The sequence below is a fragment of the Homo sapiens genome, chromosome 5 (genome assembly GCF_000001405.40).
Source record: "Homo sapiens chromosome 5, GRCh38.p14 Primary Assembly".
NCBI lineage: Eukaryota > Metazoa > Chordata > Mammalia > Primates > Hominidae > Homo > Homo sapiens.
Window position 1 is genome coordinate 105207010 of NC_000005.10, and position 288358 is coordinate 105495367.

The window sequence follows — 288358 nt, forward strand, 5'->3', positions numbered from 1 at the left end:
AAGTAAAGTGATACTTTAATGTTAGATATAGAAGAAATTGTATGATGAATAATACAATTCCATCAAGAAATGATGGGAAGAGTGTAAAAACAAAGCAAAAGGAAAAAATACGCACTCCATTTGTAAGCAGAAGGGACTTCCACTAAGCTAGTAGAGATTTAGCTCCAAGATTCCTCATTTGCACAGGCTTCTTCCCAGGTCTCATAGCTTCTTTTGTTATTTGTCACTTGGCAGTCTGGAGCATGCCAGATTGGAAAACTTTCGGTCTGATGAGCAAACTTAGATATATCCATCCTGGGTGTTAGTGTGCATGTTTGTTTATATGCTGAGAAAAAGACAGGAAGATAGAGAGACAAACAGATGGTTAGAGATGGGAAGGGAGGCTGAGACAGAAGCCAGGGCAGAGGACTCATTATCCCAATTGTAGATATTGCAGCCTTGTTGCTAGTTTTTGTTTCTGTTGTTGTTGTTGTTGTTGTTGTGTATTTTTCTTTCTTAATTTTTAAAACTAAAACTACCATATGATCCAGTCTTGCTGTTTGTCTTTCTCCTTTTCAACCTAGATTGTTCTTAGCCATTTTATTTCCATTCTAGCACTTACTGTAGCAAATTAGGCAAGTAAAATATTGGGATAGGAAATAATTTTTTTAATTTATAAATCTGCAAAAATTGATCAGTTTAAATTTTTTGAATATCTCAAAGGATGAGTGAAAGAAATAGTGTACAGCTAACTATTCATTTATACAGGTTATATATGAGCTACTTGTGCATTTGCCAAAGACTGCTTAAGTTGACGTTAATGAGATTTAAGAGTTACCTCTGTGCTCTTGTGTTAATTAGCTTGATGGTTTCTCCTATTACCTGGCCATTTTGACCAGTCTCTTAGGGCACAGCCTTACTCTCTGTTCCTAAAACAGAAGAACTTGCATGTCACATCACTGCTTAGAAATGGCTTTCTTAAATAACAAGTCACCAAAACTTGGCTAATGGTATATAGAAAAGTGTGGTATTGACACATACAGATATATAGGAGCATGTTTTGCTGGCTTTTGAAAATAATGTATAAAAATGCTATTCCATAATAATTACTTTAAGTTTGCACATATGCAGCTATACCAAATGCAACTAGGCTACACATAAAATGAACTATTCAATAAATTTGAAATAAAGAAAATAATGTTATGCTTGATTACATTGTTTTGAGATGTAAGTTTTTGAAGTGGCATCTCTTTTTTCATTACAAATGAATCGTCTGGACTAAAGTTACTGATGTCTATGAATCCAGAAGTCACAAGCAAAACAGTTAAGTCTGTTTTCCTTCTGGTTTTTAATAAGTGTGTGTGGCATTTTGTCTTTATTTGCCAACATCTAAACATAGGCAGGGTTTAATTCAAGAAAAAGGATAAATATTAATGCAGTCTACTGAAGGAAATGTATTCTTTCACTTAATCACTCCAGGTGAAAATGACTATCTACAAATATTGATATATTTATTCTTCTTTCACGCTAAATAGTGAATGATCTTTTGGTAGCTCACAAAAGCATTAAAAAACCTGACCACCTGCAGCATTTCATCCCATAATTCTGTCTTGTGCCAGAAGACATATATTCCATGTCACGTTGCGATATTTAGCACTTTCCAAACACATCTTACACATTCTCTAATCTAGGCATTTCTGTGAGCTTTTACCTCAGCTTAAAATGCCTTTTTACACAGCATTGACCTATTGAAGATCTGCCTTTCTTCTTTGGTCAGCTAATATATTACATAATTTGAAGATTATTTCCACAAGCCTGTGGTTGGCAGAATTCTGCGCAAAAAAAAAAAAAAAAAAAAAGTCCCCAATTCAACACCCGAATCCAAGAAATCTATATGATGAGATAGCACTCTCTGATAACATTATATTTTATGGCACAGTTGACTTTAAGAAAGGGAGTTTATTCTAGTGGGACTGATCTAATCCCATTAGCTCCTTAAAAAGCTGTACATTTTCTCCAGTTAATGCAGTGAAGAGGAAATCAGAAGTATTTAAAGCAAAAGAAAGATTACATCTAGTTTCTAAGTTTCAGATGGAGCAAGCCACATGCCACTGAATGTGGCCACACATTGGGAATGCCAGGTAGGAGCTGAGAGAGGCCCCAGCTAAAAGCCAGCAGGGAACTGAGGACCCCACTTCTACAACTGCAAAGAAAACATTATATCAACAATCTGAATGAGCTTGGAAGTAAATTCATCCCAAGGGCTTCAAATAAGAGCCCCTTTAAGCCAGCATTTTGATTTTGACCTTTGGTGACCCTAAGCAGAGAATCCTACCAAATTTCACCCAGACTTCAGTCTTACAGAATCATGACATAATAAATGGATATTATTTCAAGCTGCTAAATTTGTGACAAGTCATTATGTAGCAGTAGAAAAACAATACTGCTGCTTCCAAAAACAATTAAGCTCTTCAAACCTTCCTTTCAATGGAATTTGAGTGTGCTTCACTCAATGTATCCCTCATTTTATTTACTCTTTCATGCATTTCTTTCTCACTTGAAAGTCTTAAAGTATAGGAGATAAACCTTTATTTATATTCCATGTAGGAGACATTACCTAAAAGTACATATTTTAACAAATCTCCTCTCCCCTCCCCTCCACTCTCCTCTCTCCTCCCTCCCTCCCTTCCTTCCTTCCTTCCTTCCTTGGCTGTTTAACTTTGTCGCCCAAGCTGGAGTGCGTGGCGTGATCTTGGCTCACTGCAGTCTCCGTCTCCCAGGTTCAAGCAATTCTCCTGCCTCAGCCTCCCAGGTAGCTAGGATTACAGACACATGCCACATGCCACCATGCTTCAGCTGTGTTTTTTTGTTTGTTTGTTTTTTGTTTTTATCATTAGTAGAGACAGGGCTTCACCATGTTGGCGAGGCTGGTCTTGAACTCCTGACCTCAAGTGATACACCTGCCTCCGCCTCCAAAGTGCTGGGATTACAGGTGTGAGCCACCATGCCTTGCCCTGAATTTATTTCTATTAACTTCTTCCATATTCAACATTGCCTCTAAAAGAAAAACCTTCAGGATAGTCCCAAATGGCCAAATGGGTAGAGTTCAAATATGGCCAAATAGGCTTCTTCCATCTAATAAACCCAATTTTGTACAGGATCCACATGTGGGATTGAACCAAACATAGATTTAAAAAACTCAAAAGTAACAATACAACAATAAAAAATACAACCAATTAAAAAACAATACAGTATATAGCAATTATTTATACAGCACTGACATTTTATTAGGTATGATAAGTAATCTAGAGATAATTTAAAGTATATGGGGGGTTGTATGTTACATGAAAATATTATGCCATTTTATATAAAGGACGTGAGCAGCCACAGATTTTGTTATCTGCCTCTGGTCATCCTAAAACCAATCCCCTGCTGACAATAAAGGAAACATGTGAATCATAAATACCTATTTCATAAATGTTACTTCACAATGCATATATATATATACACACACACACACGCACACACATATATATACACACACACACACATCATATATATATATTATATATATATATAATATATATATATACCCTTAACGTACAGGAGTATCTCATATACGTATGTACTCTTAACGTACAGGAGTACCTCAGAAATATTGAGAGTTCAGTTCCAGATCACCAAAATAAAGCAAATATGGAAGTGGGTCACACAAAGTTTTAGGTTTCTCAGTGCATATAATGTTACGTTTATATCATATTGTAGTCTGTTAAATATGCAATAGCATCATATCTAAAAAATATACTAACTTAATTGAAAAATACTTTATTGCTAAAAAAACAATAAAATAAGACAACAATGAAGTTTGTGGCATTGATTGACTCTTCCATTAGGGAAAGATTTCTCTATTTGATAGCATTTTGCCTACAGTGAACTTCTTTCAAAATTAAAGTCAATCCCCTCAAACCCTGCTGCTGCTTTATGAACTGAGTTGATGTAATATTCTCAATCCTTTGTTGTCATTTCAAGAATGTTCACAGCATCTTCACCAGCAGTAGATTCCATCTCAAGAAGCCACTTTCTTTGCACATCCATAAGAAGCAACTCTTCATCCATTCAAGTTTTATCATAAGACTGAAGAAATTCAGTCACATTTTCAGGCTCCACTTCTAATTCTAGTTCTCTTGCTATTTCCACCACATCTGCAGTTACTTTCTCCAGTGTAGTCTTGAACTCTTCAAAATCCTCTGTGAGGGTTGAAATCAACTAACCCTAACTCTCATAAACTTCTGTTAATGTTGGTATTTTGACCTCCATTCATGTATCACGAATACTCTTAGTGGCATCTAGAATGCCGAATTCTTTCCAAAAGGTTTTCCATTTATTTGGTCAGATCCATTAGAGGAATTATTATCTATGGCAGCAATAGCCTTCCAAATGTATTTCTTCAATAATAAAAATGGAGCCCATAAAGATGGAAAGTCAAAATTACTCCTTGATCCCAAGGTTGCAGAATAGATATTGTATTAGCAGCCATGAAAACATTAATCTTTTTGAACATCTCCATCAGATTTCTGAGAAGACTGACAGTAATTACTCAAAATGAAAATCTTTTTACCTGTTACACAATGTAATGGATATAATGAATTTATGGTTATCAACTTTAAAGACCACATTGCTCATTCCTCTTCTAGCTTCATAAAAGTACCTATGTTATTAACAACAGTCAGAACTTTAATGATTCTCTACATATTTCTGAATTATTGTCCAAGATTAAAATAATATTAAACGATTTCAAAATATTTATAAAGAACATAAACTTACAGGATGAAATATCAGAAAATAAAGCTTTTGAATTGCCAATATATATAATAATAAATATAGTCTGAGAACATAGGAGTCTATAGGCTCCATTTTAATTTCCCCAAATTTAGATATTTCTACAGGACAAATTGCCTTTTACAGTCTTCCACATTCTACACTTTCTCTCTCTTGTTTTCTTTCTTCCAAAGTCCTACAAATGTTTTCTTCCAAAATGTACTCCTTACTGTATTCATCTATTTGCAAAATGAAGAATTAGAACAATTCTCCAGTAACTGTTTACAAAGAAGAGTGGTATAGCTTCACAAGCAAGAACACAGGCTCTAACTTTGGACTACTTAGGTATCAATACCCATTATGCTTGGTCCTACCTATGTAGATTTGGTCAAGTCACCAAATACCTTTATGTATCAGGTTTGGCAAATTTTAAATGAGAACAGTAATATCAATTATTATGAGGTTAAATAAAGATTAAATAAGGATTAATATCTCTAAAACTTTGAGCGTATTACCTGACATATAGTAAGAACTGTGTAAGTGAGCTCTTATGATCTGTATTATAGAATGCTATAAAGTGTCCTTGGAGAGTATCTGATACAACCTCTTTGTCTTACAGTAGAAAAAACACACATCACGGGCCGCATGGCTTACTGAAGTATGTAGTTTCGGATCTCACACTCTTTGCTTTGATTCAGGGATCAGCCATTTTCTTAAGGTAAATTATTTAACTTGCCTACGTTTCAATTTCTTCATTTTTAAAATAATATTTAGAGTGTTGTTAAAGTTGGATGATATAACCTATCAGTATCACTGTAATATAGAAGATTTTCAGCAAATTTAACCCCTCCCCCACATTTTTTCTTCTACTCATTCTTCACACATATTACGATTTCCAGAGAATCCAATTTATTTTTAAATTCTCATTGATACTCTTTCTGGGAAACATAATGAATTCTAATATAATTTATCCTACTAAGCAGGTGACACCCACACTTGACTACTTGTTTCACATCCAGAATACCTACCTGGCAAATATTCACCCATGGTCATTTTCAGACTGACAGAAACCAAAACAATTTATTGTCTGGCTGCAAGACACATTACTGCCTAGACCCTTGTAGTTTTTCATTTCAAATACTGCCTTAAAGTAATTATTGAATCTTTCTTTTCATTTCAATTTACACATTGTAATAATTCTTTAGGATTTTGCTTCAAAAGTAAGTTAAATATCAGACTCCTTACTTCACCTGAGTATTAGTTCTGACTAGGTTTTTTGCAAATGGTCTCCATCTGACCTGTCTGTCTCATATATCTTATCTATGAAATGAAAATAAAATTAGAACCTACTTAACAGGATAAGACACAGCATACTTACTGGCACAACTTAATCCCAAAGTATATTTATTTTTATTTATAATTGTTGTATTAGAATTGCTGGTGTTGACATTACCAAGGACCTACTGACTGAGAGGAACTTTGCTAAGCTCTGTAGACATAGAAATAACATATAATTCACCTCAATGTGTTAGAAGAAAAGTCTAAATAAATAAATAAAAGTACAACATGGTGAAAGCTATAATTTACTTAGATAAAAGAGGTCATAAAAAGAACATTTTCAAAGTGTGGTAGAATTTTGAAATGAATCTTGAAGAGTGAATGTGAGTTCAGAGGCCAGCAAATATGTCAGGCAACAGCATGGTATGTGAAAAGGCTGTACATTTACAAAAGTCTATTGAGGAATTTTTTTTAATAGTCAAAATTAGATAGCAAAAGTAGAATTCTACTTGGATGTTGAGTGAGGTTCACTTTATGCAGGAAGTCTCCTCTTACTGCCAGACCTGTTTAGGCCCCCAGTTACTACCTTGTTTTTACCCTACTTTCGAACCATTTGTAAAATACAGCAATTACTAATGAACAAGAGCAGGAACTGTGTTACTTTCAGTGCTATATTGTCAAAACCTTGCACATATTAGGTGATCAATAAATATTTCAGTTGATAGCAAACCACCATAATTAAATTAATTATATAATTAACATTTTATACTTCTGTATTAATATATTTACTACCAACTTAATATTTATTGGTTACATATGTACACATTTATTAATTTATTATATGATTTGATTAGTTATATTATATATAATTAATTATGTAATTTGTTTTGCCATATTAGTTTTAGCAAACTATGGCCTGCAGGCCAAATCAGGCCATTCCACATGTTTTTTTTTTTTAATGGAACAATGAATAACAGTGGTTTTTCCAGATGAACATCTTATAGATAAACATTTCTATTCGATTCAATAACACAAAATACCAAATATAAAATCCAATTGGGCAATGTTATCTCCACTAATAAAAACTAATCCCACTCTATTGTTAATAGAACTTCATGATAAAAACATACCACATTGATATTATATTGTATTACTGTCCCAAAATGGAAGATTTTATTTATATACAATAATTTTTATAATATGCTTAATTTTTACTCTTGGCTTGCAAAGTTTAAAATATTTACTATCTGCCTTTTACAGGAAAAGTTCACTAAAATGTGCTCTACCGAGTAATTGACAATATTAAATTAAAGGATTATTAACAAAGTTAGGGTCAAGATGAATGGAACTAGGGAAGATAAAGCACTCAGTCATTAGGAAACAAAAGAAGTCATTATCATCTCATGGATCTACAGGTCAGGGAGGAAGACACTGTCAGCACACAGTTGGACTTGCAGCAGTCCCAGGAGTGAGGGTGCCTCAAAGGAACTATAAACTTAATCAACTCAGCTACTGGCAAACCTTTTCACAGCAGGTAAGAATAAACATTCTGACATCTCTGCAGACATAGATATGATGATCTCTCTCTCCTATATTCCTCAGTCTCTCACAATGCTTCCATTGGTCATCGGTAGTCTGGGAGCAAGGGAGCCCGAAGTTACTGAGTCCATAGAATTCAGTCTCTCAACTCACAGAATATGTTCAAACAGAGAACTGCCAGCACAAAATGCAAAGCACTAATGGGCATTTGTACATAAGCATATGGAATGCAGAACAGAAAACCGAACAGAACAGAGATTTTAGATTCTGTAGGCACTTGGGTGGTTGTTGACTTTATTGATCAATATGAGGTTTCCAGAGAATATTATTTCCAGCTAGTAAAGGATGTGGGCTGAAAAGCAAACCCTTAGAAACCCAGGCATTTAATGAATAAAGAATAATAGGTTGGAAAGAAGTAATAAAGGGGAAAACATACTGCAAGCTAAAAAGGGTACTTCCTAAAATTATTTTAGTAATAAATATTCATGAGTTAATTGATTGCTAAACAAAACAGCTAAAAAGGAAATGTATACATTCAAACAACTTCAGCTCAAAATGTGTATGTATATTAATGTAGAATCTAACTTCAAAGTAGTTTGCAAATTCTGACATTCTTTACCACCATTATGGTTACCATCTTACAGTAATCACATGCAATGCTGAACTAAGCTGCTGTCATTGTCTCCCACAGTGAATCTGAATTTCCACATATCCTCCTAAATTCTATTTACTCATCACCCAACAGCCTGAATAGACTTGTAATATGCATCACTTCATACTTCTGCTCAAAATCATTTGAGACTCTCATCATCCTTAATGTAACAATCCAAACTTATTATTATGGCTCTTTCTCAAAGAAGAATCCTTCCCTGAATTTCTAGATATGATGCCCACGTTCTACTGCAAAAGTACTTCAAGTAAGGAAATTCATGATCCCCAGAGGAAATAACCTATACCCATCAAATGGCTGACTTTGAGAAACCAGAATAAAATATTAGAGTCATTGATAGTGCATTTCTCGAAGTCTAGATTTTTACTTCTTAAATACTATTATTTAAATCAATTACATCTTAAATGATATCTGACCTAATGCATAGTTATAAAAAGCATTTCTCTAATTCTTCAAGGGCACAGAATGGCTAAACACAAACTTAATATAAGCTTCTCAACAAAACACATCAATATCTCTCAGTCTTTAGCCTCTGAATCCAGATTTATAGCGACATCTCACTTTTCTCCAGGAATGATGAGCAAGCACTGACTTTAAATTAGTCTTAAACAAAATACCCACCATAGTCATTTTTTCCCAAACCCAGGAATTCTCTTCCACAAGTAATTTATTGTCTTCCTCCAGTTGCTGACATCCTCCACAATTCACAAATGCCAATTTCCTCAATTTGGACATACAAAGAAGTTAATAAATCAATATATTTCTCACCAGCCACCCAGTTATACATATATCATATAGAATCACTTTCTCCTGCTTACCAATCTTGTAAGCCCTCCTTTGCCTACTGAATATAATCGAAAGTCCTTGTTTTACAACGCACTTATAACATTCCTGCAACAGACCTTTCCATTTATATCTCCTGCTACCATATTATCATTCTGTTCCTTATTCTCTTAATCTTCAGAAAAAAAAATCACCCACTCATATATTTAATTAACAAACGTTTTTTGAAGCTCAGAGTAAGAAGCATGGCATCATATCTGGGGGCTGGGGATCCAGTAAATGTAAACACCCTTCCTGCCCTGAAAGAGCTTAAGGTCTAATGACTAAGTCAGACCCTAAAGATGAAAATATGATGAGTGTTTAAAAGAGCAAGGAAAAGATGCTTTCAAAAATTTTCACATGGGGATATAAATTAGACACTGAGGAAAGCCTCACTGTAGAAATTTTCTTATCTTGTGTCTTAAAGAATGAGTAAAATTTGGTCATGTTTAGTGCTTAGGGAATAGGAGGAAACAATACGAGAGAGTAAATTTTGTGCTGTGATTTTACTGGCCTTCCCACTTGTCTATGTACTTACTTCTTATTTAAATGTCTTTGTGACCCATTTCAGAATGTAACCCTCATGTTACCTTCCCAAAATCTCAGAATAAATTTATCATCCTAATCACCTTGTACTTCCATTTATATAATCATTAATCACATACTCTATGTTTTCTCCTAGATAGTAATTTCTTGAGGGAAGAATCTTGTACAATACTTTAATCTCTCCAACATTCCTCCAGCTACTGGTAGAATCTAGTAGGTTATAGCAATGTAAGTTGAATCCTGAGATAATTTAGGCCTAAAAAGATTGCCTTACCAGCCTAGATCAAACAGTAAGTTAATGCAAAGGCAAGATGAAACATGAGTCTTCTAGTTTTGAATTCTGTTTTTCATCAAGATTTCATAAAGTTATTAGTTTTGATATTACTGCCTTAATTTGCTGAGCTTCTGAATTTAACTATGGATAAAAATTTTTGAAGAATTGGAAATGGAACAAACAGCCCCAGTCATTCAGGTACGTTCTTGGGGAGTCACCTTGAGGTCAGAAAACACTACAATGAAATGATCACTTGTCTCCAAGTCTTCCTCTATATTGCAGACAGTAAAGCTTTCTGCATACAGTTAGTAGGTCATGGTGAAAGATATTTGGATTATTTCTCTCACCTTCATTCCACTCTCATTCTATTCAAAGACAATAGAGTTAGAAATAAAAACCCCAGATTAATTTGTAGCTATGATACAAAATGTAAATTAGAATTTGCTAATTAGACACACTTGTGTGAAAATTAGACAATAGAATGGCTGATAGCGTCTTTCAGATGCTGCAGGAAGACAGATAATCTGTGGAAGAAGTGAGTACTGCCCAGTCACCAGTGTCATGACTGTGGCATATGCAACCTGGACATTTTATTGACCTTGGGTAGTAGCAGTGGTGGTGGTGAGGCCTAAAAGCCAAAGGTCTAGTGGCAGTGTCCTAATTTGCACTCCTCTGTCCCTTCTGAGTCCCTGAGTTCAATCATTTTTTTGTTAGAAGTGTTTTGGCCAGTTTCCGTTTTCTGCAGTCCTGACTGATGGAGTGTTCAATAATATTTGCCAGCAGATTCACCTTTAGAAAACCTTAAGTACTTTTTGTGTCTTTGTTTACTGCCTTGTATATTGTCCAAAGCTGCATGCTTTATGTTCAAATAGATAAGATAACAAGGAGATTAATTGGATATTCCCCAGGGGCTAACGCCAGGCAGGAAACTAAATCTGAACGTATTTGATGATTAAGAGGAATTTCTGTGGATTTAAGAGTAATCTTCAAATGCATAAATAATTGGTTAATCAAAGTCAGTTTCATAATTTCCCAAACTGTTTCTAATTTATTAAGCTCTTCAGATACTTTAGTATTTTAGAATCTTAGCAATGCTTCAGAATTATTATGCACTTTTTTGATCTCTAAATATAATACTTAAATGACATTGAACATCATTAGAAAATAGTCTCCTACTGCTTCTTAAATGCTGAGTCAAAGGCAGGGAAGTTATGAAAAATAAATGAAGTAAAGCCACGATGTTTACTCTCAAAGCAGGAGGCACTAATCTTGTGACAATGCTCTGTTCCACTGGCATTGTTATTGCTGCCACATGGAGTGATTGATGGGGATTTAATCATTTTATCTAATGCCTCCTGGTATTGGGGAATGATATATGCTACAGCACAGCTTTTAGAACATTCCAAAATTTTCTTAATGTAAGAAATTGGGTGCAGATCTGCAAATGTTGCTTTTTTTTCTTACCTCCATAAACAGAAACAATTTGGGGATCCTTTGATACTGATTACACAGAACATGAGATTACATACCTTTAGTATAGATGACAAAAATTGTAATTGATTATTCCTACTGATGTACTATAATATTCCTAATCACAATATTGGATTATTTCTAATGACATATAATATTAACAACTCTTAACTATATGTTTTAAGTGGTGTTTAAATTAAAAAAGATAATTGCACCTATCTGACATTACATGTTTTAATACAAAGCTCTTGGAGCATAGGAAATATTTAAATTACATCGGGCCAGGCATGGTGGCTCACGCCTGTAATCCCAGCACTTTGGGAGGCTAAGACAGGCAGATCACTTGAGGCCAGGAGTTTGAGACCAGCCTGGCAACATAGTTAAACCTCGTCTCTTCCCAGAATACAAAAATTAACTGGGCGTGGTGATGTGTGCCTGTAGTCCCAGCTACTTGGAGGCTGATGCAGGAGAATCACTTGAACCCTAGAGGTGTAGCTTGCAGTGAGCCGAGACCGTGCCACTGCACTCCAGCCTGGGCAACAGAGCAAGACTGTGTCTCAAGAAGAAAAAAAAAAAATTACATTGGCTACATTCCTTTTTAATATACTTTAAAGCATAATTTATTATTATAGGTATTCTTTAGAGCAACTGGATAATTTGTTAACTTGCACTTGATATACTTGATAACAAATAAGTAAATGCTAGCATACCTAATTATTATGCTAATATCGGTGTCAATATATTTGTCCAATGCAATTGGTGAGAGGAATTGAACTCAACAACACTGAGTTCTGGGGTGAGCTAATGAAAAGACTTTGGGAGAGGTTCGTCAATGTGCTAAAGCAATCAGGTTTGCTAATTGGCACTTAGTGAATTAGGGTCTTCCAGTCTCACAGAGTCTGGGAGATAGAGCCCTTATGTTTGTTTTGTTTTGTTTTTCTCTGAATCTGAGCACAGAAGAGTAGATAGAGCTCTTAGGTTTCTTGATGGTATCCTTTCAAAGGGATGGGTGCCAGGTCTTTGGAAGAAACATTATTTAAATTTTAAAACTGCCAAAGGGCTGGGAGGAGGCTTCTATCCCGAAGCGGCAGAGAAAGACTTCACAATTTCAAGCTTTATGAAGTAAAAGTACTAAGAAAAGAGAAATCAGGGGCTAATACTAAGGAAGAATCCTGACTGAAGTTTAGTTCAGCTGAAGAGAACACTATGACTGTCTTGATCACTAACCATTGGGAAATAAACTGATAATTAACTCGAAAAATTGTATTTGCTTAACAAGCTACAAAAATGCCTATTAAATTAAGTTTCAAACTTATGCTTTAGCCAGTCTACTGACATTTCCCTCCTGGAAATGTATTTGTGATATTTTAAGCAATTTATGATTTATTTATTAAGTATCCTACGTTATGCTGACCTATTAAGAATTTAAGGTATATAGTGGTTTTGTATTTCTTTGAACATTTTGCAGACCTCCAATTTAATTTTTATTCACATAAAATTCAAATTTGACATTTGAATACTGAGAATACATGTTCTATATATTTATTTTCTATTAAGCTTATTTTATTGATTCTGAAATAGTGCTTCTGCTTTAATACATTCACATTTTCTCTGGGATTCAGTTAATTCTTGATTAATGACTCTTTGCCTTATCAGTACACCTTAATCTATATACTCGCTTAGTTTTTAATCTTTTCTTACTGAATGGTCTTAATCTTCCGAGACTCTGTCTTTTGAAACTGTAACCACAGGTATATATTTATCACTTTTACTTCTTTTGTGTAACTTCTCCAGCTGTGTTTCTTCTTCCTTAAAATACTGTAGTGAAAGTTCCAGTCTAATAAATCTCTTGGACAAGGGTCAGATAACGTTTATTTTCACTTTTTAAAATTATATTTCCTGTTAGTACCCTCTGTAATACTCAAGCTTGCAGTTCTACATTTTGAGGCATTTTTAAAATGAGTTTGCCATGTAAACTTTCTCATCTCTAGAATCAAGGTAAATAATAATATCATTTTATTAATTTGACCTTGACAAAATGTACTGCTTACATTTGACTCATCAATGAAAGTACTTGTTTTATCTTTAAGTTATTTCAGGAAAATTTTAATACTGTTGAGAAAAATATGAACATATTTTTCAGCATCCATACTTTTGAGTGCTGTGGTAAGCCATTTACATACCTCACCTTCCTTGGATCACGGAATCAAATCATTATATTACTAGCTTATAGCATTGTGATAGTATTCTCATTTATGATTAGAGTGTATGCTAGTGATTCTTATATTTCAGATTGCAAAAAAATCATGTTTCATTATTTTTGAAGCACAGGGTTTCTGAACCTCACAAAAGTGATTTAATTCAATATCTGGAATTTAGATATATGCTTTTTGCTTGACCCTAGGTGATTCCGAAGCAGGTGATCTTCCAAACAGACGATGAAAAAAACAGTTCTATAGGAAATAATTTGGGGAAAGATATAGTTCATGAGCTCTCTATAGAATTGAGATAAAGTATAAAGAACAGCATAGCTGTAATGTCATAATCTTATGACAAATAGTTTCTTAATATTCTCTTTAGTATTTATACTTTTCAAAACTACCAATAATACTTTAATAAAAATTATTTTTAAATTACTTTCAAATTAAGAAGCCATATGTACATATGCCTTATTCTCTACTAAGATTTTGTGTTTTTAAGATTATTTAGCATGAAACATAGTTGCAATTTAAAATTTTACCTTTCTTCAGTCAAAATCAAGATATTTTTGTTTATATTAATTCACTTTTTAATTTCTTTATATACATCTTGGACAAATGTCTTCAGATTAATTTTGTATTCTTTGAGATTGTCATGTGTTCACCTTAGGTAATTTGAAAATGGTATAGTGATGTGTGTCTGTGAGTATGCCTGTCTGTATATATTTGCATGTGTACATATAAGAATAAAGTCATCATTTGAACAATAAAAATCAGTTTCAGTTTTTCAATTTAATTTTTTCCATATCTCTTTCAAGTAGACTTAGCTGACATTATTGAACCTCTTCAAAGATTCATATTTCCTGCTTACACTTTACTTATTTCTCAGTGAGAAAGAAATATTTAAGCAAGAGGTTTGCAAACCATTCTTTTCTATTACCAGAGAGTTGCCCTCTAGGAAAAAAAAAAAAGATCACATAGCATGGCACAAGACAGGGATGGCCTCTCTCACCACTCCTATTCGGGAGCTCTGGCCAGGGCAATCAGGCAGGACAAAGAAATAAAGGGTATTCAATTAGGAAAAGAGGAAGTCAAATTGTCCCTGTTTGCAGATGACATGATTGTATATTTAGAAAACCCCATCGTCTCAGCCCAAAATCTCCTTAAGCTGATAAGCAACTTCAGCAAAGTCTCAGGATACAAAATCAATGTGCAAAAATCACAAGCATTCTTATACACCAATAACAAAAAAACAGCCAAATCATGAGTGAACTCCCATTCACAATTGCTTCAAAGAGAATAAAATACCTAGGAATCCAACTTACAAGGGATGTGAAGGACCTCTTCAAGGAGAACTACAAACCACTGCTCAATGAAATTAAAGAGGATACAAACAAATGGAAGAACATTCCATGCTCATGGGTAGGAAGAATCAATATCGTGAAAATGGCCATACTGCCCAAGGTAATTTATAGATTCAATGTCGTCCCCATCAAGCTACCAATGACTTTTTCACAGAATTGGAATTGGAAAAAGCTACTTTAAAGTTCATATGGAACCAAAAAAGAGACCGCATTGCCAAGTCAATCCTAAGCCAAAAGAATAAAGCTGGAGGCATCACGCTACCTGACTTCAAACTATACTACAAGGCTACAGTAACCAAAACAGCATGGCACTGGTACCAAAACAGAGATATAGACCAATAGAACAGAACAGAGCCCTCAGAAATAATACCACACATCTACAACCATCCGATCTTTGACAAACCTGACAAAAACAAGCAATGGGGAAAGGATTCCCTATTTAATAAATGGTTCTGGGAAAACTGGCTAGCTATATGGAGAAAGCTGAAGCTGGATGCCTTCCTTACACCTTATACTAAGATTAATTCAAGATGGATTAAAGATTTAAATGTTAGACCTAAAACCATAAAAACCCCAGAAGAAAACCTAGGCAATACCATTCAGGATATAGGCATGGGCAAGGACTTCATGTCTAAAACACCAAAAGCAATGGCAACAAAAGACAAAATTGACAAATGGGATCTAATTAAACTAAAGTGCTTCTGCACAGCAAAGGAAATTACCATCAGAGTGAACAGGTAACCTACAAAATGGGAGAAAATTTTTGCAACCTACTCATCTGACAAAGGACTAATATCCAGAATCTACAATGAACTCAAACAAATTTACGAGAAAAAAACAAACAATCCCATCAAAAATTGGGCAAAGGATATGAACAGACACTTCTCAAAAGAAGACATTTATGCAGCCAAAAGACACATGAAAAAATGCTCATCATCACTGGCCATCAGAGAAATGCAAATCAAAACCACAATGAGATATCATCTCATACCAGTTAGAATGGCAATCATTAAAAAGTCAGGAAACAACAGGTGCTGGAGAGGATGTGAAGAAATAGGAACACTTTTACACTGTTGGTGGGACCGTAAACTAGTTCAACCGTTGTGGAAGTCAGTGTGGCGATTCCTCAGGGATCTAGAACTAGAAATACCATTTGACCCAGCCATCCCATTACTGGGTATGTACCCAAAGGATTATAAACCATGCTGCTATAAAGACACATGTACACGTATGTTTATTGTGGCACTATTCACAATAGCAAAGACTTGGAACCAACCCAAATGTCCTATCAATGATAGACTGGATTAAGAAAATGTGGTACATCTACACCATGGGATACTATGCAGCCATAAAAAATGATGAGTTCATGTCCTTTGTAGGGACATGGATGAAGCTGGAAACCATCATTCTCAGCAAACTATCACAAGGACAAAAAACCAAACACCGCATGTTCTCACTCATAGGTGGGAATTGAACAATGAGAACTCATGGACACAGGAAGGGGAACATCACACACTGGGGCCTGTTGTGGGGTGGGGGGAGGGGGGAGGCATAGCATTAGGAGATATACCTAAAGTTAAATGACGAGTTAATGGGTGCAGCACATCGACATGGTACATGTATATATATGTAACAAACCTGCACGTTGTGCACATGTACCCTAAAACTTAAAGTATAATAAATAATTAAAAATAAATAAATAAATTTTTTTTAAAAAAATCACATAGCATGTTTACATATCTGTACCAGATGACAGATCTACTGGAAAATGCACTAGTGGTATTTCCTAGTAGGAGATTTCTATGGAATGCTTTTAATACTTTGGACCTAGTCTAATGTTGCTTATGGTAACCTGGAATGTATACATTTATACACTCAGGAAAATGTCATAAATGCTATGTAACTATATGTTTATAAAACACAAGTGTTTCATGACCAAAATGCTTATTTTCTGTTTTGAAATGTAGACGCATATATATATTTGGGAATTAACACATTTATTTGGGCAGAGTATATTTGGATACAGTAAAGAAGGACCTGTGGAGCTATGTTAGTGGTTGTTCCTTTCTTTCTGCTTCTCTAGTGCCTTGTAATTACTTCTATCAGTGAGGCATAATGACAGCACTGATTTGTGTGAGTTTGATTTGAAAATTTAATTCTTTGTGTTTTATCATCCATCGTACATGATTTCTAAACAAAAGAAGTGTACTTTTACCTCCCAATTGATCTTGATATGCATTGCTAATCTGAATGGTATCTTATACTAGAGAACTATATCAGGCTAAATATCTATACTTATTCATATTTATCTATACATGTATCTATCCATCCCTCTATATCTATATATAAATCTTTGCCTTTGTCTATATTACATTCAGATATACATAAGTATATACATTTATGTATTTATAATATCTACACTTATATTTTATATTATGGATACATAAGTGCTCTATTAATAAAAGTGAAATATACCAAGTAGCTATTAGAAGCAGGCTTTGTTTGATAATGCAGACACTGGTGACTTAAGAAAAAATTTGAAGCCTTAAAAATTTGCAACCCCAGAATGCAATATGTATGGCCGGGCCATTTTTGGAGACTAATACCGTTACTAACCTCCTCCTCTTGCTAATGGAATGTATTTAAACAAAACCACCTGCAAGGAGGTAATTCGGCAAAAAGTGCTTCACTTTCCAAAGGGATTGGGGCAAAGTTTTATGAGAATTTGGTTAGAGATTAAGAAATAAGATTCCCTTGGAATGGGAATTGTAAATAAAAGAAGTGTGATTATCTTGCATAATAAACAGCGTTTATTTGTGCTTCACGTGTCTCTCAACCTCTTTGAGGTCCCTGCAACCAGCATTCACAAAATATGTGCCCATGAGTCCTCATTTCATTCTTACCATATCCTGCTTGTTGTCATGCTTATATGAAAGGGAACCTGAACTTGATAAAGTTAGAGTCCATACTTTTGATGCCCATTCTTTTGATTTTTAAAAAATATTGGCACAAGTTATTAGTAATTTTAGTAGATGACTTTCTTAATTCTCCTCTTTCCTCCTTGCTGAAGAGGGCTGATAAGATTAATGTCACAACTTTTTGGGGGGGAGTTATGTGAGGGACAGTATTTTTTGTTTCTTTTCAATTTTTACAGAGCAAAAGGCATTAATAAACTCAGGAAAACTTAGACATATCTAGAGAGATAGTAGCATCACTTGAGAGAAATACTGTTATCAATTCAACCTAGATTTGATAAATAAACATGTTAAAAACTTTAAATATCCACACACACAGAGGTAAAAACCTCCATTAATTTTGTTGAGGCATTGCAAGATCCTAAGAATCTTTCCGTAATCATCAGAGGAGTAGTACTTTAAAATTTGTGATTCCACTAAAGTTTATATAAATCTTTTAACAGGTGTTACTTCCTAGAACAGTGCTACACAAAATGTCATTTGTGGATCCTCTCTGGTGACTACTAACTGTTTATTCATTTTCCATGATGACTTAAGAGCAGAAATTGAAAGTAGGAGTTTGGAAACGTTTATAGCAACTTGACATCGGTGCAATAGGCCAGAATGGTATCAGTGGGCTTGTCTCAATGAATGAAATATAGACCAGTCAGGATGCTGTCAAAGTCAAAAGTGGTGGGAGCTATGTACCAGAATCAATTTACAATGTGTAATGCTTTAAAGTTACTTTGCTAAATGCAAAAATAAGTACAAAATAGATACAATGACAAAATTATTTGGTTGAAAGATATTTAAACTGAACTATAATTTTAGTGACTGAGGAAAGACTGAAAATGAACGTGTAACATCACTGAATTCTTATCGAATTAAAAGAGAAATTCAATAAAGTGACTATTCTGAAGGTTCTTAAGTTGCTTTAAAAATTTCCTTTTAATTTTCATCAATGTGCCTCTGAAAGAATAGTTTTTCTACTATAAATATTAGTACAATAAAACAGAAACAAATCAGATATACATTTCCCCTGAGAGTAGCAGATTTTTTCAATCCAGCCTAAATTAAACATTAACAACCTAGAAAATTTTAAACCTTCATATACACATCATTCATTCAACATGTGCATAGGTGTTTAGTAAGTAATCATTTTTCATCTTTTATCTATTAATCACTTTTTCACATACTTTGATTGAATAACATCAGTAGTTTTTATAATTCTTTATATATGTTATATTCTGATTTTCATCATTTTTAATGTAATTTTGAATCTAAAATTTTAAAATGGATTTTTTGTGAATGTTTTTATCTTTTTTTCTTTTCTAGTAATTCATTTTTATTGTATATATTAAAATATCAGATCCCAATGGATTGAGAAGCTCTTTCCTGCAGCATAGTTTGAGGCTACCTTGAATCAAGGCATCAAATGTTCCCTAGAGGTAAGCTTAGATACATTTTACAAGAAAGCACTGGGACATTTTTTAGTCTAGAAAAACAAGGGTCGGGCTGAATGACATAATGGGTGAAACAACGATCAGATCAAAGAGATGACTCCTCTCTAGTACAGGTATGATGTGTATTGTTTCATTGTTGAATATTTTCATGAATAAATCGCCTATCACTAATCTGAATCAATTATTTTACTTACTATGGAAAGAAATAACACTGAAAATGTCTAGTACAATTAATGGTTGTGTGTTCTAACTGGAAATAGATACTACTAATTCTAAGAATTGACATTTTCTGTAGTAAAGCATTTAGATACTGATTTTAGAGAATGTTCCAACAAATGAAATGAGAAATTTATTTTATGTAGTATTTGGGGAAAATATTTGTCCAAGAAAAAAATTGTTCCTAATTGTCAAAATATAAAAAATAAGTGAAAAATATTACTATGAAGTCTTTCTAATAACAATGAACCCAACTTAACCAGTAGCTGTAGACATGATGGGTATATTAATATTACTGACTTATTTTTTGGTATGGTGTTAATAAAAATACAAGGGTAATTGAGGACTGTGCTCATAAAAATTATTTTCTATTTGTGTCAATTTCTGATTATTTTTTCCAGAGACGTACCATATTACTAATATAGCTGCTTAAAGCATAGGAACAGCATTTATAAATTGGTAGACAATCTTAAGATAAATAATCCATCATATTGTGATAGATAACTTAAACTTTAATTACTCAGATAAAACCACTTTCATTATAAAACATGCTATATATTATACAACCAAATCCCTTCATTAAATTCTATTAACACAATTAATAAACAATTCACCCAGTGCATTGCTCTCTTTATCACTGGTTTACTTTGAGTTATTAAACAAACTTCAGAGAAGATGGCCCCACATGAATTTCAAATACCAACTATTTATTTAACCAATAAATACTGCACATAATGCCCTTTTTGTGCATGTGAAAATAAAATTCTGTACTTGTTTGTCTTTCAAGGACAATAGAATTTCCTAGATTTAAATTCAAATAGTAAAATGTGCTAAGGAATTGGAGAGAGAAAATAAATTCAGATAACAACTTAGTGGTGACCTTTTCCTTCTCTAGAGACTCTAAGCATCCTGGAGAAAGAGATACTGAAGCTGTATTTTTCTGTTACAGCATTGCTATTTAGTAAGTATCTCAGAATCAAGATCTGCACAAATTACCTTTACTCTTTGCTCTGTGTAGTTTGGTATTTTTTAAAGATAAGAGAAAAAGAATTGGACTGTTTTCAACTTTAGATCAAATCCAACCTCACACCTCTAAGAGTCTCTAATATTTCTCGACCCATTCATTGATGTTTTCTTCCTTAAAATGTCAGTATTCCTTATATAGACCTAATCAGCTACAAAGGCACCGTTTTTACAGAAATGGTGTTTTGAGTCCAGGGTAGTCAGAATTTTTTCATCAGTAATTTGTTTACCAATCTGGACATCGAAATTTAGACAAAACCAAACGTTTATTGCTTTTCAACCAAATAATGTATTAAAATAACTGGAGCAGCAAGATAAATTATAATTTCCATATTGACTTCACTCTTCACTTTCAGAAGAAGGAAAAGTAATTTTCTAACAACTTTAGTGTATTGCTTTGGACAACCTTTGCCCCATCCTGAACCTTTTTTCAGGATTAATTAGATTTTAACAGGATGTTTTATTTAATGACAGAGTTTTAGGTTGAATAACAAATCATTAAGATCAAATCAAAGAATTAGAAAGTGTAGTTTAATTTAAAAAAAAACTCACTTGCTATCAATTCCATACTTAAAATTAAACTCAAGTTTAACCCTCAATTTATATTTGTGTACACTCATCTGTACCACATGAACATTTAAAGAAAAATATATGTAGGTTATACGACTTAGATGTCTCAATGTCAAAACAACAAAATGCATTCTAAAATGTTTAATATTGAGGTTAATATAAAATTGTGATAAATGCAAATAAAATAGACCTCAAAATATATACACTTGTAGAATTTTAAAAAATGGTTTTTGAACTGTAGGGAAAGGGAAGCAAAGAGATATCATTAGAATTTGGCCCTGAGGCCCCTATATCCTTCCGATAAAGACCAATTTTACCAGTTGGCTTCCCCAGTTGTTGCAACCTAAACTCCATTATGTCTTTTTAGGAGGTTTAGATGTTCAGGCCCAAAGAGCAAAGTGAAATAATGAAATTATGCTAGAACAAATTTTCATCTCCTAATTTTTCCATAAATCATATTTAAGAAGGAGGACTTGAAATTCTGGAAGGATTTTTAGATGGTCAAGTTTATAAAAATACAAAAAGTGGAGAATCTTTGAAATATATTTTATGAATTTATCCTTACTTATTTTTATAGTACTCTAACCAACAAGAGATACTGTGATTAGACATTATAGTTTTTTATTTAAATGATATAAAATCTTCTTTTATAGTTTTAAAGCCTTTGAAAAAATAAAGGAGAAAAGCCAAGGAATATTATACCTATTTTCTTGATGAGACATGAGGTAAGGTTATTCTTCTTGTTAAATTTACGAAGTTGATTCTGTTCCTGATAAGTTACAACATTTATGTGAATATGTACATTTTATAAGTTATTGCATATAATGTATACTGTGTATATGTATGTATGTGTATTTTCATGTAAATAAGTTGATTTAAACATTTAGTGCCAGAAAAAAACTCTTAAATTAAATTTTATTTAAATAAAGTAAATATGAACTAAGAGATTTCCCTCTTTGCCACACATATCAAGAAAGCCAAAATTAAATATAGTACTGAAAGAGGAACCTAGATCATATATAAACACACCTGTATCATATGAAATATTTTTTAAAGCGTATCATTATATAATGTGTTTATCCCTTAAAGGTAACAATTAAATTTAAAACAAAGGTTTTATATTACAACTCTAACTTTTCAAAAATTTTTAAATTATTGTTGTTTATATAAGTTCTGAATTATTTTCTATGTGTTTTAAGAGTGAGACACTTTTCATGTATTGAAAATAAGTGGATTTTGAAGTAAATTCTTGTTTTTAATATGAGTCCACCTATATTCTTTATTCTTAAATATTCTACTATTCTAGTCTTTTCCTTCTTTGTCTATCTCAATAATGAAGTTACTGCTTTCCAACTGTACTAATCTCTATCATAGTTCTCTGTCAAGGACACTTCAATTTTGTTCCCAAAATTTCTTTCATAATTCAATTTATTTAGTAGCTTATGTAAAAACATCTTCGCAAAATTCCATTTTGAACAAGAGTCTATACTAATAACTATAGCATTTTATGTTTTATACCTATTCTATCTATGAAAATACAATGTCATGGAAGTCATGTAATTTTTAAAGGGTCTGGGCCAAAATATAAACTTTGCTTCTTCATTATGCAAGTGTTCTGGGGTTCTTTTCTGATATGTGATTGACACTGGACTTGCTACCAAAATAGTTCATCTAATAGGAATTTATCAGTCAATGGTTTTCTTCTCATGAACACTACAAAGTTGTTGTGAGAAGCAAATCAGAATGCTAGCCACGCTGTATAAAACGGGTTGTAAGGAAATACACATTAAGGACCAGAACACAAGCTTTTGGGGGATTTTTGAAACATTCTACAATATCAATGTGTACAGAGTTCATTATATTTTACCAAAGAGGAATATATATTCTTGCTTAAATAGCTGTAATTATTATTACTTTCATAATACAATTAGGTTATCAGTAAAGCATTAAAGATTTATCCTTCCAGACAATAAAGTAAGTGGTGTAAGATTCATTTCCTTATTGGAAACAACCAAAAATTGAAGACCAAAAGGGAAAGTGATCACTGAGAGGTGGGAGAAAAATTAAGTGAGTACTGCGATTACCCTAGTTTAGTGCCTTGAGAAAATGTCCAGTGTCAGGAACAGGAAACTGAAGTGAAGCTTGAAAGACTCCCTGAGATGAAGAGATGGGGCTGAGATTCTGTGGAGTCAAGGCAATGAGGGTTCACAGAACAAAGTACAGGAGATTAAAGAGCATACAGTGTCAACAACAACAACAAAAATCACAGAAAAAAAAAACTAAATATGTTGAATGTATTCAGGAATGAGAAATGAGGATTATAACCTGAGATGCACAGCTCTGCCAAAACACATGTGCAACTGAAGAGGAGATGGTAAAAGGAAGCTTCTATTGGCAAAAGGAGAAGTTTACATAAGCTGCTTGGAAATAGATTTCACTGGTTTCAGAGACACAAAGCCACAGTTGGCGTCAGTTCACTGCTGGAGATGGTTACTGGGCAAACATTCTCTTGACAGCACCTTATCTGAATGATTGTAGTCCTAAGAAAGCATTTTTTTTTGTGAGATTATTTTAGAAAGTTATCAAGATAGTCTTTATCTCAGACAGGCAAGCATAAGCCTTTCCCCTTCATGTTCTCTTAGCTCTAGTCTGTTTGGATCTGACAAAAAGTGATTTCATCCTGGTATCTTTTACATTCGCAATAGGTACAGAACTCCAGACAAAGCTGAAGGGTATCCCTGGAGTATTTGGCAGAATACTACTGTTGCATACATGAGAAGTAAACACTCAAGGCCGGGTAAATAAATGTCTCAGATTAGATATAAAAGTGTCTAGTGCTTACTTAGACAGAGCTGAGAATTTGGCCTGTTCCCTTTAGAAAGATGAGAAAACCTCATAATTCGTGGGGCATTGGATGGAGTACAGAAAAGAATCTTGTCTCAATGATGAAGAACTATTAGCAGTAAGTTAACTACAGCTCTGCTATTTCCCAACAAATATTAAAAGAAAGAATAAAAAATATGAAATAATTTCAGGTAATTTAACTGCATCCTAAAACAAAGCCCATGAAGATCTGTAGAAATGAAAAAAATTCATAAAATTTTATAAAAGATAAATTTTACAAAGTATGACATTCAATAAAAGATTACAAGTAAAGCAAAGAGGTAGAAAAATATAACCCATAATGAGTAAGAAATTTCACCAAGAAAAACTTGCCAAGAACAAAACCAGATGTTAAATGAGCAGAAAAGGACACTAATATAGTTATTGACAGTGTATTTCATATATTAAAAAATATATGAAGATGTGGAAAAATATTTTAAAAGATCCAAGTTAAACATGTACAGGTTAAAACCAGAATATCTTTAATAAAAAATATACTAGATGTTACTAATGGCAGATTAGATATTCTAAAAGACAAGATTAGTGAGCTTGGATGTATAACACCAGAAATTTTGAAAACTAAGACTGAGAAGAAAAAAATAATTTCAAAATACTATTAATGGATTGTGGGAAAACATTGAGCAGCATAGATGCTTAATATATGTTTAATTGGAGATCCCAAAAGAGAGAGAGAGAATTACAGGAAAAAATATTTGAAAAATAAATGGGCCAAAATTGTTTCCATTTTGATGAAAACTATAAACCCATAGATTCAAGAAACTTAGCAATGTTCAAGTACAAGCAATATAAATAGAATGATATCAGTGTAAATTATAATCAAATCACTCAAAAATAGGATAGTACTATAAAAGCATCCAGAAAATAAAGACATGGTGTACCCAGAAGTTCAAAGGGATGGATATCAGCTGGATCCTTCCTGAAACAATGCAGGCAAGAAGACAGTAGTGCAACATCTTTAACGAACCAAACAACAACAACAACAACAAAAAGCAGAAAAGAAAAATTGAGCTTGAATTCTATGTTCAATGAAATCTTTCAAAAATAAAGACAAAATAAAAACTTTTTCAGACATACAAAGCTAAAATGGTTATTACTACCAGACCCATACTTCAAAAAGTATTAAAGAAAATCTTTTGCCAGAAAGAAAATGATGGCAGATGAAAATATGGAGCAACATAAAAACCAAAGGGGACCAGAAACAGTAAATGAGTGGGTAAATATGGAATTTTTAAATTATTTAAATATCTTTAAAAAGTAGCTTTCTGTAAAAGAATAATTATTGTGGAGTTTATAACATATGAATAAGTAAAATCTATGAAAACGTTATTATAAATATTGGACACTAGAAATTAGCATATTGTAAAATGCATATACTATAGGTGAAATGGGATAATGCAAGTTGAAAATAGACTGTGAAAAGTTAAAGAGGTATACTGTAAACCCTACCTAGATTAGCCTCTAATATAACAAAACAAAAGGTTATATGTAATAAGTCAAAAAAGGTAAATACAATTGAACTCCATAACCACAAAAGATAGCAGAAAAAAATGGCAAAGAACACATGGATTTTTTTTTTTTTTTTTTTTAGACTGAGTCTCACTCTGTCACCCCAGGCTGGAGTGCAGTGGCGTGATCTCTGCTCACTGCAACCTCCGCCTCCCAGGTTCAAGTGATTCTCCTGCCTCAGTGAGTAGCTGGGAATATAGGCACCCGCCACCACACCCAGCTAATTTTTATATTTTTAGGAGAGATGGGTTTTCACTATGTTGGCCAGGCTGCTCTCGAACTCCTGACCTCAGGTGATCTGCCTGTCACGGCCTCCCAAAGTGCTAAGATTACAGGTATGAGCCACCATGCCCGGCCAGAAAATTTTTTTTTTTTTTAAATGTAAGATTCTCAGCTTAAGCCTGATCATATCAATGATCACATGACTTGTAAATGGGCCAAACAATTCAATCAAAAGTTGAATACTTTCAGTTTGGGTTAAAAATAATTCATCATATGAAACACTAAAATATGAAAGCCATATGGTTATCTCAATAAAGACATGGAAATGACAATTGAGAAAACCCAATATCCATTTTAAACAAAAACAAAAATGAAATACAACAACAACAAAAACAAAAACCTCTCATAAACTAGGAATAGAAGGGAAATTCCTTAACCAGAAAAATGTACATTTAAAAAAACTACAGCTGATGTTCTACTTAAGGAGAAAGACTGAATGCTTTAGTCCTAAGATCAGGAACAATACCATCAAAACAAAATGGATATATACACTCACCACTTCTATTAAGCATTGTATGGGAGGTTTCAGCAAGTGCAGTGAGTTTTCTAAGTAAATAAATAATAAAGATATCACATTGGAAAGAAAAAAATTAAAACTGATTTTATTCACATATGCAATGACATGTTTGTAGAATATCCAATGGAATCTACAATAAAGCTACTACCAATAAATGTGTTTAACACATTTGCAAGATACTGTATTATCAATTGTGATTCTAGATAGTAGCAATGGACAATTGAAAATTGAAATAAAAAATAAAACATAACTTTCAAAGCATGAAACAATTAGGAACACATTGTCAAAAGATATGCAAGAATGATATACTGAAAACCACACAATGCTGCTGAGATAAATTAAAAGTGATATAAATAAATCTAGGTTTTAGATCTTCTTTATGTAAGTCATATATTGTTAAGAGATTGGAAGGCTCATTAATATTAAGAGGGTAACTGATTTATACATTTATTACAAAACCAATGAAAATCTAGCCAACTGTTTTTAGAGAAATTGCCAAGCTGACCCTACAATTAACATAGAAATGCAAAGAAAACAGAATATCTATAACAACTTTGGTGAAGAACAAAGTTGAAGAGCTAACATTACCTGACTAAAAATTATATTATAAAACATTACTCAAGATAGTGTTATGTGCATCAAGATAGATATGACAGGCAAAGAGATCAATGGAACACAATAAAATCAAGAACTAGGCTCACATATATCTGGACAATTGATTTTTGACAAAGATGCAAAGGCAAATCTATGGAGAAAAGATAGTCTCTTTAACAAATGGTGCTAGACATTTGAATATCCATATAAAAATAAACTTTGATACATATCTCGCATACTATATGAAAGTTAACTCAAAGTGTGCCGTAGCTCTAAAACTAAAGTATGAAATGTTGAGAAAAAAACACAGGGAATATATTTATAACCCTGGATTAGGGAAAATCTTTAGGTATGACACCAAAAGCACAATCCATTTTTTAAAAATATGAATTTAAATTCACAAAAATTAAAAACTTCTGCTATTTGGAACACAGAGAATGAAAAGACGTATCATATAGCAGGAGAAAATATGTACAATGCATATATCTCATAAAGAAATTATATCTAGAATATATAAATGCTCAAAGTTCAATAATAAGATCTCACTTTACTGCTTGGACTGAAAAATAAAAATTGAATAATAAGAAAACAAACAACCTAATTAAAATGGGCAAGGGTTTGAATGAACACTTTGCCAAAATAGATATATGGATAGCTTATAAGCATAGGAAAAAAATGCTCAACTTCATAAGTATTTAGGGATATGTAAATTAAAACCACGATGAGACACCATTACATAATAATAAGAATGGCTAAAATTAAAAATCTGAACATATCCCTGCTACTGGGAATGTAAATAGTACAAGTGGGAAAGTTGGAAAATGTCTGTGTCTCAAAAACTTAAACATACACTCACTATATGATCAGCCATTCCACTTTTAGGTATTTACCAGAGGAAAGGAAAGCACACATCAAAAAACACACACCAAACTATGTATAATAGTTTTATTGATCGTAACCTTAAACTGGAAACAATTCAAATATTAACAAGTGAAAAAATAAGCAAATTGTGGTATTTTCATATGGTAGAAAACTACTAGGTAATAATAATAATAATACACATAACAACATGGATGATCCCACTAGGTGAAGAAAACCAAACCTCCCACCTCCTTCAAAGTATGACTCTCTTTTACGGTATATTGCATCGTTCTATTTATACAAAATGGTACAAAATACAAACTAATCTATAGGATAGAAAGGAAATCAGCAGTTCCCTGGGAACATGTAGGGCTGGAGTTGGAGGAGCAGGCAGTGGGAGGAAGGAGGTATTATCAACGGCATGAGAAAACTTTTGGTGATTATAAATATATTCATTATCTTGATTGTGAAGATGGTCTCAGATGTGCACATATGCAAAAACTTATAAAATTGTACACTTTAAATATATGCAGTTTACTGTATGTCAATTATACCTGAAAAGAACCGCTAAAAAATAATGATGCATTGAAAAATTACTATCTACAATGGAAGCAACGAGCTGGATAATGCCAAATAAAACTTGTCACAGGAGACTATGTTTCATTACTGTGAATTTGATTTGATTTTCTAAGCAACTACCTAAAAGTAGCTACTAAAGATTAGGCCTGGATCAATGCACCTGGGGAGAAATTCCTTCATGGTCCGATTTACACTTATGACATAAACCTATAATAATGTGTTCACTGAAGGACATTTCCTATCCTAGTACTGGGATTCCATTTGAGTGTAACCTACAAGACTATACTGCAAATAACGGTAGAAAGCCAAATCATTCAGATGTTAGAATCAGAAAGCACCAAGGCATTTTGTGCTTTTTTTAAAATGTAGCATTTTCAGACAGGGCACAGTAACTCATATCTGTAATCCCAGTACTTTGGGAGACCAAAGAGGGAGGATCACTTGAGGCCATGAGTTCAAGACCAGCTTGGGCAATATAGCGAGACTCATGCACTACAAAAAGAAAGAAAGAAAGAAAAAGAAAGGTAGCATTTTTAGATGAGAAGCTGCAATTGGTAAATTTACTAGCAGTCTTCCTAGTCAACTGAAAAAAACTAAGTTTTTTAAACAGTATACCTAACTTTATTTAGGAAAATATCAGTAGGTGGAAACCAGTTGAGTGTGATGATTTAAAAAATTTGAAGTGAGCATATCTGGATCAAGATACTCACCTAAATGGGTAAATTTAAACAAATTAATCAACTGCTTTGAGCCTCAGTTCTCATGACTATAAAATGGTTTATAAATATAACATGTTATGAGAAATAAGTGATATATATCAATAAAACACTGAATACATAGCTTGTCATCTAGTTAACATTTAATAAAATAATGCTATAATTATTGTGAATTTTAATATTACTGCCATTATTGTCATTATCATCATTCCTTATAGTGTTCATTTTAAAATCCGTAGAATCTCCAAAATGCCATATTTTACTATAATTGTAAAAAGACTGTGCTACTTTAAATATTTTTATAAGAATGTTAAAAATAAAACTAGTTTCCATAATTTTTAAATAATCATTTAAAATTATTTAAAATCACTCTTAATCATTTAAAAACAATACAATACAAAACAATACAAAAAATCCTCTTGTATTGTTATTCCCTCTGAAAACTCAAGAATTCACAATACAATACAAAACAATACAAAAATCCTCTTATATTTTTATTCCCTCTGAAAACTCAAGAATTCAGTCAATTGAAGATTAACAGGATTTCAGAGTGGATAGTCTTATAAATTATATGTATTCTTTTCAACTAATGCCCTAATCATCAAAATATGTATTATGTTTCAACATAAAAAGTGTTTAACACTACAATTTTAAAGATAACAACAGCTCAATGTAAAGTAAATCAAGTTTAAAAAAAAAACTCTCAGAGTATAATAGTTTGCAAGTTGCATACTTTCTTAATAATAAAATGTATTATTGTTCCATTCTCAATTGTGTCATTTACTCAGGTAGAGAGGAGATCCAGCATCTTAAAATTGAAGGCCCTTTTATAGGTTAATGCAAATGAAAATTTCTCATAATATGAACTCTTCTATAATGTCGTATCACTAATAATTGTCCTTGGCTCCACTGGGAAATAATTCATGCTCTTCTTCCCTGGATTTGAACATGAGTTTTATGTTGCTCACCTGACTAGCTTCACTCAAAACTTTCATATGCAAAATTTATTGAATATATTGTTCAATATATTGTTCATTGATTGGCATTAAATACCATAATATTATTTAGTAAAAATCGCATAATATTTCTACAAATTAGTAATGGAAAATTCTTTAACTTTTTATGTGACTTCATTTTGCAGTCATAAATATGTAAGTATTTTTTACTTTGAGTAGGTCAATTGTTAGCATTGATTTTCAACCTGATTTCCCAGGAAACCAGTATTAGAATTAAGTAGGATTAAAAATGTTCATTCTTGGGCCCTCATACCAAACTACCACAATCTCTAGGATTGAGATATGAGAATGTATATTACTTTACAGTATATATACTTATGTTTAATATCTCTTTTAATGAGAAATTGTTTGTACACAGATATGGCATTATTTTTCTTTGCTATTACACATATTAGGTTTATCTGAACATTCATAGCCATTTGGATCCAGTTGTGGAGAAATACATATTGATTATTATGTATGGGTAATATTAGGGAACTTATATTTATTTAGTACATACTGTTTCCTAAGAACTTTCTTAGTAATTTAAGAAGTTTATCTTATTTAATCTTTGCAACAATCCTAGAGAAAATTCTATAATCTCTATTCAACACATGAGGTAACCTACTTTTGGAAATTAAGTACAGCTGCCTGAGCCAAGGTGCTTGTCTTCTGTGCAACCAGAACTCAAATCCAGAGCTATCATCAGGTGTTAGTGTTCCTGCTCTTTTATACTAATGTCTATCAGTTTCCTATGGCAATGTTAACTACCCTGGAAATTTCTTTTAAGAAACTGAGATAAAACATGGACGCATTTTGTATCTTGAAATGGATCTTTTTCAGTATTCTTGGAGGGTGGGAAAGGCTAGGAACATTTTGATTTTCTTCAGGCAGAATTTATTTCATTAATTACTTTTTTATTATAGTACTAAAGTGTATCTTGTTTCTCAATAGAGTAAATCATCAATTGACTGAAGCCTATTGAATTGTAAAATTAGCTAAAGTCTGCATTCATAAAGAAGTAACAAATCACACATACACACCCACAGACATTATACACACACATTACTGACCACTTTGTTAAAAATGAAACTTCTATTATATACAAATAAATCAATTCCTTACATCATCTAGGTATTACACAAAGGTTTGTAACCCTGATTATGGTATCAGTCAAACCAGAGACCATAAATATTCAGACAACACTATATTAATTTGATATTCTGTACTTCCATCCAAGGCAGAAAAGTAAACTAGCACATTTTGGAAAGCTTTTCAACAACAAGAATTGAAAAAAAAATAAAATGTTAAATGTATATTGCAAGAGTATTGAGGCTGTTTATAAACACAGCATTGAATAGTTCACAGCTGACAAGTTTATTGAATTAATGGTATAGCTAATACAAAGACATATATGGCTACAAGTCATTAGATTTTTTAACTATTAGACTAAGGAAAAATACCATGGCTCATATAAGATCAAGTTATTTGATTGTTTTTGAAAAATACCAATGAGATTTTTTATAGGTATTATCCAAGAACCTCAAAATAAGACCGTGTTTCTACTTTCAAAATGTGAGCACATTTCCTAGAAAACCAGTCATTTTTATCGCTGTGTCAGCATGTGTCTGAGTCACATCTTAAGCTGGGATTTAAACTTGTGAACTGAAGCACCAAAGAAAAACGTGCAACCATGTAAGTAAGCTTAAATATTTATTGGACACTTAGAAATAAAATATTAAGTGATGGGGTCATTTGTTTAGGTTGGTAAGATAAAGTAACTCATATTTTTAAAATATTGATAGGAAGACAGGAAATGCTGTTTCTTACAGTAAATAGTCAGTTGATCCTGGGGCATGAAAGAACTACAATAAATCTTAAAATGTTGCTTTTTCATATCTAATAAAAGCATATACTTAGGCTAAAATGTTAATAACTGAATGCTGATAAAAATTTAATGAAAATCCTTATATGTTAATGTTAGTATATGCTTATGATAAACAATATTATTCATATAAACTTATATGTAATAGAGTACCTAATTATCAATAAATATCAATTGTGTTTGCAGTCTGCAACATTATAAAAAGGAAAAGAAACCATATGATTTTCACACTAAGTTTCAAAGTGTTTAGTGATGATAGAATGACTGTTAATGAAAAGATCTTCTCCATAACAGGGAGATCCCCTACAGTAAAAAAGGTCTTACTGTAATTTAGAATTTGGATGCTTAATCATGACAGGGTTATGTGGGGGCAGTGTGTGCTATATTCATTGCTTCATGAAAGACTGAAAAATGAGAGTGAACACAGCTCTCTTTTCAAGGATATGCTTATTCTTTCAGAGCTTTTTATAAAAATTTTAATACATATTTTAATGGATAGGGATTTACTTAATATCATGATTAAGTATGCCATTTTTAATGTCTTCTTCTAATACCTGTTACAATTTTTTGAACAATTTTTTAAAGTCCAGTATTCAAACTGTTATCTAATAGTTTCTTACAACTATTGTTACTAAAATAAATTAAGATTTTATTGTTTAATGTCAATAGAAAACAAAACTATATGTGTATTAAATGTAGTAATTCTACGCTAATTATTAAAATATTATGAAATAGAGACATTCTTTGAGTCATCATTTCTAACTTAAACTTTTTATCTTTGAGGAAATATAGCTTTTCAAATTGCTAATATAAACATTTTACGATCAATTTTTTTCCTTCAGCTACTAAACAATGGAAAACTATTTCTTTGAAGTTCTTGTTTTGCTTACTAAAGTACATTTTATGCCTACTATATATGTCAAATAATGCTTACTTTGGTTATTCATCCAAAAACATATACTTTAGGCTTAATATGCATCATATACTATTAAGTAGAAACCCACAGCCCTGCTCTATTCCACTCAATTGCCCACATAACACACATACACTAAGAGTGGTGGAGAACAAGCAGTGAAAACAAGTGGAGAACAGCAGTGAAAACCAAGATTAAGATTAGCTGAGACTTGGAAAGTCACTTGTTAAGGTGACTCCCTATAGTCAGGTATTTGGCAATAGAGGTGAAAGTATTACAATAAATAAAATTGGGTAGGCAGGCAGAAGTAAACAGTGACACTCTACCAATCTCTTCCTTCAAAGGCCACATGTGATTGTATAAAGAATGAAACTGATGAAAGTAAAAAATGGAGCAATCAGGTTACCCAGAGAATTTGGAAGTGAGACTCCAAAATTGCATTCTGTAAATGAAGCTTTCATTGGTTGATTATAGTACATTGGGAGTCAGGAGAACCATATTTGAAAGATATACCTGCCAATCAGAAAAATCAAGTCCTCATAAAAAGGAATAATGAAGATGTCAGAGAAAGAAAGAGATAAAATATGAGAGAGAGATTACATTATATATATACAAATATTTATACCTTATATTTATATATGTATACTTATGCTTGAGTGCTTTGAAAATCTTGCTATTGTATTACTTAATCTTATTTATCTTTGAAATTAAGAAATACTTGCTAAAAAATGAGTAAGGGGGAAGTGGAAGAACAGAGAAATCAATTAAGTAAGGGAGAGACAAAATGAGACACAAAAATAAACATGGTGAAGAAGAGATGAAAAGAATGTCTCAGTATATAGGTAATTCAAGCATGCATTTCACTCTTCCAATCAAGTATGCTGTGAGCCAAAGAGAATTGCCGTCTGATTTAAAAACACTGATGAAGTTAACAATTTTAAAGTAAACTTTAAAAATAATATAATTAATGAATTATTAGGCACCCAAATTGTTTTAAACTTTATTTTTTAAATTTTGCTAATGATTAACTTTGATAGCTAGAATCCTCCAACAGATATGTATAAACTCGTACCTATAATCAACACAACTCCCTTTACATGCACATCTTCTCTACTGTCTGATAGATTACTAAAATACCAGGGTACACATATCGAATTTAATTATAGCTATCTATATCAATTTAGTCAACTTTTAAAACGACCCTGAGTCTGCATTGCTTCATTTGTGAAACAGTGATATAAATACTAACCTAAAAGTGGTATTATTAAGAATCAAATGGATAACACATAGCTGTCTGTATATTAGAACACAACTGGTATCATTTTCCTTCTCTTATTCATATTTTGCCCACTGGCAACACTGCATTAATATAATTTCTAAGTTAATACAAGCATTAATCTTTCATTTAAGTGGAAATATTTCAAAACATTTCCTGGGATTGATTTTTAAATAGTCTGAGGCAAACTTATACAAATTATTTGCAACTGAAAGAAGACAGGTTCCTTGGAGATCTGTAAAAATATAATTTATTTCTCACATCTATTTTCTTAGAAACAATCTACAGCAGATTTTGCTATACAACGATTCACTGAAGCTGAAGATAGAAGGTTTGTCTCCAATATATTTGGCTAACATTGTGCAAATCTTGCCAAGGACTTTTTGAGATGAAGTTCATATTTGCTACATCTTTACCTGTGAGTCTGATATTTAAGTGGAAATGTAATATTGTTATTTTTATTATTGAATTTTTAATACGTGCACCTATTTAGTGCAAATAAAATTCACAAAATAGTAAAGACCATATTGATTTTTAGAGAATATATATCAATATTTTGGACTGTCTGCTTTTTATTGCATTGGAGTAAATATCTACTATATAGTAGAAAACCCAGAAAAATAAAAATTGATCTCACTATACAGCTGGGATTTTCTAAGCCTTCTGTTCACATCAGCTGAGAATTGAATGTGGTACAAATAATTACCCAAAATAGACATTTTTCTAAGCACAGTTTCTGTAATGGAGGGTTTTCATTTTATGCATTATGTACTGGGAGTTAAAATGAGGATCCAAGGGGGGAAATTCCCTATTTCATATAAAAAAAATTTTTAAGAGAAAACTTGTCAAATTTAAAAAAGAATAATTAATGAACAGTGAAGCTTTATGTTTAAAAATTTATTTTTGAAAGCAAACTTTTTTAAAAAGTCAACATTTCTCTTGAGAAAAAAGTGATCTTTTTTAAAACTAACAATATTAGATTGGGTGCAGATAGACAGCGGACACATGCTGATTTTTTCTTCTTACATTGGAAGAGTCGACTGATGCTATATGATTTTTACTTTGATAATTAGAAAAATAGCTACTATCATAATGAAAAATAGTCTGTATGTCTTCTAATTTAATAAAGTACTAAAAGAAGCACAGTTAAATAAAAATAAATGAAAAACAAACAGTAAGCATAAAGTGTAAGAATACAAAATAGTGTGCAAAAAAAAGACTTAAAATGCTTGTTTTGAAAAACACGATAGTATGATTGTTTGGAGGATAAGCTATGGAGCCTGATAGCTGAGATATGACATTTATCTTGGTCTCTTCCTAAATGTATAATCTTAAATATGTTATTTAACCTCGCCATACTTGAATTTCCTCATATGTAAAATTAAAGTAATAATAAAATAATCTTCTGTTTTCTTTTGTGATTATTAAATGTGTTTTGGGTAGATTGGGCCTTAGAATAATGCCCACTTTTTATTACCAGCACTTATTCTTGCACACAGCTAACAATTAAATCCATTAGAAGAAAAATTACCTTTAAACTCAAAATACAACTAAAAAAGGATTCTTTAAAGGTTACATATTTTACAAAATGAGGGAATAAGTAATGAAAGCAGAATATAAATGTTTCAGAAAACAGGAAACGAACCCAAGAGAAACATGAAGAAAATTCAAAAGGTAACAGGAAGTCCAGAGACTTAATCGAAGGCCTATGGAATTACTAATCCACGATTTTAAAAGCTAAGGGAAGAATCCAAGACAAATGTTCTTTTAAAAATCCTATTAATTATCTGTCAGTTTTGACCTAATTAAACAACTAAAACAAGGTGACTGCAAACTACATACTTGAATCTCAAAGAACAGTGAATTTACCATGAAGCTAATGAATCTTTAATTTTCAAAACCCCTACCTTGTATAAGGCTGTGGAAGAGGCCCAGGGAATTTCACATCAAACTATTCTACTGTTTTCCACACTGTTATCCCTTCAAATGGAAGCTACACCTCTCCCCCCGTATCTAGAGCTATCCTTAATCTCAATAAACTCAACCTAAATATATTTCAAATCATGTTTACCTTAACAATTAAAAAATAATGTCCATGGTCATTGCAGAGTCACTAAAAATGAAATGAAATGTGACCTATGAGAGAGAATAAGGTAAAATGTAAATGAGTTTATCTAATTACATTTAAATTAAATGTTAATTGCTTACTTATGCAATTTTTATGAAAATACTATGGGCAAGTAAACATATTCATAGAGTCTCAGTTTTTGAAAGTGGAGTTGGGCACCTTAATGGCTCAAGTTTCGTTGATTTAGTGGTAAGTCTGTCCCTGTTGAAAAAGTTTTAACTTTATCTAGAAAACAGAATATGTTACACATAGAAAACAATGAAAAGATTTTTAACAGAGAGAGGGGCAATAGTTCTGTGAACTTTTCTATTTTAGCTTTAGCTATCAACTTCAATAGCATATAATAATTTTTAATGCCCAAGCATGGAACCTAGAAGTCATATAAGAAACATTTGTTGAAGTTGGCAGTAATTTTGAATCTATGCAACTAAAGTTTACTACAATAAAAAATTGTATAACTCCAGCAAAGTAAGAAAGAGTTGATAAACTAATTCATATAACTCAAATCCTGTTTTTAAATTATAGCTATTTTCCTGCAGATACATCAAATTAAAATTTATAGGCATAGTTTCACCATGCTTTCTCTAAAGTGTAATTCTCATTGAACTATGCCACCTTGAATTATAAAAAAGGTCATATAACATTTATAATCTTTTTTAAAGAACCATAGGAATTGTTTTTCTTTTCAAATATATATAGGTTATAATGATGGAGAATACTTAAAAGGACAAGAATTTCCCTCTACGATAATATCAAGAACGCTTTTATTAAATTTTTTTGAAGCAGCATACCATGGTAAAAACAACAACACTGATCCTGAGATTTGAAGGCAAAGGTTAAGGTCTCAATTCTGAACCTTGGCAACTCTGCAACTGTGGACAATCACCTGTCTTTTATGCCTCAGTTTAATATGTCAGATCATGTCTGTAATAATAAAGATCTGTTATTAATATTACTCAACTGAAGATATAGATTTCTGTAGCTAAACATCATAAGAGACTTATTTGTCTAATAAATATCATAATATGAAATGTATAGATATAAAAACCCTTTCTATGTTTCAGATATTGTACTGCAAGATTTGCATATATTATTACATTTAATTCTCAAACTTATGATGAAAATGCTGATACTATAATTTTTATTTTACAGATAAAAAATTGATGAAAAATAAATACTTGCCCAAGGCCATCATCATTTAAGTGGTGTAGGTAGGGTTTTAACAGGACATTCAGCTTCTCTAGTCTCCATGTAAAAATAGGTACATACTGATCCATATTTTTGCCTCCAATGAACTCAAAATTGAATTTTAAAATCTTGTTTAAAGTAGCATTAATATATATTTATTTAATTGAAAACTCTATATTTAAAAATAGAAGCTTTTAAAAGTGTAAAGCATGGTAGTTCCATAAAATTAATATGTTAGTTCAATATTTATGAGTTTACATGTGACACTGATCAAAACTGAAATGATGTTCAAAAATATAATTAAAGAATGGATTAATGCTTTGTTTCCAAAATATAATATTTTGGTGTAGAGCCAAGTATGACTATATTATGTGTGATTTATAATTTGTAATTTCAAATAGTTTCCAAAACATTGGATGTTTCTTATCTGAATACTCAAGAAAAGTGTGTGTTTACTCAAATAATAGTTTAAGCAAATGTCTGGCCTTTTTTCCCCTTTTCTCATATCGTATCAAACCAAATCTCATACATATCATATCGTAAAATATCTCATATGGTATCATATCACATATATCATATCATATCATATCGTATCATTTCTATCATATCGTAACATATCATATCATGTCTCATATCATATCAAAAGCCCTAAGATTATTCCTCTCCCTTCACCATTAATTTAGAAAAAGTAGAGGAAAAAAATTAAAGGTTAAAGTGAGAGCCTACAAATCCTTGTCTTTGCATTGGCTTATTTTTCCCACGGAAGATTTTTCTTTCATTTAATTTGTTTAACAAACATTTATAATTCCTACCATGTACCAGATACGAGACACAGGATTAAATAATTAAGGCCTCCCCATCATACTCTGGTTAGGGAAAGCTAAAAAAGAACGTATATGTCGATATATTAGAACAAATGGAAGATGGTTTACAAAGACAAAGCGTAAGTATTTAACTTGAATCCGGAATGATCAGTAACATTTGCTAATATTTTGTATTGATAAGAAGCATTTGTTAAGTTTTTGTTTTGTTTTGTTTTTACATTTGCAAAGAACAACTGGAAGGGTGTAGCATAAAAAGAGTAAAAAAGGCAGAAACAATAGCATCTATGGATTCCTTGAAGCAAGAAAAAACAGGGCATGCTTGAAGAGATTAACTATAATCCAACTATTTAGAGTTATTTACATGGAAAGGGAAAAGTAAACAGGGGAGTGGATGCTGAAGGATCAGATTGTGAAGAAAGACATGGAGGAATTTTTTTAATTTAGCACAAATAATAGAAAATGATTAAAGATTTTTAGGATGATAAACACCAAATATTGGTATGCATTTAAGGAAATTTTTAAAAGAATAAGGCAGGGGTCAGGGATACTCAGTTAATGTTTGTTTTAGTTATTCAGAGAAAAGATTATAATGGCCAGGTCTAGAGTGGTGGCAGTGGGATTGGAGAAAAAGGGAATCATTGAGTAGAATCAAGAAAAGTTAAATCGCAGAACTTGTTTGTATGTGTCAGTTGAGGGAAATGGAAAAGGGAAGAATGGTGAATGAAGTTCTGAATTAAGCAAACTGGGTAGGCAAATGATACTTTGAGAAGGTTAAACCTTGTTAACAAGAATAGAGGATTTCTGATTCAGGTTTGAAACTATATATACGAGTCCCAGACAGACAGATAGGTAGTGTACTAGTTCATTTTCAAACTGCTATAAAGAAATACCCAAGACCAGGTAATTTATGAAAGAAAGAGGCTTAGTTTACTCACAGTTCCACATGGCTGGGAAGGTCTCAGAAAGTTTACATTCACGCCAGTAGGTGAAGCAGGCACATCTTACCTGGTGGCAGGTGAGAAAGAGCAAGTAGGGAAAAATGTTTTATAAAACCATCAGATCTCATGAGAACTCACTCACTATCACAAGAACAGCATGGGGGAAAACACCTGCATGATCCAGTCAGCTCCCATCTAGTCCCTCCCTTGACATGCAATAAGTATGGGGAATACAATTCCAGATGAGATTTGGGTGGGGACACGGAGCCAAACCATATCAGGTAGATAGGTAAATAGGTAGGTAGGTAGATAGACTAGATATAGATAGATAGATAGATAGATAGATAGATAGATAGATAGATAGATGATACATACATACATACATGCATCATACATACATATTAGATAGATTTGTCCAATAGAGAATTGAGGAAAAGAAAATTTATGCTTCAGGGAAAGTGTAAACTGTAGATTTTAGTTGGGAAATTAAAGCTATACTGATCAGTCATTTTCATGAAAAAAGATGTGTGCAAATATTTGAAGCATATTTGGAAACTATAAAGGCCCACATGGCTTCCTTTTCTGATTAGTGTGTAGAAAGTAAAAAGAAACTATCATTCTCACTCTAACAAACTCATCAAGATGGTAAAACTAAAAATCAGAATATTGTAGTTTTTTCAACCCAACATAGAGCTATGGCCACAGAAAACATAAATAACTAAATTCAGAGAAGAGCAAGACATTCACAGAAGAGATTAGAAGAAGAACAACTCCTCTCATTAGCTGGCAGAGGGACCAGATGAAGAGGAAACTATGGAGCGAGACACAAGCAGCAGAATACTTAAATAGTTTTCAATAATTTTAGTAATTGTCAGCTACTGAAAGATGGGGCAGGAAGGGGAACTGAAATATATTTATCTTAATACTCTTAGCTTCAGCCTAAAGGAGATTTGAGCCATTTGAGCCAAGTCAAGATATCAGAGAGAAACTCCTCTGAGGCATTTTAGGCTTTCAGCTACCATAACCCAGGAGTGCGGCAGGAGAGCTGAGACAAAATCCTTTAAGCCATTCTGGGCTCTTACAAAGTGTCAGGCAGTAGGCAGAGAACCAAGCAAGGAGAAATTGCTCTAGAAACAGAGAAACATGGTAGCAGAAAGCAGAGTGAACCTACCAACAACCCACAAAATTGGTAGCTAGGAACTAAAGTAGACAGAGATCTCTTCCAGTACGGAAAGTTGACGGCTTGTTTGTAAAGGATAATGAAATCCCTCATACCATGACAGTTCAAAGACAAGTCCTGTTAAGGAAAATGTCCAAAACCATCACCCAGACATTTCTAACCACTGGTAAACTGAATCAAGCTAAAACTCTTAACAAAGCCCAGGCAAGCTCAACTGATAATCAGATTGATTCAGTCCCTCACTGCAGCATCCTAATAGAAAAGGTAATATGCTATTTTCTAAGGGTATATATTATTTATTCTGGTCTCTAGTAGTCTTTTATATAAAATAAATTGCATAAAATTAATTAAACTTGCATAAAATAACTTGAATATATTTTCAGGAAGAAGCAATTAAATGTGTCTCATTACCAGGAAAGAGAATAGTCAGTACAAATAAACCCAGAGATGTAACAGACATTTGTCAGATAGCATTTTAAAATAACTATAATAAAAATGCTAAAGAATTGGGAAATTTCATCAGAGAGGTAGAACTATAAAGGTCCAAATGAAAATGTTAGACATTAAAAATACAATAGCAGAAAGGAAGAATTTATCTAACGGGCTCAAGAGCAGATTGGACACAGCAAAGTAAAGAACAAATTGGAATATGCATGTATAAAAATTATGTAAATATTTTTAAAAGGAAACAATTTTATAACAGAGAAAAAATAAAAGCAGTGTGTCCAAGAAAGGTGAAAATATTAACTGATCTAAAGGATGAGCAATTTAAGTTTAAGAAAAATAAGGGAGAATGAATTAGGAAACACATTTGAAGATTACTGACCACAAACTTCCCAAATTTAATGATAGATACAGACACACAAGATTCAAGACATCAAATGCAATACAAGCATAATTATCATTTTAAAAAATTACCTCTATCTTATGAATACACATTCTACTCAACAGTATGTGGAACATTCCATATGATAGGTCACAAAATGAGCATTAACAAATTTACAAAAGATCAAAATCATATCACTTTTTTAAATCACAATAGAATAAAGCTAGAAATCAATAATAGAAAGAATGTTGCAAACTCTACTGTGGAAATCAACATGCTCCCAACAATGAATGGGTCAATGAAGAAATTAAACAGGAAATTTAGAAATGCCTTGAGACAAATGAAAATGGAAACACCACATACCAAAACTTTTGGGATACAGCCCTAAAATGTATACCAATAAGTGCCTACACCAAAACAGTAAAAAGACTTCAAATAAACAATCTACAATGCACCATAAGGAACTAGAAAAACATACACAAAGTAGATCCAAAATAAGTAGAAGAGAAGAAATATAAAGATCAGAGCAGAAATAAAAGAAATAGAGATTAAAAAATGTTTAAAGATCCACCAAAGGGTAGGTGTTTTAAAAAGATGAACAAAATTGGCAATCCTTTAGCTAGATGAAATAAGGAAAAAAAAAGACTCAAATAAATCAAATCAGAAACGAATAAAAGATATTATAAGTGACATTACATAAATATAAAGGATCATAACAGACTCTTATGAAAAACTAATAAATTGAAAAACTCAGAAGAAATTGATAAATTCCTGGACACATACAAGCTACCGAGATTAAATCCTAAAGAAGTAGAAAATGTGAACATACCAATAATGAATAATGAAATTGAGGCAGTAATAAAGACTCTCCATAACAGAAAAGCCCTCACATCTGATGGCTTCACTACTGAATTCTACCAAACATCTGAAGAAGAACTAATATTAATTCTCAAACTCTTCCAAAAAATTCAAGAGGAGGAAATGATTCAAAACTTGTCCTATGAGTCCAGCATTACCCTGATACTAAAAACAATGACACAATAATAGTATCATCAAAAACTACAGGATAATATCCCTGACAAACACAGATGACATATCCTCAACAAAATACTAGTGAACTGAATTTAACAGTACTTTAAAAATATCATTCACCATGATCAAATGGCATTTATCCTAGGAAATGCAAAGATGGTATGACATATGCAAATAAATAAGAGATACATCACTTTAAGAGAATCAAGGTTAAAAAAATATTTCAATAAAGCAATAAAAAAATTCAATAAAATTCAACAGTCATTCATAATAAAACTTCCCAAAAATTATGTACATAAGGACTATCCTCAAGACAATATAAGGCATATATGACAAATCCACAGCTAACTTCACACTGAATGGGGAAAAATTGAAAGTTTTTTTCTAAAATCTTTAACAATACAAGAATACCCACTTTTATAACTTTTATTCAATATAGTACTGAAAGTCTTAGCCTGAGCAATTAGGTAAGAGAAATAAATAAAGGATATACAAATTGGAAAGGAGAAAGTCAAGTTGTCAATTTGTCCATGTTGGCAGAGAATATAATAATGTATAGAAAATCTTAAAGACTCTTCCAAAAACTATTAGAACTAATAAATGAATCTGGTAAAGTGGCTGTACATCAAATCAACATGCAAAAAATCAGTAGCATTTCTATACACCAATAGGAAACCACATGAAAAACAAATCAAGGCAGCAATTCCATTTATAATAGCTACCAAAAAATTCAAATACATAGGAATAAATTTAACCAGGGTGATTAAAGGTCTCTACAGTAAAAAACTATAAAACATTAATGAAAGAAAATGAAGAAGACACCAATAAAGAGAAAGATATCCTATATTCATGAATTAGAAGAATTCATATCATTAAAATGTTCATATGACCCAAAGTGATCTGTAGATACAATGCAATCTCCATCAAAATACCCATGGCTTTCTTCACAGAAATAGAGGGAAAAAAAATAAAAAACCTTAAAATTCACATGTAAGTGCAAAAGATCCCAGAGAGCCAAAGGGATCTTGAGCAAAAAGAACAAACCTGGAGGCATCACACAATCTGACTTCAAAATACACTACAGTGCTATAGTAATCCAAATAGCATGACACTGGCATAAAAACTAACACATAGGTCAATGGAAGAAAATAGAGAACCTAGAAATCAATTTACAGCCAACTGAATTTTGGCACTTGCCAAGAACATGCAGAGGTTGGGGGTAAAGGGGATGGGACAGGTTTGTCAATGAGTACAAAGTTACAGTTAGTAAAGAAGAATATTTTCTGGTGTTTTATTATGTAGTAGGGTGACCATATCTAATAACATGTATTGTGCATTTCAATATAGTTAGAAAAGAAAACCTGGAATCCTCTTTATCATCTTCCTTATCACCACAAAGAGGTGCTAATTACCCTGGTTGATCATTATGCAATAGATACATATATTAAAACATCAAAGTATACTCCCATAAACATGTACAATTATTATGTGTCCAACATAAAAAAGTAAAAGATCACATCTAAGTATGTTATAGATGAATTGCTAATAACATCAAAATATCAAGTGCATAAGGAGAAAAAACTAACATACTATATAAAATGAACAGTGAAACATAAAGAGCAATTTTTATTTATTTTTCTTTTCATTTCTACTTTTTTTAGAGATGTGGGTCTATGTTGCTCAGGCTAGATTCAAAGTCCTAGATTCCTACAGTAACCAAAATAGTATATACCCAAAGGAATATAAGTTGTACCACAAAGATATGCATGCATATGTTCACTGCAGCACTATTCACAATATCAAAGACATGAAATCAACATAATTTGCCTATCAATGGTAGACTAGATAATGTAGTATGTATATACCATGGAATACTACACAGCCATATAAAAGAATAAAATCATATTTTTGCAGCAACATGGATGGCGCTGAAAGCCATTATCCTAAGCTAAGTAATATAGAAACAGAAAACAAAATACTGCATGTTCTCATTTATAAGTGGGAGTTAAACATTGAGTATACATGTGTACTTGAGGGCCAAGGGTGGGAGGAGAAAGAGGACAGAAAAACTACCTATCATATACTATTCCTATTACCTGGGTGGCGAAAGAGTCTGTACACCAAACCCTCATAAAATGCAATTTACCTATATAACAAACCTGCACAGGTACACATGAAGCTTAAAAAAAACAGAATGATTATCATATGGAAAAAGCAAACAAATTCCTGTGTTCAAATTATCCTCCTGCCTCAGCCTCCTGTGTAGCTGGGTTTGTACGCATGTACCACTGAGCTTGGCTAGGCCAATTTGTAATCAGAAATAGAAGATAAAAAACAGTATAATAATGTTTTTAACATTCTGGAAGAAGAAAACTGCAATTTCAAGTTCTATATCCAACAATTTTTTTAACAAAGTGAAATAAAGGAAATTTCAGACAAATTGAGATAATGTGTCATCAGGAACACTGAATCAAAAGAGAAGCTAAAAGAAATCACTCACACTACTTTTAAAATGACAGCACATGAGCCACAAAATTGCAAAAAAGAATAAAAAGCATCAGAAAGGTGAAATATTTGTGTAAATGTTACAAAATGTTTTAAGCCTCTTTAAAAAATAAATAATAAACATTTATCTTCAGTTTGTAGAAGAAAAATTTAAGACAAATAAATCACAAATGCAGAAGTTGGAAGAGATGGAATTATATGCTGGTAAAGTTTTTATACCATAAAATATATTTATTTGATGGAAGATAGTAAAAAAAATTAAAAGGCATATTTTAGTGGCCATCAAAAATGCTAGATATATATTAAATACATAAGACAAAATAAAATTTAAAAATACTTATAATCAAAAATAAGACATAAAAATATAAACATATTTTAAAAGAACAAATGACAGAAATAGTAAAAGAAATAGCAAATAGAAGACTAAACCCCAACTTCATTAAAAACTACAGAAACTCTAAGTGAACTAAACAAATCATTTGAAAGTCAGAGACTGTTAGCTAGATGGAAAAAAATTAAAACAAAACTACATGGTGTTTATAAGAAACCTGCTTTAAGTATAAAGAATCATTGTAGTTGAAATAAAAAGAAAGAAACAATAATTTTATAAGCACTAATGAGAAGAAGCTGACATAGTTATCATCACAGAAAAGTAAAGTTTGTCTGATTCAATTCAAGAAACATGATTTCTGGGGAAGTAGAAAAGCATTTCCTATGATAATATGGCGAGTTAATCAGGAAAAGATAAAAATCCTCTGTGTATACCTAATAAGAGCATGTCCAAACACATATATTAAATATTGACATAGCTTAAAAACTTACCTATATAACAACCCTGGACATGTACATATGAAGCTTAAAAACAAGACTGATTATCATATGGAAAAATCAAACACAGCTTAAAAAAGAGTTAGAGCACTTCACAATAATAGGAGTTTTTATTTAATGTTTAAGCTAGGTATGAATATTAAATGTCTGAGTGGAGGTGAAATGGTTTGGCTGAGTCCCCACCCAAATCTCATCTTGAACTGTGGTTCCCATAATTCCCATGTGTTGCGGGAGGTACCCAGTGGGAGATAATTGAATCATGGGGGGGTTTCTGCCATACTTTTCTCATGGTAGTGAGTAAGTCTCACGGGATCTGCTGGTTTTATAAGAGGAAACCAAATCCCTTTCTCTTGGCTCTCATTCTCTCATCTGCTGCCACGTAAGACATGCCTTTCACCTCCCGCCATGATTGTGAGGCCTCCCCAGCCACAGGGAACTGTGTCTATTAAAACTCCTTTTTTCCTTGATAAATTACCCAGTCTCAGGTATGTCTTTATCAGCAATGTGAAATCAGACTAATATAGGAGGGAAATAAATTTAATAAATATAAGAAATTAGTGCATGGATATGTAGTTCAAGGTAGTAAATAAAATTAAAGAATTAAATTATGAAATCTGATGACCATTGATAGAAAATACAAAATGAGGAAGTGAAGTCCTAATGAGAAAGGAAAATGAGCATGGCTTTCAATCAGTTGGCCTGAGGGAATAAGAAAAACGTGATTTATATTAATTAAAATTAACTTTTAACAGTTTGTTTAAATCTTTATCTTTACCTCTTTGAGATGACTGCTTAGAAAGATTATAGTTGCATATGGGGGGATAAAAAGTAAATGGATTTCTACCTGTGTGAAAAATGTTTACATTTACAATCCCCAGGACTGTTTATCTCAAATATTTGACATTTATGGAACCACACAGGCCACCAATTCTAAATGACTTAAAAGTTACATATATTTTTTAACTAATGTAAATATTTAATTGATAATAAAAGTAACAGTTTATGTAAGTTAGAGGGAAAGTAATGTTTTGTCTTTAAGACACTTGCATCTTGATAATGTATAGATTGAAGCATGTGCTAGAATTTGTGTTTTGGCTACTTAGCAAGTTTATTTTCTTATTTTTATATATACTCCATATGTATAACTCAATACTGATGTCATCAAGAATAGTTGATGGCATTTGATGGCTATGTCAAATATCTCAGTATATGTGCACAGAACAAACACTTAGAAACGAAGGCAAGCTTTCTTACTAAAAACTACTTTAAGCTCACTGTCAGATACAAAGCTGACAGGACATAACATTCAAAAGATGGAAGATTGAGTGTTTCAGCTTAAAATAGAGGCAAATCAATTTTAAATCTGCTCTTTGATCAGGTTCTGGTATGGAAACTCTTTCCTCAGAGTCAGTGTTTGTAGTTGAATGTGGTTTTAAAGTGTGACCATTAGTTATTTTCTATAATGAAGAAAAAGGTATGGTAAAATGTCAGGCTCTAAATAGTGGAATCATTTCGCACACAGTTTGTTCTTTAAAATGCTAAGATCATATCCTGGCATTAAATATTGTGAAGATTCTGCAGCAATGATAAGTTCATGCTATACAATATACAAAATACATCACTTGAGCAAGTCCCTTGAAATCTTAGAAAACAATGCTTACTTTTCAGAATTTCCTCCAATTTCAAAAATGTGAGCATCTTTTTTCTTTTACAGCTAGTACACATTGGTATAAAGAAGTCTTGCATTTATTACACTTACTCTAGCACTGCACACTGAAAACTGGAGATTGATTTTGTGATTTGTTCATGGTTGGTCACATCTTTCAGTATTTCTTACCCTAGAATCCTCAAATCAGAAGGTGTTTTTTAAAGCCAGCAGTTTCTCTTGGATGGAGTGTATAAAAATTCAAAATCATATGACAACTCCTTAGTTGTTTTTCATAATTTCTAATCCTATACTAGTTTTTATCATTATTAACAGATAAATCATCTTAATCATTAATAATAATCATTAATCAAGGAAACAACTATTTCGTGTAGTTTTGAGCAATGATCTCAACAAAAAAGTCATTGATCAGTTTTTTTTCACATATGAATGAAGCTTATCTATGCCAAAAATGTATTAATATTTTTTCAAAAGAATGTCTTCATCCTGTTAAAAAGGAAAATGTCATGGCAAAACGTGGTGGCTCATGCCTGCAATCCAAGTACCTGTGGGAGCCAAGGAAAGAGGATTGCTTGAGACTAGGAGGTTGAGGCTATAGTGAGTGAGCTACAATCACGTCACTGTACTCCACCCTGGGAGACAGAGTGTGACCCTATCAAGAGAAAAAAAGAAAGAGAGAAACAGAGGATGGAAGGAAGGGAGGAAGGAGGGAAGGAAGGAAGGAAGGAAGGGAGAGGGGAAAGGAGGGAGGGAGGGAGGAATGGAGGGAAAGAAAGAGAACAAAAGAAAGGAAGAAAGAGAAAGAAAGAGAGACAGAGGAAAGAAAGAGAAAGAAAAGCAAGAGAAAGAGAAATAAAGAAAGAAAAAGAGAGACTGAAAGAAAGAGAAAGAGATAGAAAGAGATTGAAAGAAAGAAAGAAGGCCGGGCGCGGTGGCTCACGCCTGTAATCCCAGCACTTTGGGAGGCCGAGACGGGCGGATCACGAGGTCAGGAGATCGAGACCATCTTGGCTAACACGGTGAAACCCCGTTTCTACTAAAAATACAAAAAATTAGCCGGGCGTGTTGGCGGGCGCCTGTAGTCCCAGCTACTTGGGAGGCTGAGGCAGGAGAATGGCGTGAACCCGGGAGGCGGAGCTTGCAGTGAGCCGAGATTGCGCCACCGCACTCCAACCTGGGAGACACAGCGAGACTCCGTCTCAAAAAAAAAAAAAAAAAAAAAAAAAAAAAAGAAAGAAAGAAATATTGAGAGAAAGAAAAAGAAAGAAAGAAAGAAAGAAAGAAAGCAGAAAGCCAGCCAAGCAAGCAAGGTAGGTATGATAGTGTTTACCAAGTCCATATTTTATACTTACTGTTATGTAGAATTTAAGAGTGTCATTTGATAAACTAATTTTATTGTAATATTTAAATTGTTGTGTAACAACTATTCATCTATACCAATAAACACTTCTTATCTGTTTAGCTATTGACCGATTTTGCCAATTAGATAACACATGAAACGTGTGAAACAACACAAAATTTAACAAATAACTTTTCTGTAGACACAAACTATGTTAAATAAAATAAACCGCTTATAATGAAAAAGAAAAAAAGACCCAAGTACTCATTATATCTCAGGAAATGTTTCAGAACTTATTAATTAATAAGCATACATTTTTTACCAAAATAATCTTTCATTTCAAATTTCAAAAGTATATGGGCAAAATTATTTTTATCGTTCCCTTAAAATACCAGCAGACTATCTGGTAACACTGGAAAGTCTATCACTGATAAATTATATTGCATATATTATTTTGATATTCCTTTTAGCATATAAGACCAAATACATTTTGATTTGTTTGTCAAAGCATGTAATATTTTGGGAATAGGCCTTAAGTTAACTTCTTTTTTGTTGGCTTTCTCTACTACCATGGAAAAAAAAAAAAAATCCAGTTGCTCTGTAATTGTTTACATGTTGTGTTCAATGGAATAACTGGAGTTACAAATGGACAATGTGAGACCCTAACAGGTAGGATCCAAGTCCAGGATCTCCTGTAAGTAGATACTCCATTCAATTCAACTAGTTTTCAATAGCTTATTTGACCAGTGCTTCTCTAAGTTTAATGAGCTACAAATGACTTTTCAAAATGCAGATTCTTTGTATTAGATCTGGGATGGGGCCTGAGATTTGTACTTTTAAATAGCCTTCACATACTGAAGTTATCAAGAGAGACTTATAGAATTCAGTTTACTTCATATTTCTCTGTGTTGATCACTGGTGGGGTATGTACTTTTTCTTCTCATATTCTCCAGATCCTTCCCTGATATTCTCATTAGTTATCATTTATCACTGATTTTCCCAAACAAAGGGTTTTTCTATTTTTCCCTCACATCCCTGATGCTGATACAATTCTTGGTATATAAGCCTGATTGAGCAAAAATAATGTTACATATTATTTCAAATATTTCTGAATTTCCTTTCTCTTTTTTTTTCCTGTGTGTTGTTATTTCTGGTAGGCTTCACAGCTTTTTCTTTTTTGTTTTGTTTTAGAATTAAATAACTTGTAAAATTCTGAAGATTGAGTACATGAAAGAAACTTATACAGGCACAATAAATATTATCATTGTCTATAATAATTCCTGTAATGACACAATTTCATAAATAGTTCTATTGATTTTTAGAATAATGGTAGCATTTTAAAAATATTACTCTAAATAGAAATTATAAAACTTTAACAACTTCTAAGAAAAATACTGCAAACAATTAATTTGAGTTCAAAGATCTTAACTACTATTAAATAGCACATTCATCAAATAAAGAGGACGTTTAACAGCTGTTTATAAAATTAATGTATTATAGATGTGAATTTTTGTTCAACATTTGTATTAGAATGTTTAATTCAGAGCTCTTAGTCAAATCCATTATCTTTTTATGTGCTAAAACCTCAGTTTGCTTCTATAACATCTCACTTAATCTCACCATCACTTACTCACAAGTGCAAACCTCAAAAAGAGTGGTAAAAATTGTTTTTTACTTCTTCCTGGAATTGTAAGAACAAATAGAAGCAGTAAAACAAATGTTAAAGTGCCATCACATTTATTTTAAAATGCCATAAACTTTCTTTGAATCATCATAAAAAGTATCTAAACAGACACTGCTTTTGCCTATTCCATGCATTTTTGGTAATGTTATTTTTCCATTTTATACACGTCTTCATATCTATCTGTTTATATCTATCTATTGATCTATCTACCTACCTACACTGGTGCAAAATGAATCCATCACTAATACAGTTACCATTCGATATTCATGTTTATCACTGTAGCATCCAGAGACACTAGCAAAGGTAAAAAGCCTTTAATTCATTAGCATGAATGCTATTGTGCACTAAATACTTTGTGTAACAAATGGGATCAGAGGTACCAACAAGTCCACGAAATATTGCATAATTTACCTACACATTGCATTCAATCATTCACTTAATTATGTTTTAGTTTATATAATTTTCCAGCACACCACCCACAAAAAGTAGGAAAATTTAAAGCCTTTGTGCAATCTACATCTTTGTTATTTATGAAGATAATAGACAAATAAAAAATATGTAAACCTTTTTAAAAGTAGAAAGGGCCATGAAGCCAAATAAGTCAAGGCTTGTATAAATAACGCTTGTATAATGTGAATGCTATATTTCAGATAAATTAAAGAAAGACGTGATATTTGAGCAGCATGTTAGATCATTCTGCATTGCTGTAAAGGAATACCTGAGACTGGCTCACATTTCTGCAGGCTGTACAAGAAGCATAGTGCCAGCATCTGCTTCTGATGAGGGCCTCAAGAAGCTTACAATCATGGCAGAAATTGAAGGAGGATCAGGCATGATCCTTCTCTTGGATGGTGCTAGAGAGAGCAAGCGAGAGTAAGACGTGCTAGGCTCTTTTAACAACCAGCCCTCAAATTAACTAATAGATTGAGAACTCACTCTTTACTGCAGGCAGGGCACGAAACCATTCATGAGGGATCCACTCTCCATGGCCCAAACACCTCCCACTAGGTCCCATCTCCAACACTGGGAATCACCTTTCAACAAGAGATTTGGACAGGACAAATATCCAAACCATATCAAGCAGACAGAGTTGAATTAAAGGAGGAGGCGAGTCATCTTGTATCTGTGGTAGATCATGGCCCTGAAATTATACTTCAAAAGAGATGAGGAGCAATTGGAAGAATTTGGTGAAGTGAGCAATAAACTATGGCTTAGCTCTCAAAGAGTTTATTTAGGACTGTTATATATTTTAAAAAAAAAACAGAAGCAGAAAGATCAATAACCAAGCTTTCATAATACCTGTGAGGAGAAATGACAGTGGCTTAAGCCAATGTGGTAGCTGTGAAAGTGCGGGAAGTTTTTAAGTGAACAGATTTTCTGTCACATTGGATGTGTAATGTAAGACAAAGAGAGGCAGCAAGAATTTTTTTGCTTAAAAAACTGAGTTCATGGAATATCAATTTATTGCAATGAGGAAAACTAGAGAAGAAACTAGTTTAAGATGGTGTTTTCATTAAAGGTCAGTCACAAAAGCTGAAAATATTCTAGGATTTGTGGGGATTTTTTCTCTTTTTTTCCAATTTTTTAGCAGAGGGATTTGAATGCTGGTAATTGTTTACAACAGTTTTAGAAGCACAAGAAGTTCTTATGGCGGAAGATAATTACACCGTGGAGAAAGATATGGCCAACTGACTTCCTTGGGCCAATGAGATGTAAAATAAGCTCTAGGAGCCAGTACATCACCTTCAATCTTTGCTCTACTAAGACAGCTAGTAATCTTCTACATGATTGATGCTCCATAATTTTGCACCTCTGAGTTAGGTTGACATAGAAGAGAATCCCCAGATTACCAGTGGTTAACATGTAGTCTTAGTAATAAACATGCCAGTGAGATTTTGGAGTTATTTGTTACTGCAGTTTCAACTATTCCTTCTTGCCTAATAAGTTATAACTACTCTAAGGTTAATTACTTCAACAAGTTCAAGAAATAGCTCTTTAAAAATTCCTGCATTCAAATCTTTTGCCTATCTCTTCCATTGAAATAATGCAATCGGCAAGCCATCTGGCAAAAAGATCAATAAATATAATCTGTTAGTCTTCTATCTTGAAGTTAGAAAGGAGGAAGAGAGGGGTGGATGTGGAGCTGACAGATAATACACTACTTGGCACTGGCTACTACTTTGACTACTTAGCAAAAGAGAATAGCCATGTTTCTTCCCAATAGACTGAAACTATCCCTTGTCCAAAGGAAAACTTGCTTGCTTTTATGAAAAAGGGAGACCAAAGTCATCAGTCACTGCTTTTATCTCCTCATGACATCAATATCTCTTCTAGTTTATTTTCTATTGATAAAACGTCATTGCTTTCTTCAAGCCCAATTATCTCAGATAACTAACTCCAAAAGATATGTTTCCTTGGATTCCTTCTGGGTTGTTACTTTATCAGTCAGTGTTTAATCATGTAAACAGACTAGGAATTTGAATGGAGGTAGTTTAGGATTCTTTTTTTTTCAAAAGTGCAATTGAAGGAATGTGGAAACATAAAGGGATGGGTGAGATTCCCAAATGCTGAATACATGTAGGAATTCACTATTACTTTTAGGGCTGGAGGAGGATGAGAAATAGTGTTACTCCAAGTCCGAGGTTGCTTTGTCACCTGAGGCGTCTACTGCTGTGCTTGTACTGGCCGAGCAGAAAGCCAGAGTCTCATCTCTACTCTACACTACTCACTCTTTGTGCTGCTGCTCCTACCACCATAACTGATGCTGCTCCTGTCACGGTGCTCTTTCCACTGTTACTCCTGCTCTCTAAGTTTTCTAAATACTGCCTTTTCTACTGGCACTGCTTGGGTAACCATTGCCAGAGACATTCTCAGAAGCCATAAAAATATTTTATAACTCCTACCACCTTCCAATCTCCTGCCAGTATCTCACATCAGCAGAAACTGACAGGAAGCTATCTGAAAAGAGAGTCTAGGAAATGTATTTTATATCACTCCAGGCCAGAAAGGGACAAGTTTGATTTCTATTTTGGATTGTAGGAATGGATTCCTACAATGCTAACTGATTATCAGACACTCCCACAAAGGAGGACAGTCAATGGAACAGCTTAAGGCATGCTACATTGGAGATCCAAGTGGAGACCTTGAGTTGATATCAAGATAAATGTCTGAATTCAGTGGAAGATGTAGGATGGAGATAAAATCCTAGAGTTAGGTGGTATATAATCTGTACATGGTCTCCTGGATAATGACTAAACATAGAGAAGAAAATTTGTGCTAGGATAAAATCCTGAAATACTCTTTATAATTTGTTCATCAGCAAGAAGAGAAAGATCATGAAAGGAGGTTAAGAGGGACTAAGAAAATGACAAGGAGTTCTTGCTATTGCAAAATTTAATGAAAGCAGTGTTTCAAAAATAAGAAAACAATTTTGTCAAATGGCACTGATCAGTCAAATAAAATGAGGGCTGAGAACTAACCAATTCCTTTGAGAAGTTGGAGGTCATTAGTGATCTTAGTGGTAGCTGCTTCAGTGGAATTCTGGGGACAATTAGAGGAGATTCAGGAGTAACAGAAGAATATTAAATGATGACTGAATATATACTGTATAAAGTAATTTTGTTGGAAATGAGAGGAGGTTTTAGAAGCTGAAATAGGATAAAACATTGAAGAAAAATGTTTAATCTTTCTAAGATGGGAAATAATACAGAATATTTTGTGCTGATGCAGATGGAACAGTACACAGAAAAAGTAATGTAGAAGAGAGAGAAGAAAATTGCAGAAGGTAAGTACTTGATTTAGTGATATAGACTGGAATCCAATACACAGGGAAAAGAGTTTGTCTATATAGAAATAGTGGCAGTTGATCTATGTATCAAAACTGGCTGATAGTATATGGATTCCAGTGTTTCATAGGTATATTTGGTACTGGGGAGATATAAAAGTTACCTTCTGATTAATACTTTGTTCTTAGTTAAAGGAGAAGTGTGAAAGACAAAATAATTCTCTGAGATTGAGAAGCAGCAGAGGAACAGCTAGTTCTCAGTGTTGTTAGGAGCAGTCCTGGCATTCACAGCTAGGACTTTATGTTCCCTTACTGAACATAAAGAATCTCAAAAAAAAAAAAAAAAAAAAAAAATCACCCTGGGACTGTGATGAAGTGAGACTAAGACATACAAACAAACAAAATATCACATCATGATCTTCTATAAGCACAGACTATATTTAGATCACCGTGCAAACCACAAAAATACCACTTATCCCTAGTGATTTCTGGCTAAAAGGCGTTGACATAGGAAGGTTATCACTTGAGAAGAAGTTGAGTTTTTGAAGTTTGTGGAGCTAAGAAACAATTTGTGAAATAGTCACCTAGGCGAATGAAATTATTAATTAACTTAGATCTAGAAATAGTACGTTTTAAATACCACAGATAGTACTCTAAGGGTAAGGTGTTTGAAACTGAAATTGAGATTTGGGGTGTGCTGCATTTATTAAAATTTTTAGGCTATTGTCTTAGTAGTATAAGGTGGAGGAAAAATCAATAAAATTAAGAAACTGAGTGTCCAGTATTCTGGATGGATCACTCCAATAAATAATGTAATTTTGAAGAATGATGGCCAGGACAGTCATAGAGTGAACATCAGTAAGCCAGATATTAAAATCATCCCTGAATGAGAAAGAGTGATTAGGAAGACTGCACAAGGAATGGCAGTAAAGTTACAGTCTGATAACATGAACTTTGATGGGGCTGGTTGGGGAGGGGTGGATGTGGAGCCGACAGACAATACACTATTGGGCATTGTCCTATTGGTTAGATTTATGGTCATCCAAATTTATCAATTAAGAGTAAAAAAGAATCATCTATTCTAAATGGAAATAAGAAGCCATCTACAAGGACTGTAATGAAAGCAGCTACCTCAGAAGACAGCCAAGATCAAAAGAGAGGCAGAAGCTGAATATTTTTTCTGAGAAAAGTTTGAGGATGTCGAGTGTGATATATCATGATGACAGTTATGAGTTCCAAGGACACAATGAAAAGATTTGTGGATTAGGAATGAGATGTGATATGAGTCAGATTTGGTGATACACAAAATCAGGTGAAGATTAGAATACAATTGTTGGGGAGTGACAGGACCAAATTAGATTTCTGCTGATGCCAGAAATATTAGCCATGATGAAATGAGTCTTGCTGACCACTAAAAAAAAGGAGATGACAGGTTCTAATGGAAACTTCTTGGAACCATTGTCCTCAGAATTTTGGGATAGTGTTGAAAAAAATGTTGGGGAAAGGAGTGCAAAGTTTCGACTTGATAAGAAACATGCTTCAAATCCTTTTGGGAAGTTAACTGAGTGTAAAACAAACAATTCTGTTTATTAGGAAAAAAAAAAAAAAAACACTGGGAAACCTTTTCCAGCAACAGGAAATTACTAAAGCAATGGAGAGCTGAAAAGACTCATAGCATGGCTACTATGGTATATATTTCAAACCAAGAAAGGTTACAGTTTGCTATGAATAAATTTCCCCTTTTTAGAAATATGCATTAGGACTAAGAAGTAATACAATACAAATATAACATCAGGAAGTGAAAATGTGAAAAAGTAATATTGCATAAGAAATTTTTAAACAAGTGTTCTATACATAGTTTATCCTCAAACCATTAAAACTGGTTTTGTGTGTGTCGCCATGGGATCATCTATGAAATCATTATGGCACATTTGAAGTAGTGAGTATAATTATGTCATCTCAGCACTTGACTTTCCCAAATTCATGTTAACATTTTCTTTCCTTTTAAAAAATAAGTTGCCAACAAATGTTAAAATAGTGCTATTACCTAAAGTGTTTAGAAGAGACCAATATTAGATAGCTGGAAATAATTCAGACAACTGTCATTATTCAGAGCAGAACATATAGTGGAGCAGTCAGTTTTTCTCCAACTATTAAAAACCAATTCATTTTTTTGAGTCGATATGTGGGTATGGACACACATCTGGGTATATGAAAGTGTGGTGTGTGTGATAATGTTTACTAAAGGCTTCAGACATGATTTCTAGGTTTCAGGCTCACAATTCCTATTTCTTTGATATTGTATCTAAGATGCATTTCTTAGAAGATAGGCACTTCATAGAAATGGATATACCTTAATAACATTGATACAAAGAAGGGAGGTTACACTGAGGCAGAAATAAATGACACCCTTTATAATATTTGAAATGATCACTGTTGCCCAGTACGGTGAGCTTTTATTTTTTTTTCCTCTCCTGCAGTAATTTCCCTTTATCTCTTGTATAATAGTGTACCATAAAGTGACTTCCAGGAACATGTCACAGATTCAATCAATTTGGAATGACACAGCACTATCATTCCCATAAGTGTTCAGGCACTTCCAGGAATGATTAAAAAGCATGGCATTGCCCACCAACTGCTGGGGTGACATGTACATTTTGAAGAAGACAGCCTTATTGAGTAGTTGTCAATTGTAAAAGTGTTTGAAAATGGTGACTTTTCTATTTCTGGGGATATTTCAAAAACTTGACTGCTGTATCTGATATGTTTCTGTCATAGGCCTGTAATTTCCTCTATACCACAAATGAAAAAAGATATGAAATAGAGTCAGATAAAGTCGGTATATATGCTATCTGATGTTGCCTAATGATTTTTAATTAAAATATATTTAGATTTGAGGAAATTAGTTTTATACTGTTAGCAATACCAAATATCAGATGAGAAAAGCTGGACAAATCATTAGGTACATTATTGAGACTATTTTTAACCCATTTTAGTTATCATTTTTATGAACTTTTATCTTGATGTAAGCCTATATATAAAGACATACCTGAGTTGTTCTTCATTGGGGAAAGCTAATATTGTTACATTTATTTTAAAATATGTTGGGAATGTACTCAGAATATAACTATAAGGTTGCTATATAGGTAAAACCTTTTTAATCAGTTTATTTTAATTTGAAAACAAAAACAAAAACCTGCAATAAACGTTCATAATAAAATTTCATTTAGCTTTAATTCTTGCTATTTGTGTAACTTTATGAGGACAATTTCTTTATTAAAAAAGGAAATTTTGCTTAAATGGGACATGTGGCTTGCATTCATTCCATGAGTAGAATTAAGAGCACTTGGTATACATTTCAATTTTATAATTGTGAATATGCAGCAACACTCCAAAAGTGGATTATTCACTATTCAGAAATGCTCTAAATTTTATTTTCCTTTGGAACTATTTGATTAAATCCTAAAGATGACACAAAGACAGATTCAAGGGGAAGAGGACAGTGTGTGATAACATTTTATTCAGCTAGTAGGAAATTAAAATACATACAGAAAATATAACTGGATGGCTAATCTTGAAGTTCAAGACTTTTATTCTTTCATATGTTACATTTTATATGAAAATAATCTTACTTTCCAGTAAACAATAAGATAGTATGCCAGGGGATAAATAAACACCCATTAAAAACCATTGTATGTTTAGAGAAAGAGTATAAAAATAATATCATTTTTGGCCGGGTGCAGTGGCTCACGCCTATAATCCCAGCACTTTGGGAGGCCAAGGCGAGCAGATCACGAGGTCAGGAGATCGAGACTATCCTGGCTAACATGGTGAAACCCCGTCTCTACTAAAAATACAAAAAAAATTAGCCAGGCTTGGTGGCGGGCGCCTGTAGTCCCCGCTACTCGGGAGGCTGAGGCAGGAGAATGGCGTGAACCTGGGAAGCGGAGCTTGCAGTGAGCTGAGATTATGCCACTGCACTCTAGCCTGGGCAACAGAGCGAGACTCTGTCTCAAAAAAAAAAAAAAAAAAAAAAAAAAAAAAAAATATATATATATATACACATACATGTATATAAAATCATCCAGAGGCACTTAGCAAACTTCTCTAGGCTCACCAGCAGAACTCTATTTCATGCCCATCCTTGAACTGGTATATGGTGCTGGGGATGTCCTATACTTACTGACTATGCCTAAATTCCTGCAAGAATCAATGTCAAGAAAGACAGAATTACCATTACACCAATCAGGTCCACAGCTTCAGTTAGGGGTATTCAATCTTCCATTGGTATTTGGGCTACAATTGAAAAGAGGGGTACCATATCTTCTATTCCATAACCCTCATTAATTAAACACACACACACACACACACACACACACACACACACAGACAACCTTGAAAGTTTAGTGGCTTTGCCAAGGTCATGCAAACTTGTCTTGTGAATCTGAAGTGAATTAAGTCATGTAAAATAGCTTGGCAATCTAAAGAGCATCACACACCTTCCTCATCTTAGTATCATTGCTCCTAAAGTCCACTGAAATCAGACCCCTCATGTAAGTATGACTCAATATTTCCCGAATCCTATACTTGGCAAAGTATTTCTAAAAATGTTATACTGAAATATCTTAAGTTCTTAAAAATTTAATTTTAAACAAGTTATTAGAATAATATAAATTTATATAAAATTAATAACATATTGACATACATCAAAGGCTTAAATCTATCAGTAAGGTACATGTTGAGGGCAAAGAAAGTCTGACTGGTTTATATTGGATTTTCTTTGTTTCTTGACAGTACTCATGTCCTCCCTCCTCTTCCAGCCTCATAGATTAGATTCTGTGATCTCAGTACCATAAAGTCTTGCCATATTTTTTCAGTCATAGTTATTAGCAGATTAAACTAACTTAAATAAAATTCAAACGATTGAATAAAATATCCATAAATTAGCCTCATAATACATACAACTAAAGAAATATGGAATAGAAGATCTTTTATAATCTAACTACACATAAATAAAAGCTGTCAGATAAGATCTAAGCATCTGAGACTATATTTGGCAAAGTCACAAAATTTGTAACATAAAAGAAGCAGAGTAGGAGAGCATTTTAAAGTCTTCAGCATATGGAGTTAGTTCAAAGCGGGAAATGGCATAGAATTATTATGAATTATTTTTGGATGTGATTCAAAATTTAAGCTAGTAATAGGCATACATTAGTCTACCTGGCTTGAAAAATAACTGAGCTATGAAATAAAATGAAGACATGAATAGGACATTTTAATTAGTGATATTATTATGTGTACTTAGGATAAACTATTTGGAAAGGGCACTTGCTAAGTTATCCACTGGAGGATCAAGCAGTGAATGATAAAACTATATGTTATCATTGCCAGGAACAAAATACGCGTATTTGCCAAATTCAGCATTTTCTGTGATATTTTAGAGCCTAACCTACATTTTAGATTTTAGTCATACCCTTTCCTTTTCAAGTGATCCTAACTATTCAAAAGCTTCAGGAATAGAGATTCTAGGAAATTAAAAATTATAACAAAAATTATCACCAGTTTCCCAAACCAAAAGTATTTAGTTACTCTCATTTTCTACATTTATTCAGAGTATACACCAAATCCTAAACTGCATTCTGTACCGTCATGATCGTGTTCTTTAAAAATTGGTCTTTATACTTCTTTTTCAAATAGTACAATAAAACTCATTTTAATGTAATACCATTTTAACAGGAATGCTGCTTTTGTAAAATTAAAATGACTGCCTGGTAAGAAAGATTTTAATGATGCTTATGAGCCTTTTATGTCAATTATCACTAGGGTTTTGGCATTCATAGACACTAATAAATGGGAGAAGAAGAAAGTCCTATTTTATCACCTATCATTACCCTAATAAAATAGGATATTTTTTCAATAAGAGTATTAAGAGAAATTGCCTATTTCCATTTTTCCAGAAAATCCATTTCTACAAAGTAACCTTAGCTTTGACCCATTCTGAAAGAAACAAACACTGCTGTAGGTTTTATGCCCATCTTCCTTATATATATTTTCTTCATTCAGCTCCAGCAGCAGTCATAAGCTTGGGCAGAATTCCATTCCTCATCTGTCCAATATTCTGGAAGTAGGATCTACTATTGTTTGAATGCACTACCATCCATTATCTTTCCAAAGTACCTATTTGCCAACAAAATCCTCATTGAATTTTATAATGTTCTATCTTATGTGAATAAATTAAACTAATATATATTTGCAATCTACCTGGTAGTAGGCACTGTGATAGGCAGACATCTCAAAGATTTTTATTCCCTCTGAAAACATTTTGTTGTTTTTTGTTTCTGTTTTTGTTTTGTTTTGTTTTAGAGATGAGGACTTACTCTGTTGCCCAGGTTGGAGTGTGGAGTACAAAGTGTGATCATAGTTCACTGAAGCCTGGGACTCCTGGGCTCAAGAGATCCTTCTGCCTCACTCTCCTGAGTAGCTGGGACTATAGGCACATGCCACCACGCCTGACTAATTATTTTGTTTTTCCTTTTTTGATTTTTGTTAGAGAGGGCTGACTCACTAGTTGGAAAGGTTGATGTCAAACTCCTGGCTTCAAGCAATCCTCCTGCCTTGGCCTCCCAAAACACTAGGATTATAGGCATGAGCTACCATGCCTGGTCTGAACACATTGTCTTAATTTCTATCTCTACAGCTTTATTTTTTTCCTCTGCACTTACTTAGCTCTATCTCTAAAATCACACCTTTGTATCTGTACCTTACCAAGTTCTCTCATGGTACTGTCCATTATGTTTTCTTATCTGAATTTGTTTGCTCTATTGGTATTCTTGGACATTAATAGTTCTCACTGACACCAACTTACATGAAAACAATATTTTCCTTATGCAATTCTAAGGACCTCGAAATGACAAAGATTCTCTGCTGGACCAAAATTGACTTAGTGTTCTAAAACTTCTCCAACGTTCATCTGTGCACTTCCTTGTAAAATCCATTTTCAGCAAAAACCCTAAGTAAGTATAATAAAAATCCTGTATGCTTGATATCTCACCACCCTTAATATCTGATCAGGTTCCTTATGCTCTACCATCCTCGACTGGATGTCTGATCAGCCTGTCCTGTCTTCGGCAAGAATCCTGTTAGGTAGGTTTATTCAGAATTCAACTTACCCCTTATGTTTCCTCTTAGTGATTTTTCATTCATTGAACCCCACCCTGTTCCTCAACCATAAATTTGTACTTGCCATCACCGTATTCAGAGTTGAGCCCAATTTCCCTCTCCCACTGCAAAATCTCATTGCAGTGGTTCCATACCTATCTTGATGGTCCTGAATAAAGTCTTCCTCACCAGACTTTAACAAGTATCATTGAATAATTGGTATTAATGTACTTCTACTCTAATAGTGCCCCTGGAAGCAAATGTGCACCAAAAATATATTTTACTTTAGCAATTCTAAAGACTCTAACCCATGGTGATTTAAAAATTTTCACGTTTTACAGATATATTTACTTAAACTAGTAAACCTTGCAGTATGCATCTATTATTCTATCATCTATTTCCTTTGAATTTTCTTTTGGGAAACAATTATTCCTAATCTCAGTCTTTGAAATTGTGGATGGGAGAATGTACTTCCTGGCTGTTCCTGGCCACAGTGAATGATTTAATGTCGATTACGAGATAGATGCCAAACCAGATGAACTCAATCCAGACACTTGGGTCAAAATTACAGGATATTAAGCACTCTTTTTCAGGTAGGTTTGCCAAACCAATAGAATCAAATCACCCTTTCTTTGCCAGGAGCAGAGAGACATAAAAGCAATACAGAGGAAACCAGAACTGAGTGACAAATAGATTTCTGATGTAATCTTCAATCACATAAAATCATTCATGCTTGGAAACAGCTCTACTAATGAAATGTTCTGTTATTTGAGCAAGAGATTGCTTGCTTGCATTTTTTCTTTATTTAATTTGAGTTTACATTACCTGTAAGCGAGAGTCCTAAGGTACATTCTTAACTGTAGTCATCCATCCATTCTTATAAATCTTCATCTTTTTCCCTACATAAACCTGCAACAATCCAGGTATAATGCAAACATTCACAGGCCATCACCAATGGTTAGATTCTCTTCACCATTTCTTTTCCAACCCAAGGTTCAGTGTTCCCTATAATTGTCTCGCATATCTCTTCTTTATAGAGCCTCTAATTTCTTCCTAAATTACTCTTAGCTTAGATGAGTATTTTTTGCCTCAATGACACACTAATGGTATTTGCCCTAGTGGACATCTACCATTCCCTTCACATGACTATTTGTTTACACATTTTTTCTTTTATATCTTTTTCTGCTCTCAGTGCTGTTTCTGCCCCATACTGTGTATTTCCATCTTTCCCTCCCAACCAATGACCTCAATATTATTCACTGCATCTCCACGTGGAAGTTTGGCCTCAAGTCTGAGAAAAAATTAACCTTGGTTCTTTGTATTTGCCTCTTAGTCTGTATGTTAAATTCTGATTTGTACTAACTGCCTGCTTGTAATAACTACCAATTCTCATGTAAGTTTGACTAGATGTAGAAACTTAGGCAAACTATCTCGCCTCTCTGGACTCCAATTTCTCACCTGAACACGAGAGATACACATTAAAACCTCTTCTGGTGTTACTTTAAAAAATATCTTATACCTCATATATATAATGTTACATGATGCCTTAGAACATTTTTAACTACTTTAATTTTCTAATCTGTTCAGTTTCATTATGCCTTAAAATGTACTATCTCTATGAAATAAATTCATATCTGAAAATTATCAGAGTATACTTTTTTGTTTAAAAATAATATATTTAGTATTATATCAAGTGTGCTTATAATTTTATATATGTACAATACGTCCATTTGTATAGGTAGATGTAGTATATTTTTAAAAATTAATTTATGTATCCACATACTTCTTTTAATAAGTATTTTACTGTGCATCTACTATGTGACAGGCAATGTTATAGTTGCTGAAGGTAGAAGAATAAAAATGGCAACAATGGCAAAGTACTTCTCTCATGGAGTTTGCATTCAATATGTAGGGAATAAAAGAAGATAATACACAAACATTCAGAAAAAATGAAAGATTGATAAGCCAATATATTTCATACATATTAATGTTTAAATCAATTTTACCTATATTTCCTCTTATAATTGGCTTTCAGAAACTTTAGAAAATTTTTGCTAGAAAAAACTCACTCTTAATCAAATATCCATAGCACCCTTGGTATGAAACTGGTTTTCTTTTCCAAATGTGGAAAACTGAAGCAGCTTAGTAAGAACACTTCTAAAGCATATCTGAGCAATGGGCCAACTGTCAAAGACAGAGATAAGATGTTTAATGGCTGAAAGGGAAAAGCTTGGGATCTTTTGAATATGATGATGATGAAGTTAATAATTCAAAGACCATAAGCAGTACACAATTCGACAGCATTTTAAAAAACCAAATACCTTCTGATCTTTAGTTTTATAACTAATAGACTATAATTGTGAGATGGCTTACTAAAAGTAGTCATACAATCTGAACTGAGGAATGAAATCCTCCATCAATACTTCGTAGATGAAATTGGACAAAGAAGCTATCTAGTTTAGCAGTTTCTATGATGCCAATTTTTAAAAGGCATTAAACACCTTACTGGAATAAATCAGAAATATAATGCCATTTAAACTCTATGGGATCTATGTGCTTACACAACAGACAAAAAAAATTCCAAATTTTCTCACTTCCACCTTTGACAGTACCTCTAAATCGAAACAAGCAAGCAATCTATGAAAGTGCCAGTACTGTTCCTACTAAATAAATATTTAAAGAGTATCGCTTTGAAAGTGTGGGAAATTACTAGTCTCCTAGCAGGCATCAGTCAAGATATGCTTATAGATACCAAATTTAATGCCCTGATTTATTGTTCGCAAGTTTCTAAAAGAAAATAGGGTTTAACTTCACAATGTGACTTCTTGGGAACCCTCTTAGGCTGAACAAAAAGTCATAAAAACAGATGTTGAACTTCATAATATTTGTGAAATAAAACCTTACTTTGGATCTATCAAGGAGCTTTACATAAAACAAGGAGTATAAGAGATGCTTATTGGTTTAATGTCTATAAAATTATCTAAGGTGTACATAATATTTATTGATGAACTTGCTTAAGATTAGGAAGTTCTATTAAAGCCAAATTGTTCTTTGTTCATATGTATGCCAATTATTTATTCAGCATCACCTTTGTCACCAAATAGATAGACAATATTAAGATCTTTAGCATTTTAAATATACCCCCCCATGAAACCAAACAGCCTCACTAAACAACTACATCAACAGCTTTTGAGTCTGGCTAACAGACACTCATTCCCTAATTATGCTTCCAAACATGTCTTCACTTCAGAAGCTGTAAAAGGAAAATATTTTCAAATTCCCTTGGATGAGGTTTAGGCTTCTATGAAAATTTTGCTTTTTCTCATGAAAGTAACTGAAATAATTTATACTCTTTCTTTTGCCTTCTTCTCGTGATTGTTAATGAAATACCTGGATCTTCATCAGTCATCTAGCCATGGTGGAAAAGTAAAGGAAATCAATGAGATATTTGATGGACATCATTGAACCACTAAAGCAATATTATCTGCCATCAAAATGTGGCCCTTAAACATACAACGATTTGAGAATATACTTATTTATTTAGGTCATTCTAGCCCAAGAATATGTTAATTATAACAAAAGTTGCTCACCAATATATATATTTTCTAAGCCATGATTATGAAAATACATTTATGTGCTTAAACTAATTTCCAAACAACACAGTGTTTTTTTAGACAGACCATGAGGCAGTGGTCATCATATTGATAACATAAACCCACAAACTTTGCCCTAATTAATCCCTGTGCATTAAAAAAATTGAGTGATTTTTAAAATATATTTTATCCCGTTGCTGTTTTTATAGTCTGAATTAAGCAATTTGGTTGACAGAGGTTGGAAACTAAGGAAGAAAATAATGATAAAGTTGTTTTAAAAAGATGTAAAGATGAATAAAAGGAAAAACTATGTGTACACACAAAAAATATGTGAGGCAGTTAAGGTATGAACTTTTAGTTAGGGGAAACAAAGTGTCAGATGCTAGACTGTAGGAAAACTCACCAAATCTGAATAACTAGTCTAGATCTATAAATATAACTATCTACACAACATTTTACAGAAGCAGTGTTACAACATAAAATAACAGACTTTTAAATCTATAAAACCTAGATAGGGTAGTTTTACCTTTTATTTTATCTTTATAATCTGCTGGTTTATGCTGGGCAATTTTCTTAACTTTTCTCATTAGAATTCTCATTTCTAAACTTGTAAAAATAATACCATATTGGGATTAAAATTAGAAAATATAACAAATGATTTTTCACATCATATTCATTATATCAATTTTATTTAGTTCTCTTTTACAGCATCCTTCTAAGCTGATTTACCATACTCTCATCAACTCTCATCTTCAGTTCTAAAATCACTTTCTAGTGAGTCTCCCTGACTATACTATTCTAACATAGAATCTTCTTTAATGCTTTTGTAAATACAATTGGAAAAAAAATAAAAAAATCTTAGCATATAATATTTTTTAAAAAAAATTAGGGGCCATTATTTGTGTGTAAATCAGTAGTTCTCTATCAGGATTGATTTTGTCCCTGCACCATATTTGACAACATCGTGAAACACTACTGATAATCACAAATGGAGTATGTGTGGAAATGCTACTGGCACTTGGTGAGTGGAGGCCAAGAATGGTAATAAATATCTCATAATGCATAGAAGTATTATACTATCACAAGGAATTATCTGATTCAAAATTTCAATAGTGTCCTTATCTATTAAAATGACAACCTTTTAGTCAAATGTCTTTATGGTCTAAACTTTGCCCAGTTCTTCTGTCACAAACTCATCATGCATTGTATACTTTGATCATTTCAATGGTCTTGCATTATTTTTCTAAATAAATCAAAACCTTTTAAACTTTTTTTTTCTTTTCTTTTTTTGAGACAGAGTCTTGCTCTGTCTCCAGGCTGGAGTTCAGTGGCACAACTTGGGCTCACTGCAACCTCCAACTCCCTGGTTCAAGCTATTCTCCTGTCTCAGCCTCTCGAGTAGCTGAAATTACAGGTGTACGCCACCACACCCAGCTAATTTTTGTATTTTTAGTAGAGATGGGGTTTCACCATGTTGGCCAGGATGGTCTCGATCTCCTGACCTAGTGATCCACCTGCCTCGCCCTCCCAAAGTGCTGGGATTACAGGTGTGAGCCACCGTGCCAGGCCAAAACTTTTTTTTTCTATTATTACTACTACTACTACATAGCAATGATCTTGAACAAATCATTCAGCCACTACTACTGCATAGCAATGATCTTGAACAAATCATTCAAACTAACCACTTTTCTTACCTTATCTGGAATTGTTGGACCTCATAAATTCTAAGTTCCCTCAAGCTTTAACATTTATTATAATTTAAATTATAAATAAAACTGGGATTGATTTTGCACTATATTGAATTATGAATGCTAATTATTTTTGTAATAATTATTAAAGCACAAGAAGAGCAGATAAACTTTATTTTTTTCAACTTTTGGAACAATGTTTTATAATTTTACAATCAGTAAAGCTATTGAACTAAGAACCCTAAATATTTAAGGTTATTGGATAGATGCAAACAAACTATATATTGTAATAATTAACATGGGATTTTTCTGTCAAAATTGTAAATATTTACACTTCTAATTTTTATATAAATCAAATGTATTTTTGTTCCTATCCATACAAAATCTAATGTTAGCTTCAATACACTGTTAAAGTAATGAATAATGTTGATACTGGGAAGAATTTTACTAATTCTTGGAAACTTGATTTTGTCTGGTCTCAAAATGACTGAGCCAAAGTAATGACATATTTGGAAGAAAATAGAAATAAAATCTTTCACATTTCTTAACTATCACCTTTAAATTCAGTTGAAGAAACGTGCCTTCATAGCTTTAACAGTAACACAAACTAAGGACAGAGAAGGGCATAAAGTTGTCCATGTAATTCCAGGCAAGAGACAGAGACAATGAGAACTGAGTCATATACAGGTCACCAATAAACAAATGTCCACATGCCAGTCACAATATATTCAGTAGCCTGCAGGTCTAGTGCCAAAAGTGGAAAAATCTATTCTCTTGCCTAAGGATTTAGGCAAGTTTTTTCTTACTTTACCATTTATTTTCATTTTTTTGTGAACAAATCTTCTCAATGTTTATATTTATTAGTATGAAAGAAAATAGTAATAAAATTGATGCTGAAACAAACACATCTCATTCTAGCAATAATAAAACTGTTCCTTAGACAGATGGGTTATTTGACAAAGAAGCCTAGTCCAAATCAGGAGATAGATTTTAAATAAAAATGCAGCTTCTAATATTTAATAATTATCTGTAAAATTTAATGAAAGATTTATATTGCTTTGGTCATTTGTATTCTAATAAAAACATCTCATGAAAATTCAATCCAGAGAATCTGAACACTTAGATCCTTAAGATCACAGAAAATTTAAAATATGAAAATTGCACACTCTCTCTTTCTCTCTTTAAAGAATGTCATTTTATATTTTCCACCTTATCTATGAGGCAGATATCATATTCCCTATTTCATACATGATCAAAATCCAGTGGACTAAAACCTCATTCAATAATACAATAAATAAGTGAAAGAACCATAATTTAAATCCAGATCTCCTGATTAAACTGTGTCATATTCACTGTATACACCCTGAATTTCGGCATCAGTGATTAACATAACTGAGAAAAATTTGAAATAAATTTTGTCCACCCCTAAAATAGACAATATAATATTCTACTTTATTTCAACTACATTAACATCTAATAAATAAATCTGTACTTAATTATGTAAAATAAATTTTACATAACTAGGCATGTTTTAGTAATTTATATTGAAGTATCTCTTGTGTCAGACACTATGATGCTTTTATGTACATTACTTTAAACCTCATAATAAGATAAGATATAAAAATTGTGTCTCCTCTTTTGGATAAGAAAATTACAGAATATTATTTAAATGCCTAGCATTGCAGAATTATTAACTGGCAAGGCTGAGATTGGAATTCAAACTTTAAGTATCAAGGCCCATGATTTTAAACACTAAAGTCTGTATTTTTTTTTTTTTTTTTTAGTGTAAGTGGAGCTGACTAATTCAGTCAGTGTTTTGATAAAATCCTTACATTTTAGGTATTAATTCATAATTGGTTGACTTTATTTGCCAACTGTATATTTGCTTTGTAGGGAGTGTGAAATTAGCACCAATTTTAAGTAAAATAAACTTTTATGAAATGTAATTAAGATTAAAGTTTATCACAGCACAGTTCATGTTCATGGACTGGAATAATTAATACTGTTAAAATGCAATCTGCATATTCAATGCAATCTGTACCAAATTACCCATGACATTTTTCACACAATTAGAAAAAAAACAAGCCCCAAATTTGTCTGGAACCAAGAAAGAGTCCAAATAGCCAAAACAATTACGAGCAAAAGAACAAACCTGGAGATATCACACTACCTTATGTTAAAAAATATATTGCAAGGCTATAGTAACTGAAACATCATGGTATTGGTATAAAAACAGACACACAGACCAATAGAAAGACAAGATAATCCAGAAATAAATCCATATATATATACAGCCAAGTCATTTTCTATAAAGGCCCCAAGAACATACACTGGGGAAAGGACACCCTCTTCAATAAATAATACTGAGAAAATTAACAATAAAACTGAACCCTTATCTCTCACCATATACAAAAATTAACTCAAGATGGTCTAAACACTTAAATGTGAGGCCCCAAACTGTAAAACCGCTAGAAGAAAACATAGGGAAAACACTTCAGGACATTGGTCTAGGAAAAGATTGTACGGCTAAGACCTGAAAAGCATAGACAATGAAAATAAAAATAGACAAATGGGACTGTTATACTACAAGCTTCTGCACAGCAAAGGAAACAATCAACAGTGAAGGAACAACCTGTTTAATGGGAGAGATATTTACAAACTGTTTATCTGACAAGGAACTAATATCCAGAATATACAAGAAACTCAAATAACTCAATAGTAAATAAAAAAACTAAATAATCCCTGAATTATTAAACAAATGACCTGAATAGACATTTTTCAAAAGAAAACATACAAATGGCCAACACATATATGAAAAAAATACTCAATATCACTATTCATCAGGGAAACGCTAATGAAAAACACATTTCATTTGAGATATTATCTTACCCCAGTTTTAATGACTACTATTAAAAAGACAAAAAGTAAGAGACACTGTGATATGGTTTGTCTGTGTCTCCATCCAAATATCATCTTGAATTGTAGCTCCCCAAATCCCCAAGTATCCTGGGAGAGACCCAGTGGAAAGTAATTGAATCATTAGGGTCAGATTTTCCTGTGCTGTTCTTGTGACAGTGAATGAGTCTCATCAGATCCGATGGTTTTATAAGGGGCAGTTCCCTTGCACAAGCTCTCTTGCCTGCCACTATGCAAGACGTGCCTTTGCTCCTCCTTCACCTTCCGCCATGATTATGAGGCCTCCCTGGTCATGCAGAACTGTGAGCCCACTAAACCTCTTTTTCTTTATAAATTACCCAGTCTTGGGTATTTCTTCACAGCAGTATGAAAATGGACTAATACATACTGGCAAGGATGTGGAGAAAAGGAAACTGGTATGCTGTTGGTGGGAATGTAAGTTAGTACAGCCAATATTGAAAGCAGTTATGGAACTTTCTCAAAAAACTAAAAAAATAGAACTACCATATAACCCAGTAATTCCAGTACTGTGTATTTGATCAAAAGAAAAAAAATCAGTATATCAAAGGAATACCTGCAATCCCATGTTTATTGCAGCACTATTCACAATAGCAAACATATGGAATCAACCTAAGTGTCTGTCCATCAACAGATGAATGAATAAAGAAAATGTGGTGTATACACACAATGGCATACTATTTGACCAAAAAAAATACAACCATATTATTTGCAGCAAGAAAGATGGAGGATATTATGTTACATGATATAATCCAGGCACAGAACGACAAATATTGCATGCTCTCACTCATATGTGGAAGCTAAACAAGTTGATCTCATGGAAGTAGAGCGTAGAATAATAGATACCAGAGGCTGGGAAGAGTGTGTGGGTGGGAGGGGAAATGAAGAGAGGTTGGTCAGGGGGTATAAATATACAGCTAAATAGGAGATACAAGTTTGAATGTTTTACAGCAAAGGAGAATGACTACACTTAACAATATTTTATTGTAAATTTCAAAATAGCTAAAAGAGAGGACTTGAAATGTTCCCAATATATAGAATTGATAAATACTTAAGGCAATGGACACCACAAATACCCTGACTTGATTACGACACAGTCTATGCATGTAACAAAAAATTATAGGCACCCCATAAATATGTAAAATATTTTGTATCAATAAAAATAATTGGTATAGCAAATATAGCAATACAGTCAATGAATTACATACTATCTGATATTATTTAACTATTTTTATTTTATAATTATTTCCTTTTATTTTATTTCATCTAAATAATAAAAAATGAAAGATGAAAAGACCAGTTTTGTTACTATTTGATTATGAAACACTGTCACTTCAATCAGAAAAAAAATTTCAAACAGACTAATATAGAAATATTTAAAAAGTCTATTTAAGATAATTCAAATTAAGTTATTAAATGTTTGATGTAAGTTAAAGATACCAGAGGATTTTCTCATTTCTAATATTTCCATATGACACCTATTCCTCATCAGGTAATAATGGTATTTATTCTGAATAACATGTTCTTATTGACTAGTTTTAACTCTTTACACTTAAAAGGATTTAGATTCAAATCACAATAAAAATTAACAAATATATTTAACCGAATGACGATGCAGCTACAATGTATCAAAACATATGAGATGCAGCCAAAACTTTGCCTGGAGAGAAATTCATAACTTTAAGTGCTCACATCAGTTAAAAAAAAGGACTGATAAATAGTGAGTTAAGTTTTTACATTAAAAAATTAGAAAAGAAAAAGCAAAATAAATATGAAAGTAGAGAAATATGTATACAATTAACAATAAAAAGATAACATCAAGAATTAAGAAAACAGATATCAAAGATACCTTAAATAAAATAAAATAAATAAAAGCAAGTTACCTCTTCTTAAAAGCTAATAAATTTGGCAAATCACAGCAACACTGATCGAGCAAAAAAGGAAACACAAATTATGACTGCTAATCCTATGAATGTTTAAAGAAAATAAAATACATAATTTTGATAAACTTCAGGCTATAATTTTCAATTCAAATGAAATTGATAATATTTTAGAAAAATGCAGGTTATCAAAAGAGAAACAAGTAGGAACTCTGGTTATTAGTATTTTAAGTAAATATATCAAAATGTATAATGAAACACATTCCTGCAAAGAAATAACCAGATCAAGATGGTGTCTTATTCATATCAAGAAAAATGTATGAGGAATGAGCTTATGATGTAGCTAAAATATTCTCTCCATCATCAGTGACATGCATTGATTCTTTATTATGTATATATCTTGTGTTTCAGGTATATTATTTTATTTAATTCACAAAGCAACCATACTGTATTTGTCTGCTCTAGTTGCCATAACAGAATATCAAAGAATGGGTGGCTTAACTAACACGAATTTATTTTTCTAACAGTTGTGGAGGCTGGAAGTTCAAAATCAAGGTACTGGAAAAATTGGTTTCCAGGTGTGGCCTCTGTTCCTGGCTTGCAGACAGCAGCTTTTTCACTGTGTCCTTGTACAGCCTTTCCTCTGTGTCTACAGTCTTGTTATCACTTCTTATATAGACACCAGTTTTATTGGATTAGGCCAACACCCTTATGATCTCATTTAATAGTAATTAGCTTCCTAAAGGCCCTTTATGCAAATACAGTCACATTGATGATTAAGACTGTAATATTCCTTCATCAGGTGGAGACAGTTGAGTTTGTGAACCAAAGTGTTTTGTTGCCTTTTTGCTGGGGTCTGCAAAGATTTACTGGGGACAAAATGCAGTTGAGATCAATTTATATTGATCTCAGTATATCAATTGAGATCAATTATATCAATTTATATATATATATTTTATATATATATATACATTTTTTTTTGAGACAGAATCTCGCACTGTCACCTGGGCTGAATTCAGTGGTGCGATCTTGGCTCACTGCAACCTCCACCTCCAGGTTCAAGTGATCCTCCTGCCTCAGCCTCCCAAATAGCTGGGATTACAGGTGCCAGCCACCACGCCCGGCTAAATTTTTGTTTTTTAGTAGAGATGGGGTTTCACTATATTGGCCAGTCTAGTTTCAAACTCCTGATCTTGTGATCCGCCCACTTCAGCTTCCCAAACTGCTGGGACAATTAATATTTTAATGGACATTTATTACTTTTGCTTCTCACGCCCTTCAGGAAAGAAATATTAATTTCTCTATGCTTCTCTGCAAAGACCCCACTCCAGTGATCTCTGTAATAATTGTGCTGATTAGGCAATGAAGCCATGGGGGCCTGAAAAGTGAGAGAAGCTAGAATATATTCACTAAAGAGGAAGAGAACAGACAACAGTGCAGAAAACTGGGGGATCAGGAGTTCAGGGAGATATAAAGATTAGTGTTGTCTAGGGAGTTGAAATTGAGGAATAGTACTTTGGAGAAAAGTTGTCTCTATATAACAGTATGGTAGTCTCTGCTACTCGCATTCCACTGAAAGCTTAGGAAGCACCATATTCAATGAGGAAAGGACTGCAAAAGCTAAGAATACAGAAGAATCTCCACCAGCCTAACTCAAAGGTAGCTAGCCCTTGGTCCTGAGCTCATCTGCTAGGAGCAATCCTCACTCAGCACAGGTGTTAAGGCTTCCATTGTAGTAACTTCATTTCCTATTGGATGAGGCCATGTTTATTAAATATCATAGGTGTGAATTATTAATTTGTTAATATATTTACAATAAAATTAAAAGTAATATTCATGAAGGATGTAATATTGGTTTGTTTTCTTCTTAAAAAATGACAGATAAGTCTTAAGTTAAAAATGTCTAGTAAAGTTATTTGGTAAAAGCAACTACAGAGAACTTAAGAATATCCTAAAATATCCAGCAATACCGTTGGTGAAAACTGTAGTGTGAAACCACAGTGATTCCCAATTGTGGAATTCTTTTACTTTTACACTAACAAAGCCATGGGTGATTTTGACAGAATTAAATGTCCAGAGTGAATTAGGTAATACATCACTTAAAATTTCCAAATATTTTTCTTAATCTAGAAAGTGAAAATGTTTTCTATTCAAGAGAAATGTTCTCAGTAGCAGAACAAATGTATTTTAAACACCTATTGCCAGAAGGGCATGGAGGTAGGCACTGCAACTGTAACCAACTCTACCTCCAGTAGAGATGGTTAAAAGCAAGAACAAACATTATGACTAAAACCTGAAGGTAACATCCATCTTTAGTAGGGTAAAATACTACATTTATTTAAACCCCGGGCTAGTATCCTATGGAAATAGACAAACTGTGTTTTAGTAAAAATGATGGCACTGTAATCCCAGCACTTTGGGAGGCTGAGGCGGGTGGATCACAAGGTCAGGAGACTGAGACCAGCCTGGCCAACATGGTGAAACCCCGTCTCTACTAAAAATACAAAAATTATCTGGGTATGAGGCTGAGGCAGGAGAATCACTTGAATCCTGGAGGCAGAGGTTGCAGTGAGCCAAGATTGCACCAATGCACTTCAGCCTGGGAGACAGAGTGAAACTCCATCTCAAAAAATAAATAAATAAATAAATAAAATAACGAAATAAAGATGTTCAAGATTGGATAGTCTTCTGAATATCCAACAAAATGTTTTTGTTAATCTATTGTAAAGCACAGAGTGGTAATGTATTGCATTTTTCATGTAATAATAATACTGTCATAATTACTATGTAATAAATACTATGTCATACTTTGTAAGTATGCATGGTTGGGGAGTTTATCTGTAGGGATTCATGCAGCCAAGTAAAATCACCTCTATTTTACTCTCAGTGATGGAAACAGTAATCATAAAAAGCTCTTTCCTACTAGAGAAACAAAATTAAAACAGAAATCAGTGAGATCAACAAAAAAGCAAATGTTCATGGTATTTCATTCACACTGGACACCTGTTCATGGAAAATAGGGCCATAATTTCTAATTTGTGGATAAAGCATTACTTTTATTAACTATTTATTTGTTATGAACTTAGATGCTTTCAGCAAAACACTGACAGCAGTGTTGGCTTTTTTATTATTTAAGTTATAATAATCATCATTTAACTATATTTATAAAAAGAAGACCATTGATTTTCATTTATTTCAAACATTAAGGACCGCATTATTTTTCGGGAAATGTTGTCTTTTTTAATAGAAAATTATTTTTAAACAGAACATTTACTTTAGTTGATATCAAATTAATACTCTGAAAGGCTACCTTTTGAAGAAGCACAATGTTATATTCAGTCTTTAAATTGTTGTTTCAAAGGCTTACATATCTTTTCTTAAGATATCACTTAATATGGCCGGGCGCGGTGGCTCACGCTTGTAATCCCAGCACTTTGGGAGGCAGAGGCGGGCGGATCATGAGGTCAGGAGATCGAGACCATCCTGGCTAACACAGTGAAACCCCGCCTCTACTAAAAATACAAAAAATTAGCCGGGCGTGGTGGCGGGCGCCTGTAGTCCCAGCTACTTGGGAGGCTGAGGCAGGAGAATGGCGTGAACCCAGGAGGCGGAGCTTGCAGTGAGCCGAGATCGCGCCACTGCACTCCAGCCTGGGCGACAGAGCGAGACTCCGTCTCAAAAAAAAAAAAGATATCACTTAATATATCTTTAAGGTATCTTGAGGTATCATTTCTTAAGTAATAGCACTAAGATTTTTTTATTCACCTTTTCTTTAGATTGTTCACTTCAGACATAGAGTCTTAATTCCAAGAATTAAAATGTTCTCACTAATGCTGTTTAGTCTATTTTAAAAAGAAAGAAAGCTGAGGCAAACAAATACTACGATGTTCCAAAATATGGCAGAGTCTCACAAACGTTGTGATGTTCGTAAGTTACTGAAGACATCTTTTCTGATCTAGTCAGATATAAAGTACTAGAAGGCAAAACTAATACGGGTTGTTAGAAGTCATTCTGGAAATTTGATTTTGACTGGAAGGGAATATGAGGCTTCTGGGTTATAGGTAATATTCTGTTTCTTAATCTATTGCTGGTTGTATGAACATATTCAGTTTACAGAATGTACCAAGTTGTGCAGTCATGATTTGTGTTTCTTCTGCATGTGTATTATAATCCAATGTTTTTTAAAAGATTGTTTAAAAAGTATAGAGCACATTGTTTCTCATGTTAAGGTGGTACCAAATTAAGTTTTCTCAGTTCTACTTAGACTTTGCATCCTAAAAATTGTCAAAAGTATTTAGTTATTCACATTAAACTAGTCATCTAGACTTTTAATAATACAATACTTAGGATTTATGGTCTTATGTTTCTCTGAATTTCCATCAACATTCTTTCTGTTATTTGTATATTCAAACTAACTAAAATAAAACTTTTCTCTGAACCTTGAAGCAAAAGCCTCAGTCCAGAAAGTTGACTAAAATACACAGAATGACCATCTGCTTGTCAATATCTTCTGAATATTCATATTTTCAGGACTTTATATGAAGTGCATATATTAAGATGTTCTTTTCATTGATTTAAAATTCATAAGTAAACAGTAAATGAATTTTCAAATATCTGAATAACATGTTACAACAAAGCCAAACAAAACACTAAGCTTTCCTGGTGTCCATTTTTGTTGGAATTCATGCCAATCATTGTTACTGTTCAGCAAATTTATTTTCTAAAATCACATTTCAGGGAGCTAGAGCTTTGAATGACATGCCCAGCTCAACTCATTTTTCAAACTAGAATTAAAGTATTACCAGTTGGTTGCATTCTGTTCTCACAAGGATGGTATGCTATTTTTTTTTTTTCTAAAATATGACAATGAGATGCAGAAAGTGTCATGTTATCAAATGTGAAGTAGATGAGTTCCCCCTGAGGAAAAACTTTCCACAACAGGTCAAACAGTTGTCTGAAAAACATTTAAATTTATGAACTCTTCATACATTTGCATGACAATGAGTCACAATATAAATTCATGTACCCTTATTATTTAAATTGAGGATAAGTAGCATAATGTAACTGAAATTGTGTCTTTAAAAATGGCACTTAACACCTAAGGTATTTCTTCTTTGTTCTTGCTGTTACTCAGCAGATAAAATAACAACTGATGACAATACTAATACTGGATTAAAAGGGGAAACTAAATGCATGCAGAAACACATTATAACATAAAACATTGTATCTAATCAATTTATTCATTAATAAATCTATAAATTAAAAGGATGTGATTTGCATGGTGTAAGAAAAAATGAAATGAACTGAAAGCTCTTAGAAACCAAATTTCACACTATCTGGCTGAGTGACTTAAAAAAATCCTCTAATTCATCTTTCTTATGTTAAAAAAGGAGTCAAATTATATCAACTGTTAGGTCTCTTGAAAATGTTCTATTATCTTTAGACTTGACTGTAACAGAATAACTTGTGGATATTTTAAAAAATACAAACGTGTATGCCACTCCAGAATATTGAGAATTCTAGTATTGGGATATGGGCATTATAATTTTATTATGAATATACATATACACCCTAGATGGATAGATATATCAATATACCTATATATCTCTGTCTTTATGTACATATATAAAAATATAAAGATATATCAATGTATGTCTATCTAACTATAAAGTTGTTGTTTAAACAATTTGGCCATTTATACTTGTCAGGCTCTTGTAACAAGGAACAACTTTTAGAGGTGACAGTATGTTGTAGTTTCTTGGTTACTACAATGTTTTTGCAATTAATTGTGTTTAATTTGTGATTTTATGACACAACCAGCCACTTATTGGCAATCATCAAACCAGTCTACACTCTAGTCAATGACACACTATCCATGGTGCCAGTTACGCACTCTGCAAGAGGTACATTAGAATTAGAAACAACGTATCAGTAGCATAAATGACAAAACATATTCTGAGAGTACTATAAAATCTTTTATTTTGTGTTCTGTAAGAGAACATAAGGCCAAGACAAGGACTAAACATAAAATGCCACTCAAAAGTGTTAATCTAGTGGCCTACCAGGCACTTGAATCCATTTCATGCAAGGATACATGGATCTTTAAAATACACACAGTAAGAACACTAATCATTAAAAAACAAGCATAAAATTAATAGCCTCTATGCTAACAAATAACTGTTTTGTAGCAGTGTTGTTGTGGTACTTAGATCTGATATTTGGTCTCATGATTAGAAGTTTTTAAGACTAGTAAGCCCCTGCCCCATTGTGCATATTAATGAGATGTATAATTCTAATGACCTACTTGAGGGTGAAAGTTAAAGCAAATATACACAGATTTCTATGACTGGCCATGAAGAAGAAACAGAAATGAATCTTCAAACTGTAAACAACCATAAAACTGGGAGAAAGGAAACAACAGTTTTAAATAATGGTCTAAGCGTAGTCAAAAACTGTGATCCTTATTTGACATGAAAAAAAAAATGAGGTAAGTCCCACAATTACTTCGGAATTCTGGATGAATGTATTTATATGACTATGAGTACAGGGAGTAAACATATTAAAAATTCTGGTCGTCAGGATGATTTGGGGAAATGGAGTTTGAGATTGTCAAAGCTGAGGAAGCTGATAGTTTTGAGACATGTTTTAGGAGAAGAGAAAGTTATGGAGAAGAAATCCACAAAAAATCTATATCACAATTGCTTTGAGTATTGGCTGAGTATTAAATCAGTCATGCTTATGATGAGACTTTACAATACAGAGCTTAAAAATACTGCAGAATTTTAGGATGAGCAATTTCAAAAGCTCACAAAAAGCAAGGACGTAGAACTAAATGGAATTTCTAGAACCTATATATAAAATATACCAAATGAAAATTTTACTGGATGGGATATGCAGTAGCTTATGCACTATAGTAGCAAATATTAAAATGAATACATAAGAGAATTTCTTCAAATGAAAGTACAAATAGTACTATAGTTTGGATATGGACAATCATCAGGAATTTATTTTTTTGCATGAGTCCACTTCCACTTTGACCTTCTCTATCATGTTATAACATAGTACGAAAGCCCTCATCAGAAGCCAGAGCCATGCCCTTGAACTTCTCAGCCTTAATAAGCATGAGCTAACTAAACCTCTTTACATATATATATATATATATACATATATATATATATATATATATACACACACACACACACACACACACACATACATACACACAGCACTGTGTTAGGTATTCTGTTATAAGCAACAGAATATAAACTAAGACAAAAATTGGTACCAGCAGTGGAATATAATCTTTCTTTCCAGTCCTTGGACAACAACTCTATGCTCCTTGGCCAATGGACCCCAGGACTTACAACAGTGCCCCACAGGTTCTCAGGTCTATGCCCTTGAACTGAGAGTCACATCTTTGGCTTTCCTAATTCTGACGTCTTTGGGCTTCAACTGAGCCATGCTACCAGTATTCCAATGGCTCCAACTTGCAGACACCCTGTCATGGAACTTCTCAATCTCCATAGTTATATCAGCCAAACCCTTTAATAAATTCCCTTTCATAAATCTATCTATCTATCTATCTATCTATCTATCTATCATCTATCTTTCTATCCAACCATCCTGTTAGTTCTGTCTGTCTGGAGAACCCTGAATAATACAGAGAGAGAGAAAACAATAACAACAGAGACTCACTGCCTGTAAAACAATTACAAATTGTCTAATACTATGTGTAACTAGAGTTTAATATTAAGTATAACTGGAAAGGAAGAGATACAGAAATATGTATGAAAAAATAAACACAAAAAGTTTTCCAAATTTGATTAAAATTTCAAATACTACAAATTCAGGAATATCATATAACTTAGACAAAAGAAAACCAAACTATATCCTGTCATAATCAAATTGGTGCAAACATGTGACAAAAAGAAAATCTTTAAAGTACAACGAAGTGTAACACAGATGTGCAAAATAGCAGTCTTTTCTGAAATTACATGCACATGAAACCAATAAAATAACATCTTCAATATGTTTAGGGTTGTTGGGGGAGAAGAGGGCTTTCAAGCTAGAATTCTATTTCCAGAAAAGAATAAATTTTAAACTGAGTGTACAGTAAAGACAATCAACAGAGTTGCAGATGGAAAGTAGCACACATGAAGGGATGAAAAATTGTAGAAATTATAAATATGTAGTAAAATAATTTAAATGTACTAAAACCAAATTGACTATTAAAAATACTAATTTTATATCATGAGAGTTCTAACGTGTAATAAAAAGCAAATAAATAATGACATTAATACAAATAAAGGGAGATACATAGAATGATGCTGCTCTAAGTTTCTTATATGTGAAGTAAAATAATGTATCAAAGGTGATTTTCATTAATGTAAGTTAAAATTCATTTTAAATCTAATTGACTATAAAATAAAGTTGATTGATAAAAATAATTTACTTATTCAAAAAAGAAGGAAAAAGAATAATAGATGGTATTAAAAGAAGGCATAAAGTAATAGTAATATAGTAGGCTTAAATCCTATAATACCCAAAATTATATTAATGGCAAATGGTCCAATTATTCATTAACACTCTAAGTAAATTGTAGAGATTGTGACATTGAATAAAAAGCAAGTCAATCTTCAAGACAAACAAGCCAATCAATCATTTTTATACCTCAAAATTCAATTAAATAAAACAATATATAATTTTTACTCTCAATATTGAAATATTAAGAAGCAGTTTGTAGACAACATAATGTCTATACAGCATAGTAACTAAACAAATGCTCTTGAACTCACAATTAAAAATAAAACATTACTAAATGCAGTAAGAATATATGTCCATAATAAATAAGAATAAGCATAATTTTATATTCACCAGAAAATTATAAATTAACATTATAAAGTTATTATACCCACTATAATTGCAAAAGTAAATAAGAGGTCTTACCAGTTCACGTTTCATTAAAGAATCAGAGCATCAGGCACAATTGCTATAGGAAGGTAAACTGCAGTAGCATCTTCTAAAATATAATCTGGCAGTATCTTCTGTGGTTAAACATGCACAAACTATGTCTCAGTAATCCAGTCTCCAGGTGTACATATCAGGGACATGTACAAAGATGTCCACAGAAACATTATAATGGTAAGATGCTGGCACTGAGATCAGTTCAAAACTCCATTCAACAGAGAATGGATAGTTATACTATGCTATATTTATATACAAAAAATACACTTCAAGGAAGAAAATAAGCTACAACTGAATTAACATATCTATGAAATTTAGAGACTAAATGTGGATTGAAAACGTCCTGCAAAAGATTAATGTAGAAGTGTCATGTTTATAAATCTTAAAAGCAGACATCTATAATTTTTTAAAATCCCAGATCCTGTAAAGAGTAAAGGTTAAATTTAATGCACAGCCAGAATTGAAAACTATTGTTATAGAATTAACAGGTAAGGTTAAAATAATCTGATTTCTCACTATCACTTTTTTCTTGAAAAATATAGTTTTGAAATATTGTTTCCTAATTTTCAAACTGGCATTTCAGAGATTGATCACTGCTGTCATAAAATCATTGTAAAGATGTGTGCAATGTATTTACCTAAGAACAAGAAGAGTAGTAATCAATGTTACCATTGCAGAAGAGAAAAACAGTCTTCAATTCTTAATAAACTGGAGGTACATTAATCAGTACTCCCAAATTAAATATGGTACTCAAAGCCATAAGCCATCATAGTATCTTTAGATAAAAAAGCCCTCCTCCATCACATTCTATTAATTTTTTTAAATTTTGGATTATATCAGTGTCAGGACACCAGGTAAGTCTGAGAGGTAGCCAGAAGAGGCTGATACATGTTCCCTGAACATGTAACTCTTGATGTGCAAGAAGCGATTAAAATTGTATGCCACTCTACACACTTGAGAGCAAATTTGTTTAATTTCATTGCCTTTTGAAAGTACAGAGTACCATTTACTACAGTAAAAATTGAATGTTAAGAGTGTATTTGAATCATAAGTAATTCTTATGTAAGATTTATCATGTCCTTTTGTTGTTAATTATTATTCACATCACTGCAGTGCCTGATAGCCACCCAATAGTGTTGCAAGTTCCTGAAAAAGTTAATAAACCCTTTCGTGGCTAGCTTACCATCATGTACTGCTTAATCGTATTTTGTTAAAGAACATACTATAGTAGATTGTCCGTTTAGTTCCATAAATATAACTGAATGACAAAATAATTGAAGAATATTATTTGATGTTATAAAACACATAATATGTTTACTTTTAAATCATACCTTTTAACATGCTTAGAATATGGTTTTAGGCTTTACTGATATACTTTTGAAAATCCCCAATAACTAATGGCATTAATCTTGTATTTGTGTCAAACACAGGACAACTCATATTATTTTTCTTGTAAAATATTGTTAGCAATACAGAATTATGGTAATTACCCTAACAGTCTTCAGATTTTCTCATAACTTCACATGCAAACAAACCAAGGATGTCATACTTCCTCTCTGTCCTCTAGGAAACAGGTATTTTCCTAATACATAAAACATTTCCAAGGCAATACAATCTCTTCAGAATGAAGCAATTATTACTGCTATTACCATTATGAAGTGGTATTAAAACTCCTTATGAGGAAACTAAATATACCAACTTAAGAGTACTTCTTATCCACATCATTACTCAGATTGACTATTCACAGGCCAGTTGCTGAGGAAAGAATTGCAAAGCCAAAGGGTATATTTGAGTCATAAGCTAAAAGGAGACACCATGTTACCAGATTACACATGGGGCAGGAGAAGCACACTGCTGTTTATGGAACACACTGCTTAAATGTTCTGACAGATCTTTCCTCACTTTCTAATTAATATTTTAATTTTACATATTCTTATTAAATAAAAAACTTGACTTGCATAAGTAATGGTACAGTTTAAGCCATCTTTGGCATATTTTTCCCTGACCTGAAGGAAAAATCTAGGAGGAAGTTTCTAAGGCAAGTTGGAGGTTGTATTATCGCCAAAGATAAAGAAGGAATCCAAAACCTAGGTAGAATTTTTAAAAAGCCCTTACAGTCAATATTTACGTATTGACTAATAAGTGAATAAGAAGTTCAAATTCACACTGTAATCCTTTATTGGACGTACAGTTATCCCTGGCCATCACAATATCTCTTTTTTAAGAACTTAATTTAAAATAATTATTTTATAATTCATAGCTAACACAATATAGGATGAAAGATAAGTAATGTAGAATCACAACTGTGTAACTGAGAAAATATAAGTATAGTTCCCAGCTTTTCAAGGCATAATTTTTTCTATTCTACAATTTTAAATGACCTCACCTAAAGTACTTTACATATGTGCCCATCTTGTTGGTCCAAATTTCAGGATAAACAATAAGTGTTTTTTCCTGTATATAATTTATTCTAAGCAAAGAAGCCAATATAGCTGCCATTTGTTTTGGTTACTTCTCATCCTTTTTTTTGGCATATAAACAATGATTTAGTGAACAAATGAATGATGGACTTATTTAATACTCTAGATAGTTCTATAACAATTCATCGTCATGGTGAAAATATACACAAATTATGTTTCAACAACATTCATTTGGGATAAAAGTTGCAATAGATGTTACCTTTCTCTTGCATTTGTTGCACCTATTTTGTTATACCTGACTAGATGAATTCATGTTTTTAAAGTCAATTTTCTTTCAGAAATTACCAGCTGTTTAAACCTTTTAAAATTAGATAAGAAGAATAAGGGAACAAAAATGTAATCTTTTCCAAAGGGCTAAATAAGGCATAACTGTATTATGTTAATTTTTAAAATGCCATAAGAAATTAAAGTACTTTGGTTAACTAAATTCTAAATAACTTTATTTATATTTAAGTTGTGAAAAATTAATTTTTCCTTTCATGGTAATAAAAAATTAAAGAGAGTGTATTAGTTTCCTATGGCTGACATAATAAATCATCGAAAACTGGGTGGCTAAAACAGAAATTATTTTCTCACAGTTCTGGAGGCCACAAGTCAGAAATTAAGGTGCCATCTGGCCCACACTACTACTAGAGGTGTGAAGGGAGATTCCATTTCTCGCATCTTCCAGCTTCAAGTGGCTGTCAGCATGCCTTGATTTGTGGCTGCATCAACACAATCCCTGCATCTGTCTGCACACAGCCCTCTCTTCTGTCTGTGTCTTCTCCTCTTTTGTCTCTTAATAGGGCACCATTTATTTGATTTAGGGCTCATTCAGAAATATTTTATCTCAGGATCCTTAATTATGTATACAAAGACCCTTTTACTAAGTAAAATAACACTCATAGAATTTGGCGATTAGGACGTGGATATTTCTTTTGGGGACCACTATTCAACCCACTAAAGAAAGTATCCACCAAATGTACATTTTGGAACAGCATCTGATAAACTCAACATTTAGAGGTCCAGGTTGTGAAGAAGTAGCCATAAATAGAAAGAGATAAATGTCATTCATTATCTTGCGCCAATAATCTAATGGGTCCATCTACATTTCTTTTCTCCATCAAATCATTGTTTCTGATAAGACTAGTGGAGATGACGACATGTTGCCTCAAGTTTAAAACTCCCTTGGTAATTCCTAAGACAAGTTTGTTTATTCATGGTTTTATCTCGCATAACTGGGAGACAGCCTGGTTTGACTATGTGACAATGAAGTAAAAAACCTCCTCTGGGAATACTGGTCTTAAGTAGTTTACTAGATGGACCCTCACCATTTAACCTTTTCTATAGTTAATATTTTTTGTAATCTTTGAATAAATATTTTGCTAGCTAAAGACTGTGAAGATACTCTTTAATGTTTTCACCCGGAATATGTATTATTTTGCATTTGAAATATGTATCTATACTTCATATGGAATCGATTTTCACACAGAATAAAATAAAGGCAAAGTTTCCCATATGAATACCAAATTTTTCCAGGATTTTTAATTATACAGCCTACTGTTTCTACATGGGATGGCAGCATTGCAATTTCATAAATACAGTGATGAAATAGTTGTAAGTTTGTTTCTGGACCACTTATGGTGTTTCAATAACCTTATTTGATTTTCTTTAAGCAGTATCTAAATTAATGTAACTTCTTAATAGATGAGCACATAATAGTGTAAGTTTTCCAGCCCTTTTTAAAGTCAAGATTGTCTAGGTTTTCCCCATACCATTGTAATTTTATACATAAGCTTAAGAATCAAATTGTCAATTTTCCCTCATAAAACACGTGGTTTTGATTGTGATGCATTGACTCTAGAGATTTAAAAACATAATCTTTTAACATTGATTTTTCCAACCCATTCATATACTATATTTGCTATATGTCTCCATTTAGTTAGCTCTCCTTTTAGTAAATCTCAATGATGTTTTGTTTTTATTCTGTGTAGAGGTTTTGTATATCATTCATATTTTTAGCTTGATATTTTATGCTTTGCATGCTATTTTCATAGCATAATTTTAACATGACATTTCTAAAATCTTGGTAGGTATATAAAAATATGACAAATAGCTCTGTATATTATATATGGAAATATATAAATATGCGCGTGTGTGTGTGCATATAAATTTTTGTATCCATCAAGCTTGCTTAAATTGTTAAATTATGAGCTTAAGTACAGAGTCTTCAGGTTTTTTATTCATAAACTTATGTTATTTACAAATAGCAAGTTATCATTTTTCTTTGCCCTTTGTGCTGATAAGAATGCCGGTATAGCCTCAAATGGTGTGTTTTATTGAGCATCCTTATTGTACTTTGTATCTCAGGAGGAACAATTTCAACACTTCAGCCATTCATTACTGAATATGTGTTTACTCTTGTTATTTTTGGTTTTTAATCTTCCTTTTTAAAATAAATACACTTTATGAGGTTAAAATAAATCTTCCTAGTTTTCCAAGCAGTTTCAGATGTGCATTAAATTATAGGAAATTATACTCCTGCAGTTACTTATAAACATTTAAATGAATACCATATGTTTTTGTTTCTCGTTCATTTTCTTAATATGGTGAATTACATGGCTTGATATTTCTGCATTGCATTTATTGAAAGCTCATTATTTTGATATCTATTTCCTTTAGTTAGGTAAGTCAGATGGATAGGACAGACAGATGGATTTGTTTTGTTAATATTTTGTTTAGAAATTTTAAATCTATGTTGTGTAGGATTAATTTGTATTTTTTTTCTTTTTCAGTATTCTTGTCTCACACTGGCATTGAGATATTTATAAATGGACACATGAAACAATTTGGAATGTTTCTCTTGTTTTCTGTTTGCTGGAAGAGTTTGTGTGTGACTGGTATTTTTTTTCCCCTTAACTATCTGGAAATAATCATCAGGTTTCCTTTCTTAAACAAATAGGCTTAATCAGTAGCAATGCCCCATTACTAGACTCCCTAAGAAAGATTTTGAATGTACCTTGAAAAAAGGCACAAAGGTCCCTCTTGTTTCCTTAGAAACAGAATTTTCTTGTCCTGAAAATACTGCAGTTAGCAAGTGAAGATCCTTCTGGTGGTTTCCTAGGGCGCACTGGTCCTGTTCTTCCTTCTCACTGCCTATAGTAACCAGTTTCCTTCAGGATGGTCCATTTACAGAGCAAAATGGACAAGCAGTCAATTTAAAATTCCATTTATATTCAAGAAGTTTCTTTACTGCATAGTTTTATTTCCTTTGGAGCATCTTTAGGAAGTTGAAAGTTGAATTAGAAAACAAACAAATATTATCTCACTAATATTGGTCACTGCTTAACCTTCATTACTTAGCTTTCATTTTTATGTAGTGGAGTGGGAATTCTAATTTATTTCTATAGAGTAAATTACTGCACATTTTAAAATAACCAATTCTTCATGAATATTTTTCTTCAATATTTACAAAAATGGTATATGAACAGCAATTAATCTTGAAGTGTGAAGTGTTATTTCTTTGCAGGTAAATTTCAGCCATGAATACATGCATTGCCATTACATTCAAAATGTTTAATATTCTGTGTCATTGAGATCATTATTTTATATTATCTTTATTGTCTATATTATGTACTGAATATTTTTGTGATATTATTTCTAGAACTAAGAAAAAAATTCAGAATGGGATCTGTAAACCACAAAGAAAATTCTAAGCCACTCACCTGACTGAATGGACCCCTTTTTCTTGGCCAGTAGGATTATAACATCAATCTGAAAGAACAGTTGAGGCCATGATGGCAAGGGGGAGTCAGAAGTGCCTCATTATACCCTCCTCCTTTTGGAATTCAGGAACAACTGACCAGCATTAATATAAAACAGAGACCTTAAACCTAACAAAACAGACTACAGCAGTAAGATATCAAATTCCAACCTGACTCTGGTATAACACCACATGACAGACAGCAGACCCTAAAAGAAATGCAAGTATGTTACCCCAAAATAATATTCCTTTGACACATTTTAAAATGACTCTGCAAAATTGTCTCTTGTAGGGAAAACCTATATTCTGTAGAGCATCTCCTCCTGCTTCCAAGTCTTTTCTTGATCCTGGAGAGATTTAACTAAGTCTGGCACCTTTTAAGGCCCGATAAGAAACATTCACCACCTATTCTACATAATAAGAACCTCAGTCTCCACAACCCCTTATCTTAACCCACACACTCCTTTGTATTGATTCCCGGTTTTAGCTAATAACTAACTCTTTCAACAAATTGCCATTCAGACAATCTTTGAATCCACCTATGGCCTGTAAGCCCCTGCTTTAAATTGTCCTGTCTTTCTAGACTGAACCAATGCATACCATACATGTATTGATTGATGTCTTATGTCTTCCTAAAACATATAAAACCAACCTATACCCAATCATCTTGGACACATCTTTTCAGGATCTCTTGAGACTGTGGCTTAGGCCTTGGTCACTAATATTTGGCTCAGAATAAATTTCATATATTTCACAGTGCTTGACTCTTTTTCAAGGAAAGATCTGTAAAGCAGTCCTGTGTTTATCTAGAATAAACTCAATAAAAATCAAATAGGAGAATGCAAGTAAAAGGATTTATTTTTATGTGAGTAAATATATCAGTTAATAAACAAATAAACCTCTGAACTGGTCTGGAATTTTTGTGTATATGTGTATCATGTGTGAGACTGTATTATTGCTTGTCTATTTGCATCCCTGACATATCTTTTTTAAAAATCCAAACCAAGAGTTGACAACAACAGAATTTAATATCAAGAATATTTTGGCCTTTCATTATTAATAAAATGAATGTTTCTTTCAGATGCAAACACTAGTGGGTTTGGAATAGCTCTAAATCATTATAACATTGCTTCTAAAAAGCAAGTTGAAGTGGTCAAGTAATATGAGGAGAAGATAGGTTATATTTTTTACATAAACTTAAAAAGAATATTAAGCATCATGAATCATATTAATATGATATGAACATAGAAAGAGTCATGATGGAATAATTGTTATCTGTAGTCCAAAATTTTTCTTAGTAGATCCAAAGAAGGACAGGAGTAAATGGGTAAAAGATTTAAAGAAAAGTTTTGCAGTGCTTCATGGAGACTGGCAGAAAAACTACTTGGTAACAGTGGCATTTCCTTACATTTCAGATGACACAGAACATCTATAAATCTACATTTAGGAGATGAATTTGTGCTAGCTAAAAAAAAAAAAAAAAAAATTCTTACTTAAAAATAATTCAAAAAAAAAATGACAGGCCAGACATGATGGTTCATGCCTGTTATCCCAGCACTTTGGGAGGCCGAGGCAGGTGGATCACTTGAGGCCAGGAGTTCGAGACCAGCCTGACCCACATGGCAAACCCTGAGATCATGCCCTACAGTCTCAGACTGGGTGAGACAGTGAGACTCCTTTTATTAAAAAAAAAAAAAAAAAAAAAAAAAAGTTCATTTTTTGTAATATTAACTCACAGATGATTTAACACAGCCAAAATATTAAACCTATTGATACCAACAATTCAAACAATTCTATTATGGCTTTCAATTCAGACACACAAACATATTAAGAGCAAGGGAGTTATCAAGTAGTCAGAACAATGGTCTCGTCATGTGGCTGTACATTTACTAAGATATCAGCAGCATGTGGGCTTCTTTGTGTGAAATAACATTCAGAATGACCATCTTTTTTGACCATTAAAATGCAATTCTCTTTCTCTAATCACCTAAGCTTGTTTGTAAATCAATGTAAATAATTTAATTTAGGTCAGAGCAGAATAATTTTTTCATAATTTCTATGAATCCAAAAGTAAGTATAAAAGTACTTTCTACCATTAGAAATCGGGCTTTATAGATACTTAGCAAGTAGTAATGATTTACAACTTTCATTTAATTCATGAGAAGTGTCTAGTACCCAAAGTATAGTAATTTAATCTCTGTAAAGACACATACTATACTTTCTGTAAGGACATTTTTCCTCCAAAAAAAGACATTAATAATAGCTTGCATTTGTTGAGTGCCTAAAATGATCCAGGCACTGAATCTATTATACTTACCAGTACATGAATCAGACTCTTATATGGTAACAGTGAATTACAGGTAAAAGACCTGCAAAGCTTATAACCTATTTAAGAAATAATATCTAGATAAACACAATGACAAAGGGGAGATGAAAATAAGAAGACTATAGTTAATTTTAGCCTCTGATATCTACAGATATGAATATGAGTGGTGACAAGGTGATAGGGAGGGAAATATTGTATAATCCACTGGATTTGGTCTCAGTCTCTCAGCGACCTGATCCTGGTCTGGTCTGTAATATATATATATATATATATGTGTGTGTGTGTGTGTATATATATATATATATATATATATATATGTGTGTGTGTGTATATATATACGTATATATGTGTGTGTATATATACATACATACACACACACACACACATATATATGTATATGTATGTAAAGGATATATATACAGTATATATACATATTATATACATAAAAACATAGATATGGGGAGAGAGAGAGAGAAATGTATAAGGATTTTGATCCTTTATGTTTTAACTACTCCATTTCACTATTTTATTTTTTATGAGCTTTCATTTTTAAAACCAAAAGAAACTATTTTATTAATTTTTAAGAATTCTCCTTTGTCACTTGTGACATTAATTCATGTTGCAGTACGTATAACATAATGATTAAGAGTTTGGTATCTGGAGTCAGAATTCCTGCTTTTAAGTCCTGACTTTATTCGCTGCATGACCCTCAACAAGTTTCCTCATTTGTTATATAGGGATAATAGGTTATACTACTAATAACAATTTCACAGAGTTCCTGTGAGGACTAAATCACTCAAAGAAATAGTGCAAGATCAGTAGTTGCCAGAAAATTGGGGGGAGAAGGGGGAAATACATGCATGAAGCAAAAGGTGTATTTAGGGCAGTGAAACTATTCTATACGATATGACACTGTGAAGATAGATTCATGACACTATACATTTGTCAAAACCATTGTACTGTACAAAACAAAGAGCAAAGCCTAATATAAGCTATGGGCTTTAGTTAATAATAGTGTCTATAGTGGCTCACCAAATGTAACAAATTTATTACACTAACGAGAGATACTAATAATAGGGCAAACTATGTGGGTATGGGGCAAGAGGGGAAGGGGGTTCTGTCCAACTTTTCTGTAAACCTAAAACTGCTATATAAATATAATTTATTTGTTTTTTTAAAAAAGGTTTTGCGTGTATCTTCCTATGAAGGACACTGCATTCCTGGAAGATGGAAGTTGGGATCATGTGTTGGAGGATACATCGATGAATAATGATCTTCCCACCTACTGATGAGAACTGTAACCAAACTCAGAAGTTTCTTAGTGTCATCTTGTTTCTTCTTTGCAGTTTCTCACTACGAACTTTAACAGGGTTTAAGAATAGAAATGTTTGGTTGTACACATTTTCAAGCAGCCTTAGAGAAATCTAATACTTAGATGAAGACTATGATGCTAATATACTCTATAAAACTAATAAAAAAGAAATCTCCAACCCTAGATGGTTTCCCTGAAGATCTCTATCAAACATTTAAGGAATTATTAATAACGTATAATTTCTCTTCCAGAAAAAAGAGGAAAGAACACTTCTTAATTTCTTTTATGAACCTAGTATTATCACAATGCCAAAATCGGATAAAGACAGTTAAAAAAAGAAAACTACAGATCAATATCCATTATGCATATACACTCAAATATCTTAATTAAAAAATCATGGTTTACATATATATCTAGGAGCATGTACGTGTGTGTGTGTGCATGCATGTGTGTGTGTGTGTGTGTGTGTATTTATATTATAGAAAATTATATACCATGACCACTGGGATATATTCCAGGGATTTAAAGTTGGATTGATAATTGAAATTTTATGTGCTTCATTATTTTAAAGTATAAAATAAAATCACATGATCATATCAATTGATCTATAAAAATGATTCAATAATCTCGACACATTTCAGTTAAAAAACTGTCAGAAAATTGATAGAAATATCCTTAATTTGATACAGCATTCTACAAAATATTTACAGCTATAATCATATTTAATGGTAAAAGGCTGGGAACCAGGCAAAGATATCTGTCCTCATCATTGCTATTCAGCATATTATGGACATTGGGCATTACAGATAGCACAATAATAAAAGGAAAAAATATGAGGCACCAAGTTTATAAAGATACAAATAAAACTTTCCCTATCACTAGATGACAGGGTGGTCTGTTAAAAAATCCAATATCAAAACAACCAAACAAAATGAAAGAAACAAATACAACACCTGTAAAATGAGTAAGTGAGTTCAGAGCAAGGGAGTTACAAGACATAAGATCAGTATAAAAAATCAATTGCACTTCTACATACTAACAATGGACAAAGGAAACCAAAATTTAAAATACAAGAATACTTAATGTCACTCCATAGAAATGAAATAGGTACAAATCTAACACATATATAGCACTTCTATGCTGAAACTGAAAAATGCTGGTGAAAGAAATCAAAGAAATTCTGAATAAATGGAAGACATACCGTATTTTGTCTGTTGGGAGATTCAATATAAAAATGATGCCATTTCTTTCCAAATTAATCTATAAATTTAGGGCAATTCCTATCAAAATCCCAAGAAGATTATTTATAAAAATAGATAGATTTATTCTAAAATTGACATGGAAAGACATAAGCCCTAAAGTAGCTAAAACAATTATAAAAAATAAGATGGGAGGGATCGCTTAAATTGATTTCAAAGACATAAGATACAGCTACAGTAATAAAGACTGTGTAGTACTTGGGGAGGGATAAACACACATAGCAATGAAACATAATAGAAAACCCAGGAATGCATCCACACAAATACGATCAACTATTTTTTTAAACAAAGGTATAAAAACCATTTAATGAAGGAATGATAGTCAAGAAACGGTGGTGGAGTAATTGAATATATTCACAGGAAAAAAATATAAACCTCAATGTAAACCTCATGGCCTATTTAAAAATTAATTCAAAGTGGAAAAAATGTAAAATTTAAGACTATGAAACTTTTAGGACATAATATAGGTGAAAATCTTTAAGCCCCAGGGCATGGTGAAAAGTTCAGACATGACACTAAAAGCACAAACCAAAAAAGAGCAAATTAATACATTGGGCTTTGCTACAATGAAAACCTTTTGAAAGACCTCACTAGGAGGATCAAAAGACAAGCTACAGACTGGGAGAAAATGTCTGCAAACTAAACAAAGGATCTGTGTCAAAATCATATAAACAATTCTCAACATTGAACAGTAAACAAACCAACCACTCAGGAAAATGGGCAAAAGACATGGAGAAACATTTCACTACAAAGGATATATTAATAACAAATAAGCACTTGAAAATATGTTGGACATCACTAGAAACACAGATTAAGACTATAATGAGATATCAGTACATCCCTCAGAAGAACTAAAACAACAAATTATGAAAATACCAAATGTTGGCAACGATGTGGAGAAACTGCATCCCTTGTACATTGTGGGTATGTAAAATGGTACAGGCACTTTGGGAAATAGTTCAGCAGGTTCTTGAACAACTAAAAGGACATTCATCATAAATGCCAGATATTGCACTCCTGAATCAGAGAAGTTGATTAAGGCTTATGTCCACAAAAAATTGTGCATGATTGTTCATAGCAGTGTGAATTCTAATAGCTCAAAATTAGAAACAGACACAACTTCCCTCAATAAGTTAATGATTAAACAAACAGTGGTGTATTCAAACCATGGAACACTACTCAACAATACAAAGCAATAATCTACTGATACATCTACAGCTTAAATAGACCTCAATGGCATTATGCTGGGTGGAAAAAAAATTTTGGAAGTTCACATACTGCATATTCTCATTTTTATAGAATTCTCAAAACTGCTTAATCAAAAACATGTAAAAGAGTTTAGGGTTGCCAGGAGTTAGATATTTCAGAGGTGTTGGTGTAAAAACACTTAAGGAAGAACTCCGTGATGATGGAAGAGTTCTGTATTTTCATTACAATGCAAATAATTACAGAAAACTGCATTGTGATAAAAGGACATGTGAAGCCATACATCACATTCTACCACGGTCACTTTCCTGATTTTGATACTGCACTGTATAGCTATAGGATGTAAGCACTGGAGAAAACTGCGTCAAAAGTACAACTTCTGTACTATCTTTACAACCTCATGTAAGTCTACAGTTATTCCAGAACATTAAAAAAATGAGAAACATAATCATGGCACACTGTAATAATCATATGTGAGTATTTGCAAAGGTATATTTTTAACTAACCCACCATTTTTATATCCTGACATACCAAAATGGGATGTCAATATATAACCTTCAAACTTAATGAATCAGAAGATAGCAGTAGTGGCTGTTAATAGAAAAACCTTAGACAAATTAAGCTTAACAGGATTTAATTGAACAAAAAATGATTCACAAATCTGGCAGCCCCTAAACCACAATAGGTTCATAGAGGCTGCAGTGCAGTCACACAGTGAAAGATTTATGGCCCGAAAAAGGAAAGTCAAGTACAGAAAAGAGAATTCAAGTACAGAAACAGCTGGATTGGTTACAGTTCAGTGATTGCCTTATTTGAACACTCTTCAAAAAGTTGGCCACCCTTGATTGGCTAAAACTCAATGACTGGCACAAGAGTAGGTCACAGTCTGTTTAAGCATCCAGTTAGATTACAGTTCAGTAGGTCCAGAGAAATTTTTAGGCTGAACTTAAAATATGTAAGGAGGGAGCTTTAGGGTAAACTTAATCTAACAAGTTGCATGGTATTTAGAAATATGTAGAAGTGGAAATAGCATAAAAATAGCTAAAATAATTAAAGTGGTTATATTAGTCCATTTCTACACTGCTATAAAGAACTGCCCAAGACTGGGTAATTTATAAAGTAAAGAGGTTTAATTGACTCACAGTTCAGCATGGCTGGAGAGGCCTCAGGAAACTTACAACCATGGCAGAAGGCAACGGGGAAGTAAGGAACCTTCTTCACAAGGGAGCAGGAAGGAGAAGTGACCAGCAAAGGGAGAAGATCCTCTTATAAAAACCATCAGATCATGTTAGAACTCAGTCACTATCATGAGAACAGCAGGAGGGAAACTACCCCTATGATTCATTTACCTCCACCTGGTCTCTCCTTTGACACATGGGGATTATGAGGATGATGCAAAGTACAATTTAAGAAGAGATTTTGGGTGGAGACACAGCCAAACCATATCAGTGGTTCTTCTGAGAATGGATAAAGGAGAAAAGTGTGGAGAGGAGTTAAGAACACTGATTGCTTTAAAAATTAAATGTATCAGTACTATTTCATAGTTAAACAATGGATATGTTAATTTTAAAAAAAGAAAAGTAAAAAATAAGAGGGAAAGTAAGGACATGTTTAGTATAAGTACTTAGAGCAACTGGACAAGTTGTGATATTTACAAAATAACTAGCTACATAAAAGGCAAAGACAAGCTTGTAATTAAAGCTACTTTCAGGTGGTAGCTTCTCTTTAATTATTAATAATTTTGCATAGTTGGATACATGTTATATGTTGCTGTATACATTTTCAATCTGGATTCTGAAGGCATATTTTGCCTTTAAAAGTCAAAATAATAATCGCTTTTATTTTAATGACTAAAATTCTTAGTAGCTCTGGGTTCTAGGTCAACATTCTTATGGTCCATATCTTGATCATTTGGAAGTGAACAGTGTTTTCCTGAGGTTCACAGCAACAGTGAAAAGAAAAAGATTATGGTCTAATACTAAAATACCAATAGTCTCTATGTCTTATTGAGAAATTAAGAGGCTTTTCTTTCACACAACCACACCAACCTTTCCTGATAAGTCTTAGATTTGTCTACCTAAAAAAAAATTATTAAAAATACATTTGTATAGAGACTATCATATGTACTGAAAACAAACTGAGAAATAAAACAGTCACATTTCATTGGTAAATACCAAAATGGGATAATCAGTATCACCAAAACAGTGTTGGGAAATATAGATAAGTTATATTAAAGATCCATGTAACTCAATATTACTTCTAGAAAGGTAAATTTGTTATTGTTGAATTATTCACAGAAATATTTTCTCATATTAATTTTAAATTGCTTTGAGTTAGATTAAATACGTGTGTCAATAGATTTCTATATTCTACAAACATGTTTTAATTATATAATGAGTGCAATGAAGACAAGAAATTAACCCAGAGCTCACCCAAGGGATAATTTTTTTTATTTACAGACTGACTACTTATTTATTCTGCTCTTTGTATCTGTAACACCCTCATTAATTTTCCTTAAGCTTCTAATTTGGAATGAAGTTGCAATATCCCAAGATCATCTCCAAGAAGAGCGCCAAGATTTTAATATTGTATACTATGCCCCTAGGCTATATCCTAGGACTATTAAGCAAATTATTCCAATATTGCTAAAGCACATAATGAACTGTGTTAAACACTAATCAAATATTTAAATAAATTCATTTCGCTGGATGATGCTATTGCTAAGAACTTTGCTTAGTTAATTCATTGATTAAGTCAAGTAATTATTTTAATTGAGCTATTTGATGGATTATTTAATCACAAAGTATTTGTTAAAAACATCTATTTGGGGGTCATAAAACAATTTTCTGCTACTTTAAATGCAATCCCTCTATATAAAAATGTTTTCTGATTAAAAAGTTTAAAACTTCTAAAGTGTAGACATTTTTATGCATAACTTGTGCATTTTGGAGAAAAGCATATAAGACCCCAAACAATATACTCCAAAAATATTACCTTATACTTATTACACATGTTGGATTCTAGAAAAGAAATACTATATTCAGTTACACTAGCCATGACTCTAGCTCCTGGGTGAAAATAAATCTTATGAAACATTTTAACTGGCCTCTGGAAAGTTATACTGATCTGTATTGATTCTTTACGATAAAGGGTTGGAAAAAGTTACATTCAAAAAAGGACTTTACGCATTTGGGATTGAATTGAGGAATTCAGTACATATTTGTTAATTTGTTCGTCAAATTTTACTCTGTTTTTATTCAACCCTCTACCTGTATTTCATAAGGATTTCCATTGTTCCAGACACTAGTAGAAGTCTTGACAATAAAGCCCCTCTTCAGATTTCTAGTGACAGAAAATGTGAGTTAGTTTTCATATTCTCCTGCTTATCGTGTATATTTATAGGTTTAGCATTTTAAAATTATTATTTGAGGGACAAATAAGGTTTCCCCCTGAAAACTATACTTAAGAAAACAGCACAAAGTAAATGAGACTTATCATCTAAATAAAATGTATGCATTGTTTGCATTTAATAGATCAAGGAGATATAGAAATGTTCATCTAGATTGTCATTTTCTTATGCAAATGCAATACTAACTCCGCTACATCCCAGTCCTACCTAGGACAATTCATTTCATCTAAAATAATAGAAAATACTTTTGAGCTATACTGTACATTTTAAGCTGAGTAGAGATTTATTTTCATTGTAAATAGTATTTGATATGTAATGTGTAACAAATAGATAATTAGATTCTTGATTTTCACATGAGCTGAGGTAGCAGCAAGTAAAAGAACACGAAAGCCTTAAAAAATTTTCTCCTAATTAAGGGAAACATTAATTCACCTTAAAAATTGGCTCAAATGATTATCATTCCAATAATACCAATTCACTTATCATTGCAAACATTGTATCTAGTTAAAAAGGAATTTTTTCAATTGCATATACCTGCCAATAAGCTCTATTTTTCTTTCCACTCTAATATTTGATTATAATTTATTTTATAATTTGCTTCCCTTTGAAACAAGATATTTATCAAATATTGTTTTGGGTTTTATTTTCAAAACAAAATTTGTAAAATCACTTTTAGAATCAAATAAAACATCAAACAAAAATTTTCATAAAATCTTTTTGTGGATAAAATATTTAATATGCAACTATAAAGAATTTTACTTTGTTTTTGCTTCATACATACTTTATTACTAATAATATATAAATTACCTCTAAAGGATTTGATCATTCCATTAGCTCCTATTAAGGCCATATACTATTTAGATTAGTAAAACATAAAGTAAAGGTGTTAAGGTCTGAGGTTCTTTTTTATATAACCTTAAAATATGTTTTGAGCAGCATATAAACACACACTTTCCTTACATGGAAGACATTTCTCATCACTGGAGATCTATGCAGTATACACTAACAGAAATCCTGTGAAACATTCTTGTTTAGAGGATATCACCATGGATACTCAGATTATCATTTTATTTTCATTCATTCCAAGCAATTCTACTGCTTTATAATAATTCAATCCATGGCCTGAATTCATAGATACAAACAGTATCTATATACAAACACTTGTATATCATTAGTGTTTTTGTCTTACATTTAACAAATGTTTATTTGAATTTATCTCAAATTAATTTATATGTATGTTAAAAAGGAACAAGAATCCTTATTTTTTAATTGTATTACTCTTTAATAAGTTTCTGTATTATTCATTAATTAGGGCTATTTACTTTCCTTATTCACCATTATCTGAATTAGCTTAATTTTTTTCCTTTTAATATAAAGACACTAGAAGTTTGCATCACCATTGATAATGGATACTTACAATACCTACATGCAATATTACAATCTCTTTCAGGTATCAATTAATTAAATTAGCAGGTTATATGAAGTTATTTGTATTATTTTGTATTTGAAGGTCTTTATGTTGTTTCGGACAGGTATATTGAACCTGACATCATGAGAGGTAAACCACCACTTTATACTAATATAGTGGGGTTTTTTTTTGTTAGTTTTAGAAGAATTATAGAAATCATTCTTTTTGTGAAATTGTCTTAAATGTGTTTTGTTTTTTACACTTAAAAATATATTTAATTAACAAATATGTATATATTCAAGGGTACAACATAATTTGATATATACAGTGTAGTGACTGCCACAATTAAATTAATACATTCATCACCACACATACCGTATCTTAGAACCCAGAACTTATAAGTGAAACTTTATACTGTTTTACCAATGTCTCTTGCTATTCCTCACTTGCAATCCCCTAGTAAGCACTGTCCTACTCTGTTTCTATGAATTTGATTTTTTAGTTTCCACAAATAAGATAATACAATACTTGTCTTTTTGTTTCTGGCTTATTGCACTTCTCATAATGCCCTCTAGGCTCATTCATGTTTTCACAAATGGTAGGATTTCCCACTTTTTTTATGGCAGAATATATTCCACTGTGCATGTATAAAAACATGCACACAAATACAGACACCAAATTTTTTTCAATCCATTATTGGTTGATAAACAGGTCATTTTCATATCTTGGCTATTGTGAATAATGGTACAATGAACATGAGGATACATATATCCAATATATTAATTTTATTTCTTTTGGATATAGATTAGTTTTCCATTTTTTACACAATTTGGGAAGTAGAGAGCTGGAAATATTTAGTGAATAGCACTTTTTTATCATTCTTTTTTTTCTTTTTCAACTTTTATTTTAGATTCAGGGGGCACATGTGCAGGTTTTTTACCTGGGAATGTTGAATGAGGCTGAGATTGGGGGTATGATTGATACTGTCACCTAGGTACTGAGCAAAGACCTATCAGTTAGTTTTTCAACCATTGCCCTCCTCCCTCCCTATCCCTATAGTAGTCCCCAAAGTCTATTGTTGACATCTTCATGTCCATGAATACCTGATGTTTTTAGCTCCCACTTATAAATGAGAACATGGAATATTTGGCTTTCCATTCTTGTATTAATTTTCCTAGCATAATGGCCTCCAGCTGCATCCATATTGCTGCAAAGGACATTCTTTCTTTCTTTTTAATGGCTGCATAGTATTCCATGCTATACATGTACCAAATTTTCTTTGTCAAATCCACATTGATGGGCACCTACTAGGTTGATTCCATCATCTCAACAGATGCAGAAAAATCTTTCTATAAAATCCAATGCTTTTATGATAACCCTCAAGAAACTACACATCAAAGGAACATACTTCAAAGTAATAAGAGACATCTATGACAAACCCACAGCCAACATGATACCGAATGGAAAAAAACTGGAAGAATTCTCCTTGAGAACTGATGCTTTGTTCTTTGATATACTTTAGTTAAAAGTATTGAAGGATTTCAGGGTACCATAGACAAAAGCAAAAAAGTAAAATAATTTATAACTAAATGTTATAATTAAATTGAGGCACCATCATCGATTTGTACTACTTTCCCATGAGGTGTTTGTTAATTTTGCTAGACAGCTTCCAATCTTTAATAGGTAATTTTGGCAATGAGGTTTGATTTAAATGACAAGTATTAACACATTCAATAAGAACATATGAAGCCAATAATGCGTTCTTAGTTATAGTAATAAAAAAGTCATATTGAAAGACAAGTTTAAAATACTGCCAAATAAAATTTAAAAATTATATAATATTGACCTCTGTCATTACTTAATAAAATGGCAGTGATCACCGTCTTCTGGTGGCTGGCATTTTTACAGCACTATATGTTTAAGAACTTTACAAATATTTTACGTAACACCTGTGAAATGCAATTGTATCTGTAAATGTAAATAAATTATAGATGCCTATGAAGATATTCATCTTCGGATTTGATATGTGTTTTGTAACTTCATTTCATGAACCAAGATCTGTGCAAGGAACCATGAAAAATATAGTAAAGGCTGACATGGCCCCTACTATCAAGAGTAAGAAAAGTTGTGCAGATTATATGAAAAACAGAACTTAAGATTCAAGCAATGGACCCAGTGGACAAAACCAACAAACAAAAACATCAACAAAGAAAACACTAAGTGGAAATAGGATTGGTTATGTAAGTGGAACCAGGATAAAAATGAAAGGATACCTTGGTAGAAGTAGGATAAAAATATAGATAGGATAAGTTTTTCTGTTATTCTTTTGTCATTTACCATTATACATAGTCATTAATATATATTATATACTAAAACTCTTTATTTGTATGAATTATACATAAGTTTTACATAGAATTTCTTCATATAAAGGATATGTATATTTGGCAATAAATATATGTTACATGATAAACTGTTTATATCTTTACTAATGTCCAAATTATATCTAATCTCTAAACTAATTATATCTAATCTCAAATAGTAAACTCACAAGAGCACTGAAAAATAAAATCTTATTTATGTAATGATATATGCATGATATATCTTTTATATACATCTTAGTCGTGTTTTATCAAGTTTCTGATTCTTGAAAAAGTTTTAATAATGATTGTTCCTTCTTTGAGCGTCTTAGCTACAAAATCGGGGTGATTATCTTTGCCAGTGAACCAAAATGAAACATTTTCATGTTTAATACGTTTAAAATTTCAAAATCAAAGATTGAGCATTCCCTTTGAGAAAATTAAACTCAAATTTGGCCAGGCTCTGGAGACAAAGCAAATAACAAAAATGTCAGAGAATCAACAAGCAAAAAGGACTATCTCATAAAAACATGTGCAGTTGATGAGATAATCTCAGGGTGGGTGAAGAAAGGCAAATAGCTGGAGTCAATAGAGTAGGTAATGGGCATCAGTGAACCTTTGCACAAATCCAAAAAGTGTTGTGAAATTCTGTGCTGATTCAAGTATTATAGAGTATATTTTAAATTGCATTTTTTAAAAAAATATGTATTATTTTACAAAAACGATACTTTAAAAACTTATTAGTCTCTCTTTACATAAGCCTTAGAACTAGGACAAAAATTCAGGTATCACTCTCCTAATTAAATCCATCAATTAACAATAAATTTTGGTATTTGAATAAGCAAGTCAGGAGACTTATTTTTCAACTAAGAAAAGGTTGAATGCTAGGCATGTTGTAGGATTATTAAAATGTCAAATTCAGAATATTACCTTTTGATTTATACTGTTATTTATATTATTAATTTTAATCATTTAGAAAAGAAGTTCATAAGAGTTTTTATTTAGAATAGAGCAAGAGCAAAAGAGAAATAATATGAGAGTTGTGAACCAAAACATATATAGCATGTAAAAATTTCAATAAAATATACTTAAAAATCATTAAAAATTAATATAAAGTTACCTTATTATGGGCTCTTCATTAAAAATGAAGACCTCTTTACTAAATATAAATTTTATTGAATAATTGAAGAATTCTTCACATATGAAATCTTACTGAAAAAAAGGAACAGGCTACATTAGGTTCCTGCAATTTTGAAAATAGTCTGACTTTTTAACACACAAAATCAAAGATGCCATTAGAACATGATTCTGCTCTCAAGAACTGTTCTTTCATTTATTATCTTACTTTGATGGAGTATAGAGTAACATAAAGAAGCAAGAAAAGCCTGATTTTAGTATGAGTTGAAACCAGTAGGAGCATTATTGGGTATTAGTAGGAATAAGAAATACGATGGCCCAAGGAAATCTCACTTTAATTACTGTTTTGACCAAGAGTTCCATTTCAACATTGCTTAATGTCTTCCCATTTAATGCCCTCTCACCCCACGCATCATTACAACAATGTACGTTTCACGAAGTTTAGTAGGAGCATTTTCAGAAGCATGGTAGTAACAGCTTGCCCATATAGCTTTAAATTCCAATTTTGGAGAATTGCCTTCTTCAAGTATTACATTTGAGATTACCCACTGTCATATCCTGTTAGCTATGCCTTGTGTACTTTTATTATTCTCTTTTTCATGTCAGAGAAATTCTGATGGTCTGATGATGAGATAGAGTGCAAAAAGAATAGAGATCCACTTCTAGAGGTAGATAGTAGAATAGTGGTTACTAGAGGCTGGAAAGTGGCAGGGGGATAGGGAAAGATGATGGTTAAAGGATAAAAATTGCAGGCAGATAGGAGGAATAAGCTCTCGTGTTCTATAGCACTGTAGGGTATCTGTAGTTAACAACAACTTATTATATATTTTCAAATAGCTGGAAGAGATAATTTGTAATGTTCCCAATGCAAGAAATAATAAATGTTAGACATGATGAATAGGGTAATTATCCTGAATTGATCAGTATATATTGTGTTGAATTGAAAAAATCACTATATATTTCATAAATATGTAAAATTATTATGTATCAATTTAAAACATAAGTAATTTTTAAAATATCTAAATCAAGTTGTGGAAAAACTAAAAAACAAACATTTAAACATTTAGTGTATATTGTCATATTGTCTTTCTGAAGATGTTATTAAATTCATTCCTACCAGTGATGTTTAGGGGTTACTACTTTCCAAATGTTTAACAATCTTGGATATAATGTAAACGTTTAATATATGCCATTATGTAGGAAAAGAAAAAGAATAGAGATTCATACACCTATAAAACATTGTCTTTCTGAAATTTCTCCAAAATAAGTGATTTAGCTTCTGTGACATTTCTCCTTGATATTTATGTATTCATTTATTTATTCATTTATTTAGAGTTAGGGGCTTGCTCTATCTCCCAGGCTGGAGTGCAGTGGCACGATCATAGCTCACTGTAACCTCCAACTCCCAGCCTCAAGTGATCCTACTGCCTCAGTCTCCTGAGTAGCAAGGACTACAGGTGTATGCCACCATGTCTGGTTATTTTTTAAATACTTTGTAGAGATGCATGAAAAACATTATCACATACTTAAAATATTCTAATACTTAGACATTTTCCAATGACTGGACTGATTTTAAATGAATTATATTTAAATAAAATTAATTTTAAATTACTTACTGTTCCCCAGACCGGTCTCGAACTCCTGACCTCAAGTAATCCTTCTATCTTGGCTTCCTAAAGCTAAGGGATTACAGGCATAAGCCACCATACCTGCCCTCTATTTAAATTCAATCTGCTAAATTTTCATACTTAACAAACTTTATAATCTCTATTCCTCTATCAAAAAAAAACATGGAATATGGACACAAGTTAGATGAAAGATCAAATGCTCTCTGGCAAAGAGAAAATTGTACCTATAACTCATTTTTAAGTAGTCTATTTACTTTTAAAAATAAAAGCAATTAATATTGACATGTTTGTATTCTATCTCTATCAAAACTGTCTAAAATTCTGGACATGTTAGAATATTATGATTTTTCCCAAGATTATTCAGGAATTAGAGAGTTATATTTTTAAAAGTAGAAAAGTAGCTTTCAGGAATTAGAGAGTTATATTTTTAAAAGTAGAAAAGTAGCTTTCAGGAAACATTATAACATTCTAAGTTACTCGATTTATGACTTTTTAAGTATTAATTTTTAGTTGAATACAGTTTCTTTTTGAAGAAAGGAAAGGTAATCGTTCTTTAGATTACATCTTTGAGGAAATGTATGAGAGAAATTCATAGTCACTAAACTTAAGGCTTATTATGCGTTAATTTAGGGTATTTTATTAAAGAAGCATTATTTTCTACTACTGAATATAAACTAATAGAAGGTACATGGTCTTTTGCAAATAATTTTTTAGTGTTCTGCTTTTGTTTATGTTGCACATAGACATTGAAAAATAGGTAATCATAATAAGTTGAGCAATATGTCATAGAACATTGAGAGTTTTAAAGTTGGGAAAATATTGAAGGAGCTACATTTTTTTCTGAAATAAAGAAAATGAAATAAAGATTGGAGAAGAAAGAGGTCAGGACATAAGAAAAAGTGTGATTAATCACACTGACCCTTCAATGAACTGGAATTATCAGTTCCTGGTTCACTGTCATGGTTAAGTTTTCCTGAATGCCAACCACCTACTTTGTAGGTGCTCTCCTGCTAACTTCTACTAGAACACAGAATCTCTGGTGTGTCTAGAACAACACTGTCAGTATGGTAGTCACTAGGCACCTGCGGCTATGCAGCATTGTAATATGGCTAGAACAATGAGTGAGTAAATAATTTTAAATTAATTTTATTTAAATTTTATTTAAATGTAATTCTGAGAAAAATATTATTAGAATATTTTAAGTATGTGACAATGTTTTTTCACTATAAATTGTATACAATTTAAATAGAGAGAAGGTATTTCTGATGACAATATAGCGTTCAAACTGAAATGTTACAAACATTTCTAAGTGTTACAAACCATATTAAAAAGATTAAGTTCAGAAAATGTATATTAATTTCATTTTGAAATAACTATAGCATTGTATAACATGCAAACATCCATATACATATATGTGCATATACTGTTTGTGTGCATATGTAAAGAAGCATTTTCTTTAAACTGTAGTACCAGAAACCACACAAATATGCATGAGAAGTAGAGAGTAAATACATTTTCACATATACATTAAATAGAATGCTGTAAATCAATGGTAGAAGGAATAAGTTCTAGCATTCAGTAGCGCAATAGGATTTATTATATATTTCAAAATAGGTAGAAGAGATTTGTAATGTTTCCAACACAAAGAAAGAAAGACATATTTGAGTTGATGGATATCCCAATTGCCCTGATTTGATCATTACACATTGTGTACAGGTATCAAAATCACATGTACCTCCAAAATATGCATAATTATTAAATATCAATTAAATAAATAAATAACTATGCTCTAAGCATCAATAGGAATAAATCACAAAACACGTTTTTTGAAAGAATCTAGTAATAATAAAACCTATACTCTTTCATTTCACCTAAAGTTCAAAATTAAAGAAAGCCAGATCAAATTATTTTAAGAGCCATACATGTGGTGAACTTTTAAAGACACTCAAGGGAGTGAATAATAACACTTACAGTTTGTTCTTACCTCTGGAGTGGGAATAAAGGCAAGTGTCCAGGGAAAGGCACAGGAAAATATCTATGTTGCTGATATTTTATTTCTTATGCTGGGTTTTTAATGCATCTTTAAACTGTATATATGCATTTCATATACATCATTTACTGTAAAAGATATTGCATAATATAAAACAGAATAAACTAATTTTTAAAAGTTATTAAAATTTACTTTATAATCCAGTATTGGTCTATTAATTGCAATGTTTCATAATTTTAAAAATTAGTTTTATTAAGGTATGACTCACATAACATGTTAGCCATGTAAATGTATAATTCAATAATTTTTAATTTATTAACAGAATTATGCAATCATGATAATCTAATTTTAAAATATTTTCATCACCCCAAAAAGAAACTCTATACTCATTAGTAGTCATCTCTTCCCAGTTTCAGCAGCCTTCTCTCTCCAGCTTCAGATTTCCACTAATCTGCTTTCTGTCTCTATAGAGTTGACTTATCTTGATATTTCATGTAAAGAGAATCAAGAAATTTGTGATAATTAGAACTTATTTCTTTTACTTACTTTGATGTTTTCAAGGTTAATCCATTTAGTGGAATGTATCAGTAATTTATGATTGTTTATTATAAAATATATGTTTTATGTATAGATACACCTTATTTAATTTACCCTTTTATCAGTTGATGGACATTTGGATTCAATTCACTTTTTTTGTCTATTTTGAATAATGCTCCTTTGAACAAACTTTGTGTGGACATAGTGTTTTCATTTCCATTAAATATATATCTAGGAGTGAAATATTCATTCCATAGGTTAACTCTTTTAACATTTTCTCATTTTTAAGGAAATGACAAACTACTCCAAAGTGGCTATGCCATTTTATATTTCCATTGGCAATTTATGAGGATTTGGACATCTCCACACACTTACCAATACTCATTATTGTTAGTCTTTTTCATTGAAGTCATCCTTGTGTATCGAAGTACTGTCTCATCATGTTTTTATTTGCATTTCCCTAATCAAAAATGTTACTACACATTTTTAAAATGTACTTATTGGCCAGGCATCTTTTATAAAGAAATGCCTAGTAAAGCTTTGCCTAAGTTTTAACACATTTATCTTTTAATTATTTAATTGTAGTGTTGCTTTCTATATTGTGAATATAAGACCATTACCCAATGTACCATTTATAAATATTTTCTCCCATCTCGTAGATTGTCTTATCACTTTTTTATAGTATCATTTGTAGTACTTTTTTTCTAATTTTGGTAAGGTCAGTTTCCATCATTTGTGATTTTTGTGTCATATCTAATAAAACATTACCTAACCTAAGGTGTCAAATATTCACTGATAAATATTCCTCTAAGTATTTTATCATTATACCTCTTATATTTACGTGTATGATCCACTGGTGTTATTTTTTGTGTAAGATGTAATAAAGAGGTATAATTTCATTCTACATGACATGGATGGCCACCTGTCCTAGTACCATTTGTAAAAATAAATAAATAAATAAATCAGACAAATAAATTCTTCTATTGAATTGTCTTGGCATCTTATGGCCAAAATTCAATTGGCCATAGATGTGGTGGTATACTTCTGGACTCTAAATTCTGCTCAATTAATTTATATGTTTATGCTACCTAATCTCCATTACCATAGCTTTGTAATAAAAGTTGAAGCCTGGATGTTTGAATCCTTCAACTTTCTTCTTTTTCAAGACTGTTTTGGCTTTTCTAGGTCTTTTGCATTGTCATATACATTATAGGTTCAACTTGCTGTTTTATTTTTTGCAAAAATGGCAGCTAGATTTTGATAGAGATTGTGCTGAATACATAAATAAATTTTGGAAGTATTGCCATCTTTATGTTAAGTTTTCCAACTATTGACATGATATGTCTTTCCATTTATCTATGTATTATTCTTTAATTACATTCAATAATGTTTTGTAGTTTCAACGTACAATGTTGGCGCTTTTTTGTTAAATGTATTCCTAAGTATTAAAAAATTATTTTTGATGCTATTTTAAATGGAATTGTTTTCATAATAATTTTTGCACATTGTTCACTATGTGTTTATCAATATATTCATTTTCTGGTAGGACGCAGTGGCTCATGACTGTAATCCCAGCACTGTGGAAGGCTGAGGCAGACTGATTGCCTGAGGTCAGGACTAGTCTGGCCAACATGGTAAAACCCCGTCTCTACTAAAAATACAAAAAAATACTAAAAATAGTAAAAAATACTAAAAATACAAAACAATTAGCCAGGTGTGGTGGTGTGTGCCTGTAATCCCAGCTACTCGGAAGGCTGAGGTAGGAGAATTGCTTGAACCAGGGAGGTGAAGGTTGCAGTGAGCCAAGATCGCGCCACTGCACTCCTGCCTGGGTGACAGAGCAAGACTCCGTCTCTCTCTGTCTCTCTGTCTCTCTGTCTCTCTCTCTCTCTCTCCGTCTCTCTCTCTCTCTCTCTATATATATATATATAGTACTCATTTTCTATATTGATATTTCTATATTAATCTTGTATCCTGCAAACTTGTGGAAATAATATATTAGTTCTAATTATTTTTAATTGATTCCTCAAGATGTTCTATATACAAGATGATAAAATTTGTAAATAAGATAGTTTTTCCAACTTGAATGCATTTTAAGTCTTTTTTTTTTTTTTTTTTCCTAATTGGCCTGGTTAGAACTTTCAGTGCAATACTGAGCAGAAATGTGAAGTACAGAGCAGATATTCTATCCTGAGCCTGACCTTCGGGAGAAAACATTTTGTCTTTCTCCATTAAGTATGATCTTATCTGTGGGTTTTTCATACATGGCCATTGAGGTTTAAGAGATCCCCTTCTATTCCTACTTCATTAAGTGTGTGTGTGTGTGTGTGTGTGTGAGTGTGTGTGTGTGCGCGCACGCGCGCACGCGTGCTTATGTCAAATGCTTTTTTGATTTTTTCCATGGTAACCTTGCATTACTAACAGAAATTCACTTGGTCATGTGCCTAATCTTATATATGTTGCTGGATTTTACTTTGCTAATATTTTGTTGAGGATATTTGCATATATATTCATAAAGATGATTTGTCTGTAGTTTTATTTTGATTTAGACATGAGGGTAATGCTGTCTTCCTAGAACTGAAATAAGAGGTAGAAAGTGTACCCCCTGTTCTATTTTACTTTGCAAGTGCCTATGAAGAAATAATATTAGTTATTCTTTAAATGTTTGATAGAATTCACATTTAAGCCATCAGGAGCTGACATACTTTTCGGTGGAAAGTATTTTAAGTTAATAATTCAATATATTGCTTTTTTATAGGTCTATCCAGATATTCTAATAGTTTGCATCAGTATTGGTATTATGTTTCCTTTTTAGGAATTTGTCTACTTAATCTAAGTTATCTAATTTTTTGGAATATAGTTGTTACTGAAAGTGACATCCTTTTTAATTCTATTTTTAGTAATTTAAATTGTTTTTTTTTGTTAGTATAGCTAAATATTTGTCTATTTTATTATATTTTGAAGGAATAAACTCTTGGTTTTACTGATACTCTTCTACTGGTTTTATGTTATTTCATTTATTTCTACTTTGTTCTTTATTGTTTTCCTTTCTTATGACTTTTAGAGATCAGTTTGCTCTTCTTTTTCCAGCCATCTGCTTAGATTATTAATTTGAGATGGTTCTGAATTATTATTACTTTTTTCTAGTTTAAACTTTTATTTTAGATTCAAGAGATACATTTGTGGGTTTGTTATGTTGGTACATTGCATAATGCTGAGCTTCGGCGTACAATTGATCCCATCACTTAGGTAGTGAGCACAGTACCTGACAGGTAGTTTGTCAGCCCTTACACCCTCCCTCTAACTCCCTTTTCTGAGTCACTAGTGTCTACTGCTGCCATCTTAGTGTCTATGTGTACGCAATGTTTAGCTCTCCCTTATAAGAGAGAACATGTTCCAAGTCTTTGCTATTGTGAATAATGCCTCAATAAACATATGTGTGCATGTGTCTTTATAGCAGCATGATTTATAGTCCTTTGGGTATATACCCAATAATGGGATGGCTGGGTCAAATGGTATTTCTAGTTCTAGATCCCTGAGGAATCGCCACAGTGACTTCCACAATGGTTGAACTAGTTTACAGTCCCACCAACAGTGTAAAAGTGTTCCTATTTCTCCACATCCTCTCCAGCACCTGTTGTTTCCTGACTTTTTAATGATTGCCATTCTAACTGGTGTGAGATGATATCTCATAGTGGTTTTGATTTGCATTTCTCTGATGGCGAGTGATGATGAGCATTTTGTCATGTGTTTTTTGGCTGCATAAATGTCTTCTTTTGAGAAGTGTCTGTTCATGTCCTTCGCCCACTTTTTGATGGGGTTGTTTGTTTTTTTCTTGTAAATTCGTCTGAGTTCATTGTAGATTCTGGATATTAGCCCTTTGTCACATGAGTAGGTTGCGAAAATTTTCTCCCATCTGGTAGGTTGCCTGTTCACTCTGATGGTAGTTTCTTTTGCTGTGCAGAAGCTCTTTAGTTTAATTAGATCCCATTTGTCAATTTTGGCTTTTGTTGCCATTGCTTTTGGTGTTTTGGACATGAAGTCCTTGCCCATGCCTATGTCCTGAATGGTAATGCCTAGGTTTTCTTCTAGGGTTTTTATGGTTTTAGGTCTAACGTTTAAATCTTTAATGCATCTTGAATTGATTTTTGTATAAGGTGTAAGGAAGGGATCCAGTTTCAGCTTTCTACATATGGCTAGCCAGTTTTCCCAGCACCAACCCAAATTTCCAACAATAATAGACTGGATTAAGAAAATGTGGCACATATACACCAGGGAATACTATGCAGCCATAAAAAAGGATGAGTTCCACTTTGGGAGGCCGAGGCGGGCGGATCACGAGGTCAGGAGATCGAGACCAACCCGGCTAAAACGGTGAAACCCCGTCTCTACTAAAAATACAAAAAATTAGCCGGGCGTAGTGGCGGGCGCCTGTAGTCCCAGCTACTTGGGAGGCTGAGGCAGGAGAATGGCGTGAACCCGGGAGGCGGAGCTTGCAGTGAGCCGAGATCCCGCCACTGCACTCCAGCCTGGGCGACAGAGCGAGACTCCGTCTCAAAAAAAAAAAAAAAAGGATGAGTTCATGTCCTTTGTAGGGACATGGATGAAATTGGAAATCATCATTCTCAGTAAACTATCGCAAGAACAAAAAACCAAACACCGCATATTCTCACTCATAGGTGGGAATTGAACAATGAGATCACATGGACACAGGAAGGGGAATATCACACTCTGGGGACGGTTGTGGGGTGGGGGGAGGGGGGAGGGATAGCATTGGGAGATATACCTAATGCTAGATGACGAGTTAGTGGGTGCAGTGCGCCAGCATGGCACATGTATACATATGTAACTAACCTGCACAATGTGCACATGTACCCTAAAACTTAAAGTATAATAAAAAAAAAAAAAGAGAGAACATGTGGTATTTGGTTTTCTGTTCCTATGTTAATTCTCAGAGGATAATCGCCCACAGCTGTATTTATATCACTGCAAAGGATATGATTTTACTTTTCTTCTATGGGTGTGTAGTATTCCACGGTGTACATGTACCTTTTTTCTTTACCCAATCTACCAGTGATGGGCACTTAGGTTGATTCCATGTCCTTGCTATTGTGAATAGTGCTGTGATGAACATACAAGTGCATGTGTCCTTTTTGTAGAATAATTTATTTTTGGGGGGTATATATACCCAGTAATGGGATTGCTGACTTGAGTGGTAGTTCTTTTTTAAGTTCTTTGAGACATTTCTAAATTACTTTCCAGTGTCTGAAATACTTTATATCCCCATCTACAGTGTATAAGCATTCTCTTTTCTCCACATCCTTGCCAGCATCTGTTGACTATTTAATAATAACCATTCTTACTGGTACAAGATTTCTTACTGTGGTTTTGATTTGCATTTCTCTGATGGTTAGTCATGTGAGCATTTTTTCTTATATTTCTTGGGCACTTGGATGTCTTCTTTTAAGCAGTGTCTGTACATGATCTTTGCTCATTTTTTAATGGTTTTCTTTTTTTTGCTTGTTGATTTGTCTGTTAGATCTAGTTAGTTTATAGTATTGTTCAAGAGTCCTATTTCTTTTTAATTTTCTGCCTAGTTGTTTCATTCATTCATTCTACCTGTGAGATAGTAAATGGACCAGTATTGTTTTTTAATTGTGTGTTACTCTCTTCAATTCTGCAATTTTTGCTTCTTATCTTGAGGCTCACTGTTAGGCAAATATGTTTTTAACTGAGGCACTGATACTTTTATTATTATAAAATATCCGTCTTATTCTAGTAACATTCTTTTTACTTAAAGCTTATTTTGTCTAATATTGGTATAGCTACTCAAGCTTTTACTTAGTTACAATTTGTATGATGTATTTTATCTTTCTTGTAAGCAATATAGGTTGTATTTGAATATAAAGTGTGTCTCTTATAGGTAGCTAATTGTTGGATTGTGCTTCTTTTTTCTCTTTTGTCAATCTCTGACTTACTATTGAAGTGTTTAATCCATTTACTGAAAAAGTAGGACTAGCATTGCCATTTTCTTTTGTTTTCTATGTTTTATGTATCTCTTCCTCTATTTGTACATTACTAATTTTTTCTGTTGTTAGATATAAATGCTGTAACTAAAATAAAGCAAAATAAAGAGAATAGAGATTGATGAGTAGTGTTGCCATTTTACAAATATCTTCATGGATACCATTTTTTGATGGTGTTTGAGCAGAGAACATGAGAAAAAAATCAAAGAAACCATGTAGATAAGTGGGGGAAATAATGCTAAGTATAACTTTAAGCAGTAAATAAAGCCCCTATTGGCAGCATTCTTGGCTTGCTTTATAAACATCAAGAAAACAGGCATAAATTATACCTTTGATTAAAAAGATAAATAGGAGAAATAAGAGACTATAAGGGGATGATATTAGAATGATGGTTAAAGGACTGAATTTATAAGAACTGGCTGATAATAATAAGGGCTTTGGATTTCACTAGAGTGAGATGACATTATTTCAGAGGGTTTTCAGGAGCTAAGACATGGAATCTCACATTTTAAAGAGTTCTCTTAGATTGCTATGTAGAAGGTATATCATAGGAAGAAAAGGGACAATGAAATGAGAGAAATTAGAAATGTACTAAAGTATTTAAGGTGATCTTTGTTACAGGAAGTGTTCAATGTACACGTTGTAAAATGGAAGACTTATTTCAAAGAAAAGTCATTCTCAAGTCAGTGAATGTCCTGTGATAATTGGCTGTGGTCTTTGAGAGAAAAGAAGATTCAAGGATGACTTTTAGATATTTGGCCTGAGCTACTGGCAGAGTGGAGGTACTACTTATTGAAATAGGGAAAATGATGGAAGAAATATATTTGGAAAAGGAGATATTATAATTATGTTTTACCCCACGTGTTAAGTTTAAAAAGCTTAATAAATGCTTAATGCTTAATAGATAATGGAGTAAAGATGTCAAGAAGACAAACATGTAAATGTGGAGAGAGCGGCAATAAAATGCCAACAGAAAGAAACTTCTATTCATGTTAAGAGAAGTGCACATGGGAGATCCCCATTTTTAAGGGATTTCTGGACAACCTTGTGTCAATGCTCTTACCAAAATACTACCAAAAGCACACTGTAGTCTACAAAGTTGAGTATATTACTCTTTGCACATAGACAGGTTGCTTACTGTAGAAAACTATGAAGTATCTAAGTAAGAGAGTATTAGAAAGAACTTATGACCCAACTTGGGTTCTGGTTTCCTTTCTTAAGGAAACAGGGATTCATTCTCCATTGGTTGTTGTGAGAAAATGGAGCAATTCTATGAGTGGGTATCTCAAGAAATCTTACCTGTGGAAAGGACAGACTAGATTGAGGACAAAACTTAACTGATAAATGAGTAGACGTTACTGATTTTAGCAGAACACAGTGATCTCACTTTTGTCTTACTTCATCATGTTCTTAGAATGACCTTGTCTGATGTTGGTTTTCTGGGAGATATAATGTATATCAATCAGGAGTATAACAAGACTTATCTATCAGTGTCAGTTTAACTTGTGATAATACCGAGGCGTTAGGTCAGAGTGTCAGACAATATTGTAATACGACTGAGGCCTATCTACCAGTGTTAGGTTAGTCTCCGGATCTCAGGGCTGCTTTATTTCTTAATCACCAGGAATAATGTGCCCCTTGAGAATAAAATAGCAATAAGCTTTAAATGTCTGTTGCAGCCAAAATACTAGAATCAAATAAGGCCTTTTCTGCTCCCACCTTCCCTTCTCCTTCCTCAGTTTCTCCAAGTCATCTTTCCAAAAGATGTCAGAGCAATTGAGGTAGAACAAAAAGAAAGATAATGGACATAGGCCCTTCTTTCCACTGAGATTCTCATACTTGCATCAGGTTTGATTTGAAAAGGGCAGTTTCATGATAATAGAATTTATCAAATTGTATAGAAATTGTCAATATTAATTACAAAGGAGTTTGAAAGATATAAAGTTATATGATTTCTGTTTTCAAAAAATGAGTTCAAAATGAAGACCTAAAATATGAAATCAAGAATCTTATTGGGCCTTGTAATATTTGGGCCAGTATTCATGCAAGTAGCTTTGCTCCACTTGGAAAATAGAGTTCTGCTTGATTCTATTTGCACACGATCTCAACTACTTATGAAAAATAGGAAAAATCTCCTTCAAAGACTAATTCACAGAGAAACTATCAAAACATTTATATCCCAAAACCACAAATGTCTTTTTCAGTCTTCTCTTTAAAAACATATTTGATTCTTAATTTCGATTTTAAAAAACATAAAATACTTTTGCTTGTCAATCTAAAGGCATTTTATTTGAATATTAGGCCTCCTTATTTTTATTATTAGGTTAGAACAAAGTAACAGTTCTCAATAGACACAGTTTTCTCTGGTGAGTTAGCAGTTGCTTTTCCTTTCCTCTATGAGGTTTATGTATTCCACCTATGCCATTTGTAAATGGAACTCTAAAGCAGATATTAAGAATAATAGGACCCTTATCATTAGGAAGTTGAATTTAAATGAAAGAGACAAACAATTAAAATATGTGGTAAAGATGTTAACAGAGGTAAGTGTAAAAGGAGTTTGGAGGAGATAATGACAGTTACTACATAAAAGCAAAGAACTGAAAGTTAAAACAAAATCAGGAATTTACGAAAACTGTTCTTCAGTGAAGGCGTTTTCAAAAACTTTTCTGCAAGCATAACCAGGGAAACATAATATTAGAAATACATTCAGCAAAAATTAAAAATTCCTACAATAACCTGCTTGCACTTTAATCAGATCAAACACAGAAATGAAGTGGCAAAATATGCCAGCACACCTGGTCATTACCCCCTGTGGCTTAGACACTTTCCAAAAGGTTGGCATTGATGTGTCAAAGTAAGTAGCAGGTGGTCTCAAAATCTCAGTTCCCTCTGGTGATGGATGTCAGTTGTTTCCTAATTTCTCCAAAGAAGGTGCCCTAAGCAAATTAGCAAGCAAAACCTACAAACCTGTTTTGACCACATTTATGCAAAAGAAAGGCAAGAGAGCATTTTCACTTATCATAGAAAGACCTATCAACCCATTAAAAACTGCTTCAGCTCCTCACTGGCAGGTCAAGGCACAATATCTGAGAACTCTAAAACTTTTATTTTGTGTTAGAACAAACTGGGCCTTGGATTTTCTTCCATTCAAAACCTGATTAAACTTCTAATGTTGTTCATTTGTGTATATCTGAGGCAGATTTATTTTGTTTATTTTATTTTTATTTAACTGTTATTTAGACCTTGCATGTGTCAATAACTGTTCCAGGTGCCTTACAAATATTAACTTACTTAATCCACCTAACAACCTCATGGCTACTATTTCCATTTTACAGATCAGAAAACTGGAATAAAGAGGTTAACTAGGTAGCCAAGGTCACACAGTTACTAAGTGATAGAGCTAGGATTTGAAAGCAGGCTTGCTGACTCTAGTGGAACTTCAGCATATGGTTGTAGTGTTATTTTACCCAGAAGGATTTTCTCAATTTCATTGATCTCTTAGCAGTTGGGCAACTTGTCATTACATATGTTTATCACAAGATCAGCTAAATGTAGACTTCTGATGGTTATACAAACTGACTGTTTTCCTTTGACTCGAACCTAATAATCGTACATCTGGATTTAATGTTAGGTAAGGGCATCCTGATGAACTGGTTCAGAACCTTTCAACCATGCCAGGTTTTAACTTGAAAATTTAAACTAGAATAAATGACAGTCAAGTTGGTATGGAACTTGATATTCTAGTAATGACATGTTCAGTTTCCAAATATGAAGTATAGGATAGCTTTAATAACAAAATGTTCTTGTCTTTGTTAATTTTACATACATTAAATAATCATGTTTCCGAAACTTTCCTATAAATATTATTAAAGTTTCCCAATAGAATTTCAAAATAATTCCTCCTCATATTTGGAATTCTTATATTCTAGTATTATGACACAGTAGTGGTTATTTCCATTGCTGCTACTACATGTACTTTTAGCTATTGACACTTCTGCCGTTTAATTTTGTTTTACTGTATTTCTTTATTTCAAGTGGTCTTCATCAAGCCAATTCTGATAATGCTACTCTATATTATCTGAAGTGTTGATGGCAGCTTAATATTAGAGGATGCTTATAAAATCCCTATAGCCAATGTCACTGTCAACTACTTGAAATTGATGTATTTCTTCATCTCTTTTATATAAATTCAGTGACCTTCAGTAATGGAAAGTGTGTCTATTTTCCCCATAGTTAAAGGACAGGAACTAAAGAACAAATATTATCAGTCAAAAAACCCTGATCTGCAATTTCCTAAACTTGAAAAAACCATGAAATATTTTATTTTACTTTTAAAGAAAATTATCTATCACCTAAGGTACTTTAATTATTTGTTATCCTAAAAATAGGTAAAATCAATGTATGTATTTCTTAGTTTTGTTTAATACCTCCTGACATTCACTATCAAGGAACTATATATATAAATCAAATACTTTCTTTTTTAAAATTACCTCTTTGGAGGCTACAATCAATGCTGATTATTATCTCAAAATGAAGTAAAAATATATTTTATGCATTAAGCCAGTAAAAAATATAACTACAAATAATGTACCTTAGTATATTATATTATATATATATTAGTATATTATATTAGTTTTAGCATCAAAAAACTACTTTTCATGAGAAATTTTTTAAGAATACAACTGATCTTAAAAGATAAAATGTATAAACTTTATGGTTATCAACATATAACAACTTAAATTATTGCTCTTCCTTTTGTTAATGTTTCATTATACACTATGATTATAAAGAAGCATTCAAGAAAATTTTTTAGCCAGCAGTTTCCTATGCACTCACTAATATAAAGACCAGAAAGTTGTTTGGTAGTTATTTTATTGTATATTGGGAATTTGAGTAGTTATTATCTGTATGAGAGATGAAACTCAGGTAAATAGTAAAAGGTAATACTCTTCCCATTGAAATAAATTTCTATCATAGAAATTTCTATTTCTGTAATAGAAATTCAACTCACATAATCTTGTCTTTCCACAATAGCCAAAATTCTCAGGGAAATACTAAATTTTAGAAAACAGATGAGAGAACATTAGTACTATGCCCTATATATATTTAATGGTCAGTATATATTTATGGGATTGGACTGATTTCAAAACAGGAGTCAATTAAGATGTAATAATATCAACTACTCTTTAGAAGTTCCTTTCTTAAAACTACCAAAACTATGGCAAGGCAAATTAAGCATCATAGAGTTATGGGGATGAAAAAACAAGGGTAAGTAAATTAATATTTCTTGGTTTAATTATATAACCACAGTCTGGTAACTTTAGTGGGGATTATTCCACAATAATTAATACCATTAACATATATTTTTTAGTTACTTTGGAACCCAAGCTAGTGTTACTGTGTGGGTATTTGTATACTTAGAACCGGACCATATGAAGATAAGTCACAAATTAATTTTACAGATACTTATGAGTATTTCTTCTCCACCATAGAAAGGCAACAATGTAATTTTCTGAGTAAAGAATAGAATTCATAAAATTAAGTTCTCTAAGAATTCTTCCATTATTATGAACATAACTATAAAAGCTCAGTATTTATGCTGAACTGAAACTTAAATTTCAATTTTCAGATTCCAAATATCATTAAATAATACTGAATTTGAAAGTTAATTCTCACTTTCCCTTTCTTGTCTCTCTCACAGACACACACACAAATATATAAATACATATAAATTATTCCTAACCATATTCATAAATCCTCACACATTCACAAGATATAATTTTCAGATATTTGAAGCACAGAATTGCAGTCAATTGGTATTTTGTAATATGTAGGCAATATTTAAAATATTAATCATTAGTTGACAAATTATAAAACAATATTTGGAGTGTTTTCAGCACTTGTTATTTACCCTACACTGAGTTTGCTCATTTAAAGATAATACAGACTATCTGATTTTAGTTTAATGTCCCATAATAAGATAAGTGTACTATAAACAGAGCCTTTGTTTTTAATTTACAATTACTAATTATGAATTTTAAAGATTAGAAGAAATGAATTAGATTAATGGCTGACTCTAAATTTAGAATATAAACGTAATATTTTATTAATTTTTAGGTTTTGACTTTATTGAATCGATCTTTCTGAATGAGCTTTAAATATTTAATAAGTAGGTAACACTTTTAAACTCTAGTAGTAAAAATAAAGTCATCATGGAGGTGACTATTAACTGATGAAATAAACACAAATGACTAAAAATATTTGTTCCTTGTAAATTGTGACATATCTTTATTACATAATTGTTCTAAGTACTTACACCAGTCTGTTATTCCATGTGATCAATAAATATTGCCAAACATTGTACATATGACTAAGATTTATTTATGGTTATTTACCAAATATATAAAGGTTTTCAGAAGTTATGGGAGCAACAATGAAATGTTAGATTTAAATTAATATGATAATAATATTTCAGTAAAAAACAGTAAATGAGAAGTTTTAATACTGTAAAAAGGAACAAGATAATTAGAATCATTCAAGAAGAATTGTTCCCTGCACTTTTAAAAGCTTTTATAACTTAGGTTGGCCAACAATACGTTAGTAGAAGTGGAGAGTGTTCTTTTCAAGCCTAATGTCTAGAGCCAGTGTGAAAATCTCCCATTCTGTCTTTCCCTTACTTTGATAGTTGTGGAAGCATGGTGTCAAGGAAGATTTTCCTTCAGTCTTGGTCTTTATTGACTATGATGAGCATCGTACCTTGCTTTGCCGTAATAGTTAAGCAGCATAAGTGAGAAATAAAATGATGTTGTCTTATGCTACTGAGACATTGGGGTTGTTTATTGCTTCAGCATAGTCTAGTTTTTCCTGACTAATATTGCTCAATGAGGTGCATTCCCATAACCTACACTTAAAATATGTGGCTTTGGCTTAGGAATGGGTACAAACTATAGAGAAACAGATATTTGGAGCTTTGAAAGAATGTTAGCTACATTACAGAATGACAGATTTTGGTGAAATATTATCAGTGATTATTCTGAAGGCAGGTCATACGCCTAAAGATCATGTAGCCCTAGATACAAAGGTTGAAAGACCTGTCTGTGTTTGATAAAGAATTATAAAAATAAAAATAAAAGGAAAAATCAGTTGATCTCAGCAAAAGCTGAAGATTAAATATGGCCCACAAATTCAAGAACATGCAGTATAGGATGAAGCAGCTGTTTGTCACCATAAACTCGTAAAAAATAAAGTGAGAAGCCTTTAATAGACAAGTGCCTGATAAAAATGTTAAATCCAAGAGTATGATGTTTATGGCTATTTTTTAAATACCTGAATGGATTAAGATACCCAGTGGTAGAGTTCATCTAAGAGTGTAAAATCCACTAAGACCTTTAAGTTAAACAAAACATTCCACGGAAAAGACTGAATATGTGGCTACTCTATTAAGATCTGTGAGGGAACATACAATTATGTTGAGGCAGAAATGTATGATGAGATAGAGGGTCAGAGAAACAAAGGAATATAGTAAATCTAGTATAAATATCCAAAAAATAACTTCATTTATCTATTAATACATGGTATGAATTAAATTCAAATTGATAAGATTATTGACTTACAGAGTGCTGATTTTATACACTTCCTTTGTGTTGATAATAAATGAATTCATAATGGACACATTATCACAGATATTTGGGTAACTGGGAGAAATACAGATAGTTCTACACATGATCACAGACAAAATAAAGAGATTTATATAGAAATAAGATTTATATAGAAATAAATGAGATTTATATAGAAATGTAAAGAATATTCAAGTGCAGAAATTAAATAAGAAATATTCTTAAAGAAGACTTTTAATGTGTTCCAAATAACTTAATGTTTAATCACTTAACATTGTTCTGATAAATGGAGGTACTACTCATAATATTCTTTGACCAGGAAACTTCTAACTATCTTCAGGATGAACTTTTCTTTACCATAAGCATGTTGCCTATTGTAACATAAATATTTTTTTCTACAGTGTAACTCCCTTGGTAGGAGAACAAGATGAATATGAGCAATGTAGAGTCAAATAATTCTGATGAGAAAAGCAGCTACAGATAAAACGTCAACCTGATTTTCTACTCCTTAATGTATCTACCAATCCAGCACAAAATCTAATTCAGGATTTGATTATAATATTTATACTCTACACTCTGATATTGAGAACTTGAAATATCATCTTTCAATCTCTACCTAAATTTAACTGTAATCCAATAGCTGTCCATTCCTTCAAAGTAATAGAGAAATTTTTGCAAAGGTCTCCAGGGTTGAGATTCTATGTCAGGAGTCCTGATTGTATTGACTATATAAAACAGTAATGCAAAGTCCATTGCATTGTGAAATGAATCTTTTAAAAATACACTAATAATTCTGATTTTATATACTATATGTATATGTGTATATGTATTGTTTTATATGACATATGTATGTATGTGCATGCATATGCATGTATATGTGCATATACATATAATCATATGCATATACATTCTGTTCTGAAGCAACTGGAGTATTTTTCCTGCATTGCAGTCTATTAGTTTAGCATTGTCTACATGATTACTTCACTTGAGTGTTAGATGATAATACAATTATATTAATAGGTCAAAAATGCCATAAATTCTGCCAAGGTCTCTAAATAAAAAAGGAATCACCTCAAAAAGAAATAAGAGAGATTTCTTTTGCTCATTTCCTTGCATTTCAAGCAATTAAGAGCAATGGAAAACTACTAAGGTCTTCAAAACCTTTCAAGAACACAAAGTGATTTTCAAGACAATGTAATTTTTAAATATTTTAAAGTGAAGCAAAAAACTTGTAAGGAGAGAAAAAGATGAAGGGAATGTTATCAAAGCCAGTAGTAAGAAACAATCTGTTAGGGGTACAGACTCTTTTAAATTACACTTAAAATATTTGGGCACAAAATTAGATAAGGCTTTCCTGTTACTTACTCTTCTGTCTTTTTAACTCTCATCTCTTGCTATCTAGGACAATTAAGCTGGCTGAAAGAACTTCTGCTTCACATTTGAGACACTTTAAATTGGGAGGACCATGACAGATCTACAGAAGTTACAAGTATAGGAATGGAAATAGCGAACACTAGAGTTTGAAATTTCATATCATCTAATGTTTATTAAATGAGTGCACCCAAAATAAATCCATTAGTGATTATAAGCTCTAAAACTGCAATTTAGATCTAGTTGTATTTTTGCCTGTAACTTAGCATTTTATATTTAGAAACAAATGAGGATTAAAATATCTATTTATTTGGAATCATAACAAATGTGACATGTATGTCATCTTTCTTTCAAAAGCAAGGCAGATATCACTTATTGATCATGTCACTTAGAGGTTGACTGCAGCCTTAGAATTTACTTCCACTCAATACTTTTTAAAAATGGCCACAAGCAGGCCAGGCGCGGTGGCTCGCGCCTGTAATCCCAGCACTTTAGAAGGCTGAGGCAGGCAGATCACAATGTCAGGAGATCGAGACCATCCGAACACAGTGAAACCCCGTCTCTACTAAAAATACAAAAAATTAGCCGGGCGTGGTGGCGGGCGCCTGTAGTCCCAGCTACTCAGGAGGCTGAGCCAGGAGAATGGCATGAACCCGGGAGGTGGACCTTGCAGTGAGCCGAGATCGCGCCACTGCACTCCAGCCTGGGCAACAGAGCGACAGCCTGGCGACAGTCTCATAAAAAAAAAAAAAGAAATAAACTACAAATGGCCACAAGTTGAATGAATAAGAAAGAAAATGAAACCTAATATTATCCATTCCTTGTTTTTACATTTAAGTAAAGGATATATAGCAGTACTGCATGCTCATTGTCACACTACCAATTAGCCAGAAAGCTGAATCCAGAATGAAACTAAGTTTGATGTTATCTAAATGTTTAGGGTGAGCCACAAATTCTTTGTTGTACATAGAAACCTCTGTGATTAGATATTTGGCACTTTTATTGGGACAATTGAAACATTAAAACAAAGGATAAAAGAAAATATTTTGATATATCTAAATATTGATACCAGCATTAAGTTCAGTTTCTCTCTTCTCCCTCCCTCAATCTCCTTCTCTCATTCTGAAAACTTGTGTGTGTGTGTGTGTGTGTGTGTGTGTGTATGTGTGTGAGAGAGACTGAGACAGAGAGAGAGAGAGAGAGAGAGATTGAGACAGAGAGAGACAATGTAATTCAAGTAATTCTTTATGTCATGTTATATAAAACTTTTCCAACATTAAACAGAATTTTAAGTTACTGTGCTATATCTTACTGAAGTGAGATTTTATAAAATATTTTGAAGATATATAAAGAAGGAAATTAACAACTAGCAGCATCCTAAAGACATGCTGCATACCTTTGCAATTATCTAACAATGTATTGGCTTTTATCAGGAAAGTTACTCAAAATAACTAAATAAATACACAGATCAATGAGAGACTTTGTTTTATACTGAGACCAACCATCTTTAGCATTTACATTGTGTATTACTTCATTTGGTAAGTTTGTCCGGGATGGACCATAACAGAAGCTAGGAGAAAGACCTCATTCTAGACCTGGCTATATTATTTGAGGTGGTTTATGGTTTTTGGTGTATCTGAAAATTTGTTTTCCCTCTGTAAAGTGAAAACATTGGCTTTACTGATACTTAAAGATATTTTCAAACCTACATTTCGTAAATTGTGAATTTACAGTGTGCCTAAAATCTAACTGCATTTATTACAATATTCATTATAGACAGTAATATTTAAGTGAAGTAAATAATTTGGAATATGTACATTTCATCTATTATGTTCCTAATATATAATCTTTAAATCATTTATCTTTTTATATCTGAATCCTTTATCCTATTAAATTATGAAATATTTTGATATATCTATCAAAGTGAGAGCTTAAAATACATAGAAAAGATCCATTTTAGTGAAATAAGTTTCATTAAATATCAGCAGGGAATCAAGTGTTAAATGTGGCTAAAGCATTTCTCCATCCCTGACATGACACAATTTGGATTATGCATTGTGAGAGAAAGTGTCTATCAGACATGTTCACCACAGTGGAACAGGAAAGTCTGCCTGAAGACAGTGGAGTGAAAAATAAAGGGCACAGGAGTGCGATAGACCAAACAAAATGACAAAGTCTTTGGTGGATTATTAAATAGTCATTGAAAAAAATAAAAAGTGAGAAGTAAATTTTAATTATTTACTTTAAAAGTAACCAGTAAGAAATAATTTCATGATACTAGCATTTTAATATCATAAAGAGTTTTTAGTAAAGTTGTATATGCTAGCAAACATTAGATGTATCTCCAACATACATTCTAAAATATTGGAAAAATATCCTCTGGTAACCTCTTAGTGCAAATTGCGTCACCAAATAAACTGGCAAAATATGGCAATTATCTGAATTCATTATTTTTCACACAATAGTTTTAATTTTCTCCTGCAAATCAATACCTTTCTTCATTCACTTGGTTGATGCCTGCATGTGAACGTATATTTATGAATGCTTCAAGACTGAAAAACTAGGATCCTTCTGAATTTCTTTAATGTGCTTGCTTTTTCCTCTAATCTGAACGTAGACACTATTTGAAATTAATGGTAGATAAAAATTAATAGAGAGTTTTAATATTAAGGAAAATTTTCAGGATCTACAATGAAATTAAAAGAACACACAAACACAAACAATGAACAAAAAGCTTTACAAAAGGCAGTCTTGCCTTAACAAGAAAGGATCCTTTCCCCCCACTGAAATTATACTTTTGGGCTTAGAAGTGACTTCTGAGAAGGCTTAACCATGGGGCAGGAGGGTCATATTTTCTATTATCATGAGTTTTGTAATAACCAAATGAATTAGAAAATCTAGGTTTATGGATTCAAGAGAAGTAATAGTATCATTGAAAATATTGATTCTCTTCTCACTGAATAACTTTGGATATTTGCTGTTATAGGAGAGATGACTTTTGATTCATTATTTATCACCTGGATAAATTCAGTATTCCCCTGCACAAATTCTATCTTATGAGTAGTAACTCCAGATACTCTGGTCAAAAATACATATTTGGAATCATATTAACCACATTTCAGATCATGCAAACCACCTTCATATGTTAAGCATAATTATTTCTAAGATTTGGAGACTCAAGACAAATTAATTATTGTTTGGCTTCTCAACATGACTGTATTGTGCAATAAAAATATAGATGATAGAATAATCACAGCAGTATTGCAACTAAAAAATAGATATCAGGCATAAAATCAGAAAGTAAACATAATATTTTAAGAATATTTTATAAAGATAAACAACAGTTGCACAAGAAAAAAAGTAGCCCATCTGATAGGACAAACCTAATATTTTGTAACCTACCGGAATTTTTATACACCTCAACCTAATATCTCATGCAAAAGAAAGTACAACATACCACTTTATTTTAAAAGTACTCCTAGCGATATTGAAAACTTAAGAGTATAGAAAAAACAATCTAAATCACTGCTAAACAAAACATTTGTTATACCAAAATGTATCATAAATCAATAATCAATAATCATAATAACTGAGTATTGTTATAAATAGCTCTTGAGTAGAATTTCTATTATACTCTTAAAATTAGGGAATACATACTGTTTAAACTGAGAAGGTGTCAGTTCTCTTAAAATTAATGCACAAATATTTGTACTACAAGGTTTAATGACTTTGATCTCTTTATCTTTATAAGATTTTATCTATCAAATTTGTCTGAGACACCACTGACTATTAAGTTGAGAAGTAATAAAAAATAACCAAAACCTCCAACATATTACACTAGTCAAGATTGGTCCTGAACATACAGTTTCTTACCCCTAACTTGGAATGTTTTAAAATTGCAATTATATTAATTCATTTTCTTCTGGAATGTTTAACAGATATATTTGTTATCAATAATATGTAATTAATATCATGATACAGAAAAAAGATATTAGACATTTTAACTATAATTATGTTGCAGTAAGTTGGTATTAAATAGTCTCAATAAAAAAGCTGTAATAATGTAAGTCATATGCTGTTTACTGTGTGTGCTCGTGTTAATGTCTTTTGTTTCCATAGAAGTGATTTGGTAATTATAATTTTGTAATATTTTGCACTATGTAATGAATGCAGAAATGGATTAAAGGAAATAAACCTTATTTCTCTTTTTGGTCCCCTACCACATAACATTACACATAGCATTGTATAGCACCCTGCTGAGTTTTCAAATATTCATATGAAGGAAAAAGAAAGAAGCAGAAGCAGAAGAAGCAGAGGCAGAGGTAGAAGCAGAAGCAGAGGTAGAAGCAGGAGGAGAGGAAGAAGAAGAAGAAGGAGAAAGAGAAGAAGAAGGAGAAGAAGAAGAAGGAGGAGGAGGAGGAGAAGGAGAAGGAGGAGGAGGAGAAGGAGAAGGAGGAGGAGGAGGAGGAGAGGGAGGAGGAGGAGGGAGGAAAGAGGAGGGAGGGGGAGGAGGAAGGAGGGAGGGGGAGGGGGAGCGCGAGGAGGAGGAAGTATTTTAGGCTATGAGTTACTGAATGCTAGTTTCTACTGAAATTAATTATCCCTTACTGGTTTACAAAAATGTTAAATCTATACTGAATGAGTATAAAGATTTAGTAGTAATTGTGAAAAAATATATATTTATATAATTTTTTCTTTAAATTTGAATTTCGAGATCAATTTTCTCCTAGGTTACTGATCATTTTATGATTTATCTAATAATAAAAATTCCACTATTTGTTTACATGTATAATTTGCAAGTGAATCAAGTTCAAGTTAGATAAGTTGATAAAGAATTTATTGGAACTTTCTTTTTCTTCACTTGTAAAGGCTTTGTCATTATGAAGTCTGACTTGGACTCTTCAAAACTTAGTGACTCACCCCAAATCAGTTTTGTTAGTGTTGTATATTTTAATGTAGGCCACCTAATAATTCATCTACATGCTTTCTTTCTCCCTTTCCCTCATCACAAAAGAAAGCACTTTTCATATCGAAGCACATTTTGTAGATAGTCCATTTTTGCCAGAGCATATAGGAGTGTTATCAGTACATAGCATAGACCTTCAATAAATTCTTATTTAATTTCTTTGATGTTACATGGTTTGGGGCCCAAAATTTAGTCATGTGGGAAACATAAATATTATAAATTTTAAAAACAGCAGTGAGACAAATAAGCTTAAATGACTCAAGGGCTAAATACAATCACATGAGAAATAAGAAACTCCAACTGCAATAACTATATACATAATTTAAAACTAAAGCATGGCCCATATCTGCTCTTTGCTAATCGTGTTGATAATGTTTGTTTATATCACAAATGTACATTACATAGCCTTACTGAAAACCTGCTTTTTCTGTTTTTGTTCTCAAATAAAATGAAAACCTAGCCTGTGGTGGACTATTGTATGCAATGAATTTGCCAGGAAAAATGTTAATGGTCTTTAAAATAAAGCAGCCTATAGTTCAGTATGCAAAGCTGCTCCTATTCAATCTAGAAATAAGAGAAACATATAGTGAAAAATCATCAAGGAACTGGAAATCTGAGCATCAATGTAAGCTTTTTAGTTACTCCATTTGAATCTATTTCCCCAACCTCATTGCGGTACTGTCCTCTTGTGTGTCAGGATGATTACACATGAGCACAAAATGGCAAATGCTAAATTCAAGTGGATAATACTGCTAGGTCCAGGGCAATCAGGCAATCAGGGAGATTAACTAAGGCATCTCCTCTTATTCTAATGTCTGCTAAAATCTTCCTCTTTACATATTTCACATATCAATTTTGGACTATTCTTTGAAAAGATTTTGGGTATTCTCTACATTTCTAATACTTTTATTTTTTGTGAGTACATAGTAGGCATATATATATATATATATATATATATATATATATGTTACACGAGATATTTTGATACAGGCATGTAATGTGTAATAAACACATCAGGGTAAATGGGGTATCCATCACCTTAAGCATCTGTCTTTTGTGTTACAAACAATTAAATTATACTCCTAGTTATTTTTAAATGTACAATTACTTTTTTTTTTACTATTGTCACCCTTTGATACTAGCAAATACTGGGTCTTATTCATTCTTTCTAATTATTTTTTGTACCCATTAACCATCCACCCCACACCCCACTACTCTTCCCAGCCTCTGGTAACCATCCTTCTGCTCTCTATCTTGATGAATTCAATTATTTTCATTTTTAGCTCCCTCAAATAAATGAGAACATGTGAAGTTTGTTTTTCTGTGCCTGGCTTGTTTCACTTAACATGATGACCTCCAATTCCATCCATGTTGTTGCAAATGACTGAATCTCATTATTTTTTATGACTGAGTAGTACTCCACTGTGTATATGTACCACATTTTCTTTACCTATTCATGTGTTGAAGGACACTTAGGTTGCTTCCAAACTTGGCCACTGTGAACAGTGCCATAACAAACATGAGAGTGCAGATATCTCCCCAATATTCTGGTTTTCTTTCTTTTAGATATACACCCAGCAGTGGGATGGCTGTATCATATGATACCTCTATTTTTAGATTTTAGAGAATTCTTCTTCAACTCTTCTCCAACTCCAAACTGTTCTTCTAGTGATTGCACTAATTTACATTTGCACCACCAGAGTATGAAGATACCCTTTTTCCACATCCTCACCAATATTTGCTATTTCCCAACTTTTGGGTCAAAGCCATTTTAACTGGGGTGAGATTATATCTCATTGTAGTTTTGATTTGCATTTCACTGATTATCAGTGAGGCTGGGCACCTTTTCATATAACTGTTTGCCATTTGTGTGTCTTCCTTTGAGAAATGTCAGTTCAAATCTTTTGTCCATTTTTAATTGGATTATCAGACTATTTCCTATAGAGTTGTTTGAGCTCCTTATATGTTCTGGTTATTAATTCCTTGTCAGATGAGTAGTTTGTAAATATTTTCTCCCATTCTGTGGGTTGTCTCTTCACTTTGCTGACAGTTTCCTTTGTTGTACAGAAAAGTTTTTAACTTGATATGATCCCATTTGTCCACTTTTGCTTTGGTTATCTGTGCTGGTGGGGTATTACTCCAGAAATCTTTGCACACACAAATGTTGTGGAGAGTTTCTCTAATGTTTTTTGTTAGTAGTTTTATAGTTTGGAGTCTTAGATATAAGTTTTAATCCATTTTGATTTGATTTTCGTATATGGAAAGAAATAGGGATCCATTTTATTAAACAGTCCCTCCATGGGTTGACATCAGCTGAGTTTAGCCTGGGTTTGCTTTCTGCTGTGACTGGATAGCACTGAGTTCAATGTAATGTCTCACAATTGCTGCACTCTCCTTCCCCATGCACACAGATGCTCTTTCTCCATCATGCAGCCACTGCCATGGGATTGGGGAAGGGTGATGTTGTCGACTCAAAAATATCTTTCCTACCCTCTCCAGTGCTTCTTTTAGAGACATGAAATTAAAACCTGGTACTGTGAGTGCTTAGCTAATTTTTGATTCCTATGAAGGTGCACTTTTGTGCAGATAGTTGGTTAAATTAGTGTCCGTGTTGGGGGAATGACTGGTGGAGCCTTCTATTCAACCTCTTGCTCCACTTCTCTCCCCATTAGTTTGTATTTGTTTTAAGTGGTTACCACCAGAGCTCTAAATATTCTGTTTATACCTGTGAGTGATGTTGACAATATTCAACAACTTGTACTTCATAGGTACTCAACAATTAGAATGCCTGTGCTGCCACTGTGTTCTGGATGAACATTATTCTAATGTTTATAAATATTATATATAATATATACATTATATTACATATATTTTATATATGTCTGTATATGTATGTGTGTATGTATATGTATATGTATATAAACGTGAAAAATACTAAATAAACAGATGTTGTCAAGCTGGTGAAATAGGGGATTTCTACCATCAATCCTCTTGCAAATGCATCAATTTTGACAGTTACCCATGGATGAAAGTACCCTTGTGAGTGTCCAGGAATCCAGCAGAAAAATTTCAGCACACTATTGGAGCAAAAAATCTGAGAATCAATGTTAAAGAACAGTTTCATTGTACGTGTCACCCTTCCCTCAAGGCATTACAACTTAGTGCTAAGACAGATTCCATACATTTACAATTTCTCTCATAAAGGAAAGTGAGAAATTAGTGGGTAAGCACCCAGCTTCCCCAGTTATGTGGGATGCTCCCCAAGAAGTCCACTTCATTCTTGCCACACCCATAATACTTAGGTAATTAGCACAGTTAGCTGGTTTGGAGATGCTGGGAATAGGGAAGAGGGTCCATGTACCCTGTTAACAACCCCATGGCCTACAAGAACCCTGTTCATAGACTGCTTGAGCCACCTCACCTACGTACCTCCCATAACTGGCCATTGGGCACTCCATACACTCAGTGTGCCTCACCAGCACCCAACCAGGCTTGCTCTCCCAGTATGCTTACACAAATAGAAAGTGTAAGCATCTCCTCCTATGGAGAACTGATATAATTCTATGGGAATAAAAAAAGTCAGAAACTGGAGCATTTCAGGGCACCGCCCTATTGAAAACAAATGGGAGGCTCTCAGCATAGGCTTTGGCTGATGGAGAAAAGACATAATATCTTAAGTATTCTCCCAGGAAATGAAAAAAGATATGAAGGAAAAAAAAAAAACAGAAAACAAAAGAAAAGGTCTCAGAGAGTCTCAAAATCCTTTGCCTAACTGGTGAAGGCACTTTCCTCTTGAAGTTAGAAAAGATAGGAGAAGATGATGACTGCTTCTTCAAATATGAAGATAGAAACACAAGACTTCAAGGAGCACACACGAAAAAACAAAACAAGGAAACATGGCACCACCAAAGGAACACAAAAATACTTCAGTAAACAAGGGAATCTTTATACATTGTTGGTGGGATGTAAATTGGTATAGCTATTACAAAAAAAAAAAAACAGTATGGATGATCCTCAAAAATGTTAAAAATAGAACTACCATATGATTCAGCAATCTCACTCCTGGGTATATATATCCAGAACCATTTTGTTAGAAAGAATATCTTTTCTCCATTCGATGTCTTGGCACTCTTTTCAAAAATTATTTGAACAGATATGTATATGAGGGTTGATTTGTGTGCTGTACATTCTATTCTGTTGGTGTATGTCTGTCTCTATACTAGTAATATCCTAATTTGATTACTTTTGCTTTTTAGTATATTTTGAAATAAGGAAGTATGAAACATCTAGTTTAGTTTTTTTTTTTTTTTTCAAAATTGTTTTAACTATTAAAGGTACCTGGAGATTCCGTCTGAATTTTAGGATGGGTTTTTTTCTATTTCTGCAAAATAATTCACTGGGATTTAGATAGGGATTGGGTTGACCTGTAGATTGCCTTGAGCAGAGTGGATATTTTAACAATATCATGTCTTCCAATCCATGAATGTGGGATAGGTTACTATTTGTTTTCAATTTTTTTAGCAATGTTTTAGAGTTTACATGGTACAAATTCTTTACTTCCATGGTTAATTTCTAATTATTTTATTATATTTATACTATTACATGTGGAATTGTTTTAATAATTTTCTTTTCAGATTATTTTATTATTTGTATATAGAAATGCAACTAATTTTTGCACATTGATTTTGTATTCTAATATTTTGCTGAGTTTATTTATTAGTTCTAGCAGGGGTTTTTTGTGGAATCCTTAGGGTTTTCTACATATACAATTATGTCGTCTTCAAGCAGACAAAATCTTACTTCTTCCTTTCCAATTTGAATTCTTTTTATTTATTTTTCTTGCCTTATTGCTCTAGCTAGGACATTCAGTACAGGCATAACTCAGTGATACAGTGGGCCTGGTTACAGACAACCACAATTAAGTAAATATCTTAATAAAGCAAGTCAAAAGTTTTTTTCGATCCCTAGTGCATATAAAAGTTATGTTTGCACTATACTGTACTCCTTTAGGTATGTAATATCATTATGTCTTAAAACACATATATATATATATATATATATATATATATATATATATATACACACACACATATACACATATATATAAACACATATACATATATATGTCTTAAGAAATACTTTATTGCTAAAAATTGCTAACAATCATCGAACCTTAAATGAGTTGTAATTTCCTTGCCTGTGAAGAGTCTTACTGCTGACTGATGAGAATAGTGGTACCTGAAGGTTGGGGAGGGTGTGAAACACTCTTTTAAAAAGACAAAAATGAAGTTTGCAATATTAAATTGATACTTTCTTTAAAGAAATATTTCTTTTTAACATGCTGTTTGATAGCATTTTACCCACACTAGAACTTCTTTCAAAATTGGAGACAATATTCTCAAACTCTCCTGCAGCTTTATCTACTAATTTTATGTAATATTCTAAATCATTTTGTTGACATTTCAACAATGTTCACAGCATCTTCACCAGGAGTAGATTCTATCTCAAAAAAACACTTTCTTTGTTCATCTATAAGAAGCAACTCTTCATTTGTTAAAGTTAACATGATATTGCAGCTTCTTCTAATTCTGGTTCTCTTTTTATTCTGCCTCCACTTCTAATTCTTGTTCTCTTGTTATTCCCAACACATCTTCAGTTACTTCCTCCTATGCGGTCTTGAATCCTTCAAAGTCATCCATAAGGTTTGGAATTAACTTCTTCCAAACTCTTGCTAGTGGTGATATTTTGAGCTCCTCTTGTGAGGCATGAATGTTTTTAATGGCATCTAGAATGGCGAATTGTTTCCAGAAGGTTTTTTATTTTATTATTTATTTTTTTATTTTTTGAGATGGACTCGCATTCTGTCACTCAGGCTGGAGTGCAGTGGTGTGATCTCGGCTCACTGTAACCTCCATCTCCCGGGTTGAAGCGATTGTCCTGCCTCAGCCACCCCAGTAGCTAGGATTATGAGCGTGCACTATCATGCCCAGTTAGTTTTGGTATTTTTAGTAGAGTTGGGTCTTCACCATGTTGCCATGGCTGGTCCTGAACTCCTGGCCTCAAGTGATTCAACCACCTTGGCCTCCAAAAGTGCTGGGATTACAGGCATGAGCCACTACCCCTGGCCACAGAAAGTTTTAAATAAAATTTGCCCAGATACATCACAGGAAACACTATCTATGGGAGCTATCACCTTAGAAAATGCGTATCTCAATAGTACAACTTAAAAGTGGAAATTACCCTCTGATCCATGGGCTACAGAATACGTTTGTGATAGGAGGCATAAAAAGAACATTAATCTTCTTATAAATCTTCCAGAGCTCTTGGGTGACCAGGTGCATTGTCAATGAGCAGTAATCTTTTTTCTGAGCAGTGAGTTTCAACAGTGGGCTTAAAATATTCAATAAACCATGGTGTAAACAGATGTGCTGTCATTCAGGTTTTGTTATTGTATCTATAGAACACAGGCAAAGTCAATATGGTGTAATTCTTAAGGGCCCTAAGATTTGGGAATAGTACAAGAGCATTGGCTTCACTTAATGTCACCAGCTACATTAGCCTTGAACATGAGAACCACACTGTCTTTTGAAGTTTTGAATCCAGGCATTGACTTCTCTGTGGCTATGAAGGCCTTAGATGGTATCTTCTTCTAATAGAAGACCGTTTCATCTGCATCGAAAATCTGTTTAGTGTAGCCACCTTCGTCAGTGATTTTAGCAAGATTTTCTGGATAGCTTGCTGTCACTTCTACATCAGCACTTGCTGCTTTGCCTTGCACTTTTATATTATGAAGATGGCTACTTTCCTTAAACTTAATGAATCAAGCTCTGATAGCTTTACACTTTTCTCCTGCAGGTCACTCACCTCCTATGAGCCTTCATTGAATTGAAGATAGTTAGGACCTTGCTCTAGATTAGGATTTGGCTTAAATAAATTTTGTGGCAAATTTCTATCTAGACCCCTAGATCTTTTTCCCTATTAACAATAAGGCTCTTTTGCTGCCTTTATATTTGTGTGTTCAGTGGGGTGGCACATTTAATTTTCTTTAAAAACTTTTCCCTTGCATGTCCAATTTGGCAACTGTTTGGCAGATGAAGTTAAGGTTTTTGCTCTGTCTTAGTTTTTGACATGTCTTTCTCACAAACCTTAATCATTTTTAGCTTTTGATTTAAAAGTGAGAGAGATACTACTCTTTCTTTCACTTGAACACTTAGAGGTCATTGTAGAGTTATTAATTGGCCTAATTTCAATATTGCTGTGTCTAAGGTTATAGAAAAACCTGAAAAAAGGGGGAGATATGGGTGAAAAGCCAGTCTGTGGAGCAGTCAGAACACACACATTTATTGACTAAGTTTGTCATCTTATATGGGTACAGTTTGTGGCACCTCAAAACAATAGTAACATCAAAGATCACAGATCACAAACTACATTAACAAATGTAATAACAATGAAAAAGTACAAAATAGTGTGAGAATTAGCAAAATGTGGCAGAGAGACACAAAGCAAATGCTGTTGGAAAAATTGCACTGATAGACTTCCTCAAGGCATGATTGCCACAAATCTTTACTTTAAAAAAATTGCAATATAGTAAAGCATAATAAATAATACAATGAGGTACACCCGTACTATATTAAATAGAAGTGGTAAAAGTGACATATTTGTCTTGTTCATGATCTTAGAGGAAAAGTTTTCAGTGTTTTATCATTAAATATGATATTCACACTGGATTTTTCATATATGATTTTACTATGTGGAGGTAGTTTCCTTTTATTCAAAGTTTATTGAGTATTTTTATCATGAGAGGGTGTTGAATTTTGTCAAATGCTTTGTCTTCATGAGTTCAGATGATTTTTGTAAAAATTCTGTAACGTGGTATATTATACTGATCAATTTTCATATGTTGAACAATCCTTGCAATCAGATATAAATCCCATTTGCTCATGATGTAGAATCATTTTAACATCCTGCTGAATTCAGTTTGCTAGAATTTTGATGAGAATTTTTGCATTAGTGTTCAAAAGCTATATTGACATATAGTGTTTGTTTTTTCTAGTGATGTTTCTGGCTGAATTTTGTAGAACGGTAATGCTGGCCTCATGGAATTATTTCAGAAGGATTACCTCCTATTCAATTTTTTGCATAAGTTTGAAAATAATTGGTATTAGTTTTTTAAATGTTTGGTAGAATTCATCAGTGAAGTTGTCGGGTCCAGAGCTTTTCTTTTTAGAGACACTTTTCTTCATTAAATTCAATCATTTTACTGTTTATCTTGGTTATCCAATTTATTTTTGGACAATTATTTACAGTACTCTCTTAAAATATTTTTTATTTCTAGCTAAAGACTAGACTAATTAAACTAGAATAGTCTAGTCTAGCTATAATTTTCTCAATTCTATTAAACTTTTGAGGAACAAATTCAGTTTTAGTGATTCTATTCTTTCTCTAACTCTTCACTAATCTTTATTGTTCTTTTCCTTCTGTTAGCTTTGGGTTAGATTGTTCTTTTTTTTTTTTTTCTAGCCCCTTAAGTTGTCCAATTAGGTTGTTGATTTCAGATTTTTCTAGTTTATTAAAGTAAGCTTTTATAGCTATCAATTTCCCACTTAGTATGCACCCTGTAAATTTTGGTATGTTGTATTTTTGTTTTCATTCCTCTTTATGTATTTTCTAAATTTCTTTATTTTTCTTTGATATACTGATAGTTTAGGAGTGTATTTTTTCATTTCTATAAATTTGTGTATTTTCCAGTTTTACTTCTGCTATTGATTTCTAACTTTATTCTGTTGTGGTCAGAAAAGATACTTTGTGCGATATCTCTCATTCTAAATTTATTGAGACTTAATTTGTGACCAAATATATGTTCTATCCTAGAAAATGACCCATGTGCAGTTAAAAAGAATGTGTATGTTGTTCTTTTGGAGTAGGGTGTTCTATATATACTCGTTAGACATAGTTGGTTCAATGTGTTAAGTCCTCTATTTCTTCATTTATCTTCTGTCTGGATATTTTATCCACTCTTGAGTGGAGACTTGGAGTCTCCAACTATCATTGTAAAACTCTCTTTTCCCTTTAATTCCATGACTTTTTTTGACCATATATCTTGATGACCTGTCCTTAAGTATGTAAACTTTTATAAATGTTTTATCTTCTTCCTATATTGAACCCTGTGTAATGTCCTTCTTTTTCTCTTATAAAATTTTTTTATATACTTTGTTTGGTTTTAATATAGCCATTTCTGATTTCTTTTGGTTACTATTTGCATGAAATAATCTTTTTCTATCTTTTCACTTTCAATCTGCTTGTTTCTTTGGATTTAAAGTAGTTTCTTTCTTTCTTTTTTTTTTTTTTAAAGTGAGTTTCTTGGAGACAGTGTATCTCTCTTCTTATCCATGGTGCCAATCTCTGTCTTTTAATTGGAGGGTTAAATTTATTTTCATGGAAGTAATTACAGATAAGGAGGGACTTCTGTTATTTCACTACTTGTTTTTATAGGCTTTACTCCTTTTTTGTTTCTCATTTCCTGCATTATTTTCTTATTTTGTGTTTAGTTGATTTTTTGAATTGAAGTGTTTAAATGTTTCCTCCTTTTTCTTTGTGCATATACTACAGCTATATTTTTATGGTTACTATGGGAGTTACATTTGACATTCTAAAATTATCACACTCTAATTTGAATTTATATAGCTTAACTTCAATAACACAAAACTCTGCCTCTTTACAGCTTCATTGCCAACACATTCAGTTGTTTGGTATTCTTATGAAATACATATAGCATGTACAAGGTTTTCTGATATCTCATCCTCCTTTCTCAACTACCATCAGCAATATTGATAGAAGAATTATGCTTTACTGCATCAGTCTTTCCTCAGGGAGTCTTAGACCCACTTAACTTAGTGCGGTCTTCTTTCAGGGCTCATTCTACAGCTTCAAATGGGAGGTAAATACCTCATGTATAAATGTAATATGGGGAAGAAGGGGAAGTATGCAAACCTGAACCACAGTTTTGCCAAGAATATTTTAATCCACCATCTAAATTTTAGGTATTTTCCTCCCTTCTGCTTATGAAACCTGAGGATTTCCAGGGTTTCTGCATTGCTTTCTACTACAAGACTTTTTTTTTTTTTGCTTATAAAGTGAGATGTGATCCCTTCTCTTCTAATACTCTAAATATCAAAGCTCAGTTTACATTCAAGGTGATGAATAAAAAGAACAACTTTCCTCTCAAAAGTATAAAATCAAATGTCAGTTACTTTAGGGAAAAGGGAAGCCCATGCAGAATAATAACCCAGTTCAAATCCAGTAAGTAAGCCAGAAAATTTCAAGTCTTAGACTTGACTTCAATTGGTCCCTAATTGGCAGAGGCACCAGATACCACACAAGAGACAAATGCAAATCCTCTTTTAATAGAAATAATCTTATTCTATTCTTCAAAGTAGCCCTATAAATATAGTATTTTGCAAAAGTTATATTTAGCACACAGCCAAAGGCAATAAGCACTGGAGGAAACTACACTCCATAACCAAGAACCAGTCAAGACAAATAGCTAAGGCACACTCAAAGGGACATTAGTAGTTATAATTATCAGACACAGATTGATATTAGGTACGTAAAATATATTTAAAGAAGTAAAAAACAGACTTGATTATATCTATAAATAATATAAAGCTCTAAAAAGTGACAGAGCAGATTTACAAATGAACCAAGTAGTTATTCTAGAAACAGAATATGTATAACATTAAAATAAATAAGATATAAACAAAATTAATAAGTTTAAGAGTAGAAGTGATAGAGAAGAAGAGGGTTAGTGATCTGAGCGATATCAGAAAAAATTCTTGAAAATACACTGGGAGAGAGAAAAAGATTGAAACTACATAAGGTACCTAAAAGTTGGCATAAAAATGAATTCTATGATGAAGAAATATTAAAGTTAATAAGAGGATTTTTTTGTTTCTTGTTTTTTGAGATGGAGTCTCGCTCTGTCACCCAGGCTTGAGTGCAGTGGCAAGATCTCGGTTCACTGCAACCTCTGCCTCCCAGGTTCAGACAATTCTCCTGCCTCAGCCTCCCAAGTAGTTGAGATTATAGGTGCACAACACCACACCTGGCTCTTTTTTTTTTTTTTTTTTTTTTTTTTTTGGAGTTTTGATATGGGGTTTTACTATGTTGGCCAGGCTGGTCCCGAACTCCTGACCTCAAGTGACCTGCCCACCTTGGTGTCCCAAAGTGCTGGGTTTTGTTGTTGTTGTTGTTGTTATATTTTGTTGTTTGTTTGTTTTTACAGATCTAGATGAGGAAATTTCAGATTTGAACTCTGATAAAGCTGCATTAGGAATTTACAGGAAGTGTATGTTTTTTTTAAAAAAATTGTGAAATAGAATCCACTACACATGAATGTGAGTGGTGATAAAGAAGGACAGATTGAGCATCGCTTTAAGATTTCCAGCTTAAAAGATTGGATGGGCTCCAAAGGAGGGAAAGTGTTCATTTTTTCTTTATACTGTTGAGTGCCTGAATGGAGATTTTGAACATTAAAAAAATATGAGTCTGGAATGAAATGCAGATATGAGTGTTTCTTGTATAGATTTTTGTTGAAGTTATGAGAGCAATTAAAATGATTAAGAAGAAAAGGATAACATCACACAGAATTAACAGTTAATGGTTGTGAAAATGACTGAGAAGGAAAATCAGAGAGTTAAGGGGAGAACCAAGAACATGCTGTCTCAAAATTCAAAGCAGGGAAAAATTTAAAAAGGAACAAATGATTAAGTATAAAATATTTCATTTCTGAGTAGGTAAGAAAAAATACATTGAAGCTGGTCTGTATTTTAAAGGAATTATAGAAGAGTTATAAAGTTCTATTGAAGACATTGAGTATAGGCAATGTCTGTAAAGAAAGAGAAAGAGGCACAAGGCAAAATGAATAGAGTTTGAATGCACACATACACACAAACAAAAGAAGATTAAAGGGAAAATATAAAAACAGGGTGCTCCTGAATATTCCAGTAACATTTACTTTTCCTTACATATCATAGGCATGATGAAAACATCTCTTACAGTTTTTTCCAAATAAAAATAACAAAACTAGCATTTTTCTATGTAAAATATTAAAAAATTATTTTATTAACTTGCTTTCAGTTAATTTCTTTGATTCTAAGATGTTCATTTTTCTACATTTGATTATATCTGAAATGAGAATTTACCATACCACTGATGTGGTAGAAAACCAACAAGTCATAGTTTGATTCACAGGTTTGCTCTTTCTCTTTCTTGGTGTCGTATAAAATAATGATGTGACTTACAACAGATGTAAACCTTAGATTTGATGAAATATAGTATAGCAAAGATAACTGACCACTGATCTTTACAGTCAGCTATGCTTTGCTAAGATCAAATATGCCACATTAATAATGATGCAAACATATTGCTCATATTTATTGATATAGATTCAGAGTTTCTGATTAAGAAAATATTTCTATTTTTGTTGATTTCAAATTAGAAAATTGTCAGTGCATAGCCTATAAATGATTAATTAACTAACATTACAAAGCATTTTACTTTAAAAATACATTGTAGTTTAAAATTCAAAAAAGCCTTTAATTTTATTTAATTATTATGCAATAGTAAAGAGAAATATAAAAATTGTAAATTTATTAATGATGCCATATGCCATGAAAATGTTTTCTATATAGATACAAATTCGAATATATGCCTCATTTTGTCCCCGTTGTTCTGAAAATACATAGGCAGAAATCAATACTATTATAAAATGTGGTTTCTTGATCTCCCATTTAATTAGTGTGAGTTAAACCTCAATAATCACTGGTAATTCTGTTTTTACATTTCTTTGTTACATATCAGAAGTTTACAGCTTATTATGAAATCTTAAGCTAACATTTTTGGTAAAAACATTGGATTTGATGTTATATGTGTTATTATCAGATGTGCTTTTTACTAATATCAGTTGGCTGAAACAAAAGCCCAAAATCTATGATTTGGTCAGGATTTGTTTGATTACATAAACTACTTTGATGACTCTAAGTAGAATTCACATGTGAAGGGACATTGCACTCTCAATAAGAACCAGAAAATGATTTTATAGTTGAGCACATGTAGTATCACTAGCACCAAATAACTACTGCAAACCTGAAAATGAACATCCTTCAGTATCACTAAAACAAAGGGTTTAAAATTTGGGGAATCTAAAACATAATTTCATGAAGTGCCTGATGTTTTATTATTTAAAATAGAGACTTAATCAAATATATTTATGCCTTTTAGTACTTACCCAAATGACCCAAATGACTCTTTATATTACAGGTTTATACATGCTAAATTTAACATTTCAAATAAAAAGATTTTAAGTAAATTCCAGAAAGCGTAATTCAGCTATATTAGCCCATTTTCATGCTGCTGATAAAGACATAGAGACTGGGCAATTTACAAAAGAAAGAGGTTTACCAGACTCACAGTTCCACGTGTCTGGGAAGGCCTCACAGTCATGGCAGAAGGTGAAAGGCACATCTCACATGATAGAAGACAAGAGAAGAGAGAGAGCTTGTGCAGGGAAACTCCCATTTTTAAAATCATCACATCTCATGAGACCTATTCACTATCACAAGAACAGCATGGGAAAGACCCATCCCCATGATTCAATTACCTCCCACTCACTGAGTTCCTCCCAGGGCACATGGGAATTGTGGGAGTTAAAATTCAAGATGAGATTTGGGAAGGGACAGAGCCAAACCATATCATCAGCTGATACCAAAGGTCTGAAAAAACTTAAAATATATACTAAAGTTGACTACTTTAAATTTAGAAAACGAATGGTGATTTTAGTTATTTTGAGGCTTAATATAGTTAACACATGTATTTCTTCAATATAATTTCAAAAACTATTTTTAACAAACTAACATATAACGGAATCAACATATTTCACTAGTATATTTATCTTTACATAAAAAAAGAGAAATATTTTTATAGATCTACTTTGAAGTGAAAAGTAAAACATGTTGATGTCAGTGAGTTATCTATTTCGCATATAACAAGCAAAACCAGCATTTAAGATAAAATGATACAATTAACAGTTCATTGGTTATAAACATGCTTAAAAGAAAAATTCCTCTATCATGGCAAACTTTGTGTTGAAAAAGAAAAGTGTCATTAGCCACCACAGAGTACCTAAGATAAAATCAAATATTGATTTTATTTAAGAGACTACTCTTTAAGAGTTTTCTAACCACAGCTTAGTTAATCCTTATAAAAACAAAAGAAGAAAAATAAGTCCTACCAAGATATTTTTAATATCTTTCTAAAAATTCAGTTACACTTATATGACACACCTTAAAGAGACTACAGAAACCCCAACTTCAGAAAGAATGGAAAAACATTGTAATTATGTAGTATAATTATGAGTTTGTTCCTTCTGGTATGATAAAATGTTCTGAGCTATGCTATATAGGCTGTGCACTTAGGAACATCAATACTTATATTGTGTAAAATGAACAGCCACTGAGCTCCAATGGGCTTCATTTTGTGTTTTAAGATTCCTGAGAATGACTTCGAGATCATTAGCTCTATAAGCACTAATGCATGCTGTTGCTCCTAAAGGAGCATAATGAAGTAAAAACATGAGAGTAGCTAATCTTAACATTGTGTTAATTCTAAAAAGAAGAGATGTGTATACGTATTTTTTTGCCATCAAATGGAGGAATAAATTTTTTAAAAATGTGAAATGTTATCTCTTTTTTATATTTAAAAACATCATTTAAAAAGAATAAGAATGCTTAACAAGTAGAATTTTCCTGGCTAAGTTAAAGGCAATTCTCCCTGAGGCTTTTTCACCTGAAGATCTATATTTGGACCACAAGGTAAGTCATCAATTCAAGATCAGGTGACCATCATCTCTTGTGGCTGGACAATAGTTTGTTAATCCTTTCTATACATCAATTTATACATACTTTTGGCCCCTAAAAAATAGTCTGGGGCCGGGCATTGTGGCTCACATCTGTAATCCCAGCACTTTGGGAGGCCGAGGTGGGCGGATCACTTGAGGTCAGAAAAGTTCAAGACCAGCCTGGCCAACGTGGTGAAAGCCCATTTATATTATAAACACAAAAATTAGCCAGGCATGGCGGCACACACCTGTGATTCCAGCTACTCGGGAGGCTGAGGTATGAGAATTGCTTGACCTGGCAGGCTGAGATGGCAGTGAGCCGAGATCGTGCCACTGCAATCCAGCATGGGTGACAAAGCAAGACCCTGCCTCAAAAACAAAATCAAAAACCAAACAAACAGACAAACAAAAAACAAATAATAATGTTTGGGAAAACTCACACTTGCTAGTAGACCACATATTATTTTGATAAATAAAGTGCCCTCACTCCTTCCTTAGCAAGACATCAATCTTAGTGTGTGGCCTTGAAAGTCTGGTTATTTAAATATTCATATCATACCTAAAGCAAGGAAAATATAATTATCTACTACATAACATATATAATAATTCCATTCTGTAAGGCTTTCCAAACAGTAGGTATTTCAATTAAAAAAAAGTTTCTTGATCATGAACTCCAGATGATGAGCTGACCATGTTTCTATGGATTATAACACATAGCCTTGGAATTGCTGCCTATAATGAAAATAACCCATGAAAGCTATAAACGTTACAGCCCTGATTTAAGTGATGTTGTGTTTTATCGAATAACATGCCTATATTAAAATTGTGAATTATTTTGTGTTAACTTAGTTTTATGTAATTGATTCAAATTCCAGCAAATATGATTCCTATTAATGAAATAAATGAGTATACAATTTCCAAATATTTCTGACAATGAAGAACAGTACAAAATTACGATACTACTGATACAAAAGCAAAACTTGTCTTCAAATTTAAATGTCTTTTTCGCACCAAGACTTTAATGAGAGTTTTTATTTTTAAGTTTAAATTTCTAATCTTGTGGGCAAATATACTGCAGGTACATTTGTAGTATTATAAAAGAAATACAGTAGTGGATAATATCACAATCAAATGTTTCTAAGTTGTATTAAAATATTCAATCTATTTAAGTTAAAAATATATGAATGTTTCATTTTTGTACCTTCCATCCAGATTAGTACCAGTTTATAGAATCTAGTCCCCCTCCTCTTCCTCACCAAAGCAAATAATCCCTCTTACAATGACAAATGGTTAAAATAATAGAATGTGTGATTTAGTACTAAAAACTAGAGGAAATTATTATGAATATATAACAAATCTGACCATATTTCCCCTAGATAAATTAAATGTTTTATCATACCAGAAGGAACAAACTCATAATTATACTACATAATTACAATGTTTTTCCATTCTTTCTGAAGTTGGGGTTTCTGTAGTCTCTTTAAGGTGTGTCATATAAGTGTAACTGAATTTTTAGAAAGATATTAAAAATATCTTGGTAGGACTTATTTTTCTTCTTTTGTTTTTATAAGGATTAACTAAGCTGTGGTTAGAAAACTCTTAAAGAGTAGTCTCTTAAATAAAATCAATATTTGATTTTATCTTAGGTACTCTGTGGTGGCTAATGACACTTTTCTTTTTCAACACAAAGTTTGCCATGATAGAGGAATTTTTCTTTTAAGCATGTTTATAACCAATGAACTGTTAACTAATAAAACTGCTTTTATTAGTTAAATATTAGATATATTTCCATTAAGACAGAACTAAATCACACATTTTGTCTTTGAAAGAAATTATTGGAATAAAGTAAGAGAGATATTATTGGAATCTTCCTTCTAGATGCTCTAATTGGAAAAGATGATAATTAGGAATCAGTCTAGGTCATGAGACATAGTCTACTATAATATTTTGGTCGCACAATTCAAAACTAGCTCAAGTGAAAAGTTTCAGAACCAATGTGCCCCACCAAACCGAAAGCAATCAGGGCCCCAAATCATTCCATTCCCCGTGTGGTTTCATACTGATGCAGTAGGCAATTTCTTCCATCATAGGGAATCACATCAGCGAGGCAGTTGAAAACACCAAAAGGGAAACCTAGAGCAAAGGCTGAGCTATATAAAAATATTAGATATGGAGAGCTTGCTCCTAGAATCACCTTGTTCCTGAAGGTCAAAGGGTAATATATTTGAAAAGAAGATTTTTGTTGCTGTTATTCTTTTCTTTTTTTCTTTCCTTTTTTTTTTTTTTTTTCCCCTAGGAGTACTCTACTACACTAGGGCCTGTGTTCTCAGATCCACCTTCTACCCAACTGTTGACTCACTGAACTGGTTACACAGAACTATATTATTTAGATCTTCATTTTTAGCATACTAATAAACAGTGAAGAGACAAAAGAAAAATTAAACTAAAACAAGTATTAATACGTATCAAACTAACTTCTTCACATTCAAAGATGTATAAACTGATCAGAAAATCAACAAAGAGTTCTTAAAAATATGAGAGAAGTGATGGAAAAGTCAAGAAAATACTGAAAATAAAGAAAATATTATGACAACTCTCAGATATTAAAATAGACTATAAAACTATGATGATCAAAATAGTGTGGTCATAGCCAAAGGCTAAATATCAATAGGACAGAAAACTCAGAAATAGAAGTTTAAAATGTATATGAATATGTGCATATCCTTTCATGTAGGTAGTTTTTCATATCAGTTGTGAAAAGATGGTTACTGCAAAGATGCTGAATCTATGCATTAGCTATTTAGTGACAAAACTGTTTAGCTAATTAGCTATATATAAAAATTAATTATTCATAAAGATGTTAATAAAAATTGATACCATAGAATAGTAATACATGTTGATTGGAAATTCCTTATAAGCAGTATCATCATTTCCAATAATCATAAAACTAAAGAGAAATATTATCTATAAAGGGAAATACAGATAGAACCACCATCAAATAAAAGCAAATCTGGACTTAAGAGGCAATCTTATTTTAAAAGACTTGCAATAAGAAGAATTTTCCAATCCTAAGATTTATAAACATGTGGTGCTCTTTCCCTTACCCTAGGGATGGGGCTTCCTGAGAGCCAAACTGCAGAGATTGTTATTGCTCTTCTGGATTTAGCCACCCAGAGAGGCTACTGGGCTCTAGGCTGGTACTGAGGAGTGTCTGCAAAAAGTCCTGGGATATGATTCATGTTCAGATCTTTCAGACCTAGATTCCAGCACCTGCTCCATTGATGGTAGCAGGGGAGTAAAGTGGACTCTGTGAGGGTCCTTGGTTGTAGTTTTGTTTAGTGTGCTGGTTTTGTGTTGGTTGGCTTCCAGCCAGGAGGTGGGGCTTTCATAACTGCATCAGCTGTGGTAGTATAGGGAGGATACAAGCTTACCCTAGGGTCACCTGGATAAGTATTCAGGTTTCTCAGGCAATGGGCAAGGCCATAGAATGCCCAAGAGATTATGCCCTTTGTCTTTGGCTATGACGGCAGGTAGAGAAATGCCATCAGGTTGGAGGCAGGATTAGGCATGTCTGAGCTCAGATGCTCCTTGGGCATGGCTTGCTGCAGCTGCTGTGGGGATGGGGTGTGGTTCTCAGGCTGGAAGATGGAGTCACGTTCCCAGGGGGATTATGGCTGCCTGTCCTGTGTCATACAGGTCGCCAGGGAAGTGGGGGAAAGTTGGCAGTGATGTGCCTCACCCTTCTCCCATGCAGCTTGCAAGGCCAATCTCACTCCCACCATGCCCCCACAACAGCAGCAAGTTTATGTCCAAGCAGCTGGTGAGCAGGGCTGGGAACTTGCCCCAGGCTACAATCCTCCCAGCTGAGAAAGCAAGCAGGGCATTAGGCTTTGTACCTCCCCACCAGCCACAGTTTCTGTGCTCTTATCTGCACTTCCCATTCGCACCCTCCCCTGGATTCTGTCCAGGAAATTTTGCATTTGGTCAAAACTATTACAAAGTTCAGCTGGAAGTTTCCTTCTCCCTATGGTCATTCCCCAATTCCACTGGCAGCCCTCCCCAAATACCCCTGCAAGACGAAGTCAGGAATGGCTTCCCTGGAGACCTAGAGTGTCCACAGGGCTCTTCCTACTGCTTCCTCTACCCCTATACTTTGTTCAGCTCTCTAAATTCATCTCAGCTCCAGGTAAGGGCAAATCCTTCTCCCATTACCTGGACCTTCATGTTCCCCAGTGAGGATGTGTGTTCAGGGGTGGACATTTCCCTTCTAACACTTTGGGCACTCGCAATTTTTTGGCTGTCTCATGGAGCCTGTACTGGCAAGCCACTTCCTTCAAAGGGTCTATGGATTCTCTCAGTTTTCCTGGTATGTTCCTGCAGTAGTTCGTGGATCAAAAGTTCACGATATGAGTCTCCACATGCTCCTCTATCTGTCCTAGTGGGAGACACAAGTTAGTCCTGCCTCCCGTTGAAATGGGAAAAGTTCCCTTATCCCCCTTGCAGGATGCATGATGGGGTTGTGGCTGGCTTCTTCGGTGGCCCACTGCTCAAACTTCTAGGGGGAGCAGTCAGATGGGCAGGTTTTAGGGCTCCGACCCCAAAGCAGGGTCTAGGGGTGAATGTTTACAGCTGAAGTCCTAGTGGGCATGTGTAGCAGTGTGTTCTTTCAGTTTAGCAGTCTGTAAGCAGCTTGTGTTGTCAGCTTAGTTAGACCCCCTGCCTTATTGTAAGGACAGAGGGCTTTCTGTATCCGGGCTTCTAGCCTTGGTGTACCACAAGAATCGGATCACACACGGGCTTGAGAATGAATGTAAGGTTGTACTGAGTGGAAGTAGCTCTCAGCAGATGGGGGAGCCAGAAGACAGATGGAGTGGATAAGTGGTTTTCCCCTTGAGTTGGGCTGCTCAGCAGCTGAGCTCCCCTCCGACTGCCCAGCCAAACTCCATGTCGTTCCGCTGGTCAATGGCCTGCCGGCATGCCAGTGTCTACCAGAGTGCTCTTATGCTGGTGCATTCCTTTATACATCCCCCTACTTGTGTGTGTGTCAAGGTTTTTATAGGAACAGGAGCAGAGTGGGGGCCGGGGGGATGGTCGGGGCATGGCAGGCCAGGGTGGTCTTGGGAAACGTAACATTTGGGCAGGAAAACAGAAATGCCTGTCCTCACCTACGTCAGTGGGAACAGACCCAGGGGTGGAGCCCTAGCCAAGGACCCGCCCTTCTCTACCCAGCACTTCCGTGTCCCCCTCCCATATCACTATTTGCCACTTATTCTACTTTTTCAAAAGGACATTTCTTTTAGAGCAAAGAGTAAACAACCTAAAAAGTACTGATGGTTGAAAAATGGGCTGAGCATATGGCATGACGAGCAAACTGTTTAGGCAGGTCTTTCTCTGAGGCCTGCTAATTCTTGAAGGGGCTATAAAGGGGTGATTTTTCCATGTCTCAGTGCCTTTTTAAGCTCAAAGATGGGTCAAGGTTCAGGCGCTTACAGGAAGGGGATAAGCTTGACTAAAGTTTGGCCAAGTCATATCAGCAAGTATTTTGTTCAAATTGGTCACTCCACGAAAAAAAGTGAAAGTTCTACAAAATCATAAATAGCAAAGAGCCAGCTGGGCAAACATTTGCATCTATTCTTGAAGGAACTTTTATTAACCATTAGTACAAATAATCCATCAGAAAGTATGTAAACACATTTTAAAAGAATCCTACTCTAAAATCTCACTCATAGGTGGGAATTGAACAATGAGAACACATGGACACAGGAAGGGGAACATCACACTCTGGGGCCTGTTGTGGGGTGGGGGGAGGGGGGAGGGATAGCATTGGGAGATATACCTAATGCTAGATGACGAGTTAGTGGGTGCAGCGCACCAGCATGGCACATGTATACATATGTAACTAACCTGCACATTGTGCACATGTATCCTAAAACTTAAAGTATAACAATAAAAAAAATAAAAAATAAAAAAATAAAAAAATCTATGATTTCAGTGATATTACAAATGAATCTCTATTTTCTATTTAAAACTGTTTTGTACATGTCAATTTCCTTTAAAAAAAAAAAGCCTTTAAATAGCACTCCAATATTCTGAATAGAAAGTTCACAACATTGGTATCCAGAATGCTATATAATCGAATTCAATTTTACTTTCATTGAACACTGTTACAAAAGGCACATTCTATAGGAAGCAACTGTAACTTATAATACTCTATATTTAGGAATGCCATTCACCTCTAAGAGGGGAAGTCTTTAATCTTTTGAGTTCATATGCCTTTTTTCAGAATCTCATGAAATTTATAGTTATCTTTTCAGCAAAAATGTACATGAACACAAGACTCAATTTCAGTTTTTACACATATCTCCTAAACCTATCAATGCTTTCCTAGGCTGTATGTTAAACTGCTATGTATTAAAAGCACCACTGTATCATCCTTAAACATATTCTCCAATGGAACTGAATTTTTCCAGAGTCTGGTTCAGGAAAGTAAAGAGAGAGTTCAGAACTGCCATGTGAATCATCACTTTCTCACTGAAAGCCATTTTTAATATTCATACAAACTCTCTAGCTAAGCTCCAGCTGATCTGAAAGAACTCTCAATTATAGTCAAATAGGACAAACTATTTTTTTTTTCTTAAAAAGGATACAGTTTAATTTATCTATATTTACTGACAACCATTTCCACAGCCTGGGAGTTACTTTCTTTCATTCTCTGCTGTTCTCAAATTGGCACTTTCTTTAAAGCTCAGGACCAATTGTATCTTACCTGTGAAGCATTTTTAGTTTTCTACTTTCTTCCCATTTAAAAATTCTTGGATGAATACTCAATGATTTTGGACGAAATACAAATGTTACAATATTTTACATGGCATGGAAAATTTTTCAGCTTCTACCATTCTGGCTACCTGAAGTTTCCTAGCTTAGGGTTTTCTATGCTGTTTGCTTTTATATATCTGTACTTTCGGTAATACTTTAGTTTTTACCTACAAGATAGTATTCCAGTCTCACTTAGAAATCTTTCCTAACCAATCCCAGGATCGGATTTAGGTGTCTCTATTATGCACTCTACCAATAACAGCAAATCTCCACTATAGCATGTTTTTCTGTGTTGAAATCACTTACCCTCTTCTGTGTGTCTTTCTTTAGCTGTTGAGCTACTTAAGAGATTATATTATATATGTATTTTTATTCAATAGAGCACTGTAATTTTTAGACTTACATTATTTGCAAACTTAACAACTATATATTTGCCTTCCCTATCTAGGTCATTTATAATGACTATGTCCAGAAAAATACAAAAAAATTAAAACACCAACTCTAAAACTTTTCCTTAAACTGGCACTGAGCCATTCATCAGCAGCGTTTAAATAAGTCTTTTAAATCATTATTAACAGGATCAATTTTACCAGCATCTAGTTCATATAGAGCTTTTTAATCTCAACAATAACAAAGACACAAACAAAAACTCGTCAAATTTCTCAAAAATGTTACACCTAACATTTTTAATATTTCTAAATCCACTAATTTAGAAACTCTCTAAAATTGAAACAATGTTGAACTAACATGATTTCTTTTTTAATGAAATCAATAATGTGCCTAGTCATTTAGCTAAATGTCAAAAGTATATTTTTAACCCTATTTTTTGGAAGAAATGCCTAACAGCACTCTTTCAAATTCACTTAAAAATTCCTATTACTATTTACAAATCTTCATTCACGTTTGTTTTTAAAGAGACATTACTTTGGGTGCCTCTGATTGCTTCTATGACAATGAATTGATTGATCTTGTTTGTCTTCAAATTTTAAGGGTTTTAAAATTATAACAACACTTTTTCTTAACTCTAATTTTATTTATTTCTCTTCACAAATGTAAGGAGTTCTTTTTTAGACATTTATATAAAACAGTAACAATTATTATCAACCGATTGTTTCCCATACCAATATAATTATTAACTACTCTGGGGAAAAAAATTAAAACCTCCAGACTATCAAAATTTTAATGAGAGGTTTTCAATCTGACATGCATATTAGACTCACCTAGAATATCTTAAAAAGAATATGATGACTAGGCCCCACAAACAGGGGATCTGATATAATTTTCTTGAGATGGGTCAGACCATGGGTATTTTTTTAAACCTCCCCTCTGATTTTAAATTTCAGGCAGGGTTTTAAGCCAGTGCTCTGAAGAAAGCAATCTGTTTTTCTTTCTTTCCAGGCTGTTACAAAGATACATTGCCATAATTTGCTCCTGGATCATGATCCTGTGACTCTTTGGGGTTCTCATCTTTTAATGTAATAAATATAATTTTTAAAAAATAAACATTTTAATTTACTGTAGTAAACTATAATTTTAGCAAAGGAAAATACATGAATAAATTTATTTTTAGAGTGAGACGATTTAATAGGTAAAACTAATCTTACATACAACATCAGTATTCTGTGAGTCTTCCAAATGGCCTTGCCAACTTCTTTACATACATTTATTCTCTAGTTACTTAGCGTGTGTCTCCATCTTCTACATCTTCTAGATTAAGTATTATCAACTGATTTACCCTACATAGAAGCAACCAAAAGAGTACTCATTCCCTTTAAAAATAAAAAACAATAATAATAATAATGATAATCACAATAAAAGTGAGGAATTACTTGGAAATAATTTAAAAACTAACAAAAAATTATTGAATAATTCTCTCCCAAAAAATGAGAAGAAATAGAAAATGATTTCTTGGGGTTCTTGCAAAAATTAGAAGAAATACATGTAATCAACTATCATGAAAGTGCCTAAAATTGCCCCTTATACATATTATTATTCTTTACTGATTAAAAATGGCCCTGCATTTAGAGATTTAGAGTAATTTTGTAGTTTTAGTATCAGAAGAAAGTGTAAGTGAATTTTAAATAATGTCCTTAAATAATGCAACATTTCATGTAAACACTATTATATAATATAGATTCTGAGATACCAAGATTTTTAGGCCTGACCTTACCGTATTCTCCATATAGTACTAACATCTAAATGAGAAAAGTTTTCATAAAAACTTCTATTTATAAAATCACAATGTGAGTTTTTCCATTTTTTTGTCTGAGTAGCTTAAAAAGACAGGAAACATTGTTATACATCACTTATGTTAATATTTTTCCATAACTATTATCCAACATGCAACTAAAGATTAATCAAAATAATAATACGTACATGAATAAATAGGTCAGTATTTAAAACTATGTCATTAGGTTAACTTTCCCTTTACAAAGATTAACTTTTGGCACTGAGTTCCCCCAAACAAAAAAGAATTATAGAAATAATCTATTAACTCTCAGGTGGCAATCTATATATAAGCATTTTCAATTTATTTAGCTTTCAAGGACTCTTAACATAAATGTGTCTATGTTACTTTCAATATGCCTACAAAGAGGTTTAAAAAGTACCAATCTTTTTTCTCTGCAAAGAGCATTATTTTCTTTTAGCTGTGCACACCCAGTATTAGACAGGACTAAAACAAAGGAGCATCTTGACTCCTTGGGCTGTCATAGAATTCAGCACAAGCTCTGTGGAAATTTTACACCTGTTAGTGTCTTGCCATCTCTTCTATGATCAGTTAAGGTCTCATTACCATCATCTCTTGTATGTGGCTCCCACTTTAACATCAATGCCATTCAGCGTATCATTCACAGAATAAGCAATTCACATTTTAATTACCTTTCACCCAGCTGCTTAATTTTTTCCCTTTCTTTCATTTATTCATTTAGTTGCATTTTACTGAAGTGTAACACATACAAAAATTGCATAAATTATGACTTCTCCCACCTTTTTACAATTAATTTCCAGGAGTACTATCTATGCATAACAAGTATCTAAATATTATAAACATGTTATTTTCCATTGGTAGCAATCCATTTTACTTTTTCCTAATACTTTGAAATAGGGTCTTGCTATGTCACCCAGGCTGATCTCAAACTCCTGGATTACAGGCACAGGCCACCATGCTTGGCTTTCCGTTTTCTTTCTTAATAGTGTCTTCATGAAGGAAAGTTCTACTTTTAATTTATTCTTGCATATTAATCTTTATATTTAATGCTCTTTCATGACTGCTTAACAAATTATATTTATATCCCAAATTGATTAATATTTTTCCTACATAATAATGCTTCAGAAAGCATTATTACTTTTATTTTTACCATTATTTCAAAATTCATTTAGAATTAATCTTGTATGTTATATGATATAGAGGTCACGTTTCATATTTTTCGTGTAGATTAAGCACCTTTTCTTGAAAAAACCATCTTACCTCTACTGCACTGAAATATCACCTTGGCTTTAATTCAATTTAATTCAAGTGAATGTATATGTGGGTATGAATCTGTTTCTAGACCCTCTCTTCTGCTTCATTGGCATATTGGTTGTTATGCCAGTACCATACCACCTGTCTCAATTACAGATGGATTATAATTAACATTTTTTTAAATGGTTAAATAAAATGATCAAATCTAGAAACCTTTATTCCAAGATTTTTTGTGGAGTCTTTTAATATTACATTATATTATGTAGATAACATATGACTGTATTTTCTATTTCTCCTTTAGTAAATTTTGATACGGTTGGTGTTTTTCAGCAAGAAAATAAAAATGGTACTCAATAATAATTGGATTTGCCTCAAATCTATAGATCGTATTATAACAATTGACATATTCATAATATAGAATGTTAAGAAAAAAGGTATAATATTTTATATAGTTACATCTTAAAAATTATTTCAATATTATCTTGTAGTTTGGAAGAGATGTCTTACATGTCATTTGATAGCTTTCTTTCTAGGTGTCAAAAAATTTTGATGATATTTTAGAAGGCATTATTTCTTAAACATAGTACAGTAATTTGTTGCTGGGATAAAAAGAACACGATTATATTCTTTATGCTGACCTTGTAAACAAGTGATTTTGCTAATATCCTTATTAATTTGAAGGAGGATAATATATTTTTAAAAATACATATTATAATATCTAAATGTTTTGTCTTCAATAACAACAAAAAATTATAAGGTATTCAAAGAAGTAGGAGACTAGGACTCATTAAAAGAAACAGTATAAATGGAGAGAAATCATCCCTGAGGAGGATTAGACATTAGAATTACTGACATAGACTTTACATAAATTTTCTTAAATGTGCTTAAAAAGCTAAAGGAAACCATGGATAAAGAACCAAGGAAAGCAGGACAATTGCACAAAATATACAAAATAAGAATATTGATATAGATAAAAAAATTATTTAAAGGAAACAAACAGAAATTCTGGAGCTGAAAAGTAAAATAACTGAAATTAAAATATTATTTGGGGTTCAACAGAAGATTTGAGCAGGGAAGACGAAGAATCTGAATTTGAATATACAGCAATTGTAATTATCAAGTCTGAGCATAAAGCAAAAAATGAAAAAAAGTGAACAGAAAAAAAGAGCCTATAGAATTTGTGGGACATAATTAACTAAGACAATATGCACATTTGAGAGTGCTAGAAAGCAAGGGGAGAAAAAAAGAATATTTTCAAGAATAATGACTGAAAATGTTTCAAATTTGATAGAAGACATTAATCTACACATTCAAAAAGCTCAAAAACTTTAAGTAGAATAAGCTCAAAGAGATCTACACTAAGACACATTATAACAAAACTTTTGAAAGACAAAGACAAAGAGAATCTTAATAGCAGCAAGAAAGAAATGACTCATTACCTACTAGGCATCCTCAATAAAAGTAAGAGATTATTTCTAATAAGAATCCATGGAGACCTGAAGTGAGTGAGATGGCATATTTAATGCACTGAATGAGGCCATTCACAGTGCTTCATACCTGTAACCTCAGCTACTCAAGAGGCTGAGGTTATAGAATCACTTGAGGCCAGGAGTTCAAGAATATTCCGTGTAACACAGCAAGACCTCATCTCTAAAAAAAAAATTTTTTAAGTGGTCAATGAAAAGAAAACTGTCAACCAAGAATTCTCTATTCAGCAAAACTATACTTTAAAATGAAGGATAAATTAAAATAGTCTCAGATAAACATAATCTGAGATTTGTTACTATTAAAATTGCCCTTCAAAAAATGCTGAAGGTAGTCTTTTGGGTTGAAATGAAAGGACACTAGACAGAAACTCAAGTCTATATAAAAAAATAAAAATTATAGGTATAGATAATTGCATGAGAAAATATAAAAGCAAGTATAATTGTACTTTTTGGTTTTTTAACACCACTTCATGTTTTGACAATACTTAAAAGAAAAAATGTAAAAATAATTTTAAAAATATGTTATTGGACACATAAAGAATAAAGAGGTAATTTTGATAGCGACAATATAAAAGATTTGGTGAAATCAAAAAAGCAGAGTTTTGTATGGTATTGAATCTCTAAGCTGGCTTCACTAATTCTGGTAATTTGTTGTCTCTCCACCCATCATTAATTCTGTTTTTATATTAGTCTCTCTAAAAATCAAATTTACCTTGTTAATTTGTCTCTGTTCATTTGTTTCCTGATTCACTAATATCTTACCTGTTCTTATCTTCATGTTTCCATTTCATCTACCATTGTAGATTTAGTATGCACTTCTTTTTCTAATTTCTTAAATGGCATAATCAGAATATCATGTCTCCTTTTTTATATATGTATTTGAGAGTACAACTGTGATTATATCAAGTTGAATCTTATTAATTTTTATGATACTTATTAACATCTCTTCCATTCAAAATATTTCCTAATTTACATTGTATTTCGCCCATATAATGGATTTATCTTTTAGTAATTATCAAGTCTGAGATTTCAATGTTTTTAGAGATTCCAATGTTTCTACCCATATTCTACTGTAGTCAGACAACATCATGTTTTATTATTTGAAATGTATTAGAGAAATTAACTTGACAGTTTTGGAAGACGTCCCATTTGCATGTGGTAAAACAGGGAAATTTTTCAATATTGAGATAATTTTTACATTTATAAATAAGTTTACATTGGTAAATTTTATTATATGCATCTTCTATATCTTTCATAATTTGCATTTATTTGCTTATCTTATTAAGGATGATCTTGTTATTGTCTTTTTTATTCTCCTCTTCAATCATTTCTTCCTTCTCCTTTTACTTATCCTCCTCTTCCTCTTCCTCATCCTCTCCTTCTATCTCTAATCCTCATAAATCTCAATGTCATGCACAAATTTGAATAGTAGAATTTCTATATATAAAGAGAGACAGTGGGAAGGCTTATGCAAATCTGTCCCTAAAGTTCAGAATTTCAGAGAACCTGAGAAGCTGAAGAAAGAGGCTGACAAATTCAGTTTCTTAAAAAGAAACATTTGGTAGGGACTAACAAACAGAAACCATGTCTATATCTCAGGTGACTGTGAGACAAGATAGGGGATCCCTGTGCCATTAGTCCCTAGACCCTGGGCTTATATATCATAGGTAAGGTGTCTGCAGGAAAAGCAAGAATACTATATGAATCTACCTAAAGACAGGATTTATGGTCAAGGTTGTTTTGGCCTAAAGATTTGTAGTAAGAATATGCCCTTATACAAGGAACAATACTATTTGCATGGATATTTTTGTTCATTTAAATTTGATAAAATTACTAATGCAGTGGGCTTAATAATCTATAATAAAACTATTAATTTTTCTAATATAAACTTATTAGTTTGTTCTCTCATTTTAGTTCTTCTTGTGGATTGATCACATATAAAGGCGTACATTTGACAGGAAGAAAAGTTTCACAATATTAATCTAAGATCCCACATCAAAAGCCTAGAAAGCAAAGAGCAAAATAAGCATAAGACAAAGGGAAGACCAGAAATAAGAATTATAGAAGAAAAAAATATAATTAAAAGCAAAACAATGATCAAGAAAATTAATGAAACAAAAATGTGGTTGTTTAAATAAGGACAATAAAATTGATAAAGTTCTAGCACGATGAAGTAAAAAGAGATCAGAGACAAATTATCAATATCAGGACTGAGAAAGGAAAATTACTATACAAGCCACAGACATCAGCAGGACAATTAAAAAAAACACAATTAGAAATTCTACACACCTAAATTTGAGAATTTAGATGAAATGAATCAATCCATTAGACAACAAAACTACCACTACATATCTAATACAAAAGAGATAATTTTATTAGCTCTATAACTCTAAGAGATTTAAATTTATATTTTAAAAATTCCCCAAAAGAAACCCCAGCTTACATAATTTTAATTAAAAATTCTACCAAACATTTAGGGAAGAATTAACATCAATCATATCTCAAGAAATAGAAGAAGAGGAAACATTTTCTATTCATTTTAAGAAGCTATGAATTTCCTGATATCAAACCAAAGATAGCATAAAATGGAAGAATACTGAACAATACCCATAATAATTACAAAGACAAAAATTATCAATAAAAATTATATAGAATTCAGAAACATACATAAAGATTAAAACACACAAAGAATTGTTTGATATAGTTTGGATATTTTTTCCTACCTAAGTCTCATGTTGAAATGTAATCTGCAGTGTCGGAGGTGGGGCCTGGAGCTGTTTGCATCATGGGAGTGGGTCCCTCATGAATGGCTTGGCCATCCCCTTGGTGATAAATGAGCTCTCACTCTGAGTTCACATAAGATCTGGTTATTAAAAAGTGTATGTCACCTCCTGCACTATCTTGCTTGCTCCCATTCTCGCCATGTAACATGTCTGCTCTCCCTTCACCTTCCACCATGATTGAAAGTTTCCTGAGACCTGCCTAGAAGTCAAGTAGTTTCCAGTACCATGCTTCCTGTAAAGCCTGCAGAACCATGCACCAATTAAACCTCTTTTGTTTTTATAAATTTGGAGACCATATATCTGACAAGGGGTTAATATCCAAAACATATAAGGAACTCATATAAGGGTTAATATCCAAAACATATAAAGAACAATTGAATAGCAAATTAACAAATTACCCCAATATATAATGGACAAAGCAGCTGAATAGGTATTTCTCCAAAGAAGATATACAAATGGCCAAAAAATATATAAAAATGTGTTCAACATCTCTAGTCATCAAGGAAATGCAAATCAAGACCCCAATAATGTACCCCCCAAAACAAATCCCACTGCTATTGCTGCTATAATTTGCTGTGAGACCGAGGTGTGAGCTAGTCACACACCCCACCGCTTCCTACCTATGCTGTTCTCACTAGTGTGGTCTCATCCTCCCCAGTGGCAGGCCCACAGTGCAACCACCACCGCCCCCACCTGAACATTTTGCCATAACCTAGGGACCATGCTGCCCCTGCCTATCACAGCTAGTGCCTGAACACATTACCAGGGGCCTGAAGAGAAGCCACTGGCCTGGTTCTGTCTCTCCAGTACCAAGCACACCATCAAGAGGCTTGAGGGTTGTCCATTCCAATTTGCAGCTGTGGGCACCTGAACACCACTCCTATGGTCTGAGATCAGGCTGACCCAACCTGCCAATTCCACCACAGCTGGCATCCACCCACATGTGCAACCTGTGGGCCAAGAAACTAGCCCATCCAACCCACCACAACCACCATTAACACCATTTCAGACCACTGGATTCCAGGGGGTTGCTCCACCACTGCTACTGCCATCATAAACATCATACCCACTACCCAGGACCTAAGAACGTGCTCATATTTCCACCTCTCTGCTGCCACTGCTAGCATCCAAGAAATCCACCTGGAGGCCCAAAAATTGGCCTAGACCCACTAACACTGGAGCCACCAGACTCTGCTCTCAGGCTCAAGGACAGGCACACTCCACCTATCATTGCCACCACTGAGGCCCAAAGACTGGTCCCATTGGCATCTCAGCCCCTGGCAAAACTGCACCACAGCCTCCATAATAACATACCCTAAGAGAATGAGGAAATCAAGATATCACTGTCACAACTTACAGCCAAGGAAAACATACAGAGACTACACTGTTACATGCACCTGTAATCAAAACTAAAATGCTCTATCCAACCAACACAACAGATACATATTTATGAAAAAGTTGTTCCACATGAAAGCAAATTCATAAAATTGGAAGAAGTATCTGTGACACCAGATGCACCAATATAAATTTAAGGACACAAGAACACTCAAAAAACAAGAAAATGTGACACTTTCAAAGGAACACAATAAATCTCCATTATTAGAGCCCAAGCTAAAGGAAATTCATTACATCCCAGACACATAATTCAAAATATTGATTCTAAATAAGCTCAGGATTCTGAAAAACAATACAAAGAATTCAGAAAAACAACTTAGGATATGAACAAAAAATAGATATTTTATATAAAAAAAATTCTGGAACTGAAGAATTCACTGAATTAAATACAAAATACATTTGAAAACTTCAACAGTACACTAAATCAAGCAGAAGAAAGAATATTAGAACTTGAAGACAGGTCATGTGAAAGACAAAATAAAGAAAAAAAGGAACAAAAAAGAACAAGTCAAATCTTCGTGATATTTGTGAAAATATAAATCAAACAAACATTTGAATTCTGGGTGTCTCAGCGGGTGAAGAAATAACAATCGCATTGGAAAACCTATTTAACAAAACAGTAAGATGAAAACTTCTCAAGTCCAGCAAGAGATGTAGACATCCAGATAGAGAAGGCAAAGAGAGCCCCAAACAGATATAACAGAAAAAGATTCTTCCCATGGTACATTATAGTGAAATTGCCTAAAGTCAAGGAAGAAAATAGGATTATAAAATAAAAAATAAAAACAAAAACAGAAAGGCATCTAGTCACCTATAAAGAAATTCCCATCAGAGTAACAGCAGATTTATCAACAGAAAACTTACAGGCCAGGAGAGGATTAGATGACATATTTAAAGTGCTGAAAGAAAACAATTGCCATTTGAGGATTATGTTTAACTATATATATATATAATATCCATCAGGACATAAAATATTCTCCAAGAAAGGCCATATGTTAGACTACAAAACAGGCCTTAATAGATTTTTAAAAATCAAAATGATATCAAATATCTCAGAACACAGCAGAATTAAACTAGAAATAAATACCAGAAATAAACTAGAAATTATACAAATGCATGGAAATGTAACAACATGTTCTTAAACAACCACTGGATGAATGAAGAAATTAAGAAGAAAATCAAAACATTTATTGAAACAAATTAAAATTAAAACACAAAATACCTAAATCTATGGATTACAGCAAAAACCATGCTTAGATGGAAATTTGAAACAATTAACACCTACATCAAATAAGTAGAAGGATTTCATGTAAACAACCTAGGAATGCACCTCAAGGATCTAGAAAAGCAAAAACAAATCTAACCTGAAATTTACAGAAGGAAAGAAATAATAAAAAGTGCAGAGCAGAACTAAACAAAAATAGAGGCTAAAAAAGCAATACAAAGTATCAACAAAACAAAAAGTTCTTCAAAAAAATGAACAAAACTGATAAACCACTAGGTAGACTAACTCAGAAGAGAGAAGATCCAAATGGTCGAAATTAGAAATGAAAATGGAGACATTACAACTGATACCAAAGAAATACAAAAGATTATCAGAGACTATTATAAGCAACTATATGCTGACATCTTGGAAAACCTAGAGGAAATGGATAAAATTGTCTAAATAGACAACCTACTAAGACTGAATCAGGAAGAAACAGAAACCTTAAATAAACCAATAATGCTTAGTGAGGCTGAGTCAGTAATAAAATGTCTCCAAACAAAGAAAGCCCAGAACCACATGGATTTGCAGCTGAATTCTATTGAACATATAAAAAAGAACTTGTAGCATTCCTCCTAATACCATTTTTTAAAAATTGGAGAGAAGGGAACTCTCTCTAATTCACTGTAAAAGGTCACCATTACTCTGATATCAAAACCAGGCAAGGACACAACAACAACAAAAACTAAAACTGAACAGTATGCCTGATGAATACAGATGCAAAAATCATCAACAAAATACTGGGAAACAAAATTAAACAGCACGTATAAAAGATAACACACCCTGGCCAAGTGATATTTTTACCCAGGAATGTAAGGATGGTTCAATATATACAAATCAATAAATGTGATACAGCACATCAACAAAATGAAAGACAAGAAACATATGATCATCTCAATTGATGCAGAGGAATGTATTTCCCAAAATTTAGTGTCATTTCACGATTAAAAATCTGAATAACCTAGGCACAGAAGGAACAAAAGTCAAAATAATAAAGGTGATAATTGACAAACCCAAAGCTAATATCATATTAAGTGAGAAAAAGTTGACAATCTTTACTCTAAGGTATAAAATGAGTCTAGTATGATCACTTTCACCACTCCTATTCAATAGAGTAATTAAAGTCCTAGCCAGAGCAATCAGGCAATAAAAAGAAATAAAAGAGGAAATCAAATTGTTCCTTTTTATGGCTAACCTAATCTTTTATATAGCAAAACCAAAATATTCCACCAGAAATCTCTTAGAACTGATAAACAAATTCAATAAAGTTGCCGGATACAAAATTAACATACAAAAATCAGTAGAATTTCTATACACCAATAAAGTAAACAAGGCAATCTCATTTACAATAGTTACCAAAAAAAAATACATAGGAATAAATATAACTAAGGGGGTGAAAGATCTCTGCCAGTTAAACTGCGAAACACTGATGAAAGAAATTGAAGAAGATACAAATGGAAAGAGATTCTATGCTCATGGATCAAAAGAATAAATATTATAATGGTCATACTGCCCCAAACAATATATAGATTCAATGCAATCTCTATCAAAATACCAACATTATTTTTCACAGAATTAGAAAATACAATTCTTAAATTTGTAGAGAACAAAAAAGGATCCCAGGTAGCAAAAGCAATCCTGAGCTAAAAGAACAAAGCTTGAGAATGACACTACCTGACTTCAAATTATATTACAAGACTAGAGTAAGCAAAACAGCATGTCACTGATATAAAAACAGACACATGGACCAATGGGAAGAATAGAGTCCAGAAATAAATTCATATATTTACAGCCAACTAGTTTTCAATAAATGCACAAAAAACATACAGAAGAATGGGCACCTTTGTCAATAAATGGTTCTGGGAAAATGGTAGATTCATAGGCAGAAGAATGAGAGTATTCTTATCATTTACCATATATAAAAATCAGCAAAAGATTGAATCAATACTTAAACATAAGACCCAAAACTATAAAATTACTAGAAAAAAATATAGGGAAAACCACTTCAAGGCATGAGTATAAGCAAAGATTTCATGGCTGGGACATCAAAAGCATAGAAAACAATAAAAATATTAGACAATGGAACTATGTTAAATTAAATAACTCTGAACAGCAAATGAAAACAATCATTAGAGTAAAAAGATAACCTATTGAATGCGAAAATATATTTTCTAACTGTATGACAACAGACTAATATCCAGAATATACAAGGAACTCAAACAATTCAATAATAAAAAACTAATAATCCAATTGAAAAGTGGGCAAAAGACATGAATACATGAATAGGCATTTCTCAAAAGAAGACACACAAATGGCTCATAGATATATAAAAATTCTCAATTTTCCTAATCATCAGAGAAATATAACCAAAACAACAGGATATATCAACTTACCTTGGTGATATGGCTTGGCTGTGTCCCCACCAAATCTCGACTTGAGTTGTATCTCCCAAAATTCCCATGTGTTGTGGGAAACACCCAGGGGGAGTGAATCATGGAGATTGTCTTTCCTGTGCTACTCTCATGAGAGTGAATAAGTCTCACGAGACCTGATGGGTTTATCAGGGGTTTCTGCTTTTGTTTCTTCCTCATTTTCTCTTTTTTTTTTTTTTTTTTTTTTTTTTTTTTTTGAGACGGAGTCTCGCTCTGTCGCCCAGGCTGGAGTGCAGTGGCGGGATCTCGGCTCACTGCAAGCTCCGCCTCCCGGGTTCACGCCATTCTCCTGCCTCAGCCTCCCAAGTAGCTGGGACTATAGGCGCCCGCCACTACGCCCGGCTAATTTTTTTGTATTTTTAGTAGAGACGGGGTTTCACCGTTTTAGCCGGGATGGTCTCAATCTCCTGACCTCGTGATCCGCCCGCCTCGGCCTCCCAAAGTGCTGGGATTACAGGCGTGAGCCACCACGCCCGGCCTCCTCATTTTCTCTTGCTGTTGCCATATATATCTGTATATCATAGGGATACCTGCACTCTCATGATTGTCACAGCACTATTCACAATAGCAAAGATAAGGAATCAACTTAAGTGTCCATTGATGGATGAATACATAAGAAAAAAAAATACATATATATATACATACATACATATGGAATACTATTTGGCCATAAAAAATAATGAAATCATGTTATTTGCAGCAAAATGAATGGAACTGAAGGTCATCATGTTAGGTGAAATAAGTCAGGCACAGAAGAACAGATACGTATTGCATGTTCCCACTCATATGGGGGAGCTAAAAGAAAAGTTAATCTTATGAAGACAGAAAATAGAATAATAGATTCCAGAGAGTGGAAAGGGTGTGTGGGTGGGAGGGGGATACAGAAAGGCTGGTTAATGAGTACAAAATTCAGTTAGATTGATTAAATAAGCCTGCATTTGGGATAGCAGAGTAGGGTGACTATAATTAGCCACAGTGTATTGTATATTTAAAAGTTGCTAGAAGATAGGATTTGAAATGTTGCCAATACATGGAAATGAAAGATATTCAAGGTTATGGGTACTCCAAATACCCTGACAATCATTACACATTCTGTGAATGTAACAAATACTCACATGCACCTCATAAATATGTAAAATGTTTGTTTTCAGTTAAAAAAAAAAAAAACCTGATGAAATATCTCCTCACACCTACTAGCATGGCTATTATCAGAAAAAGAATAAGTGTTGGTGAGTATATGGAGAAAAAGGAACCCCTGCACATTGGTGGTGGGAATGTAAATTGGTGCAGCATCTATAAAAATTATATGGAGGTTTCCCAAAAAATCACAAATAGAATTATAATTTGATTCAATAATCCCACAATGGATGTACATCCAAAGAAATGAAAACGTGGATATCAAACAGAGGTCTGCACTGTGCTGTTCATTGCAGATTTATTTACAATACTAAGCTACAGAAACAACATAAGTGTCCATTGATGCACTAACAGATAAACAAATTGTGGTACATACACACACTGGAATATTACTCAGCCTTAACAAAAAAGCAAATTTTGCCATTTGTGACAACGTGGATAGACCTGAAAGACATTATGCTAAGTGAAAAAAGTCAAACACAGAAGGACAAATACTACATGATATCATTTATATATAGAATCTAAAATAGTCAAACACATAGAAACAGAAAATAGAATGTAATTGACAGGAGCTGGAAAGAAAGGGAAATGGGGAGACGTTGGTCTACTGGTACAGTTTCAGTTATATGAAATAAATAAGACCTGGAGATTTACTATACAACTTAGAACCTATGGTTAATATCATATTACTGTATGCTTAAAATATTGCTAAAAGGTAGATCTTATTTTAACTGCTCTTAATGCAAGAGGAAAAGAGAAACACAAAGGTGGTAGGAAGAATGTTTCGGAAGTTATGGATAAGTTTATGGCATTGATAGTGATGATGACTTAATGGTTTTACGGATGTATACTTATCTCCAAATACATCAAATTGTATATATTAAACATGTAAAGCTTTTATATGTAATCATATATCAACAAATCAGTTAAAATTAAATAAATTACATAACTACACAATTTTTAAAAAATCAATTATTTACCATGACCAAATGAATGCAAGACTAATGTAATGTTTTAATACCAATCAGTGTAATCCAACATATTAACAGTCTGAAGAAGAAAAATCAAAAGATTTTATCAATCATTGAGAAAATCATTTAACAAATATCAGCACTGATGATAAACATAAAAAACTCTCAGGAAAACAAAAATAGCTGGGATTTGCTCAACAAGGTAAAGAATATCTACCAAATTTATTTTGTTCATTTTACTCCATGGTGAAATACTGAATGTTTCTTTTCTAATATTAGGGACAAGTCAAAGATGTTCACTGTCAGCACTGTTCAACATAATGCTAGAAATTTTAGCCAGCAGAATAAAACGAGAAAATAAGAGGAATATAGATTGGAAAGGATGAAATAAACCTGTTTCTCTTTGCTGTTAACATGGTTATCTACATAGAAATCTGAAGAAGTCTAAATGAATTTTTATTATATATATATGCATATATATGTGTACATATACACATAGATAGATAATTAGCACTCAGTAAGGTTGCAGGACACAAAACTTGTATCTTATACTGTAGCAATAACTACATAAACACAGAAATTAAGTATACAATACAATTTACTGTCACTCAAGGAAAGGAAATACTTTGGTATATATATAACAAAACATGTCCAGGAAGTGCATGTTGATAAAACACAGTACCGATAACAGCATCCAAATATCTAAATAAATGAAGAGGTGCACTCTGCTAATGGATGGGGAAAAGTGATATATTAAAGGCTCCAATTCTCCCAAAATTGAAATAAAGGTTTAATGCAATTCATATTAAAATCACAAGTACCTTGTAGACATAGACAAGATTACTGTAAAATTGTAAGGAAAGACAAAAGGAATTAGAATAGCTCATACATGTCTATCCAAATTCAAGACCTATTATAAGGATACAGAAATCATTACTGGTTGAGATATTGACATATAAATCAATGGAACAAAAGAAGGAACCTAGAAATACACCCCCAAAATATATCCAACCAAGTTTTGACTAAAGTAATTCAATAAAGGAAAGACAGCCTTTTCAAGAGATGGTACTAGAAAAATTAGAGCTGCAAAGGGTAAATATAAAAAAAAAAAAAAAAAAAAAAACCTTGCCTAGGTCTCATGCTTTCTAAAAATTACTTAAAATCAATAATGTACTTAATGCAAAACATAAAACTATAAAACTTTCAGGAAAAAAGTAGGAAGATATATTTGAAATCTAGAAGCAAATAAATGTTTTTAAACTTGATACCAAGGCATGATACATAAAAGAAAAAAATTATAAATTGGACTTCAAAAATTTAACTTTTGTTTCATAAAAGCCCCTGTTAAGAAGACGAAAAAGGCGGGCCAGTGGCGCAATGGATAACGCGTCTGACTACGGATCAGAAGACGACGAAAAAGATTAAGCTACAAAGTGAAATAAAATATTTTCAAATCACATATTTAACAAACACCATGTAGAATACATAACAAATTCCCAAAACTCAATATAAAACAGCCAAAGGGTCCAATTAGAAAATGAGCAAAATAAATGAGACTTTTTTCAAACATAATATACAGAAGACAAGTACATGAAAATATGTTCAACATCATAGCTATTTGGAAAATGAAAATTAATATCACAATCACATATTAATACACATGTAGCTAAATAGTGAAAATTAAAATTAACTAATTAACTAAAAATATAGCGATAGCACCATATTCTGGCAAAGATGTGGAAAAAACTGGATCACTCTATATCACTGGTTGGAAGGTAAATAGTAGAAGCACCTTGGAAAAAGAGACTGACCATTTGTTAAAACAGTAGTTAAACCTTTAACTACAAGATAACCAATAATTGCACTATTGGATATCTAACCCAAATAATGAGGAATTATTTCCTGTATCCAATCATTGTCTGTACTCAATTACTGACATATTTAATTATTGAAGAATTATATTATTTACCTAGGAATTATAAACGCATATTAAAATATTTTAGTGGTCTTATTAATAATATGCAAAAGCTAGAAACAACACAGATGCCCTCCAATGGATGAATGCTTAAACAAAGTTTGGTATATTTAAACCATAAATTTTTTTTTTTATTATTATACTTTAAGTTTTAGGGTACATGTGCACAACATGCAGGTTTGTTACATATTTATACATGTGCCATGTTGGTGTGCTGCACCCATTAACTCGTCATTTAACATTAGGTATATCTCCTAATGCTATCCCTCCCCGCTCCCCACACTCCACAGCAGGCCCCTGTGTGTGACATTCCCCTTCCTGTGTCCATGTGTTCTCGTTGTTCAATTCCCACCTATGAGTGAGAACATGCGGTGTTTGGTTTTTTGTCCTTAGCAAAGACTTGGAACCAACCCAAATGTCCAATAATGATAGACTGGATTAAGAAAATGTGGCACATATACACCATGGAATACTATGCAGCCATAAAAAATGATGAGTTCACGTCCTTTGTAGGGACATGGATGAAGCTGGAAACCACCATAAAATATTTTTAAGCAATAAAAAATAACGGACTACTGAGACATGCAACAGTCTGGATGAATCTTCAGAGAATTATGCTGACTGAAGGGAAAAAATGTCAATCCCAAAAGGTTACAATGTATGTGAATCCATTGATACAGCATCCTTGAAATGACAGAATTATAGAGATGGAGACTAGACTAGTGGTTTCCTGGGTGTGGCTAGTAAAGAGTAACATGAAGGAACCTTTATGTAATGCAAATATTTTGTATTTTGAATGCCTTAGTGTCAATATCTTGATTATAATATTACATTATAGTTTTGCTGTTACCTGTTTTAAGAAACTGAGTAAAGAACGTGTGCTGTCTCTACACTGTCTTACAACTGCATGTGAATATACAATTATCTCAAAATTTTAAGGGTGTTTAATTAAAAGAAAATCAATTATTTTTCACTCATTGATTTAGACACTAATTGGATACTGGGTTCAAACAATATATTGGACTGAGAAGTGTTAAATCTAGTGTTTCTTGTTTACAGTATTGCTAGTTCCTATTATCAGTAATTGAATTTTCAGTTGCCTCTGTCTGCTTCCCCATCTAGACTATAGAAGTCTTGTTCTATTCTGTGTTTATCATTTTTAATTTCTGTTTCCTTTAGGCCATCACATAAATTGTATTTTAGAGCTCTGCTAACTTTTTTATTTGTATTTATAAAAAATTAGTATCTATCTGTCTACATCTATTTATGTATTTATCACCATCTGTTATCTAAATAGATTTATTCAAAGAAGAGTAGGTGCTTTAATGTGTTGACTTACTAGGTCATTTTGATGAAAAGAACCGGAATAAAATAAAAATATTTACAAAATCCACTGGCCCAGCAACTTTGTCTAAAAGGGATTATAGATAGGCTACTAATCTTCAGGAAAAATAAAAGCATTTAGTACCTAGAGTTTAACAGCTTACAATTTAGTTGCTTGAAATACATTGTGGCTATTTGAAATACTGAAATTTTTTACATGCTGTTTTCAATGTTTGTTCAGTGTGTTGAGAAATGGATGAAGAAATGTCCTCCCAGAAGGATTATAACAGACCAAGAAGGGAACTAGATGAGCATAAATTCAGGAAAGCACAGACCAGTTGCACTTGAAACGTTGTGGAGGCTCAGCATATGTCAACCAAACAGCTGAGAAAACTCTCAGTGATGGATACAATATGGATCATCTCTGCTAGCACAGAAGAAAAACCCCACTCTTTCGGTTCTGATCAAATTCAGTATTGTCAAAGTGAAGGCAAAGTATACCAATAGAGTGATATTGAACTTGTTACCCATTGGTGGTATTCATTCAGTAGTTGAAATGTATTTACTCAAAAATACTGATAAGGCAGCTACTTGATATTAGGTATTATTCCAGATGAGATACCATAACAAACAATTAGACTAATTATTTTTTTTTTTTTTTTTTACCAGCATTGAGTTCTGTTAAAGAGGCCAAAAATAATCAGGTAAAGAAAGATGGCAAAGAAATAGTGGGAAAGTTATAGGAATGTTTAAAGACTTAAAAGACAATAATGTGATATAGAATGCCTTATGCTGGAGAGGAAGAAGGTGGTATATATCTTAGATTGTTCTTTTTTGTCCAGATTTATTGAAGTATAAGTGACAAAATGGTATGTATTCAAGTCATTTATATATATATATATATTTTAGCTATAGAGTGTATATGTATTACATATAATATACATATACATTGTAATTGTATTATATGTGTATATGTATTACATATATACATATATTATACATGCGTTATATATATTTATATATGTATTACATGTAACATACATATACATATATGTAATTGTATTATATGTATATATAGTGAAATAATTGCCACAATCAAGCTAATTAACATATCCATAACCCAACATCCCTACTTTTTTTTGGTTTGGTGAAAAAACTTAAGATGTACTCTCTTATTACATTTCAAGTATAAAATACAGTCATGTGTACATGACATTTCAGTCAATGGCAGACGGCATATATGACAGTGGTCCCATAAAATTGTATCGGAACTGAAAAATTGCCATCACCTAGTGACTTCCTAGGGTATTACCCTTTCTATGTCTAGATGTACAAACACTCAACATTGTGTTACAATTGCCTACAATATTCAGTACAGTAACATACTGTACAGGTTTGTACCACAGGAGCAATAGACTGTACTACATAGCCTCGAGGTGTAGTACGCTATTCCATCCAGGTTTGTGTAAGCCCACTCTACGATTCACACAGTGATGAAATCACCTCACGACATATATCTCAAAATATATCCCATCATTAAGTGACACATGACTATACATGTGTACATGTATGGAGTCATTAACTGTAGCCACCATGTTGTACATTAATTCTTCAGAACGTATTCACCTTATAACTGCAAGTTTGTACCTTCTGACCAACAGCTCTTCATTTCCTCCAACCTCTAAACACTGGCAACCACCATTCTACTCTGTTTCTATGTAATTTTTTTTAGATTCCTTATATAAGTGATATTGCAGTATTTGTCTTCTTCTTTCTCACTTATTTCATGTAGCATGTTTTCCAGGTCCATCCCTGTTATTACGAATGCCAGAATTTCCTTTGATTTTAAGGTTGAATTACATTGTATATAAATATATACCAGAATTTTTTAATCCATCTGTGAACACAGGTTGTTTCCATATTTTTGTTAATTGTGAACAAAGTTGCAATGAACACTAGAATGAATATATATCTTTGAAGTAGTGATTTCTATTTCCTTTGGGTATTGCTGAAGAGGGATTGCTGATTATACAGTGATTCTATTTTTAATATTTTCAGGAACCTTCATACTGTTTTTCATATTGGCTGTACCAATTTACATTACCATCAACAGTGCATTAGGCTTCTATTTTCTTTGCACCTTCTCCAATCCTTGTCTTTTGGTAACAGTCATCCTAACAGATGTGACGTAATAATCTCATTGTGGTTTTGATTTGCATTTCCCTAATGATTAGTGATGTTGGACACCATTTCATGTATCTGTTGGCCATTTCTTTATTCTTCTTTGGAAAAATGTCTATTTGGTTGCTTTCCCCATTTTTTGATCAAGATACTTGTTTATTTGCTACTGAATTGTACGGGTTCCTTATATACCTTGTATAGTAACCCCTTATTAAATGCTTGGTTTTAACAGCAATGAACACAATCAACAAAATGAAAGGGCAAGCATAGATTGGTAAAAAGTATTTGCAAACTATATCTTCTTTTTGTACTAGTTCCTCAGATATAATTTTAGATGCGAGAATACCTAATTTTACCTGAGAAAGGTGGAAAGTTGCACTATGTTGAACTGTCAACTCACAATGTATAAATGCACATTAGGCTGCTATCTTTATTTCTGCTAACCTTGTGTCCTAAATGCCAGAAACAACTTGGCAAAAGGTGTGAAGAATTTGAGGGCTACATCATGTCTGAAAATGAATTTTTTTACTGTATATTCTAAAAGATTTTAACTCCTACCAACATTTCTTGTTGAAATGCAGGGCTGAATAATGGACATAGCTCCATTTTTTGGTGATTTTTAGGAAGCAAGAATATTAGTTATTTCATCAATGAGCTAAGTAATGACATGGATATCTTCCATAGGGCCAATGTGTCAAGCACATTTTTATAAGTTAATAGCTTACTGCAGTAGGTATTTTCTACCCTATTTTGAAAATATAGCTCATATCTTGGAATCAGTTGACATTATGAATATGTCAGATGGGTAAAAATGGAGAATTGGGCTTTCTGAAATAACATTGAATCTGTAGATGCTTTGGGCCATATGACCATTTTAATAATATTGATTCTTCTGACCTATGAACATGGGATGGTGTTCCATTTGTTTGTAAGATAACTTCTTTCATCAGTGTTTTGTAATTTCCTTGTAGATATTTTTCACCTTCTTGGTTAGATGTTATTTCTAGGTATTTTAATTTTTTGTGGCTATTGTACATAAGATTACATTCTTGATTTGCCTCTCAATTTTAAAGTTATTGGTATATAGAAATACTACTTATTTTTGTGCATCGATTTTGTATCCTGAGATTTTACTGAAGTCGTTTATCAGGCCTAGGAACCTTTTGGCAGTCTTTAGGCAAAGAAGGCTAATTTGACTTATTTTCCTATACGGATGTCTTTTATTTTTTTCTCCTGCCTGATTGTTCTGGCTAGGACTTCCAGTACTATTTTGAATAGGAGTGGTGAGAGTGGGCGTCCTTATCTTGTTCCACTTCTTAAATGGAATGCTTCCAGCTTGTGCCCATTCAGTGTAATTGTAGGTTTGTCTTGGATGACTGCTATTATTTTGGGGTATGTTCTTTTGAAATCTAGTTTGCTGAGAGTTTTTATAAAGAAGGGATATTGGATTTTTTTCAAAATCTTTTTCTGTGACTATGAGATGATAATATGGATTTTTAAAAAATTCTGTTTATGCTGTGAATTACATTTATTGTTGTGCATATGTTAAACCAGCCCTGTATGACAGGAATAAAACCTACTTTATTATAATTAATTAACTTTTTGATTTACTGCTGGATTTGATTTGCTAGTGTTTTGTTCAGGATTTTTACATCTATGTTCATCAGGGATTTGGGTCTCTTGTTTTCTTTTTTCATTGTGTCATTGTCAGATTTTGGTATTAGAGTGATGCTGGCTTCACAGAATGAGTTAGAGAAGAGTCCCTCCTTCTCCATTTTTTTTTTTTTTTTTTTTTTTTGAAATGGTTTTAGTAGGACTGGTATCTACTCTTTGTACATCTGGTAGAATTTGCCTGAGAACCCACCTGGTCCAGGGCTCTTTTGGGTTAGGATTACTGATTCAATTTTAGAACTCATTATTGGTTAGTTTATAGTTTCAATTTCTTCCTCATTCAGTCTTGAGAGCCTGTAATTTTCCAGGAATTTATCTATTTCCTCTAGACTTTCTAGTTTTTATGCACAGCTGTGTTCATAGTAGTCTCTGAGGACATTTCATATTCTGTAGGATAGGTTGTAATGTCATCTTTGCTGTTTCTGATTGTGCTTATTTGGGATTTCTCTTTTTTTTTCTTTGTTAAGCTAGCTGTTGGTCTATTGATCTTGTTAATCCTTTTGAAGAACCAGCTTTTGGTTTCATTGATCCTTTGTATGGATGGTGGGGTCTCAATTCCATTCAGTTTTGCTCTAATTTTAGTTATGACTTTTCTTCTGCTAGCTTTGAGGTTTGTTTGTTCTTTGCTTTTCTAATTCCTCCAGACATGATGTTACATAATTAATTTAAGATTTTTCTAACTTCTTGATGTAGGCTTTTAGTGCTCTAAACTTTCCTCCTAACACTGCTTTTGCTGCATTGTAGAGACTAGTATGTTGTGTCTCTGTTTTCATTTTTTTAAAGAGTTTTTAAATTTCTGACTTAATTTCATTGTTTACCCAGAAGTGATTCAGGAGAAAGTTGTTTAATTGTCATGTATTTGTGTGATTTTTGAGAGAACTTCTTGGTATTGATTTGTATTCCACTGTGGTCTAAAAGTATGCTTGGTATGATTTTTATTTTTCTGACTTTATTGAGAATTGCTTTACGGCCGAGCATGTGATTGATCTTAGACTATGTTCCATGTGCAGATGAAAAGAATATATATTCAGTGGTTAATGGGGTGCAGTGTTCTATGTCTATTAGATTCAATTGATCAAATGTCAAATTTATGTCCAAAATTTGTTAGTTTTCTGGCTCAATTATATGTCTAGCCTTGTCAGTGGGGCATTACATTCCCCCACTACTATTGTGTGAATGTCTAAGTCTTTTTGTAGATATAGAAGTATTTGTTTTATGAATCTGGATGCTCCAATGTTGGGTGCCTTATATTTAAGATAGTTAAGTCATCTTGTTGGATTGAAGCCTTTATTATTATGTAGTTAAAACCTTATTATTATGTAGTGCCCATCTTTGTTCTTTTCTATTTTTGTTGGTTTAAAGTCTATTTTCTATTTGCATGATAGATCTTCCTCCAATCCTTTACCTTGAGTGCAGGAGTGTTGTTACATGAAAGATGGGTCTCTTGAAGACAGCAGACATATAAGTCTTATTTTCTTATCCAACTCAATACTTTGTGCCTTTTAAGTTGGGCATTTACATTCAAGGTTAATACTAATGTGTGAGGTTTTGATCCTAGTGTGAAATTGTTACCTGATTGTTTTGTAGTTTCTATTATGCCATGTCTTTAATGGGTCTGTGGCCAATGTACTTAGGTATGGTTTTGTAGTAGCAGATATCATTCTTTCATCTCCATGCCTAGAAATCCCTTAAAAATCTCTTGTAAGGCTGGTCTAGTGATAATGAGTTCTCTTAGCAATCACTTATCTGAAAAAGATTTTATTTCTCCTTTGCTTATGAAGTTTAGTTGGGCAGGGAATGAAATTCTTCGCTGGAGTTTCTTCTATTTGACAATGCTGAAAATTGGCCCCTAGTCTCTTCTGGCTTGTAGGGCTTCTGCTGAGAAGTCTGCTGCTAACCTGAAGGGGTTATATTTGTACATGATCGACCTTCTTCTCTAGCTGCCTTTAAGATTTTTTTCTTTAGCATTGACCTTAGATGTCTGGTGACTATATGCCATGGTGATGCTTGTTTTGTATAGCATCACTTAGGTATTCTCTGTATGTCTTGTATCTGGATGTCTAATTCTAGCAAGATTAGGGAAATTTTCTTGAATTATTCCCTCAAATATGTTTTCCATGTTGACTGCATTTTATCCTTATCCCCCAGAAATGCCATTAATTTAGAGGTTTCGTAGCTTTACGCAATCTCATATTCCTCAAAGACTTAGTTGATTTAAAACAAAGCTCTTCTTCCTTTATTTTTATCTGACTCAGTTAGCTTGAAAGACCAATCTTCAAGCTCTGAAATTCTTTTTTCTGTTTGGTCTAGTCTATGGATACAAGTTTCTGTTGCATTTGAAATTCATTACGTGAGTTTTTCAGTTGCAGTAGCTCTGATTAGGTTCTTTTTAAGATGTTTACTTCTTCCTTTTTTCCTGCATTGTTTTAGGTGTTTCTTTGTGTTGATTTTCAATCTCATCTTGGATCTCATTGAGTTTTCCTGGAATACATAATTTGAAGTCTTTATCTTTCATCTCTCTGCTCTATTTTGGCCAGGGACAACTGCTGGAGAGCTAAGGCAAGCCTTTGGTGGTGTCACATTTTATTTTTCATGGTGGCAGAAATCTTATGCTCGTTTCTTCTCATCTGGAGATGGTTGTGTTTGATAGGGTCTTTTAACTTTGCTTCTATAGTGTCACACACTTCTGTCAGCAGGTTTTGTATTTGGCTGTAGGTTTGACCCAAGGGCCAGTGGATGGCATTGGCAGGTAGGAGACAGCTGCCACACAAGCAAGTGTATGGACCTGATCTTTGTTTACTATAAAGTGCCCTCTGTTGTTTCAGTTGTAGGGCTGAACAGTGGAGTGCCCAGTGCCCTGAACTTCCTATTCCCTGTGGGTGCTGGAACACATCTGTGCAGATGGAGCCGGTGACTTTCCCATGGATATCCCAATGGTGGGCACAGTCACCAGCCCTAACCAGGGTGTCTGGAGGGAGCTCATGGTGAAGTGCACTGAGGTCTCTGCCGGGGTTGTGAGAGGGTTGCATTGGCTCCCCATCCTAGATAGACATGAATGCAATCTGTTTCCCTATCACATTCCTGTTCTACCACTTGTGACTCCTAGTTCACATGCATAGTGTTGTCTATCTCTAGACTGTAATGTGGTTGGAAGCCACAGGGAATGCCTGTTTTGCTAGTCTTTGTGGGAGTGGTTTCAGGGCATAACCTCATCATACAACTTGATACAGAAAGCTTTAAGGCTTGACTGCTCTCCAATGTGGCAGCACTGCTCTTCTAAAGAGAGGGCTCTACCTTTGGGCCTGTGTGAGTGGATGTTAGTTGTGGTAGTGTTGGCTGCTTTGGTCAGCCTGACCTCTAGCCATGGGGGAGGTGATTAGGTTCCAGCAGAATTAGAATGTGGGGTTGGTTGCTCCTCCAGTTCCAAGGCCCCTAGATGGCCTTCTGGACAGTGTGTATGAAGGGACTGGACTAGAGTCACCCTAGCCCAGAGTCAGATGCTGGCTGTGATGAGGAGAGCAGGCTGGTCTGCAAGTTGCTGGCCAAACTCTCAGGCAGGGGCAGGCAAAATGCTTAGGTGGTGGGAGCCTGAGGGAACACCTTACATGGTCTCTTAGATGATACACTTGAAGAACTGGTATTTATTCACCACTTTATTTCCTCTCCATTAGAATGGCATACAGTAGCTTCTTCTAATCAGTCATCTTGAACATAACCCTCAGTGATTAAGTTTGAAAGTATGCATTTGGGGGGTACACAGTCAGAACATAACAGTCTTCAGGACTACTTTATATTTGAATTGCTTTCAGAAGAGTTGGTTAAAAGTCCCCCTTACAAAAGTGAGATGACAGAACCAGTGGCCCATCAGTGATACTTACTGTTCACAACACTATGTAGTAGAGCCTATGGGACAATGTGGCTCTTTCCTCTAAAGAGGAAGACAGTTAACTTGAAAATATATCAATATTGTACCACTTAAAGAAAAGCATGTGGTAAAATTAGTCACTGGATTAGCCCTCTGAAAATCACTGTCCGATCATAAAGGCTATTTGATGTGGCTATAACTCTTTAATACATATTTGCCCCAACTCTACTGGGAAAAATGGAAGCCCAGATTTCATAAAGTGTGGGTTTTAGTAGCTTACAGCGAGTAAAATAAGCTGGCCATGATTTCCAGTTGATGCTCCAGACATTGTAGAGCTGAAAAAAAAAACATCTCTGTGTACTATATACAAACTCCTGACTTAAAAATGCCATGAGTGTAGTAATAAAACATTTTATAATGCCAAGTTTTTGAATAAGTTGTTACTTAGCAATAGCATATGGAACACAAATATTGCAAGAATGAGGGAAAAAGCAAGGGATAAATTGATAGCTGCATTGAGAAAACCAGGCGCAAACAGGAGGCAGGATTTAATTAACTGCCTGTCTCACATGTCTTCACACTGGCTGACAGATTAAAATGACTGTGATATTATGCATTGTTAGAAATTAGTGTTACAAACAGCCACTAGAGCCCTTGAATATTTTTAGCATTTCTCTTCTTTCAATGTAGTCTTATCCAAGCAATTAGACACACATATCCTAGAATAAAACTTAGAGAAAAGTATGCATTTCTGACTCCTCTTATGGGTATTGAGACAAGACGGTTGACTTCAATTGGACTTTTTCATCAGTAATATGGTTTGTCTGTGTCCTTACCCAAATCTCATCTTGAATTATAATCCCCATAATCCCCACGTGTCAAGGGTGGGACCAGGTGGAGGTAACTGGATCATGGGAGTGGTTTCCCCTATGCTGTTCTTTTGCTAGTGAGTGAGTCTCATGAAATCTGATGGTTTCATAAGCATCAGGCATCTCTCCTGCTGGCAGTCACTCCATCCTGCCACCCTGTGAAGAAAGTGCCTGCTCCTCCCATTTGCCTTCTGCCATGATTTTAAGTTTCCTGAGGCCTTCTCAGCAATGCAGAACCATGAGTCAATTAAACCTCTTTCCTTTATTTATTACCAAGTCTCAGGTATTTCTTCATAGCAGTGTAGGAATGGACTAATACAATCAGTATTCCCAACCAAGAAAGGAGAACCAGTAAGGAGTTCCTTTTTAATGCTTTAGTAACAGTTGACCAGGTAATTCAGACCAATTCTTCCACTAAAGACAATTAGAAAAGTTAGGGCGCTGCCACTTAAAGCAGTCAGAAAACTAACAATACTGTGAAGAATGGCCAGGCCAGGATCAGGGAGAAGAGATAAATCTGGGATATTGATCCCATCTTCTGTGGCCATTTGTGGTTTGTAGACTTTTGCAAACTCCGTAAGAACAAAGTAAGCATGAGCAGCACACATAAAAACTACATAATAAACATAATTTTATGTGTAGAAATTTTTGAGATTTATAAAGGACCATATACAAAATTGTGTTAGCCCATTCTCACGCTGCTATGAAGAAATACCTGAGACTGGGTAATTTATAAAGGAAAGAGGAATTGACTCACAGTTCCACATGGCTGGGAAGTCCTCAGGAAACTTACAATCATGGTGGAAGGCACCTCTTCACAGGGTGGCAGAAGAGAGAATGAATGACAGCAGGGGAAAGGTCAGACACTTAGATAACCATCGGATCTCCTGAGAATTCACTCACTATCAGGAGAGCAGCATGGGGGAAACCACCCAAATGATTCCATTACCTCCCACTGGGTCTCTCCAAAATACATGAGGATTATGGGGATTACAATTCAAGATGGGATATGGTTGGGGACATAGCCAAACCATATCAAAAGTCATGAGGCAATTTCTGGCAAATTTCAAAAACTGATATACAGATTATATGAATTAAGCTGGTATTTAGTTATATCAAAATGTTAACTAGAAAAATTGCATATGTTTGTGCTACAGCCTGAATTGCTCCCCACCCCACATATTCACATGTTAAAGCCATAACACCCAATTTGACTGTATTTGAAGATACAACTTTTAAGGAGGTTATTAAGGTTACATGAAGTTAGAAAGCTAGGGCCCTAATTCTATAACATCGGCGTTCTTATAAGAAGACACGCCAGGAGTGTGTGCACATAAAGAAAAGGTCATGAGGGACATGGTGAGAAGGCAACTGTTTTCAAGTTAAGGAGAGAGGCCTCACCAGACATGAACAATTGCTACATCTTCATCTTGGACCTCCAGGCTCCAGAGCTGTGATAAAACAAAAGTCTGGTGTTCAAGCCACCAAGTCTGTGATACATTTTTATGGCATCCCAAGAAGACTAAATCCAGTTTAGAAAATAAGGAATGCATTTTTAAATAACCCATGAGATTTACATTTTCAGTCATGAAAAAACAAAATGATCGAAAATTATCCTCTCACCATAAACAAATAGAAACTGGAGAAATTGTAAGAAACAATTTTCAGTCATAGGCAATAGACAATGAAATACTGTCATCTCTGAGAAACAGGAAACAAATTCTGTGAGTCCTACCATTATGTAGACTTTTGGAAGATGATATAATTCTCAATGTCACATGAGGGAAAAACTAAAATCAATACAGAAATCTCTCTTGAAAGAGAACACAGATAATAGAGTTCAAGGAATATGAGATAGCTAGAATTTGTAGGGCAGATAAGTCAAATTGAGGGAGCTACACAGAAAGGAAGATTTTTAGAAATCTGCATAGGAATCCCAATAAGTTTTGGCTGAATACCAATCTGTGCACGCATAGGGGGAAATCAACCAAGGGTAGAAAGCAGAAAGGGTAGCGAAGGAAACAATTACTTAATAGTCATAAGAATAAAAATTCCCAGAACTCACTTAGGGCTAATGATAGTTTCAGCTTTTATCAGTCAGAATGGAGAGATATTAATGAATAATGATGACATGTAACAGAAAACTCAAAGCTTTCTACCTTTAAAGTAGAACTCAATTAGCCCTAAGATAAAGGCAACTATAAGCCTCCACAAAAAGAGCTTAGAAACAAACCTTGACATGATCAAACTGGTTATCAAGCAAACTGACTTCAAGAAGTTGAACACTGCTTAATGATATAAAACAGATAGTACTCAATGTTTAAAATGCATTAATAATCACCACGTGTATAAAGAAAGAGTGAACAAAATATAGGAGGAAAATGTCAATAAAACAAAAACAAATGGGAGAGGTAATAAATTCGGAAAAAAATAAAAGCAATTGTAGATATGTTCCTATGTGAAAAGATGAAAAAATATATAAATATGATGAAAAGAAAAACACTAAGCTAAATACAAGATGGAAATTAAACTTCTAACAATGCAAAACAAAGAGCAAAAAAGGCTGGATGGAATTACAGCAGATGAGACCTGAAAGAAGAAATGATTAGTGAACTTTGGTATAATAGCAATAAAAATCCAAAATAAAATATAGGGAAAAAAGAAACCTAAAAAGTAAATGAATACAGCATCAGCAGCCTGAGAGAAAATATCAAGAAATTAAGCAGTATAATATGTATTTGATTAGAGTCTCCAATGGGTAAGACAAGTGAGAGTGATGGGGGTCATATACAAAAACACTACTTGAAGAAATAGTACCAGAAATGTTATAAAAACTATAAAAGCACATATTCTAGAAATAAAATTTTAAGCAGAATCAAATGTTAAATAAAATAATAAGAAAAGACATACTAAAGCAAACAATAAATGAATTGCTGAGAAGCACTGAAAAAGAAAAAAATCTTAATTGTAGGCAGAAAAAAAGAAACTGCACACAGAATATAAATCGTAATTATAAGAAATTTGTTATCAAAAGCTATGCAATCTAGAAGATAATTAAAAGTCAGCCTTAAAATACTAAAAAAAAAAGAAAAACTATCAACCCAGAGTTTTGGCAAAGTGAAAATATCTCATAAATTGAATGTGAAATAAAGTCTTTTCCATTCATGCAAAAGATGAGAAAATCACTGGCAACAGAGATGAACTGTTGGTCTTTTATGCAAAAAGGAAATGATACTCAATTAGGGTTTTTCAGAGAAAGAAAGACAATAAAATACAGACACAGACACACACATACACATACACACACACACACAAACACACATACACACACGGGGGCGGGGGTTAGGAAAGAGATTTTAAATAATTGGCTCATATGATTGCGGAGGTTGGTAAGTCTGAAGTCCTGAAATTTGGTAGGCTCAAAATCTAGAGTTAAGAGTTACAGGCCGGGCGCGGTGGCTCACACCTGTAATCCCAGCACTTTGGGCGGCCGAGATGGGCGGATCACGAGGTCAGGAGATCCAGACCATCCTGGCTAACACGGCGAATCCCCGTCTCTACTAAAAATACAAAAAATTAGCTGGGCATAGTGGCGGGCGTCTGTTGTCCCAGCTACTTGGGAGGCTGAGGCAGGAGAATGGCAGGAACCCGGGAGGCGGAGCTTGCAGTGAGCTGAGATCGCGCCACCGCACTTCAGCCTGGGCGGCAGAGCGAGACTCCGTCTCAAAAAAAAAAAAAAAAAAAGTTACAGCCTTGAGTCCATAATTAAATCTAAAACCCACAGGGCAGGACAGCAGGCTGTAAACTCAGGCAAGGTTCCCATAATGCAGTCTTGAAGCAGAATTTCTGTTTCTTTGTAAAACCTCAGTCTTTGTTCCTAAGGCCTTCAATGGATTAAGTGAGGCCCACACGATTATGGAGGTAATCAATTTTACTTAAAGTCTACTGATTTTAAAAGTTAATCAGATATAAAAAATACTTTCACAGCAGCATATAGTGTTTAAACAAACAGCCAAGCACAATAGCCCTAGCCACACTGACATGTAAAATTAATCATTATATAGCTCATTTAAAAGTCTCTACCTACAAAAATAAATGAACAGTACTGGTAAAAATAAATGTGTGAGTAAACACAGAACATTTCAAATTTATAAGATCTCATTTAAACATCACTGAGTATAAAACTAAGGCTACAATTCAGACTGTAATGATAAACTGTGGTGTAACGTGTAAGTAAAAACATAATTGCAAAAAATATGAAGAAATTAATTTATAAATTACATATTTGTAAGATACTAAAGTGTATATTAAGTGATACAACATTACTTTAAGGTAGAATTTTGTTGGTTAAAAATGCATGATGAAAACCCTAGGGCAACCACGCATGCATGCACACGGATACACATGAAAAAGTATATTTCATAATCCGTTAGGGATGATAAGAATAAATTATAAAATAATTGATATGAGAAAAAAGGAAACCAAAACCAAACGGGACAAACAGAAAACAAATAGCTCATGATATGGTTAACCATAATCACCTTAACAATTGCATGAAAACTAAATGGCTTGATTATTTCCTTTAAAGTTAAGAGCACTTAAACCTGAATGCAAAGTGTTACCTAATACTTGCTGCATATAATAAAGTCACATTAACTATAAATGCATAGATATTTGAAAAGTAACAGAACAAATAAAGCATATACCATGCCACCATTAATCAAAAGAAAGTGAGTAGCTATGTTAATATTGCATAATTTAGACTTCAGAATAAATATTACAGTGATAAAGAGCAAATTTTATATGATAAACTGGTAAAATAATTAAGAATCTGTAACAAGCTCAAATATGTATGCAAAGAACACCACATTTTATAGGTAACATCTATTATGACTCATTAGATCAATAGAAATATCTATAAATATATTTATGATTTCAAAAAAACTCTCTAAAATATGTGAACCAAAATATTTGTAAATATATACAAATCTTGCTTGACATTATCAATTAAGACTCTATCAGACCTTTGTAGAATGCTTTCCTCAATAACATCATCATGTGTATCATCACAAGTGCAAAAGAAACATTCACTGATATAATTTTCTGGATCTTCTTTTTTGTTAGTTTTTTTTTTTTTTAAAGGATTAATAAATTCAAAACAATTCAATTTATGCAAAGTAAATTTTCTGATCACGGCTAAATTCCCAAATACTAGAATATTCAATAGTACATCACTAAATAAATACCCATTGATCAAAGGATAAATCACAAGGAAAATAAGAAAAAAAAAATTGAAATGAATGAAGATGAAAGGAGTATATCAAGATTTGTGGCACACAGTTAATGCAGCACTTTGCAGGGATAGGCATAGTAGTAAAAGCTTATATTAAAAGGCGTAAGTCAGAAAAAATTTTTAAAAATATCTAAATGTATACCTCATTAGAGAGAGAGAGAAATTAAGCAGAATTAAAAACATAAAAATCAATGAAATAGAATATGGTTAAAGAATAGCAACAATCAAATAAAAGTTGGCCCTTTAAAAATATAATTAAGATTGATAAGCTATTAAAATAAAAGATTAAGATAAAATAATTTATTATAAATTATCAACATTAATAATAAAGGACTAAAGTCCACGTCTTAATATTTAAATGCTATTTTTCCTACTGTTGAATATTAGGAACAGAGCAAAGTTTTTAGCTCTAATAATTTATATTCAATATCTTTTTAAAGAATTCAAGAAAGAAAAACTTAAAAAAGAGAAGAAAGAAGAAAGAGAGGAAGGAAAAAAGAGAGATCAAAAGGAAATAAATTTGAGAATAGTTAAATTCAGTCAGGTTTTTGTTCAGACAACATGATAGGCTATGTATAAAATTGTAATAAATTTTTTAAAAAGGAATCAGTACCTATGAGTTTAGCAAAGTATTTATGATACAATGTTAGTATAAAATTTACATGTATTACCATATACTAGTAATATCCCATTGAAAACTGAAATTTTAAAAACATCATGTACAGTAGCATCAAAAATATAAAATACTTGGGACCAACAATAAAATATGTACAAGATTGCATAGCGAAAAGAGCAAAATATTATTCAGATGAATCTTAGAAGACCTGAATAAATTCATTTATTTCATTTAATTCCCAAGATAAATCCCAGTAGGCTTTCTGTTGAAATTGAAAAACGAGTTTTAAAGTCTATATGGAAATAAAAAGAACTTAAAAGAACCAAAACGGTTTTGTAAAAAGGAACAACAAAGTTTAAGGACTAACCATCCTGATTTCAGGATTTATGCTAATGCTTCAGTAATCAAGACAGTGATTGAGGCATTGGTTTAGGGATAGACATGTAAATTAATGGAACAGAATAACAAGGCCAGAAGTAGACTTACACATATGTATATGTGTACTTATACATTTGACTTTTGACAAAGGCACAAAGATAATTACTGAGGAAAGAATAATTTCTTCAAAAAGTTGTGTTTCAGCAGTCAGAAAGTACTAAAAAAATGAAATAAATTTGAACTATTACCTGATATTGTAGGTAAACGCTAATTCAAAACGAATCTCAGACTTAAATGTAAAAGTAAATTATATTTTCACTCATTCGAGGACAGAAAAAAATACATATAAAAGAAAAAAATAAAAACTGGGACTCTAAGCAAAACCAAAATTTTATTTGAAAATTTACTATCAAGAAAATGAAATGGAAAACCACAAACTTGTGGAAATTATGTACATATCACATATTTGATCAAGGACTTATATCGACTACATATGAATAATTCTTATGGTTCAATAATGAAAAGACAAATTATCCCAGAAAAAATAGGCAAATATTAGAACAAACACTTCACCAAAGAAGATATATGGATGCAAATAAACACATAAAATGTGCAATTTTATTTGATTATTTAAAAATGCAAATTAAAACCACACAGCATCATTACTACACATGCAGTAAAATGAATAATTAAAACACTGACAATACCAGGTCTTGGAGAGAATGTAGAAAACTGGAACTTACATATATTGCTGTGTGAAATAGAAAAGATATAGCTATGTTGAAAAGAGTATTGTATTTTTTTGTAAAATTAAACATATACTTGCCATACAATAAAGTACTGCACTCCTGGGACTTGAACCAAAAAAATTCAAAATCTTGAATATTCATAGCTACTTTATTTGTAATAGCTAAAATGCAGAGAAAGCCCAAATGTCCATGAACTGCTGATTGAATAAACCAGTTGTGGTGTAGCCACACAAAGGAATACTAGTCAACTAATTAAAATAAATTATTAATACATGAAACACTATGGATGAATTTCAAAAGCATTACACTAATTGAAAAAGTAAAAGATTATTTTATATAAAGTTTTGATAAAGGGAATGACTTTTGTGACAGAAACATCAATTACTGACAGAATCTTGGTGTAGGGGGAGGGCTTTCAGTGCAAAGGGGCAGAGTGGAACATACTGGAATGATGGAAATGTTCTATACCTTGATTGTGATTGTTGGTTACACACTGTATTTATTTCTTAAATAATCAATCCCTATAGTTATATAGTTATGATGAAAAAAATTTAAAAAATTGATATCCTTCTCTACATTTTTCTTATGGAGACAAGCGAAACAAATTTTGTTTCTTTGAATAACTTCTGAAAAATTTGTTAAATCAATGTAATCAGAAAAAAAGTTTTAAAAAAATTTTCTATTCCTTCTATTTAATACTCTTCTGGAGGTCCTAACCAGTACAGTAAGGTGAGAAATAAAAACAAAATATAATGATGAGAAATAAATAAATATTCATGACTGATGTGATGTTATATGTAAAACAATATAAAATAACTCACAGATCATGCATTCAAATTAGTAAGAGTATAGTCATGTTTACAAGAAAGGTATAGTAACCCCAAAAGTTTGCAACCTATTGCCTGTGCTCATGGTGCAGAGACTATGCTTCCAGTAAATAAGGAAGATAACCCAGTCAAATATCCTTGTAAAAATATTGACAGACCTCCTGGCAATCAAACAAATAGTGTTTTCTTAGAGCAGAACGACTGTGGCAGTATAAACCTAGCCTGTCCACAGATACTTATAAAATCTATAGGTGACATAGATTTTATAGACAGTCACATAAATCAGGACTCAGCGAGCTTTTTTCTGTAAGGTAGCTACATAGTAAACAGCTCAGGCTTGCAGGTCACATGAAATCTCTTTTACATATTTTTTTTTCTCTCTTCTTTTTGACAATAATTTTAAAAGCCATTCTTAGCTTACCAGCTATACAAAATCATGGTAAGCTGAATTTGACCATTGGTCATAACCTGTCAATCCTTATACAGATTATTAGAAAAAAAATTGAAGATGTGTCATGTCCAAAATGACTCTTCTATGAAAATTATGCATCTGTATATATTACATAGAAACTCCATGTTAACCTGGGCAAGAATACCTGTTACTGCAGCCCAAAATGAAACTTTAAGCTGTGTTGGTGAACCCAGACCTCCTCTACTGTGCATTGTAATCAATTAAATCCTGGCAACAATTAGGAAGGCTTGATACAGGGGAAGCTCTCTGGTTTGTGTGCATCTGATTGACAATTTGAATGTTTGGAATATCATATAGGCAAAATATAATAAATAATTATATTCTTCTCATGAGGAGTAAAATAGCAGAAAACAGAATTAGTTTCACACCTTAAACAAACAAAAACTCAGACAAATTATATTTTTAAAAAATGGCTCTCAGACGTTGGTTGGCAGGAAGCATGAGGGAGGACTCCATCAGCAAAAGGGAACAATGAGTAGAGCCCAATGATTAGGTCAGCACCTTGCCTGGAGAGTGTTTCAGGCTAGAGTAGAGTGCATGAGAACTCAATAGAGCCTGGTTGTCTCCCTGATTCCAGGAGATGAAGTTAGGGAGCCCAGGGTGTCTAGAATTCCTGAAAAAGTTAAGTCTACAAGAAAGACACCTTAAATACATGAACTCAAGATAAATATAAGAGAATACAAAAACTATGCCATGTTAACACTACTCAAGAAAAATCTGAAATCATATAATAAAACAAAACAAAATAAATTTGAGAGAATAAATGTTACCAGAGATAAAGCAGGTCATTTCAAATAATACAGGAGTCCACTAAAACTAAATATGTAAATGCAAATGAACCTATCATAAAACTAAATATGTAAATGCAAATGAACCTATCATGAAGCATTATAAAACAAAAATGATACAAATAAAGTAGAAATAGACACATTTACAATGACAGTTGAAGATTCCAATACCACTTTTTGATAACTGATAGAATAAGGCAGAAAACCCGTAAAAATCTGGAAGATGAGTAACATCATCAACCACTGACCTAATGGTAATTATGGAACACTCTATCCTACACCAAAACAAAGGGTACTAATGTTCCAAGTGCACCTGGAACATTTTCCAAGGTAGACCACATCTAGTCCCAAAAAATAAGTCATAGTGAATTTGCAATTAGTAAAATAACACAGAGCTTGTCCACTGATAACAAAAATAAATTAATAATTAGTAAAAGAAATATATCAAAAGTACCAAAATATTTTAAAATTAAAAAACACTTTTCTGAATCAACTATGGACCAAAGAAGAAATCACAAGAAACATTTTAAAATATTTTGAAAAAAACTGCAATTACGATGTGTTCAAAATTGTGGGTTGCAGCTAGGAAAAAAAGAGCATTTCCCAATTTATGAACTAAGTTTCCCACAGTAATAAGCTAAAAAAATAAAGAAATTTTACACTAGCAGAAGAAAGAAAATAATTTTTAAAATGCAAAAATTAATAAAATAGAAAAAGAATCACAATAGGATTAATAAAACCAAAAGGTCATTGTTTGAAAAGATCAATATATTTGATAAATTTCCTACCTGAATTATCAGGAAAAGAAAAACAGAGAAATAACAAGGTAATATTATCAAGAATGATAAAGGAAGATATTACTAGAGATCCTAAGAGCATTTAAAGTATAATAAGGAAATATTATAAAGAATTCTTTGGTAATATATATCACAATTTAACGAAATGAACACATTTTTTGAAAGCACAGACTACTGAAGTTTGCTGAACAAGAGATAACTTGAACAGTCATAAATCTATAACAAGTTGAATTCATAGTGAAAAAATTTCCATAAAAGATACCCAAGGCCCAGATGGTTTAACGGGGAAATTTTCTGAAACATTTAATGAGAAATGATACCAATTCAAAACAAGCTCTTTTAGAAAATAGAGAAGAAGCAAACACAATGGGTGAGGCTAGAATTACTGTGATACCAAAACTAGACAAAGTTATTACAAGTAAAACAAAACAGAACAAACGAAAAAACTGCAGACCAACATCTTTCATGAATATATGCAAAAATTTCAAGCAAAATGTTTGTAAGTCAAATCTGAAAATACATAAATATATACTATATTGTCACGCAATGGATTTTATCCTGGAAATACGAATTTGATACAACATTTTGATATCAATTAATTTAATTCACCATATTAACAAATTAAAAATAAAGGAAAGAAGCATTTGATCGCCTCTATAGATGTAGACATTTTTTTGGCACAATTCAACTCTAATAATAATAAAAAGAGTTGCGTAAAACAGGAATAAAGATAATTTCTTCAACCTAACAAAAGACATTGATGAAAATTCTACAGCTGATGTCAAAACAATGGTAAAACTGTGATTATTCTCATCCTAAAATCAATAAGAAGGCAAAGCTGTTGACTCTTATACTGTCTTCTCAACATTTAACCAAAAGCCTTAGTTAGTGCAGTAAGATGAGAAAAATAAGTACAAACTGATACTCTTTATTTTCAGAAAACACATAATTGTCCATGTAGATAATTCTAATGCAACTCTAAAAGCGAACAAAACAAAACAAAAACTATTAAAACCAACAATTGAGTTTAGCAATGTTAGAGGATAAAGTCAATAGAGAAAAATTAGTTCTATTTTAAATATGCAGAAATTGAAAATTTTAAAAATTATAGAATTTTAAATACCATCAGTAGACATTAGGAATTTAAAAGTAAATTTGAGTGACACTATGAATGACCTATCCCCTGAAATCTACAGAACATTTCTAAGAGAATTTAAAGACAAAAATCAATGCAGAGATATACCATGTTCTTTGATTGGAAAAATCAATAGGTGTAATATGTCAATTTTATATAATATTTTGATTGTGATTACATGCATTTGATGTATATACACCCGTGAATCCAACACCATAATCAGAATTAACCTGTCAACACCAAAAGCTTCCTACTTCTTATTGTCACAGGATCTTTCACATGTCACTTCACCAGCTGGAAACCTCTGTGGCTGGCAGTGCCTCTGCTTAAGTTTACTTGCACCCGCTGGGCTCGTTCCGCCCACTTGGCCCACCAGGTTGCCTCAGTTTGTACTACTGGCCCGGATCCCTTGCCCTTCAAAGGCGTACCAGGCATGGAGCAGCAAGGGGTGTATGAGCGAACAAAGCGGTGTATGAGCGAGTGAGTGCGCTGTTTGGCCAGAGCTCACAGCCAGGCATGTTGGCAGCTGTGGAGGGCCAGACACCTCCAGGTGCCAGCACAGGTGCCGGCCCTGTGCGAGACTGTGGCTGGACTAGGCATACCCCAAGTAGATTCTGCTGCGGGTGCCAGCATCTAGACAGAGGGAATGCGGTGGTGTTTAAAAACTCAGTGACACCAGCAACCGTGAAGCCCCCAGGGCTGGAGAGGGCATACTACAGCTCTCATTCCTGCCGCCCATATATCACCGAATGGTGGGGGTAGGGGAGATGTATTTTCAGCTTGTTGAGCCCTGCAGCCTCGCTCCAGCCGAGGGCTCCCAGGCTGGCCTGGTCCCGCCAGTACTTCCTGTCGTGTGGAGCAGCTACCTGACATTGGCGGAGGGTAGGAGGGCTATATATAGTATTACAATTCTGGCTCGGGGATTCCCGAGGTCTGGGCCCCTAGAAGGATTGCTGCTCTTTACTCCTCCAGTTTGGCAAATGCGAGCAGGTCACTACCTACAGCTCAGCGCGCTCGTCAGGAACATGTTATAGCTCCTTTAGCTCCTACCTGCAGCTTGGCGATCCGGCCAGGAAAGCGTTACAGCCCTTTTTGCACCCGCTGTTCTGTGGGTCCCGGGTTTATGTCCAGGAAGAATGAAGTTGCACGGTCAACTGAAGGGTGAGCACGGTGGAGAAGAGTTTTACTGAGTAACAAAACAGCTCTCAGCAGCGAGAAAAAGCTGAAGACGGTAGCTCCTAACGCAGCCTGGTAGTCGACAGCTGTGGCCGAGTCCAGGGGTTTTTATATGCTCAGAATGAAGGACGTGCATGCTGATTGGTCCATGGGTGGGCTCTGAAAGAAGAACCATTTGATTGGCTGAAAGGCATCAGGAAGTTCTCACTTCCGGTTGTGGATTCTACCTGGAACTGGCAGCCCGGTTTTCAGGCTTTTCAGGCTTTGGCTTGAAAGTTGGATTTCACCAGGGACCCACCCTGATCTGCCTAGGAATTTGTCTGCCTCCTGCCACTATCACTATTATAAAACATCCCTTCCTCCAATTACATATGCAGGGAACCACCGATTACTTTGTCAATATTATGTATTTTCTAGAATTGTGATAAAGCTAATTATACAGTATGTGATCATTTTATCTGGCTTTTTTATTCAACATACTTATTTCAACATTCAGCCACATTGATATATGTATCAAAAACATGTTTTTTGTATTTATTGCTGAATAGCAGTCCACTCTATGGGCATATCATGATTTTATCCATTTTGTTGTTAATGAGTTGTTGATTTGCTGCTGATTTTTGGCTCTCACAAAGTTGCTACCAACATTCATGTACAGATTACTGTGTGGACATATGATTTTGTTTCCTAGCATAGACACCAGCTAATGAAATGGAGTGGTTCTATGGAAGAGAAAATTTAAATATTCAAGAAATTCCAAACATTTTTTCCCAAGAGAATTTACCAGTATTCATTCCCACCAGAAATATGGTGGAATTGCTCCCCACGCCCACAACACTTGGTCTGGAGATTCTTTTTATTACCGCCATTCCACAGTGTATGAAATGGTATATCAATGACTTAATTTGTATTTCCCTGTCAAGCAAAGATGTTGAGTATATTTTTACATACTGATTTTCATCTATGTTTTATTTAGTGAAGCATCTGTTCAAATATATTATTCATTTTTATTGGGTTGTTCTAATTATCATTTTTGAATTGTAAGGCTTTTTATATGTTATGAACACAGGTCTTTAGTTAGAAGTATATTTGAAAATATTTTCTCCCATGCTGTGACTTCCCTTTTCATTTTCTGCACATTGATCTGGAGAAAGGGAGTTTATAATTTTGATGAAGAATTTATTTAATGTTTTATAGTTCAAGAAGTTGTAACTCTATTAAGAGAATTATTGACAACTGAAGATTACACTAATTTTGTACCATTTTTCCTTCTAGATTTATAATTTTAGCTCTTAATTGTACATTTTAATTCTTGTACAAGGTATAAGGTAATAGAAAAGTTTTACTATTTTTAGTGATGGCTAGCCAACTGTTTCATTATCATTTCTTGAAAATATTTTTCCCCATGGATTCCGAAGAATAATATATGCACGTTAAAATTTATGTAATTCTTTATAATACTATAAGTCCACAATCAGATGTTTTAATGAAGAGATAGCTGTGCACGGTGGCTCACACCTGTATCCCAGCTACTTGGGAGGCAAAGGCGTGGAAAAAATAGGCATTGTCTCTGAAAATATAAAAATAAATAAGCCAGATGTGGTGCTGTGCACCTGTAGTCCTAGCTACTGGGGAAGCTGGGGCCAGAGGATCGTGTGAGTCCAGGACTTACTGGGTGTAGTGAGCTATGATCATACCACTATGCTCCCATCTTGGTGACAGAGCGAGACTCTATCTGTAAATAAATAAATAAATAAATAAATAAAATACATGCAAAACATATTATTTATCTGCAGGAAAACATAAAAGGGGAAAAGATATGTGCTGGTATCAAATAAGAGAAGACAATTGTTTTACCATTTTGCAGCATACTATGAAACAAAAGAAAACCAATAAACCAACAAAGATATGACATGGAAAATGGCATTAAGAAGGTATTTTGTCCATAATCTGCTCACATATTCTTTGTATGGTTTTTGTCTGTTTCTCATCATGCACCTGAAAATTGACATTTTGCAAAGTATGTAATGTCCTGATAAATGTTTAATTTTAAGTAAGAATAAAACACCCTAGTTATGAGATTGGTAACTTTGTTTCTTAATTTGATGACATAGTGAAATGTCACATATCAGTTTGACAGTGTTCTCTGGAAGCTATAAGCAGAATATTTCTCTTTGATTTATAATGCTAATAGGAAGTTACACTGCTCTTTAATTATAGTAAGGAGAGTCTAAAGTCACATTACTGAATACAACTATAGAAGGAAATAGCATCATGTTTTATGATGAATTGTAAATTAATTTTATATACTTAAAACAGTTTTCTAATTGTGACTAATTTCAATTTTTTAAAATATAAACGTTATATCTTTGACTTACTTTCATTAATTTTTTAAGGAAACCCTAAAGTCTATAAACAAAAATGAGATCATTTCACTCTTTAAGTTAATCTGTGGTTCATGTTAAATTGCCTTGATTCAGAAAATCATAATCTAGTGCATGTACTGTAAGATTAACATAGTGAATAGTATCAGAAAAAAAAGAATAGTGTTAATTCTATGTATAAAATTATCTAAAGAAGCTTAATTATGTACTCTAATGCCTCTGTCTTTTTTTGCTAATACCTTTATCAATTTTCATAATAAACTAATTGTACATTAACTTATCATTAATTATTTTTATAGTGTAAAAAGAGGAATTTTCAAACTTTCATTCTACAGCATTGGATATAAAGATAACAATGGCATTGTCTTGCCATTATTGTGTTCTGGCCAGATGTGTTTAAAACACTGACAGAACTCTAAAAAAGTGAGATGACAGTTGATACACATGTAGCACAGTATTTTCAATTAGTATTTTAATTATGCTTTCTGAAATCTAGTGATACTTTTTTTATTTCCTAAAAATAAATTAGGTAAATCTCATCAGAATTATCTACTCCTATGGATAGCCATTTATATGATAAACTGCTTTGATCTACAACTGCATTATAAAAAACCAATTGTCTCATGCTGTTCTTGGAAGTCAATAATAGGACACAGACTGTGATGCTATTAAAGCAATTCACTAACAGAATATTAGAATGTCTACTGAAATATCACAGATGAGTACCGGATTTTGTATCGTACTTGTAGAATGCTATAACATTGTATAGTTTGCTCCTGTTAGACTGTTTTTCCAGTAAATAATATTACTAACTTAATCATGTTTCTTATCCAACCCAATCCAAGTTTTGTCCCAAATCATAGCCTTGCAGTCATCATAGTAAAATAAAATTTCTTTCTATTCAGGAAATGGCTGGATACAGCTGCATGATTTTCAAACTGTAAATATTTTGTTAACCTTGCATTTATAATATCTAAGTGCTAAGTATTAAATCATAGTAAATTTTGTTAAATTGTATAAAAATATGTCAAGACTCAAAGCAGCAATTTCGTTTTTACTGTTACAAATTTAAGTAGAGCAAAATGAATATTTAAACAAAGGTATTGCTTTACATGCCATGAAAATGTTCTGTCTGAAAACAAAGTATATTTACCATCTCACTTATTAGAAAACTTTTCTTTATTATTCATCCAGTGCTTCTTCTTCCATCATACTCCTTCCTAACCTGAATCTAAAGGAAGCAGGGTTTTCACTGTGGTTTATAATATACCAGTGCCTAAAATTAGTACATCCACTTCTAATGGCAGGTGCACTGGTAAATACTTTTTAGGCATTTCCAGATATTGTTCATTTTAGCTCTCAACTAACTAGCTACAGTTCACCATGCTAGACACATCATCAAGCTCGGCTTTCGTCTTTTTAATTTATGTTTCGTGACTTACTACATTTTTTTCTTCATTCATTGATTTATTCATTCAACTTTCAAAGTGCTAATATGCAAGAAACAATGTGATATTCAAAGATGATTCAAGCTATTTTCCTTCCTTGATATGTTTATAGTGTATTAGGAAAGATAAGATGGAAAGTGGGCCCATTTTCCTAGAACAAAAGTACCACAAGATTAGTATATACAGGATACTAATATATTGAGATGAAGACAGTTTAACACCAATGATGGATAAACAAGAAGTATCAACAGTTATAGTTGTTTAACTACAATAACAATTTTTTTCTGATTTTAAATGTGAAGAAACTAAATGATTAACATTAAATAATGTTTTTAAAAAGCAAGCTGTTATTGAACTTGTATTAAAGAAGTTCTAAACTATTGCTTAGCCACTATACTAAAATAAACTTTATCTTTTTTTGGTGATAACAGAAATATTTCTATGATGCTTAGATTGTGAAATATTATCAGGTCTAAAGATTTTAGTATTGATTAAATTATGGCAAAAAATATTATTATTAATTATAGGTTAGTTATATAAAGTTAAATAGTTGGGGTCTTGGTTTTCATTGGGTGACGCTTTCCTAAAAACAATAAGAATAATTTGAAAAAATATATAAATATGTGGAAATGAAGTCCAATGCAGTAAGGATCACAGTGCATTCCATTGGAAGATGATACAGTTTAGCTTCATGGGCATAGTGGAAAGTTGTTACTTTTGGTATCTACAATCTTCTACAAAATAATAGCCTTTGGTCACTTTGAACACTATCAGCACTTTTCCTCTGATAAAATTAATGAGGAACTGGACAGACAAGCCCCTGAAAATAGACTGGGACAGTTGTCATGATTCTAATAAAAGCTTAATGAAACTTAAAACTATCTCGTGCATCCAGATGGACTAAGGTTATATTACAATACTTGCAGTTTTGTAGTTACCTCAGTTCTTGCTGCTAACTTCTGCAGAAACAATATGTCAGTGTGACATGCCCTGTGGCAATGTATTGTTTCTCTCAAAGTGAAGAGTATTTACTGATGAATCTTATGGACTCCTCAAAAATAAATGTGGATAATTATCCAATGTGATTTTGATCACTCATAAAAACCCTGAGACATTTCCTTTCAAGTGGCAGCTGTAGATGCTTTCTCCTCCTCCCCTCAATAACACGTGTTGTCATTGTGTGCAATGTATAATATTCTTGGTTAGCATTTGAGCAAGTACTAGTGCAGTCTCAGCCTTTCTTACATAGCTTTTGCTAGGTCTTTTCATGCAGAAATAACATCTTAAAAACCCAAGCTAAGTTTCTATTCTATATGCATAATGATAAATCCACACTCCTGCTGGGGGCCATTTTCACAGCTTCCTCTCCAATAATTAAATGACCACCAGCAACCATATTACCCATAGAATTTAAATAATCAAAGCATTTTTCTTAATATCCCTTTTAGCAAAAATGATTTTTATCATTTTATTTCCATTTTCTTAACATTTTAAATACATTTACTACTGATTAAGGCAAAGGTTATTTCTTAGCACTGTTTAATCCTCTTTACATAGTTAATTAGCATCACGTATTTTTATTTTCTTGTGCAAATTTATTGGAGTATAAAGCTCTGGGTGTGTGTTTTAAATGCACATGACACAGTTTTGGTAGTGAAATATGAGCATTAACAAAATAAGTGCCTTTTCTGCATACTGTTTTAAATGTGATTGTTTGAATCAGTTTAACAATCTTAAATGTATTCTTAAATATATACATTTCAAGAATGAAAATTATGTTTTTTTCTTACTGTAATAAGATGCAATGAATATCACATTTCATAATCACATACAAATTATATTTTCTGCATTTATAATGCCAACGAGTTATCTTGCATACATTCAGTGATGTGTGATACATTGATGTGGGATGAATCTAAGAAATATCGTGAGACAGCTATCAAATAAGTAGAAGACTTGGTTTCAGACACTTTAGGAGGGAGAGATATTTAATCAAAAGAACTAAAACTGAAGATGATTAAGGACAGGAAGAAAATGTCTGAAGAATCATGACGAGACTTAATCATTTAGATGAGAAAAATAAATAAGGTCTAGGGAGAGTCAGACACTTGGTGTGGTAATTTACTCAATATCGTGCTCAACTGCAAACACAATAGATTCTTCCAAGGAAACAAAATAAATACAAATGTCCTGCATCATGAAAGAGAAAGTAAAAAAAGACAAAGAGAAAGTTCTAGAGAGACAGAAATATAAGTTGGTAAAAAAAATCCTCACTTCTCAGGAAGGAGGTAGGCTAGTCTTAAAGAATGACTCTAGGGTTTAACATTACTTGCCTTAAATTTGCTAATATTTACATAATTTTCACTGCGTAATTTTTTTAAGTATCTTTTAACCTCTGTAACTATTTGGTCCTATAACATTGGTAAGTTGCATCAGATAACTAGAAACAAAACATAGTAAAGAAGTAAGAGAGATCACAAAGAGGAAACCACTTTTTTTTTTTTATAATAGAGTCAGTGGAATGATTAGGAACAAAACTTGGGCCTCCTGTGAAACTATCATACTTGTTTTATCTCTCAAAATAGAGAATATAACTGGGATATTGTCTGATAATTCTATACTTTTCTCTGTGTAATATACAAAATTAAGTTATAAGAAACAAAGAAAAGATCTTGATTTTTAACTTGGTAAATTCAATGATAAATCAATTATTTCTCATGCACTTTTATCATTAAGTAGCTCTTTTAAAGTTTTCTAGAAAAAATATGCTACATTAATTTCCAATTCTAGAAAATAAATTTAGAGTATCTTTTTCTTTAATAAGACTGTCTAGTAAATAATGATTGAAAGACTTGAATCAAGATCTTGTTTTTCTTGTCTAAATGTTTTATGTTTAAAGATCCTCTGATTTTCCTGTGTAATTTAAAACAGAGATCTTAAGACATGTTTGCTACATATAATTTTTCTTTCCTATTTCAAATACCATTTTTAAATGAAATTTTTTCAGTCCACTTTCCACACAATTTAACATATTTGCAGCCCTTCTGTCAAATGTTAATAATACCAACTCTGATTTAAGCTTTGTTAGAAAATTGCAAAGTATACATCATGAAGTAAAGATAAGCCCATGTTTAAGGACATTTTTACATATGCAAAGAGCAATATTCTAGACATAGCTAGAAGAGGGCAAATCAGCTCATGCTTAATTCATAGTTTTATTTTTAAGACAATTTAAAAATAATCCTAGCAATAAGTTTCCAAATGATTCTGTAATACACATTTATCAGAGATTCGGTGGGTTCTCCACTATCCTCACGAAGTTAAGGAGAAACGCTTCTCACTTTTTTGAATGTAGAGAAATTTTCATCACCTCTTAAAAGAAAAAGCAAAAAAACGTGTTCATTTTGATTGTAACTTTTTAGTTTCTACATACTTTCTTCACTCTCTCCTAAATCACTAAAAGGTTGGAAAATGGTAGGAAATTTCAGAGGTTCACAGGTACATGAATCAAGTCTTCAAACTTAATGGTGAAATAGTATTGTGTATGAATCTAGGTGCTCTGATGAAGGGTTATTTTCAGTAAATGTTGAAAGGTTGACAGTAGCTGCTTTGTAGATTTGGGGAAAAAACAAGTTGATAGCAATCATATGAAATTGCTGTCTTAATGGTAGACATTTTTTAAAAGGAAAGAATTTCTTTGGAGTGCTGACTTTAAGCCATGAGACATACTTCCTAGAAACTTCTTACAAACTTATAATTGACTCAACTTAAAACTGTTAAAAGAATAAGGTAATACAAAATTTGCTTTCCTTGTCTTCATCAGTGCACATCTGTCTTTCTATTACCTATTTATCACTATTTTGCTCAATGATAAAGATAATAGGTTGAGAATTAAGTATAACTGTCTGAACCTCAGTCTATGTTTACACACATTTAGCTTGTTGCTTCTAACATAGTCAGATTAAGCAGACTAAATTTGATAAGATAGTGATCTCAAACAAGACCCACTTTCAGAAAAGTAGTATTAAATGCATTGTTATTTTCAGGAAAAAAGAGAGGTGATTGTAACTGAACTCTATTTATTAAAAGATAGAATAGATTAGTTCATTGAGATAAAAAGTAACAGTGGCTTATTCTGGAATGATCACTCAGTGGTTCTAACATTGTATGGTCTGAGTATTACTATTTCTTTTCCATCTTCACTCAGAACATGGCTTTGGAGGACATGATTGAGAAGTAGTAAAAGATGGAAAAGAAAAGGAAGAAGTAGAAGATCAAAACTGAAAGAAAAGTGATACAGAGTCTAAAAGTTTTGTCTTTTTAGGTATAATTTAATGACCATTCCAAAATGTATTTGAAATAAATAAGAAATAACTTATTATTAAGAAACTTTCTCCAAAGTTTCTTATTTCCTTTATTAACATATTTATACATCTCTCAAACTTTGTATTATACTTAATGGTACATCTTCTCCTTTAAAATAAATACTTTATTTTTGCTGAAGAAATTACATACTCGTATCTTTTAAAGTAAAAAATAAGTAATTGAATTAAAAGTGAAGGGTTTCTTTGGCCTTTCCATTTGAAAAAAAAAAAATTATCCCAGAGAAAATGATAGCTCACAATTCTGTTTTCCTTATTTAAACATCTATATGTTAATATGAACACAGATAATTTCGGTTTAGATTCTGGTTTTATTTAAATAGGATTATTTTATTTAAATAGGATTATTCTTTAACATCCTTTAATCACATAATCTAAAATTTGGAATTTGTTATTTTTTCCTGGTACTATGAATTACATTATTCTTGGTAACTACTTGACTTCTCATTGTAGCTTTATTTCAAATTTATATTTCAAGTTAGTGATGTCTGGCAAACGTATTTATCGCCCACTTGTTGACCTTATGCACTTGGATATCCTATAGGTTACTCAATTTCAATATTTAAATATTTCTCAACCCACTACTGTCCTGTATGATTCCTCTTTTTTCTCTAATCATTCACAAGGCTTCATTCAGCTGCTCATGACTAAAACCTAACACTCTTCCCTGATATGCCAATATTTCTTCTATTGCCACCACCCTATAATATTCAGTTCATCACAATGTATTCATGAGTCTAATATTCATAAGACCTTAGTATTTCACATATCTCATATAAATTGAGTGATACTCTTGCCACCTATAATAATTAATTGATCACCTGTCATCATCTACTGTGACAAATTCTAACAGACATTACTACTTTCAAGACTTGCTTTGAATTTAGTCTTCATAATGCAGCCAAGATAAACTTTCCATATTTCCATACTTTAAATCCAATTGTCCTCTGCCATGGGCCTTAGACTAAGACTCTGCCTCATTTAACCCAGTGGGCTAATTTTTTAAAAATGTTAAAAATAACATAATCATAGATATTCAGGGTCAGGAGAGGACAACTTCTAGGAGAGACATCTTCACATTCTAATTCATGTGTAATGTTTAAGACAAATTAGACTTCATTAACTATTATCTTAACCTTCTATACCTAGTTTATACATGCTCTTAAGTAATTGCAAAAAGTCCTAAACTATCATCCATAAACAACTAATGTCTATATATTTTAGCACATCAGTAAAGCTTGCAGCTTAATGCTTCTGATACATAAAAACCAATAAATAATTTTAGTTTTCTTCAAAAGGAACTCTTTAAAAAACAATTATGCCTTTTGCTGTGAATCAAATATAATCATTGGAAAATGGCTCAATATGTACCAAAAATCAGGCTGAGACATTATTTTCTTTGACCAAAGAAAATATAATTCTGCTTCTTGCTTCTTTGTCGACAAATATTATACAGATTTGGTATTATATTGTGTCTGTAAAATGAATTCCTCAGCATGCCGCAAGAATCTTCCTTGATCTGTCCCCTCTTCCCTGCTTACTGTCATCTGACACTATCCTTGCCTTGTGCTCTAGGTTCCAACAATAATGAACCACCTGCAGTTCCTTATGTGTATGTCACCTGAACATACTTATATTTTCACATCAGGGCATTTGTACCACGGGTTAGTAGTACATATGACCTTCTTTTGTAGTGAACATAGATTATTTTTCTTTCTAAAAAAAAAGTCTAAAGGAAGAATACTTGATACTTCTACATGTATTCTTGAGTAGGTATCAAATATTATTGATTATTCAATCATGTATCATGTCTCAAATCAGAGATTACATTCTCCATGAAATCTGCTTTTGGTCTAGATGCCCATCCCTTTTCCTCTATATATTACCGTCATGACAAGAGTTCACACTTCTTTTCTTTTTCATGGCCTATTTTGTTGAATTCTTGAGATTTAATAAATAATAAAGGAGATTTTTAAGGATATCTACTGGGTTTATTTAAGATATTATATTGAAAGAGGAGGGCATTCCAAATAGAAGAAACATCATAAGCTACATGGCAGAAGTGAGAGTTTGTGAAGGTAAATCTTCATTTTTCAAATGAGCAGATGGAGTATTTTGAGCGGAGAGAATTAAGGTATGATGAGTCATGGGAGAGGACTCAAATGATTAAAACTAGTAATAATGTTTTTTAAAATTGAAATTTACATACACAAGACAAAATTCAATGCACTAGAAAATAAGTATTATAGATTTTGAAAAAGAAATATCATAGAAATACTGTTAGTGAAGTTATCAAGCATCATTGCCTAGATTGACTGAAATGAACATAAGTAGGCACAGTGAAAATAAAAGTAATAACAACATTATATGCTACCAAGATTTACAGGTAAAGAACAGGAGAAGTTTGAGAGGTACTTCAAATAATTAAAAACAGCAACAACAACACATGGTTTCTAGAAAAGGTTCTTGGCAATGGATAGAGAAGGAGGAAACAATCATCTGGACTCTGTCCTTTGGAGGAAGTTTTGCCAGGGAAATGGAATTGATGACAACATGTGTCATCACTGGGTATGCCCACCCTATCTGTCTTGCGCTTCATACTGGGCTTGAATTGTTATTTTTACTAGCTTATTCAACTAGGTTAGGCTCTAATTCCCTCCGATTATGAAAAACCAAGGAAAAGGGGTATGAGGAGAGAATCTTAGGTAACAACCATAGTAGTCTTTTTCTTTTACATGTTTTATATCTTCTATTTTAAACAGTTATTCTTATAGTCAGACATAAGTAGAATGTATTTTTTGTGTAAATTTGTAACCATCAGGGATTTTGGGGGACAAATTTGAAGTATAAAGCTAATTGCTTAAAGAATGTCCTAAAAGAATTATATTTTCCTGTTATTAGGATCTACATTTTTCTATAAACTTGTCAAAACTGCTATTTATATTCAATCCCACATGTTTAATTAGCTATCATTTTGACAATGAAGTTCTTATAAATGTATAAAACTAGAAGAATAGACAACTTTTTGAAAATGGGTATGTATGTAAAACCCACTTTGTAATGACCTTACATCCATTTACCTTTTATAAAATGCTTAAAATGTAAATATTGCAATTTATATGAAAGGAAAATATTTACTCACTATTTCCTGTGGATGATGAAAGTCACTTGATTTTCATATATTTATTAACCACAAATCCAAAAAATGTATGCCGATCTAGAAACCTTTCTATTTTTACATTTCAATGGATGAATAAGACATAACAGTCTAGAAGTGAATGTAAATTTTTTTGTTTGTTTTCATCTTTTCCTTTAATTTGTTACTCATAGCAGTATGAAGAGCCAATAGAATCTTCTCTATAACTTATACTGTGTTTGACCTTAAGGATACCATATAAATCGTCCTGTTAGGTGACTATTTTCACCTATCAATTTCTGATGAATAAAGCATCTTTATACATCCAGTCTCTTTTTAATAGGCTTAGCTTTTTTGTTGTTATTGTTTCAGTTTTTATGTCATAGCTGCTATGAGTCAGTGAAAAAATAATTGCTGGTTGTTACTCATGGGTTTGTTTTTAATAGGTAATCATAATCATTACAAATGCTTTGTGTCTGTAAGATAAGACTAGAATTATAAATTTCCTTATGCAATATATCCAGTAAATAACTACTAGCGTGGATTTTTTTATCCGTTTTGATCATTTATTTACATGAAATTACTATAAGAAAAATTCTAAAATATAATGGTACATGCAACTTCAGTGAAATTTTACTCAAATGAAGATAGTTTAATCTATTATCAAAGTCATTGGATCTTACAAAAAGAGATATCATTCAAGAAATTATAATTCATGAAAAATGGTACACTGATATCCTGAGAATCCATTCTATAGTTTTTTTTATCTTAAATAGTAGCATTGCTCATTCATATTTAAAATAGATACAGCATAAACTTCAAAACTCCAGAAAAGCACAAAAGTTTTTGTACTTCTGGGTTGGGTCAAGACAGAATAACAAGAAATCATATTTTGCCTACTACCTGAAAAAAAGGAGAAAAAACAGACCAAATATATGAAGCAATGGTTTTTATCATATAGATCATCAAGTAACAAAGGATAGTGACCTCAAGCTAATAGGATTAATCCTAAAATTGTTTCAACTTATCACCTAAAAAAGAGTTTCCAGGCCCCAGTCTATGGTAGGGGAACCCAAGTGAAGCCTATAAGTTCAAGAGATAAGAACAACTGAGAATCCAGGGTGGCCCAGGTGAAACAAGTTCAGAAAGCAATGTTCCAAAGAGAAAAAGCCTGTATAAAAAGATAACTGCAGATATCTCAAGAGGGTCTCCTTCAAGGCATCAGCTAAATAATGAGTAGTGTACGAATAGCAGGAAACTACCCATTACTAAATAAAGAACCACATGAATAATTGGAACAATTACAGAAGATCTCACACAAGATTAGAAATATTTCATCTTCTTAAACAACATAGTTGAAAACCTCATAATTCACACATGAAAAATCTCATAACTCAAGATCCAAATCACTCTCAGAGATGAAGATGACAACACCGAAGGTTAAAAATAGTTAAAAATAAAGATTAAGGGTAGATAGATAAAATTAGTAAGTTTGAAGACATAGCAATAGAAATTATCCAAATGAAGCTCACAAAATAAAAAAGGAATTTAAAAGTAAGAGCACCAATAACTTGCAAGATAACTTTTAATGGCACAATATACATGTGATCTAAGTTCCTGAAGAAAAGAGAAGGGTAATGAAAACTTCTGGAAAAAAATTAAAATTTAAAAAGTATTTTATTTCTTCAAAAATGTGTGGGTTTTTGTTTATTTTTAAATAAAGTTTATTTTGTGTATTTAAGATATACAACATTTATGTTATGGGATACATACCAATAGTAATAAAGTTACTATGGTGAAGTAAATTAATATATCTATCAACTTTCCCTTTTTTGGTTGTTATTTTTGTGGCAAGAGTAGCTAAAATCTACTCATATAGCATTAATCTGAAATACAGTATAATTTTATTATCTATCATCCTCATGCTTTACATTAGGTCTCCAGACTTGTTCATCTTACATAACTGGTTGTACCTTCTGATTATATCACACCATTTCTCCCCCAAGGAACCCTCCACAGCTGATAGCCACTATTTTGTTCTCTAATTCTATAGATTTGATTTTTTTTTAGATTCCACATATAAATGAATTCATGCAGTATTTTTCTTTCTGTGCCTGACTTATTTTACTTATCATATGTGACCTATAAATGCACAGATTCAAGAAGTTCAATGAAACAGTGTATTCAATATAAATAATAATTACAAGGTGCATTATAAAGTATTTAAAACCAATGATAGAGTAGAATCTTAAAAACCACCAGAGAAAGGAGATATTATATTCTGAAGAACAAAGGTAAGGATGACAACAGAGTTCTTGGAAACAAACCGGAACATACTGGAGAAACATCTTTAAAATCATGAAAAAGCAGAAAAAAAAAGAAACTATCAATCTAACATTCTAGAACAAGTGAAAATATCTTTCTAACTGAAGACTAATTAAAAGCTTTCAGACGTACAAAAACTAAAATAATTAATTCCCAGAAGATCTGCATTGTAAGAAATGTTGAATAGAGCTCTTTAGGCAAAAGAAAAATGATACTAGATTTTGTAACTATTTGAAAAAATGCAAATTTTGTAAATTTTCGTGATTTATATCAATTTAAAAGCTAATTTGTTATTTAAAAAAATCTATGCATTATGAGGTTTATAAAATATGTAAAAGTAAATTGTATGATAACTTTAGCACAGAAGCCAGAATTAGAAAAATAGGAGTATATACAGTAAGGTTTTTATGCAATAATGGCATATCACTTGTAACTAGAATGTGCTACTGTCAAAAAGTTAAGGAGCTTCTGCCAAAGCATAGACTAATGCATTGCCTTCATCACTGAAATTGTTGATATTAATAAAAAGTCTACTGAATTAAGTAAGTGATGTAGTCAACTTATATTATGAATCAAATTCATTATCTCTTCACATGCTAGCATTTTGAATATCAGTGTACTAATTAAGAGAAGAAATTTTAAATAAATATCATTGAAATGTTCTAGGAAGTAAAGAAAAATATGCAAAATGTCAGTAGATAATTGGAATAACAGCAGTCCTTATTTTGCATGCCACTGTGCTAACTGCAACTTGCGTAAATCAAAACCATGTCCTTGCTTTGCAAGATTTCAATGACTGAAGAGCTGTGCAGAACAAAGACAGTTCTGATATGCAAGAATTTCAGTTAACTAGGCTAACATGCACTGTTTGCATATAAAAAGGAGTCAAATGGAAATTCTAAAAGTGAACAATCTAATACATAAAATTATAAACTCAATAGGTGAGTACAGAAATAGAATAGGCAACACATGATAGGGCTACTGAAATAAAAGACAAGTCAACAGAAAAAAAAAATCCAAACTGAGAAAAAAAGAGTAGAATACATGAAAAACAGCACATGAGACATGTACAACATAGTAAAAGATCTCACATGTTTAGTTGCAATTACAGAAAAGATGAGAGAATTAAACAGCAAAATTAGAGAGTGATGAAGAAGTTTCCACAATGGTTGAACAATCCCAACTCAAGCATTCAAGAAGTTTTATGGATCCCAATCAGATAAATACAAAGAAGAACACAGGTAGGCACATCTTACAAGAGTATTTTTCAAACTTTACTCTCTTAAAAGTATTGAAGGCCCCAAAGTGTTTATGTAAAACTACATATGTGCTAATATAAAGATAAATAATTATTAACCTAATTAAATAATTTATATCCATATTCAAGGTATTAGAAATCAAAACTATGAAATATACAAAACATGTACTAAATTCATTTAATAAATAACAAAAATGCCTCTATTGTTATTATAATGCCTCTATTATTTTAATGTACATATATTGACACAACTATATTTTCAAAACAACTATATTTTCTGAAATGAAATATAGTGAGAAGAGTGACATTGCTTCATATTTTAGCAAATATATTTTATATCTGGTTTGCTAGAAGAGAGTTGCATTATCATATCTGCTTCTGAATTTAATCTCCTATGATATATTTTTTCGATAGAAGTATATAAAGAAAATCTGGGCTCCAATATTTATGTAGTTAGAAAATGGAGGGGTATTTGGATTATGACTTGTTTTCAGATAACTGGGGATATTTTTATTTGATATAGACCAACATCAATTTGGTAAAATGTAGTAGTTTTCAAAAGATAGTTGTAATATGGAATGTGAAAGAATATCACCAAACTTTTTGTACTCTGTTACATTAAAATTTGTTTACTTGGTCTTTGAATGGACCTTATATGCATGAATCATCTTGTAATATCAATCTTTGGTCACTTTGGAATAACTGCTAAAAACAAAAGACAAAGAAAGAACCTTAAAAACAGTCAGAGGAAACCTTCATTGTAGAAATAATATGGAAGAAAACAGAAAATGGATTGGTGTCTTTAAGGTGTCTAAAGAAAAAGTAAAGCATATTCTTCGGAAGTAAAACGATTTCAGATAAAAATATGAAAATGAATGAAGGACTAAAGAACAATGGGATGCTTAAATATACGGATAAATATAAATGAACGGTAACTATATAAAATAGTGATAGATATGTTTTGCATGGCCTCAAATATATGTAAATCAAAATACATGGCAATACTGAAAGAAAAGAATTGAGTACAGCCCATGGGGATAAAGTATTTTAAGTTTGTAGCGTTGTTGGAAAGGGGAAAGAGTAATACTTGCATTACATTTTTATTACTCTCATAATTTGTATAACTTTCATAATGTAAGGATTCACATATAATCTCAAGGGTAACCACTAAACAAAAAGGAAAACAGTGAAGTGATATAAAATTGATTTAGTTCAAAGAAAGTAGAAAAAAACTCTTCAGACATGGATGTAAAATAAAATAAAACTTATTGTAAGAGGATCAATGTAAATGCAAATGCAAATGAACAAAATAATGTTTTATATATGAAATTGGAGTTATGGGTCCTCTATCAAATAAATAATAGTCTTTTATTATTTTTAGTCATTTGTGTCATTTTTTAGATAACCAGTTTGGATCTTTCTTATTAGACACATCAGAATAATACCAAGTTATTTATAACAAATAAAATATTTAAAGCACCATGCTAGGTAATTGGAGAAATAATGCATATAGAAAAATAACTTTAATACAAGACAGAATATATTAGACTCAGTTCTCATCACTGTTTTTTTTTTTTTTCTATATCCTACTTGAGACCAATGGCATCCTATACAAAAAAAGCTGGCGAGATTAAATGTACTATCTTGCTTTGAGCCAGAGTTTTTTGTTGTTGTTGTTGTTTTCCAACAAATGCTTCGGTCAATTTGGAAGCTGAAATTTTAACCTCTAAAAATGTCTTCAAATTAATTAAATGAACTAATTAAATTAATGTTCACTCCAGGTGAGCCTCAAATTCTGCTGCAAAGCCTAAACACTTTCATAAGCTTTCTTTCCTTTTGTTACTTTTTCACCTTTATTTATTGTCATATATATCAATAGTTAACTCCTTACTCATTCTGATTATGTTATCCTTTCTCTGGAACTAAATCTGAAATGACATATGGTAAGTCAAATTTTCAATTTCAGTTGCAAAGTTCTTCGCAGGAACTTTAAAAAACCACATGAAACTTTCAGAGTAAATTAGAATCAAGAAAAACTTCACCAAAACTGATACTAGTAAAAAAAGAAACCACTTATAAAGCTATCTTTCTAGAATAACACTATATATATGTGGACAAAGATATTTTCTTATTTTACAAGGACTACATAATACTTTATGCAATTGCCCTCACATTTGGCAATATCAATAAATTCTCAAATAAATTTTAAATGTCTTTATCATGACATTTATTATTACTAATAATGAGCCAATATTTATTAAGAATTGTTTATCTGTCAAAAACCACAAAACACTTTTTATTATTATATTTATGAACACTTTTATATTTATATTTATATAATATATTTATAAATACTTTTATATTATTATATTTCTATGACTCTAAGGAAGATTTCATTATTGTCATCAATTTGTAGATCAAGAAACTAGGGTATAAACACACTAAGAATATAATTTAGGCTTTTTAATGTGTACTAGAGTGAAATTTGAACTTGAACAGTCTGAGTGTTTGATGGAGATGATTTTATCTGTCAGTCAAATACTTAAATTATGATGAACAACAAATTTGGGAGCCAGAAAATAGCATTAGAAATTATCAAATAAAGAGATTTTTTCATGAGAAGATGTGGTTTGTCTAAAATAAAAGCCAAATTGTTACTAAGTGTAATAGGAATTCACTAAATAGAATAACAAGATTGAAAATACATAAAATTTTATTTTTCAATAAAAAGCAAGGAAATAAATTTTATAGATGGTTCTTTTTTTCTTTCTCTCTTTCTTTTCTTTTCTTTCTTTCTTTTTTTTTTTTTTTTTTGACACAGTTTTGCTCTTATTGGCCAGGCTGGAGTGCAATGGAGCAATCTCGGCTCACCACAACCTCAGCCTTTTGGGTTTAAGAGGTTCTCCTGCCTCAGCCTCCCAAGTAGCTGGGATTACAGGCACATGCCACCACACCCAGCTACTTTTGTATTGTTAGTAGAGATGGGGTTTATTCATGTTGGTCCCGCTGGTCTCCAATCCCCGACCTCAGGTGATCCGTCCGCCTCAGCCTCCCAAAGTGCTGGGATTACAGGCGTGAGCCACAGTGTGCAGCTGATATTTCTTTAGTAAATATTTTTGTGTTCACTGGTTTTGAAGGTACAGCTGAAGAAAGCTTTTGATATATCACTGGTTAGGCATGCAATGCATTTGTCATGTTAAAAATAAGAATAAATAAAAACATAAATTCCCAGGAATAAGTTAAAAGACAAGAAAAACCCTCAATCAGTGCAAATCCTAGAATACATGAAAATAAGTCAGGAAAGGAGTCTAGGAATTAGAAATTACAGTAAACTTGGAAATCCAGCTACAGCTTCAGGCGTTTCTGACACATCTAATAATCATCATGATCATGAAAATAGTTATACATATAAATACTATTACTATGGATGCCTATTAGTAAACCCAATGTATTGCAGTGTAAGACTATAGATTCTTAAGTTTCGAGGACTCCAATATGAATGAAGCTCTAACATGTATTATTTCTGTGGCATTGTCCAAGTCAATTTACTTTTCTCATCTCAATTTTCTAATTCTTTTTCTTTTCACTTTCCTGATTCTTGAAAGTGTCAACCAAGAAGTCCAAATGCTCAAGTGGCTTGTCTAATAAGCTCTGCTAGAACAACACATGATTTGTTTTGTAAGCATTCACAGTTAACTCACTGTCTTCTTGATCTCAGCCTAACATAAAAGGAAGAAAAGTTGAGTGGTAATTTTTAAAGGTACTCTATAAAATTGTGTTTATATTACTGAAAAAGTGAACCAATACATAACAACACGTCACAAGGCCCATTGTTGAGACAATTTTTCTGAATCAGAAAAGAAAGAAATCTACTTAAAATGGCAACAAATCCTCTACTCTTCCCTCTCCAAAAATCTGTTTTTCTCCATTTTCTTCTCTTCTGCTTGAGAGTGCAGGAGGAGAATCATGTTTTATCTTGTTTTGTGTTTTTCTTTGTTTGTCTTTAAACATCTGCAGAGTGTTTAAAGACACACACAAAAAAATCACAGGATATAGATAACAAGACATTGATCTGGTTCCATTTCTGAAACTAGAAAATGTGCCTTTTGCCTGATCAAATGCACTACCTACGAATATAAAAGAGAATAAGAAATACACAGTGATTCCTACCAACTCTGACTCCAAATGATTTAACAGACAAAAAGTATTTTAAAATTCATACCACTTGGAGATTTCTTAATCTGAAGTTTTTATATTATAAATAAAAAATTGAGCCCCTCAAAGATTAAGCAATAACTGCATAGAGGTTACAGCTTCTGAGTGGCTAGTGAGAAATCTGGATTACAGCTTTTGGGTAGAAAGACTGGAAGTGGATTTCCTGAGCTCCAGTTAATAATTTTTTCTTTTTACCTGTGTATATCTGAATTACTAATGATAGAAACATGTTACAGGCTCATTTTCAAAATAACTCAAATATACATGTATATGTGTCTATGTGTGAACCGCACAATACCATAATTTCTAAGTTGGACATTTTGGCATTCTAAATCTCCACCATTATTTGAATTCATGAATGGAAAGAAAATTATTATGCATAAAAAAACTACCTAATATGTATTTATTAAATGAATGAAGGCACTGTGTATTTGTCTGTCTCCTCAGTGTTCATGTTCCTTGATAAATTATGAAAATATCTGTTGGTACTTCAGAATTATTTAACTTCAAAATAGAATAATTTCAAATGATTATATATAAAATAATATCTATCTATCCACAGAGAATATCTATAGAATGAGGTGTGATACAGGATTCTGGAATAGAATCAAGAAAAGTGAATTTTATTAACAGTTTTTCTGTTGATGACGGGCTATCAACTTAACTTCACTCTTCCTTAGTATCATCACTTGTGTGATAAATAATACAAGATTGAATATTATCTAGATATACTAATAAATTTTATAATACATTTCATATCAGAACATTGTAGAAAAAATTATCTTAGAATAATTATAAATTCGCCATTAACGTCATAGTTTAAAGTTGGAAAAAGCATTGTCTTTGGTCTGTTCAAACTGCTGAAACAAAATATCATAAGCTAGGTGGCTTATAAACAACAGAAATTTATTTTTTATATTTCTGGAGGTTGAGAAATCCAAGATCAAGGCACTGATAGGCTGGGGTCTGGTGAGGGCCTGCTTCCTAGTTCATAGACTGTGCTCTTCTTACTATCACCTTACATGGCAGAAGTGGTGAGAGAGATCTCTGTGACCTCTTTTATAAGGGCACTGATTCCATTCATGAAGCTCTGGCCTCATAACCTAATGACCTTTCAAAGACCCCACCTCCTAATACCATTACACTGGGTGTTAGGTTTCAGCATAAGAATTTGGGAAGAACACAGACAGTTTGCAGTAAGCACAGACTACGTGTTTAAATCTAAAATAAGACAGACCCTTTGAAGGAAGCAGACTGTTCCTACAGGACCTGGGAGACACCCCAAATACTGTGAGTGCCCCAACTGCAGAAGTCAGAAATGGAGATCCTCCGCTCCTGAACACACACCTCCACTGGGGAAATGGAAGGTCTGCTTGCAGGAGAAGTTTCTGACCTTACCTGGAGCTAAGTGAATTTAGAGAGCTGAGTGAAATACAAGAGTAGAGGAAGCAGCAGGAAAGGCCCTGGGAGCTCGCTGGGTCCCAAGAAGGCCATTCCTGCCTGGCACAACAGGGATCCATCAGGAGGGTGACCAGAGGCCCAGAGGAAAATGCCACAGGGAGAAAGAAGTTTCCCGGTGAACTTGGCAACAATTTGAACCAAGCCTCCTGGCCAGAACACAGAGGAGGTGTGCACCGCGAATCCGGTGTGCAGATTCCATGGGTGGAGGAAGAACCAAGACCTTTTCTTTTGCAGCTGGGAGGTGGATAGCCTCGGGCAAATTCTCAATGCCTGCTAGCTCACTGCCTGGAACAGATTCAGGGCTGTTGGTGGGGGCACACTGGGAGTGAGACCAGATCTTCGGATTGCGTGGGAGCTGGGTGAGGCCTGTGACTGCCGGCTTTCCCCTACTTCCCTGAAAACCTGCATGACTCAGCAGAGGCAGTCATAATCCTCCTAGATACACAACTCCATTGGCCTGGGAACCTCACTCCCATTCCCCACAGCAGCCACAGCAAGACCCACCCAAGGAGAGTCTGAGCTCAGACACACCTAGCCCTGCCCCCACCTGATGGACCTTCCCTATCCACCCTGGTAGCTGAAGACAAAAGGCATATACTCCTGGGTATTCTAGGGCCCCTCCCATTGCTGGTTCCTTCCATACTACCACAGCTGATGTTCTCTGGAAAGCACCACCTTCCAGCAGGAGGCCAACCAGCACAAAAATAGAACGCTGAACCACCAAAGCTAAGAACCCTCACAGAGTCAATTTCGCCCCCTGCCACCTCCACTGGAACAGGTGCTGTTATCCATGGCTGAGAGACCCATGGACAGTTCACATCACAGGACTCTGTACAGACAACTCCCAGACCATTCTGGAGCCAGGAAGTCTTGCTAGGTGTCCAGACTCAGAAGAGAGTTAACAATCACTGCAGCTTGGCTCACAAGCAGCCACGTCCATGGGAAAAGGGAGAGTACTACATGAAGGGAACACCCTGTGGGACCAAATAATCTGAACAATAGCCTTCAGCCCTAGACCTTCCCTCTGACAGAGCCTACCCAAATGAGAAGGAAGCAGAAAACCAACTCTGGTAATGTGACAAAACGAGGTTCTTTAACACCCTCCAAAAATCACACTAGCTCACCAGCAATGGATCCAAACCAAGAAGAAATCCCTGATTTACCTGAAAAAATTTAGGAGGTTAGTTATTAAGCTAATCAGGGAGGCACCAGAGAAAGGTGAAGCCCAAAGCAAGGAAATCCAAAAAAAATGTTACAAGAAGTGAAGGGAGAAATATTCAAAGAAATAGTATAAAGAAAAAACAATCAAAACTTCAGGAAACATTGGACACACTCATAGAAATTCAAAATGCTCTGGAAAGTCGCAGCAATAGAATTGAATAAGTAGAAGAAGGAAATTCAGAGCTCTAAGACAATGTCTTCAAATTAAATCAATCCAACAAAGGCAAAGAAAAAAGAATAAGATGCCAGGTGTTGTGGCTCATGCTTGTATTCCCAGCACTCTGGGAGGCCGAGGCAGGTGGATCACTTGAAGTCAGGAATTCGAGACCAGCCTGACCAACATGGCGAAACTCTGTCATTACTAGAAATACAAAAATTAGCCAGGCATATTGGCAGGTGCCCGTAGTTCCAGCTACTTGGGAGGCTGAGGCAGGAGAATCGCTTGAACTGGGAGGCAGAGATTGCAGTGAGCTGAGATCATGCCATTGCACTCCAGCCTGGGCAACAAGAGAAAAACTCTGTCTCAAAAAAAAAAAAAAAAAAAAACCAATAAGAAAACATGAACAAAGCCTTCAAGAAGTCTGGGATCGTGTTAAATGACCAAATGTTAGAATAATCTGTGCTCCCGAGGATGAAGAGGAATCTAAAAGTGGAAAATATATTTTGGGAAATAATTGAGGAAAACTTCCCTAGCCCTTCTAGAGACCTAGACATCCAAATATAAGAAGCACAAAGAACACCTGGGAAATTCATTACAAAAAGATCACTGCCTAGGCACATTGTTATCAGGTAATCTAAGGTGAAGGTGAAGGAAAGAATCTTAAGAGCTGTGAGACAAAAGCACAGGCAACCTATAAAGGAAAATCTGTAGGATTAACAGCAAGTTTCTCAGCAGAAACCCTACACCTAGAGGGGATTGGGGCCCTATCTTCAGCCTCCTCAAATGAAACAATTTCTGGCAAAGAATTCTGTATCCAGGGAAACTAAGCATCATATATGAAGGAAAGATACATTCTTCTGCAGACAAATGCTGAGATAATTCACCACTACCAAGCCACCACTACAAGAACTGCTGAAGGAGCTCTAAATCTTGAAATAATTCATGGAAACACATCAAAATAGAACCTCTTTAAAGAATAAATCACAAGGACCTATAAAACAAAAACACTGGCACTCCCAGATTTATAAAACAATTACTAACACACCTAAGAAATTAGATAGGCAGCAACACAATAATAGTGATGGACTTCAATACTCCACTGATAGCACTAGACTGATCATCAAGAAAAAACTTCGAAAAAGAAACAATGGATTTAAACTATATCTTGGAACAAATGGATTTAAAAGATATACACAGAACATTTCATCCAATAACCACAGAATACACATTCTATTCCACAGCGCATGGAACATTCTCCAAGACAGACCATATTATAGGCCATAAAATGATCCTCAATAAACTTAAGAAAATTGAAATTATATCAAGCACTCTCTCTCAGACCACAGTAGAAAAACACTGGAAATCAACTCCAAAAGGAACCTTCAAAACCATGAAAATACATGGAAATTAAACAACCTGCTCCTGAATGAGCATTGCGTCAAAAATGACATCAAGATGGAAATTAAAAAACTTTTAGAACTGAATGACAATATTGACACAAACTATCAAAACCTCTGGATACATCAAAGATGGTGCTAAGAGGAAAGTTCATCGTCCTAAACACCTACATCAAAAAGACTGAAAGGGCACAAATTCACATTCTAAGGTCACACCTCAAAGAGCTAGAGAAATAAGAACAAACCAAACCCAAACCCAGCAGAAGAAAAGAAATAACAAAGATCAGAGCAGAACTAAATGAAACTGAACAACAAGAACAACAAGATACAAAAGATAAATGAAACAAAAAGCTAGTTATTTGAAAAGATTGATAAAATTGATAAACCATTAGCAAGATTAACTAAGAAAAGAAGGGAGAAAATCCAAATAACCTCACTAAGAAACATAACAGGATATATTACAACTGACACCACTGAAATACAGCAGATCATTCAAGGCTACTATGAACACCTTTACACATATAAACTAGGAAACCTAGAGGAGATGGATAAATTCCTAGAAAAATACAACCCTCCTAGCTTAAATCAGGAAGAATAAGATACCCTGAACAAACTAATAACAAGCAGCAAGACTGAAATGGTAATTTAAAAATTGCTAACAAATAAAAGTCCAGGACCAGATGGATTCACAGCAGAATTCTACAAGAAATTCACAGAAGAATTGGTAGCAATCCTTTTGACACTCTTCCACAATATAGAGAAAGAGAGAACCCTCACTAATTCATTCTAGGCAGCCAGCGTCACCCTAATAGCAAAACCAGGAAAGGACATAACCAAAAAAGAAAACAACAGACCAATATACCTGATGAAAATAGATGCTAAAATCCTTATCAAAATACTATCTAACTGAATTTAACAACATATCAAAATGATAATCCACCATGATCAAGTAGGTTTCATACCAAGGATGCAGGGTTGGTTTAACATACACAAATAAATAAATGTGATACACCACATAAACAGATTTAAAAACAAAAATCACATGATATCTCAGCATCCCTGTAGGATTTAAACTCTCAGCAAAATCGGCATACAAGGGACATACCTCAATGTAATAAAATCCATCAATGACAAACCCACATCCAACATAATACTCAGTGGGGAAAAGTTGAAAGCATTCCTTCTGAGAACTGGAACAAGACAAGGATGCCCACTCTCACCACTCCTCTTCAACATAGTACTGGAAGTCCTAGCCAGAGCAATCAGACAAGAAAAAGAAATAAAGGGCATCCAAATTAGTAAAGAGGAAGTCAAACTGTCACTGTTTTCTGACAATATGATCATTTACCTTGAAAACCCTAAAGACTCCTCCAGAAAGCTCTTAAAAGTGATAAAAGAATTCAGCAAAGTTTCTGGATACAAGATTAGTGTTCACAAATCAGTAGCTCTTCTATACAGCAACAGCATCCAAGTGGAAAATCAGATCAAGAACTCAACCTCTTTTATGACACCTGCAAAAAAATTTAAATAAAATACTTAGAAATATACCTAATCAAGAAGGTGAAAGACCACTACAAGAAAAACTACAAAACACTGCAGAATTAAATCATAGACAACACAAGCAAATGGAAACACATCTCAGCTCATGGATGGGTAGAATCAATATTGCGAAAATGACTACAGTGCCAAAAGCAATCTACAAATTCAATGCAATCCCCATCAAAATACCATCATCATTCTTCACAAAATTAGAAAAAAAAATCTAAAATCCATATGTAACCAAAAAAGAGCCCACATAGCCAAAACAAGACTAAGCAAAAAGAACAAACATGGAGACATCACACTACCTGATTTCAAACTATAATGCCATAGTCACCAAAACAGCATGGTACTTGAATAAAAATAGGCACAAAAATCAATGGAACAGAATAGAGAACCAGATATAAGCCCAAAAACTTACAGCCAACTGATCTTCCACAAAACAAACAAAAATATAAAGAAGGGAAAGAACACCCTTTTCAACAAATGGTGCTGGGATAATTGGCTAGCCACATATAGGAGAATGAAACTGGATCCTCATCTCTCACCTTATACAAAAATCAACTCAAGATGGATTAAGGTCTGAAATCTAAGACCTGAAAATATAAAAATTCTATAAGATAACATTGGAAAAACCCTTCTAGACATTGGCTTAGGCAAGGATTTTACGACCAAGGACCCAATACCAAATGCAATAAAAACAAAGATAAATAGTTGGAACTTAATTAAACGAAAGAGGTTTTACACAGCAAAAGGAACAGTCAGCTGAGTAAACAGACAACCCACAGATTGGGAGAAAATCTTCACAATCTGTACATCTGACAAAGGACTAATATTCAGAATCTACAACAAACTTAAACCAATCAGTAAGAAAAAAAATAAACAGTCCCAACAAAACGTAGGCCAAGGACATGAATAGATAATTATCAAAATAAGATATGCAAAAGGTCAACAGACATATCAAAAAATGCTCAACATCACTAATGATCAGGGAAATGCACAACCATAATAGGATACCACCTTACTCCTGCAAGAATGTCCATAATCAAAAAACTAAAAAACAGTAGATGTTGGCTTGAATGCGGTGATCAGGGAACACTTCTACACTGCTGTGGGCATGTAAACTAGTACAGCCACTATGTAAAACAGTGTGGAGATTTCTTAAAGAACTAAAAGTAGAACAACCATTTGATTCAGCAATCCTAATATTAGGTTATCAGAGAAACCCGCCCCCAATATTTCAACGTAGGTTCTTTCTATTTTCCATAACTGTCGGCTGGCTGAGAAATAAAGAGAAAGAGTACAAAGAGAGGAATTTTACAGCTGGGCCGCTGGGGGTGACATCACATATTGGTAGGACCGTGATGCCCACCTGAGGCTCAAACTGGCAAGTTTTTTATTAAGGGTTTCGAAAGGGGAGGGGGTGTCAAACAGGGAGTAGGTACAAAGATCACATGCTTCAAAGGGCAAAAAGCAGAACAAAGATCACATGCTTCTGAGCGAACAGGACAAAAGCAAAGCAGAACTACTGACAAGGGTCTATGTTCAGCTGTGCACGTATTGTCTTAATAAACATCTTAAACAACAGAAAACAAGGGTTGAGAGCAGAGAACCAGTCTGACCACAAATTTACCAGGGAGGAGTTTTCCCCACCCTAGTAAGCCTGAGGGTACTGCAGGAGACTAGGGTGTATTTCAGTCCTTATCTCAACCGTATAAGACAGACACTCCCAGAGCAGCCATTTATAGACCTCCCCACAAGAATGCATTCCTTTCCCATGGTATTAATATTAATACCCCTTGCTAGGAAAAGCATTTAGCTGTATCTCTACTACTTGAACGTCCATTTATAGACTCTCTGCAAGAAGAAAAATATGGCTCTTTTTGCCCGACCCCACAGGCCGTCAGACCTTATGGTTGTCTTCCCTTGTTCCCTAAAAATCACTGTTATTCTGTTCTTTTTCAAGGTACACTGATTTCATATTGTTCAAACACACATGTTTTACAGTCAATTTGTACAGTTAACACAATTATCATAGTGGTCCTGAGGTGATGTACATTCTCAGCTTATGAAGATAACAGGATTTGGAGATTAAAGTAAAGAGAGGCATAAGAAATTGTAGAAGTATTATTTGGGAACTGATAAATGTCCATGAAATTTTCACAACTCATGTTCCTCTGCCGTGGCTCCAGCTGGTCCTTCTGCTCAGGGTCCCTGCTTCCCAGAACATTCGGTATCTACCCAAAGTAAACGAAGTCATTATACAAAAACAATACTTGCACGTGCATGTTTATAGCAGCACAATTCACAATTGCAAAATGGTGGAACTAACTCAAATGCCCACCAAACAATGAATGGATAAACAAACAATAGGATACTACTCAGCCATTAAAAGGAAAGAATTAACGGCATTTGCAGTGACCTGGATGAGATTGGAGGCTATTATTCTAAGTGAAGTAACTCAAGAATGGAAAACCAAACACTGTATGTTCTCACTGATATGTGGGAGCCAAGCTATGTGGGTGCAAAGGCATAAGAATGATACAATGGACTTTGGGGACTTGGGGGGAAGGGTGGAAGGAGGCCAAGGGATAAAAGACTCCCAATAGGGTGCAGTGTATACTTCTCGGGTGATGGGTGCACCAGGATCTCACAAATCTCCACGAAAGAACTTACTCATGTAACCAAATACCACTGTACCCCAATAACCTATGGAAAAATATAAATAGATAAATAAAGAAATCTAAAACAAATGTTTGAGAATTTTGATAGACCATTCTCTTTTTTGCATATTTTACTTCTTTCTTCTCTTGGGTTCTAAATATATTCTCTAAATTTTACTTTGTTGCTGATGACCAATTATAAAAATAACTACAGACCCTATGACCACTGATTATGGCAAACTCTAAACAGTCTGACCCCTTTGTTCATTTCATTAAAACTATAATTTGAGAGAGCAAATCAGGCTAAAATTAATAGTGCAGACATATCATTTTGTTAAAGACCTCCTATATCTAAAGCCTATAAATAGAAAGGCTGCATGCCAAGTATGTATTAAAGCAACTAGGCTGAAAAACAATGTCCTTTAAACTTTTTTTTTTTTAATGCTTCACTTTGCCTCAAAACATCATACAGACTCCCAATAAGAACAACAAAAAATCCTAGTTACATTTGAGTGTTATTAAATTAAAATGCATGCACATAAGAAACTAAATTTAAGTAGGTCAATCTCCCCAGGACATATGCTCTAGCCTTAACGTCTAAAATCTGGTCTGATAATCTCTGCCTATGCAACAGAATATATAAATCAGGAGTTCTCAAATGTTGATGTATAAAAGGGTACTTTGCTACCAGGTGTGTTTTGTCCATTGGGACATTTTTTTCTTGATTCTCTAAGCTATTCTCCTGAATCATCATATCACCATAATACTACATATCAGAACTGCATTCCTTTTGTTTCCTGTAAGAATGTCATTTAAAAAAATGTTTAATGTTCATTTCCTGTTTCAACATGAATTATTCTGCCTCAATCACCTGGGGATGTAGCCTATAATTCAGCCTTTTTATAAGTGAACTGAACATTCTGGTGCAATCTATTCAGCAACCAATCTAGGTATTTATTGTGTCATTGAATCCTCTGCTTTTGCTAGCCTGAGACCCTTGGGAGGCAAGTTTTACTGTGAAATAAACTATCAAAAATTCTTGGTCAGTTGAACTCAAAACCCCTCTAGTATCACTCCCATACCCTATCCGCATCACATGCTGTGTATACTTCCTCTGGCTCTGTTACAATGTATTGCTCCATGCCCTCAACATCTTGACATATTTCTCTCATTATCTCTTTGCCTTATCTATAACTTGGGTCAAGGAAAAATTGGAGTTGTAAAGGGACTAACAGAAATTAAGAAATAAAGAATTATAACATAATTCTCTGATGGCCCTGTTAAAAGAAAGCTGTTCGTTCTCCATATTTCCCACACTTTCATAGTTACCAATTAGAATCTTAGTCACGGTTTATCATTCTGTATCATACTTTCAATCCTCGCAAGGGTTGTCATCATCCTGGTTGATTCCATTTCTGTATTAATAACTCGCTTTGTAATATAAACTCTCAATTTTCAAGGGAGTTTTGCTTTTTTTCTACTTCTATTTTATTCGACAACTTCCATGGACCTAAACTAGCCATGCAGTTTTCAGGAGCCCTGATTCCTCTGTCATATTAAAGATGTTTCACTCTCTGCATATGTTTTTCAATCCCTTGAGCTCTCTCACGGGAACCGCAAATGCATTTCTTCACCTACCTCATTGAAGCTTTTTCTCTGCCTCTATTCACCTTACCATCTCCTTCCTCCCTATAGTGTTTTCAATCACTTTCCACTTTCCTCATATTCCCGCCCCTCGCCCCCCATAACCCCTGGCCTTTAACATATTTTCTCTTTGTCCTTTGTGTCTCTTAAAGGATAAAGCCTGATCTTGGCTGTGGTGGGAAGAGCAGAATTGTCTGAAAGTGGCAACTTGCCTTTTCTTTCCTGGACAATAAGATGGCTTGTATTAGCGATTCTCCTCTTAACATGAAGGGCTAAGTCCACATTTAGTTCCTCACACACGTATGACTGCCTTCCTTTGAGTGAAATGACAATAACTTCTCACTGGGCTCAAGATCACAAATGCTGGGCAGCTACTTTTCTGTCATCAGCTGGTACAAAGTATAGACTGCCTGGCTCTTAAATTCTAGTTGCTTATTCCCTACAACAAAATCGTTCTTATGGTCAGCATGGTCTTCGAAAGTCACAGGAAAGACAGGATTATTTTCCTGAGCCATGAGTCCTGGGGAGCATGGAATCACAAAGTTTCCTGTCTCTGCTTTCTATCTGTCTTTCTAACACTCTCTCTCTGTCTCTCTCTCTCTCTCTTTCACACACACACACACACACACACACACACACACACACACACACACACTTTATTAAAGAACATACTTATTTCTCTGCTGCTCTGGATCTTGGATCCACTGTTTAGGCCTGAAAGAAAATCATACCTTTCTATCACCATCATGGCCCAAGAAAACACTTCTCCCTCTCTTCTTTCTTCTATCTTTACATCAACAGGTGACTGTGTCTAAATGTGTTTGGGTTGCTGCTAATGTGGGAGATTCATTATTTCAGAATGTAAAGATTTGAGAAGCAGAAATTCCCAGCTGAGATAGAAGATAAATTAATTACATTGTCAATTTTTTTGTCAGATAGCCTGAAGACAATACATTTTTTGCATGATAAAATATTTTTTCCAAGTAGATCTGAATATTTGTTTGTTTACTTCTCTTGATTCTAGAATTACATAGGATTTGAACAGTGTATAAAACATTTATATATATAACCTTTGATAAACATTTTGCAATATTAAGCAATTCATATTTTTCTAAAGTTTGACCATATGTAGATCTAGTCAAAACATGTATGAATCATGATACTGATTCTTTAGATTGTCACTACATGGATAAGGAAATTGTACATCTTGAGTAGTTTTATTTTAATACAAATATTTAATAAAATGTAATTAAATTTTCAAAACTATACAATAGTTTATCCTTATTTAATATTTTTGATAATAGTTAATAAAGGCATGTTTTGTCTTTTAACAAACTAGATAATTTGGAATATTTTAGAGGAAAAGTAGCCGCTTACCAGCATAGTAATTTTATTTTTATTTTTACATTTACATAATATGTATTATCATTACAAATATAGTCAAAGATTGTACACATTAATTCAGTAACATTTTATATTTAATCCTTTGATTAGTGAAAAGTAGTTACACATTGAGATTATGACAGAAATAAAATATGCAAAGATGAAGCTTTTTAAGAAACTAAAAAAATGTAAATAATTATTTATAAAAGTAGTCTGCTTAACTTTAAAAAGTGGAAGTAATCACAGATATCTGTAACAGATTTCTCTAATAAAATTTGTGAATAAGATACATAAAATAATTTATGACAAGAATAATTACCAATAAAGACAGAATTAAATCCAGCCTTCTTGAGTTGTGGATTTAATCAAATAAATTTTTCTGCTTGTATTCATTGTTTTGATCAGGCATCTGACATTTTGCTCACTTAAATCATAAACACTATAACTTTGCACATTTTTTTCAACTTGCTATTACAAAGGCAAGGTAAAAGAATAATATACATTTAACAATTGTTAGATTAATTAGTGACTTTTAAACATCTGACATATATAAGCCTTGATACCCAAAAAATATTAGGGTCAGGATTGCTTATAGTAACATTAGTAAAACAGGCAAAATGCAGAGTTGACTTAGGTTCCCTCTTTGGCACACAAGTCCACTCTGTTTAGCCATTGGGTCCTAGAACACTTTTCTGTGGGTTAATGGAAAGATTGGGAGGACATACCCTCTTTCCTTTATTGACTCTTGACTTGTAATTTTGACGGTTCCCCCAAATATATGTTTTTATACCAGACTGTGTCACATTGCAGAATTTACCCTAGTTGTGGCTGCATGATAATTAACCCAACTCTATGTCGTACCCATACCCATAACAGGCTCCAGAACACTAATAAAAGAATCACAGAAGAAAGCATACCAATGTCTGTATGAATCCAAGGTCTCTAACTTCATTTGAGTCATCAGTGTTGCTAATTAGTTTTCATTTCATAGTTTATTCTTGCTCACATTCTACTCATCAATATAGCAAAGCTTTTTCTCATGCCTCTAGATTTCAGTTCTTCTGCCTCATTCCTTAGACTGCAAGATGATCTCCCTTTTAACATGGGGAAAGTCAGTTCAGGGGAGATACTGTCAAATGTCTTAAGAAAAACTAAAACATACCTACATTTTCAGCCAAATTTCCTCCTCTTTGTTATCCTAGAAGTAATGTTTTTTCACTTTCCCTGGATACCATTCTGTCACATATTTGAAAGATTATCAAACTCTTCTATATCTTCAACTCTCTCATAGTTCTTTGTCATTAGTTCTGGCACTAAAATAAATTTTACAAAAACTTCCTGTCATCTTACATACTCCTTAAAAAATAAAGATATTTTTACATGTTTTCTCTTTCTATTTTTCAATCTTCCTTTTATTCCTCATTTATTACTCACTTCTTATTTTCCCAGTCTATAGAAACTACTCTCATCAAAGACACCAGTGACTTCTTACTAGTTTTCAGTTTATACCCCATTTGAATTTTGACAGTTTGAAGAGTAGCACTGCTGACCACTATTCTTTCATAACTCACTACGGATCTCTGTCTTCTATAACAAAACATTCTCTACTTTTCTCATTGGATATTTGGCTCCCATCTAAATTCTATCCTCTGGTCTTTTTTATTTGCCATTTTAATTTAGGGACACGATTGAGGTCAATTCTAAGTGCTTTTCAGATACTATACATTCTCTCTATACAATCTTATCCATCGTATATATGGCTGTAGATACCAACAATAGCAAAAGTTGGCATATGTTTTCTGCAGAGGGTCAGATTGTAAGTATTTTAAGTTTTTGAGACATATGTTGTCTCTCTCAACTATTCAACTCTGCTATTGTAGTAAGAAAGCAGCTCTAGACAATACAATAAAGTGATCAGTTTGACTCAAGTTAGTCCTTTTTATTTCATTTACTGTGCTGGAGGTAATGATCTTATTAGCGCTTCCTTGTTTAAAGGCCTTCTATAGACCCCCAATTTAGCAAATACTGAATAGAGCTCACAGAGTCTTTAATTAGGTGGCAATACTTACCTTCAACTCAACCTGTTGCCATTTTTATTTTTTAATCTACTCTAGAGTAATAGTGGGAATATTTCTTTTCCACAAGACATTTATGCCTCTATTTGTCTTTATTGTGGGAGCATCTGCTTTTTTTTTTTTTTTTTTTTTTTTTTGCTTTTGCTTTTATTCTTTTATTTGTTTGGTTTTCTATTCTTACATTTGCTTTTTTTCTTTTTGTTTTTAATTCCTAATATCTGCCCTAACATATAACAATCATTTAATGGCTCTTTTGTAAATAAATGAATTTTAGTCACATATTTTATAGAAATAACAAAACTTAGAAGTTTATATAATATAATCAATTCACACAAAACACATAATTTTGGCTGTAATATTTATCTTGCAATTAATTAAAAGATGCCAAAAGGTCAAATTTCTATAGAAATATTTTGTATTACTCTTTATAAATCAGAATGTACCTGTTTATGAAAAAATACATTGTCATAATCTTAAACTCATTTGTAATACTTCTGAAATTTTCACTAGAAAAGAGATTAAGGAATTGTACATCTATCCATTAACTCTATATAGATAATTTTAATTACACAAAATTTATTTTAATTTTTACACAGGCAAACTGGGATACCAAAATAACGTCTCCATATAATATTTTTCTTTTTTATTAACATTGAGAATGTCTTACTCTCGTGTAACATCAATTGCATACATGTTCAATAAAATAAAATTTATTTTTTTTCACTTCACAATCATGTTAAATTTATTATTTGGAAGTTCCAACTTATGTTAATATTACCAAACTTTCAACAATTTATAAAGTATCACACACCCTGATGCAATAAACGATTATATGTTCAGAACATCCTAAATGTCTACTTATACTTTTCCTAGTACATTGCTTTAATATGTATTTCAAAAGTGGCTAACACAGAGTCCATAAAAACCTAGGTATATCTGGCTATCTAGCCAAGCAGGTAGTTCCCATGAAGGGGCTTTAATTTGGTCAAGCCATCATTATTTAGGCTTTGGTTCCCAGCATTACCTCATAAATTTAATCTTGTGATCATTAAAGTTCTGATCAGAATTGAGTATGCTAACATATGGTAATGGAGTCACAAAACTGACCTTTAAAAATGGTATTTTCACTTATTAATTGACATTGAGAATCAGAAGTGCTAAGTAAACTGGTTAATGTAGTTGTTTATCTCTCTTGACAAAGGGACTTTATGAGAATAAAACTTGGTATTCTTGAAAACAGAATATGGAGAAAATTCTTTGTATGAGTTAAATGTTCAACAACACTAGCCCATTGTACTCTCGGATGAATAATTTCAGGGAGGTTATCCAGCCTCCAAGGAGAAATGTGCTGCTTTCTTAGGTGAGTATCTAACTCTTTTTAACCTTTATTAGATTACACTGAGTTTCTCATTAGATACATGTCCCGCCATTTGCCTGTAAGTTTCTTAGACACCTTTTGAAACTCATCTTTACAAAACTGAAAAATATCGGTAATTTTATTGTAGTTGCTAATCAATAAATATTGAACTATGCTTGATGGTTCTAACATGGGATCACAAATGTTAGCCCCCTGAATTCTTTTGCCCATCATATTGTCTTTTGGGATTCACCATTTTATTTAACATTATAGACTCTGAAATCCCAGAGCAAGGAGATTTTTACATTTTTTATGCCCCAATTTCCAAAGCAAATTTAATCACGGAAGTACTTTTCGGTCACACATTTAACCCTTTTCCCGTTTATGAAAAAAAAAAGTGCTGCTCTCTACCAGAGCTCATTTCATTTCACATAAACACACTCTTGGAGGCTGAAGCAAATATGACTGATTTTTAATGTGAAAATAAAATATAAAAACTGTTCTTGGAGTTATTTCTAAACAGGACTAATCTCAGAATCATCTGAGTCATCAGAACTGTCTATTTTGAAAAAATCGGATTAATCAAATGAATTTTCGGCCAAAAACTTCCAGAACGATGTTAACATCACGTGTAAAAATGCCATGTTTTCCAGGATTTTACATTTTCAGCGATTGAGAATTACTATATTTTGTAAATAGAAATAATCACTACTAAAAACAGAATGCTATAAATAGAATGATGTCTTTTGTTTTCAAAGTTGATATACTAGAGTGATGAGAAAATAATAGTAAAAGCAAGATATTTCATGGCAAAGTTTTCTCTGGGTAAACATTGCAGCCACAAGCACCACTGGTGAGTTTCTCGGGGCAAATGGGGGAAAGGCTTAATTAATAGAACTCACAAAGTGATAGCCAGTTGTTTAGATCTTCCTCGGATATGTGCATTTTTGTAATATATTTGCTAATATTTGAAAATTGGGAGATTTCACATGTATTTAGAATATTCTTTTTTTTCCTAGAAAATGATTGATTAGCAATATTGGATCTGAATCCAGCATGATAACAATTCTATTGGGCTGCATATTAGCCATTTCTTTCAGAAAGAGGATAAGGAGAATAAACTTTCATGGTCACCACAGTTCCCAGCACTCCTAATTATATAGTATCTACCCAGACACACTCATTTATGTTACCTGCCTGGCAATTGTGTTTGCTACCCCTGCAATTTAACAATCTCAGATAAGAAAGTTTTTCACAGTTCACAGTTCATGAAACAATATAGTAGATAATTCCTAAGATCCCTTAAAACACTAAAGTCCATAAAGCTTGAGGTTCCTTGAACTGGAAATTATGTCATACTCTGTAAGTTCAATATGTACTTATTTTTCCTAAACTACAAATCCAGGCTTATCTTCTGTTCACAAACACAGTGACACAATTTTTTAGTATAAAATAAAAAATGAAGGAAATCAGTAGGGAGGTTAACCTAAAACATACTGTACTGTACAGTTTAAGTATCCCAAAGAAGCAGCTCAGACAACTGCTCAGGCTTCTTTTGTCAAAGACATTCTGCTCATCTCAATAGGCAATTTCCTCTGGGCTTGAGAGGGGATTGGTAAATTATAAAGATGGACATGGGTAGCCAGAGTCTCCTCTGTTATGTATGGTTTTTGTGACTAGAGGTCTTCAGTATGGAAGCTGAATGCTTGGCTTTATGCTTTAATTCTTGTTTATGACTCACACGAGAGACTTTGAGAATCTTGGGAATGCTGACTGAAATATATGTCATGTCTGACAGCATAATGAAATATAAAATAATAATATTATAGACAGCAGAGAAACTAAATAGGTAAAAATCACTTATTAAGTCAAAATGTGTAGTTAGGTTAATGGATTTGATTTTATTATTATCCACTTTTCTCACCTCCAACTAAACTTCCTTAAAAATCACATAAATGTTCCAGAATTAATTCATTCACTGTCACAGAAAGTGTTACCCTAATTATGGAAATATTTTTCATAGTTCAGCAGCTGAGATATAAGAGCAGACAGATTGAAAGGTAATAAAAGACCTGTCATGTATGCTGGAGGATAATCTAGTTAATTGGTTTCCTTTTTCCTCATTCCTTCTTTTCTCCCTTTCACTTCTTTCCTTCCTTCATCCTTGCTTGTTCTCTCCATTCTTTCTTCCTTCTTTCCCTTCTCCTTGTCTGTCGTTTTCTTTTATACATTAGTTAGGACTAGATATTTCCTGTATGCCAGACTGATTTTGAGAATTGGCTGTGAGATTGTGTCTTGCAGGTTTTTAAGAAAGTATTAGATATGGCACATGCAAGGCAGGCCACCTGCTACACAACTCATCTGGGATTTGGCATATACAGAGAGGCCTCTGGTGTGGATGTGTGGACTGTGTCTCCTCATTTTATCCTTGACTTTTTGGATGAATTAGAATTGTCTTTACAGATTTTACTATCCTGTGAGGGTGTCCAGTGTCCAGGAATGACCCAGAAACCTTAGGTTTTCTATAAATGTTGATCTCTGTTAACTATTCACCTTCTCATAACTTTGAGTTACTGTTGCGAGTAAAGAGGCAAAAATCTGCACGTCATATATTTCTAAGAATGAGAAAATGATAGCTAATTTAATTAGTGCTACTGGCCAATTCAATACTTAAGTTTGAATTATCACTTTTGGAAATAGTTTATTACCACAAAAGTATACTGTACATTGTTTAAAAAAATTGTACAACAGAATATAAACCTTCTCTGAGTTATACAGATAAGTAGTACAAAATAGCAGGATAATGATCGGCCACACCTATACATGATACAAGGTTGTGGGAAATGGGAGAAGTTAGGAAGAAAATTATGGAATAATAGAGATTGTTACTTACCTATTATGCTGTCACTTAAATTTTTCACTTTTATTTAATAATAGCTAAAAGCTGCGCACATAATCATTGCTATTTAAGATTGGACTCATTTTCCAATATTGTCTCTGCAATTTGCTAAATATTAAGAAAGCCTTATCAACTTTGTGTGAAATTTTATAATTGATCCCATTTAACATAAATGCGTATATTTAATGAAAGGCAATAATTGTGGCTTGCCACATAAATAATTAGGATATGATTACTTTTAAATAATTATTTTCAAATAGCTGTTTTTAAAACAAAAGAATATATTAACATTCAGCAATCATAGATCAGTATTTCAGTTTGAGGTTGAGTTTTCTTCATAGTCTCCAAAATGGAATCACAGATGGTATTTTAAAATTCGATCTACATGCCATTGTTAAATTATTTTAATACATAAAATTCATTATATTTATTTTAACAAAGTTGAAAGCATACAAATGAGTCTTTGTTGTACTTAAACTTCATCCAATTGCAAATACAGTTATGTATAGCATATAGAAGAGGATATTACTTAAACGTCCTTTTTAATTTGTTTTTATTGACTTGAAAATCATGTAACATAAAATTTACCATTTTAAAGTGAATAATTCAGTGGCAATTATTACATTTACAATTATGCAACCACCACTTCTATCTGCTTCTGTTATAGACTCAATTGTGTTCTCCTCAAATTCATATTTTGAAGACCTAACCCCCAATGTCACTGTGTTTGGAAATAGTGTCTTTAATTAGGTAATTAAGTTTAAATAAAGTCATAAGTGTAGGGACCTCATTCAAAAGGATGGATGTGCTTATAAGAAAAGGAAAGACACCACAAGCCTGTGTGGATAGAGAAATGCCCATGGGAGGAAATAGTGAGAAGACAGCTGTTTGCCTGCCAAAGAGAGTGGCATCAGAAGACATCAACCCTGCTGGAATCTTGATCTTAAAATTCCAGCCTCCCGAGCTGTGATAAAATAAATTTCTGCTGTTTAAGCAACCCAGTCTGTGGTATTTTGTATTACAACCCTATAAGACTAATACAAATTCCAAACGTTTTCATCACCCCAAAATGGGTTACTTTCATAATTAGTCCCTTAACATATTCAACCGTTACTCCCTATTCCCTCTTCCCCCCACCAAGTCCCTGGCAACCACCAATCCACTTTCTCTATATATTTTCCTATTCTGAATATTTCATATAATATGAAGTATTGTATATGATATTTTATGCCTGACTTCTTTCACTTATCACATTTTTAAAGTTTGTCTATGCTGCAGCAAGTATCTGTAATTTGTATGAATTAAATTGTGTGAATCAAAAAGATACGTTGAAGTCTTTGATTCCAGTACACTTAAATGTGGCATTATTTGAAAATACAGTTATAGTAGATGTAACTATTTGTTAAGATGGCATTATACTGGGGTGGGGTAGATTCTTAATCCAATATGACTACTGTCTTTTTAAGAAGACAATGTGGAACTGTAAGGAGAGAATGCCATGTGACAACAGAGGCAGAAATTGAAGTTATACAATTGCAAGCTAAGGAGGAGCAAGGATTGTTAGCAACACCAGAAACTAAGAGAAAGGCATGGAACAGAGGCTTCCTCTAGAGATCTCAAGAAAGCATGACCCTGACAACACCTAATATTAAACTTCTAGCTTCTAGGATGGTTAGAGAATAAATTTCTATTGTATTAGACCACCTAGCTTATAGTACTTTGTTACAGCAGCCCTAGGAAACTAATAAAAATTTTGGTACTGGGAAGTAGAATGTTGTTATAACAAGTACATAAAAATATAGAAGTAGCTTTGGAATTGGGTAATGGCTGGTAGCTGGAAGGGTTTTGAAGCACATGATAGAAGAAGCCTAGATTTCTTTGAAAAGACGAATAATAGAAATAATGCATTGAAAAGTAAATCCCATGAGGTCTCAGAAAGAAAAGAAATCTTATTGCTTATGTTTTAGTGTCATGTCATATCAAAAAATTTCGTATCAAATCCAAGGTAATGAAGACTTACCCATAAAACCCATGTTTTCTGCTGGGTTTTATGATTTTAGCTCTTAAATTTAGGCATTGATCCATTTTGAGTTAATTTTTGCATATGTTGTGTGGTTAATTTTTGCATAGTGGAAGTGGTGGTAAATTTTATTCTTTTGCATGTGGTTATCCAGTTGTTAAAGCACCATTTTTTTGGAAGAAACTATTATTTTCCCATGAACAGATATGGCAAACTTGCTGAAAATCAATTTGCCATAGATGTATGAGTTTATTTTTGAACTCTCAATTTTATTCCATTGACCTATGTTTGTCTAAGCTTATGCCAGTCTACACTGATTTGACTACTGTGATTTGCAGTAAATTGTGAAATCTAGAAGTGTGAGTTATTAAACTCAATTTTCTCTTTTAATATTGTTTTGGATATTTGGAGCCCTTTGCAATGCCATATTAATTTGATGATTGAATTTTCCTTTTCTGAAAAAAAGGGCATTGGAATTTTGATAGGATTTCAATCGAATCTGGAGATCACTATGGATATTACCACTGTATCAATATAAAGTTTTTCAATTCATGAATAGGTAATGTATTTCCAATTATTTAAGACTTTTTTTATTTTGTTAAGCAATGTACAGTTCTTTTTAACCAGAGTTTCTATTTGATTTTGTTATATAATTTTTCTCTTTATTAATATTTTCTTTTTTGCACATAATTCTGTTTGTTTCCTTAGATGTTTTGCAATTTTTATTGAATACTTGGCATTTTAAAAATTACAATAATGACCTAAGTTGGGAAATCAGATACTTTCTCTTTCTCAAGACTTTTTTTTTTTTTGCTATAGCTGTTTGCTTAGCGATTCTTCTAATTTTTTAAAAATTCTGAATTCCTTGTTGTCTGAAATCTCTACATTTTTTTAACTTGTGTTAGATTAGTGTTTTGAAAGTTATTTCCTTGAACACCATTGGTGGAAAGAAGCAAGGAAGGAAGGAAGGGAGGAAGGAAGGAAGGAAAAGAAATAAACAAGTAAAGAAAAAAGAACCTCTCTTCTACCAGTTTTTACAGAATGTCTCTCTGCTGGGTCACTTCTGAATGCTTAGGCAACTTACCTCTGCCTTAGCGTTCACTTTCTGCTTTCACTGAGCCCAGAGGTTAGCAAAAGGCAAAACCTTAATACTGTCTCAGTTCCTTTCTGATATGTATCCTCCCTCGAGCATGCATGTGGCTTTCTAAATTCCCTTGTATACTCAGGCACAATTGAATGCCCTAATTTCCCAAAGAACCACTCTCACAAGATCTTCCCAGGTTTTTGTACACTATGGTTTGCTTCCATTGTAAACTTGTGCCCCAAGTGGCTCAGCCTGTTTGTTTGCCTTACACTGTTTTTGAGAAATGCTCAACACTTTTCTGTTCTGACTGACTTCCGAGTCAGGCAAAATATAGAAAAGCACTTTGCATCAGTCCTTCAGGGAGCATCTAGACTGGTAAGAAAAGGCAGAGAACTGCTCTGTTTCCTCTGGAACGAAGGATCCTGTACTGGGTATGTGGGCTGCTGTTTTCAATAGTACCATGTGGAGAATAGAGGTAGCAAAAGGGTAAATCAAAATGTCACAATTTTTTCTCCATTTTAAGTGGTCTTCTCTTGATTCAGTGTTTTATTATTATTATTATGAATGCATCTCCTTGTTTTTTTTCTCTTCCTAATAACCTTTACATAAAGGCTGGACATTGTAGATGATACAATAAGGAAGTCTAGATTATGTTGCTTTTCTTTAAAAACAATTGAATTATGCTTTTGTATAAGTTCAAATTACAGAGGGGAATTTTTTTGTTCTTGTGAGTATTGTTGGTGCATTTGCGTGTCTGTGTGTTTAGTTTTTTCATTGGTACTAGGGCAAAATTCTTACACTAGAGGCTAATACCCAGGATCTTTGATGTTTCAATGCACTGAGGGAGGTCTCTCAATTCTGATTTGGCCAAAACTCTGATATCACTCCGGAATGCACAACCTCTATTCCCTATTTTCAGATCTCAGCCCCTCAGTAGTGGTTTCTGCAAAGTCTTGAATATTTTCACCATGTGCATATGTAGGAACTGTGGACAGTCTTCACATAAATATCTAGCCTCTTCATTTGAGTAGTTTTCTGTTCTTTTCTACCCTATCCAGCTATTTCAGCAGTCTGTAACTCATCTCTAACTCCTGAGCTCTATAAAACCAACTTGCTCTATTAGTGGTCCATTTCTTGGACATTTCTGAATGTACCACAAAGCCAAAATTGTAGTAAATCTAGAGTCCTTCTTAATAATTTCCCTTATGTCAAGTATCATAGTCCTTTGCTGTCTGTTGTCTGATGCCAAAGGAAAAATTGCCTCATATAATTTGTTCATTTTTTTAGCTATATACAATGGAAGGGCAAATCCAGTATCATTTTCTTTGTTATGGCCATAAGTGGAAAGTCAATTTTTTAATGTAATAAAGTCGCATATACTTATTATAAAATATTTAAACCGCAGAATGTTATATGTGAAATGTACATCAAAATTCTTTAGAGCTTTAATTAGCAACACAGTTATAAAGTATCTATATTACTAAGACAGAAATATTGGTTTGGAGGTAATTTTTGACTTTCGTGTTAAGAGTTTTCTACAATTCTCTTTTTCTGCTATCTTTTGACTATTCTTCTTTTTATGTGTATTACATATGTGACTGTTTGTTTTTTATGTATGTGTTTTGTTCTTTATGTTCCCTTGAATATGAACATGTGTGTGTTAGTTTACATGTTTCCTTGTATATAATTTATTTCTGTATGCAATTAATGTATATAATTTAATAGTGTTACAGTATATTTTTAGTTATCTCATTCTTAAGGCTTTGGATAATATGTTTTGCTCATTCACGGCATTGGATAAAATTTTATTATGACAAAAGCTTTTGAAAAAGTATACTTGTAATGCTTATGTTGCATATCATGAATAACATGTCCAGAATTCTATAGCATTATAATCTATATTTAAACATATTTGACATACATTAAAAATTATTCCATACCAACATTCCTTAATTTTTGAATCTTTAATTTGTGTTAAATTGGTATGTTAAAATAATTGTGTTGGCTGGTATATTAGTTTCCTGTGGCTGCTGCAGCAAATTACTACACACTTGGTAGTTATATTAATCAGACTCCTCTAGAGGAACAGAACCAATAGAATGTGGAAAATGTGTGTGTGTGTGTGTGTGTGTGTGTGTGTGTGTGTGTCTTAGAAGTTTATTTTAAAGAATGGCTCAAGTGATTGTGCAGGCTGTTGAATCTAAATCTTTAGGGTAGAAAGGCAAACTGTAGAACCAGGGAAGAGTTAATGTTGCAGTTCAAGTCCAAAGACAGTCTGGAGAAAGAATTCCCTCTTCCTTGGGAGACCTTAGTCTGTTTTATCTTAAGGCCTTGAGCTGATTGAAAGTAGCCCAGCTACACTGTGGATAGCAATCTGCTTTACTCAAAGTCTACTGATTTAAATGTTAAGACTGTCTTTAAGAAATACTGTCACAGAATTATCAGACATGTTTAACCAAGAAGCTGGGTAACATGGCCCAGCTAAGTTGACACACTAAATTAATCATTGTAATGACTTACAACACTGAAATTTATTTTAACAGAAGCTCATGATCAAAACCTAGGCATAGCTGTGCTTCCTCCTGAGCTCTAGGAGAGAATCAGACCCTTGCCTCTCCATCTTCTAGTGGCTATTGCCACTCCCTGGTTTATGTCTGCATTTCTCTCTGTTCCATCTTTACATTGTTTTCTTGCATGCATATGTGTGTACAAGCATGTGTGTGTGTGTTGGGAGGGGTATGATCTTTCTCTGCCTCTTTCTTTTATTTTATTTTATTTTTTTTGAGACAGAGTCTCGCTCTGTCACCCAGGCTGGAGTGCAGTGGCACAATCTCAGCTCACTGCCAGCTCCACCTCCCGGGTTCACACCATTCTCCTGCCTCAGCCTCCCAAGTTGCTGGGATTACAGGCACCCGCCACAACGCCCACCTAATTTTTTGTATTTTTAGTAGAGACAGTGTTTTACCGTGTTAGCCAGGATGGTCTCGATCTCCTGATCTCGTGACCCACTGCCTCAGCTTCCCAAAGTGCTGGGATTACAGGCATGAGCCACTGCACCCGGCCTCTCTGCCTCTTTCTTATAAGTATACTTGTGATTACATTTAGGCCCTACCCAGATAATCCATAATGATCTCAATTCAAGATCCTTAATTTAATCACATCTTCACAGGTGCTTTTTTTTTTGTTTTCTTCCCAAAAAGGTAACATTTGCAGTCTCCAGGGATTAGGAAATAGACAAATCTTTATTAGTCTTTATCAGCCTGCCACAGCTGGATTTTTATTATCAAATACATTTTCAAGGAAGAGAAATAAATGGTTTAGTACATGAATCTACTTTAGGTACAAAAAGCTTGAAATGTTTTTGTCTGTATGGCTTTCACAACTGTTATTTTATTAATTTAAAAGCTATTACTCATTAATAACAACTTAATTTGTTTTAAATGTTCTTGGACCTAGACTTTTATTTTTCTTCTAATGATTGTACTATTACTATCACATACTCTGATGATGACTGCTGCAGTAAAGAATTTAGGAAGAGCCCAGCTTTTGTTCTTACAACTTAAGTTTTTAAAATTTCAATATATATTTATTGTCTAGCATTATTTCTTATGTTTAATTTTTATTTGCTATTTTTCTTCTATTGCTGAATACATTTAACAATATCTATCTATTGGGGGAACCCATCCCCAATATTTCAACATAGGTGCTATTTTCCATAAGTGTTGGCCGGCTGAAAAATAAAGACAGACAGTACAAAGAGAGGAATTTTATAGCTGGGCCACTGGGGGTGACATCATGTATCAGTAAGACCGTGATGCCCACCTCAGTCTCAGACCAGGAAGTTTTTATTAAGGGTTTCAAAAGGGGAGGGGGTGTAAGAATAGGAAGTAGGTACAAAGATCTCATGCTTCAAAGGGCAAAAAGCAGAACTACTAATAAGAGTCTAACAAAGATCACATGCTTCTGAGGAAACAGGACAAAGAGAAAAAGCAGAACCACTGATAAGGGTCTATGTTTTGTCTTGATAAAACATATTGTCTTGATAAACATCTTAAACAACAGAAAACAGGGTTCAAGAGCAGAGAACTGGTCTGAGCACAAATTTACCAGGGCAGAGTTTTTTCCCACCCTAGTAAGCCTGAGGGTACTGCAGGAGACAAGGGCATATCTCAGTCCTTATCTCAACTGCACAAGACAGACATTCCCACAGTGGCCATTTATAGACCTCCCCCCAGGAATGCATTCCTTTCCCAGGGTATTAATATTAATATTCCTTGCTAGGAAAAGAATTTAGCGATATCTTCCCTACTTGCACATCGTTTATAGGCTCTCTGCAAGAAGAGAAATATGGCTCTTTTTGCCTGACCCCGCAGGCAGTCAGACCTTATGGTTGTCTTCCCTTGTTCCCTAAAATCACTGTTATTCTGTTCTTTTTCAAGGTGCACTGATTTCATATTGTTCCAACACACATTTTACAATCAATTTGTACAGTTAACACAATTATCACAGTGGTCCTGAGGTGACGTATATCCTCAGCTTACAAAGGTAACAGGATTAAGAGATTGAAGTAAAGAGAGGCATAAGAAATTATAAAAGTATTATTTGGAAAATGATAAATGTCCATGTTAATATGAAATCTTCACAATTTATGTTCCACTACCATGGCTCCAACTGGTCCCTGACTTCCCGCAACATCTATCTATCTAAAATTTATTTCTATCTATATATGGAACTAGATTAAATTATAAATGTAGATTAATGCCATAAAAGCTCTCACATTCTATAGATTTAAGTCTTTATCAGGAAATGTTTTCATTTTTGCTATCTGTAAGTAGTTTAGAAAATCTCTTCTACTGCATCTCAGAGAATTTTACATTTGCTTTCTATATTTTATTTTCTTCCCATAGAACACTGATTATTTTCTTATATTTTATGTTTATGATTATATTCTTAAAAATTACCTTTTTGTGGAAAAGCTAAAGACTCTACCAAAAAACTAGTAGAATTGATAAATTCAGTAAAATTGCATGATACAAAATTAACATACAAAAATCCATAGCATTTCTATATGCCAACAGTGAGCAATTTGAAAAAGAAATAAAAATGTAATCCCATTAGCAGAAGCCATAAATGAAATTAAATATGTAGTAATCAAAGAAGTGAAGGATCTCTATAATAAAAAACACAAAACACTGATGAAAAATATCGAAGAGGACACAAAAAAATAGAAATCCATGTTCATGGGTTGGAAGAATCAGTATTGTTAAAATGTCCATACTACCCAATGCAATGTATAGATACAATGCAATCTCTATCAAAATATCAATGACATCCTTCACAGAAACAGAAAAAATAAATCCTAAAATTTCTATGGAACCACAAAAGACCTAGAATAACGCAAAGTTATTCTGAGGAAAAAGAACAAAACTGGAAGAATCACATGAACAGACTTCAAATTATAGTAAAGAGCTAAAGTAACACAAACAGCCTGGTAACTGGCATAAAAACAGACACATAGATCAATGGAACAGAATAGAAAACCCAGAAATGAAATACAGTGAAGTCATTTTTCAAATCGTACCAAAAACACACATTGGGGTAAAGGATAGTCTCCTAAATAAATGGTGCTGAGCAAACCAGATATTCATATGCAGAATGAAACTAGACCCCAATCTCTCACCACACACAAAAATCAAATCAAAACGGTTTAAAGACTTAAATCTAAGACATTAAACTATGAAATGAAGAAAACTTTGGGAAAACTCTACAGGAAATTGTTCTGGGAAAAATTTCTTGAGTAATACCTCACTAACACAGGCAACCAAGCAAAAATGGACAAATGAAATCACATCAAATTAAAAAGCTTCTGCACAGAGAAAGAAGCAATCAAAAAAGTGAAGAGACAACCCACAGAATGGGAGAAAACATTTGCAAACTAACCATCTGATAAGGGATTAATAACCAGAATATATAAGGAGCTCAAACAACTCTATAGGAAATGATCTAATAACCCAATTAGTGAATAGGCAAAATATTTTAAAAGACATTTCCCAAAAGAAGATATACAAATGGCAAAAAAGGCATATAAAATAGTGCTCAATATCCTTGATCATCACCAGAGAAATTCAAATCAAAACTACAATGAGATATCATCTCACCCTAGTTTAAATGGCTTTTACCCAAAAGACATGCAGGAACAAATGCTGGTGAGGAGAGGTAGAAAAGGAAACTCTTGTACACTGTTGTTGGGAATGTAAATTAGTACAACTGCTAACGAGAACAGTCTGGAGGTTCCTCAAAAACTAAAACTAGAGCTACCCTAAATTCCAGCAATTCCACTTCTGAATGTATTCCCAAAAGAAGGGAAATCAATATATTAAAGAGATATCTGCGCTACCATGTTTCTTGCAGCACTGTTCACAATAGCCAAGATTTGGAAGCAGTCTAAGTGTCTATTAACATGTGAATGAATAAAGAAAACAGGGTTCATACATACAAGGGAATACATCTCAGCAATAAAAAAGAATGAGATCCTGCATTTGCAACAACATGGATGGAACTGGAGGTCATTATGTTAAGTAAAATTTGTCAGTCACAGTAGACAAATTTCACCTGTTTTCACTTATTTGTGGGATCTAAAAATTTAAACAGTTGAACTCATGGAGTTAGAGAGTAGAAGGACAGTTACCAGAGGTTGGGGAGGGTGGTGGAGGCTGGGAGAGAAGTGGAGATAGTTAATGGGTACCAAAAGAAGTTAGAAAGAATAAATAAGACAGTATTTGATAGCACAACGGACTGACGGTATTCAATAATAATTTATACATTTTAATATAACTAAAAGAGTAAAAGTGGATTGTTTGTAGCACAAAGGATAAATGCTTGAGGGCATGGATACCCCATTTACATGATGTGATTATTACTTACTGCATGCCTGTATCAAAGTATCTCATGTACCCCATAAATATATATACTTACTATGTACCCAAAAATTAAAAATTAGTAGATGTATAAAATCCTAAAAGAGAATTACCTTTTTATATTTGCTCCTTTATACCTGATTTGCTGAATTCTGTTCCTCAAGCTGATCTTCTTTTCTACTAATTTCATTTTCAACAGTATCTATTTTATATTCCTTTATTTACAGTAGAATTCCTATTTACATACAGGGTCACTTAGAGTGTTCAGTTTAACTCCTAAACTCTTTCACTTCATCTCTTGATTTCCTATGATCATCTTCAGCTGTAGCTTTCTTTTAGAATCCATATTAGATGTTATTCATTTGAGAATATACACATATATTGAAATGTATTTGTTTGTGGGGGTATATCTTCTGATGTATATTCTTCAACTGTCTCTTCCTTTTATTTTGTGGTTATGTTTAAGTGTTGGGGAGGATTGATACCACCTATGCAGACTGTTCGGGTCATTGTTGCTTATCAGTCATCTTTTAGTGCACATCATTCCATTTTGATCTGTTGTTTTTGATTTGTAGGAGTTATTACGAAAAGATGACCTATAAACCTATTAAGTGTTGGATGTGACTGCTTAGCTATGCTATTTTAGAACACTTCCTCACAGATTCAGTTGCCTTTTTATCAGCTTGCTTCAGATTTTAGCTTTCCTGATTTCAGATAATGAGATGTCCTAGATAGGTAATTAGACACACACTTACATACCATCCTTACCCACTCTCTTATATCACTCTCTTATATCAACAAGAACACTTGACACATCAGTTTTAAATAGAATGTGTACAAGAGACCCACTTTTTAACATAAGTGCCTCGTGAAATGCATCTCTCTACTTTCCTGCAGTCCACAAGTCTATCATTCATTTAGAATAGTATACAAAATAAAAGCCCAATAGTATAAGAAATGTGATAAGTATGATTTAAACAATTGTAGAAATACTTAACATATCTTTTAACAATCCCTACTCTCTGTTGATTGAATAGCATAAAATTAGCTTTTCACATACCTGGAGCTAAAATGAAGAGTCGCTGTATCTGTAACAAATGAAAAACTTTATGACAGACGAGGTATGGAGAAAATAGATGATGCATTCAAAAAGAGCATCCAAGAGGGTTCAATGGATGAACCATTTACACTTGTAGGCAGGATTAAGAGAAACCAACACTTTGTGGAGCCAGAAATAGCAGGCCTTTACCAATTCTAGGCCTCAGGGGTTTGAAGTTAGAGCAGTAATCTGCATACAGGGACAAATAGAGCTAAAGGTACAAAAAGGACCCAGACAACTCTTTCTTCCAAGTCTCCATTTTCCTGCAAAACTTATTTGACAGTCAGAAGGCAAAGAAACCTAACCAATGCATGCTATAGCTTCTTGGAGCAAAGAGCATTGTCACGAATGTAGGTTGGAGATTTGAAGAAACAATTGGAATATATATTACCCAATCCATTTTCTAAACTGCCTAATTCAGTGAGTCAATATTAGGATGAAATAAGAATACTCCAAAACCTGAAACGAGTATGGTTGGTGGTCACCTACATAATCTTAGTGTACATTTTTCAGTAGGTGTAGACTTCTATGAACTTTTGGTTTCAAACAGCATATTTACCTCTCTCATTTGCACAGTTTCTGCATCTAAGTGACTAGAAAATTTCTTAGTCTGTTAGGTGATTTAACCTACATGTACATGTCACATATTAAAGAAAATACATTTAAGGAAACATTTACTGCACAGTCAAGTGTATGGTAAGCAATATGACCTCATAGAAAGAAGAACTAAGAACCCAAAACCCTGGTTTGAAGTTTATCTTAATACATGTACACTCGTTTCATCTCATTAAGAACAAATTTCTCTCATCCACTAACAAGATAATTTATCACCTCTACTACCTACATAATAAAGATTGTTTCTTTATACAATTATTACAATATTAACTAAAGTCTTATACCAAAAGTAATCCAAAATAAGCTCAGATGACGGATACATAAGGTAACAGTCTCTAAAAAGACAAAAAATTCAACTGTAAAATTATATTCTAAGGGGGTATAATTTCATTTACTAGTGATGTTTAAAACTGTCCTGCATGAAGCAAATTTATTTATCCTGGAGGATAAATTTCTATAGTAGAAGAGGAACTATCATATAAGTTTTATGCTATTTTATATTTCTAATATTTGTGACTAAAACCTGTCTCTTTCCCACACTTTCACTTTTGTTTTCTCTGTAGGAGCCATGAAAAAGAGAAAAATCTTTTCAAATTGTAGTGTGTGTTCTTGATGAAGTTATTTTAGTTCTTTGCAATTATAATTTATTTCAAAAAACTACTCAGTGTTAGAGTTGCTTTTATTTATTTATTAAATTCTGAAAATCTGTTTGCCTGAGGACGATATCAAAAGTGTAATTCAAAAGAATATAATACATTTTTGTGATATTTTAATTAAACAATTTTCTTTGAAAAAGATTATTTTCCTGGCCAAACTTTAGTCAGGATGCTGAATTTTCTAGGCCCATATGCACACTTCTTCATAAAAGTTAGTTTTAACTAAGTCAAGTTAGCAAGAGCCTTCCACACTCAATATCTGATTATCCTCAACATTTGATCAGGTTCCCAGGCCTCCATCATCCTGAAGGTGATGTATGATCACCCTGGCTTCTCCTTGGAAATAATTCTGTAGGTGGGTTAGACAGATTCTCTCTTACTCCTAATGTTTCCTTTTAGTACTTTTCCATCCAATGACCTCCATCCTGTTGCTTGGCACTAAATTCCCACTTGCTCACGCTATATTCAGGGTTGAGCTCAATTTCTCTCCCTGACTGCAAGCCCCATTGCAGTGATCCTTAAACCTATAAAAATAGTCTTGAATAAATCTTCCTTAATAAGTTTTAACAAGTGCCATTGAAGTTTTTCTTTAACATCTTTACGAATCAGTTTACTGTAATGTTAATTGCAAAAGTAAAATACTAAAACATCCTGAAAGTTCATAAATAGAGGAATGGTTGAATAAATAATAATTTCTAAACTATGTTAAATAAAGAAAAGTGAGATTTGTGTGTGCTGACTTGAAAAGTTATCCATGAGGAAGCAGTGAAAAAAAAGTAGGAGAGTAATATGCATCATGCAACTCAATTTTAAAATATATAAAACTCAACTCATGCAACTCAATTTAAAAATATATAAAAGAAAGAAAATAAACTGAATTGTTTGCATGTTTATACAAATATTAAAGAATGAAGAGCAAAATCATATTCTTTATAGCACTGTTCAATTTTTATGTTTGGCTAAAAATATTTTTCTTCATTCACATCTGCATTGTTTAGAATTGTTGCAAATAGCACATATTATAACATAATTTTTGAATATACAAAATTAACTTATAAATTAAAAATAACATAATGGTAATTCAAGAAAAGCACCTGGATCATTTTGCAATATCTGACTAGTGTATTTGTTAAATTACAAGTAGAAAGAGGACAATACTATTTGGAGCAACTGTAGACTAAAAACAATTTAATTACAGGTTAAACATCCCTAATTTGAAAATCTGTAATCCAAAATGCTTAAAAATCTAAAACATTTTGAGCATCACATCATGGCACAAGTGGAAAATTCTACACCTGACATCACATAAACAACTTTGTTTCATGCACAAAATTACTTAAAAATTGTATAAAATTACCTTCAGGTGTATATAAGCTGTATATAAAATATTAATGAATTCATATTTATACCTTGGTCCTCTCCCCAAGATATTATATTATGTATATATGCAAATATATCTAAATCCAAAATTAAAAAATCCAAAAATTCTGAAACCTGAAATAGTTCTGGTCCCTGGTCCCAAGTATTTCAGGTGAGAGATACTCAACCTGTACCAAAAAAAAAAAAAAAAAAAAATCCAAAACATGTAATTATTAGTTTTGTATTTACACTGAGAAATTATATGTATGCTTTACACATTAGCATATGTATATTTAAATCAAGAAGAACAACTATTATTTAGACCCAGAAATACAGAATAAGAAGTGATATTCATAAATAGTTATTAATTTCTCATTATCACTGTGACCAAGAAAATGATAATAAAATAAACAATACTAATACTTTCTTCTCTCCTTTCTTTACTGATAAACTTCAATATCAACACAGAATATGACATTGCTACAATCAGAAATATCTAGAGGTTCTCATATTAACCAAGGAAATATTCTTTGCCTTATAGAATACAAGCAGCTTCTGAATTTCCTAAAATCTCCTACATCATTTTAATGAAAAAATTTAATACTACTAGAATATGTACTGTTACTTTAAATAATTTTGTCAGAATAGGAATTCAAAGCAGGGCTCCAAAATAACTGGAAGTAAATTGTCACTATTATGGAGACATTTTACAAGAATAGAGCAAAGGTCACATGGGGCTTGATCAGCTCCTTACTTTGTTCTGCAATAGCAGTATCTAGACAACTAAGGATGTTGGATAACCTGCCTAACAAAATTAAGGATGTGTGACACAAACTTAGCAAGGACATGTGTTTGAAGAAAATTTACTTTTAGTAAACTAACATTCTAAAAAAAATTTTTTTAGCAAAAAACAAACCAACAAATAAACCAACAAAAAACCATCCTGAGGATCTCTACCACATAGCAATAGGATGTTTCTTTAGTTGTTTTCAGCTAGTGATAGACCTATTTAAATATCAAGAATGTAATGAAGGCACATTGAAGGGGTATGGAGGAGGTCTTTCATATCTAAAAACTTTTTTTCTGTAGCTTATAATAGGAATTCTAGTTTGTTGTTGTTGTTGTTGTTTTGGTTTGTTTGTGTGTTTATTTTCTGAGACAAGGTTTCACTGTATTGCCCAGGCTGGTCTTGAACTCCTGGGGTCAAGGGATCTTCCCACCTCAGCCTACGGGTGTGAGTCACTGGATAGTCAAAGGCAGAAAATGACACAAAGCTATAAGAAAGTTTAAGCACAAGGTTACAAGCTTCACACTCACCCATTTTCCTTTCATATGGCATTCTGGAATAAACTAGATGTTAGGACTAAACTAGATGTTAGGACATTTGTTCAGCAACTATTTCTGAGTTATCATTTAACCCATTCGTGTTTCTGCTCACTCCATGAACACTAACCAGACTGCTTATCTTTTGATAAGGTCAGTGTTTACTCTTAGAATGTCTTTCAGTAACCTAGAGTGAAGACATGATTTGGCTCAGTATCTGATTCATATTTTAGTTGCATCATTGCTCATCTTTATGTCTTGATATTTATGTTTTTCATCAATTTGCTAGTTTAAACTATGATATTGCTCCCAATCTCATTTATTCAATATGTATTTGTTGTTGCTGAGAATGATGCCTTCATCCCATAAAGCGAATATTGATAAAAATAATAGAAAATTAAATTATTAGGTTAAACTAAACTCTGGCTTAATGACCTATAAAATTGTCAAAATTTATTTGCTCACTGTACAGTTTTTCAGGTACTGTTTAAGAATACTCACTTTATTCTACTTCTGAGTTTAGGAAGTTTAGAAATAAAGAAGCAGGCTACCAGGAAGCTTTCATTCTGCAGTCAGGGATAACAGATAAATCAAATAGTCAAACAAACAACCCAGGCAAATAATAACATAAGAATAATAGTCCTAAAGTAGAAATTCGACTGGTAACAAAGATAGAAAGGAGGATGACATAGGTGAAATATAATAATCAAGAGAGAAAGTGGTACAAAATTATATGTGAAAGGCAAGTGCCAGACCATGACAAACATTCATTATAGGGTACATAAAATGAGTTGGTGTTTTTACAAATCCAATGGGAAACCATCGAAAATTTAAGAAGAAAATTTCAATGTATGTGTTATATTTTTAAGTTGCTAGATAAAGAATTGTGTTCATGGAAAGGGGTGAGAGGTGGAAGCATAGACTTGGGTTATTGAAGCAGCAGAGAGAAGAAACGAGAGATGGTAGGACAAAACTGGTAATAACAAAAAATACAAAGAAATGGACACCTTTGAGATATATTTGGGATACACAAATAGAGGAATAAAATTTTTTCCAGACTTAACCAAAATTTGAAATGTGTTGTCTTCAAAAGACACCACTGAGAGCCAGCAGGGTGGTGCATGACTGTCGTCCCAGCTATTTGGGAGGCAGAGGCTGTAGGATCACTTGAGCCAGAAATTCCAGTGTGGTTTGCTGTGATTATGCCTGTGAAAAGCCACTGCACTTTAGGTTGGGCAACGTAGTGAGACCTCAAATCTTAAAAAAAGAAAGCACCAAAATACTACTGAAATAATGAAAAGAAAACCACTTGAAAATTATATATTTGATAAGGAACTTGTGTTGAAATACTTAACAGTCAAAACTTAATAAGAAAAGACCGGCGGGCATGGTGGCTCATGCTTGTAATCCCAGAACTTTGGGAGGCTGAGGCAGGCGGATCACTTGAGGTCAGGGATTCCAGACCAGCCTGGCCAACATGGTGAAACCCCATCTTTACTAAAAATACAAATTTAGCCCGGTGTGGTGGCACACCTCTGTAACCCCAGTTACTTGGGAGGCTGAGACATGAGAATCACTGGAACCCAGTAGGCAGGAATTGCAGTGAGACAAGATTGTGCCATTGCACTCCAGTCTGGGTGACAGAGTGAGACTCTGTCTCAAAAAAAACAAGGCCGGGCACGGTGGTTCATGCCTATTATTTCAGCACTTTGGGAGGATGAGGATTGAATCCAGGAGTTCAAAACCAGCTTGGGCAACATGGAGAAAGCTCATTTCTATAAATAATATGAAAAAGTATCTAGACACGGTGTCATGCACTTGCAGTTCCAGCTACTTAGAAGGCTAAGACAGGAGGATCACCCAAGTCATGCTCACCCCACTGCATTCAGGCCTGAGAAACAGAGGGAGATCCTGTCTCCAAAGAAAAAAAAAATTTTTGTTTATTCAAGTGAATAAATAAAAGTAAATATAATTTAAATTAATCCATGTATTAAAGAGTTTAGTTACTTAAATATAGAAAATGCATGAATCATAAATATGCACATAAAAAGATGCCAAATATCATTAGTTATTAGAAAAGTATAAAATCATGATGATGAGACAGCCACGTGGGAGGGGGGGTCCCCAGAGACTCACCAATCAGCCTGGGCCCTGGGAGGAATGTACACTGGGGCGGAGCCTTGGGAAGTTCTCCAGTTTACAGCAGGGAGGAGCCTGGCCCCTCCTCTTCCCGTCAGGAACCTGGGATTCCAGTGGCAGGTGGGAAGTGCTCTAGCAGGGGACTCTGGCCTTGTGGACCATCCCTGTTCCCCCCCTGCTTTTTTTACCTTTTCACCCAATGAAACCCTGCTTCATTACCCTTTAAACTGTCTGCGAGCCTAAATTTTTTGGCCGTGGAATGGACAAGAACACTGTGTTTAGCAGAACTAAGGACATGTCCTGCAACAATGAGATACCACTACATATTTATAAAATTGATTAACATTAAAAAGCCTGACAATATCAAGTGCTAGCAAGGACACAGAGGAACAGAACCTTGTGTACTTAATATACAATAAACTGTGCATATATAAATTGCACCATTTCACAAGCGTTGACATATAAATATAGTTGCAAAACCATCACTGGAATCAGATAACAAACATATCTGTCACTCTCACAAGTCTCCATCTGCCCCTTCATAGTGACCTTCTACCTTCCCCAAGTCTTCTCCCCCAACCTTCACTCCCTGTCTCTAGTCAGCTATTGATCTGCTTCCTGTCATTATAAATTACTTTCCATTTTCTAGATTTTTAAGTAATTGGAATCATGCAGTAAGCACTCTTTTATGTCAGGCATTTTTTATTATTTTGACTAGCTGTATTGTTGCATATATCAAGAGTTCACTGTTTTATAAGTAATATTATATTATGTGAACATAGCACAATTTGCTGATAAATATTTGGGTTGTTTCCATTTTATGACTATTACCAAAAAAACAGCTTTGAACATTTGTATGCATGTCTTTGTATGGACATAAAGTTTTATCCATTCATTTTCTGGAATAATACCTAAGAGTGAAGTAGTTGGATCATATGGAAGCTGTATATTTAAGCCTTTAAGAAACTACAAAACTGGTTTCCAAAGTGTTCTGATGTTTTACATTCCCACCAGCAGGCCCGTCAGAGGTTCTTCCATATGATGCAACTATTACACTCTTAGGTATTACTCCAGAAAATGAATGGATAAAACTTTATGTTCATACAAAGACATGCATACAAATGTTCATAGCTGTTTTTTTGGTAATAGTCCTAAAATGGAAGCAAACCAAATATTCATCAAAAAATTGTGCCATATTCACATAATTTAATATTACTTATAAAAAATGAACCATTGATATATGTAACAATAGAGCTAAGTTTCAAAATAATAAAAGAAGCCTTGACATAAAACAGTGCTTACTGCGTGATTCGATTTACATAAAATTCTGGAAAAAGCAAAGTAATTTATAATGACAGGAAACAGATCAATAGTTGACTAGAGACAGAAAGCAAAGGTTGAGGGAGAGGAGTGGGGAGGGTTGGAGAAGGTCATTATGAAAGGGCAGATGGAGACTGTGGGAGTGATATATGTGTTTATCTGATTCCAGTGATGGTTTTTCAAGTATATTCACGTGTCAACACTTGCTAAATGGTTCACTTTATATATGCACAGTTTATTGTATATTAAGTATAATCTTAAGGAGAAAAAAAAGAATGATGCTTGTTTTGCCTTTACCAAATGGGAAGATAAGGTTGGTAGTTTCTGAGCTGTGGTAAAAATGCATGTGGCAATGCCAGTCATGTGTTACTCTACTGAGCATAGAAATAAGACATTGTGGTATGATCTACATAAGTAAGACCGTAACTTTCTCCTGGAAACCAAACTCTGGAAACTGTTTTCCTTTGCTTTTGATTTAACTGATGGATTTTTGGTATCTTGACCTTTGGTATCTGTTATCTCCTGGATGATTACCTGGAATTATACGATTTAAAAATCCTTTTAGGGGCAGGACACAACACAATGACATTTGGATAGATGAAAAGCAAAGCTCCAAATAGATCTCCAGACTTATAAATCAAGGTATCATTCAGTAAACCTTAAATATATACAAAAATACAATAACTTCCCAGCTTCAAATTACAAAACTCTACCAGGTGAGGCCACAGAGAAAATTGCAACCAGGGGCCAAGATAACAGCAAGATGGAGAGGTACCAGGCAGCTTTTGTATGACAAGTGGAAAGTTTGGCTAGCTTTGGTGCATTTCTTGCAGGTTGGCTAATTTGAATATCCGGGACCAAGTTCTCTGATACTTGGCCCTCAGGAAAATTAGGGCAGGTTACAGATAGGTCTAAGGGTGTGAAAGTCTGATGAAGAAGTGGTTGGGGTGTGGACTTAATCAGCTGCTGAAAAATGAGAACAGACCAGTTTCTAACCATGCCTCGAAACTGGGTCAAGACAGCATTAAAATAAATAAACAAACAACTATATCACACCCCTGGTCCTATAGTGTGCCCTGTGACTTATCTATTCCAAATGCTCATTATTCCTACTTCTTAATCTTGAGATTCCATTCCTCAGATTCAGTTCCCTAATATTCATCTCTTCTCAAAGTTTACATTCATTGTACATCTTTTGCTTCTACAACCCAGAAATGAACATATGGAGGCCAGAAAAAAGTGGTTCATAAATCATATGTAAATAAAACATACAGTAATTATAGTTTTAAACTTAGAAATTTTACCTTATAAATATATCACTTCGAAATACTAAAGTGGAATATAACTTAAGGCATACTACTTTCCCTTTTAGTGTGGCACCATATAATAACTCTAGTTTATAATGCAGTATCTGTATAAATCAGTCTATGAGCATAGCAACATATGCACAAAACATTGCATTTTAGTGCAGCTCTGATGTATATGCACAGTACCTCCCTCCACTGTTAATGAGACCCCAGACAACTGCACCTAGAAGCAGCAGCATACCTGGTTTTTCCTTTCCTCAATCAGATTTAAACCTCAGAAGTCTGTATTTCTGTGTTCACCTAAACTTGAAAACATTCTCTCCAGATCCTAATGTGGCTAGCTGACTCTTCCATTGGTAAATTGTCTCATTATTATTAGAACTTCAGGATCCATAATAGATCTGATATGGTTTGGCTGTGTCCCCACCCAAATCTCATCTTGAATTCCCATGTGCTATGGGAGAGACTTAGCGGAAGGTAATTGAATCATGGGGGCAGGTCTTTCCTGTGCTACTCTCTTGATAGTGAATAAGTCTCATGAGATCTGATGGTTTAAAACAAGGAAGTATCCCTGAACAAGCTCTCTTCTCTTGTCAGCTGCCATGTGAGACAGGCCTTCCACATTCTGCCATGATTGTGAGGCCTCCCCAGCCATGTGGAACTGTAAGTCCATTAAACCTTTTGCTTTTGTACATAGCCCGGTTTCGGGGATGTCTTTATCAGCAGCATGAAAATGGACTAATTAGTACTGGTAGAGTGGGGCACTGCACCTGAAAATTTGGAAGCAATTTTGGAACTGGGTAATAGGCAGAGGTTGGAACAGTTTGGAGGGCTCAGAAGAAGACAGAAAAACGTGGGAAAGTGTGGAACTTCCTAGAGACTTTTTGAATGGCTTTGACCAAAATGTTTATAATGATATGGACAATGAAATCAAGGCTGAGGTGGTCTCAGATGGAGAGGAGGAACTACTTGGGAACTGGAGTAAAGGTGACACTTGTTATGTTTTAACAAAGAGACTGGAGGCATTTTGTCCCTGCCCTAAAGATGTGTGGAATTTTGAACATGAGAGAGATGATGTAGGGTATTGGGAAGAAGAAATTTCTAAGCAGCAAAGCACACAAGATATGACTTGGGTGCTGTTAAGGCATTCAGTTTTATAAAGGAAACAGAGCATAAAAGTTTGGAAAATTTACAGCCTGACAATGCCATGGAAAGGAAAACCCCATTTTCTGAGGAGAAATTCAAGCTGGCTGCAGAAATTTGCATTAAAAATGAGAAGCCAAATGTTAATCACCTAGTCAATGGGAAAAATGTCACGAGGGCATGTTAGAGACCTTTGTGGCAGCCCTTCCCATCACATCTCCAGAGGTTTTGGAGGAAAAAATTATTTTGTGGGCCGGGCCCAGGGTCCCTCTGCTGTGTGCAGTGTAGGGACTTGGTGCCTTGCAACTCAGCTGCTCCAGCCATGACTAAAAGGAGCCAAGGTACAGCTCAGGCTGTTGCTTCAGAAGATGGAAGCCCCAAGCCCTGGCAACTTCCACGTGGTGTTGAGCCTGCAGGTACACAGAAGTCAAGAATTGAGTTTTGGGAACCTCTGCCTTGATCTCAGAGGATGTGTAGAAATACCCGGATGCCTAGGCAGAAGTTTGCTGCATGGGTGGGGCTCTCATGGAGAACCTCTGCTAGGGCAGTGCAGAAAGGAAACATGGGATCAGAGCCCTCACATAGAGTCCCTACTGGGGCTCTGCCTAGTGGAGCTGTGAGAAGAGGGCCACCATCCTCTAGACACCAGAATGGTGGATCCACTGACAGCTTGCACCATGTTCCTGGAAAAGCCACAGACACTCAACACCAGCCTGTGAAAGTAGTCAGGAGGGAGGCTATAACCTGCAATGCCACGAGGGCAGAGCTGCCCCAGGCCATGGAAATCCACCTCTTGCATCAGTGTAACCTGGATGTGAAATATAGAGTCAAAGGAGATCATTTTAGAGCTTTAAGATTTGACTGCCCTGCTGGATTTCAGACTTGCATGGGGCTTGTAGACCCTTTGTTTTGGCCGATTTCTCCCATTTGGAATGGCTGTATTTACCTGTAAATGGGGGCCTGTACCCCCATTGCATCTAGGGTACAGATAACTTGCTTTTGATTTTATAGGCTCATGGCCAGAAGGGACTTGCCTTGTCTCAGATGGACTGAGACTGAGATTTTGGACTGTGGACTTTTGAGTTAATGCTGAAATGAGTGAAGCCTTTGGGGGACTGTTGGGAAGGCAAGGTTGGTTTTGAAATGTGAGGACATAAGATTTGGGAGGGGCCAGGGACAGAATGATATGGTTGGCTGTGTCCTCACCTAAATCTCATCTTGAATTCCCATGTGTTGTGGGAGGTAATTGAATCATGGGGGCAGATCTTTCCTGTTCTGTTCTTGTGATAGTGAATAAGACTTCTGAGATCTGATGGTTTTATAAATGGGAGTTTCCCTGCACAAGCTCTCTCCTCTTGTCAGCCACCATGTGAGACATGACTTTCACCTTCTGCTATGATTGTGAGGCCTCCTCAGCCACGTGGGACTGTAAGTCCATTAAAACTCTTTCTTTCGTAAATTGCCCAGGCTTGGGTATGTCTTTATCAGCAGTGTGAGAATGGACTAATACAAGGTCTTTCTACAATAGGTACCAAGCATCAAGTCTCTGTTATATGCCAGATGTTGCCCAAGGTGATTTTTCTACATATCTGCAATACTGATATCAACGAGTAAATCAGGGGTTATTGTTCCCCTCTTGAAGATAAAAACACTGAGATGCAGATGACCTGTCTTAGATCACAAGATCTGCCTTGGGGCAGAATTTTAAAGCAGGGCTTTAATTTTTCCACTAAGCCAAAATGATTAATTTTGTCATCTTTTTTTCACCGAAAGACACATGCTCCACCATCTTAAATTTCAACCAATAGTTCTATAGTCCCATCTATTTATTAGTTGAGTACAGTTGTAGAAATAATTTTCTTATCTTTTGCAAATAAAATTAATATCACAATAATAAACTATATAGTTTCTTGGAGACTTGGTTAACTTTGAAAGGGTTTTGGCAAAATACAAAATTAAAATAATTTTATTAAAAAATCCTCCAAATTTGGGGTATATTAGCACCTTGATTTTTAATGTGTACTATAACTTAATTGGATTATGTCAGTAAAAATAAAAATTGGGGGTAAAAAGTTCATTGGAACTTAATCTATTGCAACATATTTATTAGCAAAACTACTAAGCACTGGTTGATCATTGGACACTAAGCACTAGTATGCAGTGCTACTCAGTGAAATTCAGGAAAGGTGTATGAGCAGCTTGAGTTATGTTAAGTCATTCTAAGAAGGTTTACATTCATACAAAAAATAGCAAATCTATCCCAACCTCCCAACCCTTTCTCCACTAAACCTCCACACTTTCTACACCCACAATGCAATTGATTGATTTAGTATAATTACGCTCCTAGAGAACCAATTCATTTGAAAACCAGAATCCATGAGAAATACTAAAAAATAATCAGACTTGACTCACCCCCAGTTCATTTGCTTTGTGATGAAAGAACTCCTTAAAGGTAAACAATGAATATTAGTTAGCTTTGTTCAAGTAGGGCATTTGATACCCAGAGAAAAATAAGCAGGAGAGTGAATAAAGCAGTAGTCACATTTCTGAAGAATGAAGTCTGTAGATTGCAAGTGACAGGTTCAATTACTGGTCCATGGGCCACTGACACATCTGCCTTGAAGTCTGAGGAATGGGCAGTGGAAAAAGGATGAATAACTCTCAAGATTTAGAGAAAATATGTAACAACTCAGGCAGAAAATTAGCAATTACATTTCGTGCCATCAGTAATAACTATTTCAACAAAGATCTTAGGTTAACGTCAGACTGTGTGACAGTATATCAACTATTACACCTGTGTTCAATCAGCCACCACATCCCTCAATGCGATACTGAGCTGTTTAGTTCAAATGTGGCTTGTTCAGTGATAAGCAAGATGGCTGACATCTGGTACAGAAGTATTCAAAGGCAATTTACTTCAGAGTTTTGATGCTGACTGTTGTAAAAAGAAAAATTTTATAAAATTTGGACAGTTGCAATTTGTTCAGGTTTTCTTTTGATTTTTTTCAGTAACAAAATTATAACTTTATTAAAGATAAAGTAGAAAATTATATAAGTAGATCAGCAAAAATTTTTCAGAGAAGAATTTTTCAGATTTAAGGTTAAATAAAATGTCAACTGTAATAAAACTATAAATTCATGATATTATTTTTGTGTTTCAGAGTAAAGGCATAAAGCAATAAATGATAAATTACAAATAGAAACAGAAGAGTGTGACTCTATAATGTATTATCTTCTCTATATTTTTAATTTAAATCTGATTTGATGTTTTAGATCTAGCCAATAAGGTTTTTATTTTAAATATATACTTAAAAAATAACGTGAGAATTATAATTGATTTCTTACCAACAAATAAATACAATTAATTTAGCCTAGGAGCCCTATCATCTTATACATTTATAATCAGACATGTACAATGAATAAAAATAACACAATGTTCACTAACATGTCAACAAATGGCTAATTATGAGATTATAATATAACAGTATCTATAAAAATAATTCTAAGTGGAGTTAACAAATGGCTGTCTTTAGTCTGAAAAATGTATTTGAAAATAGCCTTTTCAGATATAACAAGAGAGAGATAAGATCTTACTCTTCATCATTAAGGTATGTGAGCCAGATACTGTATATTGCCATCCTGGAAGTCACACTAGTTATAATTTTTAAAAAATTATTTGCGAGAGAAAAACAAGCAAATCAAATTTCCTCAAGTTAAATCAGTAGATGATTTTTATCATGCTCTGACATTAAATTCATATTAGTGATGCCTCACCTATGATAGATTTTTTAACAATAGATTAAGCTATTCTCATATGATACGTACTCATTTTTAAATAATTTGTATAACTGGTATTAGTCCAATGATATATGCATAATGTCTGTATGTATAGTTATGTATGGATGGATTTTATATATATTTATATGTAATATATACAATACATAATGTTTTACATATTATGTATTACATATACTTAATAACCAAAATATAATTGTTGGTTTACCTTTCAACATTTTATAGGAAGACAACAGATTATTGTGAACGAGCTGATTCTTCTAAAAGGCCCTTCAAGATTACCCTTCAAGCTGGATAATCACCTGTTTGCTCATGTATGACTCTGTCTTGAATAACAGGACAAATACATATATACACACACACACACAAACACACAAATAATGATGAACGTGACAGTGATAGCTAAAATAGATTAATTGCTATGCAAAACACATTATCTTATTCAATTTGTGTAAGGAAGTCTAAATGCAGATTTAGAAGTTATGTTGCCTTGCAAAATAGACATTTTCCCAAAGAGTTGTTTGAACCAAACAATGGTAAATCACAGACATTTTACATTATCTAAAGAATAATTTTACACAATGTAAAAAACACTTTTCAAAAGTGAAGGCTATTTTTATTTCCTTCTGAGTTAGTCTGACAAATTCAAAATACATGTATTTACATTTATGTTTATATTCTTAAAGCAGGTACAACTAAACTTACTGCATAAATACAGATCACTTCTGTATTATTTAGGGTTCTCTAGGGGGACAGAAGTAATAGGATAGACATACATATAAAGAGGTGTTTGTTAATGAGTACTGACTCACGTGATCACAAGTTGAGGTTCCACAATAGGCCATCTGTAAACTGAGGAGCAAGGAAGCCAGTCCCAGTTCCAAAACCTCGAAAATAAGGAAGCCGACAGTGCAACCTTCAGTCTGAGGCCAAAGGTCCAAGAGTTCCAAAGCTGAAGGACTTGGAGTTTGATGTTGCAGGGCAGGTAGCATCCGGCACAGGGGAAAGATGGAGGCCAGAAGACTCAGCCAGTCTAGTCTTTCCACGTGCTTCTGCCTGCTCCTTTTTCTGGTCACAGTGGCAGCTGATTAGATTGTGCCCACCCAGAGAAAGGGTGGGCCTGCCTTTCCCAGTCCACTGACTCAAATGTTAATCTTCTTTGGCAACACCCTCACAGACACACCCAGGAAAAATACTTTGCATCCTTCATTCCAATCAAGCTGAGACTCAATATTAACCATCTCCCTTTCCCATTATTGAGAGGAAACATCAGCACTCTTTTTATTAAGTATTTTTTTTCTAGGCAAGGAAGAGGAGAAAATAATAATGATGAAAAGTAATTATTATTTCTTTTTCTCAAATTCAAGACTTTGTAATAGCACAGTCTTTTTGTGAACTCAGACTCACCATCTCCAGTAATTGTCACCTGTGATTCAACGTCTGTAACATTGAAATCGTACAAAATTTATTCCCAAAACTTTCTCATTTCCCTTTTAGTTTTTCCTCCTTCCTACTCCTGATTCCCAAAGTATTTCTGTCTCATCTCCATCCTATCAATGTTCAATTTCAAATGACTATAATGTTGGGACGGTTTGAGTGACTTCTTCTCATTAAGGTATAAATGATTGATTGATTCTTGTTCTGTCTTTTCCGGGGCATTTACATTTTAATAGGGGATAATTCTTTCATTCATGGGGAATGAGTTCTATAAGAGCGTCATTTCAAACTAGAGTAATAGGTCAGTGTGAAGGGAACTTGGAATTGGAAAATCTTCCTTGTTCATTTTTCGCAAGGTCATATCCCATTGCTCATTACTTTTCAAGAGTTGAAAATTTTACCCCATACCTTAGATGGTAGTGTCTCCAAAGTTGGATTTACTCTTCACAAACCTACATTTATTCTCTGGAAATAATTTAAACACAGTTGCAATCAAATTAACTTTCTCATATCACTAAGGTAACCTTTAATGTACAGCTGTCATAATATGGAAAGTCGCTGAGGTTGGTGAAATCAAAAGCCAAAATGAAGCAAGCAAAAAATAGCATCAAACACAAATACATAAAGCCACGGAAAGTGCAGTGAGACAACCTAATCAGCCATCCTAGCAGTAATATTTATATACCTCCTAGCACTGTAGTAAATATTGTTTTATGCACATGCACTATTCCTTCAGCTCCAAGGAGAGATGAGATTTCTAAGTACCCTTTTGCTGTACAACCCCAGTAAATAAAATGTACGGTACTCTTATAACTATCCCAGAGAGACATGATGATCACATCATAGGCATTCTTATTCTTCTTTAAAGCAATTTTTATGAATAATAAATCATACATAATTCTAGGGACAGGAAATAAACGTAAAGCTTGGGAACAACTTGTTTGTCTCTCTATCACAAAGGACTAGATTTTAAATTCCATTATCTCACATATCACTACACTTTTATAATTTCATTTACTATAAAAACCACAGCAGCCCCAGAGTAAATTTTAAATTTAAACAAAATAATATATGCTGGCTGAGTCTATGTATATTATCAGATTGAGTTGAGATAGAAAATTTTAGTCTTCCACATAAAACTCCTAATATCTGAGGGAACATTTAAAAATTTAATGCATTTTCACGAAGTTCAAGGAAGCTTTGGTCATAAACTAACACTAATTAAAGTTATTCTGCATGAACTCATAGGGCAGTGAAAAACCAAACTCATGTCACCAAAATCCATATAAGATAAACTAACAAATGTTAATAAATATTTTGTCTAGAATATAGATTCATATATGTATAAGTATTTTAGTTATTTGGTACCATTTGCAAAAACTATTGATTTTCTACAGAATAGAGATTTGTATCTTTTATGATCTTTTTGTAAAAATTTATTATTAATATTTGGTGCTCTAAACATAATTTAAATTGCTGTGATTGACTAGTATTTGGATTATAAACAGCAATTTCTAATTCTTTCCAGTTTCCTTTAAAGACTTGAAATTATTTACCCATTTATAAAGGATGCCAAATGTCTTGAATTTACTATGTGATTTTATGTAGGTTTTCTAGTGAAATCTGAAGGTGCATTCACTTCTCTGAGAAAGTTCATATATATTCTTGGCTCTTGATTTATAATAGAATGTCAAATGCTATATAAGAATAAAAGTTACATTTTTAAATATTTTGGTTGTTGAAAATCTCCTTGAATAATGGTAATATTACTTTATGAAAAGAATCTTTTGTCAAATTCAGTTGGAATAATTTGTAGGCTCACTTGAATTATAATTTTTAATTTAGATATTTGACTCTTTACTTTTAAAATAAACAGACTTCCTTAAAGCTTCTGGAGAGTAATTTATTTAAATTTAGGGGAAAAACAGAAACATTAAAATACTCTAAGTTATTTCTCTCTGCCTTTCTCAATTTCCCGTGGAAATAACAAAAGATCAGAATTTTCTGGCCTAATGATAAAACAGAATATTTGCAGTTTCATTTAGAGAAATGTCATGCAAAATTATCTTCAGTATGCTTGTCCATGTCAGAATAAGTGAGAAAGAGAGCGAATTACAAATATTTTTTTCCTTTTCCTGGAGGAAATTTTATTTAGAGAATATCAGAAAAAGATTCTGTCTTCTTTGCCTAATGCACATGTTTTCAGTAGTGTATTCAATTTTAATTTCATTTGAATTAGAATGCCATTAATGAGAAAAATAGCTGACCTGCTAACTCAAAGAAACTGCTACACAGAGGTTAATCAAGGTTTATCTGCCTCAATTCAGTTTAACAATTGACAAAAATAAGTATTATCTTTCAAATATTCAATATAATTATGCTTTTCAGAAAGTTTAAAAAATCTGCTTTTTGCACAAAGCTTCATGTAAATGTAAGAAATGAGAGTCACACTTAATATTCATCAAAGCTTTTATAACTGACTCTGGATATTATTTTAGTGGTAGGTTTTCAAATACAAACTTTTTTTTGCTTTGAAAACTAAGGTTTTAAAAGCAATCTTCTAATCCTGTTTTTATTTAGAATAATTTCTTTTCAAACCTTTATTATGTTAAATGGGAAAAGTAATATTTTATAAGTAAAGAAAAATACAAAATATAGATCAAACTTTGTTGATGTTTGCTTAAAGAAGTGTTGCTTTAATTAATGACCCATTTCCATTAAAAACATAACAGATATTTTTCACTTTAAGATTGTTGCTAGAGCAAAACCCCGAAATGAAAAAAGAATATAGAAAGTAATTAGGATTTGAAGACCCAACACAATAATTTTAAAATGCACCAGTTTTGATTGAAGTGAGCAGTTAATGTTTATTTTATTCAATCTGTAATGTTAAAACTTATTTCACTTTCCTTTTCCCTAGGCCTTATCTGAAATCTCAGACTAAAACTGAGATAATTTCTTGCTTTCTCACTAATTTTATTTATTTGCCTTTTAAATTGCAAGAGGGTTTTATTCACTGGTTTTCTAAACATAAATTGCCTTACGCAGCATAAGATAATGGGTAGGTCTGGGCCTCTGTACTCAGATAGTCTTGGTTCAAAATTCAGGTTTCTTTCTGTGAAGGTTATCTTTGGCTTTAAGATAGTTACCTTAAGGTATTAAAACCTCTTTTTCCTCCTCAGCAGAATTGTGACAATAATAGTAACTACCACAAAGGGTTTTAGGGAAGGTTCAATGACCCAAATGCATGGAGAGTGATTAACAGTGGTCATGACTGTGTTCATTTTATTGTTGTCAGGAGAAGAGAAGAGTCATCAAACCTTCCTACCCATCTGGTTTCCTCTAACTTCTTTTTGGAGGTCTCCAGCATGGTATGAATTCTTGTGAATTGCATTACTGTTCTTATCAGGTACAGGTACATCATTGTCTCCTCTAACAGATCTGTTAGGCAACTTGAAGACAGAGGGTCTCTCAGGGAAGTCCTGAGGTCTCTGTCCTCAAATATTTCCTCACCAGCAAGACCTTGCTTTTCTTTTCTCCTTTCCTCTAACCTCCTTCTCCTTCTTTATTTACCTTCATATCACTTATTAACTGTATTTCATGTTTTTTTTCTCTTCGTGTTAGAATGGTTGATATATAAAAAAAACAAAGATTTTTCCCTTTTTCATTGGTGCCCTAGATCATATAATATGTAGTAGGCATGCAGCAGGTACTTATTAAATATATGGCAAACTCATGAGTAAATTTATATTTGGATATTTGTTTTAAAAATATTTTAGAAACCTACTGCCTTGCAAATTTTTAATAACTAACTAGTATTCTATAAGGGTACATTTGGCAGCCTTTCATAGTAAATTCTATGTTTTAGTTTGTTTTCACATGTTCTGTAAAGGACTACCTGAGACTGGATAATTGATGAAGAAAAGAAGTTTGATTGACTCGCAATTCCACAAGGCTTAACAGAAAGCATGACTGGGAGGAAACTTACAATTATGATGGAAGGTGAAGGTGAAGTAAGCACCTTCTTCCCATGGTGGCAGGAGAGAGAGAACAAAGGAGGAAGTGCCACCACTTTTAAACCACCAGATCTCATGAGAACTTACTCACTATCATGGGAACAGCAACAAAGCAATCGGCCCTCATGATCCAATCACCTCCCACCTGGCCAATTAGACATGAAATTTGGGTGGGGACACAAATTCAAACCATATAATTCTACCCCTGGTCCCTCTCAAAGATCATATCCTTCTCACATTACAAAATACAATTATCCCTTCTCATCAGACCCTCAGTCTTAACTTATTTCTGCATGAACTCAAAAGCCCACAGTCCAAAGTCTCATCTGAGACAAAGGAAAGTCCCTTCCACCAATAAGCCTGTAAAATCAAAAACAAGTTAGTTTCTTCCAAGATATAATGGGGTACAGGCATTTGGTAAAAGCTCCCATTTCAAATGGGAGAAATTGGCCAAAACAAAGGGGTTACTGTCCCCATGCAAGTCTGAAATTCAGCAGGGCACTCATTAAATCTTAAACCTCCCAAATAATCTCCTTTGACTCGATGTCTCATATCCAGGGCACACTGATGCAAAGGGTGGGCTCCTGAGGCCTTGGACAGCTCCATTCCTGTAGCTCTGCAGGGCACAGCCCCTTTGGCTGCTTTCATGGGCTGGCATTGAGTGACTGCAGCTTTTTTAGGTGCATGGTGAAAGCGGTTGACAGATCTACCATTCTGTGGTCTGGAGGATGGTGGCCCTCTTTTCACAGCTCCACTAGGCAGTGCCCCAGTAAAAACTCTGTGTATGGGCTCTAACCCTAAATTTCTCCTTTATGCTGCACTAGTAGAGGTTCTCCATGAGGGCTCCGTCCCTGCAACAGACTTCTGCCTGAACATCCCAGCATTTCCGTACGTTCTCTGAAATCTAGGTGAAGTTTTCCAAATCTTAACTCTTGCCTTCTACACACCCCCAGGCCCAAAACCACAGGGAAGCCATCAAGGCTTGGAGCTTGCACCATTGGAAGCCATGGCCTGTGCTGTACCTTGGCCCCTTTTAGCCATGGCTGGAGCTGGAGTGGCTGGGACACAGGGTGCCATGTCCCAAGGCTGCACAGAGCAGTGGGGCCCTGGAAACCATTTTTCTCTCCTATGCCTCCAGGCTTGTGATGGGAGGAGGTGCCACAAAACTCTCTGAAATATTCTGGTGACATTTTCCCCATTGTCTTGGTGATTAACATTTGGCTCTTCTTATGCACATTTTTGCAGCTTGTATTTCTCCCCAGAAAATGGGTTTTTCTTTTCTAACACGTGGTCAGGCTACCAATTTTCCAAACTTTTATGCTCTGCTTCCCTTTTAAATATAAGTTCTCCTCGTTTATGCAATGACCATAGGCTTTTAGAAGCAGCCATGCCACACCTTGAGCACTTTACTGCTTAGATTATTTCTTTTAGCAGATACCCTAAATCATCTCTCTCAAGTTCAAAGTTCCACAGATCTCTAGAGTAGGGGAACAATGTTACCTCCCAGTCTCTTTGCTAAGGCATAGCAAGAGTGACCTTTGCTCAAGTTCCCAATAAGTTCCTTATGTCCATCTGAGAACTCCTCCACCTGCACTTCATTGTCCATTTCATTATCAGCATTTTGGTCAAAACCATTCAACAAGTCTCAAGGAATTTCCAAACTTTCCCACATCTTCCTGTCTTCTTCTGAGCCCTCCAAAATGTCCCAAACTCTGCTTGTTACCGAGTTCCATAGTTGCTTCCACATTTTCAGGTATCTTTACAGCAGTACCCTACTCCTGGTACCAATTTTCTGTGTTAGTCAATTCCCACATACTATAAAGAAATACCTGAAACTGGGTGATTTATGAAGAAAACAAATTTAACTGACTCACAGTTTCATAGACTTAACAGGAAACATGACTGGAAGGCCTCATGACAGAAGGTGAAGGGGAAGCAATCACATTCTTCCTATGGTGGCAGGAAAGAGAGCAAAACAGGAAGTGCCACACACTTTTAAACCATCAGATCTTGTGAGAACTCACTCATTGTCCTGAGAACAGCAAGGGAGAAATCTGCCCCCATGATGCAGTCACCTCTCACCAGGCCTCTCGTCCAATTCTACATGAGATTTGGGTGGGGACACAAATCCAAACCATATCACTCTACTTGTTATTTAACATCTCTCCCTCAACACCTACCAACAAGAGAAACATTTTTAAAATAGGCAGAAACATTTTATCTGCTTAAAGCTCACCAATATCTCATATATTGTTCACTTACAAAATCTGCTAGAGTCTATGACTATTCCTTTGAGATGACTGATAAGAAATAGTACCTGCATTTGATTCCATTCTGCTGCTGTGTCCCTATCTTAACTTTTGCTTTTTAGAATGCAGAGCCTGAGCAAATGCTCAGAGAGTGCATTGCCAGGGAAGTAGCGTGTAGGAAAAGGAAACGGAGGAAGAGAAGGAGGAAGAACAAGTATGAGGAAGTGTATTACCAAGATGGCTAAAGCATCATGACAGAGGACTTTTATGGAGGGTTTATGAAGCTATTATGGAGTGTACAAATACCATAAAAAGGCAACACAAAGGGAGAATTGTTTGTCTACAGACTTTCATTTCAAATGGGTTAAGTTTGCCTCCAAAACATTAAATAGTGTTATTTTCCCGCTCCTATTCCAGCTTTCTTGGTTCCACATGCTTGGAGTCTGAGTAGACCCTGCAGATTTTAGAAATTCCGTGGCGTCCAGGAAGCTTTGTAGAAGAATGCTGTGACACATGGAACTGAAGAAAGGCAGTATCGGTTTAGGCTCACATGTGACCTAAAGGCCAGGAATTGTTATCACAGATGATCCCTGTATCTTTAGCAAAGCCAGTAGCTTGTACCAATAACCAGGCATGGTGAAGACACATCCAATTTCTGCTAGGGCAGCCCCAAATGGAAAGCTGGACAGGGTTCTAGACCTGGGTTAATGAATTAACTAAATGCTGTGCATGCTTTCAAATATTCATGTATGCTAGAAAAGTGTTCTGGGATTTTAGCACCAACCTTTCTAAACTGGAGTTACGTAAGTCCCCAAAACTGTAAAAATGTAAATTCAAATGTGCAAAGGTTTTTAAAGTGCCTTGTTCTTTCTTTAAAAAGATTACAGAATAAAACACATAAATTCTATTATAAAAGTCTCATTTATACTAGAAAATTTTTAAATGGACAGTTAATAATGCCATAAAGATTTAATTAATAATAATGTTGTAATTTATAAACATTATAGATTACCCAGCTAACAATGTCAATTCCTCTGTTACATTTTAGAAAGAAATTGTATTGGAGTACACAATGGAAATATTCAATCAAACATGAGGTACCACATAATATAAGGTATAGCTCTTCCTCATATAATAACATAATAACACTCCCCCACACCTGATAAGAACCAGTAATGAGCTTTCAGGTATAATGAAGGCACAGAAGAAATATTGTGCTTTCTTCTAGATTTTATTCAATAATTTAAGAAAATATCTTGAATCTTGATTTTCTATGTCAGATAATCTTAGGGGAGAAGATAAATATTTTTGTGTGTATGTGATGTATGTTATTTAAAAATATCTTCCCTCTGTGAGAGGAGGAAATTCTATATCATACTAAAGAGAGGGGAATATTTGCTGTTGTGAAAGGTGATTATTCTAATATCTCTTACCAGCATAATTTGTTTTAGCACCAGCTGGATCTAGAAAATAAGTAGTAAACATCAAAACTCAATCTAAAACTTGCTTGACACACCTATGCTTATTTAAAATTCAAATTTTAGAATTGTGCACATGCAACTAAGCCTAAACACAGATGTTTTAAGAGTAATTTGAGCAATAAATATCCTTCTGGAAGTGAGTAACCAAAATTTTAGATTTTATGTACCATAAAAGAGACAAGTCAGTCTTGGCTAAGAGCAAGAGATTTAAAAACATATATTTATGTATATATTTATATATAACATTATAAATATATATTTATAGACATACAAACATATATTTTTATAATTTAAAATATATATGTATAATATAAAACATATACATATAAATACATTTATATGTATATTTACTTTTATATTTATATTCATGTACATAAAAATATTTATATATATATGTTATAAGTGTATTTTTAAATGTCTTGCTCTTAGCCAAGAATGACTTGTCTCTATTATGGTGCATAAAATCTACACTTTTTTTTTTTTTAGAAAAGAATACTTTATTGAAACAGTTTCTCAATTGACAATTGAGCAAAGTACAATTTGACTTGAACCTATCCAACCTGCATCAACTGCTAATGAAAGAATTTATACATACAGAAGAGGTGGGGGTGTGGTGGGGATTGGGATCTTTAGGTCCCATCTCTGACAATATGGAAAAAAAAAAGAAGAAGAAAAATACAAAATGACTGACACAGCCAGATTTGTTCTCGTCTTGGAGCTGGCGCAGCAGCCCTAGCTCCTGCTACAGATGAATAAATGGAATATTGGAGGATGGGCACCCTAGGCATAGGCATGGTGAGTAAGGGGCTCCTCATCCTATTAGAGCGATGCACATGAGGAAGGCCAGTCATGACTCTCTTCCGTCACCCACAGGCCTTCCTCAATGAGACTGAGGTGGCATTTTTACATTCACACTGTGGTCTCTCCTTCATATATATACATGCTGCTTTGTAAATAAGTACACCAGCAGCCAAAGTTTCATTCATCAAGAGCACCACATTTCATAGTTTAGTTTCTGGTTTCCTCAGAGAATCAAACTGGTAAAATATTAAGTGATATATACATATATATATATATCTATATATCTTTATATACACACACAAATAAATATATATTACATATATACTATATATATTACATACATACACACACATATTTGCTTGGACATTTCCCATTTCTTTGTAATCATATTCAGATTCCCTTTATATGGTGAAGCTTTTGATAATGGAGAATCTTTGGTAAATTCTCACTCTAGTGATGGTTGAACACAGTTTGATTCCAAAAGATGCAAATAATCTGACCAAAAAATGCCTTTTTCAGACATATTCAATAAGTGAATTTTTGCGTGTTCAAAGAGTACTTTGGAAAAATTGAAAGATTAAGATGTAGCCATTTGCTTAAGAGTTGGATAACAGCATGAACATTATTTTCTTGACCGTTTATTTGATTTTATTTCATTTTTTACAGTGAAGCTATTTGATGAAGACATAATAATTTATAAATTGCTTATGCTGAAGTAAATAAAAAAGAAATTCTCAACCAGCTATTTGAAGGCAAAAATACGTGTGGCTGACTGCATGTCTGTAAAACTGCTGTGGAAAAGACTGCTTTGTAAATAAGTACACTGGCAGCCAAAGTTTCATTCATCAAGAGCACCACATTTCATAGTTTAGTTTCTGGTTTCCTCAGAGAATCAAAGTGGTAAAATATTAAGTAATATTTAAAAGAATCATTTTGAGTCTTCGTTCAATACAATTATATCAAATTCCTTAAAATGTTTATATTCTTTGATCAATAATTTACTCTTTTAGGAATCCCTCTTAGGATAAACTGGGGAAAATATATATAGAGAGTATCATCATAGATAATTTCCCAATAGTGAAAAACAACAAATAATGTGTGTGTGTCTCTCTCTATATATAAATATATATATATAAAAACATATATATAGTATTAGGGAATTAATTTAAAATGTAATATATCTCTTTAAATATATATCTTTTATTATTTTGATTGCATAAGTAACATTTTATATAAATATCCAATAAATAAACATAATGCATTTTTTATTTTATAATATATTCATAAGATTAAAAGGCACAAAGATAATTTCTGTTTTAACAAAAGAGTTTATTTCATGAAGAGCATTTCCTGTGTAATATTATACTATGGAAAAAATTATTATAACGTGAAATTTTATATTTTCTTATTTATGTAAATAATAAATTGGTTTTTATCTGAAGAAAAAACTGGCAGAAAGTCCAGCAATATATGGGTGGTTGCCATAGATGATACTTGTAATTTTTTATTTTCTATTTTAGAGTACAGAGGAGTCCCATATTTTCTATAATTATGTGTAGGTTTTATGATGAAAATATTTTAATTTCATCAGAGATTAAATGAAGGTCAGTTGGAATAAAATAAAATACATAAAAGCATCTAGAGATGTATTTGAAATGTTTAATATTTTTTGACTTATAATTTACTTTTGATGTATTTGAATAATGTGACAGTATACATAAAGTATCATGAGGTAACTCTATTAAATAATATCAGCCAAAACTTTGGGTAAGAATACATATTATATTCAAATTCAGTAATTAAGAAATAGTAAGATTAAAATAAGATAAAATAATAAGATTAAAATAAGTTTATAAGTATCTCTGTCCTAAAAGACAAAAAAGTACAAGCTGATTATTTTAGAACTATCTTGAAAAAATTCTCAACTAATAGCTTATCATAAAATATAATCTATTATTTGATATATCATATTAACAATTAATTAGTGTAATTTTCACACATGATCAGTTTACCGAGTACATGTTAAGTGATTTCTATGGTCCAGGAAGATTCACTCAGATCTATGAGTATGAAAATGTAATACACCATCCTTTAACAAATCATATCAAGTAAAATAAATCAATATTGCAATATGAGTTTCAGGAAGAGGAAGGAATTAGCAAAAACACAACATAAAAATGATTTAAAAAATTATTGCCAGAATGGCTAGAGAATGTCAATAAAAACTATAAAATATAAATTATTTTAAAATAATAAAATTTCAAATTAAAGAGTTTTAACAATATGTGAAAATAGAAATGAGATTAGGGTCTGATGTCTCCACAGGGTATGAGATAGTCCAATTGATGAAGGTTCTTCATAGATTTACATCATTAGGATAGTAAATATCACATTATTTAATGAAAAACACTACTGTAAGTAACTACACAAGATGATCACTTACAGGTCTAAGTTAGTAGAGCATGCATACCAGTTTGAATATAGCAGAAATAACAAATTCCCTTGAGGAAATCAATCAGAAACAGAAAAGAGAATGTGAAACAGACAAACTCTGTCTTCAACAAAACTATTAACAAAAACTTGAAAAACAAATATAATGTGGAAAAGACTATCTGAAGTATAAGAATGAAGCAGGAAGACTGTGGGAAAACATGGAGAGAAAGTAACACCATTGAAGGTCTCAGAACAGAGTCAACCAACTTCATTTCTCCAAGGAAAAGGGCTCACTCTGAGAAGTAAAACCTGTATAGCAGGTAAAAATGCTCATCAGAAAACTGGTATAACAGTATAAATGACAATTGTGCCTAATCATTCAAAATGATTTGAAAATAAAAAACCCCTTATTTAAACAATTACTTCTATCAAGTAAAATCAGAGGCATTATTGAGGATACATGTACAAAAGCTCAGAAAAGGGATGGTGAAAAAACAGAAAAAGAGAAAGTATTAGCTGGCAGTGCTCAACTTTAAAAATTGAAGAAAAAAACAAAAAATGATCACGTAGCATGATAGGAAAATTTAAAGAAACACAAAAGAGAGAAACACAACAGAGAGAAACAGAAAGAAACACAGAGGACATAAATAATAAAATAACTTGAAATGGATACAAGTAAACAAGTTTAAATGATTACTGATAAAATATTAAATGTAGAATAGTATATAGAAAAAACAAAGTAATCATACAAATTAACAATATTCTTTAAGAAAAAAACGATGAATGGAGAAAAGTTCTAATTAAATAAATCAGTTACTGAAATCTGATTGTCATACTGAAAGCAGAGATTTTCTGTATTAACCTGGAGAAAGCTTAGATCTGTAACTCCCCCTTGTCCTGGAAATAATTCAAAGGATGAAATTAAAAAAAAAATACTGCAAAAATCATCTTCAGTGGAAACATAAAATAGAGATTTCAAAAGTGCCAAAATGAGATTAAGTGCTGCCCAGTGTTTGATAGAGACTTAATAGCATCATGCAATGCAGCAGTGGAAAGTAGTATGGGGGAGTGCAAAAGGGTTGTACAGTATATGTTTCAAGACACACTCTACAATATGTCCAGAAGCAATATAAAGGGAAAACGTTGGTGAGGAAACCAACAGAAGGAATGATGAAGTAAAGGGACCTGAAATGTGGTGGAACTCAACATGTGATATAGGCAGGGTGCAGTGGCTCACGCCTGTAATTCCAGCACTATGGGAGGCCTAGGTGGGCAGATCACTTGAGGTCAGCAGTTGGAGACCAGCCTGTGCAACATGGTGAAACTCTGTCTCCACTAAAAAAAAAAAAAAAATAGCCGGGGGTGGTGGTGCGTGACTTTATTCCCAGGTACTTGGAAGGCTGACGAGGGAGGATCGCTTGAGCCTGGAAGGTGGGGGTTGCAGTGAACCGAGACTGCACCACTGCACTCCAGCCTGGACGACAAAGCAAGACAGTCTCAAAAAAAAAGAAAAAAAAACAAAAAACAAAAAAACAGCAGTGTATCTTGTAGAAAGCAGTATTAAATAAGTTAACAAGTATTTAAGATTATATATGTTTTTCTGTGTAATTAATTGTATAAAGTAGATTTTAATACATACAGTTTTTATAAGCATCACATTCCATTTATGGGAAATTTTCATTTTGACTTAATAATATATTAACTACTCCTTCCAGTTTTCATGTAGTAGAGCCTTTTGATTTATGAGTTTCTTATCAGTTTCTGGTTTCAGGCAGTATGATCAGAAAATTTTTATATAATTCTTATGTTTTATCTTGGTACATTTATTGAGGTTTAAAATTAACATACATTTGATGAGAATTCTCGGTGTCAAGCTTTTAAAATTCATTATCAATTAATGCAACTTTTAAATTATATTCTTTAAATATCCCATATTTGCATTAATAGTATTCAACTTATAGTTTGTTATTGCTGCCTTTAACTTCATCATTAACAGTCAATGAAAATTATGTAAAATCTACTTTTTAAAAAAATAAATGCTGTTGCTACGCTTTTAAACTAAAGGATATAACTTACAATGGATGCATTAAAAAGCATACTCTGATTTTTAAAAGCCTTCTTTTCCTAAATTAATGTTTTGGCCTAAAATCTGACTATAATCCAGTAGGTAGTATTCAGCTAGCACTTCTACAATAAACAATACAGTGGAGTAATATCTATTCAGTAACTTATTTTAAGAATTAGACCTCAGACAATGCATTATATCCACTAAAAAGCAAATCATAAAGGAAACATCATAGTTGTCCATTTCTCTGCCTGTTGATAATTTTTCAAACATTAAGAAGTGTGCTAGAGCCCGAGTAGAGCCCATTTTCCACTGAAGGAAGTTATGCAGAATCTGTGTGAGAGAGAGAGCAACAGCTAGGTGGAGGTTCTCAGCAGTCCTTGGATGAAGCGTAGACTACACATTTTCAGGGCAAGACTGTCCAAGACTTACCAGAGAGCAGTTTCTATAGATTTAAGAACAGAACAGGGATACCAGAAATTAGGTAATAATGAGGACACTGGAAAACTAATTCAATCAGTGTGAAGTCTTTATAAATATCTTGTTAACACTTTGGTGGAGACACAAAGAAGGTCATATGTTAGAAGTAATCCTATGCTAGATATCTCCTAACAAAATCTAAAATCACAGTTTGAAGTTTGAGTCCCACCAAGTAAGATGGGCTTGGGAAACGCATTAAGATTATAAGATCTGCTTTACCGAAGCATAAAACCAAGTCTCCACAAGTTCAAGTGTGATCAGCCTGCAATCTAATGCATGTTAGAATGAAAATTACCTCTTCAGAGGAATATAACAAAATTAAGATCTTCTACAATGTATTCTTCAGGATGTCTGATTATAAGATGTGAAGATAAACAAGTAAATCTTGATATATGAAAAAACAGAGAAAACAAAAGGACTCCAAAAGAAACTACACATGAGATGATGCAAATTTTAGATACAACAGGCAAAAATTTGTAGGTAACATAAATGTGTTCTGAGAATTAAAGGGTCTCATATTCAAGGAATTGAAGAAAACTGTAATTGTAAGGAATTAATAGGGAATTTAGGGAAATAAATGGAAGTTTTAAAACCATAAATTGGAATTTCTAGAAAAGTATCTGAAAGTTTAAAAATAACTGGTCTTAAAAGCAAATTAGAAATAATAGAAAAAGTCAGTAATCTTTACAATAGAACATTAGAAATTCCTTATTTGAATAACAGCACATGAAAAGGATGAAGAAAATAATTAGAGATACTCAGGGAGTTAAAGAGGGATTCCATAATAAAACTTGCAAGGGAGAAGGATTTTTTTCAGATATGACTTTTTAAAGTTATCAAATACCATGGTCACACTAGGTATGTCAAAGTTTAAATTTCTGAAAACTCATAATGAAAAAAGTGGAAAAAATCAATGCAATCAGACATAAAGGACATTTCATATACAGAAGAGAAGCAATACAAATTACAGCTCATTTCTCATTAAAAACAACACAGTGCAGAAGATAATAGAATGGCATCCTTGAAATACAAATATTGACCCAGAATTTTATACCCAGTGAAAATTCTCTTCACAAGTGAGAGTGAAATAAAGAAATTTGAAGATAGAGAAAAGCCGTAAGAATTTATCTTTGACAAACTTGCTCTGCAGGAAATGCCAAAAATGGTTTGTTTGATTGTATGTGTGTGTGTGTGTGTGTGTGTGTGTGTGTGTGTGTGTGTGTCTGACTGAAGGGAAACTATAGCAGATAGAAATGTTAATCCATAAGGGAGAAAAGGAAACATACTTTCTATGTGTATGTGTGTGTGTAAAATATAACAACAATATTTTAAAGCATGTTAGGGACATGTAAACAGAATCTAAGATTTTAGTAGTATGACTAGACAAAGATAATTTGATGTTAGGATTTGGAAGAGTAAACTGCTATGTAAAAGTGTGAATTATTTTGTGTAAAGTAAGAAGTATTAAGTGTGAAGGACAAAGTGTGAGTATCGTTTCTGTAGTGAAAGATGACATGTAAATCAAATGAATGAGGACCATACTTAATCAAAATATACTTAGAGAAGTTAAGGATAGATATTGTGAGCCCTGGGAAAATAAATAATGTAATGCAAAGGAATCCAGAAACCGGTATGCCTTGAAGGCAGAATACTGAGTTTGGAAATCTGACAGAATGCAATTTGGTAATATTTAGCAGTAAGGTCAAAGTATGTATGTGCTTTGATCCTTTGATCAACTAATTTAACCTATGATACGTTCAGAAATTGGAAATACAATATATGTGCAAAATTACTTGGTAAGTATTGCTAGAAATAGCACTGGGACATACTCTAAATGTTAATCAGTAAGGGGTGATGCACTATATTGCTGTTTTTCTGTACACATCTGTGTGGCTATTTAAAAAATGAGGACATTAGTTAAGTAGTGATACAAAATAATATTAGCAAATATATTGTTAAGAGAAATAAGCAAATTTTGGAAGAGTATTTAAGTTATGTCACCCTTGTGTAAAAGGAGAAACTATGTAATTGTGCGTTTATGGGCATTTTGTAAGCATTATTAATGGCTTAAATTAAAAAAATTAAAATCATTAAGTTTTTGTGAGGATTTGAATTGTCTTAGAATTTATAAAAAATAGCAGTAAGATATAAACTCATTTAATCTTCTTGAAAATATGGCTGCCCTTTTATATTCATTTACTCAGAAATCCCAACAAAAATTATAATAAAAACCCAAAAAGTGGATTAAAATATACACATTATCTTTTGTGCCACTCATTCCATTTAGTTCTATGCTAAAAGAAAATATTGTATTAAAAGTTTTTGTAGCATCATGAGATCATGTTGAATAAATGGACAACCTAAAATTTTAGTACTTTATATAACAGTTTATTTGTGCACGTCCTGCATATAATCATTGACATAGGTGAGAGAACCAAACGAACAGGACTTTTCATAGCTAAAGTGACTCAAGGGAAAGAAAATAAGAAAAACGCAAGTGGCAAATAGTTTCTAAATAAGATTCAAAAGTAAAATGACAAAAAGTTAAGTAAAATATGTAATCTGAATCACTCCTCACAATACAAGGAGCTTGACTGTAAGTTAATTTCCATTTAGATATGAATATGAATAAAGAAGTAAAGAAATACAAAAGTCAAGGCAATGGAAGAAATTCTCAATAGCTGACTGATGACTATTCAAGACTATTGGGGACTTGGTGGAAAAAGGTTTGTCTAGCAACATAGTAAATTAATCCTGTTTTTATTTCCCCATTAGATTACATATCAACTATCTGTAAATAGAATATAAAGCAGAAGGTAAGCTCACAGAATGGGCTACATAAATCATTTTGAAGTAACAAAGAATTCAGGAAAGGTACCTCCTCTTTTCAAACTTTTGAAAGAGAAAGTCACAAGAATAACAACAGCAAATACAAACTATAAACCCAAAGCCCCCTGGCTTCCTCACAACACAGTAACATTTTTTAAATGTTAGCCCTGATAATCCACTTTTAAATAAATCTCAATGGCCACTGAAAAATGTTAAGCACACTTCCAGTTAAAATCCTAACTTTGTATAATGTATCATTAAAATAATGCTACTAGGCTGAGAGACTAAGGGTCACCAGAGTAATTCTCAGATATAAGAATAATTTGAGAGAAGAAATTAGCAGATATTTTCACTCTTTTAAGTAGTGGTGTCGGTAGAGTAGGGAATATAATAAATTACCATTCTTTATTATACCCAAACAACTAGTGAAACAATTGCATTTTTAAACAAGAACTTCTTTTAAAATTTATTTCCAAAAGTCATTTTTTTTCTGTGGATGCAAGTGCAGAAGTTGTGTATGTTTTTAAAAAGAGAACCTTTAACATGAAATCTTTAAGTTGAAAGATATTACCTTGTGATATCCCCCCGCTTTTAAGTGGATGTTTTGGTAAGTGTTCCAGAAATAGTTCGCATTTCAGTAGAGTAAAAAAATTAAACAACGGTTAAAAAACTAATTATTTGGAATAAAGATATAATTCTGAGCATTTTAGTGTTCTAATAAAAGTGCATTTTAAGAGCACTGTTTTGGGAGCCAGAAAGATCTGAAAACAAGTCTCAGTTACGCTATATATTAGTATATAGGTTTGGATATGCAGTTAATTAAAGTTAGATTATCTAAGAACCACTGATCTCTAAAATGAAGATATGATATGTCATATAATTATAATAAGAAACCAACAAGATAATGTATTGCTACAGAAAAACATTAAGTGGATTAAAATTAGAAAAATCATAGCTGAAGAACAAAAATATTTTCTGCCCTTGGCTGTTTTTATTCAATGTATTATTCAGTCACTTGGTACAACCATAATAGCAGTGTTTAGATCATCTGAGGTGTACACCAAAGTAGAATGATAGGTAATATGTTTGATAGCAAAAGGATGCCTTAAAATATCTTGATATATTAAGGGATGGTATAGACTGCATGCAAATATGATATATTTAAAAGAGATAAATATAAAGATACAGTCCATTCAGGAAGAAAATATATATTGAAAAAGTAAATTTTAGCATATAACAGCTTAATGAAAATATATAAAATCAACTTAAATGCCTTTAGAGTAAGCCAGTTTTAGTACTTTTTTTGCTTTCGTTAAAAAATTACAGTATATCAAGTGGTAATAATACAAATATGATGATATAGGATTTCATAGCTCTTAGGATGGATTTCTTTGAAAACACACCATGAGTCAATGACTTAGATGTTATTGTTTATTTGGCAGGTCATCCAAGAAATCAGAAGTAAGAAAATTAAGAATTTGAGAACAAGGTAAGAAAAGCCCACCAAAGTATAATAATGATCGGGTTACAATAGTTAACAATAAGTAGACCCTCAAATTTTTTCCATCAGAAAGAGAAGGATGAAATAGTTATCCACAAACATTCATTTCCTATTTGTTAACTCCTTGAACTTCTGGGTTGCACTTTCATGCAGCGGGGCTGGCCTTGAGCCTCTGATAAGGCAGAACAGAGGGAATTTGCTGCATTCATTTAGTGTGGGAATCCGAAAAGGATACCAGGAATTTTCCACCATACCTGTACTAAATGAAGAGGTTTAGGGGAATAAGAATGTTGTGTCACAAGTATCTATTAAAGTTATCTTTTTTCATTGATTTGTACACTATTCATTCAAGACATGATTAACATCTTAGCCATCTAAGTCACTTAGACTGACTGATTAATAGTGATTCATTCAAAGTTGAATTCATTCAAGACAAGTAACCTGTATATGGAAAACCATGGACCAAATTTTAAAGGAAATGGTTGAAGGAACGCAAATGTTAGGACTAGATATGATAATACTTAGGGGAAACATCATAGAAGTCTTCAAATATTTGAAAGTTTTTCATTTGAAAAACAGAGTGCATTTTCCTGAGTAGTTAAAATTTATAGTTTAGGCAAATGTATGGACATTAAATAAAGATGGATTAAGTCTAAAATAGGAAAGACTGTACTACGAAATCTGTATAATAATGCCCTGAGTTGTAGTTAGGGTTAATACATGTTCAATTATGGGAGATGTTCAGAGATTAGTTGAACCCTTATATGTTAGAGATGTTTCAGAGCCAAATCAATAATCACAGAGGTGATTAAACAGATCTCGGGTATAAATCCCTTTCAAACATAGTATAATTCTACAAATGTCAGAGTGAACTTATACTCATCTATTAATTGCTTTATTCAGGAATACTTATTAAGAATTATACAAGTCATTGGGTGTCAATGATGAAACAAATTTGTTGAATAGTAATAAAGATATATTTAATATAATAAGTATATGTGCTATAAGTTCTATGAAGAAAAATAAAATATGACTGGGTAAAAAAATGATAGGACAGATGGTCTGTATTTATTTAAAATTAATAAAGTTTTTAAAAAAGAAGACAGTACTTAAACTGAGATCTGAAGGAAGACAAGAGGAATCAACTATGAGAATAGTTGTTTAATTTTAGTGTACAGCATATCCTACGACTCAGAGTTAAGCATGCTAAGATTTCTTTTATATGAATATATATTTTTGTCAGCATATCCAACACCCAACCATAAAATGTTTATGCAAATTACTAGAGACATATACCTTTCATTCCAATGTGAAATCATCCAGAGAGCAAAATTTAATAGCAATAGAAAATATCCTGAATAAAGTATGTTGAATGAATTAAAGGAGTAAAAAGGTCCTATCAATGATGTTAGACATTTTCAAGGAAAATAAAGTATTGATGCAATATTTGCATTTTACATAAATTAAGTAAGTCTTTTGAAAATGTTAAATCTATGTATAATAAAGCATTTACTAATGAGTATCTTTAGAGTTAAATCAACAATAATAACAAATAACACTTTAAAAAATAAAAGTGGAAGTCTGGGGGTACATTGGAGAGGTTCCAGGACACTGTTGGAGCACATTGAAGAGGGTATGAAGAAAAATTAACTTTACCAGCCTCATTGGTTTTCCAGGCAGCACAGCTTGGCACAGTGCCAAGAAAGCCCTCTCAGCCTACAATTTCTCCCACGGAGAGAGTGTGAACACACTAAGTAAGCTTCCAGCTTTCCCAGCATGTGAGGCACTGCCCAAAGGCTCACCTCTTTGTCACTCCAAACAGATATGAGAAAATCAACGGGGCCGAGTGTCTAGGAGAGTCTAGGAGTAGGGATTCCCAGTAATTAGGACTTAAATTTTAACAAAGGGATGCATATTCTACTCATTACTTTATGGATTCCATCAGGAAGTCCATCCACAAGCCACATGGGCTGTTTTAACTGTTAATCCTCCAACTGGCACAAAGGCACCTCAATGCTCCTTGTACCTTACCTTGTACCCCATAGCCAACTCTCAGCATGCGTTTCCCAGATGATAATTGTGAGCATTTGAAGATCACTTGTGAGTACAGACAGACACTGTACTCTGCGTGTTTGGGAGAAGGCACACAAACTTCAGTATTTCAGGGCACCACTCTAGAGACAACAAACAGGAGACTTTTAGCACCCAGCCTGGCTTTGTGGAATTGAGAAAATTATCCTGAGAATTCCCCCTGGCCCCATGAGGCAAGAATAAGGGTGGAATGGGCACATCCATAGAAAAGGTTTGAAGGGACCTCTCAATTTCTAACGAGCTTGACTGGTAAAAGTGTTTCTTTCCTTAAGTCAGTGAGTAAAGACTGGAGGAAGTGATTGCTTCTTCAAATGTGATGACAACAATACAAGGAACCGACAAACACATAAGAAAACAAGGAAACATAACATCACCAAAGGAACACAATAACTTTCCAGCAACCTACCCACAGAAAGAATATCTGTTAATTGCCTGACAAATAATTCAAAATAATTATGTTAAGGAATCTTAGCAGGCTACAAGAAAAAGTAGATAGACAACTTGGGTCAGGAAAACAATACATGAACAAAAATAGAAATTCAACCAAAAAAAATAAAAATCATAAAATAGAAACAAACATTCTGAAGCACAATAATACAATGAATAAAATGAAAAATTCAACAGAGAGCTTCAAAGCAGTTTTGATCAAGCAGAAGAAATAATTTGTGAAATCGAACACAACTTATTTGAAATTGCCTAATCATAGAAGAAAAATAAATAATGATAATGAATAAAGTCTATGAGAATTTTAAGACATTGTCAAGAGAACTTTCACATTAGAATAGCCTCAGAGGCAGAAGAGGGAGGAAAAAAAAAATAAGACCCATTTGAGGAAACAATGGCTAAAAATTTATCAAATCTTGAGAGAGATACAGATATCCAGAAATATGAAGCTCACAGGTCTCCAATAAGATAAAACCCAAAGAAGACTTTCTTGAGATATGTTATAATCAGTTAAAAATAAAAGGCAAATCGAGAATTTTTAAATCAATAAGAGTAAAGAGCATCACAAATAAGGAAATCCACATCAGAATATCACAGATTTCTCAGCAGATACTTTGCAGGTCAAGAAAGATGAGGATGATATACTCAAAGTGCTAAAGGAAAAAGCTTGCCAACCAAGAATAGTTTACTTGGTAAGTTGTCCTTCAGCGATGAAGGAGAGTAAAGATTTTCCTGGACAAACAAAAGCTAAGATAATTCATCATTATTAGATTTGTCTTATAAAAAATTCTGAAGGGAGTTATTTAAGCTAAAATAAGAAGATGCTAACTAGTAACATGAAAACATACGAAAATATAAAACTCACTGGTAAAGGTAAATACATAGTCAAACTAAGAATACTCTAATACTATAATTGTGGTGTATAAATCACTTTTAACTCTAGTATAAAGGTTAGACAAAAGTATTAAAAATAACTATAGCTACAATAATTTGTTAATTTATACATAATATAAAATACATAAATCATGAAACTGACATAAAATGTGTGTGAGAGAGCAAATTTGCAGTTTTTGTATGCTATCATACTTAAGATGTTACCAGCTTAAATAGACTACTATTACTATAAGATATTTTATGTAAGCCCCATGGTAACCAAAGAGCAAAACCTATAGTTGATACACAAAAGATAAAGAGAAAGGAATTAAAGTATACCATTATAGAAAAATCATCAAAATGCAAAAAAAAGAAAACAGACAGAAAGCAATAAACAAATTAACAATAGTAGGTCTTACACATCAATAGTTATTTTAAATGTAAACGTACTAAATTCTGCAATCAGAAGATATAGAGTGGTTGAATGCATTAAAAAACTAAGATCCAACTGTATGCTGCCTAAAACAGGCTCATTTAGCTTTAAGGATATATATAGGCTGAACTTAAAGGAATGAAAACCTATATTCTGTGAAAATGAAAACTAAAGGAAAGTAGGAATGTTCATACTTATATAAGAAAAAAAGTAGACTTTATAAAACCTATTATAAGATGTAAAGAGGATAATTAGAGGAGGATAAAGGGGTCAATACATGAAGAAGATATAATAATTGAAAATGACATGCACCTAACATTGGAGCACATAAATATATAAAGCAATTTGCTTTTTTTTAAAATTTTTATTTTTTGAGACAGATTCTCACTCTGTCACGCAGACTGGAGTGCAGTAGGGCTATCTTGGCTCACTGCAATCTCCATCTCCTGGGTTCAAGTGATTCTAGTGCCTCAGCCTCCAGAGTAGCTGGGATTACAGGCATGTGCCAACACACCCAGGTAACATTTTTGTGTCTTTAGTAGAAACAGGGTTTCGTCATTGGCCAGTTTGATCTCGAAATCCTGGCCTCAAGTGGTCCGCCCACCTCAGCCTCCCGAAGTGCTGGGATTACAGGCATGAGCCACCACACCCAGCCTGAAGCAAATATTAACAGAACTGAAGGGAGAAGTAAAAAGCAATGCAATAACACTAGGCAACTTCAATACTTCACTTTCAACAACGGATTATTCGTCCTGACAGAAAACCAGTAAGAAAACATTGAACATTGACTATATTTTAGACCAAATGGACTTAATGGACATATACAAAACATTTCAACAGCAACAAAATACATATTCTTCTAAAGTGTGCACACTACGTTCTCTATAATATAGTATAAGTTATACCACAAAACAAGTCAAAACATTTAACAAAATTGAAATCATTAAGTATTGTTTGTGCCAATCACAAGGTATGAGACTAAATATCATTATAGGACAAAAATGAGAAAATTAATAATATGTGGAAATTAAACAACAGAATCCTAAACAACCAATGACTCGAAGAGGAAATCAAAAGGAAAATTTAAAAATATCTTGAGAAAACAACAATAGAAATACAGTGAACCATATCTTATAGGATACAGTAAAAGCAATTTTAAGAGAAAAGTACACAGTAAAAAACAACTACATTAAAAAAATAAACATCTGAAATAAACACTAATACTTTACACCTCAAGAAACTAGAGCAAAAAGGAGAAGCTATATCCAAAGTTAGTAGGAGGAAATAAATAATGAAGACTGGAGCAGAAACAAATGTAATAGAGACTAGAAAAACAGTAGAAAGGTAAATGAAACTGAGTTAATTTTTTAAAAAGCAATTTAAATTGATAAATATTTAACTGGTAAGTAAGAAAGTAAGAGAGCTGACTCAAATAAAATCAGAAATGAAAGAGGAGGCATTATAATTGATGCCACAGAAATACACAGGATCATAAGAAACTTCTCAGAAAAATTATACACCAACAAAGTGGATACTGCAGGAAAAAAAGGGTAAATTCCTATAAACATACAACCCAACAAGGTTAAATAAAGAAGAAATTTAAAATGTTAACAGACCTACAGCAAGTAAGGAGATTGAACCAGTATTCAAAAATCTTCAAAACAAAGAAAGCTGCCCAAGACCAGCTGGCATCACTACTGTAGTCAAACAAACATTTAAAAAAGAATTAATACCAATCCTTCTCAAATGCTTCCAAAAAAAACTAAAGAGAAGGAAACATTTCAAACTCATTTTAAAGGCTATAATAACTCTGGCATCAAAGCAAGAAAAGACACGGCAAAGAAATTTACAGGCCAATATCCATGATAACCATAAATTCAAAAATCCTCAACAAAATATGAGGAAGCCAAATTCAATAGAACTTTTAAAGAATTGTACATCAAGATCAAGTGGGATTTATCCCTGAGATTCAAAGATGGTTCAACACAAAAAATCAATAAATGTGTTTTAAACTACATTAACAGAGTGAAGAATAAAAATCACATAATCATCTCAATAACTGCATAAAAATATTTGACAAAATTTAATATCTCTTTATGATAAAAAACTCAATGAATAAGGTACATGAGGAATGTCTCTCAACACGATAAAAACCACATATGACAAGCTTACGGATAACTTCGTATGCACTAGGGAAAAGGTGTAAGCTTTTCATCTAAGATCAGAAACAGACATTCCCACCACTTCTATTCAACATATTACTGAACATCCTAGCCAGACTATTTATGCAAGGAAAAGAAATAACAGATACCCAAATTGGAAAGGAAGAAGTAAAACTGTGTCTGTTTGCAGATGACATGATCCTATATGGAAAAGCCTAAACCTCCACCCAAAAACTGTTAGAATGGATAAATGAACATCATTAAAGTTGCAGTATACAAAATCAACATGCAAAAATCAGTTGCGTTTATAAACAATAACGCAGACTATCTAAAAATAACTTGAGAAAGTATTCCCATTTATCATAGCCTCAAAAATACTTTGGAATAAATTTTATCAAGGAGATGAAAAATCATACCTTTGTATTTCATATTTTATTACAAAGTTATAGTAACTGAATCAATATGGTATGAGCACAAAAACCAGACATACAGACAAATGGAACGGAATACAGAGCCCAGAGAGAAACCAACACGTATACTGGCAACTAATCTTTGACAAAGGTGCTAGGAAAGAATAGTCTCTTCAGTAAAAGATGTAGGGAAAACTGGATATCCAAATGCAAACAAAGGATTGCACCTGTATCTTACACCGTACATGAAAATAACCTCGAAATGGATTAAAGACTTACACATAAGACCTGAAACCAAAAAGTCCAAGAAAAATACATTAAGAAAAATTTCTTTGACATGGTCTTGGTAATTATTTTTTAGATATGATACCAAAAATACAGGCAACAAAAGCAAAAACAGGCAAAAGGGATTGTATTAAACTAAAAATCTTCTGCACTGTAAGGGAAATTATCAACAAACTAAAAGACAACTGACAGTACGAGAAGAAAATATTTGGAACTTATATATTCAGTAAGCAGTCTACATACAAAACATATAAGAAACATACAACCCAATAGCACAAATATGAATAACCTGATTTTAAAATGGGTAGAGGGCCTGAATAGACATTTTCCCAAAGAAGTCATACAAATAGCCAAGAGGTATATGAGTGCTCACCATCACTAATCATCAGGGAAATAAAATTTAAACTACCATGAGATAACACTTCACTCCGTTAGGGTGGCTCTTTTCAAAAATTCAAAAGACAAGCCTTGGCAATGTGGTGGAGAAAAGAAATCTTATACGCTGTTGGTGGGAGTATAAATTGGTACAGCCATTATGGAAAACACATGAAGCTTTTTCAAAAAAATTAAAGATAGAGCTACCAAATGATCTGGCAGTCCTATGACTGGATATATACGCAAAGGAAATAAAATCACTATCTTGAAGTTATATCTGCACTCTTGTTCACTGGAGCAGAATTCACAATAGCAAATATGTAGAAACTACCTGTGTAAATTGACAAATGAATAAATTTAAAAATGAAATATATATGTGTGTATATGTGCATATATATAAAAAGAATAGATTATTATTTGTCTTTAAAAATTACCATTTGTGACAACATGGATGAACCTGGAGGACATTATGCTGAGTGAAATAAGCCAGATATGGAAAGAACAACACTGCATAATACTATTTATATGCAAATCTCAAAAAGTTGAACTCAGAAACAGAGAGTAGAACGGTGGTTGCCAGGGCCTGGCGATGGGTGTAATTCGGAGAATTGAGTCACAAGGTACAAATCTGAATTATAAGAGAAATAAGCTCTGGAGATCTAGGGTACAGCATTAAGACAATAGCTAATAATCATATATTGGATACTAGAAATTTGCTGAGAGTAAACCTTAGGTGTACTCACCACACACACACAAAAGTAACTATGTGAGGTGATGGATATGTTCATTAGCTTATTTGTGGTAATAATTTCACAATACATATATATACAAAATTATCACTTATACCTTAAATATATACAATTTTTATTTGTCAGTTATAGCTCCATAGAGCTGAAAAAAGTAAAACTAAGTCTTCTGAGAAGTTATTAGCCTTACTATACAACTTATTACTTCACTTATTTTAGTTTTCTCTGTTATTGTTCTTCTAAGAACAATAGTACTAGTACAGCACTAAAATAACTTAATTTCTAAAGGGCTTGTGCTGTTACCAGGTTAACCTTTGGTCCTGACCATTGGAATTTTGCCATATAATGAGCAAAAAATGTTTACATTTTGCAGTAAAACATTAATACACAAAAACTAATTTTGGAAACAATATTTTCAAGGAATACGTATGATCCACCATAATATAAAACATTACTTGTAGGAAACAATCTTCATAAATTATAAGTTGGTAATATACCAATAATATGCAATTTAAAATGTTACAAATTGTCTTAGGAAATAATCATGGTCATTATTAGCATAAACTTTGAATCTATCATACATTAATTTACCTATTGTGGATTAATAATTCCATTTTAATTTTCTGTACTTGAAAATGGATATAAGTATTCCATGGAAAATAGAATTATTGCTTACTACTTATAAAACTGTATCAAGACTGTTAGGGAATTATTAAAAATTGGTATAGCAGAATATATTTTTCTCATTCTTGTGGAAATTGGGAAAGCTGAATGGTTCACCGTTCACATAAAGTGACTGCATAACAATCATGTTAATAAATATTAAAGTTTCACAAATAAACTTTGGTTGTCTCCTATGAATCACTTTTACTTTCATTTTTATTCACCTCTTGGTAATTTCTAATGTAAGAGTTCCATGTTATTTCCTACAAACATTGCACTTTGAAGAAAATTGTCTTATAGAAAAATATATATTATGAAGAATTGTGGGAAATTTCCAGATTTAGTATTAACACATTAGACAATTAGACACAAAATTTTATTTATAAACTAATATATTAAGAAATAATTATCCAAATAGCGTATACTGAGTTCTGAAATCCATTTTAGTTAAGATTAAATGGTAATATTTTCTGATACTTTCTAAAAATGTCCCTTCATTTTAATCCTTTTCTGTGTTGTATTCATGTTTCTTTTTTGGCAGAAAAGTCCATGTCATCCATAGTCTTTCTGCAGTCTGATTTCTAAAACTATGTTTATTTTTCAATTATCTCCTGAAATATGTCTATTACTGGTGTGCTTGTCACACTCCACATTAAAACATTTAAAGCAAATTTCAAGTTCCTTCTCCCAGTTTGTAAGAATTTGTCAACTCACATTTATACTTGATAAATAATTACTCACCTGTCCTTGTCCTTTATTTTCATTGCTAATGTCTCTCATTTTGAACTTCCAGAGGGATAATTTTTGACTTTCATACTATTCTTAATTTGTCGCATGACTTTAGGCAAACCACTGAAATCACGATTTCATTTTTCCCATGTGAAAAATGGGAGTGCTGGAGATTAAGTATACTAAAACATGTTTTTAAAATACTCTGTTCATGTTATGCATACTTTTCTATTATAAGAGTAGATGATAACATTTTACTTGGTAAGACATAATTGTATAATTTATTCCAATTGCTTTTTTTTAAACAAAAATCTGACAAACGTTTATTCCTAACTAACAGAAGTTATTGAATGTACCAAGCACTCTCATGAACTCCCCTTAATTGTCAGGCCTCTACAGAGAGCAGCAATGATGGGACCTAAATCCTGTTAGAAGCTGATATAAATGAGAATTTTAATGGCAGAAGCGAAGGCTGTATTAAGAAAGAGAAGTCAAAGTAAATAGATTTGTTGTTGTTGTAAATTTACATGTGGTTGTCTTTGTTAATATTTGTAGCTTCAACATCTATAGCCCTCTTTAAATGTTTTCTTAATATTTGTAGTATATGTTTATTTACCTTATAGTTATAGTAAGTTAAAGTTAGCATTCCTTATGCCTCTGAAAACAAAGTATTACTGATTTTGAGAAGGTATTTGCAAAGTTGAATCTTTAGATTTTTAATTAGCACTGAAATATGTTATTGGCTAACTACAAGATTCGTATTAGAAGAGTCTGCCATTAGCCTTGCCTTGAAAAACTGCAAAGATTAGAATGTCCACTTAATTATTTTAGCAAAGCTTTGTTTGTGTGAATTTTCATTCTGTTTTCATAGTTATATTTCACTTGTCCTTAGTTAAGTTTCTCCCTGTATCATTATTTTTTTAATTATGAAAAATTCTAGATGCTAACCTATCTACAATTTTTTTTTCCAGTATCTCAAGAAACCCAAGAAGAATAAATTAAGTTTCCAGGTTTAGTTTCACTGGTGAATGGGAAACATATAATTCACGAGTGCTTTATTTTAGGACTATTTCTTCTTGTTGTTGTTTATGATTTATTGTAAAATGAGACTTAAAATCTTTGACACAGCCAGGGTAAAAATATGAAGTTAAAATTATTATCTGCTGAAAGTCACTCCTGGTTTTCTACCAATAAAGAAAGTTGATAATCTCACTGATTTTTTTCTGACATCATTATTGTCTTGTTCTATAAAAGGTGAGCAAATATTTATGGGCTTAGATGTAATATTGCTACAGCAATTCAGCCTTTTCTGCACACATATGCAATATTAAAACAAGAAACTAATTACAATATGAGTGAATATAAAGGCAAAATTATCTACAAAGGTTAAATTTACCAATAGCTGTTCACAGTTTTAGGTATTTTAATAAAAATTCAGTGACATTTTGCAGATGCTCAAAGAAGACAATTTATAATTTGTGAAAGAGCATGAGTAAACATCAGAGTTCACAAATACACACACACACATTCCTTTAATGTTTTGCATAGGAATACAATAAGGTTTCATTTCATTTGTACTGTCTTATCTTTTAATCAGATTTTTTGTATTTCTTCTAAATTCATTTCTTTCTAAAAATAACCTTAAGTATCTTTGGTTTTCTTTGATAAAACTGTCTCTTTTACCTTCCTAGCAAAAGTTCAGCTATTCACCTTCATGTAGCACATACTGAGGTTATTCAGGATAAAACTTCCTTAATATGAAATTTTATCTTCAGTATTTTCAAATTTAAACTTTGCACATCTACATATTTGCATTTAACATACATTTCAATTGTATCTACAAATTTTACTTTAATTTAAGCTTCAATTTTACTTTTGTTTAGATATAGCTTCCTAATTTCATTGTGAATTATATATAGACACTGATTAGGTAAACAATTTTACTGTGTTTGCATATAGCTCAGGTGAGTACATACATAACAATAAAAGGATCCTGGCTTTTAAATACTACAGTTATGCTAATTTTACTTTATTTTTCACATTTAAAACATATAGACAATTTTAAGAATTAAATAAAATGAATATTTTAAATATGGTAAATTGGCATATTTAGTTATTTATAACTATATAATTTAAAAAATACACAAGTAGTAAAAGATTATTATTTAAGTATATAAGAACTTTATAAATAAGATTAAAGTTTCTTTTAATCATTCTTACTCCTTAACAATAATGAAAAATATATTCTGTTGTGTATCTTTTCAGTATATTTGGTTATTTTATACACATCTATTTTACAAAGACAATGTTAACTGCTTTGTGTGGGAATGATCTTCAATTGTATTTAATTCACATTATGCAGGAAAAATAATTCTGTAACATTTCATTCAAAACCATGTGATTTTTTCCCCTGAATGCTACACAGTGTAGATGTATCCAATTTATCTGTAATCATTACCTCAACATTGGATATATTTATTGCTTATTTTCTAAATTATTTTAAAATAAGAGAAAAAAATCATTGTTTTACTTCTTAGTAAGTTATAAAACCTTAAATGTTTTATGTATCATTGTATTAAACAGAAGCAATACTGTTATTTGCCTTAAAAAGAAAATAGGAATATCCTAGTTTTCTATCATAAAGTATATGGATATTGGTAAAGAAAATGCATATGGTATTCTCCATGTTTTAGTTAACACACAGTTTATAAATTATGTGCAGATTATACTAATGGCCATGTTGAAAAAGATTACTAGGAAAAAGTGATAAATGCTTGGTAGACTGAGTCAGATGTTTACACTACTTGGGCCTTTTCACCCTATGAGAAAACAGATAGTGATACATAGAGTGTCTCTAAATTATAGATTTTGAAATAATCATCAATAGGCTAAAAATGAGACTACACTAAGAACTTAATATACTTTAAAAGGAAAGAATAGCATGAGGTCATTTTTTGTAACTCAAAATATATGTTATAAAGGGCATGCTTTAAAGAACCTGGCAGCAGAGATTTGAAGGCCATTAAGAATGGCTATAGAAAGTATAAAAATAAACTAAGGCCATAGAAAGATTTCCATATGCAAACTGGTTTGAATTAGACAAAAGAGATTGTAATTGTACATATAAAGATATGTATTGTACATATAAAGTAGTAGAGACTACTTTATTTTACAGCAGCCTTCCTGATGTAAAGAATAAATGGCCAATGCAAAAAGACAGTGGGAGAACTGCAAACCCACTGACCATGCTATTCATGTTATTTCATTAAAATGTCCATTAATAACTTCAGATATGGCATGAAAACAAAATCCGTGCTGCAGTAAAATGAAGAAAAGGTTTATACTGTAAAGATTTGAAATTCAGTTGATAATGAGGCCTAAGGGGAAAGAGTATAAAGCACTGGTATAAATAAAGGCAGCTCTTAGAGCTATCAAACATAAAACGTAGACTGAACTGTAATAGCAGGAAGCCTATTTATTTTAAGAGTCCTTTTTGAGGTTACTGCTAAAACAACAACAACAAAAATCAAAACAAAATAAAGGATTCCATTGGATACCTAGTCAGTTACTTATATTATACAGCTTTTCTACTTGGGGGTAGGTTACATTAAAACATAAAACTATAACAAAACTATGCCACAAAAGTATTGAATTCATTATTACTATATTGTAATATTCAGAGCACAGGGCATACAGGTATTTTACAAAGAGGCAGGACCCGTTTGACTTGGGGAAGGATAACGGCCCTGGCATTACTTATGCCCCACCCTCTACCCATTCACTGGGAGGAGGGTACTGTTAGAAAATCAAAATGAGTGACTATCCTTAATAATGTTGGGCATCAAATTAATTGAAGAAGACTTTAGACTATAATCCAAAATAGGGAAGGATTTAAATTTTCTTTTAGAATAATAAAGACATAATTCAATGCATGATGGAGGTGATCTAATGGGAAGCAATATCATATATAAAACATCTAGGAACCCTTGTTAAGTTGGTCAGTCAGTTCCCAAATTGCCACAAGACATCAAACAGCAAAGTTAGCTAAACTCGGGAAAATAACGCCTGTTGGATGTACGAGTGTGGGTCTGTATGTGAGACTGTGTAAATGGTCTGTGTGTTTTTCTTTCAACTTTTCTTCTCCTGTATGGTCTCAATATAATAATACATTTTAAGTAAATAACTTCTTTTTAGGCTTTCATGTGTATGCTTCATGTGCAGAAAATGGTAGTCAAGGCACGAAACAAAAGAGGGAAAAGTAAAGCCCCTTTTTGATCAAAGGCAGGCATGAGTATGGGTGACAGAGATTTTGTTGAGGATATCAAAGTGCAGAGAAATTAAGATAAATCTTCTTTATTTTTTACATCCCCCATCACCATACAGGAAGAAAAGAGTTATAGCAGATATAGGAGATAAACTGCTCAAATTACAGAAACAATAGCAACATCTATGCTGGTTAGCCAAACAATAATGCACATGTAGATGATTCTTTGTCCTCAGTAAGCATACTAACTGTCTTAGGGGTATTAAATAAGTTTGAATTTGTGTAGTTGTAAGTAATCTGAATCATTAATAAAACACATGTGTTCTGACAGAGTTCAATTTAGAATGTGGCTGTTATCTCAATCAAAGGCCTTCTGTTAGTAAGCTACCAACAGGATGATGGTTTATGTGCATCAAGAGCTCAGGCAATCAATGTCAATGATATGCAAAGACCTCAACTCTAGCGGTTTTTTATGATTTGAGATATTCTAGATTATTTAACAGACCAAAACATATTTCTAGCATGGCATTAAAGAATATGCAAAAACTTTGTTTCAAAGTAAGGTACACACACACATGCATACAAAACTGATCAAATATCTACTAAAATACTTCTATCTACTGGAATTTAAGCATTCTAAAATTTTTGGAAAAATTTCATGTATATCAACAGTTTTTTTTAAATCAAAGTGTATTTCTATTTTCAAAGAAATTCAACAACAATGAAGATGATATGAGTTATATCATTTTAGGAAACTGAGTAAATATTTCCAAATGCATGCAAGGTCCTGCCAATTTGACATGATTTCAATCTTGATAATCATGCCCTACTCATTCTCTAAAATTCCACTCTGAGCATTTTTTTCCATACCTTTCCATACATTTTGGTGTTTTTTCATTTGTTCGTTTTCATGGACCTAAGTCTGAACAATATTCTGGTGTGTTTTACGTGGTGAAATCAGTTTCACTTTTAGATATAAATTCCTGAGATAGTCAAATTTTATGGCAATAAATCTTAATGAGTAAGTTATATCAACTTACGTAATACTTTTTTTTTTCTTTTTGGATACAGGGTCTCACTCTGTTGCCCAGGTTGGAGTGCAGTGGCACAGTCATAGCTCACTGCAACCTCAACCTCCCGGGCTCAGCTGATCCTCCCACCTCTGCCACCAGAATAACTGGGATAACAGGTGTGCACCACCATGCCTGGCTAATTTTTGTCTTTTTTGTGAAGACTAGGTGTCACCATGTTGTTCATGCTGGTCTCGAACTCCTGTACTGGTGATCCAACCTCCTTGGCTTCCTAAATTGCTGGGATTACAGGCCTGAGCCACCAGCTCGGCCTTATATACTACTTTTTGAGTTAAAATAAGATAAGTTGATTAAATGATGAGAGAAGTTTCATTATGTTCATGAATTGGTTCTGAAACAATTTTACGGAGATATTTAGGAAACATTTTAAGAAATGGTAACAATCAGTGGGAAAAGTAAAAATCTTTAATTTCTCCAAAGGAAAACATTTATTATTAGTCCAATCCTTCAGAGACAGGAAAGCAAGCACCTCATGAATGATCATTCGCTTTGGTTGCTATTTTGTTATTTTATTCTTCTATTCCTTTTTAGAGAATAGATTTGAGGAGCCATTAGTCCTTTAAAAATAGCTCCACGTTTGCAGGTAGCTCCTTTTTTAGTTTATATCTCTACCAGGCTCTGTGCTATTTCTTCTTAAGTATATATCAAAATGATTCCTTCTCTGTGATGATATCCCCATCTACTTCAGGCAGATTTATCATATCTTCCTAAGTCTTCTCTCTGACTTCGGCAAATCCAGCAGTTAAAGCACTTTATGTATTTTATAATGTTCACTATCTTTCCTCTTTATAGATGAGCTTATTCTAAGAACACAAATTATATTTTACTTAACTTTTTATCCTAAGTGCTTACTTTGGGAAGAACACATAGCAGGTATTCTTAATTTTATTGTTGCTGCATTTAAACTGTAATATAATGGAAAAGACAAAAAGGAGGAGATAAATAAGCACACAGTAAATGCAAAAGTAGAAGTGATTTTCTTCAAAGCACTCTGGAGTGAATAAATTTAAAATATCAAGGTAATTACACTTCAAATGTCAGAAGAAATAATAAAGGAGAAAATATAAAAATTTTTCTACATGTTTCCAAAATATCTTCTTGATAAAAGAAGAAATCAGGAAATCTGAAGTGGAAAAAAAGTCCTGAAAACCAGTGTCAGTAATTAAAACAAAAGAAAACAAACAAACAAAACTGTCATCAATTTGGCTTTCTAAAATACGAGCAGCAACATTCCAGTTTGAAGGGAGAGAAGCAAACTATGTAGAAATATATACTGCAAGGAAAATATCAGTGAGTTGAAACTAAGAAATTTATTGGAAAGTATAACAGGTATACTTTAGGAAATTGACTCAATTGTTACCTTACCAAATAGGCTGAAAAGACTTCTATTATTTGCAAAGAAAAAAGTGTTTTCCAAACTGGATATCAATTGTGTGCTAGACAAGCATGGTTGACTGATCTGAAGTTTTTTGACTGGGGAAAAGAATGAGAGAAGAAAAATGGAAAGAATCTTGTGCTTTATTACTGTGATTTGTAGGTGGTAAAGAAATATAAAAATATGAGGTATTATTAAAATATATTTAAAGCATATTTGAAAATCTGTGATGGCAAGAACAGAGCCTATGATGAAGGTGGCAGAATTCAGGTAAGTTAAGGTCAGAGCTCTGATTGCTCACTTCAACAGTATCTGGAGGAAGTCAGCTACATCAAGTAGCTTCTTAGTGAGAATATATGTCACAGCACTCTCTATATTAGTCATAGGACATAATGAAGTTTAATAAATGTGTAAGATTTGAATATGTCCTATTATATTTCATTAAAATATTTTTAAAAATTAATTACATGTCATTAAATGCTTAAGAGAGGAATAAGGAATCAAACCAACAAAAAAGACACAATAAAGAAACTAAATAATATATAAATTTAAAACTATTTAAAATATAAATAAACTAACAAAGAATTTCATGAAAATGACAATATGATTTCATCTCGTTTATTTTTACTTCCAACTCCTGAGCTACCTTTCCTGAATTAATCAGGTGCTGGGTCTAAAAGACAAGTGAGAACTCAGATGCTGCTGGAAACAGGAAGAAGAAAGCTAGTGAAAATGTTCCTTTGTGTTCGATCAGAACCTGTGGTTCCCTGACAGTCCTGCAGTGAGAAGCAGAAAAATATAGATCCTTGGTTGAATTTGGCCCACTGAGATTTGTGGAATCTCTGGAAGAAGAGTGCAGTAATTGAGTATGGGGACTCTTAAACACCTTCAAGTCAATGAAATAAAAAAAAAAATGTTGGCTGAATCCTTTCCAAGTCTACCACTAGAAAAATACAAAGAGACTGAAGAGCAGAAAGATTTTGCACTGTCAGGAAATCGCCCTCCCACCTAATATTGCATACCTGGCCTACAGCAGAGACAATGGTATTTCTACCCTTTATAATTGTTGTTCCCTCAGATAGCTGGAGTTTAGACTACCCAAGCCCAGTGAGCAGTCAAAGCAATGCTGATGATGTTGATAGTAATACTATTCATAGTAGTGATAATAAAATAATACCCACAAAGTGTTTGATAACTAGAAAGAGAAATTTTTGTCCTCATGGGAGCATATATTTTAGTACAACAAACTGATCATGTATATCAGCAACCACATCTGAGTATATAATTAAGACCCCAGTGGAGAAAGTGATTTCATCTTTGAAGATTTGTTTTATTTTTTGCTTGTTTTCATGGAACTGAGATTGCCTAAAAAGCATAAATAACTACAGAAGATGAAGGTACTGAGCATAGAGTTATGTGGGGTTACTACTTCTCATGATCTATTAGGAAAAGATGGATTATTCATTCTAACTGTGGCCTTCTTATGTGACCAAATTTCCAGGCAGTTTGTAGCGGTAAGGTAGAAAGCAATCCTGAAGGCCTGTGTGTGACTGGAGGGTGGTAATCTCAGTGGGAACATGTGGAGCTCTTCAAGCCTCCCTTTAGTTTTCTTGTGAGTGATACATGTCTAAGTATCAGGGGTGGGAATTTTTCCCAAATCTCATGATACATGAGGCACCTGTGTATTAAAAAAAGTTAAAAAATTTTTTTTCACCCCAAAAATCATTTTGATGACTATTAAATTAAAAAGCAAAATATAAAATGCTCTTTTCACCAAAACTGGAATTATGCAGAAATCTATTTGCATTTAGGTAAGTACTAGAAGATCATATAAAAAACTTCAAAACTTTGTTTTGTGCAGGCATTTTAAAATTTAGAGATTATACAGTAGGAACTTGTCCTTTGACTAGTGATAAAACAGACACAGAGGATAATCATTCACATAATTCACCCAACCAGTAAGATTGAAAACTAGAAATCATTCCTCATAACTTTCACTTGGTGATGTTTCTACTACAGCCTGGAGTCTCAAAAGTACAATTTGTTTTTTAATGTTTGTTCATTTAGGGTAGGTTTATGATACTCAACAATACACAATGATATAAAAAATGAAATACTCATTATTTACTCTTCCACTTCCTTAGAAATAACCAATGTTAATTACTTTGTATTTGTCTTTCCACAAACTATTTGTGCATATGCAGTTACATACATAGATATTTTAAAGGAAATTGTGTTCTTTTTGTACAAATGGATCACACTCTAAATTTTTCCCCAAATCCTGATTCTTTCACCAATAAATATGTTGTTTTTAGTCCATAAAAATACATGTAGATTGATTTAATTACTGTTGAATGGTCTGTTATGTAGATTATAGATCATTTATTTAGTCAGTGCTCTATGTTTTAATGTTTATAATGCAGGTGCCCCTCAGATTTAATTTAGGCAGTATAATCGGCTGAGTACCCCAGCTGCAGCACCTGTAAACCCATTGCTATATTTCCAACAAGGTCATGCTTCTCATGAATTCCTCCTAGCCAGTGAAAGACCGTAGCAAAGAAAGTAAGGCAGGCCTATTTCTGGAAGACACAGGAATCCTCTGTTATGTGACTTTAACTTGAGTCCTCTCTGACAGCCTAGCAGAAAATTTCACAAATCTGCACTCAATCTGTAAAGTCTACAATGGCTTCTGTTTAACCTTCCCTTCTTTTTCTTTTCTTCATTCTGGGTCATACTTGCATCAAACAGCTCTCCCAACCTACTGGCTCCTTCTCATTTTTCTCATAGGTATTTCCACTATTTGCACATTTATCTTTATCTTTATCTTAGTGTCTTTTTCCCAGAGGACCCAGAACAATATGTTTACTTTTTCCCATATAGTTGGTAATACACATAAAGCATACTTGAGTGAAAAAAAATCAGCATAATTTTTTAAGAAATTATGTCCTAAGATTTGCTTGATGTTTTTATCAATTATACTCAGATCTCTTGCAGCCAAGTAGAGTTGGATTAGATGTGATAGAAGGATTTGAATACCCTTATTCAATACAGCTCATTAAAACTATGTTTGTTTTGAAGAGTTGTTTGTTTTCCATCTCCCAAAGCTATGCCAGTTAACATGATTTATTGATATAGAGAACAGGACTATTCACTGTTAATTATATTCTAAACAATAACACTTCATCACCAGTTTATTTAGTGTTAGTACCAGCCTAATGGGAAAAAATACTAGATCAGACTAATTGTCATATTTTCATTTCAATCATTTCCTCCTTCCTTAACAGCATACTTTGTGATAGTTTGCTTGGCTTCTCAAACATTTTAGTACTCTTTCCTATATGAATTCACAAAAAATAAAATACCATTGGACTAATAAAATATAATTTATTCATTTTATTTTAGTTGGAATAGAACACAATGAAACTATTATACAAAAAAAGTTGAGTAAATTAGCCTTAGGCAGTGACTTACAGTTTATACCAAAATGTCTGTAGGACATCATTACAATTCAGGCTAGTCATTGTCATAGACATTAAAAGAAAATCTTGAACACTGTAAGTCCAAATTTTCACATTTCAGTATCTGAAATTGCTATGGAAAGAATTAACAGAATGAAAAATTCTTGCAAATTATACTTCATTTATTTTAACCATTAGTCTTCACTTAACCCAAGGATCATTCTGTTGACTATTAACTCTAAGGCAAGGTATTAAGTGCTGTTTAAGTAATTATAATTTATTCAATTTTTAATGAACAAGCTCTTTCAAATGATACTATATTATTTGGCATTAAGTAAATTGTCAGTAAGCAAATTTTTACTTTGTTAAAGCTAGCAAAATTTTTCAATAGTCAAGTGATAAATTTCATGGATAAATATCTAAACTTAGATTTAGTCTGACCAAAAGAAGAAAATTTGAACAAGCTGATGTAATTTTGCGCTGGTACCTGGGTGTTAAAATCTCATTAAGCATAGAAGCCTAACATGCCAAATAAATACCATAGGTACAATTCAGATAATAAGCAAAGTAGTCTGTAACTGTAAGAATCATGTAAATGTGTAGAATATACAAATAACCAATGCTGGTTAACATAAGTTCACCCTCTTGCTATTCAACAATTTTGTCAGCAGATTCATGATTTGTATCTAGTCTAAGAATTGTCCCAGTTTTCTTTGAACTGGTGTTATAGATATATTTGTTAAATCAGCTGTATATTTACTAACACAAGGACTCCAAAATTGCTAGCAAGAATCATAACATACTAAATCTAATGCTCCTATCACAACTCTAATGGGTGAAAATTCTTATGAGAATAAGAATGTCCCTTCTTAACTCTATTTGATATTCTACTACCTGACCATGAGATCTTTACTGTCTTTTTTTTTTTTTAGGTGAGTCTTCTGTTTATGAATTCTATTGTCTAGTACATTTTTTATTACTTCATTACTGCATTGTCTCAACAGCTGTGAAAGTTTGTACTCTATGGTTCTATGTCTCATATGCATAAAGAAAGATACTAAAGTTTCAATGATTGGCTAATATCCAATCAAGAATGCCTCCTGGTATCTTTTTAGAGGTGCAGAGCTAAAATTTAAAAGTCAGTTTTTCTGCATAGTGACTACACTCTGGGTAAATTTATTGACATCAATCAAACGCACATTAAATCAAAACATCCCAAATCCCCAAATTTAATGGTTATATTATATAGTATATTATAAAGTCTAGAAGCCTGATGTATGTGAAAAACAAGCATAGGATTTTCTATTCCTTAGGAAGTTTTCCTTGATAAATCCAATTAGCAGCAAAATTTGACAAGTGAATTTTCCCTTTTTGTTGTAGTTGAGTAGATACCATTGGACAAATTCACCCACATACAACAGCTAAACATTTTGGAAAAATTTCTATACACACACACTACCTAAAGGCACTGGAGAAAAATCAAAAGTATACAAATTCTGGAAGAGGCAGAAGACACTCCTGGCATGAAAGGAATAGTACCAGATGTGTTTCCTGGTTATACACCTTTTAGCTTGAGAGTAGGATTCAGTCTATGCTGTGTATGGCTAAACCTCAGTAAAACCAAGAGATGCTTATTCAAAAAAAACTCAACAAAATTGCTAAAACTTTTCGTATATTGACTAAGAAAAAGAGAAGACAACTAACTATATTCAGGAACGAAAAAGACATCACAGCTGATTTTACAGAAATAAAAGGAATTTTAAGAGAGTACTGTGAACAATTACTTGAAAACAAATTGGATAACCTATATAAAATTTATAATTTCCTATAAACACACAACCTAACAAGATTGAATCATAAACAGAAAATTTGAAGAGAACTAAAGCAAGTAAGGAGACTAAGTTAGTAATTTAAAGTCTCACAACAAAGAAAAGCACAGTCTTAAATGACTTCATTGGTGTATTCTACCAAACATTGAAAAAGATATTATCACAAATCACCTCAAAATCTTCAATAATTCAAGAGGAGGGAGCATTATCCAAAAATCCTTAAAAAAGTTTAGCATT

At 33.1% G+C, this 288358-nt stretch overlaps 1 long non-coding RNA gene across 2 annotated transcripts, besides 3 other annotated features; it reads right to left on the reverse strand.

The window, feature by feature from the left end:
• Positions 30826-31026: a silencer, noted in NCBI's record as "peak5386 fragment used in MPRA reporter construct". NCBI's record gives its function as "represses an SCP1 promoter by STARR-seq MPRAs in K562 erythroleukemia cells {active_cell/tissue: K562}" and the evidence as "EXISTENCE:reporter gene assay evidence [ECO:0000049][PMID:32103011]".
• LOC105379110 (uncharacterized) lies at positions 36139-185961 on the reverse strand. 2 transcript variants are annotated; one of them, XR_948649.3, is made up of 4 exons: positions 185752-185961; positions 39288-39357; positions 37132-37264; positions 36139-36348 (listed from the first exon to the last, which is right to left on the reverse strand). It is a non-coding gene; the product is annotated as an uncharacterized LOC105379110 (long non-coding RNA). The 2 variants fall into 2 exon arrangements; XR_948650.3 differs by lacking the exon at positions 37132-37264.
• Positions 184689-185518: an enhancer, noted in NCBI's record as "H3K27ac-H3K4me1 hESC enhancer chr5:104727399-104728228 (GRCh37/hg19 assembly coordinates)". NCBI's record gives its function as "activates a minimal SCP1, AML or CMV promoter by ChIP-STARR-seq in naive H9 embryonic stem cells {active_cell/tissue: H9 hESC(naive)}" and the evidence as "EXISTENCE:reporter gene assay evidence [ECO:0000049][PMID:30033119]".
• Positions 237746-237946: a silencer, noted in NCBI's record as "peak5387 fragment used in MPRA reporter construct". NCBI's record gives its function as "represses an SCP1 promoter by STARR-seq MPRAs in K562 erythroleukemia cells {active_cell/tissue: K562}" and the evidence as "EXISTENCE:reporter gene assay evidence [ECO:0000049][PMID:32103011]".